Raw genomic sequence first — 288358 nt, 5'->3', positions numbered from 1 at the left:
GGTTGTGGCAGGAGGGACATAACATCTCTGTCTCTATCTGTCAGTCATGTTCAACGTTATGTCAAAGATGGACAAATGGGGTCCATATGGAAAGCGCCACAGCCACTGAACTGTGTTACGAGTGTTTGGAGACACAGATGCTGGCAAGCTGTAGTGTGCCCATTTGGCAACTTCCATCATAGAGTTGTAACCTACCTAGTGCCCCAAGTAGGCCTAAAGAAAAATAGTCCTCCATGCTAATGAGATGGAAGGGACAAGGCTTACTATAGAGACGGTCGTAGCTGCTGTTGCTTTTGTATATTACTTCATGGGAAGAGTGCTTTGGCTCTCTATTCCTCTATTTTAGGGTTGTTAAATCTGGGGAAGCGTACTTAGTCCAATGGAAAGGGACACTTTGTGGGCCACATCTTGCCCATAGGAAGGAGCATGTGGAAATACACATATGGACTGACCCATGGGACAGTGCTACATATGAAAAGATCTCTGCGGTAGCTCCTGCATAAACAGGGATGGAACTAATACAGGCGCAAAGATGGGGCAGAGCAGAATCTCTGGAATAAGCAGGCTCAACCCGGAGATTGTAGAATCACAGGTGACTGGAAAGAGTGATCGCTGCACGCAACCACTAGGCTCCGAAGCAAAAATCTCAATGAGTGGATGCGTACCGCCATATTATATACCCTTATGCATGAGGGAATGGCTTGGCATGCAAATTCCACTTGCCAACTCCATTGGCCGTTTTTTTACATCTCAAGGGTGATTGGGGCTCCCAAATGAGACCCATTTGTCAGTCTTTGACATAACGTCGAACATGACTGACAGATATCACCAGGAGGTAATAATCTGCGAACTGACAGTATGTAATCAGAAAGGTACAGTTACGGTGTTGTGTGGAATACCCTGTTATCACTCAAGGTCTATATGTATGAGGGTCTAAGACAATGCAGTTGTTGGAATTTTCTAGATGGACAGACAGAACTAAAGAATTATAGATAAAACAGTAGACAGAAAGATAGTAGACAGAAAGATAGATGGAATGATATATAGAATGACAGAACAACAGATAGAACAGAATGAGAGATAGAAAGAATTGAACGATAGATAGATTGATAGAACTATCTATCTATCTATCTATCTATCTATCTATCTATCTATCTATCTATCTATCTATCTATCTATCGTTCTATCGTTCTATCATGCTATGCATTATCCACAACAACAATACTGTTTTTGCAGTGTCTTATATATGTGTCATATATCTTGTCTGTTTATATCAGAAATATTATTATGCCATGAAACTAGTTATTCATCACAAATGTCACTTTGTATGCTGTCTTTCATAATTTATACTGCAATTATGTATCTGTGAACATCAGGCAAATATATGTAATAATTTGGCTTGTAGAAAATTATATAGGAGTTTTAGCTCAAACAAGACGCTGTCCTTTGAAAGGACAATATTATAATATTTTTACATACAATAAGTTTTTTTTTTCTTTTTTTTTTTTTGTATCATCATAGAGAATTACAGTGGCCTGAACATCACACCCTTATAGGAACTCAAAACAAAACAAAACAAGGCTTTCCTCCGCTGCCCGCCAGTCATTTTTACCAGGTTTGTAGGAAGTATTTATGTAGTAAGACAGTGATATTAAAAGACCATATTCAATATACACCTTATTGATGATGCATACTTTGTACAGGAAAGCAGATGAACACAATATAAATGCAACACAAAGTTTCTCATTAAGCATTTTTTCCATCGAAAACCATTATAAAGAAAAAGCTTTGCGTTCATACAGTATTCTGGGCTCATCTGCTTGCATATAGTGTGCACCATCAAAAAGGTGTAAACTGAATTTGATCTTTTAATGCCAGTTTTAGTACATTAAAGCACTTTAAGGTTGGATTAAGCATCTCCATAGCCTGTTTCACCCTCCACCTATGCTGTTTGATCAGCTCTTTAATTCCATAATCAGGGCTTCTAGCAGTTTATCAAGACAGTTGACATTTTACAAGTTTATTTCCTTTATCGGCAAGAGATACTATTGTCAGAGAGAGAGAGTTTCTGATGGTCAATAAAAAGGAAATGGAATATTAACATTGTTGCTGTTTAATGGCGAATCCTTCATGGCGGAGAAAATTAATTGTACATGAAGGTTTTAATCACAGATTAGAATTGTAATTCCTGATTTTTTAAACTGTGTTTAAAATTGAGTCGTGCAACAACTAGATTTAAAATAAAACCCAGATCAACAAATCCATGATTAAACTTTGCTAAATTTAATAATATAGGTGGGGTTTTCATATTAAGCATTTTAGAACTTTCCACTGTTTTTAGTGATTAAAATACTGCAGATGGTGCTTTATATAGATCACAAGTGCCCAAAACTTCTTCACATATTTTGGTATTTGAGATGGATAATTGACAGGCTGGTGCTGCAGTTTTATGGCTGTTTTGCCCTTCAAGGCTCCACAACAGTCATGTGACTGAAAACTATGAATAGCAGGGAGGAATACAACCTGATGGAGTGGTATAATACACTTCAATATAATGCACAATTTGGGCAGGTATTGGGGGAAAATTGCCTCTGCATGGGCTCAAAACGTTAAAATCTATCATTACCTTAACAGCATTCACAGATCTTATATTCACAAAAGAAATCTTAAAAACTTGTGCTTAACGAAAATGTCATTTCTGTAACCCTGTTTGTGCACTAAACAAAAATGGGCTCCTTTTCCCATAGTATAGATGTGAGGACATATTAAACAATGCAGACTCAATGCTACTCATTCAAAGTTAACTTGAGAGCGGGGCATGCCTATTCCCAACGCAGACTTATTGTAAGACACTTTCGGCATTATAGCATTCAGTTTTAATGATAGGAACTGTGTGTACTGTAATCTCTTTAGAATGGTTAAGGTTTTATGCTCTCTAAAGAATCCTGATCTGCCAAAGGCAGAATTGAGAGATAGTGAGGTGTATCAGGCCTCTTCTTTGTTTGCCACATCTGTGGCATCTTGCAGTCTGAATTTAGATCTGAATTTTAGATGCCATGTCATGTCCTATAAAGACCCCTCATGATTCCACTGTGCACATAAACTGCTGGAATTGAAGTCGTAACATGATCTGGGAGCAGTACACATTGAGAAGAGTGTTTTCCCTGCATTTGTAACTCACTTTTGCTGAGGTAAGAAAACAAACATGAAAATCCCACTGAAATCTGCCATTGGTTGGTGGCAGCTGTACTTTCTAGGCAACAATATTCTCTGGCAGGCCTCCTTGGCAAAACACACACACACACACACACACACACACACACACACACACAAACCAAAAAACAAACACACAGTGCATGGCAAAGCTTATCTCTCAAGAGTTTCTTCATCATGAAACAAGCCCTCTGTCACTGAAGCTCACAGGAACAAATCATGCCTAGGACTAATTCAGCATTTCTAGAGGGCCAACATAAGTCAGATTTGCTGGATCTCAAACGGCTACGTGACTCAAGTGGAAACAGCACAATATTAATGTAACCAGGCTGGGAATATTCATTAAAGTGGTACTCTTGGTTTGGACCCAAGTTTGGTAACTCTAAATATTTTCCCTCTCTAGAAGATCACAAATTTACCTCAGAGTCAAATTACATGGGGACATGACCAGTGCTAAACAGTAAGAATTTGTTTTGCTGTCCAGTGGTTCCAATTTTTACTTGCACAGCCACCATTTTCACTGGCTCGACCAAAAATATTATTATTATTATTATTATTATTATTATACATAAATAAAACAAAAAAATGTTTTGTATGACAAAGATCTGTTAGTTCTGGCAGGTCATGTCAGTCAAGCTCGTGTCAACTGACTCTCAGTTTATCCATGTCTACCTCTGTGTGATGCCTATCACAACATCCCTATAAGGTCCATTCAGTATTATTCATCTGTTTTATTGCACTGATCATGTTATTTAGCAAGCTAAATAACATTATGGTGACAAATCAACAATGATGTTGAATACATAAAAAACAAACGTTTAGGTTCGCAAGGCATAAAAACACAAGCACAAAATCAATGAATGTAAAAAACATGTAGCACTGTGTCAGGAAAAATACTTAGCTGGTAAATGATGCCACTACCACTAAGCTAAATGAAGTGTACTGTATTTGTCTTTTACAGGCAGAGAATACTTCAATGCAAGTCCGAAGCCTGGTGAAGCGAGGAAGATGATGAGGACTGAAGAAGGTAATTATTCAAAAGATGGTAAGCAGTCAGGTAAGTCCAAACACATGGTAGTGAGTGATGAGACCAGACAAAGGATGTGTGGAGATGGGTGAGCATTTAACGGAGTTAGTAATGAGCGTGAACAGGTGCCGCAGGTTATTGTTTGGGTGAGATTGGACGAGTGGGTGGAGCTGTAGTGACTGGCACTGATGTTGTGACTAAATCCGTGACACATTGCTGTTCTATTCCATCAACTGGAACAAAACGCTCATCCTGGCTTCGGAATTTGGACCTTTGGGCTCGTGGTGTTTTCATTGTCTGCCGTCTCACTATATAAGGACACTCTACATGCTCTACATCTCCAGATCTGCTCTGAGAGCATTCAGTGTTTCATTTAATAATAAACTTTATTTTATATAGCGCCTTTAAAGCAGCTTCTCAATGCACTTTACAAAATAAAAATACAAAGAGAAAAATAAATAATAATTAAAAAAAAAGTACAAAATACACAGAAATAGTACAAAGCGTACAAAAAAAAAAACTAAATAACACACTGGAATACAAAATAATAATAAAAAAAAACATTAGGAAAAAGCTTACCTAAAATTGGGTTTTTAGGTTGCATTTAAAAATGCTTAGATTTTGTGCATCTTTAAAATGAGAAGGAAGTGCTTTCCAGAGTCTTGGAGCATAGGATGAGAAAGCCCTGTCCCCTACAGATCGCAAAAGTGTCTGTGGAACAGCCAGAAGACCAGCTTGAGAGGAGTGCAAATGACGCTTAGGAATATATACAGTTAAGAGCGCAGACAGATACTGAGGGGCCAGACCATGCAGTGCCTTATATGTGAGCATAAGGATTTTAAAATCAACGCAGAACCTGACCGGGAGCCAGTACAAGGACTTCAGAATTGGAGAAATGTGTTCATTTCTTTTGACTCCAGACAGGATCCTAGCAGCAGAATTTTGTACACATTGCAATTTGTCGAGTGAGTTTTAGGAACCCCAGCAAACAGTGCAGTAGTCAATGCGGGGGAAAAAAAGCAAAAGTATTGATAAGCCTTTCAGTCACAGGAAAGGATAGCATAGGGTGAAGTCTAGCAATATTTCGGAGATAAAAAAAAAAAGGAATTCTTAACAGTAAATTGCACATGTGGGTCAAAAGACAAAATTGAATCAAATATAACCCCTAAATCATTTTATTTAGTTTGGAACTCCAAAACAGAGCCATCAATGTTTAACGTTAGTGAACCAGCTTTACGAAGCTGATGAGGAGAGCCAATAAGCAAGACCACTGTCTTATCACTATTAAGACACAAAAAGTTTGGGGTCATCCATATTTTTATCTCAGAAATACAATGTGAGAGAAAAGAAACATACACGTTTTGACCAGGCTTAGAGTGAATATAAATCTAGTATCATCTGCATAAAAGTGATAATTAAGCCCAAGTGATCTTAAGAGCAATCCAAGAGGAAATATATAAATGCTAAAAAGTAAGGGGCCTAAAACTGAACCCTGAGGGACACCAGTATAGTGACAGAGCCAATCTCAGACCTGAAACCACTCAGTGGTGTTTAAGAATATCATCAGATACACACATAAGCTCAAATGTCTTCACTGCAATCCACCAAAATAAACGTTTGTGACTGTATCATTTATGAATATAATTATATATTACTATTGTACAGTAGAATGTATGTCTCAAAGTATATAATAGCAATAATAATAATAATAATAATAGCAAAATGTGCAGCACTTTGTATGGCAAAAAAATAAAGGAATTATTACATTTTAAAAGATTAATTAAATTGTTAAATATTTATACATTTACTTGATTAACACCGTTTTTGATAATAATTTGTATTAAATAATAAAACACAGAATCCAGAAAAATTAGAACAGAAAACACAATTTCTAGAAAAATAATAATAAAAATAATAATAATAAACATTCCATAGAGCACTATTATTGTTAACATTTTAATTAAAAAGTTGTATGAATTTAATTTCTTTTTTATTATAAAAATTTTATTAGACCATTAAAACAGAAGACAGAATTTGGGAGAAACGGATTTCATAGGGCGCCGTGGTTGAGCCCTGGAAATGCACGTGGTCTTCCAGCCTGTCCAGGTAGCAACATGAGAGTAGGAAGGTGACAGAAATAAACCAAACCACAGGCACACTGTAATTGGCTAGCTGAGTCGCTGGTGAAAAGAGTCTTAAACAAAGGTGCTGTGACATTTAGAGGAGACCTTTGCTTACATCCAGCGCAACATTTTTAGCTGGAAAATGGACTCTGAAGTGGGAACAACAGATGAAATATTGAAATCCAGACTGTAATGTGATGCCTCATTCGTGAGAGGCCTTTTACGTGGTGGGGAATGCGAGTAATGCCAGTGCGCCATACAACACTGATTAAAGTCAAAGTGTCCATCGATGACTTCAAAGACACAGAGAGGGACAAGAACGAAGACAGAGTAATAGGAGCTGTACTACTGTAAGTCTGCCACGCCACGGCTAATGGCTCTAAGGTTCCTAGTCATTTGGCAGCATAAAAACAACATCAACATTTTTCACAATTAATGCAGGACAGATCTCAATATAGAAGGTAAACGGCGACAGCATGGCTGCGTTCGAGCCAGACAGAGTGAAAGATGCAGGGCGAGCGAAATGGAAAGCCTGTTGAAAGCCTCTCATGCTGGGGTGAATAAACACTCTCCCGCGTGCTCAGAGCCCTAAAGAGTCTGGTCCTATGAATAACCCATCTTGCTTCTTAGCTGCTCTGAAATTGCCTGAGATGAGCTAGTAGCATGTCTGTTTTTCTCAGGTCGGGTTTTCTATTTCGTCTTCTCCCAAAGGCACCTCGATGATCACGGCCGAAGAGACACATCAAAAATTCCACCAACTCACACAGGGCCGTTGGCAGGAGGGGAGATTCTTTTTCTTCAGAAATCCCTCGACCAGCAGCACACGCCTGAGTGCAGGATATGAAATGAAACAAACCACCACAGAAACATTGTGCGGACCATTTCAGCACAATATTCGCAACTCTACAAGCCTGCTGTGAAAACCTATGACCTACAGCACCAAGGCCTCTAATGAAGAGGATGTGGACAGCCATTGTTTTTCCATCAACCGCAACTCCAACACTCTCTCTCCCCAATCTCTCGTTCCGACATCAGGACTCAACAATAAGAATAACCCACTACGGTCTAGAGCCAGTGTGAAAGAGTTTCAGGCCAGTTGACAGAATTTTTTAACAAAAATAAAATGATCATTTTAGAGAACAAGAAAATGCAACATTTAATTTAATCAAATATTTCTAGCAATTATAAAAACACATTGCTAAAGCTGAACCACACCATAAAGCACACCTGAACCATGGGGGTCATTAAAAAAAAATACAGAAACTGTATGAGCATGTCGGAACTAAATTTTGCAGAAAGGTTCTGCAAATCAGAAGGACTGAGAAATGAAGATGTCCTGATAACAGAATATAGATGAATATATTGTACAATGATTTGGTTGTTTAGCATGTGGCGGAAGACAGAAGTTGCTCGGATTTAAAACTGTTGTGTTTTTTTGTTACCGAAGTCAAACCTCTATCAGAGAGGTACAGGCAATTACAACAAAAGCTTCCATGCATGAAATCCTAGCTGGCTCTTATTGATAAATTTCCGAACACTTCCAAAGACTTTTCAAATTACCTCTCCCCTTATTAAAACTTCTCTCATACATTTTAATTTCAGTCAGAGTTCACTGGATGGGAGCCTATGCACTTGAGAGGATAGCAGATGCCCACATGCACAGACAGGTTTCATTTATCTCTCACAGAGGAGATGGAAGGAGCTTCATTATACAGAGAGAGAGAGAGAGACAGGGAGAGAGTGAGAGAGATGCTAACACACACATTTTGAAAGACTGAATCCGCTCTCCCCCTCTCACAAGCCATTTCTCCCAGCATGGATGAGTGCCATTCTCTTTCAACTCTCTGAAGGTCAGATAAAAACTGTTTTTAAAGAGCGGGAGACTGCAGAAATCCTCAGAACATCCTCTAAGGGATAGGTTTCATTCCTAATCAAGCCGTAATGAGATCTTCTGTCTGAGGGAATAAATATTTTCCTCAAAACTAGGCCATTGCCCTCAGAACACATTTATTAAAGACATGTAGGATCTCAGAATGAGTGACATGCATAGCCAGATTTGGTGGGGTTTTAGGGCCACATGAACCACATGATTCCACTTGAACAGGTGGTTCTCAAACACCCAAGCATTAACTTCGATCCAATCAAAGCACCCAAGTACCACTAAAAACACACATCTAAAAACACACATTTAGACATTTTGTAATCCAATTTAAAGACGTTATTTTGAGAGAGAGAGAGAGAGAGAGAGAAAGAGAAAATTATATATATTATATATAATTATATATATTCAAATATAGCAACCAAATTTAAACAAAATAATATTCAGTAAACAATAATTTCTTCTTTTAAATATGCTACCATCTGTTTAAAACGTTTGAACTGCTGTCTGTGCTTGAAACTGAGTGCTGAATCAGAGTCAAAAACAAACTACTCTATAAGCTTGCCTACAGAAATTCAAGCTCACATACTTTAAAGGCAAACAGAATATTTTGTCAATTATTGAGAATGTTATACCTATTTCAAATCTGTGTTCAAATCTTTCAGACTAAAATTTTAGTTTTATTTTTGTAATCACATTACAAATAAAACAAATATTCATTTGAATACAATAATACTCTGAATGAAATATGTTTTCATAATGCTCATTTTATGAAATCGTTCCGCAAACCATGGTTTGAAAACAACTGGTCTTATCAAGTGAATATTTATAAGGGGTTTTATGTGTATGCAAAGCAGGAAAAGCAGACAAACTCCTGGCATCATCATCATCTTATAAATTAATTCAGAGCAACTCTAAACATATTTACATGAAAATGCATTTCCACAAAGGAGCATTTTAGGAGTGCGTAAGCTCCCCGTCTACGACTCTTCAGAGGCTTTCATTGGGTGATCATTTTTCATCAGAAAAAAAAGAAAAGAAATGTAAGGCATGTTAAAATGCACCAAAGATTGAGTTTATTTTAAATCTGCAGATTAACTACAATTATATGAGGCTGTGATTTAAATATTTAGTGCTAAAAGGCTGCACAGAGTAACAAAGTATCCTTATTGTGACAAATTAAGTCTAGAAATTACTAGTAAACTAATTTTATTTTCTTCAACCAGGACTTCTAAAAATGCTGCCGTGTGTGTGTGTGTGTGTGTGTGTGTGTGTGTGTGTGTGTGTGTGTGTGTGTGTGTGTGTGTGTGTGTGTGTGTGTGTGTGTGTGTGTGTGTGTGTGTGTGTGTGTGTGTGTGTTAGAAAGGATTGGGCAGGGAGTCATGAATTAAAAATGGCCCCTGTGAAATCTCAAACTAAATAAATATATAAACGAATGCATCTCACATAGTTCCTTCCCATCAGCACTCGAGGCCGGCGGTGGTCCCGGGTCTTCCAACGCGGGACGGGTTAAGTGATTCCAGCACCGTGCGGGTGCAAGTCGAGAGCAAACCACTTCCTGCACAGCAGAGAGAGGCAAAGCTCTGCGATAAGGGGGGGATAATAACTTGTGTGCATTGAGTCTAGGAGACAGACTGCCTCCTGTGCATCTGGGCAGGCAAAACAGGGATGAAAAGAGCAAACAAAAGCAGCTTTACTTTGATGTTGTCGCAGCATTCGGGCGAAATAAGTAACGTGTCACAGGAAGGCTAGTGTTTACCTGTGTGTTGGGACTCGTGTCATGGGTAATAAAGGAGATAATAAGAGATGCACAAGCTTCCAGAACAAATACAGCAGATGTGTTTTAGCAAGTAGCACCTGCTCGCAAAACAGCGTTGTACAAGTATGGTATACTATGAGTCACAGAGTGAATGACAACTGAATTTCCAAACCAAATTATGAATCCATCAAATGGTTTACTTCTCAAAGGACACGTTCACACCTTTGCGGCAGATGTTCTGTAACTACACCGCTGTGATTAAAAGAAAACATAGCATGACTAACAAGAGACGTTTTAAGTCAAACACAGGACCCAAAACAGATTTTGATTTGTTTTGTACACAGATCATTTGCAATTGAGGCTTATTACCTGCGAGCACTGTAGCGTTTATCTACTTAAGAGAGTTGCTCCCAATTTAAGCTGCTTTAACCTTGAAAGAATGTTTGATGCATCACATAGTTATTGGTAAAAACTAATTAAACATCAGTGTTGGTGGCCTTGCACACATTCTAGATGTGGCAGCTGTTTCAGAGGCATTACCTAACCTTCCTGCGTGGGAACGGTTATATTTTGTGGCAGGAACAATACACAGCTAAGACTCAGCGGGGTCTCTAAGTTTGAGCTGAAAGAACATACAGTACACATGCAGAGACAGAGCCTACACATTCATATACACACAACAATACAGATTTTCCAGACTAATTAGCATTTAGAGTGCAAGGTTTTTATGCAGAAGTGGATTTTTCTGTGGATAAGTGTGGCTAATGTTAGGTACAAGAAGTTCAATGCACAGATAATGACTGTATGTTCTGGATTCAAAAATACCTCTTGAAAATTAACCTTTATTTATGCATGCCACACACTGGTTTGTTCATGACATTTCTGCACACAAACATGTCATGTCTCCCTTGGTTACTTTGTTAAGGAAGTAACTATTAGAATGAAACATTGCCCATCTACTTTTTCTCAGCAGCTTTGGTTCCAGAAGTATTTTTGCCATTCATTTTCCCATATGGATTTTAATGAGTGATGAATCAAACCAACCAGTTACAAAGTGGATCACAATATTACAAAATGTGTATTGATGATTTTTTATGAGGGAAAGAACTACATTCACATAAAGCAGTGCAAATTACATTATCAAATTATATGAAATATTAAACTACTGAATGAAAATATGTTGATTATATATAGAGAGAAACAATATATTATGCATTGATTGCAAAATGTGCATATTATGCATACAAATAAGTTAACAGAGCAGATAATTTGACTCTACATCATGTGCAGTGCTTCATGGGAGTGGGTGGGCACTAAAGAGTTCTTCTGGCATGGTTTGCTTCTTTCGATTCTCTGATTGGTGGAGATTTATCTGCATAATCATGCTGGGTAATGTAGTTTTTCACCAGGAATTCTGCTGCTGAAAATATTTTTTTAAATATACAATATATCATTTTTACTCACCTTCATGTTGTTCCAACCCAGCATGATTTTCTGCCTTACGTGAAACACAAAATATGTCAGGCAGAATTTCAGGCAGATTTTCCATAGAGTTAACCAGGTAACCCCATAGAAAAAAGTCCCCCTGTGGTGAAAATCAAGTTTTTAATGTTGTTAATATTAGTCCTACCATTGCTAAGTATTTTTGTCCTTAAAACTGCAGTGAACCAAAGAACCAAAAAAATCGCCGTTGTTTTATAGACGACCCTGTATAATTCACTCTTGCACTTCTTCTGAATAAATTTCTGGTTTAAGCTTATATGACTGAATTAAACTGAATTTATACTACAGTAAAGTTGACCAAGTGGATCAGCTATTCTGAGCTTGTGTGACTGAGTGGAGGCAGGAAGTGGGAAACTACGGTGGCCCAGTAGTGCACAACACAACGAAATTTAAAAAGCAAACATAAGTTCACAACACAATGAAATTAAGCCACAACACAACGAAATGAATCCACAACACAACGGAAAATGTACAACACAACGGAAATAAGCCACAACACAACGGAAAATGTACAACACAACGGAAAATGTACTACACAACGAAATAAAGCCAAAACACAACGGAAATGCTCCCGACCACTAGAGGGCTCCTGGAGCGTGGTAAAGTTTTCCTTGCCATTGTTCTGAGTCGGCAGTCTTAATTTATCAATACCACGATTAGTTTTTACAGTATGCAACCATTGTATATCGACATAAAATATACTTCAAAATCACCTACATGAATTATAGCTGTGTATTTATACTGGAGAAGGGAACGTCTGGCAATTCCACCAAGTGGTTAAAACGTATAATTTATAATATAATTTGATAAATAAAAATACAAACCATTTGGTGAATTGCAGAATTACAGGAAGGTATTGGCACAATTTCACCTGTAATAAGTCAGTCTGGTCACTTGGAACCTATCACAAGCTTTGGGACATGAAAAAAGTAGGCCTAATGTTTTTATAAAAAAACAAATTGTGTACTGTGCATATAGGGAGCTATTTGCACAATTTCACCTGTTGTAAGTCAGTCTGGTTAATAGGAACTACAACCTTTGAAACATGCTAAAAAAAAAAAAAAACTTTTATTATATTACAGAACTTTCCTAAAAATAATAATTGTTTACTGTAATGAAGGGAGGTATTGGGGGGGGGGGGGGGGGGGGATCAGCTGTAATAAGTCAGTCTAGTACCAATACAATCAAGCTTTGGATTTGGAACATGTCTGTTTTTGAATGCTAAAAGTAATTTTAATTAATACAAATTATACGTTTTAACAACTTGAAACAATTGGTGGACGTTCCCTTAGGGATCATGCGCTAGAGCGTCAAAGCATTCTAGAGTATAAATATGCAGCTATAATGCATGTAGGTGATTTTGAATTAATAAATGTCGATATACAATGGTTAGCTACGTACTGTTAAGTGGTGTTGTTAAATTTTTTAGACTCAGTGGCATGGAAAACTAATTCCCCATACTAAATGAAACAAGAGTGTAGAGTTACATTCCAGCTAATTTACGGCATGAAGACATTATTTTCACAGCAAACGTTTAAATATGTCATTTTGATGATCAAATATGAGTTTTAAGGGATAAAGTTATTGACTAAAGGGGGACTTTAAAATAGTCGACCTTATGTAGTACTTTGCAGATCAGTTCCAAAGATGCCTGTTTCTCTGCCGCATTAGGTCGTCGTAAAAGTATAAATGTTATCCATTATCCAGTGAGCAACATTCCAAGTTGTCTAAAGTCATACGATATTTCAGGAACAGACTGAAACTCATGAAATGAATATCCTTTGCGTGTTCAATTTAAAAAATGGCGCTTATCGACGTGCCCATAGATGCACATCTATGGACGTGCCGAGATTTCTCGTCACGGTCATATTGATTCTCATGTGATTCCAAGCCACTATTGGATGTTAAAGTTGCATAAGATTCTGCCTAACATCACATTTTGTATTTCACGTAAGACATTTTTGTTAGAACAGCTTTATTATGTTGAGAATTGGTTCATTATTAGGCCTACAGCATTTTCATGTTGTTCAGTTCATGGATGAACTATTTTAATGCTTATTTTGTGTACATAATTACAATAATTTCAATGCATCAGTATGTAAGAATTATTTAGCATTAATGTGTAGGATAACTGCTTTACATCAGGATTCTGATCATTGCCTGCATCACCTGTGATTTTGAAGAAAATATTTTCCATAGTTTTAATATTTGCTCAAAACCCCCTGACAGGGCACGGTTTGAACTTCTGTTGTGGCTTCAACCATTCTGATCACAGCCTTCCATGTGGCAAATCTTTCAGACAGAGGGAGGTGTGCAATGAGAGCCCTGCTTGTTCGCCTTGCACCCCAAACAGTGCAGGCTCTCCCATCTCAGCTGGATGTTTTCTCTTTCTGTCTGACTCTGATTTTGACCCTGACACAGGCAATCTTCTCCAGCTGGGACCCTCTGCTGTGTGTCCTAGGAGAGTGAGGTGTCTGTTTGTTTTGGGCCCGCTAAATTGTCGTCAGCATTCAGGGCTTTGGAGACTTGCTTTGCTGGTTCAAACACGGGTAGACATTTGGACACCACTGATCAGAAGAAATGGTACAGTATTCTTTAAGTTCTTGTTGTGGCTTTTTTTAAATACATTTGACTGTATGAACATGCATTAAAGCTACAGTGGTGTTGTCTAGGCCTGTTAGTCCAATTGCACAACATATTTGCAAGACTAAAGAACTTGTGTGACATTTTTTGACAGATTCTTGTTTTAATGCGACTAAAATAAATGTATAAAGTGCATGTTGCTATGTCATCATAAAAAAAATGGTGCAAATAGTTTACTTCTCTATGCATTAATATGGGATAGCAGAAAGTATCAACATCTTTATTAAAAAAAAACAATTTTTAGGATTTCCCTCTGTCTAATGTGTTCTGTGTCTGTGTGTCTGTGTGTGTCTGTGACTCCCAAAACTTTAAGATAGGACATTAGCAATGCCCGGTGGAGTGAGATTTCCTGATCAGTTTTTAGGACTATCTAATGAGACTTATTAACAGCAACAATCCTGAGCTTCAAGTATTTAATTAGATCATTCAACATCCCCTAAAATATGATCAAATATAATCAGTTATGTGATATAAATGTGGAGGACATGGAGGACAGAGTGAACTTTTGGTGGACTTTGATGTGCGTTGTGTAAAGAGGACAGCATATACCTAGCTTGGTTAATCGTGCATTCAGTGGCGCCACTTGGGAAACTGGCAAGCCTCTCCTCTGTGAACGCTCCCTGGGGTATCCTCTCGGCGTGATGAAAGGGGAGCTGTCCAGAAGCAGACAGATGTCCGACCGAGTTTCTCAGCAAGGAATTGTTAGATAGCGCTCTCCGTTTAACATATACATGGATCAAACGCAATCCAAAATGGTTTGCCAAAGTTCTGCTCCGCATCCCTTTGATGACTTCTTGTGGCACACATCCAGTGAAAAACATCCAGGCATCGAAGTTCAAGGCTGAAACAGTGAGTTGTTCCGGTCTAGAAGTCAGCTTAATGAAATTAACATGGGCATGTGAACCATAACAGACGGCTCTATTGAAATGAGTAGGGCTGAGGTCATAAAAAACGTTTCTTTTTTTGTTGGAACGCCAGAACCAATTTACAATTAACAGATAAACAGCTTGATATAACAGAAAGCCTAGGATGTTTAGTTAATGTATTTTAGTGGATCTCACCTGGTTTTGTTACAGAACTTTTAAATTAGACTTCAAGTGACAACCCAGCACAGTACAAGAGTTTTCAAACATTAAATAGGCCCAAAAATATGCAAAAATGTTTGGTTTTTAAATGTCATTTCACGCTCTTGTCAGCCAATACTTCCCTGCACAAAAATGAAGGATACATTTATGATGATGAATTATTAATAACAAAGGATATGGGAAATGTTTTCTATAAAGTCGATAAGCTTATTTATTTTGCTATCATAACTATGCACAGTTTTATATATATAGCATTTAGCAAATTTGCCTGCTTCTCATGACAGAACAGACCTGCCCATTTTTGGGTTTTGACCCACCAGTTGAGAACCTCTGTTCAATAGAAGCACAACCCATGTCCTCAGCCACCTGACAGAGTTCTCAGTTCCTACAAGGAAGATTATTTTCACACAGACAGTATGATACTCACATATACACAGGAGCAACAAAGGCATAAGGTCTCCTCTTTGAGGATTGTGATTTTCTAGTCTGTTTCAGAGCATGCACCCAGAGGAAAAGAAAGGTTGAAGGTGGCTATGGTTTTCTAGTAAACCGTGGTTGTTAACAGGATCTGAGAACTTATGTTTTGTCTGAAGGTTATGTGAGGAGATGCACACTTCAAATGCACATTTGGAATTCTTTTTGAGCTGACGGGTTCTTTAATCATTCATTGAATTTTAGTACGTCTGCACAGAAAATTAATTCAACATCATTGTGCAAGTATGAGCTTGTCAAAAGTAAACATTTTCCCTGAATATCCCACCAATGCTAAAAGGCCTTTGGTAACCCACGGAAACCGATCTCCTCCGTGACAACTGGGATAAATGGTTCAGGATTCCAAGGGGTTTTCTTTTATTTCCTTTGCTCTCAGGTGCCAAGGGACTAGGAAATTGGGGTCAACATGTATTACCACCCCCTCGAGCAAGTACTTTAAGAAAAGTGTATTATTTAGGAACACTACAGCAGGGCTCTGAACCAGTTTTCTTAATCTCTAGCTCCGAGGTTACCAGTTCATTAGTCTCTAGAGATTTGAACAGCAGCATTGTCTGCCCTTTAGCTTCGATTCTAAATTGTTAGTTCAGATAATTCACTAACCCGCCATACGCAAGCAATACGTACTATCTGTTTACCCTCCTCCTTTTGCCTGACTTCCCATGATGGTCTCTTGAAGTATGTCTTCGTCTTTATTGCAGCGTACGTGATTAGCTGAACAGACTGTACTGAGCCAACAGCGAACTTTTGACCTGCAGATAATGTGCTATGTGTACCGCACACTTACTGTAGCGTACAAATAATTAAAGCAGTTGGCAAGACTGATATAGGCATAGGATGTGTAAACTATACAAGATAATTAGAATACTGGTGCTTTGGGCGAATATAGCCACACTAATTAAATGCAGTGTTATCATTTGGAAAAGGAAGGGGGGTCCCTTTAGGGATAATTAAGAAAATGAATAGAAACTGGCTGTGAAATGTCACAGATATTGAACATATACAATCATAAAAAAAATAATGATAATAAAATGACCAGCCTTATAACAGGATTATGATTGAGAAGAGGTAGGGGAAAAAAGAGGGGCAGAGAATGTGTTTTGTACTTAATTATGTGCTTGAGTCTCATTAAATTGTTCTTCTTTGTCTTTTCTGATATTCTAAATCCCAAGGGCCTTTCCAGACTCCAGATCAGGGAAGCTGGAGAAATTAACCTCACTTTCCCAAAGGAAAGTGTCCTCAGGGATGTCATCTGTTCAGTAAGTACTAAAAGCAAACAGCCGCACAGAGGCATATACATAACACACACATACATATTCCTAGGAGGCTAATTGCATAGGTTAAGAAACTCCCGTCGCTAAGATACACACTATTATATAACATAAAAGCTCATTTCAATATGGGAAAGTTCAGCAGCTTGTCTTTGCTGATGAATATTATCATAAATGTACATTTTTGATTAGCAGAGGAAATATAGATTTGAGGTTGAGTAGCTAATGCCAGTGAATTAAAATGTAAAATAGACTTTTTGATGATGTTTAGTTCTTAGTCGGAGATATTTCTGTTTGACAATTGAACAAAATCATTTAATCCAGTAATTGGCAAGTTACAGTCCTCTATAAAATTAACTATGCCTGATATTGTTGCACAGATGTCAGGTTTTAAGTTTATCTGTGTCTGTCTGACTGAACAACTTTTTCTGAGCAAAGTGCTTGTTTCCAACACAACTAATGCTTCCCAAAAAATCCTTTTTTGCCGTGGATTGTAAAACTGTCAAATGAAATTGAAAACTTAATTGACTAGGCTTTCCTCAGGCTTCCTAGTGAAATTCATCTTTGTGCATGGCAGATGTATTTGAAGTGTAAATTGCTGTGACCTCTGTGCATACTAATGGCGTGCGCGCTTTGTCTTTCACATGGTGAGAGTACCAGATGGGATGATGCTGGGATAACATGTTTAAACTCATAATTTTGATGCGCTATCAGCTAAAGTGCCCAGTCGATCTCTTTTGTTGTTTTTTGTCGATATATGGATACTTACGCTAAATTATAATGTTATTGTATGTTAAAATTGTTATGTATTGTTGTAATTAAAAACACACTGGTAGGTAGCGCATATAGTTTTACCATTTAGCTACTGCACTTTGATATTCTTTTTGGTTTTTTTTTACTTTTTGATATTCTTTTAGCAGTTAATTAATCAGAGGACTCTTCAGAATACTTGGCTCCATTAATAAACGTCTCCATTCAAATTGAAGCATCAGAGTTTTGGGTGAATAGACTTTCGATGGAGGGAAAGAAAACTCAGAAAACAGCTTTCCTGTAGCTCAAACAGTAGAGCATTGGTGCTTGCAATGCCAAGGTTATGGGTTTGATTCCCAGTGAAAGCAAGAACTGATAAGAATGTAAAATGTGTACCTTGAAATGCAATGTAAATTGCTTTGTATAAAAGCGTCTGCCAAATGCATAAATGTAAATCTCTCAGATTTCATTAAAAAAAAAATCTTCTTTTGTGTTCTAAAGATTTGGAATGACATGAGTAATTTTATTTCAAAAATGAAAATTCTGTCATCATTTACTAACATTCCTAACCTGTATCTCTTTTGCAATGAAAGTCAACAGAGTCCGATACTGTTTGGAGCCCAATGTTCTTCAAAACATATTTTTTGTGTGTTCTACAGAAGAAAGAATGTCATAATTCCATTAATTCCAAACCTCTTTTCTCCTTTGATGCCACTCTATCTTCTACGTTTATTGATAAAGAGATAATGCATTAAAAGCAGTGATATTATGTCAATGTAACTGCTGCTACTTTAGCTGCCACTCTCAAAATCTTTCATGAAAGTTTTATTTAGTATCTTATTTCTAATCTAATGTAGAACAGATGGAGTGATGGGCACATTGACTTCAGCACAGGTGTGGGAGGAGGTACATTATTCATTACAGGATAATGTGTCCACTGCGAACTCAAGAGTGTGATCCAGATCCATTTGAAAGTTTCCTGGAAACAAATGTGCCATTCCTTGTGCTGCATACTGCATCACTGCGCAAGCATCTCCATGGTAACAGGCATGCTATACTTCTCTTCTCTTCTCTTCTCTTCTCTTCTCTTCTCTTCTCTTCTCTTCTCTTCTCTTCTCTTCTCTTCTCTTCTCTTCTCTTCTCTTCTCTAGGTTGGGGGATATAGGGAGGTGAGAAAAAACCCCAAATGCTCTTAAACCTGTTGTTAGGGGCAACTGCTCATGACTGCAGAGCTGACAAAGCAGGATGCAGAAATGTCTCATTTAAATATGGCTGAACACATATTCTGTTGATTTAATCATGTTCAATAAAACTGAAGGTAACACTTCAGTTTAGGGTCCAATTCTCACTATTAACTAGTTGCTTATTAATATGCATATTACTGGGATATTGGCTATTTATTAGTGCTTATAAAGCACATATTAATGCCTTATTCTACACCCCTAATCCTACCCAATACCTACACTTAACAACTACCTTACTAACTAATAATAAGCTGTAATTAGGAGTTATTGAGGCAAAAGTCATAGTTAACAGTTAGTTAGTTAGTAGTGAGAATTGGACCCTAATCTAAAGTGTGACCAACTGAAAATCATATGCAGGTCTTTTGTCTAAAATCTGATTACCTTTTAGATCAATTAACCATAAAAATATGTTGCCATTGCACAGGGACAGGAACATTTTGCAGTGGATAATTATAAACAGATGTTTAGGAAAGTGCTGATGTATTTTTATCTGCCATCTAACATCTGAAGGCTCTAAAAACCAGAGTAATCCACTACTCTTCCTAGTTTTTAAATACCTAGAGCATTTCTTTCTCAAGCCCAGTTTAATTTCTGACCCTGCTGTGCGTGTACCAGTTTTAGATGTGTGCACATTAAAGATCTGAGCGTATGTTAAAGTTAAAGTATGTTGATGTGCCTGTAATATTCTGTTAACCTCTCTGTGTATGCTGTCATCAAAGCGGTTCTTACTCTGAGGACTCATAATAACAGAGCGAGTTGAGGTTGAAGTGAACGGTCAACCTTGACAATGACCCCTTTCTCCAGCACTCTGTCTGTAGTCCTGTAAAATAGACTCACATTCTCTGTGTGTCTCTCTGGGAGGAAGCATCTCTAAACCATTACAGGAAAAAGTCATATAAACTACTGGAGGCTCTCCACTTCTTCATTTTATATATTTATGTCGTGACAAACATTTTATTTATGCATTTCCTCTGTGTAATATACATATGCAGGAAGGCACCATAATGTTCGTAAGCTTTGATCAGCAAGTAAAAAAATGACTCGTGTGATAGCACATCCAGCTAAATCATAAAGCAGAGCTGTGCTCTTACAGCATAAACAATTGATTGGCACATAAAACAGTGCATTAAGTGAAATGTGCACAATCCAAAAACTTGTAGATCATCACAGAGCGACTCCACAATGGGGTTTTGATATTCTCTGAACATTAAAATGTGACATTAGGATATAAAGTTCTCACTGAGGTATAAAGAGCGCATACAGTAAGTGCTCTGTCGAAGTAACTGATCTTTCATAAAAGCTGTCTCATTTGACAAACTCTTCCAGCTGAAACAATGAAGTGTTGTCTGCATATTGCCTGTGTGGGTTCAACCGAGAGTCTTTTGACAGTCACAACGCTCAGATATTGGCAATAAAAATATCTGCAAAGAGGTTTTCCTGAGCAGTCAGTGATTAAAGTTGCCCTTTCTACAGCACAAAGGATGAAGCAATCTAACCTAAACTAATTTTCTGTCAATTTTCTTTTTATGTTGTCTAGTTGCATTTTATAAGCAAAAAGGGTCATTTTCCTTTGGCTGTCATGAACAGTGACTAAGCTTTACAGCCATGGATTGCCCTAAATTAAATGCATCATGTCTGAGCTGTGGTCATGTGCCATCATGCACTCACTACAGTCTTAAATGTCTCTGTCTCATCATAAAATTCACATATGTATACATTTAAAGGGGATGTTAAACATGATGTCCTTGAGAAAGGTCACGTACCTCAGTGTATATATTGTACATTCCCACTGGCGTCTCTGTGATTTAGTGTGAAAGGCACCTCTTGTATAGACTCGTCGGGAGAACAAGGCGATGAAAGGGAGGTTCCTTTAACAGTGATTAGTAGCAGGGCTAGATTGCTTCAATTAGCGTGTAATCGTCTCTGACATTAGAGGTGAATGGCCTGACGCCTGAACGATTCTCAAATACCATCACCCTCCGTCCCCTTCTGAATATCAATGATTATCATCATGGTCATGGTCCTTACTCCTCCAGTGTCTTCCTGGGGGATATTTCTGTCCTTTTTGATGGCAGGATCATATCTTTGCATGTCACTTACATCATTTCACTTGTGTCATTTGCAGAGTCTTTTCAATGCTGCCCTTCAAGAACACTTCTGATTCATCAAAGACGGATGTCAGCTTTTTGACAATTTAAAGGTCAGCAAACTGCACATGGCTCCTGGTTTCTGCAGCAAAAAGAACAGTAATATGGGACATAGGGTGAAAAAAAGTTTGAATATTTGAATCACCCTGATATTTTGATATTTGTTTCATTTTCACTATGGTGGGATTGAAACGTCTGAGAAGTATAATACCTTATCCGGGCATTTTTCTAATTTTGTGCTACCTTTTCATTACAAATTATATTATTGGCATGACAATTTGAGTGAATGGTTGACTTGAATTTTTAATTATATATATATTTTTTAGATGATACATTTACATATACATTTAGCTTTGACATTTATATCATAATCTCATAAATTTGGGGAAATCCTGCTTTGATACACAATTACCTCAAAGCATAGGTGTAGTTGTCCAATTGGAGATCTTTGATGGAGCCTTAAGGCAATAGATATAAACACTCTCAAGTAATTTATTCCAGCATAATCTAATAAACTGAATTTAAAAGTGTCTTATTTAAGAGGAGCTATACATGTACATTATATACACAGAGGGTTTCTTAGTGAACATGATTTGGATTCAGTGAGTCAGATTGGCCCTAATCAAAATTAGAATTACCTACTCAGAGTCAGATCTGTCAGCGTCTCTGATGGTTGAAACTCGCCTCTTTGGTCTTCCTCCAAGCTTTTTAATTGCTCTCTCTCCTCATATGACCCCTTATCTTCCTCTCTTGAATCTTTCCATTTTTGTTCTATTTTGCCAAAGCCAAGATTCTAATAATAAAACTCTGAAGTAATGCAAATAAAAGTACTTCTTAAATATATAAATAAATATACAAATACAGAATTTATTTTATACAAAATGAATTAAGTATTTAAAGTTTTATTTTTTATTTTAAGATCATAAGAAACATAAATTCAGTCAAGTGTGTCCAGACTTGACTGGTGCTCAAAAGCATTTCAGTATGCTGAAAAACATAATACTGTAACATTATTTTAATAAGATAGTTTGACAATAATATCTGTGTAGCTCTTTAATTTTAAAAGCAGACAGCAAGTCTTCAGAGACGGGAAGCGTCTTAGTTTAATTGCTTGTTCGCTGTCAGAGTACTTCTGTTATGTTGTACAGCAAACACTTGTGGCTTCATTGTAATGTGATGCTGGGTCCAGCTTTATCTTTATATGTTTGATCTCTGCACTCCAAGCGTCCTAGAACCATGATTAAATCTCAGCACAGATTAAGATGCACACTGCGACATTAACTGTAAATTATTATTTTACTTCCCAGTTATTAAAACCCAGCTGTGCGGCCCATGTATTACTCAGGGAGTCAGTGTGGTTTTTGATTAGAGTCTGGTGAGTGATGGATGACTTCAGCACTGATGAGGTCTATTACTTTCACGTGACTTTGTATCTCCCCATGGTCAGTTGCTGGGTGGTAAAGTTGTTCTGATATATATCTCTGTTTTTATGAGGATGAACACAGGCGAATGGAACCCAGCTAGAGCCTCTGAAGTACCCAGACGAATCTGATATAAATCCAGCTGTATAGCAGTTAAAAGCCTTCATTTTCTCTCTCTTATATTTTTCTCACTATACTTTTTCCACAGAATCCTCTCTTGCATTACCTTGACCTTTTGTAGTTATTTTCTGTTTGTCATGTTGTTTGTAGACTGTAGTTTGTAGATTTTTGGTGTGTGTACTCAGGTCTTTGTCCCTGCTGAGCTTAACATTAGTCTAGCATCTTCAAACTCATGTATTATATCTTTCCATGCAAACTTGAGATAATCCTATAATCCCTGTTCATTTAATACACTCATCTCATCATGTCTACTGTGTGAAGTGTAGTAGATACCAGCACTTGTTTGCTTGTATCTTTTGTGTCTCTTATTGAGTCACTTCAGACGGCTGGAAACAGAGTCCAAGGCATATACGTATTTCGTATCGGCCATTAAATTGTATGTAATTGCTTTTTTTCTTTTTATATTACTGCCATTTTGGTGACTTAATGGGGGGAACGGTCCACATATGTGTTGCCACATGGAAGTCTGTGGAGAAAGAAAAAAAAAAAAAAACATTTTTAGCTGCTTTTGGTGCTTGACTGTTTCTTTTGGACCCTGGCTATTAGTGTGAGCCTACTTATCAATTAAAAAAATTTAACTATCTAAAACTAAAAAAGTGTGGACTATCTATATGGACATAATGTAAATTGGTTTGGAGGTTTAACGTATCAATTTCTGCCAAGGACTGTGGGTTAAGCACATATAGTAAGGTGTTGTAATATACTGTGCTATTAATTTACAGTACCGCTAAAAGACTCTGGCACTTAAATGGCAGTAAAATTGTGTAATTGAAATGATTGCTTTAAAAAATGAAATAGTTAACTGATCAATTTAAAATCAGTTTCTTATGCTGGAAAGTTTACACGTTTTTCACTACATTAGGAGAAAAGGTTTCATATAGAACCTTTTAGGGGTTTCCGTCATGCAATCATTTTATGGATTTAGTTTTATCTAATTACTTTTGCTTCAATTCGTTTTTAATTTTTACATTTTAAAATGTAATCATCCGCAACCACAGACCCTACTGTTTACAAACCACTGCATAACTGAAACATTACAGAAACCCTATAAATCCCAAAATAACAGAAGATTACACACTAACACATCTCTCCCTATATTAATATTGTGCAAACCCCCACAAAATAACACTCAATTTGATTATTTATTTCCCTTATGCAGTCTGACGCAAAGCATGCTGGGAATTAGAACTCTGCTGCACTCATTCAATTTAACTTTGGCTTAATATAATCAGTTATTAAGTTCACTTTTTTATTTTAAGTACAATGAACTTTCAATAATATTTGCGTGTAATAAATGCATTTCATGTGGTTAATTTCACTGTTTGGGTTTACAGTGCATGAAGTAAAAGCCACAAAACTCCAATTTTGATATCATGGGCTCTCTCTATTACCTGACATTAACCTTTTCAAACAATAACATATTGCACAAGTGCCTAAAAACATAATAGTGCATACAGTGTGATTAAATAATTTAATAATGTCTCTTCATTTAAATTCAAGTGTTGTGATAAGTGGATAAAATAGCAATGAATCATGAGAAGCACTTCAAATAATTTTGAAAAGTAGCCCTCTCTAAAATCTAGGGAGAGATGGAAATTACAATTCATCATCAGTTCCCGAATCTTGCCTTCGATTAATGGCGTCCTCATATGGCACCACCTGAAAATACACCTCCGCGTTGGCCCTACCACCCAACCTCATGATGTGGAGTCAGAGAGAAAGAGAAGAAAAGATGAAATAAATATGTTCTACCTAATCCAAATAAATGTAAATAATAGTCAAGCGTAAGTTTTTGTTCCTTTTCCACTTCATTTACTCTGAAGGGAAATGATGAATATTAAATGTGTTTACTTTGTCTCTCCCCTGTTAGGAAGAGCCCGGCCATAATGACACTGCCCAGATTGGGTGGCGTTATTAATTCCACACACAAAAGCAATCCATCAATGTTCTTCCAATCTCTCGAAGCCGCGATCCAGAGAGTGTTAATTGTGAAACACGCTGGGGAAGGACGGGAAATGGATTCAACCATTCTGGATTGGTTTTGACACAGTACGTTTTTATTCCTCGGATCACTAGGGGGAATGATAAAGTTGTTAATGACCCAATTAATCATCGTCTAATCATTGCAAACTGATGGAATGTATAGCATTTGAAAATGAAATGAATGTTTATCGGATTATAATTGCAACCAAGTATAAAAGCTTTTGTCAGGCAGTTCACCAGGTATGTTCGAAAGGTTGTGAAATGCATCTTTAAGTTTACCAGTTAACTTAAATTTTCTGTCACTATTTACTCACCCTCATCCTTTCCAACTGATAGTGACCATCTCTGTCAAGCTCCAAAAAGTAACAGATGACGAATGCACTACATTTCAACAGTTTGACAGAGATGGTCAATATGAATTACTGTTGTATGAAAAGAATAAGTGAATATTCTTTAAACCTGTCCGCCTCTGAAAAATATATTGTGGGTTTTGAACAACACGAGGGTGAGTAAATATTTGACAAATTTTGTGTTTTGGAGTGTCTTAAAGCTTAATTTCAGGCATAAGATGAATGTTCCCTATATATTCCAACCTTTCTTATCCAAAAAAATTGCTTTTTTGGTCACTTATAGACAGAATATTTATAGAAAGCGACACACACATCAAGACAATATAATATAAGTTCACTCACCTAGTCCTAGCCTATCACTTAGAGCAAAAATCCATCCTTCTGTCCTTTTAAATGTCCGTGTTAAAAGAGCTTGTTCGGCCGTTTAGCGAAGCTGGTTGCTGTAGCCTATATCCAACTTTGGCACGGGGTCCTCCTTCATTTTTAATTTGTTGTTTGAATGGTAGTTTAGTAAATGTGTTTCCGATCAAATATTCAATATCTCTCCATAGTTACATCAGCGGTAGCAGTTCAAACTAACATCACGACATTTACGTCTCTTCGATGATTGGTTGATATTACAAGGGAGGCAAGCCTCCTGACATGTCCTCGTACATTTCTCAACATTCCTAATCGCTTAAAGTGAAATACTCGATGGTGATTGGCAAATTCTTTTTACCAATGGAGGCACAAGTCTCCGGCTATGGATTTGCCTCTCCCTCCTCTTCTCTATCCCCTCAGACTCACGTTTCGCAGGTTCGGCACATTCGGGGAAGAGGCTTGCGGTGGTTACACTTACAGTGGTGAAATTACAAACAAGAAATACACATTCTGAGACATAAAATGAATGACTGGGAATTGTATTAACATTAAATCATCCTTCTCCCATTTTTACCTCAATTTTTAGTGGGCTGTTCCTCCCTTGCCTCCCCTGACGAGCCGCCACTGATCTTGATCAAGTCTATGGAAACTCCTCAGGTTGGCTTCAAACATCTATGTCTGTAAGCAGAAATGTATAAGGCATGCACTAGCTCAAAAATACATTAATTAACCGGGATAGAAGCTTTTGAAGCTTTCTAAAAGCTGCGTAGGCTAAGACATGTTAACACTAGAAAGCCAAAGTGTCTTTTCTTTCGGAGATGTTTATCCATGAGACTCAACAGTACTTGAACTTGTGACTGTAAACACAACACAACTACTAAATATTAAACTGCATGAATGCAACCAACATGATTATTATCACTTGTTATACGAAGCATTTTAATAGATAGAATATTTATCTGGGTTGTGCGCCATTCAAAATTAAATTAAGAGTGTCTTAAAATAAATTCAATTTCTAGTTTTGAATTGAGGTAGCAAATAGGGTGCAGTATTGCAATTTGATTGTAATTAAATTAAAATGAATTGAAATTCAAGTAAATTCATATGGCTGTCCTTAACTAGAAAAGCAAAGTTTGTTGAAACAGTAAAAAGTTAGATAGATAGATAGATAGATAGATAGATAGATAGATAGATAGATAGATAGATAGATAGATAGATAGATAGATAGATAGATAGATAGATAGATAGATAGATAGATAGATAGATAGATAGATAGATAGATAGATGTTTCTGAATAACTTATTAATTTGATACACATTGAGTCAGTCATTCTATTGAATGATTCTCTATACTTAACCTATGTTTTATAATTATTATCATTATTATTCATACCTGATGTGACTTAGACACCATAAAGGGGGGTATTAAAAGAACATTTAATCAGTCTGGGATGGGGAGTTTAAACCATTATTCTAATTGACTGCCTTTTAGATGTAATACATCATACTGTACATGTTTACCTTTGACATTCTTTTAATGTTCTTAAGAGTACTATAATACCATTTCGTGCTTGAGAAAATAGTCATTGTATGAATATTAATGTGTTATCTCTCTAGGCAGCTCATTTAAAATGAATGAACGCAAGCCTTGGGCAGAGATGGGCCTGTATAAACACCAGGAGCTCATTAAAACTCGATTGTTTTGTAATGTGCACCTGTCTAAAAGAGTAAAGAGGTACAGATGTGGAGATGGACCGATCTAGGATCAGAGGTTACCGGCGTAATGTTCTTTAGATTTAAATAATTTACCATGAACCACTTCAGCAGTGAATGCCCTTTCCATTAGCTCGATTTTGTGGAAATTGAATAAAACCTGGAATACAATCACTTACCTATGAAATGGACAGATAGCACGTGTGTGAGCTATTACGTGAACCAGTTATACATATTTTTGCATTCAGGTATAAATTACAAGGTTGTATAAGCATGGTCTGAAATTAGCAGGGTAGGCCGTTTTTTTTCTTGTATTTTGCATATCAACAAAGGAAAAACATGCACATTTAAATCGCACACATGTGTGTATCTATAAATAAATGTAAGTCTCAGCGTCTCTAATTCATATGTTATGGCTTAACATTATCCAAATGTCTGTTCACCCACACTTATTTACACTGAATCAACATGTCATTTTTCTGTCAGGGTACAGCTCAAAGTTATTCATGCACAGAGACCAAAAAAATACTTTTAGATGTCTTGTTCCATGTCGAATGAGTAACAGCCAGCAGAGCAAAGGATGAGCTCATCTATGTGTCTTTCTGTAGCCTGAGCTTGACAGATGCGCACATGTAAAAGATATTTTTAAATCGAAACATCACTCCTACTACATCTACAACACGGTCCCTGTCAAATTAAGTTCCACTGCATATTCCATATACATGTACGTTTACATGCTTGTATCCTTTTTTTAATCTTTCTTTAGTTTTTCAACCTTGTGTTGTTCCTCTTCAGCTGTAATTCTGCTTTGGCAGCGAGTGGAGTCTGCAAGTTACCATGGTAACCTATGTTTTATCAGGGTAGTGTGTTGAGTCGTCAAACAGAGCCGCCTACATGAGTCTGGAGAACATTGCTGTGTTACAGGCCTGTGAGTGAACCGCCGTATCCCATGATCACATGAAAATTGAAAATTATTTCATCATTTTACTCACCATTATGTTGTTCCAGACCAATATGACTTACTTTTTTTAGGTGGAACACAAAATTCGGTCCCTAATGTTAGATATTTCAAAATATCTTCATTTGTTTTCCACAGAAGTTTAGAACGAAATAAGAGGATAGGATATCAGAATTGTCATTTTTGGGTGAACTATCATTTTAAGCATCACATTAGCTGTTATTGAGCTGTTATCTGGCTGTGATAATGCAACCATGAGGTGCATCAGACATCAGAGCATTATTGTAGGCTACTATTTACATATTCATGAATATATGTGTCGAGACCGTTGTTCATTTGCTCGTTCAGTACATAATGAATGCAACGTGAGTAGAAATGAATAAATCCGGACACAACTGTAGCCGACTGCGTTTTGTGGATGGCGATATTGATCTGATTTGACATGGAGGTTTGGATTGAGTTAGTAAAAATCTGGTTTGTTTATTGCTGTTGAGACTACAAACAACTAAGCAGATTTTGGTAGGATAAATTAAAAAAAATTGAGTTGTTTGTGGGCTGTCTGCAAATACTCCATCTTTTGTTATAAAAAATATAATCTGTGATCATTTACTCACGCTCATGTCATTTCAAAACCCATTTGACTTTCTTTTCTCCGTAGAAGGTGAATTTATGAAGACAGTGTTGGTTGCTATTTTCCATGCAGTTACAATGAATGACAATTGAAATTTTAAAACTTAAAAAAATACACAAAAACACCATAAACTATAATAAATGTTTTCCGTATGACCGTGTATCCTATATTTCAAGTGTTCTGAAGCCATACGATAGCATTGAATAGAGATTCACTCTGTTTCACCAAGCCCCCAACAACTGGAGATTTCTAGCCTCGCTATTGAGACCTACTTCAAGACTACTGCTATTATATTTTCTTACCTTTAGACAGTTTTATGTTCAATAAATCTAGATATATACAGACCGTGGTATATGTAATATAAAAGGTACATCAAGGACATATTTTCTTGTCTCCTTGAAAACAGTTTGCTTTAAGATGTTTTTCAGCCTGACATTCTATGCATCTTATTGCTCAAAGTGTACACTATTTCTGAAAAAAAACAGAGGATCTAATCAGAACAGCTCTGCAGGAAAATATGATCAGAAACTGAACTGAAATGTTCAATTGCTCGCAATGCTTCTTGGAAGATGTTCAAGGTATGAAAGAAGTCACCTGGACAGATACTATGATATATGGAGGGAATGATCGGGTTTCACTTTATTTTGATGGTCCCTTTAACACATTCTGTTGACTATAAGTAACGTTGCACCTACATGTCTACTAATTACTCTCATTAGAGTGTTAGTTAAGTATTAATAGACTGGTAGGGTTAGGGTTAGATTAAGTTGACATGTAGTTGCAAAATTACTTATAGTCAGTAGAGTGTCTGTTGGAGGGCCATCACAATAAAGTGTTTGCAGATATTAAGCAGACAGTCTACTTATACTCCAATGAAAGTTAGTTGACATATAGTTACATAGTTACTTATAGTCAACAGCACGTTCAAAAGGGACCATCAAAATAAAGTGTTACCAATGATCGTTATTCAGTGTGGTAGTGAAGAAGGTCTATGTAATTTGTTTGATATTTTGACTCCGCTATAAGATAGCAAATGACAGTTTTCTTTTTTCCTACAGTCAACTGAAGTTGTCCCCCATAGATCACCATCAATTCAACAACATACAACATCGTTCGCCCATGACACATCAAGGATTCATGCATCATGCAACAGAAGTCTTTTGAGGTAAACGTTTAGTTCAAAATACTCCGTATTCCCCTGACCAAAGTGCTAAAATCATGAAACTGTGACAGAAAAATATGGCTTTCAGCAGGTCAGTGACCCTGAGCTCGAGATTTGACAGGAAACGACTCGCCGCCCTTGTCAAAGTGAAGACGCCGGATGACTTTAAGAGCCTGTGACATGTTTTCTGAAGATAACTGGCCCGATGAGAACTTGCTGTTTGGACAGGAACTAGAAGGTGTTTTAGGCAGAGGCTTTTTATTGCGATTGGCAAGATGATTTATGCCCATTGATGTGGGATTTAATGAGTAAGTGCTGCCAAGTGAGTCAAAGGGCACTTTAACCAGTATCATGGATTAAAAAGGTATGAATTGTAATGCAGTACATCTGACTTTTTATATTTCATTACCATTTCTCTCTCCTACTCAGGGGCACAGAGCAGTTTATATGAGTTATCCCACATCTTTGAAGCTCTGCTAACACAATTTAATATTCTTTTGGATGTCGAATCTAATAACAACGTCATTTAGAGTGGCATAATTTCTCTTTACTGCCCTGGTTACCTGCCACCCATCCGATAATTGCATCAGGAAGAAAGATTTACGCAAGGAAATATATTGATGGCTTTTAGTTAAAAAGCAAGAGAAGATTAAGTCTCCAAAGATAAATGCTAGCAAGAGACAAACTAATAATTACATGTCAACGTGGACAAACATGTTTGAGTTTGACGTGATTTATTTTAGCACTCTGAGACTTGTAGTTTGTTTACTGAGTGAGAAATCAGACCTGTCGTTTTTCATACGGCCAGCAAACACATGATTAGTACATACATTAAACGCCACATGCGAGAGGAAGCACTTAAGCCTTGGTGCCATAGACTAACAACGCTTAACCCTGGGGTTAACATAATTTTAAACCCCAGGTAAAGGCCATTTTAAATGCTGCATTAAGCAACGTTCCACACTTGTAATTTTGCAAGGGGTTTAGCACCTCTTTTAACCCTGAATTAGAAAACCTGTTTGCTTTGCTAGCCCAAACTGCGGTGCCAAAGATATTCAGTATGAATCAAGCTGGTGGTAGAATCTAACAGAAAGTTGTTAAGCAACAGACAACCAAACAAACTGCTTCAGTGCTTACCTTAATAAATATGTATGCTATGCTGTTAAGGTAACGGTAGAGTATTGTAGAAGTGCACTATTCAAAGTCATGAATAGTGCACTTTCAAAATGGGGGTTATTGAGATAAAGTGAGTAGTATTTGGCTGATCATGCAATTTCAACACGTCTGCCTCCTTGAGGTGACCCTCATAAAACAAAAAACAAAAATTGTGAAACTGAAAAAAGAGCGAGCCTACACAACATTCCCTTGCGTTATGTTTTAGGGCTTCTTTTTATACCAGAATGTTTGGGTAAATGTTGGTCTGACTAAATTTTGAACTATTTTAATTAGGGTGACGGCTGCAAAATGAGATGTATGTGTATTTATAGATAGATTGATAGAGAGCAGACTGGCAGTTATCGTGCAGAACGTACATTTACACTCGAGTCAACATATGGTTATCTTGTTTATATTGTTTCATGCGTTCATGTTGAGAAAAAAAGAATATCAACATGCTCGGTTGAAAGTTGGCTCCTCAGTCTGATAAAAATGGGTGGTTGCAGAGAAAATGCACTCCACCGACAGACGTTGCAGGGACGCACATAACGGTGTACTAGTGCTAAGCAAAGTGTCTTTTAGAGCTTTGTTTTCTGTTCTTAAACCTGTCTCCCACAACGAAACTTAAAGGAAGCATATGTCTCGAGGTCATTTTGCTTTCGGATAAGCTATCTTCTCGGCACAGCACTTACCTGCGGTCGTGAATGCAGTGATGCACAGCTGTCTTTCCTCATTTGACTGGTGTTTGAATTTCATGCGATTTCATGGTGTTGACTGGTGATATTTATGATAACTCCGTTTCACCAGACAAATGTTTCCAGACGATATGTTGATCCATTTGATCAAAGGTAATTCCATTTTGTAAGGTCATTTCGTAAAATCATTTTGATCAAAGTAATTCCAAACTTCGCGGCGCTGAGGACAACATTCTGTGATCAAATACTATCAATTCGTTATCAAGCTCCACAGTGCCAACTAGTGCATTTAGTTAAAACTGTGAGTTTTAGTTTGCGTGCTTAGGATTTCACCACATTTATGGCCAGCAGAGCAACATAGTATTTTTATTTTTCAAATAATAATTAAATATAGAATATTTGACTATTTTGTGCACACCTTTTTAATCTCATCAGTAACACGGCGTGCAGATTGTGAATTGATTTTCATCCTATTGTTTTTTGTAGTGTGTATGGCAAGACCTTGCCTCTTGGTAGGACTCTTCTCTTAATTTTACCCACTGTGGAGAAAGGCCTCAGCTTTTGTAGCATCTGTTTCGAAAGCCGCAGCAGGGAAGCATCTAAAACGCAAGGTTCACTTCATCCGAGAAAGTTGCATGGCCCTCAGAATGCGTCCTTAATGTGATCACACACTGTTACCTCAGTCTCCTCTGTTTCCCCAGCAGGGCTTCTGCTTTGTTTTACCACAATTTCACTTTACACCCAACGTGCCGAGCCCAGCTCACTTTGAATTAACTCTCCGCTTTACTGCTTGCCATCAGGAAACAATGCACCCCTTCGTGTGGGCTCTTCAGGCAGCGAGACTGAGCCTGAGGTGCTGCTGTGGAGAACTGACTGAAGCTGGAATACCGCAGTGCTTTCTGTGTAAATACAGCTTAGATCATAGCGTTCCAGATACTGTCAAGCTTCTCCACTTAGCTGGGTCAAGAGATGGTCAATGAGTACGGGAAAGATCTCGTTGAGGGTTCTCATGACCTGCTGTTTGAAGAATGAGACTGATGTTATGCTAATGTACATCTGGAGATCTGATTTTGTTTTCTTTTGTTTTTTTTCCCTGATTAGGGGGATGATGTGTAACTCTGGAAAGCCTTAGAGTTTTCAATTATTGTTGCAGCTTTAAATTATATTGCAGCTTTAAATCAAGGCAATTTTTTTCAAGGGGTGTTTGACCTATTCTCCATTCTCAGGACATCTCCGTCTGACGGGCTGCTGTCTCACTGTGTTAATATACTCTGGCTCCATAGAGCAATTCGCACTGCACAACAAATTCATTTTTTTCTCCCTTGTTCTTCCTCTCATTATATGGTGGCAAAGCAATTAAAATTACATTTTACCAGCTGAGTAGTAAATTGTCTATTACCCCCCAAAACATAGGCTCCATTTAGTAACAGCTCCTGAGGTTCAAAGTATAGTCTTATCTACAGAAATGTGATTGAATTAAGATGTTGTTGTTTCTACTGGGACTAGTGAGTCAAGGTTTGGTTAGCATGGCCCTGTTAACCCCTGCTGGTGGATGTTGTAACAACATCATTCTGCAGGCAATCTAATCTAATCTAATATATATTTATTTATAGTATTTACCAGTGATATTATTTTTGGGCTTAGTTGCTAATGAAGGGCTTGAGACTATGCATGTTGTTTTGATTCCATCAGTGTTGTCATGATGTCATTTTTTTTTTTTTGTGGCTTTAGACTGACCTATTGATTGATTGATTGATTGATTGATTGATTGATTGATTGATTGATTGATTGATTGATTGATTGAGGCGCAGGATCGTAATGAAAGCCTTGAGGCAGTGAGTGTTCTTTCTGCAATCATCCAATAAGCGCTATCATATCATTTACCTGCGGCTTAATGCCACTTGGTATTATAGGCCTTCTTGGCTGGGGTGGCTAAAAACGTGGTGGTGTTACAATCAGGATATTGAATAAACTGCAATCCAATTAAGAAATCAATGCTTTAATCCAGTTTGGTTCTAACCTCTGACTGATCAACTGTCTCCTCCATCATTGATGAAGTATTGATGCTGTAATAGTGACTACCATCCTGTTCTATCCAGTCAATTGAAACTTTTTTTGACACTTTTAGCCCATCTGTGTTATAAATAAGCACATCATCAGTAAACATGAAAGCTGAAATGCTTGCCTGGGCCGCAGATAGTTAAGCATATGATAATTGTTTTGTGTGAAACTGCGGTACGGGGCAGCGTGTTTTAATGACACCCCTCTAATGTAACACACTTCACTGAGTGTCCCAGTAATGAGGCCATCACTCCCCTTCTTTAGCTAATGCTGACAGAGAGTTATTGAGTACGTATGCTTGCACACTGGCAGAATCTTTTAGAGTTAAAATAATGTCTGACGGGTTAAATGAATGAGATGAAGTGTCTGGAAAACCTGAAGGCAAACAACTGTTTATTAGAGGATAAATAACCCCCAGAAGCAATTGTTCCGCTTCAGTTTTCTATCTTTCAGTCAGGCATTCAGAATAGATGGACAGCAGGTTATTCTGGACAAAAACCAGAGAGGGGAAAAAAAGGAAAGAAATGTTGAAGGCTTCAGCTTTTTTCCTGGTGAATAAAATCACCAGCCTGAACAGCAGTAAATCTAAAACTGACACAAAGTCACAGAGCGACTCCGTTATAGATCGGATAGAATGTATTAAGCTAACTGCAATATTTCATACTAAAGGTGCTGTGTAGTTTGTGTCAAGCCAGCATATTCATCCTTTACTGAACTGAGAAAAACCTGCATATGGCTGAAGTTGCTTTTTAATATGAGGATAATGATAGATAGTTTTATTTAGCATCACATGGGTTTAGCTAGCACTCATCTTTCTGCGATAATTGGATGTAAAATACTTCATTACTTAAATGTACTTAATTGCTTCAGTATTATTTTATAGAACCTTTGGTTACCAGCCCAGATCTTTAACCACTAGGTTACACAATTCCACCAGTGATAACATTTATAAAGTCAAAGAGCAGGATTTACATTTATATAAGACCTTTTTTAGTGTCAGACCAATTTTAATTACAGAATTGTACTCACACTTTTCTACTATGCGTTCTGACCTTTGCTCAATAGAGACACCCAGAATAAATGTGAACATTTGGCATTTTGTATTAAAAATCGATTATGACTATAAACTTTTCAAGATCTTGCATTGCAATCTATAAAACATGATTTTGCTTAGCGTTGTGTCCAGTTTTTGTTAACAGTGATTTACATGCACTTACAGTAAAGCTGTTTGTTGAAGTATCTGCCAAGAACATCAATGTAAATGTTATCTACAGTATGGGCTATTTCGATGTATAAATGCATAATAGCAGAGTATGAATTATAAAGTAAACATTTAAACAAAAAAGAAAGGACAAATAGCTGTCTGCTGGGTAATTAAGAGACTGCTTGTGACTGGTTTAAAATAATTTAATTAATAATTTAATTTGGCATCTCAGTGACAAGATGCGAGTAGTCAGGTTGACAGAAAGTAAAATTGAACAAGTTTAATATATACCAATGGAAAAAAAGGTTAAAACTTAAAGGGGACCTATTATGCCACTTTTTACAAGATTTAATATGTCTCAGGTGTCCACAGAATATGTCTGTGAGACTTTAGCTCAAATTACCCCACAGATCATTTATTATACCAAGCTGTAATTGTCCCTTTTTGGGTGAAAGCAAAAACATGCTGGTTTTGTGTGCATTTTTAAATGCAAATGAGCTGCTGCTCCCCACACCAATTTGAAGCTCGTCCCTCGGATACTCTGTCAACAACAAACAAAACAAATGTTTGTTTTTAATTATCATCTGTATCGCGGTTCATCGTGGACATCACGTGTCATATGAGTTTAAACTTCTGATATGTGGTTTTCTGAGCACTCACATCCGAGCACAGCGAAAGTTGGCTGTTTTACAGTGCATGTTGCGTGAGCACTAAACAAAGTTCTCTTTTGTGTCTTATTGCGCTTAAACTGTCAAATACACACAATGTTCACATAAACAGCCGGTTATGTCTGTGAATGTAAACAACTGGGAAGGAAATCTCATGTATATTAGACCTATGATTTAAAGTGGCAGTAGCCGAATGTACAGTACGTGCTGCTCTATCCTGTTAAATAATGTTTCATTAACAAAGTTCAGGAGGAACACGTTCAAATGATCTGTCCAATCATCCAATCACATGTCATTCCAATCAGCAATTAACCCGTCTGTCCAATCAGCATGAGAGTAGTCCTATATATATACACAGTCGACTCACCTACGTTGCTCGAATGTTTTCAGCATCCCTCCACCACCCCGACCCCTCACTCTTGACTGGTTCCTACCACAGCCAGGAATACGGGGGGAATACTCTGGGTTCGGGCCAAAATACTGAGCTCTCCTCAGACAGCATGCAAATACGCATACTCTTTACTCTATTTGATTATTTGTGTAAACTCGTGAATGCAAATCAAACAACAGAAGAAAATCCTTCACTGCTCTTGACTGAAAAACTTTAGTAGATTTAAGAAGAATCGATTTTTTATTTGAATGCTGCTGTTAAATGTTCTAGCGAGGACATAAACATGGCTGATGATGTACCGCTCACTCAGGGGAGGAGCTGAGCTAATAGGGCCGATTCCGTCGTCAGTCGTGGACGGGGCCTGCTACATTGTGACGTCACACAGTGTATAGCATTCCTGAACAGGTCATTTTCAGACACTGGCTGTATCCTAATTCAGAGGCTGCATCCTTCAAATGACACAGACTTCGAGGTCCACACCTTTGAAGGCCGCTAAGTTCAGACCGAGCTTTGTTAAATGGAACGGTCTAGCCTACAAAGGATTGCCATTGACAAGCAGAAATAATGAAAGTTATATTCAACTGTCTACAAGCAAAAAAGGTTCACAACCTGTCTAAATATGTTCACGTTGCTCCATTTCTGTACATAGATCTGAAACTATATAAAATTGCATTTTTGTAAGATACAAGTCAACATTTGAACCGCTTTATATATATCTTTTTTTATTTTTTTTATTTTTATCATTAGATATTTGAATAAGTTGAAATCAAATACTTACATTTAAAACTAAGGGCCCTATCATACACCCGGCGCAATGCAGCGTCAAACGTGGCGCAAGTGTTTTTTGCTAGTTTCAGCCAGACGCAGTTATCATTTTCACATCCTGCGCCACGTTGCCACATTGTTGCAAAATGCATTTGCTCCTACAGTATTTATGCGCCCATGGGCGTGCTGGTCTGAAAACGAGGTATGTACAGGTGCATTGTTGGCGGGTTGCTATTTTGAGGCAACTGAAATAGACTGTGCCATTTACCAACAAAAACCTGGTCTAAAGTCAATGGTGCAATATTTTATATATATAATGTGCGCCTATAGGCGGGTCCACAGCGCGTGTAGACTTACACACACAGGGCTTATTACACACACAGGGACTCAGGGACGCCGCAGCACACAAACATGCCAAATAAAAGGATTTCAATGTAAAAGATTAATATTGTGTAGATAAAGATATGTTAGAATCCGGCTTGTCCCGTAGATAGTCTGCCTGCGCGCTTTAACCTCGCGCACAAGCAGATCCATTTCCTCTCTGGAGACACGTTCAGTCTTTCCGCCTGCAAATTCCGTCATGTAAATAGTGAATCCGCCATGGCGCGAGCACAACTGTCTTTTAAAGGGAATGAGAAATGATACTCTGGTTGGTTTATTGCACGTTACGCCCAAAACTCACCCATTACTCATTAAGAGAATAGGGACAAACCTTTTAGACCATGCGCTGCATGCACCGACCATTTTTCCCGTCATTAAACTAGCAAAAGTGGATTCGGACACAACCTAAGTGCAGTTGCGCCCTGCGCTTTAGACCATGCGCTTAGATCGTTAAAATAGGGCCCTAAAAGTGTAATCAGGCAATTTCTCTAAAAAACAATCCTGTTGTTACCGCCACGCTATGAATTCCGGGGTTGGGTAGGCTGCGAAGGGTCAATCTGTTGTATCCTTCATTGCCCGGGAAAAGGAAATTGGGACAGCCTTCATCGTGCCGCTATGACGCAATCGAAGGATGCAGCCTCTGAATCAGGACACAGCTGCTGTTTCTGATTCATGGGGAAAATAACAAATAGAGTGGATTGATTTTTACCATAACAGGGTGGTTGTGTAAACACACTGCGAACACATAATGTTCAAAAACAATGTAAATGTTTTTGTTTAGGTCCCCTTTTAAAAATGTTTTCCAAAGACTTCAAGATCAGAGCTGAAAAAGAAAAACTGACACAAATGTGAACTGAAATGCTATAATGGTATCAGCTACTTGAAGATTCATGAGGAATCGATATACACACAATCGACTCAACAGCTTTTGGGACACTTAAGCCACACAAAAATATAGATGAATGTCACTGGGTGACAAAAGATCAAACCAAGAGGCATCAACAAATCACTTTTCTGAGCCATTTTTGCAATTACTTTTAATCAGGGCTGAAACAAAGGACTGTTGGGCCCACTTTAGGTAAGTTTGTCCACCAGAAATGTTAAACAATGCATTTATTATTTAAAACCAACAAAATTATTTTTTGTTTGTAATTTTTACAGAATTGATGTAAATAAGTGTTATTGTGCTATATTTAAAATAAATGCCTCTTGGTCATGCATTTGTAAGTATTTTTAAAGTGTCCAAATATGTTTTGGATCTACTGTACTGCAATGGTGGTTGGCAAGTACTTGCATACATATTGAAATTTGTTAGACTGAATGATGCATTTAAATCCTAGTCAATCTGTGCCATCAGAGAGAAAAAGGTTATTAGTCCTGTGATTTTCAATCAGTGACACTCCTTGCAGTGCAGTATCAGACTTTAATTAGAACGTGCTGTGAAGAGCTCACTGTCACTAGTGCTTTGAAATAAAGTGGGAATTTAGATCAGATTGGATCATTTTCTGAGAACTACAGTCAAATCTACCCACAGTTTTAAGGACTTCCACTTTTAGAGAAGTGGGATTTGACTAGGCTGAAAGCTATAAATTAATAAACAAATAAATAAAAAGTATTTTCTAAAAATGTCATAATTCTACAGCTAACTTTGGTGGAGTTGCACAAATAATTGCTTGGCGAATTTTTTCAAAATAATATTATTGTAAATTGTGCATTAATAGCATCCATTCACAGTCTGCATTAATTTAAAGGCTGGTTCATAAAATGAACTGTGCAATTCGGGTAACACGCAGACATGCCAATTATTATAATAATAAGAAGAAGAAGAAGAAATGTGGTGGATGCAGCAAATTACAAAGATTTGATATCGGGGCTAATGTAATTCCAACACAAATGGATTAAGTAAACTTTAATTTTAAATATATTTAAGTGGAGTCAACACAATGAAATTAAGTTAGGACAAAATGTATAGCAATTATGTTGCTTTAGCTCATTCAATACACAGAAATATGTCATGGTGGGTATTCGCTTAAACAAGGTTATGTCTTAAGTAGGCTATTTGAACAATCAGCAAAAAAAAAAAAAAAAAAAAAAAAAAAAAAAATATATATATATATATATGAATAACTGCTGCCATAATCGCAAGAAAATTAAAACAAATATTAATTGCACCACGCAAATATAGGGTTTTTGTGAATAAGGCGTTATCTATATTATAAAAGGAACTTCTGACTAATTAGCATAGAAAGGAGGCGTGTTTACACTGAATAACAATGTATTATTGTTGGCTCATGACAACACTGTTTAAATCATTTAGTGCTTGGTTAAACTGGATTGTAGGTGTTTAGTGAATGTCTTTTTTTTTTTGCACTAAAATACAGCTCACATGACCATTTAGTGCAGGGTTGTCCAATCAAACCCAATTAAACACACCACAACCAGCTAATCAAGCTATCATAGGCGTACTAGAAACTTCCAGACAGGTGTTGAGGCAAGTCAAAGGTAAACTCTGCAGGACAGTGGCTCTCCAGGACAGAGTTTGGACACCCCTGATTCAGTGAATTTGGCCTGCTAACAAAAACATTCAAGCAGAACTTAATTGGTATAATTTATGCTTGGTTTCCTATGTAAAATAAGTGACCTAGAAGTTATGATAAACACTGATTTCAGAGTTGCATGAAATAAGACATATAAACTACATTATTTAAAAGCTTTCTGGGTGGTTGGCAGGTAGTCTAACAATGATGATTATTAAAGGGGTCATATAATGCCATTTTTGTACAAGCTAATATGATTCTTTAGGGTCTAAATTAAAAGTTTGTAATATACTTTAATTAAAAATTCTCATTAGTATTGTAAGAAAACACTCATTTTACCTGGTCAAAAACAGCTTTGTTTTCAGCACGCCGTTTCAGTGCATGTGTCTTTAAATGATAATGAGCTTTGCTCACCCCGCCCCTCTGTTCTGTGCGTACACCGTTTGTAACACAATAACACAATAACACAATAACCATAACGCGTTGTTCATTATAAACGTGGGATTATGAATTATATTGAGAACATCGTACATAGAAAACATGCTGTAATGTACCCTGAGTGTAAACAGCCGCATTCATCGTGAAGCGTGCAGCAAGCGATTTGCAAAGATTAATATAAATATTAATATAAAGGTTAATAAAACGTTACACTCACTTCTTCTTCTGGAGGTGCAGCAGGAACACGAATAGTTGGTACCGATCCTTTTTTCAGGAGCAGCTTCTTAGCAAAACCACCTTTATACTGACCCTCGTTTGTAAAGCAGTCTGGTGTGAAATGATTCGCGCAAACATGAAAGATTGACGTTGATCGTGGGGAATATTCCCTTCGAAAACAAAACTCAGCCACTGCGTCTTCAGTGGTTCGGATTTAGGAACATCAAAATGACTGCTGTGTTATTATTACACCCAAGAACACCACAATTGCTTAGACGCCATTCTGCTCATAGACAGTGCTCCAGCGTATCAACAATGACCGCGCCGGTCCACGCGGACTATGATTGATAGCTCGCTCACGAGCGAGGGCGGGTTTGTGTTGAAACGCTGCTGTCAATCAACAATCGTGGGAGGGGCGTCGATTTTGTGACATCACAAAATCGAACGGCTTGATTTGAGATCGGGGAAAACATATAAGAAGATTAAAAAAAACACTGGATGGATTTTTATCATTTTATGATGGTTGTGTACAGGCACTGCCAACACACATTTCAGTACAATCAACTTGTAAAAGTGCATGTACCATTATATGACCCCTTTAAGATCTCCAGTTTGTCCATTAAGGGAAATGGAAAAGACATTCACTGGGATCAAAACTGAAAATTAGATTTCTCGTTTGTAAAAAATAATCATAATAAATAAAATAATATAAAATAATGCACCCCAATATTAAACATTGTGAATTTAATGTGCATTATGCTGTTCAGTTTTAGCACTATGATATTCGGTTAAACTACTTATGGGTAAAATGTAATAAAATATTCCCGGTAGTATTTTGCATTATTCTGCAAAATTAAGACATTTCAAATGCGTGCAAGCGAGAGTGGAGGAGAGGAGATAAGACTGGAAGTTCTTAAGATGAGGCAGAATCTGTGGAAGGTATTCTCCATGTGCAGAGAAACATTAATCAATACAAATTACTCCAGAGGTCTCTGGTGTGAGTTTGTCTTTGAAAAAATATGAAAGGGCGAAAGACAAAAGGAAGGAGACATTCTCCGCTGATTCAGTTCAGTAGGCCTCCATTCATCCTCCTGTTCAGTTGACTCAATGTGCTTTTCAGAACATCACCGCATGTTCCCTTCAAAATGGTTTAATAAACATAACAAAGCACATCCTTTTGATGTTGCTGTCCTCCAGGACAGCGGGACTGAATGGGACATGCTGTAAAGTCAGAACTAAGTGGCCTCCCAGGAATGCCTTGCAGGAGGTTTGGGGCGGAAGTAAGCTCGCTGAATCGGGATCAGTCGGAAACTGTTACCAGATCAGGCAACATGATAAACTGATGTATACCCAAAGGTTACCATTGTATACTTAGAACAGGAGATGTAGTAAACTGCTTTATCCCGAAGGCTAACTGCCGTTCCTAGATCAGAGAGCGCAGTGAGCAGGTTTTATCCCAAGAGGTTACATCTGTACTTAGAATGGGGAACACAACTGATGGCTTTATCTTGAGAGATTCCACTGTGAACACAATGGTCTGTTTATCCCAAAGGAGATACTCCAGTTGTGAGATTGGGCAACATAATGAACTGCTTTACTTTAAAAGGATTTTAAAGTTCTTAGATCAGTGAACACGGCCAACTGGTTTATCTCTAGAGGTAAATGCCATCATCGTATTCCTTCTTTCCTGGTGCTCTCAAATCTGGAGAGTAAATCTCCTTTTGGTCCAATTGCTACATGGACATCGGGGTCCAGAGCCAAGTCCACTGTGAGGCATGTTATCAGTCCAGACCATCTAAATTTCACAGTTCAACATATAAAACTCTCCCGGCTTCTTCGAATCCACAGCCACCCTGATGGGTCAAATTAAGCCAAATCCTCCCAGACATGTAGCCTGCTGCTTCTACATGTTCCCCTGGGCAACGATGGTCCCCGTGCCATAAACCACATGATGAATTTAGGCCCAGACTTCCCTCTAATGGCTGGATAGAAAGGCTAAATGTGCAGGGAAGTAGTGGAGCAATGCTCTCACTCTCCATGCCAAGCTAAGAGCATTTCCACTGCACTCCCGAAGGTCGAACTTAAACAGAGGCTGTTAAATCACCTACTTTACATAAGACACTTCTCATCCTTTCATTACCACTGGACACTTGAATATCCTGAATGGTAGAATTTACTAAATGGCTAATTATGACTGTTGAACACTGAGGATCTTTTGCCGTTTATTTTGAACTAAAAGGAACTGTGAGATCATCTTGAGCTGTTTTACTGGTACAGTACAATTATTGTTAGCAAGGATGTCTGTAATACCTGGAGATCTGTTAGCATTCTCATTCATGGTGGTTGCTAGAAATGCCATTGTAAAATATTGTAGCAGTAATGTGTATTATATGCAGCTAGAATATGTATGTTCTAATGTTTAATATTTTAAATAGCACAATAAATGCATTAAACATCTTACATTTTGGGATTTAAGACAAGTGATCATCTATCCTACATTTAGAAGGATATGATTTCTGAGATTTAAAAAAGAAGAAAATAGACGGGTAAAACATCTACTAAAAAATAATGAAAAATAATGATTTAAATGTGGCTTGCAAAACTTTTTATTTAATAAGACATGGCTAATTTTGATTTGGCATCAATGGAGAAAGATGCTTTTTGCACCCAGTTGGTGCCATGCTAACCAGCTAAACCTTGACCTCTAGATTGAAAGGACAGACAGCGATAAGCCATGCAAATTCAAAATAAAATCTAACCTTCCGTCCCATGGGTTGATTTTGTTTGTTTACAGGTGATTTCTGTCTGGCACCGTTTTCAGCACAGACTCTGGCTCAGGCAATTATGAAAGATTAATGGTATCTGTAATGTTATTTCAACAAGTCCTCAGATGAGGTATTTGGGTTGGTAAACAGCCTATTCTCTAATCTTGCAGGTTCTTGTATATTTGAGCTCCAACAAAACATGATTGATAGTTAAACAGGTTGAGTAGCCATGCCCATAATAAATGGTATAATTAGCATAATATGACATTCGAAACAATTTCTCTGCTCTATATTCCAAATGTTTTCACCTAACTTGATATGTAATATACTGTGGAAAAGGGGCATTGGCTGTTCAACCTATTTCTATTCTGTGCTTGGCTCTGTATGATTTATAGGAACACGGTGTTGAAACAAACCAGTTTCTTTGCAGCATTTCCCATTCTTGTCTGGGTATCTTTTGCTTGTCAACACGGTTGCAAAGAGGACACATGCATAAAACATTATACCTCCTGACCACTGTGTCGTCTACTGGATTGTGTTATCCCTCAAAGAAAGCCATGAGTTGAAAATACATAAACAGAAACTGTTTGCAAATTTTCATTAAGACGCCCTATATCTTTTGTTCTTGATCAGTCAAACTTTGTCTGTTGTCTGTTCAGTAAAGATGTCATTTTGAATGGTAGATGAATGTCAAATGTTCTCCTCTTCGCCATCAGCAAGTGTTAAGTGTAACCATAACACCTTCTCTTTCAATAGGCTTAATCACATGAACAGACAGGAAAACTGGTCTCATTGCATCCGCTTGTCAGAGAATGTGTTAACAGCAGTATGAACTGACGGTGATAGCTATGGACTTTTAAGGTAGTCAGAAAAGCTACAGTAGCTAGTTCTTTATATTGTTGCTGTATATTTTAATATCCAAATGTTAGTGTGAAGAAAAAAGAATCTTTTATGTCAACCTGCTTATGTGATGGTCATTGCTTATGCTCATCTCTGCTGGCTCTTTTAATGACATCTAGATTAAAACAGCTCCATATTTAACATAGCACGTACGCTACAAAAGACCTAAACCAGAACCTGCTTTACAGAATATGGACGTTTGTTGCACATTCATCCGCATTCATGCGTTGGAATTTGCATTTGAATCTATCGTTCTCTTCAAACTTCAAGGCTTTTTCAAAACTTTCAAACAAGGCTTTGTCAAGCCAACATTCAAAGTTTTCTTTGACAAGCTTTGCTTTTCTAGTTAAAAATACAGTTATAGGAACTTTTTAATTCGTATCCCTTATGTTTACATCCGAATTGCAATTCTGCATCAGTTTCAACTATTTAAATTAAATTTTGAATGGTGCACTTTCTGCAGAATGCATTGTGCTCTGAATCTCCCAGTAACATGAGAAAGAGCATGCTAAGATGGCCTTTTCAGCAGGGTTGTGCACACATCTAGTTTCTTTAACCCAAGGGTAATTTAGTTCATCGTATCTCAAAAACATTAAAAAAACAATATTCCCCGTAACACCCAAAAGTACTTTATATTATATAATAAAGCATGTTCATGTTTTATTTCACCAAAATGGCCCTGCAGTGTCATATTGTATAAAACATGATTTACACATATGAATAAGTCACATGTTGTGCTTCTGAGAGAAAGGGTGATGCACTGTGGGTGTTTTAGGTTTCCCCTCTCTGACAGCTCAAGGGGCATCGAGAGCCCCGTTAGGCAGCAGCGGACTGAATAAAACATGCTTTGTGGCAGCGACTGATTGTTTTCACTGTAATATTGATGTGATTGAGCCCGGAGATGTCATTTACTGGTGAAATTCTGAGTGAGGGTTCTGTTGCGAAATGAAAACACGACACTGAACAGCTTTGAGATGCGACGGCGAATCGCGGATGTGATTTGATAAGACTAAGATGTGATTAAGTGGAGTATCTTGTGAATCAAGAGAACCCCAGTGGCTACAAGCATCTACTGTATGTGACTCCAGGTACCCTAGCCAACAGCATGAAGAAAACAATGGTGAATAAGCACATTGTTATTAGCTCTCTTCCAAAACCTAGAGAACTGCCATTCTGCCTACATAGGCATCTGGCTCCTAACTGTCATGGAACCTCATGAGTTACTTATTTGCCACGCAAATATAATATATATTTATATGGCGCCTTTTCAAAACTCAGAAACTCATTTTAAAAACATCCAATTACATTTTACAAATTACAAATGCATAAATGTGGTGGGAAAATAAATACAAACAACCAAAAATCTCCACAAAGGAGACTCATGTATAATTACAAATTATAACTTTTCATTTTGACTGAAATATGTTATTAAATATTTGTACTCTTCAGAATATATTAGAACATTTCTAAATATAAACATTTTATTTATGCATTTCACATCATCCACCATTGGGATATATTGGAATATATATATATATATATATATTTTTTTTTTTTTTTACTGAGCTTGCTGCAATGCATTCTGTGATTGGCCTCTTTTTGGAGGATTCATCCAAAGCATGCCTTTGAATTTGGATAAAATGAAGTATCTTAATAGCCTGGTTAAAACCAGACCATTCTCAGTAGTAACTGAGTTATGGTCTGGCAAAGCTTCATTAATAACTCATTTCCAAAGGGGTGTCACCAACGGACGTCGCTCAATGCCTCTGGGCGCAATTGGATAGACCTAAAACCAATCGTCATCGTGTAAAGCCATAATGCTGCGTCCATTCGCCTAAGTTACACTACGCCATAAAAGTATGTACTCTTTTTGTGAAGAAAAGGTATTTACTTTTGAATGTGTAGCAAAAAAGTAGGCAAGCTTTGGGACATACTACTTCGTCATCTTTATCGGACGGATCTGTCGCGTGCATCCTGTCACGTAAACTGCCCTGTCAATCATCTTGCCACAGTTAAAATCCTCTATTAAATCTAATTTTATTTCCTACCGTTTCGGAGAGAAATGTAGTAGCACGTTCATCTGCCAGTGGGTCTTTCATGGAGACTGTCCTCATGTGTTTGCAATTTGTATATAATAATGCATTTAAAAGTTGGTGGCTTCACCAACGGACGTCGCTCAAATGCCTCTGGGCGCAATTGGATAGACCTAAAACCAATCAGAGCGATCATCATTGTGTAAAGCCCGCCCCAACGTTTCTGATTGGTGCCGCGATTTCAACAGATTAGAAATGGGCTTGAAATAGCTCTTTGCCAGACTACTTGCAGAGCAAATCTAAATTTGCTGGAAGTTATCTGGGTTTTCCCAGGCTAGTATCTTAAAAGACAGCATTTTTAAATTGGCTAGCTTTCTGAAAAAAATGTGCGGCACTTATAATGACTAAAACTCTCACGACAGGCATCTAAATAGGTTTTAAAACAGACAAATTATGTTTGTGCGATCATACAGTATGGTAGGATATCCCACAATCTGAATTTCATACAATAGGCTTACAGTTAGCAAGCATTTTGTGGCAGCTCTCATACTTAGTAGAATAACATGGACGAAAGATTCTGGTTCATATGCATGCTGTGACATATTGTGCGTCATAAACAACACAGTGCATTTATTGTTAAAGTAAGATCACACGACCCATGCTGTGAAGAAAGAGGGAAAGACACTCAAGCAATGATAAAGCTTTCTGGGAAGTCATTCCACTTTTAGGAGAATTTTTCACTGTGGAATGTTTACTTAGCACGCATCAGAGAAGATGATCAAAGGAAGTTGCAGTAGAAGCTGTAAATTATAGACACATGCAAGACCTATATCAATGCACTAAACCAAGCTCTGAGTATTATGAAGATGTAAATCAGTGGTTCTCAACTCCAGTCCTCGGGACCCGTTGCTCTGCACATTTTGTATGTCTCTCTTAACTGACACACTCAGTTCAGTTCATGGAGTCTCTCTTAACGAGCTGATGATCTGATTCAGGTGTGTTAAATAAGGGAGACATACAAAATGTGCAGAGCAGCGGGTCCCGAGGACTGGAGTTGAGAACCACTGATGTAAATCATCAATCTTGCATGTTGCAAAGAAGTTGAGAATTGACCTGTTAAGCGTAGGGGAGAGCGGGGCACAACCTAACACTTTATGACTTTCACAGTTTGTGTAAATCCACTTGGGGTTCAGAGTATTTATTTTTTCCCACATTAATTTCCCACATGTCTTGTACAATTATGTGGTTTTGTTTCATTAATACAGTGTATACTTTTTTTTAGAATGGAAGTGAAATGTGACAACATGCCATGTGAGGGGCACATAACATGACCATATGACAGCTTAAGATGTAATCTAATCTAAAATAAAAAATATATATATACAAGACAAACTAAAATATTTTGTCAATAAAATAAAATTTATAACTTTTTCATATAAAATAATGGATTTTTTTTTGACAACACACCGCAAAACACTGCTATACAGCATAGTTCAAAACATAATAATAATGAATAATTTCTGAACATTGACTCTCAGTCTTTATTCATCTTTCTCTCATGGTTTCTCGATTGAATTCATAAAAGTATAGAATAGAATAGCATGTTCTAATAGGGGCACAACGTAGTGTTACAACATGCCCCATCTGCGCAACTGGGATTTAAACCCAGCTAGTGTCTTGTGCTAGTTAGCGAAGCATTAAAGAACTATTTCAACTGTTAAATAACAGATTGGAGATTAAAATAATGTCAGATTTGTCTAATTTTAAATAAACACAACAAACAGAGATGACAAATTAACATAAGTAAGCAATATACTTTTGCTATGGTTAAATACATGATTTCTGAATTCTGGCACAATTATTTCTCTATATAGTGTTGATATGGCAACTAGTAAATACACGTTTTGTCATGGTAGCATGTGTGGAAGTATTTGAAATACTACAACTAGCCCTGTGTTAGGTTGTGTCTGCTCACCTCTACACTACAAGAAGCACATTGGCCAGTGATGTTTTAAGACTGCAGTAAGAAGCTCCTGATCTGAACAAATTTTCAGCATGTTGCAGATTAAAATAAATGACAAATCTAGTCGACCAGTAGTCAGGTGCGCACTGCCACTGTCCCAACCAGTTAGAGAGCATTAATGAGAAACTGCCGAATGGGAGCTTGATCTTGCACCACCTCAACACGAAATTAAGTCTGATTAAACTAAAGATGCTGAAAAGGAGTTACAGATTTCTAACAGGTATACAGACTTTTTAAGATATACAGACTCTTTAAAGACATTTACATTTAATATTTTTATATAAAACATGACAGCAGTCATTAAAATATAAGAATAAATGTCAGTATTTTCTACACCGCTTTTTACTATTAATCACCATTGCAAAAGAAATCATATTTTACCTGAGTTGTGAATGTAAATTTGCAGTTTGCATCCAATTTGACGATAAAACAAGACCGTGTATCGTGAAATAATGGGAAGAAAGTGTAGCCCAATTCAGAATCAAATGTCAGACTCCTGATGCCATTTCTCATGATTTATCAATATATATAAGCAATATCACACTTGTAGCCGTAGGTAATCCATATCGCACAGCTGTGATATTGGATATTGCGTTTATACAACAGTTTGATGGCATAAGTGTGTAAATAAATAAGAAACAACTTTTGTGTGGAACTACTTCCTTCCGCCACGGATTCAAATCTCAAGTTAACAGTTTAACAGTTGAGCCGATCTGACGGTCTGGAGTTTACATCTCTGAAAACGTCTAAACAAATTATCAAATACTTGCTGTTTTTGTATAAGTCTCATATTTGAGGTCTAAATAACTACATTCTCACCTACAAAAGACCTCCATGTACTATTTGTAAATGTATGGTGTTTGCTCGTCTGCCATGACACTGTTTGGATCACTCCATTTGCAGCATTTCTCTCACAGTGAAACGGTTCCAGTGCTGATAATGGTAGAATATTGCATGGCTGGAAAAGGCTTGCAGCCAATCAGAATTGAAAACCAGAACGAACTGTTGTAAATATATATACAGTATGTTAAGATATCTTACGGACTAATTATTTTGCCCTTTCTGTCATATTTCATTGCTCTGATAACATGAAAAAAGGTATAAGAGGACACACCTGGTCGTTATCACAGCATCATAGAAACATAATGAACCATGATTACATTGCATGAGAGTGTATGATTGTCACCATGACAACAGCTTTAAGACTGACAGCTACCTAAATTGATACCATACAACGTGGTAGGTTTTCTCGTGGCCCTGTTGCGCCCGGTGCATTAAATGGCTGCCAGTCATCACTAACATTCATTTGTCTATCCAAGCAGTTGTAGACTTTCAGGCATGGGGGAAATGAGCAGCTGATGATGAGGTCAGTGAATCAACACAAAGATGCCACATTATTTGTGAGTGCCAGATAAACAGCGAGACCAAAGTCTCAGTCATTGTGTCAGATGACAAGTCAATTACTGTAGTCATCTGAGCAAGCCTGACGGTTTTTACCCATCCCAGCACGGGTCAAAACCAGTTCAGATTTGAACAGTTCAGTCAGAGAAGCCAAAAGTGGTCAAGTCCACTCTCCAGTCCCTGAGGAACTGCCCCGCTATGACCCATGATGACTGGTCCTTCCCCAGCAGTGTTTAGTTAGCAAAATGAAGGGCTTTGGAGAGAACCTCTCACTCTCTGTCTATAGATCAACAGAGTCTTCTTCCACACCCAGAATGCAATCTGTCAAAGGCCCTTTGTCCCAATCAGTGGCAAATCAGTGGCAACGTGAGTGTTTCTACCATGCATAATAATGTTCTATTTATTTTGGCTGAAACAGATGTCCCGGGGAAATGCCAGCAGATTGCAGATTGTCACGGAGAACATTGTGAAGGTAATAACCTTGTTCTCCTCTAACTGGGTACGGCTCCCTTTCCCCTTTAGTTAGAAATCACACAAGTGGAACAATGTCTCATGTTCTGGCAACACTCTGATATTTTGGCCTCAGCAGAGATTGGTTCCATTAACAGCCTGCCTGAAAACAGAAAAATGTATGTCTTATTCAGTGTGCAAATTATAGGATAACTTTCAGAGTAGGCTGAGTGCCCGCAATCACTTTGAAAGCACACAAAAACTTTTGCTATACTTTTCTGGTATGCAAATCAAAATGTTTATATTCATTTAACATTCAGCTCCTTTTTAAGGAATGTCAACAAAATAAACATGACAATTCAATTTTCAAAATTTGAATGATAGCATACCGTTTGTGATATTCACTTTCACTTGCTTTACTGAAAATTAAATTTCACTGCAACACTTTACAATAAAGTTCTATAAGTAATAAAGTTAGTTAATGCACTAACTAAAATTAACCAACAATAAGTAATTCATTTCTGTCATGACAAGTCTCTGAGTGTTTGGCATAGTAATGGGTATGACAATGTTGATATGTTTGGTCTTGGCAGAATAGATCTGCTACGCTGCTGCCGTTGGTTATTGCTGCTGCTGCTGCTACTGCTGAGAGAGTACGGGACTTGCTACTGCCAATACATACACGACACACTGCTGTGATCATGTAAGACAGGCTGCTGCTGTACAATATAACGTACATGAATTGCACGTAGCAGATCTATACAGGTGGAGCTGGGGAAGGTGGAGGGTTTCTGAAAGTGTGCTGCACTGCTAAGGCATGTTAATGCAAGTGTTTGAAAGTTGAGCAGCGAGCTCATTGGCTACTGATATAGCAGGAACCAATCAGCTGTACCCTATAGAGAATTTTGTTACAGGATTTATTCATCTCTGTTGAATGATAATACATGATGATACAACTATTCATTTTTAGTTCATGTCAGCTCATGTCCGTTAAATAATATTTATATATACAACTTTTGATTTTAATTATGTATCAGTAAATGTAATAAATACTTTAGAATTATTGGTTACACTTTTTTTTTTTTTGAGTCTGCTTTAGACATTCTGTTGACTATAAGTAACGTTGCACCTACATGTCAACTAACTCTCATTAGAGTATTAGTTAGTAGACTGTTAGGGTTAGAGTTAGTAGAATAGACCCTTTTACAGTTGGTAAACATGGTGACGTATTTGTGTGGGCGGGGCTTAGCTGGAGGCAGAAAGATCCCTCTGGCCGCTTCACTAACGCTAGTTTGCAAGTTTTGTTAGCTTGTTTTTTTAACAATGACTGGAGAAAATCCGATTTTGTCTTAATGTGCAAGGTCACTCACTGTCCAGGACCGCGATTGTTATTTGCAAAAGTTAATTTTAACGGACGGAACCAGATGACCGTACACGCTCAGTCAATGGATGGACGATCTGACAGGATTAACGTTAACGCTACCTCCGGTCGAGTGGCCTGACTTCTACACCTACCCGATAGAGAAACCGAGGGTAAAGAGAAACTGAGGGCATATATATTTAGATGCCTACAGAGCCGGACAGTAACGGAGTACATTTACTTGAGTACAGTACTTAAGTACAATTTTGAGGGATCTGTACTTTACTCGAGTATCATTTTTGGGGAGTACTCATGACTTTACTCAAGTACATTTGAGAGGCAAATATTGTACTCTTTACTCCACTACATTTCTATCCATAACCGTGAGTACCCGTTACTTCTTCTAAAAAAAACTTTAAAAAAACGAAACATCTCGGAAACCCTCAATTTGTTGTTTCCCTCTCAAATGTGATTGGATTGTGCAGGCACCACTGATTGGGACAGCCTATCAGCAATCACCTTCAGCTTTCCGCCAAAGTCAACTCCATGGTCAGATTTAGATAAGAGACGAAACCATGGACTAAACAATGGATGAAGACGCAGCAGGTCCATCCCGGGAGCGATATTTTTTTTCCCAGGATGGTAGGGGAAGACTGATGAATATTCATTAGGGAAGTCATCCCCGATTGGTCTTAACCCCAGTGCCGGGTAGGTTTAGGGGCGGGGTTAGGGAGGTCATAAGACCCCCAGTGACGGGTAGGTTTAGGGGTGGGGTTAGGGGTAGGTCATCAGACCAATCAGGGATGACTTCCCTAATGAATATTCATGAGTCTTCCCCTACCATCCTGGGAAAAAAAATATCACATCCCGGGAATGTGCCAACCCCTGCCCCACCTTGCCAGACTATTTCAATTTTCTGAACAAGTTAATATAGTTTTCGCTTCAAGTGTTTGCTGTGTTTACCAATGTAAGCACTGTGGCAGTAGTAATGCAATATTTAGAAAATGTACTCTTGTACTCTTGATACTCAAGTACTTTTAAAAACAAGTACTTTAGTACTTTTACTTAAGTAGACATCTGACTGTAGTACTTTTACTTGTACTTGAGTAAAATTTAGCAAGGGGTATCTGTACTTTTACTCAAGTAATGTAGCTGTGTACTCTGTCCGCCTCTGGATGCCTATAACTATGTGCTGAATGGTCATGTAAAGACTTGTGTGGTACTATCCGCAGTTCTGCCTAGCCAGCGCCAAGACGGCAATGTAAAGAGTGACACTAACTATGTGCTGAATGGTCATGTAAAGACTTGTGTGGTACTATCCGCAGTTCTGCCTAGCCAGCGCCAAGACGGCAATGTAAAGAGTGACACTACGGTGCAATTTTAATGATATGAATATTTTCTAGAAATAAAAATTCCAGATACAGCATACTCATTTTTCATCGATTCTTGCACCCAACAACACAACAAGATGACATTTAATAATAAAAATAATAATTTAAGCTCCTTATTATGTAGCCGAATCTGTACTGGTTTGTATTGGCCGCCTCCAGGTTTCCGTTTGTTTTGCCTCCAGCTAGCGCCGTGACGTCGGCGCAAAAGGGGTCTATAAGGGGTTCCGGTTAGTAGAATAGGTTTACATGTACTTTCAAAGTTACTTAAAGTAAGTAAAATGTCTGCTGACCATCAAAATAAAGTGTCTGCAGGTATTAAGTCTATTCATACTCAACTAATACTACTACTAATGAGAGTTAGTAGGTGCAGCCTTGTAGTCAAAAGAATGTCTAAAGTGGACCATCAAAAGAAAGTGGTACCAAGTTATTTTTCATTTTTAGTTCAATAAGGTTCATTAGTTAACATTAGTTATACCATGGTCTGGGTGAATACTCGATTCTGATTGGCTGCAGGGTGTCCATTAAAAAGTGATAATGTACACCTAGGAAAGGCGTCCCGTCAATTTGCCTGATGACAGTTCTAAATGATTGCGCTGGCTCAAACTCACTGATCAACTGCTGCGGTCGGGTTGCTGTGGCCACGTTGCTTGGCAACGCCTGTATACGGGAGATATTAAATAGTGCGCTCGACTTAATAAATAAAAACCCTCACGATTTTTACTCTTAAACACATTAAAGTATTATTAATTGATTAAATATTTCTTTCTTTCGTATAGTGACCATGGTATAAGCGGGTTAATGCCCTTCGATGTGTCCATTGTTGTCAGGTATTAATGGACTTCGGCGGAGGCCGCTGCGCGTCGGACGGTTCACGCCTCGCCGTCGTCCATTAATACCTGATAATGGACACCTCGTCGGCCATTAACCCTTACTTAATGTATTAACTAACATGAAATAACCAACATGAAATAACCATGAGCAATCAATTTGTTACTGTATTTGTTTGTCTTTTTTAATAAAAATACAGCTGTTCATTGTTAGTTCATGTTAGTTCACAGTGCATTATCTAATGTTAACAAGATTTTAATAAAGTATTAGTAGGCTAAATGCTGAAATTAACATTAACAAAGATTAATAAATGCTGTATACATGCAGTTCATTTAACTAATGTAGTTAAATAATGTTAACTAACGAACCTTATTGTAAAGTGTTACCAATAATGTTAAAGGGGGGGGGGTGAAATTCTATTTAATTTATTTTCATTTTCATTGTTGAGTTTTTTACACTGTTAAAGAGTTGAGATTCCCATACTAAACATGGACGAAGTTTCAAAAATTAAGTTGTATGTTTGATGGAGTATTTCTGTGCCAAAAATACTCCTTCCGGTTTGTCGAGTTTCGGAAAGTTTTTTTCGAGTATAGGCCTGTGTGACGTCAGATGGGGCGGAATTTCCTTATACGGGTCCTAAGGGCACTTCTCCCAGAAGGGCGCGCGCGCACCCGTAGACCAGAGCGAGAGAGCGAAAGCAGTACGCCCATCAAAGCGCAGTGCTCGGCTTTAGGGAAGTCATCGGCTGCGCTGCCCAGTTCTACGCCGGATTTGCAGATCTTCTAATGCTTAACCCTCTGGGGACCAAGCTGTTTTTGGGGTCCTTGAGATGTTCTGACATGCCTTGACATTTGTGCTTTTTTCAGTTATTTATAAACATGTTAATGGCAAAGGTGTAAATTCACTCTATATAGCACAAACAGGGCTACCATAATATGCGAGCAACGTGTATGTAGATGTTTGTATTTTTAAGAGAATAATGTTTATGCGTGGTTATTGGAAAAAATTCAAATGAAAGTTGCTGAATTAAGACCACAAAACACATATTAAATATGTGTCCACAAGACTTTTGACTAATGGATGTTGTCCCTTTGAGTTCTAGCTTCAAAATTATGTGAAAATAGTCTTGCTTTATCGTTCACAAAAAAAATTACATTGATTTAAATGGTGTAAAACAGGTTTTGCTTGGAAAGCCAATATGCGAGGGGGAGGAGCAGTTTACACCTTAGATTACAATGTCCCACCCACTCTGCATAATTAGCCATTCATTCAGGTGTGACACTGACTGAGCCACAATGCAAGGACAAAAGATGTATTTAGAAGAAGACTTATATTGACCATTTAAGATTTCGCTTACATCTCTCTTGTAAATATGTTTTGCTATTTTATTAAAAATGTTACAATTACAACAATAATTACAATTTCAACAATATTTCAAGTGTACTCTTTCTTTGTAAAAAAAAAAAAAAAAAAAAAAAAAAAAGATTATAGGCCTACATTTTATCATATGTATTCATTAGTTTGAATATAGCCAACATTGGAACATCTAACATCTTAGTCTATGAATTTATTTTTGACAAAAATAGTATTTTTTTTGCAGTTTAATATGTTGCTTATACAAATACATTTTATTTCAACATATTCCAGTCGATTTTTACTCATCTCAGTAGGCTATAGCAAAGCAGTTTATTCTTTCACACACAGACGCACGATTCATATTTAGGCTAAACAGTCTTTACAAATATGTCCCCTTCATTCATCTCACAGAAAGGCGAGTCATATTATAGAAATGGGATTCATCTTTTTGCGGTTTGCATAGGCCTACACTAACGTTATTCCATAACGTTATTCCACACGTGAGAAAAGAAAACAGCCTACCTCACTCCTCAGCGGAATCTGCTCCTCATTTCAGGAGATATTGCTCCTCATCAGCACTGTTCTGAAGAATCTTTTCTCCATAAGGTAGGCTATAATGTCTCACTCGCGAGGAGTCGCGACGCGCTTTGTTTACAGCTGATGTGGGCGTTTCACAGCTCTGAAATAGTTCTCAGAATTTGCGTTTGAATAGCACGCGCTCTCCGGGGAGTGGTCACATTACAGTGAATTAGCTCGTAATGAGCTCGACAGGAGTCGCTCTCTTTTTATACAGATTACAGAAGCTGATAATATTTGTTTTTTATATAAATGACTTCATTTAAAAGATGCGATCTCAAGCTTTATGCCCGTGGGTCTGTTTGCCTGTTTGACTGAATTTTCGCGGAGTTATAGATCATTTTCGAACGCGTTTCAAATGGGAGTTTACTGACAGAGAGAAGGCAGAAATCACATCATGTTAATTTTTCTTTATTTGTCAAAAAGCAAAACACTTTATTTTTATTGTGAGTATACAGAAAAAAAATAGAAACTGAACAGGATCGATTGATGTATTACACGAAAATGAAAGATCAAAATTAACAGAGCATTTAGTGTTTATTTTCATTGCTAAAAAAAAAAACGAGCAAAACGCGCGGGCGCGTTTGTGGTCCCCAGAGGGTTAAGGATGGAGCAGTCCCAACGATAAAGGTTCACGGTCGTGCGTTGGAACCGCAGGAGGTGAGTAAAACTGCTTCAATTGTCTGTGTGTTGTTAGCTATCGCATAAGCACAGCAAGTAAACAACATTCCTGATTCTTTCGCTCCGCCCACAAGGCACGCCTCCAGCCGCTCGTTTTTTTCCGGAATGACTCGGTACAGCCTATCTTTCTTTTATAAATATAATAAAACTAAAGACTTTTTGGAGATATGAAGGATGCAATACTACTCTATAGGTACTCAAGATTAACATGAGATTGACTGAAACTGAGTGTTTCACCCCCCCTTTAACAAATGGAACTTTATTATAAAGCGTTGCCAGTTTCATTGTACAAAGCCTGCATATTATTTTACTTGTGTCAAATGCCTTTTTGGGTTTGAGTTAAGCAAAAAAAAAAAGTTTTTTTCATTTACTGATAAATGAATACTGTGCTAATGACGACACTTGCACTGGCACATTAATGTTAACAGTTTTAGTAAATCTCTAATAAATCTATAAATAATAACAACATTTATGTTTTTTACCATGTTCCATCTCATTGTAAAAAAAAAAAAAAAAATGCATCATGTTGCATTGGTTGCCTCAGAAAAAATCATCTCTATAATGCAGGTGAAAATATGTAGATTAAATCGTAGCCAAATGTATGTGGTTAGTTAAAATTTTGTATTGCATTATATATAAACAAAATATTATGTACATTTAGACATGTAAATGACTTGTACACCCCCTCCTGTTTCAATCAGGTTTTTTGCCTTTGGGGCACCATTTAAAAGCAGTACCTTGAAAGACAGTAAGAAGAATGGTCAGGAATGTAGAGATGAAAGGATATTGAAGGTTATTATCATGAAGAACTTGTGATCAGCTGTGTGATATTACATCTGCATTCAGGGCTCTGCTTGTAAAATATGCTGCATGGTGATAAAGAGGACATTGTTTTATATTAATCGAATCCTTTTGCACTTACACTAAATTCAGACCGAAGTGAGTGCACTTACATGTAATTCTCACAAATCGTCCTTTATCCTGTGTTCCATATATAACAGCAAGAGAATGACATACTGACATAGGTATATGTTGTGTGGGTGTTTAACCTCCACTCAGATAACTTCATCTTTTCACACACTTGCTGTAGGTTGGTGAAGTGTCATAATAGATTGTGGAGCGTTTTATAAGTACAAAATGAAATAATACTTGAAAAAAGGTCATGTTAATCAATTAAGCTGTATTATTGCTGTGTAAGCACAAGCTTTGTATTGTCATAGCTAAATATAAATTATTAGATTATTTTATAGTCATGTTTTTTACATGTTTTGTTTTTATCTCATCTAGACCAGAGGTATTCAAACTTTTGCATTGCCCAAATATTATGATCCTATGGAAGCTTGTTTCCGACACGAAAAAAAAAAAAAAAGATAATTGTGACTTTATATCTCACAATTCTCAGGGGAAAAAAAGTCAGAATCGCCAGATATAAACCCGGAATAATAAAGTTGCGAGATACACATAAACACACAATTGCGAGTTATAAAGTCCAAATTTATTGACAGATATAAACTCGCAATTGTGAGACAAATAAAAAGTCACAATTACCTTTTGTACATATAGTGGTGGAAACAAGCTTCCATAGGATCCCCTTGCAAGACGCATATGTATTCATGCATACAGATGTATTTATGCTGTGGAAAATAAAAATAATATGTATAAAATGGAAAATATTTACTTGCTATATTTTCTTAATCAGAAGAATAAAATAATTAGTAATTCTTTATTATTAATAATAATTGTATTTATTTCGGGTTTTTTCTTTTATCTCATTATGCATGGTGCATACTGAGAAAAACCCTGCAAACCTCCCTACAGTCCCCTGGGAGTCTTCGGCCTCAATGAAAACCCCTAGTTTTGTCCATCATTGAGCCCAGACTCCCACTGGTGCAGTTTCACTAAATATACTGTAGGTGCACAACGTGTCTGAATTTTAACCTCTATGGCTAAGTGGAAGCATTTTACAGCATCATCTGTCTCTCCTCACTGTCTTTCTGCATCTCTTCCATTGGCAGGGTTAATTAATACACTGGGAATAGCTGTAAGTCTTTCTTCCCCTTGGAGGAGGTCTGGGAATACTGAACAGCCGTATATACCTCTTTACACAGCAGCATGCAGGTGTGATATATGTTTCTTCTCTATAAACATGCCCAACTGTTCCCTCCTTGTGTCATCATATTTTTAAACGTCAGTTTTTAACGTCTCCTAGTCTTTCCTCTGACTCATCACCACCGTCATAACAGACATGAAACAGATGTTGCCGTTTCTACCTCCCAAACGATTCGGTTTCCGACGCTCTCCATCAATATTGAATGGGCACATCAACCTTTCACAGATCTCAGGAGGGATCCATGTGGATGAATGATGGCAACCTTGTTTGAAAAAACAATATCATTACGCAACGTCTAGTTCTCACCTTATGTTGATTCTCCCCCCTCTTTCCATAAAGTCTTCTTCTCTTCTCTTTCACAATTTAAAGATCTATTCATCTGCTCTTTCTAAATCAGTATTTTAATCTCTTCTTTCCAGGGAAACATCTAAACAATATTAAATAATTATTAAAGAATATATTTTTTTTCTTAACTCATTGGCAACAGTTTCTTAGCATTAATATATTGCAAAATGTACTTATACTTAAAAGAAAATAAACTTAATTGGAGATATGTTTATATGTCTAACGCAATTTGAAATTTAGTAAATGTATTTTTTTGGTATAGATCTGAAATCACATAAACAATCTGGGATTTAAAATCCCATTTAAACCTGGAAATAAACACGTTTTAGGATTTAACATTTCTTTAAACAAAAAAAGTTATATGACGAAAAATGACAATGAAATATTTAATATAGGCCTACTGTATTTAACTAACTAATCTAATCAAAATGAACAAAACAAAGTTTCATGTAAATTTTTCAGTGCTACCTGTTAGTTGAATTATGTAATAATAAATGTAAAAATTAAACAGGTTTTAATTTAGAAAGCATTGTCACTAGTGGCAAGCTTTTGGCCGCCCTATATATGTCCATGGGGTAAAATGAACGACTGTGCTGAACACGCAAGAAACACTGGTAATGCATTGCACAAAGTCATCCAACACAGTCGCCCTGAAGTGCTTAGCTCAATCTTTTGTGTTTGGTGCTGTGAATCAGTGCGGCTGAACCAAAATAGGCAACTAGGTCAGTGGTGTTTCTATGCTATTCATCAAAATCCTGCTGGCTCCGTCTATGCAACCAAGAACATAAATGAGACGCAGCGCATCCATCGCTTTCTTTCTCCATTACACTCATCAAGAAACTCGTGCTTTTTATCCAGCATTTCTGTAATTGTTCTTTTTCTCTGTGAGGTTCACTTGTAATATCAGTCATTTTTTGGGGATGAAAGCAGTCATAATTTAGTGTGTGTGTGTGTGTGTGTGTGGGGGGGGGGGGTAGCTAATGTCAGACTGAAATGTCCAGGAACCGAAATTAGAGGAATATTTATGGCTTCAATACAAGATAAGCTTAATTGCATTTGTTGAATAATGTTGATATACAAGCTACTACAAAAATAAATTTCCATTTGTGAGTCCATTTCTAGGAGTGACAGTGTGACATTTTCAGTGGAAGTGAATAAGGGTCAGTATGTATATGTTAAAATACTCACTGTTTCAATAGTTTAGCCACAAGACAAACAATATGCGTATTGATTTTAACATAACAAGTGTGAACTTTTTTTATATCCAATTACAACGCAATGCTATAAACACTAAAACAACTGTAAAAAAAATAGCTTTTTAGTTCAATAAAAAGTTTTAAGCAGAAAAAATATATATATATTGCTTTTATATTTTTATATATTTATTTATTTTATATATTTTAAATATAATTATATATTGCTTTAAAAATATATAAAATAACGTGCAAGTTGTTCTTGCAAATAACGTGCAAGAAGAAATGTATACAGGTTTGGAACAACTTGAGAGTAAATGATGACAGAATTTAATGTTTTTGGGTGAACTATCCCTTTAACCTCAATCAACTGCATTTGTGACAATGTTGATTACAAAAAAAAAGTATATATATATATATATATATACCTGTATAAATTTCTTCTGTTGAACACAAAATAAGATATTTTGAAGATCGATGGGTTGATAGGCTCCACTGTCTTCCATAGTACAAAAAAATGCTTTGGCCCATGAACTCTTTGGTTACCCATATTCTTCTAAATATCTTCTTTTGTGTTCAACAGAAGAAAGAAATTCATACAGATTTGGAGCAACTTGAGGGTGAGTAAATGATGACAGAATTTTCATTTTGGGGCGAACTATCCCTTTAAGTATCTCTTTCTGGTGTTTAGAATAGTATCTATGCTACCTTTTCAATACCTTGCACTGATTAGTCTAATGTCATTACCTCACTCTGTCGGAACCCATAGACGGCATTGTTGTGTAAGTCATTTTTGGCCCTTAATTTCAATAGATGGCTTTTTTGAACTAGGGAGAAAGTTATAAAAGTTACAGTATGTTTTAATACATTAAACATTTTAAAAAATCGAGGAAAATGTTATTTTTCATGCTTTGTATACACCCTCGTAAATTCATTTAAATGGACATGATGATTTGGGATTACTATATTCTGGCAGCGCTGTATGCAGTTTTTGAAGTATTAATTTTTCAGTGTAATTAAACATTAAAACAGAATGGTTCAGTGTTATATGATGGCTGGTTAGTGCTGTGCTGTACTTTTTTTTTTTTTTTTTTTTTCAGCAGCATGAACAGCAATATAGATGAGAATTACCTCTATTATCAGGCCTCTCACACCGGGCTGCTCTACCATCTGAATGAGAATTAGAAGTCATAGCTGTCCTGTGTCTTTTTTAATTAAGCCTCATTTAACTTTTCACAGGAAGAGAAATTATTTCTGCAGCTCGTATTACTCACCATTAGAAGCTATTACGCCTGCCAGTGATTCCAGACCTAGACAAGATGTGGGTCATTGTGAGTCTGCACGTTGTCTGGTGTAGATTCAAGAAAAGCTGGTCATTTTTTTGCCGTACAACATCAGGGCAAGCACAAAGAACCATGTGAGAATTTATAAATGATTTTGTTCATCCTCACAGAATGTCATGGAACATCATTGAACCATCAAGGCCATGGTGAAAATCTCACTGATCACTTAAACTTTCCAAGCAGTGCTAGAAAAATGTTAAAATTTGCTTTCTTGTAAGTATAAACATATCATTATAACTGTAACATTTCGGCCCTGGTTTAAGACAAGAGAGCATGCAATTTTAGTTCCACTGTAGTGATTGTGTTTCCTGAGCGCAGTGTTAAGGCTGCCTTCGATAGTGATGTTCATTCCGCTACATTTATCTCAGCTCAATCAAAGGAAAATACACAATGTCCTCAGCAGAGCTTATGTATCCGTCACATAGTGACAGTGAGCATGGTTTCTTTCATTACAACACGATCAATACACTCCAATCAATCATTTTCTTGCCAGTGTCAGAGATCTGCCAATACCTTTACCAGAGCCCACTGCACAGACAGAGACAGAAACAGGAAGAAGGAAGATTTCCTGGGTTTACACAATGCTTTAATGCCTTAACACATGAGCGCTCTTTGAAACTGGGTGCAAAGGAGCCAATCTGTAATCTTTGTATGAGACTTTGTGGTAGCGTCACCACCTTTAGACCCCGTGTACATTCAAGTCGACTTCAAAAGGGACACGTTAGTCTGAAGCTGAGTGGTTAGTAATGCTCATGTGGTTCAAATGTCTCTTGTGACATTTCCCAGTAGTTCCTGTTCCCCGTCCGCTCTCCATTACTGTCTTTTCAAAAGGCCCCCAAAAAAGTGACATTATCAGATGTTCCCCATAAATTATACACAAATGAAAGTCGCTGTGTTTCAAATTGAGATAATTAAATGGGCCCTACAAAGGCTGTTATTTATTATACTTTCAGTTCACATGTGAAGACAGTAGAAGGATGTATTAGCTTGACTCACTGCAATGTCATATTCTCAAGACTATTTGCAATTCCCCATGATGATTAAAATTCTAATTCAGAACCAATTATCTAATGTTTTGTTATGAAATATGCATGTCATAAGTTGCCTATAGTAATCAGATTTACAGATGGATCCTGGGGTCATATTAGGCTAAATCCCATAAATGAAATATTCTCAGAGGAGAGTGCTGACTTTCTCTTTTTATGAGGGTGCTAGTAATCCTATAAAGTCTGGATTTGCCTTTCTTTATGAGGCTCAGTGTTGTGTTGGATCTTAGGGGCTTAAGAGCTGCCAAACAGGGACAAATTACAAATCATTGAGAAAAACCAAAGCACTGCAGCTATTGATTCAAACAAATCAAGGGTAAACAGCTTTCTACATGATCTTTCCACTCCATTGCATTCATGTCCCTGGATACACAGCCATTGTAACCGCCGTGCTGATCTCCTCTTGCATGCTGTGTTACCTGTATTCACAGATCCCTCAGCTTATCTCTCATAGGAAGACGGTGACAAGTGAGGATTTTTTGTGTATTCCGTGCAGCAGTCAACACTGACCTATCGGACACAAAATCGTGAATGTGACCTTGTTGTGTAAAGGTTGTACAGCCTGTCGTGAGCAGACCTTGAGCAAATATGTGAAGCCAAACACGGACAATTCAAAATAAATGCTGTTGGTCGTTCAAGTGTAACAATCTTTTATTTATTGGATATTAAACGCGTGTCTTCAGGTTCAAGCTTGGAGAATGTTTGCTTGTCATTTGGGAATTGATTTTTTGTTTTTTGGTTCATCTTTGGAATTTAAAATAGCTTTTTAATTAAAAACAAATAGAAATTCAAATGTACATCGCACTGGTTTGGAGGAGTGCATGATGGAATGATTGATTATAAGCTTGTTTGTTTCAGGTAATGACAATACAAGTCATTTATGACAAAAATAGGACGGCTGAATGGATCCTGCTGGACTATGGCAGAAAATAAAATTTCACTCAGGTCTGTTCTGAAAGCAAGTGAAAAAAAGAAAAGAAAAATACAAACAATACCGTATATTCGTACATTGGGCTTTCCAACTTTTAAAAAGGGGAAAAATGCCTCCCATATCTTCTGTTGACATCAAATGCTGCGCGTCCAATCAAATGCTATGGTATTTTTTCTGCAGATTCATTCACTTGGTAGAAGCTCGACAAACTAGACAGATGCCAACATGCATGACATCCTATCATCCTCAAAAACAAATCAGAACTACATAAGGAAAAATAAAATACAAAGCAAATGGGTTCACTTGCAGTAAACATAAACATGGTTTGTGTCAACCAAAATATGTTTTGTGCATTGGCTTAAAGACATTGAAATGCAAGACATTTTGAATTTGTCATATTCATGTAGCTTATGCCATTTAGCTATACCATTCAAATGTTTGGGGAAATGAATTATTTTATTCAGCAAAGATGCATTAAATTGATCAAAAGTAACAGTAAAGACATTTATGATAGATGAGACATGTTACAAAAGACACATGATAAGAAACAATAAAAAAGATTTATATTTCAAATAAATCATTGTCAAATAATCCTGGAAAAAAAACAGTATCATGGTTTTCACACAAATATCAGGCAGCACAGCTGTTTTCAAAATTGATGATAATGACAAATGTTTCTTGAGGATCAAATCAACATGATAAAATGATTTCTGAAGGATCATGTGACACTAATGACTGAAGTAATGATGCTGAAATTTCAGCTTTGCCATGATAGAATCAAATAAATGCAGCCTTGAGACTTCTTTCAAAACATTAAAAATATCTTATCAACCCCAATTCTTTTAATGGTTTTGGTGTAGTGTTGGGTCACCACTTGATGTCCAAATCTGGTTCCTGATTAACTAAATAAATAAATAAATTATATACATTGACAGCCATTTGGATTTTTCTGTGTATTCTGAGAAAAATAAATCAACATGCAATCAACACTATTTAATTCTATTATAGTAGATATGTTTCAAGTGCCTGATTCTTTTTTAATGCATATTTCTTTCCCTATCTGCTTCCACGATGTGATTAGTCACATGGCATTTACTGCTCAAGTGATTGGACCAGCCAAGGAACTGCCATTAAGATGAATAGGAATACTAACAGCTAGCTTTCTCCAGGTATTGCAGACTTCTTGGCTTTTCTGTTATTCTGTTAGCACCCTTTCTTCGAAGTTATCTGTGGGATTCAATCACGAATCTATTAGAATCAGCATTTTTATGGGAACTAGCTATGGGAATCAGTATTTTTTCAGTCTTTTGTCAGAGAAGGATTTCAGTAAAGATCTACCTGATTTTGTCAGAGAAAGAAGCTTCAGTGTACTTTTCTGAACTATCAAATTGCACACTCTTTGCCTACATAATAAGGTATAAGACATAAAGGTCACAGAGCTAACCTTTCCAATGAGATGTCAGCCTTACAGAGAGAGAACTGTGCTCTGTACTTCAATGAGAAGCATGAATATCCCTACATCACCTTTAGCAGTTAATAGTTTACCTTTATTGAGTCTGAGATATCTGATTGTTTACCTCTTATACAATTACACCTCTTTCTCATGCAAAACACCACCTTTATGCAATGCTACATCTATTAAATAAATCATGACACGTTGAGCGTTAACTAGGTGTCTCGCTCTCTTTCTCTTTGTCTGTTTCGGCCATCAGAGCAGAAAGAAATGTTTGAATGCACACTGGTTCCAGAGGTATCAATTAGTCATATGTTAGGGGAGCCTTCAAAGGGGACATTGAAATTCAAATTAATTTCAGTGCTTTCATTAAATGAATTATGCTCTGAGAAAGTCATGAAGGCTGTTGGATCGGTGTGGTTTCTGTTTAAGAGCCCTGGTTTGATTTCAAAATAATTCTCACATTCACCAACCAGTTATTGTGTTAAATAGTAATGTCAAATTCTCTGAAGTGATTATCTTCATTTTGTATGTGTTTCTTTAAGTTAAACTGTCCACACACAAGCCCTATTCAGATGAGACTGGTTTTCCCTTAAGGCGTCGGAAAAAATGTTTCACAGACATACTTTTTGATTTTTAATCCCATCTGAATCAAACAAGACTGTTTTTTCTTTTTTCTTCCTTGTACAACCTTGATAAAAATTATGAAGCAAATTGCCAAGTGGTTTCCAGCTAACTCAGATGGTTATTTGCAAAAATCCCTATTCAGATGTACATAATAAAAGCATACTGGGGTAAACCAACATTGAAACTTAAGTTCCCAACCTGCAATTCTGTTTTGTATAAGCCCTGAAATTAATAAGAATTAGCATTCAAGTCAGTGTCTACGAATCACAGAACTGAATTGTCAAGAATTTAACAATATTCAAATTTGATTATTTCTGTCATCATTTTTCAGAGCCAAAGGATATTAAATGAAACACTTAGCAAGCACCGCCATGCACTAATAATATTTTGTTCCTTCTCATTACAGTCTGCTCAGAGTAATCTATTAAGTGTGTACCACACACAGGCGGATCATTCACTACAGTCTTTTGTTTAAAATGAAGCTTGTCGTTGATGAATCTATACAATTTGGTCTGATGCAATCTATGCTCTTTTATTGCCATCTTGGTGAAAATTAGCATCATGTACAGTACAGCATTCTTCCTCATCAGGCATCAATTCATTGAAATGCGTGAAATTGATATGCTAAATGCAATGGATGCACGCAAACGACAGAGGAGGGTCTTTATCACAGGCACTGCGCGTACACGAGATGATTCTTGTGGCGGTTTTGTTCTGTTCCCAGGCAGCCCTCAGGTTCAGCTGAGCTGTTTGATAATGGCTGATGACTGTGTTGATGAATTTGTTGAGAAGGAGGGGGGAACCTGGAGGTTTGGGGGGGGGGGGGGTTGTGCTGCATTGCTCATGCTTCCCGATCCGATCTTGGCAACACATCCATGGTTGGCTAGACTTCATAACAACCTCTATGTAGAATCCAGCTGGGAGTATTCTGTCAGCCCTGCCGGTGCCTGATTCTGAGACTGATACGCTACAATCCAACACAATCACAGTCTTTCCAAGCCAACACTGGAAATCCAAATCATGGCAAATATGTCAGTAATCGAACATCTGTGAGGGAATATGAAGAAAAAGACTATTTTAATTCCCCGTCTGTCAGAAGGCTTGACATGGCTTTTCGTTAGCTTCTGGTGTGTCATAGCAGATAATAATGAAGACAGATGACTATAGGTGAAGTGCACTTCACTTGTTTTGAGCATTTAGGTGCCCTATTGTACCACCTGTGACATCCCTTCATAATAGCAAGTGATTGTAGCTGGACTATGAATATTACCTCTAGTCTCAATTATCCACACTGCAGTATTTCTGGCATTGATGTCAAATTTTCTATCCTCTTCGTTTTCGTTGATGAAATGTATAAAAATGAAATTATCGTTACAAACATTTCCATCAGTATCTTTGTCACTAAAAGATTACCTTTGGCTGAACTGTATTATTTTAGCATCCGATTCATTAAAGGATCCATATGCACATCAAGTAACGACGCAAATAAACCCCCAAAAAAATCTCTGTATGTATGTAATTTGCATGCTGCAGTTCCTGATCTTGCAGGTGTCTCACAATCTGCCGTTCTTTACGGGGGCTGTACTATTTACGTAACATAGATCGAATTCATATGTTTATAATATCTATTTCTAATATAACAGAAGGCGTGTTTGCACTGAAAGTCAATTATTAAAATTATTAAAATACTTTAACAACTATTTCAACACAATTGGTTAAACCGGATTGTGGGCTGTTGGTGAATAAGATGCAAGTTTTTGCACTGAAATAGCATGAGTAAAATTGCCACAAATGTTTGTAAATTTGCTCTGCCCTGAGTCTCTTTCTCCAGCTCACAATTTGCTCATCTGTGCAAACTAGCAGTAAATAAGGACTCTGCTCAAGGCTAAAGACCTCTCTTAGTTTCTGTGTTCCATCACTGGTATTTTTGTCCTTGAAATTTAGCATGGAATGGATGTTTTTGAATGCTGTCTTTGCCAGTACCATTACCAAGCCCTGAGCAAATAAGCTTGCCGCCCCCGTGCTGGAGGATGGGACAGTCACTGACCTACTTCCATGCTCTGAGCCGGCAGAGAGGTGGAGGAGAGGCCGTCTGACAGTAAGAGAGGGTGGACATCCCAGGAATAGGGATATCACATCTGCTATGACCCCACGATTTGTTGTTGTATAAAGCAACTTTTTAAGTTAATAGAAACTTCACAACACTGCTGTATTTCACTTCCATGATATATAACAGCAGATTCAAACATTGGCTTAACTGGATTGCAGAAATTGAATAGTGGAAACATACAGTAGCTAGCTTTAGCTTTTTTTTTCTTCTGTTCAAATAGCATTAAAAAGCTTATACAGTATTTCGGGCTGTGTCTCAGGACGCTAAAGGTACATCCCAATTTATGTACTTGTGCAATATTTAATGCTGCTTTGTATAAATAGTGTGAGCAATGTTTTCACACGGAAAGAAATAGTACACAATAGTGTACTCTGATATTGCACTCAATTAACTTGAAAAAAAGAAAAAACGAGGATGTTTTCAAGTCACTGATCTATAGTATATAAATGACTGGATGCTCAGGACATCATAAAAAAGTGAAGCCACTGCGCCGCCATATAAGAGAATGGAGGAACGAGGAAGCATCAATTTGAGTATTGAGAAGCACCCAACAAGATGTTCATCTAAACACCATCCTCAGCTGTAAAAACACAGAAAGAAACTGGGAGGAGGGGCACAACCGTAAGCGTTGAGGAATACCATCTACCCTGGCCAGCATACTATGAGGTTAACTTACTGTAGCAGTCATGTGACTTCTACATGTGTGCTGATCATGTGACTTTAATAGGTGTAAATTTGCCAGAGTTACTTCCTGTGTTTTTACAACTAAGGATGGTGTTTGGATGAACACAAAAACATCTCGTCAACTCTTTTTTTATGTAGTCCAGTGATATTAATTAAGAGTTTGTTTGAACATTTTATCACCTGGATGTTTTAGAAAGTCATGAATTTACATAGACATGAGTAGACTCACTCCCTATGGGGTCGAGGGTCTGTCCAAATATACTTCCCTTGTCCACTTGATGAACGCACTTCAAAATGGCGGCGGGCTTTCCCCCAAGGGGAAGTGCTTAGGGAAGTTCACAACCTAGTGTACGTGCATATATGTGCATAGTGTAAAGTGTGTCATTTGGGACACAATTTGCCTGCTTCTATAGCAACCAGAGCTTCTAATGGCAGCAGTGGCACGATGACTTTACCAATTATTTAGAAGATGGGACTTGTTACGCCATATTGCGCATTGCACTTTCTCCCATTCGTAAGTTATATGAGTGCACCACTTTTGTATATCTAAAGTCTTTGGCATGAAGCAGTTAGCCTCTACTTGTAGATGTTGTAACCACCATTCTGTGGGCAAAAAGTTGAGTTGGTATATTCCTCTGAGCCAGGTTTACAGAGAAGAGACTGACAAATGGGGATTGGTGACATCAGGTGAAAAGTGGTTTCAGGGATAGAACATGTTATTACATTTTGATGAAAGATTAGGAAGGTACACGTTTTTCTTTGGAATAAGATGTCATGCACAGATGAACTGTCCCCAGTAAGACCAGGAACGTACATTAAGAAAGTAAATAGATGCCTGGTTTCACAGACACGGCTTAGATTAAGCCAGGATTACCTTAGTTCAATGAGGACATTTAAGTAGCTTCTATAAATGTGCCTTAGAAAACATTACTGGTGTGCATCCCGAGACAAAACAATGGCACTGACATATTTTAAGATATGTCAGTACAAGTAGCTTTAAGTTAAAACAGATCAAACATGAATTTTAGTCTGGAACTAGTCTGTGAAACTGGAGGAGAGTCTATTTTTATTTCATGTTGACTTTTGTTCTTAAAACGATGAACCTCTAAGTACAAAATGTCTTCTTTTGGTTACAGCAATTGTAATGTTACATATGGAAATTTGGGATTTTTAAGGTAAGCGTGCATTACATTTCCCTTAGAGAACATGAAGTAGGGGGAAAATGGTATACCTATTGTATCTGTTTTTTGTCAGAACTTAAATAGACTTGAAATGTAATAATGTGCTGTCAGTGGAATATTATGACAACATAAGAGGTGATCAAACCCTGACACAAAGCGTAAAAGGGTTTATTTTGGGATAATGGGACTGACATTATCCAACATACAGTATTACACAGCTACAGGACAAAAAATAAATAAATGGGCAAGAAATATTAATTTAAGTTTATTTGAGAAGAGAGTGTTTTGAGAGAGTGTAAGAGCACAATGAAAGAAACTGGTTGCCAGGACAACGGTCAGTTGTACAAAAATACTTGGAAGAACACAGCAACTGACCAATCAGAATCAAGTATTCCAGAGAGTTGTACAAGGTGTCATTTTCACTCTTTAAAATGTTAAATCACTTCCTTTAGAATGGAATACAAAGTTGAAAACACTCAAGACACTCGAGAGCACAGTGAAGCTTTTAATCTTGCGTCATGATCCATGTTTTTAGAGGTGAAAAGCAAAACATTGTACAATTTCGGTGATTACTAAAATCCTGCTTGTGCAGTAACGTTTGAAAACATGTGGAAGGAACCATTTAGCCTCATAACGGTCTGTTGACATTCATGTTTAGTGCCACTAACAACCAATTTCATGCAATTACTACTTCCACTTTCAAGAGAGATTTCTGTAACTAATGAAATGGACAACAATAAAAATTTGCTCACATTAGGACATGACTTGTTCGGCTGCCATGCTTGAAAGCGCATATTACTTTATGGTTGCTCAAAAGTCTTTTTCTCTATCATGGAGCCCTAATGAATCATAATTACTCTTATCAAACTCCATTAAAATCTTTCATCAAGGTCCTCTCAATGAAAAAAAAAATTACAAAGAAGGTTCAGATTAAAAGCAGCTGGAGTACATTGATTTTATACATCATACTGAATACCCTCATTATTGCTGCCTCAGACTTGAGGTCAGTCCAGTTGGACTATGGAGACCACTACTGTCCACAGAGACTCCATGTCAGCAAACATGCTTTTATTATTCATTACTCAACATTTCTTTCAAACTAGGAGGCATGAAGTCTTCCTGTTTATTTGAAGAAAGGCAGGACTCCATTGCAGCGTGGTAATTTATGCAACAGATGTGTGCGGCAGAGCACCGCCTAGTATGGGGAGCCATGATTAATTTATTTGTGTTTGGATAAGAGCATGTTTGCTAGGCGGATTATTATTTCTCTTTTGCAAAATCAGATCATATCTGGGTAAATTCAATATTGCCTTCTTAAATGAGTCAACGTTTTACTCAACAACTTACAAAGAACATCTGGTTTTCATTAGCAAAATAGCCACAGGTGTTTGCATAATGAAGAAGATTATATTTTATATTCAGGATGTGCTGTGGTAGAGATGTTTTAAAATGCATAAAAAGTTACAGCAGGTAAAAAGGTTGATATTTTCATGACATTTAAGATCTGTGCCTTTGCACTTTTAATCACTCTCAATATAAAATGTCCTCAATAAAATGTACACCAACTCTAAAAAATAAAGTGTGGTTGGAACTCAGTGTCAAAAATAGGAATTCTGTACTGAATCAATATTCAGTTTTTCATTTAAGTTGAATTTTATTGGTTGGTATTACTGCAGTTGGCACTGGTGCCCATGCATATACTTATTTGTTCTTGTCTGTCCAAGAAAAGCAGTAACTATAAAACTTCAAAACAAGTACTAGTGCAGAAAGTAATAATCTATGTTTTATTACCCTTATTGTTCTGAAGGACCTTTCAAAATGAATAAACAGAGCATTTTTCCCTTCATTAGTCTTCTTAATGTTGCCCATAAAATGCAGCATGTACTTTACTAATCCAGAGGGAAAGGTGAAATAGTCAATACATCAAAAAAAACAAAAACACAAAAAGGCTTTAAATTAGAAACTATGTGAAGCCATTGAGATGACATGATGTTTCTCCAGACAGAACATGTGTATCGGAGGCCAGCTAGTAGTTGCCGTACGAGTAAACCTCACTCCTCTGATCTCAGTAGGTGCTCTAGCAACAGACACTAGAGGGTGCAGTCTTTAGCCTCCTTGTTAGAGCACCTGACTCTTACTCTTACGCTTTCATGACTAGGCTACACATGAAAGGGAGGAAGGAAAACATAATGTTTACTACTATCTCTTAAAGACTATAAACGTGTGTAAATCACAAACTAGAGGGTAATTAAAATGCATTAGCTGCTGAATTAGTGTGTAATTAAAAGTTATTGGTCTCTTAAAAGTAAATAACTTAATTGGGCAGTAAATTGTTTGTGTAAAATTAAGTATAATGATTCAATAAAGACACATTTCCCTCAATGAAACATAATGAACAGTATTTCTAAAGAACTATGGTTACAACAGAGAGTAACTTTTGTAACAACAGTTACAAAAGAACACAGACATGGAGGGAATGGGGAACATTTTACATTTTACAAAGCCACCCTAGGCCTACTCACATATTTGCAAATAATAAAAAGCATCCAACCATATAATCGTGTTAGGATAGCAAAGGAAATTGCCTTTTTAAATGTGTTCCCTTATATTGATTTTAAAAGCTGTGCATGCATTAAAACTCCACGCTATTTTGGTGCAAATTCATCTGTCACTTTGAAGAAATCAAGCGTTGTGCAACATACCCTAATGAACTTACAAAAACACCGAAAAAAACACAGAGCTATGCAAGTGTGATGCTATACATGACCCAGACAACTTGACGGTCACTTGCAAGAAGGATAAACATGGTTTGTGTCATATTATATATTTATATAATACTTATATATTTGATGTACTTTTCTTAATTTGATGTTAACAAACCACAGCCACTGGATATTTCTACAGTTTCAAATCTGGAGAAAATGTGATTATATTCTCTTACACTATTTATTTTTTTTTTTTACACTTTCAGAAAACACTGAGCTAGCTGTAAAATGAAATGTATTTGTCAAATGTCAAATGTAAAATTTAGAGTGTGTTGTCAAAATGGCATGACTCTTACTTGTAGAAACCAGCTTTAGCTTGGCATTATTTCACTGATGGAGCTCTGTCAGTCTATTTTCTTGTCTGTCCATCTGTCTAGATATGTTTTCCTCTCCTGTCGGCTATTTGTCTGGTATTTCGTCCCCCACTGAGTTTTTGTCTTTGCAATCCCTAGTAAACTTTAAAGGAAAATAAAGTTCATCATTTTCATTATGCCCTCTGCCATACTGTATTCATCAGTGTGCACATTAAAAAGAGATTGCTGTGGAATCTTATAGTTTCGAGTGTGCCTAATGAGAAAATGCCATGATTTCATTTGCATGTCTACTTTCTTGATTAGAAGTCTTGGATTAATGCTGAATCTGTAGATCTTGCTCACCAAAGCTTTTAAGCGGCATTTTGCGTGTTTTTGGGAGTAATGGTTTTAAAGAAAATCAGGATGTCATGTTGGCTAACTCCAATGAAACCTTCATGTAACACTGCAAAAACAAACCATTCCAAACCACAAGTCAGTAGTACACTAAATAATGCTCAGAGCTGGATTTATGAAGGTTGAATTGCACAGAGTAGATAAACCTGCCATTAAAAGGAAAGTTTTAGGTGAAGGTATTTTTCCTGATGTGTGAAATAAACAGTAATTTAACTACATTCTGCAACAAATCAGATTTATTGTGTACAATGAAAGACACTAATTGCATTTAATTTAGATAGGAACTATTTGTAGAATTATTAATTTTCACAAAGAAGCTTCGCACAGCGTTCTGCTTCATCTTGCGAACAGATGCAGTTCCCTCGACAAAAGCCCAATAGGATTTGTTCATTGGCTTTTGGATTTTTTGCAGAAAATAAGAAAATATGAAACAAAAGTGTATTATTCTTACACACTTGATACACATCATGAAAATCTTTCACAAATGAATACAACATTTATGAATTTTGAAGCCTAAATACAATCACCTTTAAAAATCTAAATGTAGGCTATAAACGAACAACACAACGGTCTGAAGAAAGCCATTAAAGGTGCAGTAAGCAATTTTTCAAAAAATGCTGTTGAAAATTTGGTCGAACCGAGAACCACAACAAACGTGTCAATCAGCATTGACAATGATGGAGGAGGAGAGAGAGTGAGCAAGCAGGAGATTTGAAGAAAGACTGTTGAAAGAGAGATGAGAGACAATCCAAAAGAGAAAAGGTTAGAGGAATATTACTGGAAAAAGAAGGGTTATGATCAGGCAAGAGCTTTAATAATAATAATAATACGTTACATTTATATAGCGCTTTTCTGGGTACTCAAAGTGCTTTACATGGAAGGGGGAATCTCCTCAACCACCTCTAATGTGCAGCATCCACCTGGATGATGCGACGGCAGCCATATTGCTCCAGAACACCCACCACACACCAGCTTATTGGTGGAGAGGAGACAGTGATGAAGACAATCAGTTTATATGGGGAGGATTAGGAGACCATGAAGGACAGGGGCCAATGGGCAAATTTGGCTTACACCCCTACTCTTTTTCGAAGGACAACCTGGGATTTTTAATGACCACAGAGAGTCAGGACCTCGGTTTAACGTCTCATCCGAAGGACGGATTCTTTAGGACCCGCTTTAATATTAGAAAAGCTTTCCAGCACTGCGAGACCTATGCGACCGGGAAGGCATGAAAACGGACACTGAGGTTGCCTTGTTTCTGCTCCATACACGAGTAACAGAACCAAGAAATGCAGTTGTTGTAATGTTATCCATAGTTACAGGACAGTTTTGAGTGTCATTGTTTGTCTGGAGCTTCTGGCGACTAACAACCAACTCTTGCTTGTATTTACTCTTGTGTACTGTATGCTAATTTTTTGTGCTTCTTTGTCGTTCGTTCATCATCTTTGCTTTATTTTTTTGAAGCATTATTTGGCTTTGCTTCTGCAATAAAATAGACATCCACTCTTGCACTGCGTGTGTAACGGAGGATAGCTAGTGACGCTAGACTAGAGAATGCAGTGTTTAGCGTCATTGTTAGTACACTGGATCGGGGTTCGAGACTAGCTCAGAGCGAGGGGGTTAGGTCCGGGCTGTAAAGTGCTTGTGAATTTTGGAGGCGGAGCAATGAAGAGAGGGGGTGGATTTGTTTGGGTTGATTTCAAATATAAACAGTGTTCAACAACAATTCTGGGAGATCGCTTATGGCACCTTTCAACTTTCAAAAACTCTTTCCTCTTTTATTTAACACACATTTTCTCTGAAAGTTTGAGTTAGAATAGTTTGCAGGAGCATAAATACACAATGAGGCTGTAAAACGGGGCTGGTGAGTAGATGAGTTTTCCTGTTCGGCGAGATGACGTTTAATGTCCTTGACAACCTCTGTAGTCCCATGTTCCTACTTGTTAGTAACTGCCTTTTTCAAAGCAAGAAAAATCTGATATATTTTATGTCATAGAATAAAACCATGTGTCCATCCGCTCATGGTGATCAACATGATCAGGGCTGAGACAGAGCGGAATGTAGAAAACAAAGCTTACTCTGGGTTTAACAATATTTTATATTTATAACACATTCAACATTGTGAATATTGCACATTGTACAGTAATAACAACACTGAAGTTTTAGCTTTTTTTAGTAACACAGATTAGATGTATTTGAAGACTGTTGGCTATTGAAAGAGAATTAATGAAAAGAGAGGAAGAGATGTTATTAAATAGACCATTAAAAGGGGTTGCAGTAATAAAAACCTTGCTGTCTGGTCTTTTTATCTCTTGCTCACCTCTGAGGCAGACAGCAGGTTCACTTATAATGATAGCCTACCTTTTCCATTCACTAGAGGAAATTCATACATCTCCACTGCTGTGTGCCTGGAAAACGTGGCCATTTTTTTTAGGGCAAGCTGTTAATAAACTCCCTGAACAGAAATGTAGAGGTTTCAGTCTTAGCTGTTAGCTATAGGTGGTTAAACTGTTATAGCTAATCAAAAAGATATAACATACAGTACACAGCCACATAATCCCCATGGAGTATCTAGAAGTATGTACACTGCTCAAGAGGACAGTAATAGAGACGGGATGAGTTTTCATTATCACTTCCTGGTCACCCTTGCTTGGGATTAAACCTCTGACTTTACTGTTAGCGGCCCTGACTCTTAACCGTAGGCAGACAGAAATAGGGGTACAGGAGTCCATTTCTGTCCCCCAAGTTACAATCTACACTAACGTACCCCATAGGGCTTATTATTGGACCTCAAAGTACATATATGTACCTTTTTGAGTGTCAAAAAGCATTAAAAGGTACATATATGTACCGTTTCTTTTAAAGGTTAAGGTACAATATTGTACCCTTGAGGGTACAGCCCCAGTGACAAGCCACTGTACCCCTAAAGGTACAATAATGTACTTTATTTTCTGAGAGTGTACCTAAAAATGCTTTGACTAAAGTATATATATATATATATATATATAGTGTGTGTGTGTGCGTGCGTGCGTGTGTGTGTGTGTACCACTATAGAGAGAAGCTAATGTTTGTGCAGTTATGAAGACCAGTGTTTGACTGCTTGCTAACTTTAGAGTGCACAAAGAAATTATATACTGTAGGTACTCTCTGAAAATCTGGTGTAGAAAGAGACGACAGCGGCAAGAACATGACCTGCTACACATCTTATACACGTAAAACCCTGTGAGTTAACAATATCCCCAGGAAGCCCTATGTCCATTGAATGTAAAGAAAAGCAAGGGCTCTATTGAAGCTAAATTCTCCTAAAGCCAGACAGAAGCAGGAGCTGTCATCATTAGGATAGATTGCACCAATTCATTATTAATGATTCATAAAATGAGCTCCTGTAGACCCATTTTAAATGCATTTTCCATTATGGCGCATGACACCCACGTCTGCTGAGTATGCTTTAAGATGTGGGAACAGAGCACTGATTCCTGAGACATGAGACAAAACATAACCACAATTTCATCTGCAATCAGTTTTGAAACTATTAAAGGTATGTTAGGCAATATTTTTTTCATAAACACTTTTTGTTATAGTGGTTGAAACTCTCTTCACATCCTGATAGCAATCAATAATAGAAGTGGTCTTAATATTAAAAAATGGACATATATCTTCTCTGGAAGTCTCAGGACCAAAAAATGTTCTTCCAATCATTGCATTCGCTCATCAGCACGTTCCATAAGGCTATGCAGAGTTGTAGACAGACAAACAAACAGCTGCTGCTTTTTACAGTTCCTTCTGTACCAAAGCAATGAGCTTATGCTGCGTTCAAGCCATATCGTAATTATAATTACAAGATGCAAACCCGTGCCGTTTCTACCCAGAGCTGTTCACATCCACAGACTCAGATTTATGCGTTTCTATGTCAACACTATCAACGGCGAAATGAATCTGCAGCAGTCAGGTGGTACAACTAGAGCTCTGTACGTTGTTCATGTTCATTATTATTGTAATGTTATGTGCTTTAAGACATGAGGTGTGCTTAAAGACATGAGGTCATTTAACGTAGTCTTTTTGCAGACTCTGCTGTGCGCGTTCATGTATTTTGAAGGAGGCGTGACTTTGGAGACACTCTGAAGGGAGGGTGGAATCTTATGCTTTCAAAACTAGCTTGCTATTGCTAGCCTCTCCGAAATGGCCTACCCTACCTTTAGCATTACAAAATAACAACATTTTCCCTTTGAAATTACAGATGACCAGAATGTACCAAATGTGCCATTTCATTTGATTTTCTCTTTTTTATATATCACAATTATTACATTATCACTAATTATCCCTAAAACTACCTGTATAAAACATTACATTGTGGTAATTGTGCTTTTATATATATTACTTCTTATTAATAGCAAGCAATAACGGGCAAATCAGTTTGAAACCATCTGGATGTCTTAAAGCATGCATTCATTGAAATTAATTTCAGATTTATATTTGATACATTATTTTTATATTTGACAGAGTGAATGAAGGAAAAACAGATTTTTTGGGGGGGGGGGGGGGATATGAAAAATCATCACGCTAAACATGCATGGAACCTCTGAACATTGACTTTATGTTTATTGACTTTAGTTTATGAGTTCAGAAGCCTGTTTTGAAACTTTTCTGTCAGTAGCCTGACTGACAGCAAAATCATTTGTATCCGGGAGATATTTACTGTTTGTAAGGATGACTTATAATAAGGCGTTCTGCTTTTGACTGTAAAATACACTGGCAACACAAAAAATTTAAATGACTAACTGCTGTCATTTAAGAGGTATATAATTCTTGTGCTCTGTAAGGTGGCAGCAGAGAATTGCACAACGGGGATAATATTCATATGAACATGAATACGATAAGAGCGTGTGATTTACTGCTTCTGAGAAAACCATCTGACTGATGAGTCAGTGGCCATTTTGAAAATATCAGTCCTGTATATCAACAGCATAACCCTGTCCTCATTTTGTGTCCCCATTCAGCACATCAGTAAATCTATGTGACATAATCAGAGGATGAGATAAAATACGCATTCTTGCTTCCAAGCTCTTCGTTACGCACATTTTGTGTAGCTTTTTCATTTCCACTGATTTGCTGGGTGTTAAATACCAAGAGCCACATAAAGAGGGATGACGGTACTAATCGTGGATCAAACACTGTTATTAAGCCAGCATAAAATTTGACATTATACATATTGTCTGTTGCATCCATATCAGTTATGCTTGCAGACAGCACCTGCATACACATGAACACACACACATAGATTCAGTGTATTGTGATTCAGAGACTCAGCCTAGATTAAATTCTCCAAGATGGAAGATGAATCATCTCTTAAGCAGTTGAGGATTAATTTGTTTCTGGAAATCTGCAATAACCAATGACTTCGTTTCGTTTATAGAGACAGTTGAGTGTTAAATAACTACTAACATCTACAGTTAAGAGCACTCGTATAGAAAGCAACGGTGCATCTTTGAGAGTATTTTTACCATTTATTTTATTGGTAACACACTATTGAGCCCCTAAAGGGACATGCTGTTGGAAAATACATGAAATGCATTCTCTCTCAAAAGAACGTGCGTTCACACGTAAAGAACCAATGTTAACAAATGGAACCTTATTGTAAAGTGTTACCATTTATTCTATGTGGAGATCAAAAATGTCTCAATTTCTCTAAGTTATGAACCAAACCAACCATCTATTACAGGTGAATCACAATATTACAACCTTTGATATAGGGAAAAAAAACACACTTAAATTCTTGTATGAAGTTAATTATGAAGTTAATTACTATTCATCCACTAATGCATTCACTGGTCTTGTAATTTTCATTAAAAAGTTAAGGTGATAATTCGATTGCCGAGTTCACGCGCGTGATCATAGGTATTAAACCTATGCGTGTGAACTCGGCAATCGACTACTTTGGACTTCAACCGAAAAACAGGATGTAAACAAAGGTATTTGCGCTGGCTTAAATAACATCATTTTTATACATATCTTTCACATCTACTGCAGTCAGACTCACTCGTGTTCACTCAGAAGGAATCACTCACATTTTCTGTGCACTTGTAATGACACATCAAGGATGTTAAGAGGCTAAAAGCAGGTTTAGTACTTGCCCCATTGAAGTCAACAGGGTGCAAATTTTAAAAATAGAATAACTCGGTGTAGGCAACACCGATTTTTGTCGTTGTTCTCTGTATTGACAGCACTCCAAATGTACAAAAAAATGAGCTCAATGTTAAAATTGACCGGAGTTCTCCTTTAAGGTGGTTCAGTGTTCAGAAAATATTGAGAACATTTCACTAATAAAACCAAGAGATACATTTTCATATTTGTTTTTTTTTTAAGGAAACATACACTGTTTTGATACTTGAACTGAGGAACCGATAAAGCTGATGAAATTAAGGGAAAAAGGCTACCTATTTATTTTAAGAGAATTGGCTCAATTACGCGGTTTCATTTAGAGACACCATTGTTAGTTTCCAGCATGCTTTGCACATGTTGAAATTAGTTTTTGAGCAAAGGGAAATATCTGTTAATGTTTAATGTTCAGTTATGTTTGACATTTGAAAGAGTTTCTATTATGTTGAAGTTTTGATCGTTACCATTGTGCAGAAGAGTAGGGCTTATGAATAAGGCTAATAAGGTTTATGAATAAAACCTAATAAGAATTAGATTGTGAATAACTGCATGTATTAATACTCTGAAGCATGTTGCTTTGTTCATTGAGCAATAACTTTGCTAATGCCAGTGCAGTAATAAGTTTGTTTCTGTGCTGTGTTAACAACATGCAGTCTTTTAATTATACAATATAACTCAAAGTCAAATATAAACAGGTCATTTCCATTCATTCGAATTCACACAATTTTGACAGTCAACTTAAAATAAAAAAGTATATTTGACTAAAAATATTAAATTCATTGTGTCATAGACTAAATAAATTAGGGGATTTTACATGATTTATTCAGGTAGATTCCATGAAAGAAATCAAGCCTTAACTACTCAAAAATATCATGTGTAATATTGTTACCATCATTTTTTTTAAGTAAATAGCAGTAAACATTTTACAGTGTTGTCAATGATTTAATGAAAAACCAAAAAAACAACGGAGCAAAGTACTGCTTGTCATTGGTTATTATTAAAAAACAATTACGAAGACAAATCGATTACATTGCTGATAACGTTTTCCTTTTTCATGGTAGCGTAAATTAAGGTAGCAAGATCCAGAATTGCTGAATAAATCCAACATTTAAATCTTTATGCTATCAGCAAACATCATAGAACAGTTGTATGTCCTGTCTGCAGTGCTAAATACTGCATTCAACAAATGCATTCAATAACCAAAGTGACTCCTTTTAAAATTTCAGGACTCACAACCGAATTCTGCGAGCCATTATGCTTGATGTGCATTGTATGAACAGAACAGCAGTCGACAATTTGTCTGTCACGTTAAGGACATATATGTATAACAGAAGAGCACATTTCATACGGTATTTTTGGCTGTCAATCACTATCAATCATGTCAGGACTGTCAACCTCTCTCAGCTTACGAAAAACGGCAGGCATTGTGAGTTCAAGTGAGACAAAACTCCTGTTAAGTGTTTCGGTGGAAGGGAAATTGGAATGGAAATCCGAAAATTATAAACGTATGTGCAATATATTTTTGTCTGGATGATGACAATTTTCTCACCCACAATACGTTGCAGAGAGATCCTTGTGAGGTGTCAGAACATTTGGAAGATTTATAATGCATGTGAATCCACTCTGATGATCTTTATCAAATGTTTGTACACAAACAAGATACTTAAAATAGACCCAAAGCTTGTGGGACGCAATGGCCAAGAGCCCAGTCCAAGCCCATTTCTATTATAGACAAACGCTGAGTCCAATCCATCATCTCCAGCCCATGGAGAAGCACAGTGGCCTCACTAAAGCATGATGTTGCTGCCTGGCATGACTGGCATAAAGAATGAACTCATGAAAGGAGGAGCCAAAAAAAAAAAAACTACAATGAGATTTCTGGTGAGACTCGCATGAAAAGGCAGTGGAGAGCTCTCAAATCCCCATTCAGATCGATCTTCTCCATCATCAGACAATGTTTGCCAAAGTAAAGGTCAAGATTACAGTGTCACTGTCATTGAGATTTTTGGTTTTCAGGCTGAATTCCAGTGGAGTATGACATATAAGCTGTTTATGTCTTCAAAAAAGGTTTTTATTACTTTATAATTTGTAGTTGTTTTTCAGACTCCAGAGTCCTGCATGCACAAATATCCAATCAAGTTTTTGTTTCTGTGTGAAAACCCTGAAAAATAATGATTTATTAATGGTGCACTCAGTAATTTTTTGTTATGTTGTGCTGGCATGGATCTGCAGCTAAATCCTGATTCCAGCTATGATTCATTTATTGGTTATGTGTCCAAAAATAAGGGCTTATTGAAATAAAGTAAGCAGTATTCAGCTGGTCAAATGATGGCAACGTGGTGGCATGTAAAATAAAACGGCTTTTATTAGGTTGCTGACATGGCTTAGGTGGGTGTGCATCATTTCAAATATTTTTCATTTATGTGAAAAATGAGGGAAATTTACTAATAGTAGTAGTAGCCTTTATTGTCACATAGTCACAAGTACCAGTGAAATTAGCCATCAACCTGTCCATACAAACATACATACAATATGACAAGGGGGTAGACAGGACAGGAAGACAGAGGGAGTGAGGGAAAATTAACTAATGAGGGAAATTTTACTGAGCTCACCTTTAAAATCGGCTTGAGTTCAGGTCTGACAGATTCATCACAATCTGTTTGAAAAGGATCAGTTTTCATATAGCATTACAGTTTCATCTGAGATAAGAGAATATTATCGACAGTTATAAAATGCATAGGTCCCAAAATGGCAAGAATAAGATAAAACATAAGATTACCATGACACTCAGTTTTTTGCTTTGTCATAATTGTGTATGGAGTGTAGAGTGATGTGATGTGAAATAAAAATAAATGAAATGAAGGTAGTAACATAAGGCAGCAACATAAAATGTGGGGGGGGGGGGGGGGAATTAAGGGGTACGAATACTTTTGCAAAGCACTGTATTTGAAGATTTAAGACTTTTTTTTTTTAAATGAGCATTTTTTTATTATTATTATTTTTATTTTTTATCAGCTCCTATGTTTAGGTTCAGTGATTTTACTTTAGTGGCAATGAAAAGGTTAGTAGTCAGTTATTGAAATGCCTTATGTTGAAAAATGGCACTTTAGTCAATTCACTTGTATTTCCATGTGTGATATTTGTGCAAAAAAACACTAAGTCTGCCTCTTTGGACAAGACATAATAAACAGTTGCAAAATCGCTACTGGCAAGTCTGTATTGTATTTAAGTCCATGTGCTCACAAGAAACACAGGCTCGTATGTGACCCGCGGTCGTTTTCTGCCCAATCCCACCCTATCTCTCTCCAGTCACTCTTCACTGTCCTCTCTGAATAAAGGTAAAAGGCTAAAAAAAAAATAGTAAAAAAAATTTATTCACACAGTATAACCATAATGACACAAAATGACAGCACACTTTATTGGATATCAGCAACAAAGAGAAGACATGATTATATATAATCATGTCTTCTCATGATTATATATAATTATGATGAATATGATTATATATAGAGACTGTATATGTACAGTGCATATACACAGTATATACAATAATGCCGTAATTTCACCCAATAATGTTCTTATAGGAAGCAACATCTAGCGATTTCTGGTCCTCTGCATATTTTGATTGTTAGTAGGTTCTATCGTCATGATCAATACTTATTCAATTTTACCTTCAAAATTTGTGCAAGCACAAACGATAAATGCCCAAGACTCTAAATCTAGAAGACTTTTTCATGCAGTCTCCACAGCAGGGAGGAATCGGCCGTAAGACAGAGTCAAACTCTCCACTTTCGAAAAGCAAAGAAAATAAAAACTCTGCTACGACAGGGGCAGCAAAGTTTTGCTGGGGCAGAAAAACAATCTCTGGAGCATCCAGCAACATAAACATATAGTCGCTGAAATAGAGGTCACTTCCCTGGGTTACCAAACTCGCACATCCTCTATCTGAATGGATTCTCAGCTCTTAAAGCTCCGTCTAAAGAGCCTGAGGACAGAGAGGAAGGATGATAAGGGGTAATTCACAAAGAAGAACGATCTTCTCTCTTATTTCAAGAAGGCAACTGTCCTAAATTCAGCTCTTTGACCTTTTAACCCAACAGTGTTGCCGTCCCCGTCAATCCCTGGATGGAAACAGCAGCCTTTAAAATGTTTTAAAAGCATGTGTTCTGACATCTGAGAATTTGAGCCAGACTGCCTGTTGCTTTAAAATGGTTGAAAAGATCTGGTCGTAGTATGCATTCAGCATTCAAATGCATCTTTTTGATTATCGTCAGTCACTGAACTTTAAGTGACTTCCTGTGAAATTTCACATCTGAGCCAAGCATCTCCACTGGGATTTGTTGGGAACCCTGTTCACTTTCATTCACTCCATCAAAATAGAAAGAAATGGGTTTGGTATAACCTCAGTGCAAGGACAGATTATGGCCCTGCAAGGCACATGCACCTGGGAATGGATGGACATACAACACAGTCTTCTTTTAAAAAGGTGTACAGTCACCCACAAGTAATTCCAAACCTGTATGACTTTGTTCTTTCTTTGGAACACAAAATATGATATTGTAAAGAACATTGGGGTCCGAACAAGATTTGGACCACAACGCTTCCCTGCCTTTTTGACGGAAATTTTCCGGCTTTTCGTGTTTTCACTGTTTTTCAGTAGGGGGGCGCTGTTACGCATCTTCTGAAAGAGTACTGAATCTCCTGATCAAAACATGCATGAGGAAGATGCACAAACCCTGACAGTGTTTATTCTGCGATAATATCCGGCTGGATGTACATTATCCCACTTATTACACGGCTACTTGCCACATAAGCAAATAATTAGACATGAAATATTGATCTGAGTCAAAATAATTTATTAGCTCTTTAAGCGCAGAGCTTGCGCAGAGATAGCAGTTGCTAGCAAGCGGCAAGTTCAAACTTGATGGACATTTAAGGGATACAGTACAGTCATATTACATTATTTGATTACATACATATTACATTAATATGTAACATCATATTACATATTACTTATTACATGGCATTTCACCACATAAATAATTATAAGAATAAGAGATGTTGATTTGAGATCAAACTGTTTTAAAATGGTACCTGTTTTTTTATCTTATAATCCACAACTGGACATACAGTGCCCTCCACAATTATTGAACCCCCTGGTAAATATGATCAAAATTGGCTGTAAAAAATAAATCTGCATCGATTATCCTTGTGATCTTTCATTCAAAAAATGTGCAAAATTCTAACCTTTCATTGAAGTAAAAGAATTGAAAGTGGGGGTAAATCACATTATGAAATAAATGTTTTTCTCCAAAACATGTTGGCCACAATTATTGAAACCCCTAGAATTTTTTACGAGTAAAATATCTCTGAAGTATATTCCCATTAATATTTACCTTTTTTAGTACACCAGGGTGACTAGGAACATGAAACTGTCCAGCTATGACTTCGTGTTTCACAGGAGTTTAAATATGAGGAAACACAAAGGCCAAATCCCCTTAATCATCCATCACAATGAGTAAAACCACAGAATACAGTTCTGATGCGTAGCAAAAGATTGTTGAGCATCACAAACTAGAAAGTGGCTGTAAGACAATAGCTAAAGAATTGAAAATCCCCATTTTGACCATCAGGGCAATAATTAAGAAGTTATAATCAACTAAAGATGTTACGAATCTGCCAGGAAGAGGACGTGTGTCTATACTGTCTTAATGCACGGCGAGTATGAAAGTTTGAGTGGCCAAAGACTCTCCAAGGATCACAGATGGAGAATTGCAGAGATTAGTTGAGTCTTAGGGTCAGAAAGCCTAAAAAAAAAATTATCAAACAACCCCTACATCCCCACATGTTGTTTGGGAGGGTTTAAAAAAAAACCTCCTCGCTCATCCAAAAACAAATTCCAGCAAATTTAATTGTCAGACACGACTGGATCTTCAAACAACACAGGGTTCTGTGGTCAGATGAGACTAAAACAGAGCTTTTTGGCAGCAAACACACTAGATGGGTTTGGTGAACACAAGGATAAAAAGTACCCCATGTGTACAATTTAATATACCATTGGATCTTTAATGTTGTGGGCATATTTTTCTGCTGGAGGTCCTGGACTTCTTGTTCAGATACATGGCATCGTGGATTCTATCAAATATCAACAGATAAAAAATCAAAACCTGACGCCTTCTGCTAGAAATCTTATAATGGGCCGTGGTTGGATCTTCCATCAGGACAACGATCCAAAACAAACATCAAAATCAAAACAAAAATTTGTTGTGGAGCACAAAATGAAGCTTCTGCCATGACCGTCTCAGTCCCCTGACCTGATGAGTGGGCTGAACTGAAGAGGAGAAGCACCAACATGGATCTGGGAATCTGAAGGATCTGGAGAGATTCTGTGTGGAGGAATGGTCTCTGATCTCTTGTCAGTTATTCTCCAAACTCATCAGGCATTATAGGAGAAGACTCAGAGCTGTTATCTTGGCAAAAGGAGATTGCAAAAAGTATTTAATGAAAGGGTTTCAATAATTGTGGCCAGCGTGTTTTGGAGAAAAACATTTATTTCATAATGTGATTTACCCCCACTTTCAATTCTTTTACTTCAATGAAAGGTTAGAATTTTGCACATTTTTTGAATGAAAGATCACAAGGATAATCGATGCAGATTTATTTTTTACAGCCAATTTTGATCATATTTACCAGGGGGTTCAATAATTGTGGAGGACACTGTATACAACAGTGCACAAAAACAATCGTCTCAAAATGGCAACAGCTGCATTTGTATGACATAGTTAAATAACTGTACACAAAATATTGATTTGAGTTTTAATATTTAGCTCACCAAACACAAACCATGAGGAAAAAACGTTCCTAGCAAGCGCAAAGTGCCGAATTCAGTTACCCGGATGAGCCTGTGTTATTCGTTTTTACTGGTGGTTATCGGGGATAACATGCTGGATGGTGTGATTGACAAATCCGAATTAAGTATTCCACAGAGCCATGTAATAATGCAATTTAATGCTCATGCATCTCCCCTGCTGCCGTAGCAGTTTCAAATGATGAAACTAGTATGTTCGCACATTTTCTTACTTGCTGATCAATACATTGTAAGTGTAAGTGCATAATCTTCCTTATTGACCAGTGCTGGCTACAATTCATAATGATGTCAGAGAGCTGTGACCTATTTAAGCCTTATCTGTCTGTCTAGTACATATACAGTATATACCCCCTCCCCCCACACATATTCTAAACAGAAGGAAGGAGTATATCAAATTGCAAAATAAACATTCGTCAATCATTACTTTTTGCTTTTAATACAAGTACATTAAAAATTAAGTACTTCTGTACTTTTTCTCAAGTAAAATTGAAAAGGAGTACTTAACACTTTTACTGGAGTAATATTTTATTTTTACTCAAGCACTTGATTGGTGTACTTCATCGACCGGGTAAGTAGTGTTCGGGTAAGTAGTGTTCGGGTAAGTAGAATAAGATGACATACTGTAGCTGCTTGAAAAGTTACTTGTAGTCAGTAGAACGTCTTTTGGGGGAGCATCAAAATAAAGTGTGAGCAGATATTAAGCAGACAGTCTTCCAGTATTCTAATGACTGGTAGTTCACATGTAGTTGCAAAGTTACTTATGGTAAGTAGAATGTCTAAAGTGTACTATCGAAATATAAAGTGTTACACAATTTTCAGTTTTAGGTGAACTATCCCTTTAAGGCGTTTAAATTACCTTACGCGTTGACATGCAGGTTTAAGCATAAACTTGTGTGTGTACACTCAATGAGTGGCTGTTGCAAGCTGCTAATCAGTGATTCGGTAATTAAAAAAATTTTCATAAACAATAACGATTACACAGTTCCCAACAGGAATACAACTTCAAATACAAGGTCACACTTCATTCATTCTGTCTTAACATGTAAATCACTGCTTATCGTAACAAATGTATTTTGCAAAGAAAAAATGGCTCAGTTTCTTTTCCCTTTTTTTTTAATATTGAGTGTTGACTGACTTTTCCCAGTTGCTTGCAGCTGAAAAATTACTTCTGACAGGATGTAAAGAAATACACATAATTCTGTGTTCTTCGGAAGACTTCTGAGAAACTTTATAAAAAAAGGAAGATGCAATGGAAACTTATTTTCCTCATCAATGAACAAATAAAGCAATAATAGATGCTCATTTGTGCTAAATTGTATTACAGGGTCTCTGGTGTTTTGTACAAATGCACAGCTTTAAAACATGTGCCACTGCATATAGCATTATTCAGCATCCAATAAATGCATGTTCCTCAGAGCATGGTGCAGAGGAAATCAATTTTAAGATATTAAGATTGGGTCTCTGATATAGTCTGGCCTTAGAGAAATAACAGTTTAACATGTTGCTTTTCAATGCTCAAGTAATTTCAATTATGTGTGTGTTGTATAAATGAAAATCACACACATACGCAAACAAAGGGGATTAGAAATAGACTTGGAACAATAAAACCACATCATTAGGCATTATTCCAAACCATGATTAATTATAGTTCACCCAGCTAACATTACCTGCTGCAATCAAATCAAATTTCCAAGTTTCAAATAATAAATTGCCCATGTTCATAATTCATGTTGGCAGGTGAGATGTGTGGAGAAGCTGGAGAGACTGAAGATTTATTGTAATGAGCAATGTTTTGCAGCTGTCCTTGTGTTATGCTTTTTGGATATCGTTCTTATAATAAATAAACTATTTCTGTTATTTTCCGAGGGTGTGATGCAAAACCATTTGTGTGACATTGGGAAATATTGACCAAAACGTGTTTATGACAGTTACAAAAAAAATAAAAAAAATAATTAATTAATAATTAATCAAGGGTTTAATTGTTAAGTGTAAAGTGCCATTGTCTCTTTTTGTTTCAAGAATGAGTCACCAACCATCACAATTTTATGTTCAGCCGAGAACAATATGAAACCAAAATGAACTATCATATTATTTAAAAAATAATAATAGCATGCTAACATCTGATTCAGCCAGTGTTGTAAATTTGGGTCAAGAATACCGGTTTGTCCGAACAATGCTTGATTACATTTCACACAGTGTTCTATGTGCCTATCTGTCTTGTTTTAGCTTGTTTTTAGTTATTTGTGATTGCCTTAAAATGTTACTTCTGTAATTTTCTTTACAAGGTCACAAGAATATGAAAACACATGATTAACACACACATAAAAATGATTGCTGACTTCTTGGTTGTAACAAACTGCTTTTGACCTGAGAATGCAATAGGAAAATAAATCTTACAAAAATCATGTATTTTTGTTATTGATTGTTAAAACTCAATAATGACAATCTTGTTTTTTTGCCAAATGAGAATCAACACTTATAATTGCGGTGTTTGGTGTTTTAAGCCCCCAACGGCACCTTCCAGGCAGCGAGGGGATGGGTAGGTTTAAGGTTAAGGGTAGGGTTAGCTGCCTCTAAGGAGTCATTGGGGGCTTTTTACGATTTTCCATGGCCTAACCTATTATCTAACTCTTCACTAATAAAACAATTAAAATATTGTTAATTACAGTGACAATGAATGAATGAAGAACACTTCTTGGTTGTAACAAACTTGACCTGAGAATGCAATAGGAAAATAAATCTTACAAAAATCATGTATTTTTGTTATTGATTGTTAAAACTCAATAATGACAATCTTGTTTTTTTGCCAAATGAGAATCAACACTTAGAAACTACAATGTATAAACTATGAATTAAATATACACTAATAGTTTGAAAATGATTTGTAATTACTTTATTATATATATATATATATATATATATATATATATATATATATATATATATATATATATATATATATATATATATATAATTTGTATTATTATATTATTACTTGATTTCTTTATCATAAAAAAAAAAAAAAATCCAACTAGCCCCAAAAATTGAGATTATATATTACATCAAACTTATATTTTGCCCTGTCTGCTATTTTCACATCTCAGCATGGTTATGAGAGGTCTGGGATTGTCTGTGTTCTTGTGGCATCATTAGTAATGGTATCTACCAGCAGGGGCTAACGGGTCCATGCTAACCAGCCAAACCATGACCCCTTACTGATGCCATTCACGGCTTAGATGATTGGCCTCCTGAACTGAATGCCCATTAGCAAATAAAGCAGCATACAGGTTGCAAACTGCCAGAAATTTATGGAAATGCTAACAGATAGCCCTCAAAGTATTACAGACTATCCTGGGTGGGACTATCTCTTTACATTTCTCTGTTTAAAAGTCAGTCACCTATATGGTGTCATTTTTATACCACCTAAAACCATGACATCAATATGAGTGCAAGCAGTTACAATTTTAAATTATGCCTTACTTTAAAGGTAGTATTGTCTTGTCTCTCTTGATCTTCCTCCTTTGTTCTCGGTGTTTGAATGTACCATACAAGCACAATATGAGATTGATCAAACAGTCAGTGTGAAAGAAGCTGTCTCTTACTACAGGATCAATGCAATAGAGAAAGTGAAGTGTGGCGTCCCGGCTCTCCATTTGCAGATAATGCACGCAGACGAACACTGCAATTAGTGGCAGGGGGGAGGAGCGGAGCTGCTGTGGCGCTCAGAGACAAATGGGCTCATCAGACAGCTCTCTCTGTAGCCCAGAGTCACATGCTGCATTCCAATTACCACTGGCACCACACACACACACACACACACACACTCACTCACTCACTCACAGCGTCTGGACGTGAGGGAGGGCCGCAGAGACAGCCGCAGGTAAAACACACAAGATGTTTTCACTTGATTGACGTCAGGCTCACAAGGACAAATGGACCAGAGGGCTTCATTACATTTCTCACAGTTGTGCTATGTGCTAGTCTGTCTTGTTGTATGTTGTTTGTGGTAGCCGCAGCATGAAATGTCTTTGGGAAGTCAGTTTCTTCAGGAAAACAAAAGCACGTGACTAGTAACAAATGCATTAAAAAGTAAATTCACGAATTGGAATTTGAATTGAACTGGCCACAGCCCAGAAAAAGCTGAACTGGCATTTAAATAATATGACAGAAATCAGGAATTTATTGAATTACATTTAAAAACATAATCTAATCTAATCAATCAATCTATCAATCTATCTATCTATCTATCTATCTATCTATCTATCTATCTATCTATCTATCTATCTATCTATCTATCTATCTATCTATCTATCTATCTATCTATCTATCTATCTATCTATCTATCTATCTATCTATCTATCTATCTATCCATCTATCCATCCATCCATCCATCCATCCATCCATCCCTCTCTCTCTCCCTCTCTCTCTCTCTCTCTAATCAATCAAGGTTGAATCTGAACTTTGCAGGAAGGTAGATCTCCAGGAACAGGATTGGGCACCCCTGACCTAGAGCATACTGTATATGGAAAAGACCATTTACAGCTAAAACAGGCAATTTACTAATAAAATATATGTGTTAAAGCTTTTTAATAGTTATCGAGGTAGAGCCAAAAACCTCTAATAATCTCCAATATTTAGATTATTGACCTAGTTCAAGAGGCAAAGCTGTTCAGAATGAGGAGTTCGACCATATGGTATGAATGTCATGGGCATGTGCAAATTTCTCACAGCCCTCTAGGGTCGTGAGTCAAACAGGCCTACCGAGTTTCGTTCCCATCATAGACAGTAAAAGAAATGGACACAGCGACCCCATAGACTTCAACGGAGAAAAGTGAAGTCAGTTAGAAGCACTCTCTTCCTGATGGCTGAGCGTACTGCGCAGACTCAAACTGAGCTTGACGACGTAGATGTGACGTGAGCAACCTGTCTGACAGTTGTAAGTCTTCTAGTAGCTGTGCCAAGAGAAATCTGAATCATTCCCTTCCGAAACTTGCAGAGACGGAGAGCGTGAGTAGGAGCTGTCCATGAGGTAGGAGCAGGAGCAACTTTTGGTAAGTATTCTGATTAATTATTTTGTCATTTTGCCTCCACGTTCCCCCGATTGCCTGCAAGCTTCTCCTATACGGTAATTTCTCTATTGTGCGACAGAGAGTCACGTGGTTATGACACAATCATTAGCCTATTTTTATAAAAACGGCTTCTACATGGCCATAAGGTAATAGAGCCTTTTATATATTGTCGTGTTTCTTTAGAAATAAACAATGGACAAACAGAGTCTTTAAACGCCTCAGATGTAAAGTTATTCCCTGTCAAAGTGACGCAAAAATGAATGGGAGTCAATGGAATGCTAACAGCAGGTGATGGCTTGTTAGCCAATGGATGCCCCCATAGAAGGTACGCTTTGCGGATGCTGGATCACCCCCTTGGTTCCCATTGGTCTCCAAACCTTGTCTGACAGCTGCTCGAAATTCATTGGGCAACAGCGGCCTTGTTTTTCAAGACACGCAAATGTCCTCATAGGGAATACACGGCACCTTGACACCACATGCCAGTTTTCAAATCAATCGGACTGACTGTAACATAGCTAGCTGTTTTCGTGTTTTTTAATTTTATAGCGCCACCAAGTGGCCAGTCGTCTCATCTTTTTTCACACGACCACAGACCGAGACACAGGTGTACCGAGTTTGGTGAAATTATCACATTCCATAAAAGGGAACAATTTGGTGTTCCGTCGCGGACGTTGATCGAAATTTCGAAAAATACTGACAATCAGACTCCAGAAAATCTTTCTGCACTGGACTAGTTCGCAAGTTTTTTTGGAAAGTTCACCACTGTCTACCTTGAACCAATGATTCAAATGATATAAGACACTTGAGTCTGCAACAAATGGTTTAGGAGTTATTGCCCATTACGTGCTTTTGATCGCTCTAGCGCCACCATCAGGCTGATTGGTGCAGCTATCCCTCACAGTTTCAAGTCTCTATGCAATAAATGAGTCACTCAAATATCTGATTTGTAGCAAAACATGCACATCACTCTGAATGAAATAAAAATGGACTGAATTTATGAAACCTACATCACAGCTTAAAATGTTTCCTGGCATAATGAACTTTTCTATAGAATTGCAAAATGTACCTGCTCAAAAAAAATCCTTTTTTTTTCTGTTGTTAGAGAAGCTCAAGGACACTGTTTTAATTGCAAATTGAGGTTGTTAGTTCAGATGCTTTTCTCTGATCTCAAGAGGAAATAGCCATGTTAAAAGATTAATATATGAAATAACATATATTGTTATTATTGTTGTGCAGCAGTTTCACTGTGGAACAGTGGAAACAACAACATCTAATTATTATTCTGCACGGCCAATCAAAGAAAAGACACGCACAAGTCCAAGCAATTATACAACAGTGTGTACGCCAATGTATTTGCAATACATTCATTTCACTTCCCTGTTCCTACATGAAAACAAAACCCTTTCAACAGTTTAGATTACATGCCTGCTGGAATTTATTTTACAGCACTGCACATCAAAGTTGTGCAAGGGGGAATTACTAAGGAAGCTCTGCCTTTGGAAACCTGAAATAAGCCATAATCATTAAAACAAGTCTTTTCCTCTGAATTTTAGTTAATTGGGCCTTGAGGATTCACCATTTTTTACAGCTAGTCGTTGTGAGCGTAATGCGTGTCACTTTTTTTAACACACTAGAGACCAAGATAGATGAAACAAACTGACAGTTTGAAACCCCCCTAATCCAAGCCCAATGATAATGACCTGAGCTGCACAAGCAAAATTCATTCGAGGTCGAACTGAACTCGAGACTGAATTGGTTGCAGTGATTACAGTGTCATAGCAAGGAAATCTCATCAAAGATAAGAAATGTTTCTTGTACACTAAATCAACATTTTAGAATGATTTCTTAAAGGTCATGTGACTGAAGACTGGAGGGCAGATGAAAATTCAGCTTTCCATGACAGGAATAATTGACATTTTTAAATATATTCAAATAGAAAATAGGTATTATTTGACAATATTTGACTGCCTTTTTGATCATATAAATCCAGTCTTTGTGAGCATAAAAGACTTCTTTCAAAACTTTTTAGAACAATTTAGAATAATGGACCGTCATTAATAGGTAACTATGCAGGAAGAGATGCAGGACAATTGATTAGTACTACATTAACACTTCAACTATTAACTAATATGGAAACAAGATTAACTAATCAGCAAGTAATAGAAAATTTAGGACTGAGATGGTTCCTTATTAAGTAATCAATAATTACTGAATGAGATTGGCCTCATTAAGATCTAATAACAAATGATATAAAGCATTACCAATTAATTACGAATCACAACATTAATGTGTGTCTATCTATGGTCATAAAATGCATCCCTAATTAGAATTTGTCATAGTTGGTTAATAGTTATTGATGAGGCCAATCACATGCAGTTATTATTGATTACCTAATAAGAAAGTATCTCAGTGCTATATTTGCTTGTACTTAGTGATTAGTTATCTTGTCTATATATAAGGTAATAGTAGTAGCTGAAGTGATAACGGGCTGGATAATGTAGAACTCATTTGTTCTGTCTTTCTTCCTGCATGTTTACCTATTAATGACGGTCCATTACTCTAAAGTGTTACCAAAAAAATCGAACCGACCACAAACTTTTGAATGGTAGTGTACATGGATACTGCTGTGTGTTATCAATTAAACCATTTTTGTAATGGTTTCTTCTAGTTTCCAATGTCAATACATTATAGCAAAGGGATCATTTTATATGATTATTGTTAATTATTTCAAAAAAGTAATACTTTAAACTTGTTAAAATGTATAAAAAATAATGCTACATGTTACCAGTTATGCTTACAGTAATGGGTGCAAAAATCAACCAGGTTAAACCAGTGAACCCTTCTTTAGAAGACCCAACAATAACTGTGCCTTTTTGGAGAGAAACTCCAACTGTCCCATCACCGAACTACTTGTTTCCTACTCTGAGTCTGAACAATCATCAACATTTTCAGAAACCGGAAAGAATACTATTTGAAACTCTAGAGCAAGACAAGAGGTAAAAAATGAACAAATGGAGACACTGAAGACAGACAATGACTTCAATGACGCGCAGTTTCTTAGAAGGAATGCACCATGGAAGATTGAGTACGCAATATGGACGTTAAAACCGCAGAAGCACTACCAACATCATTAAAAGCTTTTCCTCATTATCATTCAGTGTTTACACAGTGCTGAGTGTTTCTCTAAAGAGGCTAATTCTTTGATAGAAAAACAGACTAATGGCACAAAGTGTAATTAAAGAGTGTGATGAGGCATTTAGACTCCACTGGGGTGAATTGGCTTTCTGTGCCCACAGCAAACTCGCTCTCATTCACTGCCGTCCAGGAACACGTAGGCCACCCATAGGCTGTCTACGATCTCCAGGGAATAACACTATTGAGTACACAATGTTCTCTCTGTATAATGGAACAAATCTGCACTAGGAGTTAGCCACTTGTCCAAAAGCACATAAATCCATGCGGGATCTCTGTGCCTGTGGGGATCTTGATCTTTAAGTAACTAACTCCCATGAAAACACGATCCCCTTTTGCTGTGTTTGCCCTCACGCAAGGGACTTGGCAGACCAGACACTTTTGGAGGTTGAATCCACCTGAACTTTCAATCTAAAATTAAATCTTTGCCAGTAAATTAAATGCATGTGACAGAAGAAGTTGGAGGCCGTCAATTCATGTCATGAGTTATCAGCATGAATCCACAATTAAAGCCTGGTCATAAGTTCAGTGTTAGAATTTGTAATTGTTGTTCAACAGTGGAATATTCAATGAGGAAATAATAACCTGTTAATCAGCTGTTATTATTCAGAGAAGAACGAAACTATGTAAAAGATGGAGGTAAAATTCTGCATTTAGAGGTTGGCAAATGAGGTCAAGACAATTGAATTGTCCTATTTATACAACAGCTTACAGGAGTGACTCAGACAATGTCTTAAATAATAAATGGCTAAATACCAGTAAATATCAAATATGGCGACTTCCATGAACACTGGAAAGTCTTAACACATTTGCACAACATATTTTAATAGTCTAATTGAGATGCAAGTTCATCGCTTACATTTCCGTAATCAGCAGCATCTCTGAATGTTTTATTTTTGAATAAATTAATTAATAAACTCATGATGGCACTTTGACTTGACAGACAACCGTTGTCTGGTGTAGATCTTTATTAATCAACATCTGCTTTGAATGCACAATTTCTAACTTCTAATTTGAAAATAAAAAAAATAAAAAAATAAAACAAAAACGTAATATAAATCACACATGAAAAAACACACCCCTCGCACTGCATGACTTGACAGACATCTGTGGATCTTTATTAATCAACAGCAGCTTTGAATGCATTATTTGTAACTTATTTTACATTTTAAAATAAAATAAAAAATGTAGCACTCATGATAGCACTGTATAAACTGACAATTGACAACTAGTTCACTCACAGAAAAAAGAACCCCAGGGTTCAATATAGAACCCTTGAGTTCTTGACCAAATATTTTAGATAGGCTATATAAATACAATGGACTCATATTACTATGAATATGAGAATGTGCAATATGGCGGAATAAGTCCCGCCTTCTAAATAAAAGAGCCAATCACCAATTGGTAAAGTCATCACATCACTGTAGCTGCAGTTAGAAGCTCCGGTTGCTATAGAAACTTCTGAGATGCTCGCTTATGACTGCGCATTGGCTGGTCCAGCCTGAAAAATGCAGTTTTTTGGGGTTTTTTTTTGTCATGATTTGAGCGTTTAGAAACAAAATATATGAGACAGTTGTCAGATTTCATTGTTGATTTCAAATATGAAATTTAATCGTAAGCTTGGTGAACAGCTTTGGAGAATTTTATGTTTCCCCATTCAAAGAGATAGGAGCTGTACTTGCATGACTGAAATAGCTGCCAGAGAGATGCGTTACAAAGATGGCCACCGAGTGAAATGACTTGCCTTAAAGGGACTTTAGGTGTGTCCCAATTTGCGTACTAATGCACTATTCTGTGACGTTTTTAAGTACCTGTATAAATAGTGCGAGTAGTGTGTTCACACTAAAAAAAACTCCCAAAAGAAAAAGTGCACTTAAAAAAAAAAAGAACCATGCACTAAATTAATGGGAAAAAAAACGAAGAGTGGAATGTTGGACACTTCATGCACTAAACTGTCGCAACTTTAATGACGTAGTGGAGGGGGAGGGGCTATCAAACTCTGATGTTCACTGACAAAATAGCCTTTTAAAGTTCATCCACTACACGGATAACATAGTGCATAAGTGCATAGAGTATAGTGCCTATTATGGGACGCAACTTTTGTCTTAACTCAGTGTTCTTTATGTCAAAAATGTTAGGAGAAATGTCTTAAATTATTGCATAATACTTTCATATTTAACATGTTATTATTTTTATTTTTTTCTAATGATAAAGTATGTTAATGAGCTGTTTAATTCATAAAATGTAAGTAACTAATTCAAACTAAATGAATTCAAACTAAATATAAGTTTCTTCTACGAGTGTAGTGTGGATTTGTATTAATCAACAGCAGAGTTGTATGCATAATTTGTAACTTATTTTAAATTTTAAAATAAATAAAACCACACATAAAAAAGCACAGCTCTCACTGTCACACTGTATGACATGACAGCCAACATGTCGTCTATGTGGCTCACTCAGCACAGGCAAACCAAACTTAATTCGGCTGCAAGCCCTGAAAATGTAAGGTTATACAATACAGTTGTTGCTCTTGTTTATAACATAACTTTGTGTGAACAACAGAATTGCATTTATCAAACAGGACTGACAAGTATATTGTGCTTTTGTGTGAATGTAGTGTGTAATAGTGTTTTCGGTGCCACAAACACCTCTACCAAGAGCGAAGAAGAATCAAAGCTGACGTTTCCTGTTTTCTGTCCAACATCTAAGCCGATTACCTTTTCCCATCCACCCCTCCAGACCTTCCTCTCCCCTAAAAGTTTATCTGGAAATTTCTGCACAAAAGGTTGCAATGTCACAGTCAATATGTCAAAGCAGGCGCAGGGCACTAGAAAAGGCACATGTGACCCTGGAGCACCGAACCGGAGAAGCCTCATGATGATGGATGTGTAGCGGGAAACCCGAGGTCTCCGTGCCAATTCCACATGTGATGACACTTGGCCGCTGGTTCGCTCAGGTTTGCCGTGGCAGGCTGTGCCAGTGAGGCCTTCGTTCTCTACCTGCCGTGCTGATTGCTTCCTGATTTAGCCGATGCAGTTTAGTAGTAATGTGACAAAGTTAGAGAATGTGGCAGAGGGCTCATAAAATTGCATTTTGCAGGGGTCTGCCCTTGCTTTTTTTTTTTTTTATCTCCCTCTTCTCTCCCTTAGTCATGGTTTCCTCCAACGATGATGAATTTCACCTGATGTGATTTATTTCAAGAAGAGGCGCAGAGACAATTGCAGTTAGAAGGTAAATGGTCCTAATCAGTGCACAGTCCCATCCAATTAACCTGCGAGTTCTGACCACATCAACATCACTCCTGGCTAAGCCGCCGGGGTACTTCTGCCTTTATGACTCATTTTGGTTATATAGCCTCAGACCTTCACCTCCTCTGTGATTTTATTCAAACTCATTTGCAATTCAGCTGACCACACGCATTCAGTGCAAGGATGCCTATTTTATTGAGGAAATAAAACATCCTCCATTCATTTTCTTATGGACAGGAACATGCATCGTAGTTCTTTTATGAGAGTTTGAATGCTAAAATTAGGCTATTGTGGTATAATGACTAAAAATGCTTGCCCATCCTCATTAAAAGACACACTGGCAGCCTTTTTTAGCAGTACTACACACATACTCGACACTCTCACAGCACAGAATTGTAATGCTGGCACTGAACCTCCATGTTTCCATGGCCACGCGGCTCTATTCCCGCTCTGTGAGGAATTGCTCAATACACGCAATACAGAGATTAAATGTATCAAATAAACGATTTGATACCGCCCCAACTAACAATCTGCAACTGCATGACACAGTGGGTTAGTTTCATATTGGTTGTCACCTGCAGGCTGTCAGTTTGAGCCGGGAAAATAATCGAATGCTTGAGTCGAGGGCGCCCGCCGTGCTCACAAGACGCTAAACCAGAGGAGGGGAGGGGAGGGGAGGGGAGGGGGGGGGGCAAACAGACGGTTCATTTACCACGACTATTTGTACTGAAGCATTTACCGCCAAAATCCTCTTTATCACATTGTAAAGGCTCGATACAGAGTTACATAGTGCTTTAATCTGAACGTTTATCCAGATGATTACGTGTTGCTAAGCCCTCACGATAGCCACTGCCTGTCAGCCTGAACAGGACTGCACGCATCTCTATTAAAGAAGCATTTCACCCGTGGGAACATTAATCTTTATTGAAAGTGGGTCATATATGTAGTCGAAATGTAACATCAATTTCGAATTTGGTGCCTTCTTGACCGAGGAAAGACAGAAAGTAACTTTGAAGCGCATTTGTATGGAAGACAACAACTCCCACGATGCACCATTGCACAGCTCCGCAGGCCACTCCCACTAATCCAGAAACTAGGATGGTTCACAGCACAAATGTCCATGTCCTCGTCTGATTCAGAGATTTTGTCCAGGAGAAATTGGCATTGTTGAAATTCTTTGCAGCAGACGGACTCTATCTCTGTGTCCGTAGGCGCACAGTGAGAGCACAGGCACCACCAGTCCGCCCCAGCTCGAGCCAGTACAGGCTCCTCGTCCACGACAGGCAGGTGTTCTGCCTCGGCTGCAGAAGCCACAGCAGCCGCCTCCTGTTCCTCCATCAGCCTCAGCTGCTCTTCGCCATATTGCAACTCGTAAAGGTAGCCACGAACATCTGATTCGAGCATCAGACTTTCGAAATCCTCTTCTTCCATATCATATTGAGTACCTTCCGCCATTGTCGTAACTTCACATCTGGTTCCACAGCGCCTGTTAGCTTAGCTTCCAAACAATATTGCTTTTAGTTTCAGCAAGTTAAGTCCCACCCACTGATCTGTAATAGGTCTGTAGCGTGAGTGGGGCCCACCCCCTGGAAAAATGAGGAACGAGTGTTTGTAGTCTCAACCCCTCTACAAAGATAATGGACTTCCTGCTTAGAATGACGCAAAATGAAGATTTTTACATCATTATAAGCAGGAACCGCAACACTGAAATCTGTATTTATACCGTCTCAGGGGAAAATGAGGGAATAATGCATGACCATTCAAAAATATGACTGGGTTTCTAACGTTACAAAGCTTAATGCAAATGGCTGAAGTGTACCTTTAAACAAGCGTACCTCTGTCGGTCTGGCGTCTGTGCTGCAGGAGCATTGCCATTTACGCATTGTCTCTCAACTCTCTCCCAGTTGAGGGCTAGAGGAACAAATAAATGCAGTCAGAACTTACGTTTGGCAGTTACATTCATTTTAAAGGACATTACATCGTTAAGCACATCTTACCCGGCAGGTACTTTTAGATTTTATTATATATTCATATCCTATCCACTTGCTCCGTCTGTCTCACAAACAAAATGACGATCTTAAGACTTCCCTATAATGCAAAGTAAAGCACTAGTGTGTCTGGTTTGATGCGTACACACACTAACAATGGCTATGTTCCACAACCTAGTGAGCTGCCTTGCTGTCTAATTGAAATAGAACCTCATAAATGGAGCAGGGTTATGATTATAACTGAAACTAAAACTAAAACCATTAAAAAAAAAAATTACTAAAACTTTAAATACAATTAAATAGAAAATATAAACAAACAATCCAATTCAAAATATGAATAAAAACTATAATAGTATTTCAGTGATACTAAACTGATTTGGAGCGCTCTACACAAGTGGCGCTCCGATTTATAAGCTAACAATGCAATACTGCATAAAACTATTTAACACACACACAAATATTGGGTAAAAGAGTTATTTGTTTAAAATTTTACTGAACTTTTTTTAAATAGAACAACATATTCCATAGTCCACCATCTTGGATGAATGCTTTCATTCAGTCCGCTGCAGTGCATTATGGGACTCCCTTCTCAATTAAGTATTAATGTGACTCTGCCTTTGAATTTGGCCAAAAGAAGGCAGAAACATTCCAGTTGCCTGCTTGGTGTTGGTATTGTGCTTATGATGCCTTAAAATGCAGCCTATGTTGGCAGCTCACCAGAGTTCAGAACAGAGAAAATACTCAAATTGAATTCTCAGAGTTGTTTACTGTATTTTTTGATGGTTTACTTTGCAGATTAAAATATTAGTTAAATATGAATGGCTTCCCATTTCTTTTAATCTCTGAAATAAAAACATTTAGCTCATCTGTGCATGAACATTCAGAAAAAGAGCAGATGCTTCGATGTTTATCAGCAACACTTGCCAACAACTTTTTTTTACTGGTAACAAACATTTTTGCTGCTAAATGAAACAAACGAAAATGATGCCCAATAAAAAGTTCTGAAATGCACTTTGCAGCATTAAATGGCCTGGAGCGCTGCTGAGGACTGGAACAGCAGTTAGGACTTTTGCACTTGAGGAACAGAAAAAAAGACAGAGTAAACAAATCAGAAATTCCATCTCGGACTTAATCTGTTCGTGCGCCGGAGGCTTGGAGCTCATGCCCCAGGGACCCCCTGCAATCGACTTGCTCTCCCCAGGGATACCGCCTGTAGGAACACGCAACCGAATGGAAATCTCAATACACAATCCACACAGACTGATATTGGAGGCATTTACAGTATGCTGAGCATTTTGTGCAGTCAAACATTCATAATAGAAGCACCACAAAGGCAACACTCAGGAAGAAAACAAATACCACGCTACTGATCTGAAGCAGGACTTCCTTTATCCGCTGTAGTATTTGAGGATATGGGTGGATGTGGTTTTGAACCTGCTGCAGATTTTGATTTATTGCGTTTATTGCACTGTGCAAGACGTGCCCTGCATGTGTTTCTGTGAGTGTTTGACTGGAAAGAACAAGTGGGTATATCATACATGGAGAAACCTATTCATTTTCATTCATGGACACAAATTAGAGACTTTACTAAATTATAGGCTACTGTATACTGTACACTACCATTCAAAAGTTTGGGATAGATACAGTACAACATTTTTTTATAATTTAAAAAACAAAAGTCTCTTAAAAAGGTGAAATGTTTTAAAAAAGAAAATGGATTAAAACGCTTAATTCTTCTTTTTTTCACAATCCCTATGAATGTTTTGAAGCATCAGAATTTTGTGTAAATAAACTTTAAAGCAGGGTTCACCAATCTCGGTCCTGGAGGGCCGCTGTCCTGCAGAGTTTAGCTCCAACCCCAATTAAACACACCTGAACCAGCTAATCAAGGTCTCATTAGGCATACTAGAAACTTTCAAACAGGTGTGTTGGAGCTAAACTCTGCAGGACAGCGGCCCTCCAGGACCGAGATTGGTGAACCCTGCTTTAAATGGAGGGACAGAAATCTGTCAGATTTTATTAAAAATATCTTCATTTGTTCTGAAGATGAACAAAAGTCTTATGGGATTTGACTGACACGAAAGTGAATAAATGATGACATCATTTTCATTTTTGGCTGACCTACCCCTTTAATGGGCCATGCTAACTAGCTAACCCTTTATCCATCTCCCTCTTTTTAAGACTGCAGAGGTCGTTCAAAGTTTTGGTTGGGCTCCAGGTACCTGGGCTGCTTCTCTTTTCGTTCTTCTGATGGCATTTAAGAGACTGTCAGAAAGAAGGGGAGTGTCACATTTCATAAAACAATTATCACAGACAGCCATGGCAACATGCCTGTTAGCGCTGATTACTTCCCTTGCATGCTAGCCTGGTGCTTGCAAAAGTCTGCAGCCTGCAGCTGACTAAATGATTTATAGATGAAAAGGGATCCAGAACTCAACGGTGCATCACAAAGCCAGCACCAAAGGCTTCGCAACAAACACTTGAAATTGTCTCGGGTACGGAGAGAGGCAGAGGGAGATTACTTCCCAGAAGAGGTGCACTGTAGCGGGATGTTAAATGACTAGCTTGCTTTAAGGAATAGATTACTTGCGCTCTGTGAGAAATGGTTCGATATGGCATTTTTAGCCTTTTCATGGCAGAGCCAGCATGTCCGTACTGTAACGCTGGAACCCAATGAACGCATTCATCACCAAAAGCTTTCCGTTTCCTTCACAACGATGCACCCTCGGCCCACCGCAAACAACATCCCCTTACATTCAATAAGGCTATTAAAGTTGCAACTCTACCACCGCAAATCTATTCCACAGCTGAACACATGTAAGAGAGGACCTATGGGAGTCTGAAAGCTACAGAGAGTAAATTAACCCACATACACCACTGCCAACAGTAATTTCACACCTGGTTGGACAAAAACAGAACTATTCATTTTTTGCTGGTGACATATGTGTTTTTAACATCTACAATTGTACGACTAGAGTGTTAGCCGTCATTCACACATCCTTAAACTGCGTTTTATGGCTCTGAAATTTTGATTACGCCGCTAATGGATCCACAGATTGCGACAGCTTTTCCAATCTATTAAATTTAGACAACAATAGATGAAGAATACGTAATGGCCAACTGATGTGATTTTGGCTTCAAGGGGTTATGGCCAAATAATCAGACTACAGTGTTTGTTGGATTTAATAACCTGAGAGCAGTGATAAAAGCTTGTATTAACACATCCCTCAAATTCAGCGCTCAAAAATTGGTGTCCATGTAAAATAGGACAAAAGAGCCACAGCAAATCCTCTAGAAATTACTTTTGGAAGTAATACATGGACCTGTCTGACACATTAAATAAGAATTCGATAAAAGCGCAGTGTCCATTATGGAGGTAAATTGGTCCGGTGTGATCTGACTAACATCTGAGATTGGAAAGTATACATCTTTCCTGAAAATAAGCTTGTTTTTTGTCACAGTTTTCTTGGAAGCCATGCTAATAGCCTAGACTTAAACTTCTAGACATTTTTCAAAGTTTAAAGTGCAAGAACTAAGCTGTCTTTGTGCTACTAAAAGTTCCACATGTTTTACCATCAAATGGTCATTTATTATGACCTGCACACCAATTTCTGTGGTGGTTCACAACAAAAGAACAAAAACAAGTAAGAAAATAAATGCTCATTAAAATGAGTTGAGCTTGGTCTCTAAGGTGTCACAGCAGCACAACACCCACTACTACAGAGCTACATAACGCTCAACACAAACACGTCGTGCAGCAGCAGCAGCATCTGAGCAGGGAGAAGAGCAATTATGAAATATAATAAATAAATAAAAATTGAGGACGAGGGAAATGCAACAATCAGAACGGCAGCTACTCAATCCATTAGCCTTCACGCAGCATTCCCACTCCTTAATCTGAATCTCCAAGTGGCTTTTTAAAGCCTTGCCTCCACACCAGTGCAGCTGCCAGTCACTGATTGCAATAATTAGAAAATCTCTCTCATAGGTGCATGAGACAGGATTGACAACTAGAAGGTCAAGGTTTGGCTCGCCAGCATTAGCCCGTACTTGTTGATTCTGTATCTGCACAATTCTGCAAATGAAAAAAGCCTGTTTCTCCATTGACGACTATTCAAACATAGCAGAGGATTATGGCAAAATATATATTTTGCAAGCAACATATAATCGCACATATGTTATTCTTATAGGTATAATATTATAGGCTGTGGCAGTTGAATGGGAATGCTAATTCTAATGGATGGTTTTCTCCAGGCAGTATAGACCTCCTTGATGATAACCAGCCAAACCTTGACACCCCTGGTCTTTGGAGCATAATAACCTGCAACAAAGGCTATGTTTGGAATGGCATACTAACATGCTACTCTTATTTCTGCAGTGTAGTCAGAGGCAAAAAAAAAAAAAAAAAAAACCTTGGTTAGCATTTAAAATATTTCCAAAGCTTAAGGTATTAAAACAGATAATACAAAATAAATACTGTGTAATGAGGAAAATACAAGAACAAGATAAAAAATGAAATAAAATACATTTTCTGTATGCACGAAATACCCAGACCTACATTTCCCAAAATGCACAGTATCCAACTAAGCACACTGTTTTTTTTTCTTTTAACAAATTGTGTGTATATACGTATAATATATATATATATATATATATATATATATATAGAGTATACAGTATACATACACCTTATTTTTAATGAAAAAGCAGGCACGGCCATTTGTAACTTGAATGCGTCCAGCTTCCGTTGTCATTCACTTCCAATTATTTTACCTGTACAAAAATAGTCTGTTCTGCTGCGTTATATTGAAAACTTTTAATTGTTATCATATTATTTTAATTTCATTATCATAATAATAAACACAATGGTTTGTTTGCGCAACTACTTTTAGCATTTACTGCACTTTATTCTTCTAGTTATGCTAATGAACCTGAAGTCTCGCACATTCAAAGAAAATAGCTCTATAACTGTAATAAATACAGTGGTTACTCTGCAGTGTTCAGTAAGCTGTAAAGTAGTAGCCTATTTCATTCAGAAACCAAAAGAAACTCATTTATAAAACATTTTTCACATTAAAATGTATTTAATTCACAGATCTGTATGTCAACAATGACATTAGGATACAATATTTGTTCCAGACTTTGTAACATCTACATGAAAAACAGTCACTGAATAACTATTACATTTGTAACATTCAAAGTACAGTTACTTTCAAAACCATTGTGAAAAAACACGGGGTGGTCATTGGCTGTTTGAGAGTTTAAGAGCCACTCTAGTGTTGTCTCTAGTGAGCAAAGTAAAAGTGAAATCGTTTTTTCATTTAAATCATTTAAAATCTTTCTGTGTGCACAAATTATTCCTAAGGCTGCAGTAAATTGGGAGCAGATAACAGGCATTTAGTTTTCCATGTCCAGACTGTTTGATGCAGAGCAGTCAAGGGTACGCCCATGAGACGAGCACAATGGTGGATGAAGTAATAACTTAATTCAAGCCTCTCTTGCATTGTGCACTTAGAGATTTCGCTAGAATGTCAATGCAACACATATCAGAAGAAATAAGCCAGAAATAGTTGAGTTGGAAATTACTCGTAATCAGTGAGGAAGGATTATAGAGGCGCATGTTTCTGAATACCTAAATTGAGAATTAAGCAAAAACAGTGTATTACAGTGGTTAATTTGTAAACATGCATGGATAAAAGAGCATATTTTTAAACTGCTCCACAAGTCTTCATGTTATACAAGTACACTCTTTGTTAAGCTCACTATTCGTTCATTTTCTCTCACAACACCCAGAGGGATGCTGGGTTTTCATGAACAGCAGATATCAACTCCTACAATGCCAGGAAGAAAGAATGAAGCTAAATAAGAAACATGAGAACTGCAAATTTGTGGGAGTTCTCAATGAGTGGTTCGTTATCACTAAGATACAGTTGCTATGATGAGGCTAATTAGCGTGGCTACATGAGGGTGTGAATAAGCACTATTGGTGTCCAGTGGGAGCCGATGAGTTACCAGTCAGGAAAAGGGAAAAAAGAAATAATGAATTGTTTGTGCAGCTGCACTTTCGGTCTAGCCGTCAGGACTATATTTGAAATATAATCCTGTTTCAAGACCAGAATATGCCAAACTATAGCTTTCCTTTTTTTATTTTGGTAGTCATTGGAGACCAGAGATCTGACATGTGCATCCTGCATTAAGAAGAGTTCTTTGTGGAAAATAAAACATACATATTGCATGGTTTCTTTCTTTCTGGGAATTTCTCTCTATTTTCCTGTGCAGAATCTCTTTGCCATTTTAGAAACTTTGCTCAGACCACCAAAAAGCATTGTGAATGACATTATTGAATTAGTTACCCTACACCAGGGGTGCCCAATCCTGCTCCTGCCGATCGACTGTCCTGCACAGTTCATCTCCAACCCTAATCAAACACACCTGAAGCAACCAATTAAGGTCTTCAGGATCACTTGAAAATTAAAGGCAGGTGTGTTTGATTAAGGTTGGAGATGAACTGTGCAGGACAGTCGATCGGCAGGAGCAGGATTGGGCACCCCTGCCCTACACTCTTTATCAGTTTAACTGACCCTACATTCTGTGTAGCTTATTGTCTAAGAATCTTCAAATTAAAGGATTCCACAGCATTCCTTTAACTGGGGTCAGTTTCTGATTGACAGAGTCAGTTGATTGAGGACACAAATTTGTAAAACCATGGCAAGCAATTACACTGTACTTAAGAGTCAATAGTGTTATATTGCATTGTGATTTGATAATACGAATTGTGATCTTGTGGTTTTTTTAAATTTCAATTGCTAATGTGATTCATCTCAAACAATGAAACATTTCTCAAAAGTTATTTTCTGTTTTGTTATGCTCTGCAAATAAAGTCATACAGGTTTGGAATGATATGAGGATGAGTAATTGATGACAGAAACAGACCCCGTTTAAGAAAAGCTGCTGAATCCATTCATTTGAGGATTCCACTCACAAATGAAGAAGTTTCCAAAGATGCTAAATGTACTGTTTAATACTTATTGTTATTAGTGGGATCTGACATACACAATTGCTTTCTTAAAAACAAGAAAAAAAAAAATGAATAGCCGTCGGTCAACAAATACACATTCCTGCGTATTTGCCTGGCAGGTTCTGCCTCTGGCAACTACCAATATATCAGTGTCAAGTCATAGCAGAGAGACGGAAAAAGAGCAAATCTCAGCAAACACTGAGGCACGTGGTTATTGTTGGACAAACAGCTCCTCCATGACATTGAGATGGAGATGAAAGCGGCTGTAAGGCAAATGTATTTCATATTAGGAGTGAGATCATAAAATTGCTTTCTTCCGTCTGGATGCAAGTTTTGACATCCCGTTTAAGAAGATATTGCAGAAAGTGTCCTCTAAACTTAATATCTGAAGGCAATCACAAACAAGCACTAAATAAATACCCGGAAAACCTCATGTTCATCCGTCAAGGCTGGCCAAGAGTATTATTAGAGATGACGGGGGTGAAAAATGAAAATAGGCCAAGAGTTTCTCCTGTCTGCACATATAAACGTAATGTCTGGCTCCCGAAACTTTCTGCTTTTGGGAAAACTGGAGACCAGTGGCTACAATTTTTTGCAGGTCAGTTAGTCAATTTGTTGGCCCAGTGGCATAGAGCAAAACACCAATTAGGAGCAGGGAGGGTCGGGCACTCGGTATGTGAGGTGAGATTAAAGTGCTGGCAGAGTTTGGCCACCGGAGCACACTGTTAGACCCCGACCTCAGAATATATCAAACACTATATATATCAAACTGTTCAGTTCACAGATCTGCTCTGTATTCAGCCTTGGGGTGTTTTTCTTTGTTTTTTTGTTTGTTTTTTTGGAAATTGTAAGTGAAAATCAATCATTTTCAGTCAGAATGATTAAATTAAAGATGCAAAGTTTTTTTAATATTCATATTTTATTCAGCAAAGAAGCATTAAATTGATCAAAAGTGGCAGTAAAAACATTCAGAATTTTACAAATGTTTTCTACATTCCACTTGGATTCCTTAATTTGAATTGAATTAAAAAAAAAAGGTATCAAACAGGATGCAGAAATCCAATTTAAATTTGAATGTATCGAGAGAGAGAGAGAGAGAGAGAGAGAGAGAGAGAGAGAGAGAGAGAGAGAGAGAGAGAGAGAGAGAGAGAGAGAGAGAGAGAGAGAGAGAGAGAGAGAGAGAGAGAGAGAACTTCCTGTCATACTGGCCAAAATTCTATTACAAAAAATCACAGTAGGTAACCTGTGTAGTCACACCTTAAAGAGTGTTAGAGTATGTTTCTCATAATATTAATTATCACAATGCCAGTGAGCTATAGCACAAGGAGATGGTATAGCAGGGAAACTCGCTCAGTCTGTAGAAAAAAACCTCAGTAAGTCTGGAGACTCAAAGGGAAAATCAGTCTTAATCCCGCCATGAAAACCAATCAGTCAGAAAATCTATAAGAAGTACTGTCGATATTCTCCATGTTCCCATCTATTATTTCATACCATGTACAGGATATGAATCCATAATCCATATTGCAGAAATGTATAGATTAAAAAATATGATGTATCACATGCAATTTAACATGGTATCACACAAATAGCATTTGGTTACACTGCACTGCTTACTGATGGATCTTTATATTGCCTGAAGTTGTCCAGCTACTGTATCAAGAAAGAGAACTAGTTAACTAAATGAGAACATGCTGCCATAGCTGTGTAATATTCCAAGCAGTTCAGTTGGTGCGGTGATCAAGAATATGACAGGAAAGGAAATCGTTATAAGGGAACTGTACAAGTTGGTACCAACCCGTTTTACATACAGCAGGGAGACATCAAAACAGCTTTGATATAATATTCCCACATGATATAATATTTTCATATTTTCTGCTACAAATTAAAATCGCTTTGAAATCTACAACTTTTCTCAAAACTGTATTCATTAAAAGTCAAGTGCAAAGAGTGCAGCTGTTACCACCATACTAATTGAAATCAAGGACATGCGTTTCATTTTTGTGAATAAATGTCATGTTATAATCACATTTATGGTTCAAAATAATTAAGGATGAACAATATATTGAAATTGACAGATGCTTTTATCCAAACTGTGACTGTGCATGCTGTCGCTGTTTTTGTGGATTCACGTTTTTGAGGTTTGCACGGGGATGGTGGTGGTATTGTTTCAAGGACTTGCACTTTCTTCTAGAGCTGATGTACAGCCAAAACAATCTTTGTTGCAATTTCTTATTATCACTGTAAAGCTGCTTTGAAACAATCTATATTGTAAAAAGCGCTATATAAATGAAGGTGACTTGACTTGATATTTAAAAAATCCAAACCAAAAGCCAAACCAATGTTGATTCTTGTTTTATTATGAACTCTTTTGCGTTTTCTTTTTGCCAGCACTCTCCTCAGTTCGCTGTTTTTTGTTTTTTTTTAACGGGTGATTCTCCTTTCTCGCTGGTTGTGACAACTAACCTATGTGTCAAAGTAGCCAGAGCAACTTTTCTCTATTTACAGATATGACTAGATACGCACATAATGACTTAGTGTTCGAAATTAGCATGTAAGATTAATATTGGTGCATCCCTAAAGACTGGTCATTTTACTCCATTACTCCCTGTGTACACGCCCTGTCCTTCGCCTATATTATGGTAAGTGACGCAAGTCTGGATTTTGTCGATTTAGACGTGTTCTTAGGTCAACATATCTGAAAATGTAATCATAACCATATCCCCACACATAAGTTATCCCTAAAATCAGAGGGAAATGTTGTGAATAACACTGATGTAGAAGCAGCTAACCCTGGTTGTAAGCTTAAACTTGACATAAACTGTAAACTTCCCTCAAATCTGATTGATTGATTGGAATGTTGTTCCAGGAACATGATGCACTTGGTGAAATCAGGCTCTATGTAAGTGACAATGTTTATAATGATAATTGCTAACTTGCTCAGGAGCATGATTTATGGTACCCTTTCACATCAAAACACACCAAAAATGACTGATTAATTTAGACCTCCCAGAACGGAGAAAAAAAAAAAAAAAAACGTTTTCTCGGAAAGCAGCACTGATACGGGTCAGGCACGTTCTTGCCTTATCTGAAGTTATTTACTGCTGTCAGGCGAGTTGACTGGCAAAGGAATGAATGAATGATTGCTTGAGTTTGAGTAACTATACTGGCCCAGCAGTCAATTTCTGTCAATGAGAGCAAAAAGTTTAAAGGAATGGGATAAAATGAACTCTCGTTTGTTCACAGATGCCCTGATTTGAGAATGCGAAAGTTTACTCCTGAACTCCTATGAATACGATGTTATGAAACTGAACAAAATCAAAAATTAAAAATCCCCAATAAACTTCTAAAGATCATAGTGTGAAAAACAAATGGCACATGAATGTCAGGGAACAAGAGTTCACCAGCTGATTATGAAGAGCAAACAGAAACAAAGCTAGTGGGACGTGTCTTCAAATAATTCAGTTCTATATTTGTCTCACTTTGAGCATTGAAATTCAATAATTTACGATTGCATTTGGCAATACAGTACAGTACGTGTTTCCTCTCCCATCCACAGATATAAGCACAATTGTCTGCAAAGCAAGAAATTCAAATAACTGTTCAGTCCATTTAAAAACAATCTTCTACTTCATTACACTTTGCACTTTGGAATTTTCTGGAAGTTTGGCACAGTGTTTACTCACCGCTCGCTCACGTACCCTCCAAACTCGCATGATGCATATTAATTTTGTTTACAAATCTCGACGGATTTATACGTTAAAAACATTTGTGCTCATGAGCCTTCGAGTGCAGATAGTGCTCTGAATAATGCAAGCAACTCTTTCCAACTACTTCGAATATTTTAAGCTAAGGTGAGCTAATCTTGAAGAGAATTAACCGAAAATCACCTCCTGGATTAGGACTTTACAGTGAAACTTCCCCTTCATATTCAAAGGTCTACAGAACTGGAGACTCCTATATGCGCTCAGGACAACCTGGGGAAATAGCGTGATATCTTGAACTACTCAGACGTGCACACTCTCCTTCCTATGGTCTGATGGGGCTTTGTGCCCTTCATAAAATATACAGTCTAACAATCAGAGTGATTTAATGCCCCCAGGAAGGACATTATTATAGAGCAGACAAAATCAATACAACTGAAATTCCGGCAACTTTTTTTTTCTTCTTTTCCTCCTTTTTAGCCTGGGCGACTGAAAGGCTTTTCCCAGCATGGCACGTAGTGCTTCTGTTCAAAGAGAGAGATACCACAGGACAGGAATAAGTCAGGAGGCATAATCCACTGGACTGTCATTAAACAAGAGCTAGGTTCATGGCACCATCATGTTCCCAAATTACCAAGTGTCACTTTTAATTAAGTGTGGCAACAGCTCATTTTAATGAAGGCTTGATGTTCTCAGCAGATTTTAGCCCCAGCAGTCCTCATTCACTTTTATGTGCCGGTGCATTGATTGTGCCCAGTCAAACTTTCTATGAACCCTCATTTAGATTGAACCCTCATGATTGTGTTAATATGCAGCTGCTACTTTGAAACTTCTCCAGAAACAAGCTACTCATTTAAAATTGTTCAACTACAGTCAATCTATTCATTTAAAAATGTAGCCCCCGTAACTAAGCTACCAACAAACAGAAAATAACATTATTGAAGATTTTAAGGAGGCTATATGTGACCCTGGATCACAAAACCAGTCTTAAGTTGCACGGGTATATTTGTGGCAATAGCCAAAAAAACATTGTATGGGTCGAAATTATCCATTTTTCTTTTATGCCAAAAATCATTAGGATACTAAGTAAAGATCATGCTCCATGAAGATATTTTGTAAATTTCCCACCTTAAATATATATAAAAAAATATTTTTGTGAGTGGATGCAGCACAATCGCCAATAGAAATGGACAACTTTAAAGGCATTTTTTTTAAATATTTCGTTTTTTCTGCACCCTCAGATTCCAGATTCTCAAATAGTTGTATCTCGGCCAAATATTGTCCTATCCTAACAAACCATACATCAATGGAAAGATTATGTATTCAGCTTTCAGATGATGTATAAATCTCAATTTAAAAAAAAAATACCCATAAGGTTTTGTGGTCCAGGCTCATATTATAAATGGGCTATCTCCTATGTTATTATATAAAACTAAAAATATATAGATATACAAAGAAAGTTCTCAAAAACTGTTCTGATTGCAAAAAAAAAAAAAAATATATATATATATATATATATATATATATATATATATATAATTTTTTTTTTTTTTTTTGCAATCAGAACAGTTTTTGAGAACTTTCTTTGAGATTGTGCAGTATCTTCTCAAGTGCTTTTACGCTAAATGCAACCAATAAAACTAAAAAAAACAATTTATATAACAAGAGTCTAAAACTAATGAACTTTTAACTACAATTTTTTATTATTTATTTATTTATTTATTTTATCTGAAAATCTAGATACAAGTAACACTTCAAGTTACACATCTTGGTGCTTGCCTAAGTCATTTTTAAAACAATCAAGCTACTGAAAAAAATGTAGTCAAGTCAGTGCCATTGCTACTTTTAGTTTGTTACAGCCCTGATACGCAGCTTGACAAATTGATAACAATGTTCCCGCACTGATCCTACATCAGGCTAAATCACTTTCACTGTCAGGTCAAATATGTACTGGCCACAGTAGTGTGGGGCATTTTCCTTTTATTTCTCTATATATACACACACATTAGTTTTTCATGTTTTACAAGGACTTTCCATAGACATAATGATTTTTATACTGCACAAACTGTATATTCAATCCCCTACCCCCAAACCTTCCCACCACAGAAAACTTTCTGCATTTTTACATTTTCAACAAACATAATTGTATGATTTATAAGCTGTTTTCCTCATGGGAACCCAAAAAATGTCCATTTTTTCCCCATAACATAGGGTATACCTGAACATCACACACACACACACACACATATAACTCTGAAGGTCACTTGTTACTCTTTGTATTAATTCAATCTTTCCAGGTTCTCAAAAAAAAAAAAAACGGAAACGGAATTGGACACCTCCGGTCCTTTTAATACAAGCCCGATGAGTAACGACACAGAGGCGTTTAATTTAGCGGCACACAGCTAGATAGTCTTGTTTGAGGATCTCAAAGAGAGCCCCTTTTGTGTTCAGATGGAAAAAAAATCCTGCGTAAACATTTTCAGCGGTACTTGCACACGAGTGGCACAGAACCACAGGATAGCTTTCCCTGCTTGAGCGAGAATGGGAAGTTTTTGATGAATATTACTATGCTAATGCACCTAATATTTATGGACTTTTTATTAGGCTGTAACTCTTGGGTCCTGATACATGTTTAATGCCCTCATATACAGATCACAAGAGACCAGCAGTTTACTCTGGAAAAATAGCATGCTAATGAAAGATAGATTGGGTGTGCATTCGCATTCCTACTTTCAAAAGAAGTCTTTAAAACGTGTTGATATGGATGCCGTTTGAGGGACACAACTCTCTCCATTTGTATGCAGGGAAGGGAAATGTAGCCTTCGGTTCAGACGTGGTATTTCGAAAACCGCTCCAGGTGTCTGTCGCTCCCGTACCGTACAGGCCAGGGCAAGAGGTGCTCATGGAAAGATGCTCTCCATCACCAGACATCTCTCTACACATACACATGAGTTTCCATGTTTTATGGGAACTTTCCATAGACATAATGATTTTTATACTGTACAAACTGTATGTTCCACTAACCCAACCCCTAAACCTACCAATCACATTTGATGGGATTTATAAGCTGCTTTCCTCATGGCGAACAATACAAGTCTGGTGTTACTATCCTTGTGAGAACACTTTTTTCCCATAACATTAGATATACCTGAACCACAAACAAACAAATAATTGATAATAATTGAGCACCAAATCAGCATATTAGAATGATTTCTGAAGGTTCATGTGACTGGAGTAATGATTCTGAAAATGCAGCTTGGCATCACAGAAATTAAATTACATTTTTAAATATATTATAATAGAAAACAGTTATTGTAAAATGCAGTAATATTTCACAATATTGCTGTTTTTACTGTATTTTTATGATCAATTGCAGCCTTGGTGAGCAGAAGAGACTTATTTTTAAAAAACACATTAAAACAATTCCAAACTTTTGACCGGCAGTGTAATATAATTGTGAATGTACACAAACACACACACCCACCCATGCAAGCACCCACCCACACCCCCACACACACACTGTGATCTAAACCACTGGCCACAAATCACACAAGTGCATTTGAAAATCATCACCAGCCTTTCCCATAAAGAACACCAATAAAAATAAACATTCCCTCAATGGAAAACATTTCAAGCTCATATGTAAAGTGCTGGCAGGCGAGTACATTACGTGATTGTAGCATATTTGCCATTGATGTTGCTGTAGGAAAGGAAGAAATGAGGACGGAGAGAGATGGAGGTTTGAAAATGCACATAAACCTTCAACATACACACTGGAAAATGGAGTGATGTGTGTTGGGTTCAATACATGCTATGCTTAATCGACAGTATTTCTGGCATAATGAATAGGAATAATTAATTTAAGAATAGGCTCATTTCACTGCTTCGTTTAGGGTTAAAAATAAATCATTAAAAATGATCTCAGCGTCCCGAGGGTTTAAAGGCAAAAATGTAAACATTTTTAAAACAACAACTTCATTCTTTCAAACAAAATGGCTATTATTTGAGCTGTAAAGTTTTCTTAATCATCATTTCAGTAATCTTGTTTACAGATGCTGCAATGCCTGTTCAAAAAAAAATGTTTTATGTATAAACATATGCATATTAAACAGGCTAATCTAGCATTCTGAGTGGGTAGATTGCAAAGCGTGCTAAACGAAAAGAAACGAACAATGAGAAATGTTTCTCTTCACAATCTAGAAGTTTGGTTGAACTATTATGTAATGTATATAATTAAAAAAACTTAAACACATTACGTCGTCACGATGAAAAAAGTTTGGTGTCTCATGTTTTTTTGTTACAAAGTATTTCTATTTCTATTCACCAAAGAATCCTGTAAATAAATGCATCACGGCTTCCACAAAAATGTTTTTAATATTTATAATAATAAGAATGTTTCTTGAGCAGCAAATTATAATCGTAAGTGTTGCATTTTAAGATGAAGGCGTCAGCTAACACGGCATTAAAAAGTTACCATAGTAAAAGTAAAAACATTAAAAAGTACCATAGAAAAAAAACCTGTAATATTGAGCTATAAAAAAACAAATCCACAGTCTTTGACATCCACAATATTTGGGGTGGGTTTTCTTACTTTTAAAAGCCTATTTATTTTGCTATCATAATAATGTGTGATTATATGGTTGGCTGCATTTTAGTATTGCTTTTAGCGTTGTTTTCCCCATCAGAACAGACAATTTTTAGGTCGTGACCCAACAGTGAAGTTTCAGCCCTGATTAAAGAACAGTGAGATTATTCAATGCTCCTCTCATGCTTCAGAGTGAACAGCAGGCTGTAATGATTTGCTCATATTTCAGCCTCTTGAAGGAATGCTAATAAACTTGAACGTTTTGAATCCTAATATTGCTCTGTATATATTAGCACTAATATATTCAGAGAGCCGAGCAAGAAACACGAAAATCACAATATTTCAAGTCCTCTTGGGGAGTGAGACTTATCCAAGCATAAGGGTAAAATAATACGTTTTACTTTGATTTTGTTTGTGCGTACAATTACAGTGGCCAAAAGCCGGGTGGCCAAAAGATTAATCACAAACATGCTGACTGTAGATCTCCCGATCCAATTCGGCTGGAAATAAAAGCAGGGCGAGGAAGCAGGTCACATGGTCTTTACAGACAGCTAACACAGACAGACTCATTCAGAGCACATTCCTTGAGTGGCACGTCCACAGAAACGTTGTCTGGGTGTTTGATTAATCTCCTTGCTGCCATGTCTGATCTAATTGTAAAGGCAGGAAAACACTTTGAGTAATTTAGCACTAGAAACGTGGGAAGGAAAGAATTCAAGGAAATGGAGACGAATTAGCTGCTGCGTCTGTGGGTCTAATTTGTGGTGCGCCAGTGTCACAATAGCAGCACACAAGCTTCAGATTACTGCCAACTGTACTGTAGCACAGTAGTTATCATTGATACAATTACCATACAAAGCTAATGCTAATGAGATAAGATAAACCTTATAGAACTGGAGCAAGACAAAAAATTATTTTTGAGTTAATAAATTCATTGGAATTAATTATATTAATGATTTATAACACATAAAATACAATAATTGTGTGTGTGTGTGGCCTGGTAAACCCTACATTATGGGGACAAAATCTCCCCACAAAGATGGCAATATTCGAAATCCTTTTCCTTGTGGGGACATTTTTTGGGCCCCATGAGGAAAATAGCTTATAAATATGAGGTGTGTGTGTGTGTGTGTGTGTGTGTGTGTGTGTGTGTGTGTGTGTGTGTGTGTGTGTGTCTCTTCTGCTCACCAAGGCTGCAATTGATCATAAAAATACAGTAAAAACAGCAATATTGTGAAATATTACTAACTGTTTTCTATTTTAATATATTTTAAAATGTTATTTAATTTCTGTAATGCCATCAGCATCATTACTCCAGTCTTCAGTGTCACATGAACCTTCAGAAATCATTCTAATATACTGATTTGGTGCTCAATTATTATCAATTATTATTGATGTTTATTACCAATGTTTTTTTTTTTTATCATCAATATTGAAAAATAATTGCAGCTTATTTTTGTACAAACTGCAGGATTCTTTGAATATAATGTTCAAAAGGACAGCATTTATTCCAAATATAAATCTTTTGTAACATAAATGTCATTACTCACACCTTCGTTCAATTTAATGCAGCCTTGATGAATAAAAGTATTAGTTTCTTTATTTTTAATGGTAGTGTATCTCAGTTTCCACAACAATATTCAGCAGCACAGTTATTTTCAACATTGATGATAATAAGAAATGTTTTTGAGCAGAAAATCAGCATCATGTGACTGAAGACTGGAGTAATGTACAGTAAAATAAAAATAAAAACGTATTTATTCCAAATGTTTGACTGGTAGTGTATATATGATAAATTAGTATATTACAAACAATATGTACTAGCCTATACAAATCATAATAAAAAAATGACTTGACTACTTATCTAAAGCAAAGTAGAGTGACACAATATAACATGTGATCAACGAAAGAAGTGCTTAAGGCATTGTGACAATCCTAATAACCATAAAAGAGCAGTACGTTTTCAGTTTGACAGCATTCGCCTCTTTCAGGACATTATTTAATTGAAAGCGATTAAAAGAACCCTGTGGGTGTTCCAGATCTGTAAATATGATGCTGACTAACACATTTTTTTTTTTAAATATATAAATCACCTGAAAGCCATCTAGCTATGACAGGCATTTGAAAGAGAGCAAGTAAACCTACAGTGTGAGGTCATGTGACAGGCAGCATGACATATCACAACAACGTATGGATCAGACGCACATACTTCTTTTCAGTCGTTTCACTGGAACAAAAGAGTGTTAAGATATGTGTAGATGTGTGGAACTAATCTGATCCCCAGCACTGCCACAAAGAAACACAAAGCCTTGAACCAAGACACCAGCATGTACTCGATCACCACCAATCACTCCAGGAAAGCAATGAAAGAGTCAGCTCAAAAGCATTTTAGCTGTAATTACATCACACAAATCAACTCGGACAAGAGAGCACATACAGGACCACATGTAAAAACAAATGCATGTGTTTTACATTGGCAGCAGCTTTACAGTGACAGCTAGAGAGCAATCAGGTTTCTGGAAAATAATAATAATAAATGTCTGAGCCTCTCTTCTGATTCCATTACGATTTAGGCTTTTATAGGGTTTTCTCCCCATAAGACCTTAAAAATACAAATTCATCCCTTTAGCCTTTAGCAAACAATTCACCACCAATTCCACTTAGAAATGATTTTAGCATGACCTTCAAATTAGATTATTTTTTACAAGCAAACAGTATCTTATTGTGTGTGTGTTATTGTGTGTGCATATATATATATATATAATTACTATTATTATTATTATTACATGGTGGGGTTTTAAAAAGAATATCAGTCAAGATATTTGTGTGTGTTTATAGACGGGTTTACAAAACAAGCATGAAATAATATTGCTCGCTGGTGTGTTAGAACTGCTTCCCCGTCCATAAAGATAGCATGTGTGTGTCAGACGTGAGCTGCTTCCAAAATGTCCTTGAATGTCCCAAAAAAAAAAAGAGACTTAGCAAACATTTCTATTTATGTTTTCATAAAATAACCCACAGAATCTATATCTCTGCAGGAATAGGAAATTCATAATATAGGCCTACCTTTCTATATATGATAGTTTAGGGTACAAATTATGTTTATTAATTTACATTGTATACATTTCGTCAGCAGCTTAAAAAATTATTTTTTTTTTTTTAAAAAAGCAACCTTCATTTCAAAATAGGCTATAGACCGCATGATTTTCATCAAAATGGCTGCTACTACCCATTATCAAAATGAGGGCCACCTAACATTAGCAAGCAAGAGTCCAAAATATGGCTTGAAAACAAAACAAAAACACTTTTTTCACTGTTAATGGTAGACATGCTATGCTCTGAGAATCTTACCAAGCATGATAAACAGCAGTTCATATGAATTAAGTAGAACTTACTCGTTTTTAAACATGGCTCCTCGGAAGATTCACATGATGTCACTTCCTCTTGATTGTGTCATTTAAAGTGACAGTTCACTATTATTTTAAATTGAATAAATGGTGTAAAAAAAAAACTCATTGACACAGGTAAATAATAATAATAATACATTAAAAAAATGATACATACATATAAATGTAATTGATCTAGTGTGTATGTGGAAACTAAAACATTTACATTTTTTACAAAGTTTTGTTGTTAATGGTTGTTCTTTTGCTATATGGACATGCTAAAATGTTTAAACTTTTAAAAAACATATCACAATAACACAATCATTACATTAATAGTTTATAATAGATTACTTCATCAAATGCTAGGGGAATCAAATGCTTTTTGGTAACATTACTTCAATAAGGTTTCATTTGTTATCATTGGTTAACTATATTAGTTAACATTTATTAAGAATGAACAATACTTATCCATGTTAGGTAATACATTAACTAAAGCTAACAAATGAGACCGAATTTTATATTATAGTATTATCTTTTTGTATTCATCCATCTATATTGCAAATCACAATCAATTTCTCTCTCTTTCTCTATATTTTAGTTGAAAACAAATCTAAAACATTAACAGTATTTTTTGCAGCTTTGCACTATTTAGGAAATGCAAATCTGTTATGTATATACATATGAAATCTGTTCCCAAAAGTGTCATGTTCAGACAATTGATTTCAAAACCTCCCTCATTTCTAAATGGCAAACACATGTAAAATACATGATAAAAATGTAACATCGATTAAAATTATGTTGATTGCTACACCATTATAAACCTGGTGTGGGAAGCACAATAAGTACACAAGTATAAATGACGACATTTCTTTTCTTGAAGGGCTTCACATAAATGAACACGAACTTCCAAAGATCAGGTCTCCCTTCCCACCTGCAACAAACACCAGTGAGCAGTCAGACCCTCATATTTTGATGCTTTAATAGAACATTTAGACCTTGTTTCACAGACAGGGCTTAGATTAGGCCAGAATTAGGCCTTAGTTCAAGTAACTTTTATAAACGTGCCTTAGAAGAAAAAAAAAAAACATTACTGGTGTGCATCTTGAGACAAAACAATGGCACTCACATATTTTAAGATATGTCAGAGCAAGTATAGCTTTCAGTTAAAACAGTTCAAACGTGCATTTTAGTCTGGGACTAGATTTAAGCCTTGTCTGTAAAACTGGGGGTTAGGGTCATTCAAACCAAATATCCCCTCCAGACATCACTTTTTGGCCATTACATACATGACACACACATATATATTTTATATACGGTATATACACATATACACACACACTCTTGGGCAATTACCTTAGAAACCACATTGCGATACCATGGCAACCACCCAGAACACCTCTGCATGGTCATATACATTGAAAAAAGTAGTAACAGAAAAGTAATAACATATGCGGTCTATTGGCTTCTATATGTTTGGATATTTTTACTTCTTATACTTCTGTTCTAGTATGTTGTCTTATGCCTTGTGAATTAATCTGCACTGTGTGTTTCCGCACAAGATTGCTCACAGCTTCCGTTTGTACTAAAAATCAATGGACATGCAGATGGACTCCAGTTGAAACGCTGCCCATTCCTGTTGCACTGATTGAAAAAAAACAAAAAAAAATCTCTCACATTTTTTGAGTCTGACTTCTGCGTGGAATATTTTTTGGTCTGTGCGGCTGAAAGGTTGAGACATTAGATTGCAGGACTCAGTTTCTCAGATGAAAATGTGTCTGGAGCTCGTCTGTGCAAAACTTACTGCGACCATGCTAAGGTGTTCTGGGTGTTTGCCATGGTATTGTTATGTGGTTGCTAAGGTGTTCAGAGTGGTTGCCAACTGGTCCAAGTCTAAAGACCTCTCCCCATATCTCTAATATAGTGGTCTCTGGATACAGCTCATTCAATGTATGTTTAAAAGATTTTTTTCTTGACTCATTTTAAAAGCACACCTCTCCTCAACACAACATAATTTTTTTTTTTTAAACCTACCATTTAAAACTTAAACAAGCACCACTATTAAAAATAAAATCCTAATCCACAGGGCAGCATCCAAACCACTGAGAGCCTGTTTTTGACTGGTTGCTCCAGCAGGAAAGAACTAGGCTCTTAGTTTAAGGTACATCTGATATAGTATAGATTACACAGTGTTTTTCAGCCAAATCAATATTAGGGAAAGGGATTGGATATAAAAACCAACACAAACAAAGCTCAGCTTGCTTAGACACGACAAAATGTTTGTTTTTCCCTGAAGTATATCAGTAAGAACATTTTGATTGCTAATGCTATGGATGCTGACTCCCTTAATTTAATGCCACACTGCTCCCAGCGTTCGTATTACAGGAATATGAGTGCGAACAGGAAGAGAAGCTCTTCACAAAAAAATTGTGTTGTTGTGTAAGTAAATGGGTTTGACTCAGCGCAACCATTGGCAGAACCGCAGTTAAACCTTAGGTTTTGGAAACGGGATAGCAGACGACGAGAAATTCCCATCAAGTCATTTGATTTAGAAGTTAAAAGGCACACCCTCATGTCATTCCAAACCTGTTTGACTTTGTTAAACAAATTCCTCTATTTTCCTTTAAAAAGGTGAATTTTTAAAGCATATGCTGGTCACTATTTTTAGTGTAATGAAAATGAATGAGGACTGGTTAAACTCCAGTCAACAAAAAAGTATGATTTAAATAGTCCAAATGATTAGCGTTCTAAGATTACAATTAGGGTTGGGCATCGTTTGAATCTTAACAATTCCGATTCTAATTCTGCTTATCGATTCCGATTATTAACGATTCCTAAATTAGATTCCAAAAAGGTAAAAAAAAGAAAAAGAAAAAAAAAAGACATTTATTCTTTTTTTTCTTTTCTTTTTTTTTTATTGGAATATGCAAGATGTACATAAATTGGGATCACAAACAGGGAAAACAAATAAACAAACAAACAAACAAGCAAAGCAAAACCAATACAGTCAGGAACTGACAGATGCGTGCGTTTGTGTGTGTGCGTGTGTGCATGTGTGCATGTGTGCATGTAAAGGTAACTGGGTGGACGTATCACAGTACATACTTTGAAGAACAAGAAAAAAAAAAAAAAAAATTGGGAAAATATATATGTACAAATAACCATACATACATAAACATGTATAAGTCAGTATATGAAAACAAATAACAGATATAAATAAAACAAATATAAAGAAATCAATCAGTGGTAAGGAGTGACTACTAAAAATACTATAACGTCTACTACTACAACTACTACTTCAACAACCACAACTACTACTACAGTCTCTACTTCTACAATAACTGCTACAACCACAACCACAACTACTACTACAATCTCTACTACTACATTAACTGCAACTACTACTTCAACAACCACAACTACTACTACAATCTCTACTACTACATTAACTGCAACTACTACTTCAACAACCACAACTACTACTATAGTCTCCACTTTTACAATAACTGCTACAACTACAACCACAACTACAATCTCTACTACTACATTAACTGCAACTACTACTTCAACAACCACAACTACTACTACAGTCTCTACTACTACATTAACTGCTACAACTACAACCACAACTACTACTACAGTCTCTACTTCTACAATAACTGCTACAACTACAACCACAACTACTACTACAGTCTCTACTACTACATTAACTGCTACTTCTACTACACCAGCAACTTGACAATGACCAAATGACAATGGTATAAATACCTGATAGTAATGATAATAAGATAACAGAAGAACAAATCAGAACAGTGATAATAGTAATGAAAACAAAAGTATAGGTAATAATATTAATGATAGTAATGATATTAATGATAGTAATGAAGAGGTGGGGGGAGGTTGGGAAATCAGGGAGAGGACAAATAATAATAATAATAATAATAATAATAATAATAATAATAATAATAAGAGGAAAAGGAAAGAGCAAAAAAAAAAAATAAATAAATAAATAAATAAATAAGGAGTATATATATATATATATATATATATATATATATATATATATATATACATACACACATATACATACACACACATATACACACATATTACAATAATAATAATAATAATAATAGTAGTAGTAGTAGTAATAATAAGATTGAAAGAGGAAAATAGTGATAATTATAATATACTCATATTGATAATAATAATAAAATAACAACATTAATAATTATATGAGGAGGTGGAAGTTATATGATCAGCCTTGAAGTGCATTTCTTCTATTTCTTCTAAAGACATTTATTCTAAGTCTTATTGCAAACCGAACTTGTGTCTATGGTTTAAAGATACCATTGTAAAAACAACTAGCTAACTTTCAAGCATTATTAAAGACAAGTAAACACTGAGTAATTACAAATTAGCAATTGCACAAATAAATACAGCTGAACAAAGAAACAATTTAAATAAACATTGTTAAAAGATTTTCAGGTATTCAGGTACAGAAACTGTATTCAAATGTAAAATAACACTGCACTTTATAAATAAAATATGTATTACAAATATAGTTACAAAAGTTATTCAGTCAAGAACAGCTATTGAATTTTCTCTTTCTTTTGTTGTTTGATTACTGTTATAATAGAGACGTCAGCAGGAATATTAGGCTGCTGTCACCTTAAGAGCTGCACAGATCCAATGTACTGTTACACATGCGTTTTCTTTGTCAAATGTTTACATTCACTTAAGACATAACCGACTGTTTACGAGGATATTTTGTCATATTTTTGTGTGTATTTGTCCGTTCAAGTGGTCAACTGATAAGAGGAATCGAAATGCGCGTGTCTTATCGAATCCCTGTGGAATTTTGGAACCGGTTCTAAAATGGAACCAGTTATCGATACCCAAACCTAGTTGCAATGCATACTAAAGCCTTGTGTAAGGAATGGACCATAATTTAAACAATTATTCACTGAAAATCTCAACAGCGCAATCCAATGAATAAGTTGATTCAATTCACAAAAAACCTGTTGTCATGGTAAATGAATGGCAAAAACGCATAAAAAGTTTTCCGTTTTTAGTTGAAAACGGTGTCACGGAAGTCTCACAAGTCTTTACAAAAAGTTATCGTGAGACTTCAGACAAGCAAGTCATGTGGTTCACTTGTATTTTGTTTTTTAAGCTTGAAAGTTTATTGTACTTGCATTAAAAAGAGTGACCCATGTTCAATTCATTAAAAGTATTTCCTTTGTGTAAACATTCCCAAAATTACAAAAATAGTACAAATGGTTTGTTTTCTGCATTTCAATTCATACTTTAGCTTTTTGTAAAAACAGACCATTATTTCAATGATTATTCACCAAAAAAACTAAATTTCATGAAAGAAGCAGCAACATCCAATTTGAGTATGATCTTGATTGATATGAAGTTGATTCACAAAACCGCTTAGACGCAGGTTACAGGGAACATTCTCAGAACATTGGCTAACCTTCTGGCAAGGTTATGAAGAAACGTTCATTCAAATCTGGATTGTTCTCAAAACATTAGCATAAAAAAAATTGTTCAAGGAACTTTTTTTGTCTGAAACGTTTGGATGTTTGTCTAACATTAAATGTTAATATTTGTTTCAGGATGTTTAGAGGACATTCAAGAGTAACACTCCCATAATGTTTGAAGAATGATAAAATAGAATGTTTCCTTCACATTGAGGGGACAATTGACTGGACATTTTGAATGTTCAGAGTGCGTTGAAAATGAATGTTTTCATAACTTAATGGGAACGTTAGCAAAAGAACATATTAGAACCTATTTTTGCTAGCCGGGAAAGTCATATTGACCACTGGTATGGTGCTATTTGAGGCTTGAAAGCGAATTTGTAATTGCATTAAAAATGTCCTTGTGTTGCACCAAAGGAGTCATTTTTGGGTAAACTAATTAAAGTCACTTAAAGTCACCGCTTCCCTTCTATCACCTTGCCCTCTTAGCAACGTCCAATGTTCTAGAGTGGAGTCTTTTCATGTCGTGGAATTGCTGTGAAAGATAGCATTGTTGTTTAAAAGATAGATGTTACCATATACAGCTATCTAACAAAACCTCTTAGCAATCCCTTTAAGTCAATTTAATGCTCTGAGATTTAGGTGTGAGAGACTGGATTTAAATTTGCTGCCTGTCTTCTCATGGCTAGCTGAAGGGTAATACCTCATAAGACATTTCTTTTCATACGCATCAAGCCTCGGAATCATTTGTTGTAGCATAACAGGAAGCCGGGAGAATACTCTCACAATTGATTGAACTGTCAAAAAACACGTTGTTTGATTGATCACATTTCAACCAATCATGTCATGCCAATTTTAGATGCGATCGGGTTGGCTGACGGATCCTAGGAGAGAAAATACTAGAATTCGAGGCAAGGTGATAGTTTTTTTTAGCTAAAATTTGCCCAAAAATAAAAAAATTCTAAGCAATCAAGACTGTTCGCCATTGTTGTCAGTTGTCTGGTGAGAAAGGAGGACCAAAGAGAGCTAAAAAAAAAAAAACTCACCTGTCAAATAAATCGTCTACAGCCCAGCAGCAGGTAAAGTTGACCTTAGACTTCCAAAAGATACACTCCTGTTAAAACTGGAGAGGTTTTTTGGGCATCAAACAGCATGCATGAAACACCCAGATGACCTTCCAACACAGGAAGGATATATTTGAGGGTGCCCATTGTTTGAAGGACTGGAGGGAAATCAGGAGGTCAGGTCAAACGCACTGCACAGCCTTGACAGATGCAGCAATTATAATGAAGCTCAAATCAAAAATGTACTCCAAATAAAAGTCGACAGCTGAAGCCTGACAGAATGTGAGCGCATGGGCTGCTAAAATGTGGAGAGAAGAAGAATGTGTTAAGATCCTGTGAGAAAACCAAACAATAGAACATCGGAAATGAACATCCTTAAGTTTATTTTGTTCTTCTCAAGCAATTAGCAGCTACATCTTTCAACAAATAAACTATACAATCCTGCTCACAATTAATACAAGCAGTTGAGCTTCCCCTGACAAGCATGTCGACTCGAGGTTTCATGCTCCGCTTTAGCAGTGAGACCCTGTGTAAATGCACTTCGTCTCAGCAGTGAACTTGTATCGAGCTTGTCCACTCGCGCCTCCCTCACCGTAGTACATTTCCTATTTGGAGAACCATAATGTCTGGAGGGAAAGGTCAAACACAGACAGTATGAGTAATGTGAGAGAGAAACGGGGGGCGAGAGGACATCACTCCGTATCTGAAAATCTCTGTTGAGGGAAAGGTGCATTACGTGGCTGAGAGGAGCTTTGACACTCGATACTTTTCCTCAGCAGAAAAAAATATCAGAAACGTGTCATTTTAGATGAGTGTAAAGCGGATGTGTTGGCTAAACAAAACAAGACAGTTTTCAACATGTACGTGGCAAGACAGAAGACATGCCATGTAAAATACGGCACATGGCGACGCCTGATGGCCTTTAACAGAGAGCGGTTTGATTTGAATAATCGCTTAGAGAAAATGTCTCAGAGTCATGTCAATTACAATGAAATATTCTTCAGACGTTAATTTGGGAAGCGTTTGATAACCTGCTACTAGCTGGACGTCTGACAGCATATTTTAAACAATGACAAGAGAATGCAAATGGGCACTTTAAAAAAAGCCATAGAGGCTTTTGATATAGACCACCTTCAGGTGTGATAACAGATGTCATTAATCAAAGATTCAACATACTGTAAGAACGTAGGCTCGAGTTATCCTAGAAATATGAAGCAGTTTCACCACATTCTAGCAGCTGCCTAATTTGGACACACTGCAGCAGGAAATCAGTTTGGCTGAAGATAGTTTAGATTTATATTTAGAGACCATGCATTCGACTTGCAAATCACTTCCTAGAAAATGTTTCAGTAATGTTTAAGGTTTAAATTTAAATGTAATCTTTCGAAGACATATTATTGGGACATATAGGCCTGGTTTTACAGACAGGGCTTAGATTAGACAGTTCAATTAGGACATTTAAGTAGCTTTTATAAGCGTGCCTTAGAAAAAAAAAGAAAAAAAAAACATTACTGGTGGTGTGCATCTCGAGACAAAACAATGGAACTGACATTTTTTTAAGATATGTCAGTGCAAATTGCTTTCAGTTCAAACAGATCAAACATGCATTTTAGTCTGGGACTAGGCTAAAATACAGACTGTGATTTCGGCAATCATATAAGACCATTACCAATTTATGTTCGGAGAAGGAAGCGAAAGAGAAGAATATTGACGTGGTCATGGCTAAGGAAAAGAGGCCAATTTGGCATGCCAATTTTGTAAGTGGAACTTGAGGTAAATAGTTTTAAGTTTTAGCGTCATGTCGCGTTGATCAATAAGCCATTTCATGTTTCATTTTTTTGGCTAGTCATTAGACGTTGGTCGTAACATCAAACACACTGTGAGATGATCAAGCTAAATTTCTGACAGTCAGAAACGTATCGCAGGCTCAAGGTCGTCGTTGAACCGCTCTCACTGTACGAAGTAGGAGATTGGTCATCTTTCATCTGGGACAGGCCAAAATCTTACAATGTGTACTGGGCATTAAGCCTTGTCTGTGGAACCTGGGGAAAGAGTGACAATTGATATTTGTATGCATTTTTTGTTAGTAATCTGGTTATAAAGATCTCATTGATTTACATTACAAGCTGTAGGAAGCTGTAAACAAATCTTTTTGTCCATTTAAATATCAGCAACAGCACCAAATTGCATCTTTTTGCTTAATTTGGGCCTCTAAATAAAACAGTTTTTTTCCTTATCTAGTATGAGCTCCATATTCTCCTACAGTATATCATACTATAGGCTAGACACCATAAAAGCCTGATGTAGCCTATCCAATTTGATACTCAACTAGAATTTTTTGGGGGGATTTTGTCTAAAGGTTCAATCATTTCATGTCAAGCTTTACAGGGTTAATATCTAAAAGCTCTTAAAGCGGTGTGTTGCAATGACGTAGAATAAAAAAGGAAGGTTTTACAAAAGCGACGCTGAATTGCATGTGACCGAAAAATTCATATTTTTACAATTGACAGTCAAATTTCAGAGAAGAGGGTTCTTTTGGAAATCACATTTTATGATTTCAACAGATCTCGTTTTTTTTCACACCTTCAAAACAAATTCCTATTTGATTACAAATGACAATGTATGTGTTTTCATTTGTTTTTTTTTATTTTTCATTTGAACCAAGAATGCCAATGTGTAAAACAGCAATCAGCAGATAACTCCCAAAGCATTACATAACATACATAAACTACTGATCACAACAGTCATTTTCAGAAATTAAAGACAGAAAAAAAAAAAAGTTTTAAACCCCAAACCAGCACTAAATCCACAAGAACTTCTGACATGCAATTAAGTTGCAATAAACATACAAACTGAATCATAAACATCCGTCATGTGACCTCCGGTGACCCAACACACCGTTGTTTATAAATGCAGAAACAAGAAAATGCGCTACCGCTGGGATCAGCTTGGAAGTGACGTCGGTTACATTAAAAAAAAAGTCGTCACTCATCCATGCGTGATAGAAATGTGTATGCATGGCTAGAACGCAGCTCAAGAAGCAACACTTTACCACCCACTGCGATGACTAATGTGAAAAGCTTTTTCCCTGTTGACCAGTCAAATCACCGAGCAACTGCATTTGAGGTCATGCGCATCTCGCAACCAATCAAGCATCATCCTGCACTTTCACAATCAAGATTTTATTCATCGCAAGAGTAATGTAGTTAAAATGAACGCAACAGCCTTGATATGTTTTTCTACCCACAGATATATTCAACAGATGAGCTGATAATGATGAACTCATTAGCTAGCGTGGCCTTATGAGAAATATCGATCACTGTGATTTTGAAGCTCCTTCAGGGTGCTTGATCCCATTTATCGTTGGAGGTGCTCAGCGGCTCATAGATTTCTGGCCCAGTCCATCCACACCCATTTAGCCCAAGAGTTCTCCATCTCTTAGCGAGCGCTCCTCCGAATAAGAGGCGTGTTGATTCATTTAATCAGTGTCTGAGTCATGGAGGGGTATGAGGATGGGAAGGAGGAGGAGAAGAGAGGCCTAAGGCCAGTCTTCTGAATTTAAATACAGGGCTGAAGATTGAACTCGCTCACTCTCAGCCTCTCATTCACATTTAGCTTTGCCCTGCTGCTCCTTGAGATTACTGAGGGCATTGAGATTGTTCTCTCTCTTTTTTTTTTTTTAGGAAAGTCTAGTCACTGAGAAAAGCAACTAGTTCAAATTTTTTGCATTTCGAGTTTCACATCGTCACTTTTTTCACACAGGACCTTTTTTAGAGATAGAAAGCATTAATATTCACCAAAATTAGTCTATTTTACAGTTAATCAAAGCAAAACAAAAAGTTATCAAAAAGTTTATTAGGCACAGCAAAATACAATGACTTTGGTCTTGAGACTTACACTAAATCAAAGCCTATTTTTCTTCTATAGTTTCATACCAAAACACAAGTATTGCAAGTGTTACAGTGAGAGTTTGCATAGGCATGAAGAATGGAAAAGAAAAACAAAAATCAGACAGTAATGGGCAATATCAAAGCCCTTAGCGTGAAATATATAAAAGTCTTCTTGTAAAATACACTTAAATGTTTTAAAAAATACACAATAGTCATCTAGAAAAAGGGGAAACGTACACAAACTGTGAGGGAATGCCCGGAATTTAATGTATGCCCCTACCTGTCCTCGGGAAGAAATCTTGTGTAAAGATTGAGCAGATTAATGCATTCGTGTGTAAAAATATAACATTTTCTATATAGACCTTACTGCACTCAGCATAGCCACTGCTTATGGAAAAAAGGCAGATTGGTGACTAAGGTACAGGGAATGCGATTAAATGTGTATTTGCTAAATCTGACTGATTTTAAGGCTCAATCTACATCTGAAACAATCTACTGAAATGCCTTAAGGGCTGCTTAAATACTATCCATTGCTTTGAACTCGCTCAGGGCCTGCACAGGGTTGACGTGCTTCTTTTGAGAGGACCGCTTCACTTTGTTGGTCTGACCATCGTCTTGCTTCTCGCGCTTGACCAGCGGCTTCTTTTCGGGAGCTTTCATCCTCCAGGAGATGGCGGGCATGTTGAGGTTTTGCATTCCTTGAGACTTCTGGTACTTGGTGGAGGCCACGTAGGAGGCCTTCACAGTGGACACCACAGAATTCATCAGATTCTTGGCTGCCTGAATCAGAGACATAGCACTGTCCACCTGCAAATAGGAAGGAAATAGAAAAGACCAATGAATTCCCATCCCCATGACACTTTCAGCCATTTATGATTGTTTATGGATATTTCACTTTTATAGAATTTGATAAGAGATTTCAGCTTGCATGTCAGGCACTAATTTTTCAAATAAAATAATTGAAATGATTATACTTAATGTCAAACTATCTAGCTTGCGGGCAAGTTCTACTTTACACAAACACAATATCTATTGGAAATATATTAATAATTTAGCTTCACTATAGAATTCTCTTTACTTTTCATTTTAAAATTCCCTGATATGACTTACCCCAGACACCACAAGCTCTCCACCCAGATTCTGCACCTCTGCTTTGACTTTACTGCAGATATTGAGCTGGTGACAGTAAAGGGCGATACGCTGCAGATAGGCCAACAGATCCTGCTTGCATGCTGAATCTGGACACTACAGGAAAAGAGAGAAAAAGCAGTTGCTTACGGTCAAGCATATAAATATTTCAATAATTCAAAAAGTCAATGGGCAACATATTTAAACCTGTTATAACGTTCTAAACGAAGCAGTGGGTGCAATTTTAAGAGTTATTGTAGCTGAAAACAAATATTGGCGAAAATATTTTTTTTTAAATTAACATGCAAGGGTTTTGAAGTGTGTGAAAGATGGGCGTTTCAATTAATTTGCTGGAAATTTGTGGCACTTTGAAAAGCAGACTTTGTGTTGGCCTAATGATACGGATGCACCATTTAATAAACCTGACAAGGAAACAGAGCGAAACTAACGCCGACTAGCGTCTATACAGAGAGTTCTACTGATATCTAAAATGAAAAGCGCGCACAACGCGGTGGTTGTTTTGATGATCTTTGACTGTTGCCTGTGGATACCCTAACGCTCCACAGTCACCTGTCCAGCTGCATGTGCTAGTCAAATTAATTCAATTCCCCATTGTGGCAGGCGAAGTGGCAGGCGAACTGGCCCACCAAGGGCTCACAGCCAAGCTGTCCTTATTTTAGTAAATTTTAGGGTAGTAGACTACTCTGTTGCAAAATTTCCATTTAAACGTTTATCAAATCAGTTGTTGTAGACAATGATCCTGCTCATTTCTACATTTAAAATAAAAAGCATGCACTGCAGTGCTGCCAACCAACTGAATACATCACTAGCCCCATTAACCAGTTGTTGGTTCAGTAAAAAGCACAGTACTTGATTTTTCCCCAGTTTGGTCATCTAATATCAATACCTCACCATGCTTCACCAGTCTCCAAGGTAAAAATACTTTCTTCACGGTGATAATGTTCAAAGAGTCTGGCCCCACATCTCTGCATTGAAATGCTTTGAACGAGCAGGACTTGAGGGTGCCTGCCTGCACATAATTACACAAAGCCAGTTTCCCAACAGTGCCTTTATCTCAATAACTCTCCGCCAAATGGCGTAAAGCATTTGGGGAAAATGTCAAATTTCCATTATTTTAAACAACAGCTAGACTGTAGATGCATACTTATGTCGCTTAGGGCTGGAAAGACACTCACAGATGTCATGTGCATAATTCTGCAAAGCAAAATGCACCAATTATGATTATGTAAAATTCTGCTGAATGCAATTTAAGACCTCAGTTATTCAGCCAAGTTAAAATAGTGCTTAGTTAGCTATGATGTATAAAAAAATGGGGCAAGAAAATCCAGTAGACGTGAAGTACTCATGACAAAATTATGAATTTGAATTAAATCTAGATGGTCATTTAATATGATTCTTCCATGTCTACATAACAAAGATGGAAACTCGAGTCCGCAAATTGGACTCGAGTCGGACAAGCCACAATAAAATAAAAAAAAATAAAATAATAAAAAAAAAGACTTGAAGTTGCAACTTGACTTGGACTTGTGAACAACTGACTTGAGACTTGACTTGGACTTGAAGACAGAGACTCGTAAAAACAAGTCATTTTGGTACGGTATTTTCGATTACGTTCTCTTTACTACCCCACATGACAGCATGAAAACATTTTACTATTCATTCATTCCCTATCAATATGTGCAGCAGCAAACACATCAAGCCAGCTTTATTATATTGCACATAAAGCATCTGAAGGCATGTGTATTCATCACCCACTGGAAAAGTGCTGTTATATAAATGAACAAACAGTGACAATATAGCCAAGTCTTAACTTGAAATCTTTGCTTTTTAAATTAAATGACACAATCAATTAATTCAAAGGGAAGCTGCAGTATTGCACAGTTGTCAAGAAGCTATCCATTTTCAAGTAGTACACATTTCCATGTTCTTTTCATGCAGTATATCCAAATTTAAGTCAACTTGCATATGGACTGGACGCACACTTTCATGTGCATTTTATGACCCTGTCCAACTCAGATCCTGTCTACACAGATTGGACTTGAGTTGGGGTGCATTATTTTATCGCCTTATCACAAACGAGACAAAGGCAGGAATGTTGTTATTTGTGTTGTTTACTGTAACGCTTGTTCACGCATGGGTTTTTCAAATATCCAAATATGATACTAAATACCACAGGGAAAAGGGCTTCTATTTGTGACGAGCTGTCTTTGCATTTGAACATTGCGCATTTTAAACAGGACACGCATTAGCTGAATAAATGTTACCAATACAAACATATTTACATGGCTATCAAGTGTCACGCTCACTCATTTCGGTCTTTTGTCACGCACTCCCGCCACACATTGTATTTCTCACGCGGAAAAACTATTTATGCCGCAGCACCCAAAATTTCTCTGGCCGTGCCGATCTCACTATGGAACCGGCAGCCAGGAATCAAGCGCGTCTCCCCTAGCCGAGCCTGCCACTTATCAGCCAATCAAAAAAAGAGAAAGGGGCTACACAATAGCCAATCAGAAAATAGCACTATTGTATCTGGGTAAGATTTAACGCAACAACCAATGAAAAAAAGCACATCCTGGAATTGTTAACGTGATTCTGCTACAGCGTCTTCGTTCAAAGTTTCATTCACCCATAGAGGAAACCACTGGAGCTCCGAGCATCACTTTGAGCACAGAGTAAGTCATGATGATCTCCTATTTTAATGTTACAACAAATTCACAACTTGTTTGACACAGTGACAACTTGACTGCTGTTAGAGAATGTTTCCCAGATAATTAGCATCAGTTTTTCGTGAGTGTCTAACTTAGCCAACAGTTTTACAGCCTGCTCACTGACAACACCTGCTCAGAACAAGTAGTCTAGGCCTTGTCATATTTTCGTTATCACACGATGACTGATATATTGTCACATTATAAACATCTCTCTCTCTCCAAATAGGCTTAATAATTTTATTAGCACTAAACAAATTAAAGTGTATTGCATAGTCGATGTTATAGGTCACTTTTAAAATCATGAATTTATAATTATAAATTCATAATTTATAATTATATCCTGGCCATGGATGCATTAATCATTGCATCTGTCTTTCAAAGATGTCAGGTAAAAAGCAATTAAGCATCCTCTCATTCGCCCTGAGAGGAAAGTCCCCTAAAAAGGCCAGGTTAGAGGATGCTGTCCCAGAGAAGGTGGCGAAAAGGGTAGATCCATTAGAGGAGGAGACAGTGCAGGTGGAAGGCAACAAGTCCAAAAAGGCAACAAACACTTTCAATAAACACCAGCCATAATCTCTCTCTCTCTCACACACACGCGGTAATTGAATAAATACTTTGTATTTGGTATTTTAGCAATTATTAATAACAACAACAAAAACACTAATAATAATATTATTAATGAAACACCCCATTCCCGTGACCCGTCCATCCGTGATCCGTGTGATCATCGAATCCATAGGATTAGGTTAACTCAGTACAATATTTCAACTTTCCATATCGAGCCCAGCCCAGCCCGTTTACCTTCAGGAGTCAGGTGTACAGTTCGTACAGCTTATGACATCAGTCAGACGGCGGGCCGCTGGAGTGGAAGGCGGATCGAGCGGGATTCTTTATAGAGCTGGTAAGTCCCGCCCATCCGTAAAACCCCAAGTGGACCTCTAGGTTGAAAAATCGTCAATGCAAGTGAATGGGAGAAAATAATTATTTTCTGGTCCCGTTTGAATTGTGCCATGAATGTGAACATATGTTGTCTGTGAATCTTTTATATCATTTTTCATGTTACGAGTTTGACAGTATATGGTATGATTCTTCGGCTAGCAGTTGTGGAAAAGACATAACGAGAAAGACTACATGTCGCCTATGTGACGTCACCCCATAAAGTTGACTTACCCGTGGTTTTCGCCAACCTCAACGATTTTGTCCTCTCCCTGAAAGAAGGCGGTGAAGTGCACCAAAGACACAGCCATGTTTAGCGGGATCCGTGAGCTAGTGTTCGTGTGCGAGTGGTGGTGACGTTTCAAACGCGTCGAAAGCAGCAAAGAGTTGTAGTCCACAAAGTGCTCTCACACAAAGTCTAACCGTATCAAACTTCTACCCGCTAAATTGTAGCATTCTTTACACGAAAAATTATATCAAAAATTCACAGACAACATATGTTCACATTCATGGCACAATTCAAACGGGACCAGAAAATAATTATTTTCTCCCATTCACTTGCATTGACGATTTTTCAACCTAGAGGTCCAGTGGGGTTAGCGGAACGAGTGGGACTTACCAGCTCTATTGGTGTCGATTTTCAGTCACTTTTTAATGATAGGCCTTACGCATCTGTCAATCATCCCCGCTTGCTATTTGGGGAATGAATCCAGCGCTATGATTGGTCGAACTCTTCTTCTTTTGCTTGATTTGAGGACTGCGCGTGCAGAGGCGTCACCAGGTTTTTGCGTAGTTCAGACTAACAAATCGTACCAGCGTACTTTGAAGTCAAAATGCGTATCCGCTACGCAAAATGCGTACAGGTTGGCAGGTCTGGTTTTGTTACCGCTGGTGCTCACTCGACATTACCCATCCCTGCTTGAGAACTACAGCAACTCAAATAGCTCAAAATGCACAGCACATTATTTTTTCTTGTGGTGACCGTCCCTGCATTCCAAATAGTATAATGTTATATATAGTTTAAAGGTTTAATAGTTTTTTTGTTGTTTTTGTGAATAAAAATTTAATTACTGATTTAAGTAATACTTTGTGTGCTACATAATCAAAAACTGATTACAATGCCTAACAACTCATGAATTAAACCTCATGATTAAAAAGACTGAGGAAGACTATACAGTGACAACATTGATTAATTGAAGGATGAACAGGCAACCATCTTACATTAAATTCAAATATAATTTAAAAAAGAGAGCATTTGATAAGAGCATTTTACCAAGTGAGCTCTCAACATCCATCTATTCTAATGTTTGAGGTTAGTAACTCAAGATAAAAAAAAAAAAAGTGAAATATAAAGCCAAACTTGCAGAGATATGCCTGTGGGAGATTTAACTTGAGATCCAGCAAAATACAGAGTCGGAGTCAGGCCATCTTCACTATACTTTCGTAATCATCAGTCTGTCTATACACCCCACTGAGAGAGAAGGGCAGAGAGACAGGCACAGACTGTTAGAGACAAGAGAGAGCAACAGGGAGACAAAGGAAGATGGGAGACAAGTGGGCGAAACAAGAGTGGGATGCGAGGAGGAACAGGGGAGAGAAACAGGAAGAGAGTGAGAGTGATGAAGAGGGCAACATGCTGCTCATCTTTCAATGAGATGCCTTACAATTAGCAGCAATCTGATCACAGTATTTCCCTAAAGTTTTGCTCGTTCAAGGTAAAGTGAGAGATTTAGGTGCTACTAGAAGCACTACATGGAATGCAAAAATAATTGTTTGCAAACTGGTTTCCATAACACTCCTACCAGTAAATGAATGGTTTAGTTGTAGGATAGACATTTATATGTATATACTACATAAAAATAACAACAAAAAATAGTAAACGTCAGGAATATTCATTCATTAGGTGCACCATTCCTTTAAGAGACACAAATGCTATAAAAAGGCACTTTCTTGGCCAAAGGAAAAAGTCTGTTCTGGGTCTGCTTCACCTACAGTATTACAGTATTTGCTGACTCTGACTGCAGGATACTGTAAAAGCATTTTGTGCCTAGGGTTGGAGGAGAGGATTACATTCACAGCAATACAAAGCAAGCATTTTCCTGCCTTTAAGGGCTTCTCACCCCTACATCTGGCATGTTGATCCAGCAACAAGTCTGGCTATGCTGTGAGCCCCAGCAGCGCTGCTGGAATATTCAGCGGTATATCTCTGACTGCTTTGGCGTTCGCAGTTTCCACTCCAGCTGGCTCAAAGCATTCTGGGATTTGTAGTAAAGATTATCCAGCTGGGCACATCATCACTCCCCAGCGGGAAGTCAGGATGTCTGGCCATGTCTGGGCAGAACTTCTCCCTCTCTCTCTAGTTCATCATAAAGAGCCAGCAGAGGCACACAGAAAGCCAGAGTTCAAACACAGAAAGCCAGAGTGTCCGCCTCTTATCTGCTTTACTATTCCACCCATTATTCCAGCAGTCATTAATAAAGCCCCAAATTTATATCAATCACTGAGCTGCTTTTCTTCCCAGGAGCTAGAGAGCTTACTGCAGAGGAAGTCAGACAAACAGCAGAACGAGGCAGAGAGAGAGAGAGAGAGAGAGAGAGAGAGAGAGAGAGAGAGAGAGAGAGAGAGAGAGAGAGAGAGAGAGAGAGAGAGAGAGAGAGAGAGAGAGAGAGAGAGAGAGAGAGAGAGAGAGAGATGGTGGTGGTGAATCAGAACAGAGCCCTGCTAAAATGAAACCTGCTAAGCATACCAATTAGAGGCTCGACTCCTGTTTGAAACAGCTCGAATTGGCCCTTTGAAAGCATCACTTGTGCATGCTCAGCTGCTGAATTCATCCAAGTTGAACAGGAAATGCAGCCTGCCTGCCTGACCTAGACGCATGTGAATACATGATGCACATGTCAAACAAAAGTCCTCCCTGCTTGCTTAAAATATTTTCTTCCTCCACCTGTGAAGGCCGCATGCAGATCACATGCAGTTTTGCCAATGCGGTCGATTACACAACCAATTTTCGGTGAAGAGATGTGCTAAAACAGCATTTATTATTTGTTGTTTTTATAGTGTCCCGGTAAGTCCCTTATCAGGCTGGTCCAAGAGCTGATTCTGCATTCACCCATCACTTCATTAAAAATGAGCAACTTCTGAGAAGAGTGTTCTTAGGAAACTCATATAACCCTAGAGTGCACAGTGTAACCTTACAATCAACTTCAGCCCCCACTTCACCCCCTTAAAGCAATGTAAATGCATGCACTTAAGAGATATTACCTTGCTTGGTCACAGACTTTGAGCTTTTATAAAATAAAATAAAAATACTTAAAAGGGGACTCTGATTCTGGTTGAGACGGGACAACTGAAATACACGTTTTAATCGTTCCCAGAAGACTTTTGCTTTTCCTTTTTAGAGGTATCAGTAAAAGAAAAATCATTTCTGGCTCATATACACTGGCTAATAATGCAGGTTGTTGAAAAGTAATGGGCTGTCCTTAAAGTGTACTGCTTTTCTAATATGACAGTGAGTCTTTATTTAACCTGCCAGCAAAATGTTAAAAAGAAATCTCAGCACCTTAGTTAGACAAGGTGTTGCCATTGTTTCTTACTTTCACCATCAAAAAGAGGTGAACTAACGCTAATCAACTGACCTGGATAAACTCAAATGAGTACTACAGAATTGATGGTGCTGGGAAAGATGCTAAGTGATAAACAACACTACAGCTACCTTTTAAAAAAAAAGATACTTCCCTCTGACAAAAAAACAAAAACAAAAAACAGACACTGAAAAAACTGTTTTTCTTATAGGCTCTTCATACAAAAAAGGGATTAAAGTTTGTTTTTAATTGTCCATTTAAAAAAAAATCCTAAAAGGGACAGTTCACCCAAAAACCAAACCAGTATGACTATTTCTTCTGTAGAACAAAAAAATCCACAGATATTCTGGTGTTCAATGTTGTTTTGGATCCCACTGATTTTCATTATTTGGACAAAAATGGTTGAAGCATTGTACAAAATATATTTTGTATTGGAACAACATGAGGGTGAGCATGAGGTGAACCATTCCTTAAAGTTCAAGCTGTACTGCTGTAGCAAGCAAGTTTCACTCTACATATTCATAAAAAATCAATTGTTGAAAAAGACAGAAAACGGTTGACTCTCTCTCTCTGCAAATATGTACATTATATTGTGTAAATGATGTGCTGTCCTCTGGCATGGAGGTGAAAAAAAAAAAAAAAAAAAAGTCAACTAGACCCTGAAAAAAAAAGTTCAAAACAACGAAAACAAGGGGACAGCCACTATCGGGATTGATGAGCGGAAGAGAATAGAGGTGTTGGAAAAAATAACGGATTTCACGCCTCAATGTTAAAAATATCCAGCTATAAAAGTGAGTAGGAAGGTCAGGCCGCATCGCAGAAAATGTCATCTGGCCTGCTGAATTCCATTCTAAATGGACTGCGGTAGTAGAACAGCACGAGCAGGGTTCTGACCTTTCTCAACACATCAGGGAAGAGAAATGCCAGTTTCCCGTATTTACTGACATAGCAGCATTTTAATGTAGAGCAGCCGTGATTATAAATGGAGCATCTTGTGTAATACATTCTTTTGTGGGTTATGCCCACTAAAGCCTGAGGAGATACTGATACGCTGTTCGCTCCACTCCTCTTGAGAGGAGATGCAATGAGTTGTGTTTTTTCTCAACTAAACAGAGCAGATGACATATGGAGGTGATTAGAGCAGTGATGAAATCGTTCTGCCCACCCATAGGTCTTCAGCGAGAGAATTTCCATAGATATCATTACCTGGTGTTTATATCTGTCCCAAACCACAGAAAGAATTACCAATTGCCTTGCGCGCTGACAGACTTGCCACATGCCTAAGCCAACATATAAAGTTTAAAGATTTTCTACAAAAGAACAATGCATGTCACTTAAGATATATATATTTTTTAAAGGTTCCTGGAAAAAGTGGGATTACATTTTTTTTTTAAAAGCAAAGCAATCTCCAGAGGTAGGAGGAAAACAATACTTCTATGAGTCTCACTTGTGAACTTTCTGCATGAGGGTGCCCTCCGATGTAGAGTATGGATGAAACAAATTACTTAAGAGTTTAGCACTCCATAATACTAACATCGCCCTACTTTGGATAAAAAAAAAAAAGCAATTGACAGTTTAATGTATATTTCCCGTTTCAGGACTAGCAAAATAATTTCACCTTACTCTCTGTATAGTGACAGGATGAAGGAAGTGAAGGTGGGTGAACAGGTAGGTGGTTTTGCCCCCTTTTGTGCTCACCGTTGGAAGAGACTCATCGGACGACATGATTTTTCACGGCCGCAGTAGTATCTGCACGCTGTCTCTTTCGCTTTATGACAGATATTGTATTACAATATTGTATGCCACCTATTGAATTTGGGATGTGAACCAGGTGCTGCCAGTGGATTTACACGTCATATCATGTGTACTATTCGTTTTAAATATTACAGTTATCGCGATATATTGTCCCACCCTTAATTAACACGATATCTATATTTCATGTTTTGAATATCACGGTTATCGTCAATAATGGTATATTACAACTCCTCTACTTCAGAAGCGCCTGCATAGAAAAAACCCACATCTTCCACAAAACTGCCTTGGTCCATCTGAAGGAAGACCTGAATCTTCATAAAAAGAACAGTCTGCAGTAAGCAAACTTCATCTTCCATTAACATCTGCTAGAGACAGTTTGAGAACAGCACAGGTGGAGATTTGACGCACTGACTGTGACCCATAGAAGAAAAGAAACTGCAAGCTTGATCTACCAGCACATCTCTCAGGTGTGAACTTATTCTGGATTGTATTTACAGGCTGTGCAAACAACATGCTGAAATTAGGGCTGCAACGATACACCAAACCCACGATTCGGTTTGAATCACGATTTTTGACCCACGATTCAATACAAACCTTGATTGTTTTTTTTTTTTGGGGGGGGGGGGGGGGGGGGTACATTTGATATTTTTACTAAATAACATTTGAAAAACCTGTATAAACTGAACACCAAAGAACAATAACTATTGAGCGGTGGCGACACGTTCATGAAAAATGTCACAGAACAAGCAAAAGTAATGATTATTAATATGTCAAATATAGCAAGGAGACATTTCAATTGTTTAATTGTTTACAAGTTTTCTGTGTAAGTGTCGGTTGCAAAGATGAAGTTGACTATGCTGACTCGCGATCTTCGCAGTAGTGAACGCGCCAGAGAGAAATGCACATTTCATACGGATTACATAAGCAGAGAGCAGTCTGTTTTCTTTTGTTTTGAATTGTTTTGTTTAAAAGTAGACATTTCAAGCTTTCTATATATTTCTCAGGTCTGTGAGGCAAGTAGCTTTGCGGTTCATTTATGAGACGAGCTCCATTTCACGAGCCGGCGCCTCCGTGTCCTGATTATATTGCCTGCTATATTTACTTATTTATTAAATCCAGGCAATTAGTTGATGAAACATTGATTAAAATAAAGATACAATTAATACAAAACAAAATTCACTATAAAGCAAGGCTCTCTACAAAAACAAACTTAATGAAGTGGTCAAAATAATGTCTGCCCACTCCATTTGTCTCCCGATATATTGTGCATCTTATGATCTTACTCATGCTTTTCACTTTTCATATAATCAACAGATGAAATAAAAAAAATAAAAAAAATTATTTAAACAAATATGAAACTAAATCGGTTTCCTTTAATAACTAGGCTGCAACACGTAGGCTTATTAGCCTACAGTACAGAGAAATTTAATGTCGGAGCGGGATTTGAGCGAACACCGTCTTACCGGTGAGCATGTGGGGGGACAGCAAAGATGTCAACAGTATTCACATTCATTACTCAGGTAGAAGTATAGATACTAGGGTTTAAAAAGACGTATGTAGAAGTTGAAGAATCAACTCAAGCTTTTTACTCAAGTAAAAGTATAAAAGTACTGGTTTCAAAAGTAAAAGTAATGCAAGGAGAAAAATGCCATTAAGGACAAAAGCTTAGGCCGCGCCACAGGCTATAGTCTACTACCCTATAGTGCACTACCCCACCTCCTCAAAAAAAAATCCAAAAAAAAAACTTTTTAAATTTGGGATGCACTTCAGCTGTATATAAGCCCATTGAAAATGAACTCATTTTAGTACAATGCAAATACATTAAAGAACCATGTATGTGTACTGAGCATTAATGCATTTCATGGAGCAGAAGATTTGATGACTAGTTGCCTATAAGTATTGTAATTGCGCACAGTGTTGCCAGATTGGGATGGTGATTTCCAGCCCAAAAGCTCACCAAAACCTGCCCACTCCAAAAAAAAAAAACACCCAAAATTTTACTGCCAAAATAAAACAAAATAACGATGATAAAAATAAAATAAAAAATAAACCAATTTTCCAGGAAAACGGATCAAAACAGGGAGAAAAATAATTAAGGAGAATTAGCAAATGACTAAAATGTCCAGGTGGACACTGTCAAAACGGCAATCAAGAAATGAACCGATGACTTTAACCCTCGGAAGTACACATTGCAGAACATAACGCAGAATTTAGCAGTCAAAACTGATTCATCGTTGATTCAAACCTTTTTCAGCAGCTGTCAGGGACAAGTAGAGTGCATGCAGTCTGGACGGTGTAAAAGTTGCAGATGTCTGGTTAGGCTAGTGTGCACATGACCATGGACAGGAGTCGTCCCATATTCAATTTCAATTCAAGTCATTCAACTGTGCTCTCCTCTCAGAGTTATATTCACCATTGAGTCATCTCCCACCACATGATACGTTTTTAGAGTTGCTCACCATCTCTCTTTACTGTAGATACAACTTACTGCATAGTATGTCACTTTGGCATTAGCGATCACTTGAACATACAGCTACCTACAACTTATCGTGCTAAATCGCATCTGCCTGTTGATCGCTGATTGGCTAAAAGTGCGTGCTCGTCTGTGACGTCAACACCAATGCCAGCTGACTCTGCATGGGCGTGTGTTTAGTAATGTCAAGATGACTGATTTTATGGACTACATGCACACTTTAGTTTAGTTTTTAACCAATTAGACTTTAAAATGTAGATGTTTGAAATCCGCCGAAAACCCAAACCCTTTTTTACCCGCACAATCAAATTCAAAACCACCCAGTCTGACAACACTGATAGTGCAAAAAGACAAACTTTAGAGGCAGACGGTACACGATGGATCACGTACAAACCAATAGGGTGTCGGAATAGTATGTTTATACTCCTCGTCCAACCACAATCAAAATCACTATCCGGATGGCGCGATTTATCTGGATAGTTTTTTTTTTTTTTTTAAACGATGACAAGCCGAAATAAAATGGGAGTAACGAGGCTATTTTTAAAATGTAAGGAGTGGAAAGTACAGATAAAAGCGTGAAAATATAAGGAGTAGAAGTAAAAAGTCGGCTGAAAAATAATTACTCCAGTAAAGTATAGATACCCAAAATTTCTACTTAAGTAAGGTAACGAAGTATTTGTACTTTGTTACTTGACACCTTTGGGGGAGAGGTACGATTTTCGAACAATCATCGAATATTATCTTGATTGATATGCCAATCCTTAATATTTGGTGTTTTAAATGCCTGTTTGAGGTCACTGTGAAAGTTTTAAAGCAGTCTTTTAGTGCCGCTTTCAGAGCGGTCATGTCCATAACGGGGAATTGGATCTGGACGGGAAGGATAACTCTGGGAGTTGGAAGGGGTGTGTCGTGATTCTGCCCTCTCACACAGGTTTGTGAATCTGAGTGTTGCGATTTCGGTTTCATATCGCAGCCCTATTCAGCCCTAGCTGAAATACAAATCTGGAGGAAGTGGTGGATACAACAGCAACAAAACAGATATCCTGCATAGATAAAAAAAAAACACAAACATTTACATAAATGATCTTTCTACAGGGGTGAAAGAGGGCCAGGGAATTCAGCCCACTCAGTCATCAGTATTCAACGTACAAACTAGAAACGGCAAAGTACCCAAGGCAGTCGAAGGTTCATTTTAAAAGCACCTGTTAATATCAAAGTCATTTTTTACAGAGATAAAAGATTCATCTGTAGTTTCTTTAATAGAGAGAACTCTAATGCACTTGGAGAGAAGAACGTCCCTTCATGTGGCTAATGTGTTTTATATTGCGTTTAAATGGTCTGGCGGAGCATTTGTTTTTTAAACGGCTAAATATAAAGCCATCATGGACCATGACAATCAATCAAGTGGCATTTTAAACAGAGTGATGATCTTGCTCCTTTCCAAACAATTACCCAAAGGAAAAAAATAAGAGACTAATATTTGCAAGTGCCAATTCTATCTCAGTCTAATAAAGTCCTGATCTAGGATCAGAGGGAAGAATTATAAACAATCATTATGACAGAGGGAAGAATGTTCTTAGATCAACAACTCAAATTTAAAGATGAGATTTTCTGATGAAATATCAGATATGAATCAATTGCCTTATATGTGCATCACTGGAGCAAATTGAATAGCCACAGCATGACATGGCAAAAGCTGCCAACACGTCTGCCAAAACAGACAATCACTTCCCTAACAGTTATCAATAGGACTGCCTGCTCCACTAGCATATTTACAAGCACCTATTTCACATGCTTTATACTGACACCATTAAACAATTCTCATTTCACTAAATTACAAATGGTGCATTGAAATTTTTTGCAGTGTGATATTTTTACCGAATTTTATTTGACGGATCGCAACTAGAAAACAATGGACGTGTTCCAAACATGGTGATCATGTCTAAAAATGCAGCTCATTAGATATGTATTCTCTCCATACTTTCTAATAATCTGTACAAACAACTTTTTCAGAAATGAAAGGCAGATCTGCTTCAGGTTGTTCAGGTTGGCTGGATGACGCCCACACACTACACTTGTTAAATGGTGCCATGGAACTGGAGAGAGATCATAATGTCTAAGGAACCGTAGGGCTTTTTTGTTCTTGAGCCACACCACTATTTACTTGGTCTCATGTCTGGGTTATTGTCCTGCTAGAAAAATTTACTTTTTCAGTCTTTTTCAGCAGACAGAAAGAGTTCTTATTCTCACATCAAAATATGATGGACAACTTTTCCTAGAACCAACAGTGCCCACAGACACTCGTATAGACTTTTGAACTCTTTAACTTTGTTTCTCTCTTTGTTTATTAGCAAGAAATAAACACTGCTAACAATCACCAGCTGAGCTGAGAATCTGTGAGATCGCTTCTTGATTTTTGGTTTTTATGTTTTTTGCTCTTCTACTGTAGAGAGGGAAATTTACAGGCTTGTCACCATTAAGCAACCAGGGGCCAAAACTGGGATTAATCCAACCTGTGGTGGTGCCTATGTATCACCATAAATCTTCCCTGATTGAATGTAAATTGGAAAACTATGTATGCCAGTATACATCACTGGGATAAAGCACATGTGCTGCTGCCCGCAGGTCTGCCTCACTAAAAATATGCAAACCTGGTGTTGCACGATCATGTCTGTGTGTGGTGGTTTCATGCCTTCATGTGCATGCATGTAGGGCAGAATATTTATGGGCAGTGTGGTGCCTTACACATTTGCGTTATAAATCTCAATTACACTGCATTATTTGCTCAGTACTGTGCTCAGACGAAATCCTCAGAAGTTGCCCCTGCAGAATCTGCTTGTAAATTCTTAATAAACTGCAGTGCAGACCTTTGTGTGGCAATGACCTAAATCCTGCATCCTCCTCATCTATGCACAACACTCATTTCTTTAAACTTTAATCGAGCTCCGTTACAGCCATTTAAGTGAATATTAAACCTGGCCGAACATTTTTGGCAGCACTCTGCAACAATCCAAAAACTGTCCTAATCCAACAGCTAGATGTTACAAGACGGATTCAGAAGGCACGATTCTCAAACAAGATGCATTTTTTTTAAAAAGGCCTCTCGCTTTGGTATCTTGCCTCTCGCACCTGGTGTCTTGTTTGCATCCTTGGATGTCCTCAGGATTGCATAGTAGTATGTGTTGTCAGTCACCAGTGTAGGAGAAAGTTACTTTTAAAAGTAATGCATAACAATATTGCGTTACTTCCATTAAAAAGTAACTAATAGTGTTACTTAAGGGGCTTTCGCACTGGAGGAACCTTTTCATAGTTCCCAGAACTATTGGCGGAAGTACCCGGATTTTGGCACGTTCGCACCGCAGGAACTATTTGAGGAACTAATTTAGCTCCTGCTTCAGAGTAGGGTCTAAACAAGCACTATAGGAACTATCCGTGACGTTACTGTACGCTGATTGGCCGAACGCACGCGAAACCCAAGCACCCGCCATTTTTAAAAAGGCTGTGTAAACAGATTATAGCCTACATATTTACTCCACAAACTAACTCTACGAACATGGAAAACAGTGATAGATGGGCCTCTTAACCTTTACGCTGAGGAGAAAATCCAACGCAACTTTGAGGGGACCAAGCCAAACATAATTATGTATTTTTGCTCAGCTAGCATCACTGGACATCAACCACACGGCATACGCTAATAACTTTTCACTACTGTCTACTTTCTATGTATAATAGTTCTAATAACATTAGACAGATCGAAATCAAAATAAAAGACAGCAGCACCATCAAAATAAAAGTCACAACATGCGCGGCTTACGTCACTTCAGAGTTCCTACTGGCGGTGTGAATGCAACCAGAAAACGTTCCTAGGGGAACCATTATTTCTCGGGGAACCATCCTGGTGGTTAGTTCCTAGGACTAAGTTCCAAGAACTATCCGGTGCAAAAGCCCCTCTGCCAGGACACATTTTGCTGGCTAGAAGAGTGTTATGCAATACAATTCATGCTTTCAACAATTTGTTCCATATTATTTTCCGGCTTTGCTGTGGTTTTTGTTGGCAATCTCAGATATAACAAAGTACATGACATGACAAACTTGACAAGCAGTCAGGAGTGATGCTATAGCCCACCACTGTGTATTCTGTGGCAGGGCTTTGATATGACAAAGAGTGAGAAGGACAGAGTGTGTGTGTGGTGGGGGTGGGGGGGGGGGGGGGGGGGGGGTAGTGCCATGATTATTTGCTTTCCATCCCTCCACAGGCTCCTCTGAATCTGATGATTCATCCTTGTGTATAAGGAACTGCTTTCCTTTGTTCATTTTTCAACAGTTAGCCTCTGGCAGCCTCGTCTGCACAAGGTGTGAGGAGCAGTCTAAATATATTTTGGGATAAACATACACACATCATATATATATATATATATATATATATATATATATATATATATATATATATATATATATATATATATATATATATATATATATATATATATATATATATATATATATATATATATATATACATACACACACACACACACACACACATACACATACACATACACATACACATACACACATACATACATACAACAAGCTGCCACCTGGTAATTATGCTACTAATTAAAGACGAATCACACTTAATGGATTCAGGTCTCACATGGGGCTTCACATCCCTCTTTCCTTTCACTTTTTCTTCACCTACTGCCCTCAATTCCTTTATTCGTAGGCAGGACAAGAGGAGGGGGGACCATTTGGGAATGGGCTGGGTCCAGCCGTCTGCAGTTGCTCACACCTGTTTAAAAGCAGGAGGGGTCGCACTCGGACAGACATTTCCTCCCACAATCAATGTACTTAGTTTATTAATGCACACAGTAATTCACACCATTCAAATTCCTAAATACACTCGCACAGCATACAAAATTAATGTTTGCCAAGTACCAAAATGAATAAAAAATCTATTCACTTTTGTGTAGAGAGATGAAGACTAGCTTGTTTCACAAATATGCAAAGAAAATCTAAATTCAGATTTTTTTAAGTAACAAAATTATTGTTATTATTATTGTATTTAATAATTAAATTATACATTATAGTAAAATTAAATATAATATAACAATGTGCAATAAAATCTGTCATTATCGTTATTATTAGAAGCAGTAATCCAATTTATTCAGCATATTAAAAGTAAAAAACAAGGAGAACAAAAAAAACAAAAAAAACAAAACAAAAAATGGCATGGTGAATTCTTATCACGCCTGGCATTGGCACGTTTAGCGAAGTTTATTTTAAATGCGTCCTACCCTCAAATCAATCCTATTACTCAACAAATTGGTGGGTTCAATATAATGGACATTTACAATACATAATGCATTTTATGTGCCAGTGTGTGCAGAAAAGCAAACACATCCACAGACACACAAGCACCTGCACAGTACCCATCTGTTTTCTGCAGGGCTTATCATTGTATTCACGGCACTGAATAAGCAACAAAGACATTGCGGGACGTGGCCGTCTATGAAAGCTTTAACAGTATCCGAACTGGACATTTAGTATTCTTCTCCAAATGGGTCAGCGCAGGTAGCATGACTACAGATTTGAAAAGTGGAGCTGCTTCAAGTTCGATCAAAGTGCAATCTAAATAAAATATCAAAAGTGCAGAGCTTTAGTTTGTATGAAGGCTCATTATTATGCGAGATTATGTTAAAGGAATCTTTTTGAAAGCACACTGTAGATGTTCATAGGAATGGCTAATAGCCATGCGGCAAATAGGATAACGGCGCATATCTACACTCCCTCCCTAGGTGCTGCACTGCTCTGCATGTTCGAAACGTGCTTGCCACAAATGCAAGAACTTAAGAAATTAGCATTTAGCATGATACAAAGCTTTACAAGTTTGCGGTGCTAACCCTTGAGCGTAACAGTGCAAAGTGTAAAAATGCCGTGTAGTTCTTAAAAACACACTACAAGTGCTATTGGTCCGTAAACTGGTAGTCTGCATGCTGCACAATGATGTTAGCACAGCGTGACACACTCTTTTAATTAAATGACAAACTGAGAGGAGAGGCCTTCGAGGAGGGATGAATGATAGGTGATGATTCTGCTATGCAAAACCCCCTTCCTGAGCTCACAATATCCCTTTCAACTGCTCTATTGAAAAGACAAGAAAAATCTTAAAGAACCCTTGTAGCACATGCGGCGGTTTGATGTTTACTGGAAATGTTCCCATATTATTTTCACGAAGCCTGTGAACCTGTCATTGTCACTCATCTTAAGGAATAAAAGGAGCTTTCCAGGAAAATAAGTGTTGGACTGTGGGGATTGAATTTACAGCCCCATAGTGCTGTCTTTATCATCACGGTCTGTGTCACAATTTTCAAAAGGTGCTGGAAAAAAGCCAGGAATATGGGTTGGCTGGGAGATAAATTATGCACTGTTGCGTTTCACTGTAGTGCATGACAAGGATTAGGATCCTTAGGTAAAACACAAGAGCATGGATAATTCACCAAAAGATGATCAAGTTTTTTCCTACAAAAGACTTATGAGAGTTAACTTACTTGATCTGCAATAGCACGGCCCAGCTTGTCCATTCTTGATCCAGCTTCAGCAATTTTCTTCGCTGCACTAATCACATCGGAGGTGTTTTTAAGTGGTCCTTTCCCCCTGAGGAAAAAAGATAGCAGTTTCATTCACAGTTACTGTTCTGTGTGCAGTCTCATGTGACAGTTCTAGTGAGTATGTGTGAGCATGGATGATACACGTCAAGACGTCAACACGTTTGACATAAGAAGGGCTGGTCATATTGACAAGGTTGAAGAAAAACAACAACTCTCGTTTCACAGACTGAGCCTGGGTTCTCCCAAGGTTTTTTTCTCCATTGTGCCACCTGATGGAGTTTTGGTTCCTTGCCACTGTCGTCTTTCTCCACCTTTCTTGCCATTGGCTTGGCTTGCTTAGTTGGGGACATTAAATTTAACATTTAATTTAATATTCAACAATAATATTGATCTGTCTGCATTGACACTATTATACAAGAACTGAACTGGACGATGACATCACGGTTTACTCCAGAGCGGCTATATATAAATGAACTAAATTAATAATTTTTTTAAATAAAAAATGAAACATCACTGAACTTAAGTTGGACTGTGATGCTATTTTCTTCTGGAAACAAACTTTTTTTTGCATTATTTTCCTTTTATCTCTGTAAAGCTGCTTTGAAAAAAATCTGTATTGTTAAAAGCGCTATATAAATAAATGTGACTTGACTGCCTCACACTCGGGAACACAGTGCAGCATGAACAAGGCTTTTTGGGAAAGACAAGATCAGTTCGCTTCCAATTGATTAATCTCATTAAGGAGGAACATCCCCCTCCAACACGCTGCTATTCACTAGTAGCCTGAAGACTTCGAGGGGGGGTGAGAATGAACGAGAAGCGAACAGACAGACAGATGAAGTGAGCTAGCAGCAGCTCCCACCCACTTCTGTGATGACTGGTCAGCTTCCTGGGGTCAATGCCACTTCAGTTCATTTAATAGTTCTGGCCTCATCAATCCCAGTGTCCCATCTCAGCCCACCCCCCGCAGCTCCCCGGCTACGATCCGGTCAGTCATTTGCCAGTTCTGTGTGCCCACAAGGGACAGCGGGGCACAGTTGGCAAGTGGCACAACCTGGATTCAAAGCTGCTCTCTTCAGGCTAAACTGAACAATCCAACCCACAACAGATGGAATTTTGTGTTTTTGCTCTTTCTCTACACTCACCCCTCCCCAATGTAGTTCTCTCTCTTTTTCTATGCCATTCAGACAGGGTCCTCCTGGCGCACTGCATCCATCAAAACGGTTACCGGAATTCACCAGAGACAGTGTCTCAAAAAGAAAATGCACCCCACAAAGAGCGACCAACATTTCTAACATTTTGAAACACAAAGAACAGGTTATTTTGATGTCGCTTTGGTGGTGGCCCACCCATAAGCCGCCTAGGTGAAAGTGTGGCCACTACAAGGTGACTGTCGAGCAAGGGTGACTTCATCTCACATGACAATCCCACACTCAGATATGCAAATCTGACTGAGTGCCCATGAATTAGCCACTGATACTGGTTCCAGATGGGGGTAGTGCGTGCGTGTGCGTGTGTGTGTGTGTGTGTGTGTGTGTGTGTGTGTGTGTGTGTGTGTGTGTGTGTGTGTATGTGTGGTTGCAGCTCAAGCACTGGACCACAGCATGCACAGACAGGTGGCTCCAAAAAATGTGACACGAATCCAGGCGACGCATGCTTTATTCATGAGCAGGAAGGGACATAAGCAGAATTGGTAGCAAGAAGCTTCTCTGCAGATATTGAGGCCGGATAAAGGCTCCCGAAATCAATTTCCTCTTTATAGCATTAACCTTCATAGGACTGTGTACCCATTCAAGGTCGTGGGGCAATAATTTGGGCGTGGACTGAATTAACTTGCCGAGACCTTCACTCAGCACATTTCTGCAGGTGACACATCAGCACAGATTGCCATTTTTCATGCAAATGCCACCAAATCTGACAGATGTACTACAGCCTTGTTGCTTTTTACTCGAGACAATGACAGATTTCTGGGGGCCTTCAACAAGAGGTATGAGTGTCTCCATATCACCTTGTACAGAAATGATACCATTCTCCTGCCTAAAACGGAAGACATCCAATAAATAGACATTATGTTTAGGGAGCAAAACCATACATTAAAAAATTATAATGCAAAGAGTTTTACATTTTAATGATTATAATAAAAAAAAAAAAAATTTGATCTGGGGAGGAATGGAGACATGTTTCTGAACAGGAGGAAGAGGAAAACAAAGCTGTTTTTTCCCAGGTTTTTGAGATACGGTTGAGTATCAGCCATCCTACAGTCATTAAAACATGTGCAATATTGGCAAATGGTGTCCTCAGCATGATCCATTTTTAAAAAAGGAGTCTTGGTTAGCATATGCAGGGAGAAGTGATAGACCAAGACATTTTCTATCACTCTGTCACACACAGTGTCTCCTCTGGGAGAGCAGATGGCAGTCACTCTCAGGTGTGCGGCCCATGAGTGTGCTGTCACACCTAAAATGACCCTTTCCCTGATACTGTCAGCATAAAGGGGAGGAATTCATGTGACCTTTTCTTGCGCTAGTATCTCCTGCCCTTTGTTTTTTAAACCAAATTTTTAAGACCTGCTTCTTTTTCTTTCCATCATTCGTGATCCCATTTCTTTTGGGATCACCTATGATGAAAAGAAAAAGAGGCAGGCAAATGAGGCAGGTAAAAAGCCCAAGAAAAAAATCCACAGCTCATTTGCTTCCACTGAGAGGGAAAAAAGAATTCATGAGATGGAACAGAGTGCTTGTCTCAGTTAATATTAGACCTTACTAATTGATGGTCGATTTAGGTAAATGACAGGGGAAATTAGGTATAAAAATCTGATTTTGCCAGTCTCTCTTTCAATATTAGAAAAGTTTTCCCTTTAAAAACGCTAGAGCACATTTCATTGCCAATGCAAACTGCCATACAAACCAATATAAAGCTGAAGCACTGAGCCGGGACGCAGTGAAACCGGAGCAGCAGTGCATGGCCAGAAAGGTCTATTGAGTAGAGTCTAAAAGAGATGTGTGTGTGTTTGTGTGGTTTTTGACAGGCAGTTGAGCAGGGTAGAAGGTGGTTTGTGCTCACCTGGTGAAGTCTGTCATCTCCATCATGATCATGCACATCTGCTTGGCCAAAACGATGATGTCATTTCCGCTGTCATCCCACTTGGACACCTCAGCGTCCAGCTTGCTCTTCTCCTCCTGGAAACTGGCCACCTGCTCAGCAATCTTCGCCTTCTGCTCCTGGGGAAGCTGAGCCATGATGGCCTGCCAATTCCACAGAGAAGTTTATATATAACAAACCATACATAAATTTGCTCACAATATGCTGATCTACAACTGTTAATGAGGAAAAGAGATGACAAAGGATATGCAATTAAAGAAAATTGATATTCAATCCCCCTTCCTGCTAGTTTCTTTGCCTCTCCCTTACACCTTCCTTTGTCCTTCCCTCCTCTCTTGATTTCTCTTTCTCTCTCTCTCTCTCATTTCTTGCATGACCGGCCCAGCCCGGCAGAGCAGGAGAGATTTTACAGCTTTGGCTGACGGCGTATGGGCTATGAAACACTCCTCTAATTCTGTAAAAGGTTCGCAACCTTTTAGAACTATGCTGAGCAATGCTGTCTATTGAATATATGCCACTGCATTCAGCACAAGGATCAACTGAAAAAGAGCATGATAACCTGTTAAAATATATTTTTCATTAACCCCCTGAGGTCGGCTATCGCGCCGGCGCGATAGGCTCGTTTTTTTTCGTATGAGTGCAAAAAAAAAATTAAAAAAAAATATTAATTTTTATCTTATATGCTTGTGTTATACATCAATCGATCCTGTTTAGTGTGTATTTTTTTTGTGTATGCTCATAATAAAAACAAAGTGTTGTGCTTTTCGCCAAATAAAGAAAAATAAACATGATGCGAGTTCTGCCTACTCTCCGTCAGTGAAGTCAATTCTGAAACGCGTCCGAAAATGAACTGTAACTCAGCGAATACTCAGTCAAACAGGCATACAGTCACACAGGCATGAAGCTTGAATTATCTTCTTTCAAATGAAGTAATTTTTATAAAAAACAAATATTCACAGTTTATATAATATGTATGTAAAGAGAGAGATGTCAGTCGTTCTCATCTCAGCTAATTAAGTTTTAATGTGACTCCGCCTACGGAGACCGCGCTATTCAAACGCAAATGTGAGGCGATCCATACAAACCTGTGAAACACCCACATCCGCTGGATAAGGCCGGTGAAACACTGGATGCGTGGCGTAAGCGTCTCAGCTGCGTGGCGTGTCCGTTTTTATTTCGGCTCCCATCCATGTTAACAGTTTAGAGTTTGCATACTGGCTGTGTGAGACGCGCGTCTCAGGCGCGGCACGAGCCGCGTGGAAAACGCGTGCATTCTAGAAATAGAACCGACGCCTATTTTTCACGCGACACGAAAGCGTCTTGGAAGCGTTTCCATGCAAAATTGAATAGGAAAATCTGTTTATTTGTCATTTTGACACGAATACATATTAATAAATGTCCTTTTGATGTTTAAAAGTGTCTAGGTTTTGACATAAATGCAAATATAAATGTAATTTTACAAAATATGATCGATTTTCAAATACTGCTGTATTGAATGAACAGCTTTTAGCAAACTCTATTGCTATACTGAGATGAGGAATAGGCTATATACTGTATGTGTTTTGTCAAAAATAAAGTCATCAACTAACTAATGAATCCTTTACTTTGAAATACGTATGATAAAATGTATACTTTAGTTTTGAAAGACGTTGACTAGTTTTGAAAAGATTATAAAGTATGTATGTGCATGCATATATATATGTGTGTGTGTATGAAGAGTTCAGATGCAAAAGCCTCTAAATGCCATCTGAAATTTTCTCCTAGAATGATCATTTTTATGAAGCTTGTATATTTAAGTTAGCTATAGGTGACACGTCACCTGAATGAATGGCTCATTAAGTATGCAGGGACGTAGTCTCACCAGGTGTGAACTACTACATATGCATGATGCTGTTGGAGCGTTTACGCCCCATCCGCATATTGGCTTTCCAAACTAAAAGTGTTTCACAAAACTAAAATCAATGTATCGTTTTTTTGAGGATGATTAGGCAGGATGATTTTCATATCATTTTGAAGAAAAAACACTAGGCGATGAAATCCATTAGTCAAAAGTCTTATTGCCACATATTTAGTATGTGTTTTGTGGCCTTATTTCAGAAACTTTAGTTTTTAGTTTTTTCAATAACCACGCATAAACATTATTCTCTCAAAAATGCAGACATGTACATTCTTGTTGCTCACATATTATGGTAGCCCTGTTTGTGCTAAATAGTGTGTAATTTTTTTTTGCCATTAATATGTTTATAAGCAACTGAAAAAAGCACAAATGTCAGGGCATGTCAGAACATCTCAAGGACCCCAAAAACACCCCAGACCCCAGAGGGTTAAATAAGTGTGCTAACCAGGTGTGATCCTATATAGCAACAAGTTTTTTTGTTAATGTAGTTCTGACATTTTTCCATAAGCCACAAGTAAGAGGAAATTGTTTCAATTTGAGCCATCACACTCGTATGTATGCATGCATATATATATATCATTTATATAATATATATTTTATATATATATATAATTTTATTCAGCAACAGCACATATTGATCAAAAGTGACAGTAAAGGAATTTAAAATGTTACAAAATTTCAAATAAATGCTGTTCTTTTGGACAAAAAAAAAAAAAGTTACCACAAAAATTGTTACAAATTTTTTTTTAACATTGATAATTGTTTCTTGAGCACCAAATCAACATATTAGAATTATTTCTGAAGGATAATGTGACACTGAAGACTGCTGAAAACATTAAAATAGAAAACAGTTGTTTTATTTTATTTCACATTACAGTTTTTACCATATTTCTGAATAAATACTAAACCATGAGTGTTTAACAGCCTATATATAGGTTTAATATAGCCTATTCCACGCTCAAGCTCATACATAAAGCTTGCCACAAAGCATAAGCAAAAGTAATGTTTATGAATGTGTCGGAAAAAATAGCAAGGAGACATTGATTATTAATAAACTAGTGTTTTCTGAGACAGTGCCAGGTGCAATGATTAAGTTGATGATGCTGACTCGCCTTCTCTGCAGTGAACACGCATATAGAGATGCACCTTTCATACATAAGCAGAGAGTATTTCTTTTCATTTTGAATTGGTTTTTTAAAAGTAGACATTTCAAGCTTTCTATAGATATATATTATCTATCTGTCTGAGAGGCAAGTAGCCTATAAGCTGAGTTTCGGTTTATTTTTGTGACGTGCTCCAGTTCACGGAGACTGAAACAGCAGAAAGCATCCTGTTCGTTTTGTTTATTTTACAAAGGCACAATGTTTTCTTGTTATTGTGAGTTTACACAAATAAAAGTAGACCCTTTACAGTTTCGAATGATCTCTTATCTGTATGAACAAAAATGACCGAGCATTTTAAGTTCTTTCCACTGTTGTCAGGAAAAAATGCAAGTGATCATGCCTGCATCTCAAAGTCATGAAGTGCACTATACTTTAGCTTCCACGCTCCACACAAACTTTTGGATATGAGTCTAATAATAGTGCACAATTAACGTTAGACGTTAGAGTGAGCAGCCATGTAAAGTTGCTACCTACATGTTTCAAATGATAAGCCAACATTTGAGGTCGGTGGATGATAGGCAAACTTTTGGATTTCCTGCCCGACATACTGTAATTACCACAAGGACCAACTGTTAATGGTATATTAACCCACTGTATACACCTCACAGTTTTTTTTCCGGTGACTAACCAAATAATAACATTTTGGTTGACTAAGCATCTTCTTTTAACTGACTATTAGGGACAGGTCTATTACAAAACCATTTCAACTTAAATTTAACCATTAAACTTTATTTAACCATTAAACTTTAGAACGTTAGTGTATACAAAATGAAAAGGTTCATGTATATATACATTAATTAATGAATATACACATTTATGTATGCGTGTATAGATAATAAAAAAATGTTTTTATTGGATACATGTTGCATCACACCTGGTTAGGACAGGCTAAACTGATTATGAAAAAACATCAGACCACCTTAATTTGAGATAAACCTTTCTTTTCTTGCAAGTTCTCAATAAGAATTATATTTTTCTGCCTCGTAAACTCAATTTTCTCCTTAATTTTGGAGCACCGGCACACACGTGGCACACATTGGTGTGCTGGGATTCCCACTGGAGCTGGGAACTAAATCAAAAGCCTCTGGGGGGGTGAAACAGGAGGCTGGACAGTGATTACAGATTTATATAATCACATTCTCACTCAAGCACAACCTCCACTGCCCCGTTTTCTACAACTCTCAAAAATACAACTTGCTTCCCCAGCAACAAGATTCAATGAAAATTGTAATTCTTCTGCAACGCTTTTATCTTTAACAAGAGCTTTCTGTTCAGGTCTTGAGCTCTTAAAGTCTTCTGCCATCCCCTAGACAATTAGGGCTGAATATTTTTCTGTTACTTTTTAGTTTTCATCAACATGCTTACATTACTATATGGAACAGGAGGGTGAGAGGTCTGTAGTTATATTCGCTCGAGCTTGGGGAACAAAGAATATTGCTCATATTGCTCTTACATTTGTACTGTTACACATATAGTTATCAGGAACTCAAAAGAAGTGCTCACAGGAAAAGCTGGCACACTGACTAACAAGATCCCCAAACACAACTTGGTTCCCGTTATCTCTCTCACAACGCTGAATTTAAAAATGAAAACAGGATGCCCATCATCTGCAGTGACTACCATCACCACAGCTGTGGACTACAGAAAACATTCAAACTTATATATATATATATTCACTGTTTCTTCCAGCTATGTCAGGTTGGATTTTCATAAGCATTACCAAGGCAACAGAGGAGGATGTGAAGGGGGGGGGGGGGGGGGGGGGGAATGGAAGTAGAGAGGGGGGCGAGGTTTGATGTCTGTTTCGCTGGTGGCAACATCGGGAGTGCTATTGACATGAAATCAGTACAGAATCTAAAAAACACTGATTCACAGTTCCTGTGCTATTGGAGCTAAACAGTGAAGCAAAAGTGGATTTAGCCATGACACTGCAAATCTGAGATGCGAGTAGAACAGGGTTTTTCCTGGGTCAAAATTGGTCTTCAGTGGTGGCCGACAGACACTGTCATACTTTCTCGCCCTCGTTTTTTTTTTTTAAGCTGTGATTTTACCACTGAATTTCATAGCTATGGAAGCTAAAATCCTTCTTTGCTAGACCTAATAATTATTTTGGTATATAATCATATCAGTTTCAAAAAGTAGCATTAAAAAGGTTTTTTTAAGTAATAGTCTAATTTTCTACCATATACAATTGAATACAATTAGCAGCCAGCTAACAACAACTTGCTTTGCACTTTTTTTTCTGGTTTCACCTCACTCCAGTCTAAACTAAAAAAAAATTTTGGTAATTGTTCTACACATTGTCATATAAATAACCTGAAAATACTGTAGTTTATTAAGGTTAAATCTTGCTAAACACTCTTAAAAAAAATGGGGTAAGCACACTTACATTCTCATTAGGCTAACTAACATGAACCATGAGCAATACATTTGTTACTGGATTTATTAATCGTTGTTAATCTTAGTTAGTAAAAATACAGCTGTTCATTGTTTGTTCATGTTACTTCACAGTGCATTAGGCTAACTAATGTTAACAAATACAACTTTTGATTTCAATAATGTAGGCTTGCTAGTAAATGGTGAAATTAACATTAATAAAGATTAATAAATGCTGTAGAAGTGCAGTTAATTAAAAGTTAATGTTAACTAATGTAGTTAACTAGAGTTTAATAAATGGAACCTTATTGTGAAGTGTTACTGATCTGTTATACACCGATTCAGATGTCTCGTGAGTTCAGTGTTGGACAGATCAGTTGTTTTAACCATTCATTAAATGGAATCTGTTCAAGGAGTCGTTAGTGTGCGAATCGGATGTGTCATTAGCGGACCACGGCACGTGTTGTGTGATTATCCCGGCAATTAGGACATCGCACAAGATTTGTGTCAACACAGAAAACATTTAATCACAGGATAGGTTTTTTTGTTTATTGAAAGTGTTTTTTATGTCAGCTGAATGTGCGTAACTCTTTTCAGAGAAGATACAAATCTATATGCTCCACGTGAAACTTCGGCCTTCCGATCGTATCAATTCTCAATTGATTTTGATTAATATGCGCGAGGGAGCGAGAGAGAGCAAGACAGTTTGAAGAGTGCGGGCGCGGCCGTGGCGCTCTCTGCTTGTTCTTTCAGTAACATGCGCCCTGTCACAAGCGCAGCAATCATCTACATCACTCACCGATCAAATAAGGCTTTGGCGGGACAAAAATTCACTTTGGCGGCCACCAAAAAATTTTCAATGCAGGAAAAACCCTGTAGAAAGTTTAGCACCTCGCAATGCTGTCTATGACTCTGTAAATTGACTGTGATAAAGTTTTATTATAGAAACACTGAAAAATATGGAAATCAGTATGTCCCTGGTCAGATTCCATCCAACAATATCTACAAAGGGATCTAATCCTCAGGTAATTTTAGAATCAAGTTTGACACCTTCTGACATCCCTAAGTGGCTTCATAAACTGGAGAGTCTCCATCTCTCACCCGAGCGCTCTGTCCAGCGATGAGCTGATCGTCTTCCGTCTGCACGCTGGTCCTGCTGCGAGAATCAAAGTCATCTGTCTCAAAGTCCGAGTCGTCCAGTTCCTCTGGGGTCTGCCGGGGGAGAAGAAAAGTGTAGGGATGGGGAGAGATATGGAGCGTTAGCAAGCTCTTTCAACAACTCGAGACCCTTATGATCTATGGCAAACTCTTATCAATAGTAGTCTTCCCTGGGAAAGTAAAAAGTCTAAATACATTTGTAATAAGAATTGCTGCCCATCAGGGCCATGGTCTATTGGTTAACGCATATGATCTGATTCGCTTAGCCATGTGCTTCACATTATTTCCTGCCCTAATACCTCTCTTACGATATCAATAAAATGGTAAAATACACAAACAAATAAAATGTTACAAACAGTTGTGATGCCACTTAATACTAGAAAGTTGTGGATGATTGCCTTTGCTAAGAGGTTGCTTTAGTGGTTTTTAGTACACTGATATGTGGTCTGATAGTATGTCCTTCAATGCATCAAAAATTGATGTGTTGAAGCTTAATACTTATGGGATTTGAATAAACCCCAACCCCCAAGTTTGAACAATAGTAATAGTGACACTTTCCTTAGCAAGCAGCCTATACATAAACATTTCTTAGAGTGAAAATGTAATGCTGAAAGTTTTAACAGTAAAACGGCTCTACTAGAGAAGAACGTCTCTAAAGAGAAACACAATGATCTGGTGCACCAATGCAGCGGGTAAGCCACGTTTTCCCTGTACTGAACTAAACTAACTCTTTCTCTCTAATCCCTGCACTGAATGCCAAACATGCCTCTTATAACTCTACTGCTCTATTAGTATGCACTTGCGAGCAGAGGGACCTGTTTGCAGAGGGAAATGGTGGAGAATGGGGAGGGGTGGCTGAACCCTCACTGACAAGAAAATGCATTTCAGCTTGATAGGAAAAAGGACGAGATGTGAGAAGATACGGATGTATTATTTCGCCAGTGCTGTAAGCCGCCCTTATCCGACTGTCTGTACAATCCATTTGTGAGGAGAATCTGACTGGCTCACGATGCAGCTGCTCCAATAATAGACACCTCAAACATTCCAAAACTCTGCCTGTTGAAGATGACATCAAAACAACACACAGGCCACACAAAGTCAGTCAAGGTGTGGACGACAGTTTGGAAGTGCCCAGGTTCATTTCATAAAAACACTGTATCTGGAGAATCACACTGAAGCACAAAATGGATTTTAGGTTAACAATGCTAAAATTTTAAATGACTTCTTGTCGCTAGCAGGTTTGTGCACCATTCAAAATGGAATTGAAAATGCCTTTTAAATTTCTATTCAATTCATGAATTTAAATGTATTTAAAAGGAAGATGAATGGAAATTAATTCAAATTGATTTAACTAATTTAACTAGAAAAGCAGGACAAAATTGAATAACAGTTTGAGAAACCCTTGATTTAAACATTTTTATGTTTGTTAGAAGGTTTGTTGGCCTTTAGAACAGAGAACGATAAAACGACACATACAGTGAAAGATAGAAAAAAGATGGACAAATAGGTAGAGAAACTACCTTTAAAAAAAATTGGGGTTTTGTTAAAAAGAAAAACAGCAGGATGAATTAAATGTAATCAAAAGTTATGGTCAAGGTTTATAATGTTACAAAATATTTCTACTTTTGAACAGTCTATTCAAAGAATTCTGGAAAAAGTATCTCAATTTCCAAAAAAAAAAAAAAATTAAACAGCATAACCGTTTCTTGTAGCCTGGCAAGCCAGACCTACATCAAGATGTTAGGTCTGGCAACTCACCATAGACACGGCTCAATCCAAGGGGCGGGATAAACGGCTCTCTTTCAAATTCCCTCTGCACGCAATAGGACAGCGCTTCAACCAACCAGAGCGTTTTCCCACCAGCGGAGCTAACGTTAGTTGATAGATTCAACTTTTGAATCTGGCCGGCAAAACTACAAACACATCTTCCTTTTTTAAGAATTACTTAAGTGCCGTTCTTTGCTCTTTTCTCAAAGAAAAACTTAACTCCAAGTCCTCCAGAGTCACGGCCAAAGCCGATTCGAAAGACTGTTCGCCAGCAGCAGCAGCCATTCTTTGTTTTCAAGTAGCAGGGAATCGTCGCAACTGTGTCGTCATTATGTTAATCCCGCCCCGCCTACTCTATACACGATGTGATTGGCCTGACCCAATTTAGGTTTTTACAGCTCCGAAAGTCAATGGAGACTACCCTGGCTGCAAAATAAATCTAGGGTGCGTCTGGATTTCTAGGCTACGTTTCTTGAGCACCAAATCAGTTTATTAGAAGGATTTCTAATGAATCATGTGACACTGAAGACTGGAGTAATGCTAAAAATAAAGCTTTGGATTTTAGAACATTAGAATAGAAATGTTATTTTAAATTATAATAATATTTCACAACATTACTATTTTACTATATTTTGATCAACCTTTTGAATTTTAGTTTAGACTCTTCTATTGAAATTTGTATTTAGTTTATATATTTTATGACATTTAAGAACAACACTTCATTTCCAAGAATGCATTACCTGTGTTGAATTGCAATTCAGAAAATTCCTCTGTCAATTCCAATTCATCTTCACGCGTGTTGCCGGATATTAAATTAAAATCCCAATATGAACAAAGGGAGGCAATTCTGGGAATTTCTTCATTTTGCTCAACCCTGGTCACTAGTGTAGATCTACAACGTACTGAGTGATAGGAGCCGCATACAGGTCAAATATATCTACCTTGCCATCCAAGAGAATGCATCACATCTATAAACTAGGGCAGTAGTGAGCAGGCATTTGAATAAACAGCCTGAGACGCCTGAAGCAGTGTAGGTAAGGTGCCATTGCAAGCTACAGTAACCACTCGGCAGCTATGAGGATCTGTGCTATGGAAGGGCTATTAGTACCAGTGACATCCCCTCAACAGTGGAGTCGAGGGCTGCCAGCCAGTCAAATCTTAGGTGACGGTCGGCCGGCGAGTACTGCAAGTGCAGTACTTACTGAGGTTAAAGACTCTGTCCATCTTAAGCAGCCCAAGTTGCACACTTGTCTCTTCCGATCGAAGAGTTCTCATGTGGCAGAGGTTGATGCCCACTGGGCACTAGTGTTGGCTGATTGGCTACGCTCGAGCTTTGTCTAAACATGTGAGCTTGACATGGCGCGCGTGTGGAGGGAAGCAACTTGAAAGTGAAACAAAGTACGAATTTTTCTTCCTTGCTATCTCAATGTCTGCAGGGTGCATGAAAACAGTGCTCTCTAAAAAACCTCTGTGATCGCCAGGCCTTTGGGTGGGTTTCTTATCGGTTCGGACGACTTGTCTTAGAACAAGGGCCCTGAAGCGTTTAAAAAAATACTATACAGTCAGAAAGGAACAAAATGAGATAGCAAAGGTCACACCTCTCTTTTCGAAAGCGTTTCAGTGTCTGGGGCATGTTCAACTCTCATGTTAAACCAACAACAAACAAGTAGATCCTGTCTGCCAGAGGGACTTTTGTTTTAACCATTGAATCAATCTAGATAACTAGAGAAGGATGTCTGGAATGGAAAATGAATTAGACACAACAGCTCTCCTGGGATTTGAAAATAAAGGGGAAAATGCTAATTTAAAAAAAATCAATTACGTATTATAATGCAAATACAGCATAATGGATCCCCCATCTAATTCTATGTGTATTCTAATTCAAACCCACTGTTATTAATGAAAATTTCAGTACAAGTCAGAGTTTCGTCTGCATCAAACTAGTGAGTCAATGCGAATCGTTTTGCTACTTGACATTTGAAAAGAGAGCATTGGCTGATGTATTAAAATGAAGTGTGCACGTACAGTGGCTACAAAGAAATACGATCCAATCACAATCATCAACAGCAAATATACAAGCGAGTGTATGTGCGGTCTATGCCTAACTTCTAGAGGCCTTTTAATCGTATGTGCTACTCCGGCTTCATTATCTGGGTCGTGACCGCTCTCTTCGCTTTAACTTCAGGCGTTAATACATTCTAACACAATTCCTCATTAGCCAATTATTTAAATTCAGTGTACATTATCTTCACGATTAATTGAAAACTCGTTAATCTGAAACTACGAAAGACGAAATTTGCCTCAATTAATGGCTTTAACCTAGTTGGTCCGCGCTCTGGTGAAGTGGAGTTGAGGGTCTGTGTGTTTCCCTGCGCAGCGGGAGTGGACTGTTGTCTGCTCATTGTCAGACTGTTAGCTAACGCTTCACTGCAAGCTAGCAACCATATGTCCAATGTTACAGTTCAGCTCAGGGAAAGACCATTAACCCTCAGACAACTACAGCTCTGGAAAATAGTGCACATGGAGAGGGAAATTAGTTAAATTAGGTTACCATTTGCCCAAAACAAATTCACCATTAGTTTCTAATAAGGCGGCACATATACGCGCACCAGGCTTTTCAGTTTCTCTCTCTCTCTCTCGCACACACACACACACACACACACACACACACACACACACACACACAGTCTAAGTGCAGTATTATTCTGAGTTATATATATCCTCACAGAGCAAACCGCTAATTAACCCTGCCCTCCTCTTCTCTCTAATTCTGAACGCATTTTGATATACCTAATTGGAGTTTACCTCAATATTACAAGCTCTCACGAGGGGAAAAAAACTAAAGTGCTGAAAAGAACATGGAAGGTCAAACTTCAGAGTGCACTGGAAACCTGTGTGGATAGTAGAGATGCGCGGATGAGCTCCAACGTCACCTGAATCCGCAGCCAAAAACAAACCATCCACCCGCACCAATAATTCTCTCTGATTTAAGTATCCGCACCCGACCCGCACCCGATGGTCAAATTACAATTATTCTTATGTGTTTTTACACATAATGATAAATGGATGATCACCACCTTCAATAGCGGACTCGGCGACGGTTGATGCGCGCATCTCTAATGGTAACATAATACACTGATGAATGAACGCTGCTTTTAAATGAACATTTCTTTAAAACAAAATTTGACAATTTTCATTTTCTTAATGGCATAAACAGGCTTTACTCCCTTGAAACTTAAACTGGAATGTCACCATTTCTGTCGCTGCGAATTCCCTAACAGGCGAACACGCGCGCACACAAACACTTCACAGCCGTTGCATATTGCATACCCAGCACTTGATTCATCCTCGTCAACCACTTCGCTAAAACGCTCCCACATGGTACTTTTCTTTTTTTTACTTCACTCTCAGACCTGCTTAAAAAAGCAGACCCCACGCAGCGTATATCTTAAAGAGAGTGCAAATTAGTGCTTGTCTGCCTGGACATTTTCGTTAATAATGATTTATCATAACCACCCGCGACCCACCCGAAATTAATCAGAATGTTAATTTTATTACTTGACCCACCCGATCCGCGGATTATCCGCAGCGCCTGCGGATAAAACCGTGATCTGCGCATCACTAGTGGGTAATAAATAAGTTTAGCTAATAACATAGCTAAATAAGGTAATAAAAAAAAAACTCTTTAACTGCTCTCATAAATGAATAGTTGAAAAATGCATTCAGAAATTCTCATTTACTCACAATCATATCATTACAACATTGTACTCCTTCAATGAAAAGAGGTTAGGCAGAAGGTCCAAGCTTATCTTTTCCATATAGTAAAAAATTTAAATGGCAAACATACTGTCAAGCTTCAAAAGAATAAGAAAGAATAACTATTAAATTCAGTCATGTTGACCAATTCTATTGTGCATTTTTGTTGCAGTTATTTCATAATCTGCCCTTTTATGATATAGAAAAGAATGGCTTAGATTTTCTACCTACTATCTATTTTAGTGTTTGAGTAGAGAAAGAAAACAATAAGGAGTTTACAACAATAGGAGGATGATAATTGTTCTGGATAAAACTTAATCATTTAAAAATAAATTTTCTTTTTCCATTTAAAGGCTTCTGCTCACCCTGATCATAAGCACTGCCTTCCTAATGTCCCTCACGCCATCATATACCAGACGCGAAGCATCAATGAACTCGTTCTCATCCATTGGCTGGCCAGGGTTGGCGCTGAGAGCCTCCACGGCTGCCTCTACCTGCTCAGTGAAACGTGGCATCACTGTAAAAGTACACACACAGACAGAAAGGACAAACAGAAAGGTCAAAAACACTTCGTAGCACATTAAAAGAAAGAAAAAATTTATTAATTTTGCAAGAAAAAAAATCCCTTTCAACATAGCAAATATGAGAGAGCTGAAGTACAATTCAATCAAGACATTGTGCCTGTAGAAATATATAATTCAAACTAGATTTGAATTGAATCGACACTTTCCCCTCAATCGAACTTAGAACGCCTGAAACAGAGCTGAGCAAATGCAGAAAATCATGGTGATGTGTCGCTGGTTTTTAATGACTGCTCAGGGCAACTTTTAATCAGGCTTTACTTGACTGCAAGAACGGCAGATGAGTACACTTAATCCAGAGGCACCCTTAAACGAATCAATCACAAGACAGGTGGCAGCAAGACCTCAAAGCCACACAAATGCTCTCTGCATTCAAAGGCAGGTCCCTATGAAATCAGTTTTTTTTTTTTTTTGAGTCCATTTTTATGGTTAAATAACTTAAGTAAATCAAAGAATGTCCAATTAATTGAAATTAATACTTTTACAATTTAACAGCAATTTGTTAAAAGTTTTATTAAAAGGGCCCTGTGAAAATAAGTTATTTTATTTTTTCAAATTCCATTTTATTTTTCACCAAATTCCATTTTTTTTAATTTTTCTGGATTCCACTTTAATGGTTTAGTTACATTTTTATAATCAAAAAGCATGTCTAATTAAGTGAATTCATAAAAACAAAATGTATTGTTTAAAAAAAAAATGAAATTTTTGGATTTTATTCAGAAATTGTGTTTTTTAATTATTCTGGCAATCAAAAGGCGGCATGAAAAATGTATGTATCTTTTAATCATATGAAATTAAACTTTTTTTGTCAAACAAAGTGCTGCACAATATAGCTTTACTGTTAAAATGTGGTAAAACATGGAGGAAAAATGGATTATTCCTTAAATACATAGTTTTAATAATTTATTATTATTATTATTATATTGAAACGTAGCTAAATTCTACTGTACAACAGTAATATATTTCAGTCACAATTTCTTTGTTGAACTGAACTTTTATTTTGACGGGTAGCCGTGAAGACCTTTGAGTTTGTGTGCTTATGATATGATGATAGTTTTTCCTCAAATAAATTGGTAAAATGCTGGGGTTGCCGTGAAGACCTTTGAGTTTGTGTGTTTATGATATGATGATAGTTTTTCTCAAATAAAATGGTAAAATGCTGATGAAGTGACTCAGAATGGCTCTGGAGATGAAGTTCATGCATTCATGTCCTCATACAGTGAGACAGCAGAAGGTAAAAACCGGAGACCTTTTGAGGGGTGCTTCCTACGTTTTGTGGACGGCATTTACCCATTTACACCCAGAAGGTATTTAATGACATTGAGTGTGACCAACACAAACTAATACCATTCAGCATGGAGGCCGCAGTTAGAGCTTTAGTGAGTTATTGCTGAAGGAACCAAATGAAATGTTTTTTTTTAGCAAACCAAACAAACAGACAGGCCATTTAAAAATTTAACTGGATTCAGGTGGTGATTGCAAAAAGCTTTCATGGCTAGAATATCGCTCCTGCTGCTAGATTATCTCGACTGCATTTACTGCTAAATTTTAGGCTGAACAAGCGCTAGGGATAAATAGTCATACTAGGCCATCTGAGACCAAACCCTCATGAAGTTTGATTGACCGACTCACCCGAATCAGTATGATCTATAGTGATTTGCTCAACCACTTCATGAAGCCGGCCCACCAGCTACACTACCTCTCAGCTATCAAGTAATGGCACCTCCCCTATAGGAGCTGAACACATCTACATTAATACTTATTCTCATTCACAATTTAAGACTGCACTGGGGAGTACAGTGACAGGACCAAGAAGATGAGATTGAACGGAAAGAAGTTAGCTGGGGAAAAAAGAATATTTGGATTTGCATGAGCAAAAGGTTTTCGGTAAGCCTATATGTTTATGGACGTTAGGTCTTACAGTAATTTAAGCAATCGTTAATGACATAACATTGTTTCTTTACCAATATGGCCCAGCTATTTGTTTTAGTGCAAAGCTGAACAGAGTACACAAAATGTGACAGCATTTCCCAATAGAAAGTCCTCAAATGGACGGGAAAATCTTATTCTGTGTCACAGAGGAATGTACCATCTCTGTGAATTTAGTCTTAAAAAGGTTCCTGAAGGCATTCGAATGCTGTTATGTAACTGCGCATGAAAGCAACATAACGTTTTATCTACCAGAAAAAACGTAATATGTTTTATCTTCCTAATAAAGCTAAGGTGCAGATACTGGTCACAGGCTTTGTCTCAAAACCTAGTGAGAACTGCCTTTCTAGACAGCGTTTTTTGGCCATCACAGGCACGGCCATGTTATGCAACCTTGTGAGAAAGGTAGACAAAGTTACTTTTCTTTTAAAATCAGCACTCCCATACAAACACCCTACAAACCCACTCAAGGAAATTCTGGCCCAGATGGCAGCAGTGCTATTTTTGGATGCCTGTGCAGCATTTTCAGATATTAAACAAGAACAATGGATTTAAAATAGAAATTAATCACATGTACACAAGTGCCATCACCAAAAATAATTTCAAATGGATAGTTCTGATTAATTTTAGATTGGATGTAGCATGTTTTCAGCAGCTGTTAGATGCTGATAAATGAACATTTATATTATTGCACCAAATAATAACGCAATCGTAAATGGCCTACAATTAGGGATATTTTAGTTGCATTAATTTAGTTGAATGAAATGTTAATACATATTGCCTTTTCCACCGTTTTATAAAAGAAAAACTCACTTGTGCCCAATAACACGTTACACACTGTAAAAAACACTAAGGGCTAAACTAAAACCAATAATACAAAACAACAGATTTTGGTTTATTTTACATATAAAAATCTGTTGTAGCTACAGACATTTATCGCGAAACACAAATGATTTCAGATATATAATGTTCTGGTTTATACCTGTATCAGTGAGAAGCTTGGTGGCTTCCAAAACCTTCTCTGTATAGACCCCGGGTTCATAGTTGTCCATCTCAGATGTGACCACATGGACCACACGGGCAGCTCTACCTCGAATGGCTCCAGCAGTGCGATCAAGCCCATCGACATCCTTCTCTTGCAGGGCGATGACACACTTGTTAACATCCTCCAGAATGTGATTTTCTAAAGCAATAAGAAAGAAAAATTCAAAAGAGAAGACAATGTTTAAAATAAATAAGGAGACAGTGCTGGAGAATCTACAGAGAGCTAACCACAATGCAAAGCATGAAGACAGGAAATCCTCATCCTTCATGCTGTATTTACATTGTCCCTGACTTAAGAACATTAACGGGAACCATGGGCGGATGAAAAAAAGATTAAACACACACAGGCAGTTTAGTAATGGGTGTCTGGGAATTGCAAATCAAAATGGTAAACTGTAACGTGTCCTTGAGAGGAGGTGAAGGCAGTCAGTCATCCTACATCTCAACAAGAACTCTTAAAGGGGTCATGAATTTTTACATGTTAGTGTTCATTTCAAAACTCAAAACTTCCTTGTTAGTTCAAAAACAGCTTTTATTGAATCCAAGCTCAGAAAACGACTTGTTTGAAATTGTCACTTTGTGATCTGTAATAACACAACGAAAGGCCGCCTCTTCAAAATCAAATCAACGCCCTACATCAATGCGTCTTTGGCCCTGCCCACTGGCACGTTAGAGAAGAGAGATACAGGATCACTGGACTAAAAATATTATTACCTTCCAAATGATCCTAATGCTAGGAAAGTGGTTATTTATTTCCAACTATGTGAATGTCTCAATAGAGCATTATGTGTTTGTTCGGTACATTTCCTTTGGTAAATTCAATGTTCTTTTCCATACTTCTTTTTTTTGTGGACCTGCTGTAATAAGTGAACTTCCCCAGTGTGGGATTAATAAAATCTACCTACCTAAATCGGTGCAGGCTTTGCAAACTGTAAAATCTTGCTTTTACTGCAAGATATGGACCCAACAGTGATACCACAACATGCAAGTAACCGTGTTAAATTGTAATGCCTAATCTGTGATCAGTGATTTCTGATTTGTAATGATTGAGGTAGTCAGACGTTATTTGTCTCAAAATCGTTTATTGACGTTTATGCATCAGTAAATCAAGCCAGTAACTAAACAATCAACTTCAGATTGTTTCTCTAAGTAAATGAAATTAAACATTTAAATTGTGATTAAATAGCATACAGAAAGGGATCAAAGAATTAATTGTCCCTCCGATGACAGTTTATGCAACTACCACTTTGTCGCTTCATAAAGTTCAAAAAGAGATACTAATCCATATGAATCAAGTGAGTTAGTCCCAAAAAAAAAAAAAAAAAAAAAAAAAAAAATTCCTGGATCGCTTTATTTTATATAACAGACTAAATTTAGTCTCATCATTCACACAAACATTGATCAGCAAAGACGCAGGAGAACAAACCTCACTGGTTCTTGCGAAAGCTCAAACGTGCTGTGTAACACACGAGAACAGATTAAAATCATATGGATTCGTTTTACGATCTCTTTATAAACTTTTTAAACCGTCAAAGCAGTAGTTGCGTTGACTGTCAATGCGTTGACAGAAATCTCTCAATTACATTAAAAGATCTTAATTTGTTTCTCGAAGATGGACAAAAGTCTTATGGGGTTGAAATGACATGAGGGCGAGTAAATGATGAAAGAATTGTCATTTTTAGGTGAACTAACCATTTAACACAATGTCTAAGAGCCAAGATCTAGCGCTACACTTTGTAACGTGGGCTTACCAGACACGCAGAGGAAGTCGTCAATGGAAGTGATGTCATCCACTGCGTCAGTAAGCACTCGCACCTGTTTCTCCCACTGGTCCTTAAACAAATCCATGTTATCCTGGGCAACCTTGCTGTTAGGCTTGGCAGCCAGGGCCAAGGCTGCATTAATCACCTGCAATTACCATAAACATCCCATTAATCCGCTTTTAACCACAAACATGGCTGCACATATGCAGACTGATTATCTGAGCCCTCCTCCACCCTCGAGAAAACAGTACAATTGTTTAAGATTATGACCGAGATTAAGCCATGTTCATTTGGATTGAAAGATATGTGAGGTCAAAGCCTCAGGATGAAGGAAGAGTCATTGGAGCTCGCATTAAAAAGATGTCGAAGCAGTTGAGTATGGGGGAACTGGACGTGCTACAGGGGCCTTGGCGAAATGCTGCCGTACCTGAGGGCACAGTATTTCCAGCTGGGAAGCGGCCATCCGCACCAACTTCACTCCCTCCTCGTTATTGGAGATGGAGCATGCGAGGTTAGCCACCTACAACAGAAAATAATGCAGCTTTTTATGACATGATAAATGAACAGCAAACGGAAAAAAAAAATTTTCTCTTCCCTCAAACAAACAGTTTTAATTTAAAACACACCTGCTGTCAGCTGTTGATCTGATTATTTGATAAAATGGTAAAATAATACAGCAGGAAAAAAGCACCCCAGAGGATTAAGGCAAAACAAAAGCAAAGCCTGAAATTGAGGTCTGGTCGTCTCTCCACATGGGGAATATATTTCATATAATTCACAAGATGATGGCTGACAGCATCAGGGAGTGGTTCCTGGAGATGATTAAATCACCAGTCTGCCAGGATGCTGTTACCTCAGGAAAGTGAGAGACGCAAATATTCCTGACACTTTCAGAAACTCCACAAGTTGCTGAAATCCGGAGTGCTGAGATAAGCAAACCCACTGACTGTTGCCAGAGCTAATAGTGTAATAGAGTAAATTGTCATTTTGACCCACAAATCTCCCTCCTTACCAACATTCTCTGCAAACAGATGTTATTTGCAGGCAAATTTTTGAAGCAATAAATTAGATTTTTAGGGTTCTGCTACCTAGCTCTGGCTGCGCAAGCACCAGTATAAAGTGAAATAAGCACAGCACGTTGTAAAGTAGCTTCATTACTTGAGGCGAGAGTCGTTTTAATTAAATGTTACCAAAGAGTTTCACTTATTTGTTTAGTGGGGCTGCTTGGAGTTACTCTACCTTATTGTAATGTGCGAGAATTGGCTGTGCCAGGAATGGGAAAGCCAGAACCCAAGTGAAGTGTAAATGTGAACAGAGCTCAGCGTAGTCACAGAAAACGCCCCACTGACTACAGTAGTACCACAGTCGCTCTCTCTCCCTCCCTTAAGCACCATACTGGGAATCTCTCGAGCAGCAGGGTGCCATTAGCAAACACACTAGTCAAGCATTAAAAAACATGCAGACATGCCAACAGTTTGAACAAATAGCACTTCATTATGTGCAATAGTGTTTAGTGGCTAAAATCTCATCCGACAAGATTCCACAGTACCTGGGGCAAGGGGGTCTCCAATGGCCAAGTGAGAATCTAAAGCACACCTAATACGGTCACCATGATACACACTCAGCTTGACATTAATCATCTGATGGAATTATGTGACCCGTGCTGGCAAATGAGTCAGAATGAGCAAATTTTCAAAAATGTTGGAATCAGACAAAAAAAATAAGATGGAGTCAGCAGTCAATTTTGAGAAAAATCTAGTTAAAGATCTGTGAAAGAATCTTCATGATTTTTTCTGCATGGATGTGTGGACAGATTAATAGTGATCAACAGCTACAGTAGCAAAGTTTATTGCTACATTAATGTCTACAATCATCTTGTTTTGGTGGTGGCACATTATCACTGAAGTAAATTAATAAGTTGAGCAAATGTTCTATATCATTTGCTCCGACAAGATTCACAAACAAAGGTGATTCATGGGCCCTCCGGGTGTTTTGACCTGTCCTGACATTTGTGTTTTCTTTTACTTTTAAATTTTAAAAGTGGCAAAAATCTGATTACACTGGCTATATTCAGCCCAAACACTGCTACCATAATATCTGAGCATCATGTATGTCAAAGTTTATAGTTGAGAAATAATGCCTGTTTTATGTTTATGTGTGGTTAGTGGAAAAAAAAAGTAAGTCACTGAAACAAGGCCATAAAACCAATACAGAATATTTGTTCACAAGACTTTAGAGAACTATCTTGTAGCCAATCATTTTTTCTTAAAAATGTGAAAATATATCATATAATATAACTTTTGACGTTTTTGGAAATCCCTAATACAGCTATCGCTGTAGCTGAATTAAAAGATGGAAACGCTTTGACTTATTCAATCTTAAGACAATAAACAGACGACTGCGACAATATATGGTTTATCTGTTCTTCAAGCCATCTTGGGTATTTTTATAAGAATAAAGTATATTTATAATGCAGTATAGAAAACTTCAAAATAATATACTGTCTGCCTCATTCTGTAATAAAGAAGCCTTAGACCAGTTTCCACTCTTTATTAAGCTCAAGCTAATGAGAGTGTTATGACAAAGGCATTTTAATAGCATCTCTGATTTAAGAAAGTCTAACACTAACTAGCTTGACCTGCAACAACCAAAATGTCAATCAATAACTGCAGCTTAGCAATAACTAATAATTTTAAAGTCATTTTCATTCAAGTACTGATCCCCTTAAGTATTTCTTTCTAACAGCAACATCCTATCAGTGCAGCTGGTTTTCACCATTCTGTGGCACCATTGTGTCAATGGAGAGGTGAGCTTGTACACATACAGCAGACCGGATGCACAGACCGGTGTTGCAAAAGCTCAAAATGAGGAACTGAAGAACAACTTCACTGATAAGTTCTGCAGGTTTCATTTGCAGCTAAACATCAAGCAAAATCATGACAACAGCAATTTATTTAGGTTCCTAAAAACAAAAATCAGTCTTTATACATAGATTATATATTTCCATTTGCATGGCACACGTAATGAGTTCGGTGCCTCAATATATTTTGTCACCGCGTGGAATGTATATTTATTGCACTAATATGCCTTTTAAGTTGTCGTTCAACTCTATGTCTATCATAATCACACAATCAGTTTCGCTTCCATCTTGTTTTAGATCTTTAGACACTGTAATGATCAGATTGTGCGGTAATCCCTTCAAAATATTGGCTGCAAATGGGGTCAAATTTGAAATATGAAACAGAGCTTCACTATTCTGGATAAATTGAGAATCACGTTTTTTCAAAGAGAGACCTCACGATTCTTGCACAATTCTGAAAAGACATCTAAACAAAATAAAATGTAATTTACTTGAGCTTCTGACAAAATGTTAATTGCTGTAGTGCATTTAAAATGTTTAATTTATTTAAAAAAAAAAAATTTGAATGAATGAATGATTTAATGACTGATTAAACTTGTTTCATTACTGGATGAATCAGCATTACTGAACGAAACTCTTGAAAGAATGATACTATGTCATATAAAAAAAAATGTAACCTAGTTAAAAAACACCAAACCTAAAAGTCACCACCAAGTGGTGTAACGATGTTAAGCGATACAATCGCTATTTGAAGCGGCAAGTCACTTTCAAAAGGTGATTTGTACCATTTTGATCAATTGCGTAGATATCAGTGTTTATATATGAAGTATAAACTTTTATCCCAGTACTTCTGTGATAATCTGAATTCTTGTGAATTCGTTCACAAGAACGATGAATCATTGAAATGATTGTTTGTGAAGCGGTTTTATACCTAGATAGCCTAACTGCTTTCTCTGGGTCAGTGGCAGTGCCAAAACAGATTTGAATGTTCCTTTGTGATTTTGTCAAAGGTTTACTAGACATGGCCAAAATGTTGTCATTTAGGAATGAGATTTTGTATACGCTTGAATCGCGATATTTTAACGATTAATCGTACAGCTCCACTATGAACAGTGTCGAGTTAAAAGCAGTTTTAAAATACCGCTTTTCAATTTCGTGGCACTATGTTTAGTTTTTCTAATTTTACTTATTTGGTGTGAACTGCCCTTATAACATTTAACAATATATTCATTTTGCATTGAATTGCATTGGTAGTTTAGTCCCTGCAATATCTCCGTGTTCCTTGAGCAGCCAGGAACCTTTGAGAACAAGGCCTTGAGGCAATAAAACTAAGCTGGTTCTATTTTTATCCCTCTTCAGGAATGATGCATTTCACGGTATAAAAACTGAACCGCCACTGTGTTTCTGCGACCAAGAACTGACACTCAGAGCCAAGCTGCAAGCTGAGAAGTTCAAAGTCAATATAAGTGGCTTTCAGAATGGGGTAAAAAAAGGAAATTAACAAAAAGGTAAAGGTGGAGTACTCTTGTGATGTATGAAGGTTGCCAGGAGGGTCTCCACAACCAGCACTCACTACAACGTAAAGGCCTATACAAAAGAAACTATTTGAATGAATGGTGGTGTCTGAGAACGCTATTGAGAGCGAGAGAAAGAGACAGAGAGATGAGGCGATATGTAGCTGGCAGTTTTTACAGCCCCCGGAGAGTGTTGACTTCATGCCTTCTGCAGGAGTAAAAAGATTGTGAGGGGAGGGAAGTGTTGGCTGCAGTTCCATCCCTGTCGTATCCATGGATGCTTCATTGTACGGCAAATTAAACTGGAATCCCTACAGCAAGGTCCCACTTTATATTAAGGGGCTTTAAGTACTGCACTTACATCAAAAATAAGTACAATGTACTTATTGTGTTCAGTGTACTTATTGTGTTCAGGTTGTATTGTAAAACACTTGTGCTGCTATTGAGGTGTGATACGGGTAAGGTTAGGGACAGGTGTGGTGATATGGGTGGGTTTAAGGGTGGGTTAAGGTGTAAGGGAAGGGTCAACAGTGTAATTACAAATGTAATTACATAAATTAATTACAGCTGTAATTACATGCAGGTATTTTCAAAATAAGTACAATTTAAAAACGTGCATGTACACAAGTCCATTGTGTCAAATTATTAATTTCAATGTAAGTAGGCTACATAGTATTTAAAGCCACTTAATATCAAGTGGGACCAAAAAATAGCATTACACTATAAATTTCCTAACTTGTTTGTGGAACATGGGTCACATTTGTAAAAGCAGGATATTCAGAGAATGAACATTCTGGAATTGTAGATTTTCAATCGCTAAAACAGCACATATCTCGATTCAAAAAATCGTATTCCTAAAATGACAGCAATTCATCTGTGTCTATTAAACCTTTGACAATTGTGATCAAAGAAATAACAGTTTTCAGTTACAGGAATCGAATAAATCATTTCACTGTATAAATTAAATATAATTAATCTTAGTTAAAGCTACAAAACTGGTTCTGTCAATTTTTCTTTTTGTTGTTTGATTAATATTGACACCAACAGCAGCAGATATATTAGGCTGCTGTCATTTTAAGGCCGGATGCAGGGATCCAGTATAATGAAACGCATCCTTTTTCTTTCGCCATTGTTTACGTTCACGTAAGCCATAAGCGAATGTTCGTGAGGATACTCGCCGAGATGGGCAGTTTGACAATTTTGCATACGTGTGTCCGTTCAAGCACACATAGATGTGGAAGAAAACGGAATTCTGTGTTCACGTGCTGTCTGTGAGACTGTGTGCACAAAAAAAGTGCACAAGTCCTGAACTGAGATTTTTGCGTCTTCTTGCGCTAGAATGGTTTATAATCGCTTGAATGTTCAAACTGATAAGTGTTTTGAACTTTGCAAATTCTGAACTTTGCCTCTATGAGGGTTACACTTTGCAATTAATCGTCGAATCACATGAATTTCGGACCGTGGTGCTTGGTTTGTACGGATCAACTACAATCCCTATACTTGACATCAGAATGATTGGGCCAGTGGTGCTTCCAAAAGAAAGTTGATAATTTTCATGTGTTTTTGATCCTTGTCAGTTTAAACTTTGAAGCCATTCAAGCGCAAGAAGCTGTGAAAGAACAGTGCGGTACTGGCTACCTGTGATATAACGTTTCTGTGCTCGCACACACCTGAAGTGCGCAAAAAAAAGTCGCCTCTCGGACAGCATGCGAGTACCGAATTGAGTTATCTTTCGTGTCTTGTTGAGCAAAAACACAAAATTGAGTATTCGCGTAAACCGTCTTAAGTGGACGTAAACAGTTAAGAAAATATTGGATGTGCATCAATATAAGGTGACATCATTAGGTGTTAAAGTGACAGCAGAATCATATACCTTCTGTTTTAATAATGTTAATCAAGCAACAAAAGAAAGAGATAATCACTCTCTGCTCTTAACAAAACTTCTGTAGCTTTAATACAGGGTTCACCAATCTCGGTCCTGGAGGGCCGCTGTCCTGCAGAGTTTAGCTCCAACCAGCTCCAACACACCTGTTTGAAAGTTTCTAGTATGCCTAGTGAGACCTTGATTAGCTGGTTCAGGTGTGTTTAATTGGGGTTGGAGCTAAACTCTGCAGGACAGCGGCCCTCCAGGACCGAGATTGGTGAACCCTGCTTTAATAGTATCTGTGTATATTTGCTTCATACAGTAATACAGTTTTCATAAGTAAACTTCTGTATTGACTTGGTACCAATTTAAGTACCAGTAGGCTAATTTTGACTTACTATTCAGTAATATAGTGCTGACGATTTAAAGATACAATGGTCTCTTGCAACAGATTCTCACTGAGGGCTAAGCCCCCCTGAGGATGAAATCCTCGAACTGCCCCTGATGTATAGGTATGAAACAGATTCACAAACAGTCTTTAATGACAGTATTATTTTTCTGTTATAATAATTCAAAATATCACACAAGTACTGTAGTAAATTACATTTTGTTTTGTGCGTGTGTATGCGTTTGTGCTTTACAGGTTATCATTTGTATTAAAGTTAATAATGCATAATTTTAATAATTGTATACATTTATTACAAATTAAACACATAGCTTTATAAAATGCTTAATCAAATCTGTGGGACACTCCTTGGACTCTCTTCAAGAACTGAAAAACTTTAAGTACATTCCTTCATTTCCAGCCATTTCATTTATTTTTATTATGCTCAGCATAATACAAGTTTGGGGTTATTATTTAACCATACTGAGGGCAAGAGTGCAGAGTTAAGAGGTTAAAATAAATTCCCCTCCTCAACCATCTCTGGCTGCGAGGCAAGCCTTCAATGCCGGTCAAAAATATATTAGACCGTCCTTAGTGATGAAAGCCAATCAGCAAATAGAGGAATTCCCATATATGGCACATCGTTTTCAACCCACTGTTCCTTTTGTAACAGAAGGCAGCTACATGAATGCAGGAAAAATCCCTAATGCACAAGAATACATTTCCTTGAATACATTTCCTTGCCAACAGATTGGATACTAACCAGGAGTGAGATGCTCCAGCTATTCCAGACAATGCAGTTCTTTTTTTCCCCACAACCTACATTTTTCAAAACCCCTCTACCACACAAAGCAGAGAACACAAGGTCAAGCATCAGCTGACCCTCAACATTGCTGGAATATGGGTATAATTTGCTTTATACTAAATAACCCATGAGAAGCTGTGTATTACAATCGTCTCACCAGTAACGGATGTTTTAGGTTAGATTTTTGGCAGCAAAACCAATAAAAGACACCAATGTTCAATAGTTAAATTTATAATAATTTGTTTTAATAATAACTTTGATTTTCAAATATCCAATAATTCACATTTTTAAGATTATTATTAATAAACAACAGCTTGCATTTAACATTTGCAAGGGCAAAATCAGACCTTGCCTCTGCATAAGTGAGGAAAGTACACAAACCACAATCATTTGTAAATGCCTCTCAAATGGAATTATCAAAATGAGCCCATGTTTTGTTCATGTAATCTGTGTTCGGATTAAGGTTGGGATCCATATGGTGCGACCACTGACTGGTGTAAAATCAAGGCAACAAAAAACAATGTGAGGGGAAACAGGGAGAAAAGAGGCAGAGAAGAATACGAATGTGACTTTTGGAGATGTGTTGTGCTTTGACTATCTTTAGCCGCCGGTGAGGCTTTTACTCATTACCCCTCCTTTTCCCTTCACTTTGATTTCCTTCACCAGTCCTTCCCCAGTCCTTCCCCTGTATGAGCGTGTCACACGAGGGACGGGCCTGCCCCCTGTGGGGAGAGGTCAGTCTGAAATGTTGGTAGATGACGTGTTACCAGAGGGACTAAGATGAACAGATTTAAAAAACTAATGAGGATAGCTAACATTTCTGTCAGCTTGTCGTTGGGCCTGCCAGTGTGAGCATGAGATATAAAACCCCCAGTGATTCTGCATGAAAAACATCTATCCGGAAAATAAATGCCTCAAGAGACACGGCCTATTTATCGGTCATGAATACGGTCACCGCAAACAGACACAACAATGCAGATTTCTCAGTCCATCAATAAGACACCGGATATCCAGCTGTTTCGCATTTCCCCCACCGAGGCAGCACTTAACCTTGGGCTCTGAGGAGTTTCACTCTTTGGCTGAACTTAAAATGTGATTCACAGTTGTGACTGCCCATACAAATGCAGTGATTCCTCGGTTGCAGCATTGTAAACCCAGCAGCCTTGCCGCATTTGTCCCATGGTATAAAAATATGTTTGTTGACTCCTGTCTGACACTTCACACAAAAATATGAAGCATAAAAGATAAAAGGGCTGTGAGACAACTCGCTCGGATCAAGGAGCCATGACAGAGACTTCTGTTGCATTCCTGCATAAATAGTGATGGCGCTGGCTATCGATTAAAATGTATTCTGTTTTTACATCAGCTTGCATGTTGAAATCAGAATGGAAAGTTTCTCTCTTTTAAGAGTGTACTAACTACTTATGGAAGTGACAGCTTTCTTCTGCTTCGAGGGTTGCATAAGCCACTTTTAATTAGCCATTTAGAAAGCTGTATATTCTCAAAATCATCTAGTATCTTGTATAATTCAGGTATTTTAGGCTCATGTTGAAGGGCGCAACTTGTCAATGGGGTAAATGACAAACATCCTACAAATATCTAATGATCTAACATGAGACTAAATATATAAAAAACTTCTATTGCACAAAACTATCATAGTCCTCAAGATCTACAGATTAGGCATAATAATGGGAAAGTTGCTCACAGCAAGCGATTTGAAGTCTGACAGTAATTGTCTAGAAATCTGTTGAAGGCAGCAAATGTGTTACAAAAGCGATGCTTTGATGGGGATGATTTTAGAGATGCAACTTCTCTGCAGCACGTTCAAGCATGCTGTCAGCATACTAAAACCCTCTCAGAGAAGAAGAGTCTCTTAAATCATCCCCTTTCAAGCACAGCATCCTAAAATATGAAAGCCAAAAAAAAAAATCTGATAAACTCAGTGGTCGACCAGCCTAATCGGTTAGGCTGTCTATTTAGATTCATCTCTAATTTTAATCTAGTCTGGCAGAACACCTCACTCACACTTAGTTTCATGTAAGTTACAAATACTACAATCTACAGTCAAATACTAAGTCAGATCCTCAAAGTTTTTACATCGTGTGCCAAAATTCAACTTTGGGTCAGGACTGGGATTTGCATTTCAACAGACATCTCTTATAATTAGGCCACGATAAATCCCCCAAAGGCTTATCTGAGGGATAAAAAAAAAAAAAAACTACAAAAATGTCAAAAACCATCTTAACCAAAGACAAACAGACCTACAAATCACAGTTCATGTGTGCTCTCTTCGAGATGCCATGTTGAACAAAAGAATAGCTAGTCTGGATGAGTACAAATAAATTTCCATCGTTTGTTTTGAAAATATTCCAGAATTTAAAATCCGCAATAGATGAGGGACTGTAATTGGCACTTTATAGAGCAGAAAACAGGTGCCTACCTCAATCAGTTTGTTGGCGTGCTCACGGAAAACTTGGGCATATTCCTTCACCTCCTTTTCATTACCATTCTTGGCAGCCTCGATCAATACCAGCAGTGGAACATTGGTCTCCAGAAAAGAGTCCGACACGTGGTCCATCACAGCCTTTCGCAGCTAAAATTATGAATACACAAACACACAAATCCTTAGCTAGAATATGACCATTCAGAGCACCTGGGTTTGGTTTATTAATTTTTAATATGCAATGTAAACAACATGCATCTAAAGAGGGACAGTCATGATACATTATTGAGAATGCAGATTCTGAGCACTGCTTCATGGTGAACAGACCTGTCTGCGTAGGTCACGAGTCTTCTTAGTCATCCTGTCAATGGCCACGTTGAGGGCATCACTCTTCTCTTTATGTCCAGCCTGTGATAAAAACAAACAAGAGAAAATATACTTAGAGAGCCTCATTTAAACTTGTTATAGTCAGGCTCACTGGGGAAGGGGGGGGGGGGGGGGGGATAGGTGGGAGTTTGAGCTGAGAACTGAAAGGACAAGACAAACTTATAAGATATGATGGATAAGATGCATTTTACAGAGAGGGAGAAAAAAAGTAAAACAGCACGAGTCATTTGAATGGTTATTACCCCCTGTGGCAAACATTTCATTCTTGAAAACTTTGTAGGGGTTTTGGTTCCTTTACCCCCCTTTGGCGATTGTTCCGTATGACTAACATGACTTGAGTTACTGTCACAAGGAACCTGCCAACGTTCTTTCACAGATACATTTTTCATCTAAAAAATCCAGAGATTTGCCTGTCTCTTTCTTGAGCTGGGCTTAAGTAGTCCGTGAAATAATTCATGACACAAATAGCTCTCCTGCAGTTCAAGTACAAAAAAAAAGGATCGAGGGGAAGGCACACTTAAAGATTAGTTAAAATGCGACAGATGCTTTTGAACTGGTGTCCGATTATTCCAGCCCCAAACATCAAGGATTAAAATGTAAGCAAGGCACTTACATCTTCAAATAAAACCCATTATGTGATGGGACAGACAGCCTTTAACAATACACAAAGTTCAGCAGAAGGTAAGCAGGATGAGTAAACCTGATCAAGTAGAGTTCACAAGTTAGCCAACACAATGATAGGCAATTGATGTCGGAGATAAATCTGAGCAATTTCCACACTTTAGAAGGCTTTCTCTTCTCCAGAGCTCCCAGTCAAGTCGGCTAGTATGGGAGAGCGGATCTCACTCACATGCCCCAGACAAATTGCTCATGTGCAGTGGGTAGGTAAATCTCCAGCACAGGGAAAAGGCCTGGGGGAAGGCCGTCACAGGGGCACAAGCAGCAAAAGCATGACAGTCAATGAAATATGGCAGTGTCACTGGCAGTTCAGCCCCCATTTACCCTCACCTCATTGCGTGGTACACGGTAGGAGGCAAGTCAACGCCATTGGACTTAATCCCCTCCTGATTTTGTGCAGTCAGATAAAAGCACTTTAGAACAACGTAGACTGTAGCTTGTAATGGTGAGGGACTGTCAATTCAAAATCTCTAACCTGCAGGTGAGTTGGTAATGGAGTAGAACAAAAATTTCCTACATTAGTGTGGATAGTACTTTCATCCACAGCATAACTAAGAAAACTCAACGGATATTAGCTATATGATCGCATGTTTCCGCCCAAAGGGTGAAATGACTTTGATCGCTCAATATTGATTTTTCTTTGAGCAGCACCACTTAATTGGGCAGTCATTTGATTCCTCACACTAGTTTACGTGGTGTTTTCACATAGTTAATGATGGTCAGGTAGAGCCGTGCTTGCAGCATGAACTGGTGAAATTGCAGCATGAATTGGTGAAAAAGAAAAAAAGATTTTAAAAAACATCCTCCTCAGCAGATATATTCCTTAAGGGCAGATTACACACCAGCAGGGAAAGAATCTGTAAAAAAGTCATATAAACTATGGAGAAAAACGACAAACAAATAAATCATACGCAAAAAAAAATTCTCCAGGTCATTTTAGAAAGTGACCACCCCAAAAAAAGAAACACAGATGTTCAAATTAAGCACAGTAGGTAAAATGGCACGAAAGCTATTTTAGCTCGACCTATTCTCACTGTGTGCATAGGAGAAACAAAAAATAACTGGGGATGTTCCAAACTACAAAATTAACTAGTCAGTGGCTTATCTGAATGAAGAAATCTTTGTATAAATGGGCTGGTTTAGTCACGTTCACTAGATATCTATGGCATATAGAATACATAAAGCAATTAGAAAAAAAAGTTTAACTTTCTAGCTTGAAATGAGGTCCTGAATACAACACTCATACAGTGAGATTCTGAGAAAACAAACTTTTGCAATGTGCAATGCAAAAACAACTACAACAGACCAACAATTACACATAACAGGAATTATTTTTCACAGCAGGCGATTTGACATCCGGCAATAATTGTCTTGAAATGTATTGAAAGCGGAGAATGTGTTACAAAAGCAGTGCACTGATGGCTGTGTCGGCATCATTTTAAAGGGGAAAGGAGACATGTTTAGAAAATCTCTGGGCAATGTCTTGAGTTTGTCAGCAAACAACAGTTGAGTTTATATAATGAAACACACACACACACACTTATATACACATAAGCCCTATTCGGACAGGACTAGTTTCACAGGGGGACGTTAGAGAAATTTCTGTTTCACAGACGTACTTTGAGATTTTAATCCTGTCCGAATCTGCCATGTCTGTCTTTTTCTCACACGGCCTCTGTAAAAATTCCAGAGCAAATTACCTACTGTTTTATTGTCAGACTCGGCGGTCCTCAGAGAAATCTAATACCGTCCGAATGCGAATGTCTGTGATTGCCGAAAATGTTTTTTTCCAAAACGCTTTTTCTTGTGTGTTTTGGTAAATGTGAACTACTGTACAATCTCTCGCTATCGCACCGGTATTCAAGTTTCTGCTTTTTGTGCACCGATAAAGGATGTAGATGTGTTCGGTACACTGCGAAGAAATAAAAAAATTAAATCAACAAGAATCAAATCACAAACTGTTAAGACTGGCTACTGTAATATCAGTTTCAGGTAAGATTACTTTCATTTCTGCAATTAATTACATAACGTGTAAATTATATAAGTTAAAAAATTTTATTCCAGTGGGTTTATTATAAGAACCCAGTTCTATAAAATCATGATGATAAATGTATGTTTAGTTTTTTTATACTACAATTTTTATAAAATGTTTACAAAACACTAAATACGTTAGGACGTTTTACTTTATATTTAAAAGTGCTTAATTTTAAAAATACTTAATTTCAAAATACATTTGATCAAATTTCATAAATTGTGTTCAATGGCAATTTTTAGTTACATTCCTGAAATGTACTTTTATATAGTTTGCAGCATGACAACATGTGATCTTCTGCAATGCCCACATGTAAAACACAGACACTCCTACCTCGGTAATAAACACGGAGATGTTAGTCCCGTCCGAATCCGTACATGAAATCACAGACGTAGATTGATAAAAATTGTAACTCAAACGTCGTTTGGAAAACTAGTCCCGTCCGAATAAGGCTATACACACACATACTAGGGGTGTAACAATACCCTCCTCATGTCAACTATTCGATACATATCACAATATATGAAAATATATAGTTACACCCCTAATATACACACACAGTACCGGTCAAAAGCTTGGAAACAAGGTTTTTTGTATTTTTTTTTTTTTTTTTTTATGTTTTAGAAAGTAGTCTCAGTCTCAACAAGGCTGAATTTATTTGATCAAAAATATAGTAAAAACAGTTAAACTGAAGTATTACAATTTAAATTAAATGTTTTCTGTTGTAATACATTTTAAAAATGTAATTTATTCCTGTGATGGCAAAGCTGAATTTTCAGCAGCCGTTACCCCAGTGTCACATAGGCCCTCATTTATCAAAAGTGCGTACACCAAATTTCCAGCGTACACCTGGCGTACACCCAAAACCACGGTGACTTTGAGATTTATTAATATGGACGTTGGCGTACCGCACGCTCAAATCCTACGCCAGCTCAGGAGGTGGTGTACGCACGAGTGCGGGAATGCGCAGAAAAACAATTCCTAACACCACAAAACGCACTGACAAACTAAAAGATATGATATATTATGACCCACTATAAAAAAACAACAACATAGTAATTATAAACTTCAGTGTTTATTTTTGTGCAACATGGACTTCAATGTTTAATTTGTGTGACTTTACCAAAGCATTTGAATTGTAGGCATATGTATTCCTTAAGTTGCGAGCCTGTGCGCTTTACCTGACGTTTCAAGCCTTGTTTATACTTTCGCCTGGCTCCGCAGCGCGAGTCTCCGCAGACTGCGCGCGCACCTCCCCAAACGAACCAGGCGTTTATACTCGACGCGCTCGCCGTTGTACTATTCTTTGAAACGATGGTTAGGCCAGGGTTAGGCCCGGCAGGTGTGCACGGACTGTGTTTAGTAATGAAAGGCTTTCAATGACCAAAAAAATAATTCAGACTGACAAAATAAAAATGACATTCTTCTTTTAAATAATAATAATAATAATAATAATAATAATAATAATAATAATAATAATAATAACGACATTCTTCTTCTAAATAACAATAAGCGTCACTAATAATAAAAATCTAGAAATCAATTTTGTTTCTTTCCACTTCCCTGGTTTCGCTTTCTCTTTCTCAAAGAAGTTTCTCTTCTTTGCCGTCTTCCGTGTGTCCATGGCGTAAAATGAGGGCGTGGGGGGAGCGGAGACTTGAATATATAGGGGCGTGTTATTCTAATGACGCTCGTTTTCAGCCGCGGAATTTATCAAGCGCAGGTATTGCGTACACCTTGATTTCAAAGGTACGCACAGCTTCATAAATCAGGTGGTGAGAAGAGTGTAAGCATAATCTTACGCCAACATATACACCCGTTTCTACGCAAGAATGATAAATGAGGGCCATAGTGTTTAACAGTTGTGCTGCCTAATATTTTTGTGGAAACTGATTTTTTTTTTTTTTTCAGGATTCTTTGATGAATAGGAAATGTTCAAAAGAACAGCATTTATTATAAATTGAACTTTGTTGTAATATGTATTCATTTCATAAACGTATTTAATGTCTTTATCAATTTAATGTGCCTTTGCTAAATAAAAGTATTTAATTTGATATTAGCTAATAAGAAATTATCTTAGAATGATTTCTAAAAAAAATTGTGTGACACTGAACTTGACATCACAGGAATAAATTACATTTAAAAATATATTACAACAGAGACCAGTTCTTTTAAATTGAAATAATATTTCACAGTATTACTGTTTTTACTGTATTTTTGATCAAATAAATGCAGCCTTGGTGAGATTAAGAGACTACTTTCAAAAACAAAGAAAAAGTAATGTTTCCAAACTTTTGACCGGTTGTGTGTGTGCGCACACATATATATATTTATATATGTGTATGTTAGGGCTGTCAACGTTAACGCATGCAATACATTTTTTCCAGTTTAACGAGTTAAAAATATTTAACAATTAACCCAGCATCCATTTTTCTGTCATCCATTGGCTAGTCTTACATTATATGATCACGCTCTTCTTCATGCAAATGCTGTTAAACCATTCAAGTGCGACAAGACAAAAGAGACCGCGCGCCATAATAGAGTTCTCTTTAGCGCTTGAATGAACAACACCACACAATTATGACAAAATGTCCGTTTTGTCAAGTATATCCTCATAAGAGCATTCTTAAATGAGTTAGTCTTGAATGAACGTAAAGAGTTGAGAGAAAATGAAGCGCGTGTGAGATCTGCGTCTCCGTCAGCAGCTGCTGGTCTTAAAGTGACAGCAGCCATTAATTCTGTCTGTCAGTAAAGTTAAATCAAAGAACAAAGGTAACAAAATTACTCACAGCTCTATATTTCTATAGTCTATATTTATTTTATAATTTATGCAGTGCAGACTGTTTGATAACTTTATTCAATTTCTGTAGGCTATATGTCCTACCTGTTAGACAGGTAGGAAGAGCACAGGTAAATATGACATTTACAATGGGTTTATGTGAGGATTGTTTAAGTAAACGTAAAAAATTGATCGCTTTCAATTACACTATAATGCTGAAAGGCTATAATTAATGTTTAAAATTTGGGGGGGGGGGGGTAAATTATGAATGTATTAATATCAGTGACACTGGCCTTCATTCATAAAAAGATGCCATTAAAAAAGTATTTATTATATAAGTATCTAAATGTAAAAATTTAGGAGCACAGTCAAGAATTTAGGAGCACCTTGTGATCAATGACAGAAATGCACCTTCCCATTATGAGGCGATATTTGACTTTAAAATGGCTTGCCGGGTTTTATTTTTTACCTTTGTACGGGCATTTTTTTTAACCTTATTAATGTGTCATCTTTTATGTCAAATTCATACATTTAGATTTATAAACTGAGTTAGAATAATAAGCATAATCAAGAAGAATAAGTTACCAATCAAATGAAATCAGAGGTGGCATAGAAGAACAAAAAACATTTTAGGCATATTTACAGACTGTTTAATGAGGCTCAGAAGTGGCATGAATGCATTAAATTCATGATAATGTTATTATATGAATGTTTTAAATAGAAGGTTTTGTATATATAAACATTAAATGGTTTAAATAACTGAAATTATACTTTAAAAATTAAACTAAAACCGCCAGTAGGGGGCGGCAACGGCAAGTCACTGTCATGGAATCATTAGATTCGTTCAAACAGCCGATTAATTCAGGAACATAGCAAGCGATTGTCTTTATGAATGGGTCATTGAATCATTGACTCACTAGATTAGTTTGAAAAGGCAGAAACTACTGTTGCTAAAATGGAAGTCATTTAATATTAAATTCATGTTTATTGTAATTGTTGTATAAAATCAATATTACATTTGCAAACTTCCTTTTTAATCATTAAAAAGCTGTCACTCGTCTTAGTTCATTGCGATCTCACAAACTTCCCTTATAATCAATGAAGTTGTCTACACTGCACAATGAATCTCTTATTTACAATGTGTCAGTACTTTGTTATAATGAGAGGATTCGTAAACCTGCATGACTCAGCATTGAACAAACTCCAGAGTTGAGACCGGTGGGTGGATTTTAACCCAAACACCTCTGATTGGCCATTGTGTCTCAAGAAATCAACAGATATCCCTGTGATTGGCTGCATTGCTCAAACACTCGTTTTCTCATCACGCTCTCCAGAGTGCACACAAATACGCACTGCCGCTTTTCAAAATCTGTTTGGCCAATATGCTGTTATTAGTTTCAACTGAGGGTGCACCCCATAGAATATGAAGGTAAAAGAGTAGCAAAACTCAAGAGCACGTAGATGTGAATTTGAGAACTTGTACAATAAATATGCGTACTTGTACACAAACATTTACACTCACAGCTCCAATGTGAAAACCTGTAAACTAAAAATCTGAAGTTGAATGTTGAAATTTGCACTTGCAGACAATAGTCACAAACCTGTATTCTGAATTTGAAGCTGCAGACAAGTAGTCACAAATGTGTAAAATGTGTATTGTATGCGATGTCACAAAACCTGCATCCTCGGGGACGCTCTGAAACGTTAACATGGCTTAATGCATTAGACTGATATTAAAAGAAAGAAATGATATCAAACTCAGTCAGTAAACGCCATACTAATAATGCATACTACCGAAAAGCAGTGTGTGTGCGCGTGTATATAAATACACACACACACATACATAGATAGAATATTAAATGCACATTATCCATTTCCACTCTCATCCACATTTAGCCAGTAAGCTCGATAGGCTGTCATCAAACAAGGCTCTGATTCATAAGGAGGAACAGCAAACCCACATGAAGAAAAATCAGCCAAATGACAGAAGAGCTGAGAAAAATGCAGACAACAGCTAAGTTGTGCATGCCTTATGTTTAGTAAAATCTCCAGTGGGGTTTTGCAGTATGAATGCTCTATTAAGTCCAGCATTCAGATTCTGTCCCCACCACTGCAGATCGACAGGAGTATAAAAGGTCTCTGTGACGTCGGTTTGCTAGTGACGCGTTTTGTGCAGAAAACCTGAACGAATGAACGAAAGTGAGAGAGAAGGGAAGGGCCAATCTGATTGCAAGTCATCATATATCAAATTAAATACCAGCTTCCTGAGCCAACTTAATTATATTGTAAATGCATTCATCAACACCTAATTGAAGTAAAAACCAAAAACAAACTAAATAATATGAAATCTCTTGTTTCAATTTACAGCTACAAAGGGGTGAAACACTCAGCAAAAACAAAGCCCTAACACACACATATACATGTATATAAACGCATACAAAATATACAACCTGAGCAGACAGGAAAGAGACGAAGAGATTTAATGTAATTGTTAATTTCGGCTGTGAACTGCCGCAACACGTTGCAGTTATCATATTCTGACTGTGACGAACCAGAGGAAAAAAAGTAAGGGAGGGGGAGAATCAAACGCCAAAGCACTGTGCAAGTGTGCAAGGCGGAAAGTGAGCGAGCCAGGGAGCGAACCAAAGCGCGCATGAGAGAGGGAGAGGGAGAGAGAGAAACTGCACTGATGATCGACGCCAGCCTGCCACCACTCTGTAGCAGTGAGTGGCTGCAACAAAAGCACAGAATAACATCTCAGCTCCTCTCCTCTGCTTTTCCCCCCTCACTGCATCTCCCTTCCTCGGTGCCGAGAACTCCACAGCAGCAGAGCCACACGGAACCGCCGTCGCAAGTGCAGCCTCTGCCTGCCATCAACAAGTTAGGGATAAAGGACATTGAGTACTGAAAGAGGAATGCGTGATCTTCAATTAACCAATTGAGCTGACATCATTGCGGTGGAAAAGGAAAGAGGCAGCTAAGGGACGGAGGGATCTGCTCAGCGGTGCTGCTTTGGATGCAAATCATCAACTTTAAATTTAAGGATTCTTGGAAGGCAAATAATGCTCATCTTTTCTTAATCTGGGAATTGAATAGCAGGACTGAAAAAAAGGAGAGACCCAAAAAAGAGAAAACCGCATCCCAGGACATGGAATTCCTGAATTTGGTTCAACTGGGGGGGCTCAGCACTTCTTTATTTCTGAAGAGCTTGATTCCTCTTGTATTTACCCAAAAGGTTTTTTTCCCTTTGGATTTCTCTTCCATCTGGCTGCTCCAAAAGTCTGCGGAAAAAGACAGTTGAATGCAGCCTCCGATGTACACAAAAGAATGGGTAAGTTAGCCCTTTTATTCACAGAGTCTGGACCTGAATAGGCAATGTAGTGAATAGGAGGGGGGACAGTGGCTGTCAGGGTCTCTAGAAACATCTATATACTTAAAATTCTGCTTTCCTTTTCTTTCCCATACGCTTGTAATATTTAATAAGTGGTCCTTTCCAGCAGAGGGAAAAAAGACGACTTACAAGCCACTTAAATTACTGCAAAAAATAATAATAATTAAAATGGAAAATTAAGGCATATTCTGTTGGGGTGGGGGGAGATAAAACATCCTGAAAAAAAAAAAAAAGACTAAAAAACTAAAGGACTCGCAAATAAATTGTAATATTGCAATACTGCAATCCAAACACATGGATGGATCATTTCTGCATCAAAATGACTTAAGCATAACTATTAGTGCAATTCATTGAACATTCATTTTAAATGTTAATTTAAGATTCTTGGATCAACAAGCAGATTGCTTTGGCTGTTGACAAATACAGAGAGATCGTGCAAGAAAAATGTTTCTGTGTACTGCAGAGATTAGACTTCCCTCCCCCCAGTTTATTTTCTTATCTTTAAACCCACCCAGGTTTCCATTCAAGGTGGCCATTGGTGGGACAAGCACCAGCGGCACTTTGTGTGATCAGCATGCTACTGTGCCTCCCTCCTGTGTCATGCACAACCTGCCCCCAGAAATGCCGATGTGAAGACCTGCAGTTTTACTGCGACACACAGGGGCTCCTGGCGCCCCCAGACGGTGTGGATAAAGGGGCCCTTGGACTTTCGCTTAGACACAACAGCATCAGCGAGCTCAGCTCAGACCAGTTCTTTGGCTTCACCCAGCTTACTTGGCTTCATCTGGACCACAACCAAATAACCACAGTGCATGAAGATGCCTTCCAGGGGCTGTACAAGCTCAAGGACCTTAACCTGAGCTCAAACCGCATCACCAAGCTGCCAAACACAACCTTCATCCACCTCATCAACCTGCAGATCTTGGATCTCTCCTTCAACCAGATGATGGCTCTGGAGCCTGAGCTTTTTCACGGGCTAAGGAAACTTCAGATCCTTCATCTGCGGTCAAACTCCCTGCGCACGACGCCCGTGCGGGCCTTCTGGGACTGCCGGAGCCTGGAATACCTTGGCCTGAGCAACAACCGGCTCCGTAGCCTGGCCCGGAACGGCTTTGCCGGGTTAATTAAGCTCCGGGAGCTCCATTTGGAACACAATCACTTGACCAAGATTAACTTGGCACACTTCCCTCGTCTGGTCGCCCTCCAGTTCCTTTATCTACAATGGAACAAGATCAACAATTTAACATGCACCATGGAATGGAAATGGACAACTCTGGAGAAACTGGATCTCACTGGGAACGAGATACGTGTACTCACCCCCGACGTGTTCGAGACTTTGCCCAGCCTCAAGATCTTGCTGCTGGATAACAACAAACTGACCAGCCTCGATACCCAAACCATGGATATGTGGAAGTCCCTAACTGTGATCGGGTTGTCAAGCAACCTTTGGGAATGTACCAAACGGATCTGCAATTTGGCCACTTGGCTGAGCACCTTTAAGGGGCGATGGGAACATTCTATCCTCTGCCACAGTCCCGAGTACTCACAGGGCGAGGAAATACTGGATGCCGTTTACGGATTCCAACTTTGCCAAAATTTCTCGGCCCCGGTCATACTGACCAGTACCAGTACGGATGCCATGCTCCCAGAGATCACAAGCTCCCTGTTTGGAAATATGCAGACCCCTACGCAAGACTTCTACGCAGAGGATTTTGGGAGCTTTACGATTGTCACTACTACTACCACCACCACCCAACCCCCACGCACTGCCCTTGCTACTACCATGACGGTGGAGGGGGCAGATGTTACAGAGGACTACTCTGCTTTGGACAACACGGTGCTGACCCAGAGGGTCATCATTGGCACCATGGCTCTGTTGTTTTCATTCTTTCTCATTATTTTTGTAGTGTACATATCGCGAAAATGCTGTCCTCCCACTCTGAGGCGGATCCGCCATTGCTCGGCCATTCAGAACCGGCGACAGATGAGGACCCAGCAGAGGCAGCCAATGGCGGACCTGGCTACACAGGTGCCCTATAACGAGTACGATCCCAGTCACGAGGAGGGTGCACTTGTGATCATCAATGGCTATGGGCAGTGCAAATGTCAGCAACTGCCTTACAAAGAGTGTGAAGTATAAACTATTTATTCTTGCAGTTTATGGGTTTAACCATTCGTCCATTTCAAAAGATACAGGGTTTGCTTTTGGACATTTTTTGTTCCCTTTTCAGTTTGTATGAAGAAAGTTTCTTTGAAATTGTTAGCTTTGGAAAACTATGAAAGCTTGAGATGCCTGGGATGAATTTGAAAAGAAGAAATATAGAGAAATCCACAAGTTTATTTTTGTAATACAAATGCAAAGGTTCATATCTAGCTGGGGCAATCAATCTCAACAGAGGAAGGTTGGATGCGTCACTACATCACCAGTTTGTGTACTATGTATTTTGCAGCACAGAGGAGATGAGAAATCTATAGCCAAACCGCCTGGAACCCTGTGCTCCAGAAAACAGTTTATAAAATGACATATCTTCTGATAAATGGTGAAATTTTATTACATGGGAAAAGAGTTACATATGCCGAGCAGTGCAAATTTAAAAGGATAAAAAAAAAAGATTGTGCACATTAGCAACACTATAGATCTCACTCACATATTCACTTTTGGGGAGAGGAAACAAAACATACACAAACCAGATGGATACAAAGCATCATTTTTAACACCTTTTCTAAATTGAGAACAAATACTGTTATAAATTGAGCCACATAATGAAATTTAGATTTGAACAGGGAATTCAACCCACTCACGTTACTTGGCTTTCTCATGTGGCAGAAATGATCCTTTCACTTTCGAGTCTTAAATTCAAACTAATGAGAACACTTAACAGCCTTCTTGTTTCTGTATTTGGTTAAATTCAATAAACTCTTTCCAGTTCCTTGAAATCTTAAAGCCTTGCACTTTGTGCGAAAAGGTTAATGTCCAATATGGCTCTAACAAAATGTCCAAACAAGCTCCCTCTATTACAACTTCAGCAGGGATTTACTGAATGTTAAACAGAGGCGACTGCTCAATTTTCATTGTGCATATATTCTTACATAAGATTGCTTAAAACACTGACATCCTCACTGTGACAGAACAATGCTGCTTAGATCACTGCATCATTAATTAATGGTAGAGACCATCAAAGAAAGCTAGATGAAGCAAACACCAGCGAGAATAACTTCCTAGTGAGAAGGGTAGGGAAAAGGAATGCAGAGGACACTGACAATTGTCTCCTAAAAATAAATGTGCATGCTTTGTGTCGCACTGTTCAAATGCAGCAAAGACCATAATCATACCTAACAGCTTCAATATTGTGTCAATTAAGCCCTGGGAAAACAAATCTAATGTTCTGTCACCCAAATCCTCTGCCCTGAATGTTTCAGCCTCCTCGGCCACTACAAAATCAGTGCATGAGATCTGCTGCCTTCATGGAAATAAGAGAGTTATTACTTCATAGCCTTGCTCCTTTTAGTCCATGAATACAAAATGCCTTTTTTTTTGTCTGCGCAAGAAATACCAGAGGTTCATACCAAGGACACAAAATAAACTGAAACAGAGAGAAAAGCTGAAGTAAAGCGTAGCGCAGCTCTCAGGAGAGCATGCAGAAGACAGCAGGAGGCTGGGTCAGGAAACATTTGTATGCAGCACTGAGAGGACAGACATTAGCATCAAACTAAAGAAGCTGCTGCTGCAGTAACTTAGCTCTTTGTGTTGAAATCAAGAGTTGGGGGCAGGGATGCACAGGGGGGTAAAGGAAGCACAAACACCAGTTAGCATCTAATTGAAGTCAATGAGCATCTTAGAAGCCACCGAGTGAGGCTGAATCAGGGTACATAAACCATTAGAGAAAAAAAAATAACTGCATGACAAAACAGTGAATGACAACACCCTGGGCAAGATCTGGAAAGCACTGAACGCCACACTAGTCAAGCCACAATTATTGCCTCAATACAGAAAAAATATTAGTCATCAAGCTATTTATCTTAAGAGAAAACTGCTTTAGTCATATCCTGGCAGAAGGTTTTGGTGTAAAGCTCAAAATCTGAAAATTGGCATCTATATCAAAGCTTTTCTGGTCACCTACCTAATGGTAGTAGAAAAAAATGAAATTAAGTATGCCGAAGAGATTGGTTAAAGTTGTCCTCTAGAGGGTGCTGTAAAATACCATGAATGAGAAATGACTGCAAAACTTATTTTCTCTAACTCCAACCCTGTAAAAGACAACTTTATGTTGGTAAAAACAAATAGAAAGGGAATGCCGGTCTCTGTAGCTGATCTTTTCTGTGCATCCAGAGGTGTAGCTGGGCTCCTGCATTCCAAAATGGTTTTTTTTCAAATGCTGTTTCACTAAACGATTAAAATCAGCTAACATTTACTAAGCCAAGAACATCCACCAATGGTGTTGCTTTGTTTTGGATTTAGCCAAGCTTTGCTTTGTGCGTTCCTCAAAAATCCTTGCATGTTTAAAGAAAACAGATTACCTGCCATGCACATTAGCACCATTAAAAAAAAAAAAAAAAAGACAAAAACCCTCATATCCTGATCTGATAGTTTAGGCGTTTGTGACGGGGAAGAACGACCTTCTAATGAAATTCTGACAAACTGTTTAAACTATCAGCTTATAAGCAATCACAAAAACCACTGAACATGAATCCATTTGCACTCCTGTAAACTTTTTTTTTTGAGGGGGATCTTTCCATACGCTGAAGTCCTGCTGCTCACTCTGGCCAAAACAGTCCCTTCAAATCACAATCCAGAAACTTCTTTGTGCAAAAATGAATGCTTTTCACCCTCCTCTTCCCAAAACCCCGCTTTTTCCTTTTGTATTGTAATATGTACTATTTCATATCTGTATAGTGGGTAAAGATGTGGCCAACTGAAAAGATCTTTTTTTCCTTAAGACGTATATTTTTAAATAAAAATGTTACAATTTATAAATGTTTTGGTCTAATATGCTCTTTAGGTACATAAGGTCATACTTGCCTGTATATACTGTTGGTTCCTTTCAAATATCTTCTACACAAAGGATTGTAGAAACGTTATCATGTATCAAACGTGCTGAATACAGAGATGGCTGAAAGCCTTTTAAGAACGATGCACTCAGGGTATTCGGTCTAAGCTTCAGGCAAGGTGCCCTTCTGAAGTAAATGGCTTCTGATATCATTAACATTATCATAACCCTGCACACACCTGCCCTTCTATACCGAGATAACAACCTGCCTGAATGACTGGTATCAAATGCAACACAACAGAGATTCCACTCTAGCCCAGGGAAGAATAATGTTTTAATCAGCTTAAAAATGCTATTATAAACATGAGATGATTGACATTGGTTGAAAACGATTATCTAGTCCACTAATTCTTGATTTAAATATGATCTAAATAGTGGTAGGTAGGAGGACGTTGGCAGAAAAGCAGCTCAAAAGTTTTACAGGAGAATTATGGGACCATGACTTCTCTCATGTGAAGTGCCAAATATTTCTGTCTGGACAGGTTTTTTCTTCTCTATTCCTCTGAGATTCTTCAGTAAGCAGAGAACGTAAAATGGTGCTGATGCATGACACTACCGGTGGGAAATTACTGAGGTCTCAGACGCTCTAGAAATACTGTTCCAAATATAAAATGAAAAGAAAATGAAAGTTAGTCACTCTGAACCCACATTACTGATTTTCATCCAAAACAGTATTATGAGACAATAATTCTGTAAAATCGGAGCTTTGGCCAAGAAAAGGAAGAATCGTGCCCATACAGAAAATGCAACAAACAAAAAAAAAAAAGACAAATAAAATTGTTTAATTTTTTTTTTTTGCAATATATAAAATAAATACAAATGTATGTATATTATAAAGCCATGAGTGAAACCGGTGATTTCCTCAATAAAACTGCAGCTGCAGCCTCTGTGGAGGTTTCAAAAGAGTGAGGGTGGCAGCAAGCATATGCCACAGTAGCTACACGCCTGTGTTATATACTGTGCAATGCACAAGTACTGCAGGGCAAGCTGGAAGAAAACCAATTTACAGTGCAGAATATAGGGGACCAAAAACATAAATAATACGCCGACTGTTAATGTATGCCTAACCTTGGGAGTCTAATACATCAGGCACTGTGAATATCAGCTTTTAAAATATAGCCATTTTAAATGCTTTTTCTATAAATAATACATTCAGCTACCCAGCCACTTCAACAACAATGATATTGCGTGTGTCATCCATGATTTCTGCCTGACAGTTTATAGATTTTAAATCATTTGTAAATCGAGATTGAATAACCCAGACGATAGAATTGTTTTTAATGATGATTTTACTGCAGAAGTAAGGTAAACGAGAGAAGCAATTGGTCGACTCCCTCCGGGCAGTTGTTGACCACTGGTTCACAGATGTAGCTATATGCATTTTTTCCCAGATAAAAAAGAAAAGTTGTTGGGGAATGGGGGGCAGGCAGAATGGCTGAAGCTGAATATGATTTATAGAGGACAGCCGTTTCTGAAGCCTTCTTACAGAGGCTTCAGATACAGCGGCTTTCTAAGGCTTTTCACTCACTGCGAAAAGCCATTAACTCCAAAGGTCATTTTTAATTTGGTTGCAGCCCTGCATGGCAGAGGTCTGTCCCCGTCTGAGGAAATGAAAACAGAAGTGAATTAACTCTGGATTTAAGTACACTAAGATGAACACAAGAAAGTGAGAGAATATTGTGCGTCTCAACTTTGTGCTCGAACTGTACGGTGTGTACCCAATTACGAAGGCTCATTTAAACCCTGCATGAAGTCACTGAACGCACACAAATGAAAAGGCAACTCTGAGACCAGATGAAATCAGGCAAATACTTTTAGAGGATTTCTTATTGTATCACGACAGTCGCTCCAACCGTTAATTCGCTCCCTCTGTTTTTAAGTCTACAAAAAAGGGTCTTATTTTCTCTCTGCATCATTTCCTTAGAGCTCTGAGCTCTCAGGGACCACAGAGGATGAATGGACACCTCTCTTCAAAACAAGTCTCTCAAAATGAACTATATTAAAGCAAAGGGCCGAAGCTCCATTAGCCACCAAGGGTAGTCATCCCTCATCCACTCCCTGATCAAAGTAGTCAACAAAAAGGAAATGATAGAGAGAGGCGCAATGCGGCTCAATGAACCAGCTAGCGAAAAATAAAAGCATTTTTTCGTTAGATTCAGCTGAAGCACTTTTGCCCCTGGATAAGATGATACCAAATGTAGTGCTAATTACTAGCTGTGCATGAAAAAGTCAAATGCACAACCTCTATTCTGCAAAGGTAAAAAGATGTACTTAAAAGGGATACTCCACTTTTTTTGGAAATAGGCTCATTTTACAACTCCCCCAGAGTTAAACAGTTGAGTTTTACCGTTTTCGAATCCATTCAGCCGATCTCCGGGTCTGGGGGTCCCACTTTTAGCATAGCTTAGCATAATGAATTGAACCGGACAAGACCATTAGCATCTCTCTCAAAAAAATGAGTTTCGATATTTTTCCTATTTAAAACTTGACTCTTCTGTAGTTACATCGTGTACTAAGACCGACGGAAAATGAAAAGTTGCGATTTTCTAGGGTAATATGTCTAGGAACTATACTCTCATTCCTGCGTAATAATCAAGAAACTTTGCTGCCGTACCATTGGTGAAGCAGGCATAATGATATGACGCAGCGCATGCCGCCTGATAATAGGCTACTGAGCTGCGTCATATCATTATGCCTGCTTCACCAATGGTACGGCAGCAAAGTTTCTTGATTATTACGCAGGAATGAGAGTATAGTTCCTAGACATATCAGCCTAGAAAATCACAACTTTTCATTTTCCTTCGGTCTTAGTACACGATGTAACTACAGAAGAGTCAAGTTTTAAATAGGAAAAATATCGAAACTCTTTGTTTATTTTTTTGAGAGGGATGCTAATGGTCTTGTCCGGTTCAATTCATTATGCTAAGCTATGCTAAAAGTGGGACCCCCAGACCCGGAGATCGGCTGAATGGATTCGAAAACGGTAAAACTCAACTGTTTAAATCTGGGGGAGTTGTAAAATGAGCCTATTTCCAAAAAAAGTGGAGTATCCCTTTAAGAAGACTTTTTTCTTATTTACCTAGAGAGCGATGTTACAATGGGGACCATGGCTGCATCCGAAACCGAATACTTCGATATTATATAGTGGGTGAAAAACAGTATGTGATAAAAGTAATATGTTCACAGTATTCATAAAAGAGTAAGCAAAATGTACCCAGATGACCCACTACTTCAAGCGAGATTCTGAAGTATGCATATATGATGGACACTTAATTATCCTATGAGGCCACGGGAGAGGATTTGTGAATAGCAGTGAAGCGACGCAACTGACGCTGGTAGGTCACATGACAACATGGTGAATGTAGTACGTCTGGACTACATTCACACTACGCACATTCATACTATATATAGATCAACCTTTTTTAGTGGTCGTGAAGTAATTACTTATTCAAAATAAGTAGCAACTCAGAGTATGCAATTTCTGACGCAGCCCGTCATTCATTCAGTGCTTAATATGGCGGATACAGGTGCGTCTTTCGGCGTGAAAGACATTTCAGACAGTTGAAGGAACGGTCACTGTCCCAATCGGGCAGGTGCTGCATGGTCACGAAAATGTATTATTTGCATGCGTTTTCAAGCCTTGCCACACAAAGTCAAGAGTAAGTCAAGAGAACTTGCGCACGCTGTGTGAGATGTTTCATCCTAAGCGCACAGAAAGCTGCTCGTCTCAGACAGCTTTTCTCTTTCAAGTCTCCTTACGCTTGAATGGACAATTCACAAATTTCTCAAAATGTCTGCCTTGGCAATTATAAACGTAAATAAATAAACGTAGTCAGTTATGGTAAATAAGATAACGCATGTATATCAGCATATTGGATCCGTGCATTAGTCTTAAAGTGACAGCAGCCTAAAATTCTTGCTGCTGTCAGTGTATTTTTGAGTTTGATTAACATTAAAAAAAGAAATCACTCGCTGCTCTTCACTGAATAACTTTTGTAACTTTAATAAGGAACAGTCTTTAATGTATAAAGTGAAGTGCAGTGTATATGCATATATGCAGTGTTATTTTTACATTTGATTACTTTATTCAATTTCTATAACTGACCATTTCTACTGTTTGCCCTACCTGAAGCTGTGGTTTCGAAATTGGAATTGAGAACTGTTAAATTTCACTGGTATCTAAAATGTTGGTGTCATAACCTTATTACGATACAAGGATACAAGGGTCAAAAACAACTATTTCATCAATTTATTAGTTTTTATTGTGGTGAGGCCAGTGAAAATTGTATTATTGAATTAATAATCAAAATCTCAAATCAAATTGATATCTTGTGAATCGGATTCGGGACAATTTGTATCGATACCCAGCCCTACACTGGACATCTATACATAATGTAACGGTGTTGTGTGATATATTAGTTGATACCTTGGTTAAAAAAGCAACTAAAAAGGAAAAAAAAATACTAAAGGAAAGCTAACAGATCTAGGAATGTGTAGACAGTTAACTAAGGACTTTTAAAAATGTACAACCGTAGTTTATAAAATATGATGCAATGCATGGCAACAGATGCAGAAAAGATCAGTTTTACCAGTTTGATCCACATTTTAATGTACCTGCTATAAAAGTACCAGAAAGAAAAGAAAGAATCAACCATTACATATGCTTTCGACATTGTTAATAATGATGACCATCACTAGATGTGGACACGCAGGATTTAAATGACAAAACGCTCCATTTATCTCTCACATGGTTGCCAAGGAAACAGTGTTCTGCCAAACTGAATTCGTGTTCATTACCATCTAGGGTGTGACGAACAAAGACATTCATTATCCTTGTTCTGACCAGAAGTAACTTTATGCAGCCCTATTCATGAGAATGTCTGACATCTAAGCATCAGAGAGAAACAATACCAGATATCAAGGTGCATGCAGAGCTAATGCAATGAGTCAGAGCTAAATCACAGCAGCAGGTTAAGAAAAGGCCCCCAATAACACTGACATAACTGTTCTTTGACTTGTCAATAGAGGTGACCTTCATAGTACAGAGCTTGGTAACAAAAGCAGTCACACAACTGAATAAAAAAGCATTTTCTTCTCTAAAACACCACACAATCAGAAATAGTCAGAGTCGGCACAGAGAAGGCTTGCCACAGTCACCCACACAGTCTTCATAATCAAATGTGATGCAAGCGTGCTATAATTAAGCCTCTCTGGATTTCATCACGTTTGCCCATTATGTCTTAGTGCCACAGGTGAAACATCTGCCTCGCACTTATCATTGACTCGCTGAATACAGTCAAGAGACAATGTGCACGATTTAAGGAAATCCAAGTAATGCCTCGAACCTCCTGGAGAGGTGCTCTTGAAAAGCAATCAGATATATCGAAGGGCAAATTACATCAAGATCTTGGAGGAAATACCAACCAGATTCTGTGACTATAGCCCATTTCTCCCAGTACCACTCCATGTCTATTTGATCAAAACAAGCTTTTTCAACTAGGCCAGAAGCAATAAGACTGCCATTTGCAGGCAGGAGAGAAACTACTGGGAAACGCAACAACCCACAGGGTTCAAGGACTCAAGAGCAGTGTATGTTTGAAGTATTTATTATGAGCTTCCAATTAATCTCAAAAACGCTTACCAGGTAGGACGGATCAATCTGGATTCTCATCAGCAAATTCCTCCACATCATTTACTGCTTTCCACATTTTAAAGTTTCTCCTCCCTGGAATCCAAACACACATCTTGGACTGGAGACCAGACAAAATCAATTAAACTCAGTCAGATACCCATAACAAGCAAATATACAAGTGGAGGGAAGTGCCAAAACCCTGTCTTGAGTCCGGCCAAACTAGTTTCTTAGTCATCATATATAGTTTACTGTATAAGATTTTAAGAAACAATTCTAGACAAGGCTTCAGTCTAGTCCCAGACTAAAATGCATGTCTGAGCTGTTTTAACTGAAAGCAACTTGCACTGGCATATCTTAAAATATGTCAGTGCCATTGTTTTGTCTTAAAGGGTCATGAAACCCTAAACCAAATTTTCTGAGATTTTAACAGAGGTATGTGTGTTGAACACCATTGAAGACAATGTTAGCATCTGTTAGATTTAATAGTCGGGGGAAAATGGTTAAATTTTAGTATTTTCCCGCTATTTTCATCTTCCGGGTTTAAAATCTTCATTGTGTCCACGTCACAGCAGAGCACTATAGTACTTTGATGACTCATCGGTGTCTCATTATTATTCATGCACTGAGTTTTCGTATCCAATGAGAAGACACTTGCTCTTTAATATTCATGACACCACGTGGATCTTTCCAATGACAGACATGTCAAACTGTGATATCGCGTAGTAGATGAGAGAGGCAATGATGGGACACGCGTTTGTTTTCGTGGTGCAAAAGTTCCAGTGCATCTTTCCCCACGATGCTGCCCGGGCTAGACTCCGGCCATCAACCACGGACACATCTAAACTGTGTGTGTAGCAACCACTCAACTGGAGAATGGTGGACTTCGGCCTTGTACACCAATGCAGGTTTCATCTAGTGATGCGGTCCCGAGGACTTTTCTATCGCTTCAGAGGTGTGTGTGTCTGTGTGTGTGTCTAAAATGTAACCCTGACCGTTTTACTTGCCTTTTGTTAAATAATCACTCGTTATTAAAATTTAGATATTTCGATAATACCTCAATTGTATGGAACATATGCTTAATTTGTGAAAATTTCTGTCACTGTCCATCTTTATTATGTGGGTTTAGGGAGCGCGTAGATCTAGGCTATATACATAGACGGTTGGTCTGGGAATGCCCCCGGAAACGCCCCGTCATGTGATGTGAATTTAGCCCGTGGGGGAAAACATTGCCTTGGCGCTAATTGAAATACATGGGACAATCATGCCTAAGAGTTGCTGTGTCGTTTTCTGTACCGCCAATAAAAAAAACAAATTATGAATTGAAGTTCTACATCCTTCCTAATAAACACACAGAACTTTTTTGAGATTACTGTGTGAGTAGATCTCTGTGAGATATAGTAGTGGGTGCTGGGTATTAAACTCGTATCTGGCAGTGGGCCAGATTTGTCTACATCCCTTACGAAAAAGAACTATAGTAATACTATAAGATTTCTATAGTAGTCTATAATACTTCTGTGATGTTCTGTAATACCGCTATAGTACTTCTATAGTATGTCCCAAAATACTATAGTATTCCTATAGGATTACTATAATATTTTGTTCCAAAATACTACAAGATTCCTATAGTTGTTTTTCATAAGGGATGTCTCATTCACATCGCTTGATAGGACAATCGCGAACCTATGGAGTAGTGCTAGTTCGAGGTCTACACTCAATACAGACTGCAGTCTGTGAGTTAGGGATAACTGTCAGCACAGTCCTTCGGCAACTTCGAACTACTAATCACCGTTTTACAAAAGGATTAATAGTTTGGAGTGAAGCATACGTACAATTGGTAAGTGACAGGTTTTATGGAGTTACAGTATGCAACATATACGAAAGTTGATTTAGTTATAGGCTAATGTTACCGCTACAGCTACCGCGATGTCTTACCTGGAGATTCAACCAGATAACAAAATATGTCTGGAAACGATACCTCCGGCCATTTGGTTGGGTCATTGACCCAGTTTTTAATTAAATAAGGGCAATCATAACCTATTGCAGTTAATTTTGTAATGTACTGTTGCCGGTCGGCAGGCGTCAATGACTCGCAATACGACATTTTTGTCATTCAAATACACACGATGTTCGCAGTGTTTTCCCCCACACCGACTCCACCCTCGCCACGCCCCGAACTATGACTAGATGCCGACTGTATGTATACGGAAAGTTTTTTTTTTAGCGTAAAATTTATTATTTTCAAATATATGCATTTATAGTGTGTATAGAAACAATTTATATGTTTTAAATACAATTATGATTACTGTACGCTAATATATGTAGCAGGGCATTCAGTTACTTTTGAAAGGACAAAAATAAGGTGTCCGTGTATTTCATTAGACTTTAACTTTGCCAGCTATAAAAAAAAAAAAATTCTAGCATTTCCTCACGTTTTACCACTGATTTTTAGTGACAGTCGATATGCATGGGCCACTGGCGATGACAGTTTCCCCCCCTCCCCTCTCCCCTCCCCTCTCCCCTCTCCCCTCTCATGCCATACCACACCCACTCCCTTCCCTTCTTCTCACAGCCACCACGCCCATTTAAGTTGCATTTTACAAAAAGATTGTGAGCTAGACTTGAGCTGAAAGAGGGGGGTTTCATGACCCTTTAAGATGTCTTAAGATGCACACTAGTAACAACCCTCTACGCACACCTTGGCAATAGTATCGCCATTGGCTAGTACATTTTTTTTGTTTACTCGCCAGACTGATAGATAGAGATAGATATAGTATAAAATACAACAAAGAATATAGCTTACATGTAGCTCGTTGATTCTGCGTGGTTTGCAAGACTCACTCTCTCTTTGCATGTGCGAGAAACACTGTGCTCTCAGCAAAGTGGTGGCACATTGTGCGCCTTTACTCTAGAGTTTACGGTACGTCAAATACAGGTACATTGCACATCTATTGAGTTGAATTGAAATGGTACTTATCGCTTGGCAGAGAGCGAAACTCTCAAGCGCTCAGTCGGTGTTCAGCAAGTGAAAATACATCTATACTAACCTTAGATTTTACTCACCAGTGTGTGTATAATAATTTATTAGCCAATGGCTAATGATAGTCGCAAATGCAAGTGATTTACTCGCACTAAAGACGGTTGAGTAATGGGTTTTTTCTAAGGCAGGTTTATAAAAGCTACTTAAATTTCCTAATTGAACCAAGGCCTAATCCAGACTTAATCTAATCCCTGTCTGTGAAACCAGGTCTAAGTGTAACATCATAACCACATCAAAATCTTTAAGTGATAAACCAAAAATCACATGTATAATAAGGTCCATTTGGATAGCTAATCAGGGTTAAATTTGTCAACAAAATTGCAGATGTAATTAAAAAAAAGCAAAAAAAACATGGCGATAAATTTAAGTAAAATCTAGAATATAACAATCAAATCAAGTCAAAATGGCGAGTTTAAATTAATACATAAGATGCTTGAATAGTTGGTTTAATTTTGCACGCTTGTAATTTAAAATGTTATTTCATTGACTAAAACTACATGCCATTTTAGAGTAAAAGTGACCTAAATTTATGGATGTGAAATGAAAGACTAAATTTAAGATATTTTTGAAAGCATAAATGAGCCTTGTTAATTTCTCCTTAGATTCAATTGAACAAACTGATAGCACTACAGTTTATTTAGAAACATGACTTTCCAAAAGTGACATCACTAGAAACAGCTCAGTACATTATGCATACGAGGGTGACCTTTTCATTTCATACGCCTACCTGTCGCAGGCAAAGAACAACATCTAGAGTGCGACTGCTGAAACCTCAAAGGTCTTATGAAGACACCTGCAGCGGGCACCAGAGGAGGTGCATTGTAGTCATTCCTCAGGATACTAGAAACAGAAAGTAGTCTGCAAAACTGGACAACATCTAGTTACCAAGCCTCGGCTCAAGATTGAGGGGCAGAGAATGGGGCATGTCAAGCTTTGCAACGTTCATCTGTCTTCACAGAGCAATCAGTTTTGGCATCCCGTCGCTGTTGGCAAATCGTACAGAGCAGTTAATAAACATGGCATGCTATCTGTCTTCATACTGTCAACTTAAGGCTGACGCCTGCCATGAGGCCGATTCTAAGGTGGGTTATTGAACCTTGAGGGTTTGAATACCAATGCTCTGGTTCACGGGTGGGGATCTTTTCTTGTCATCTGCTCAGATGATCAATAAAAATAAAAAAGCGGAGTCACCAGGAAAAAGTGACGAGATCTTTTGGTTTATTAAGAATGTTAAACACACATTTATGCAACAGTCCATGCGCCCCAATTACCTGGGGAATGATCCTTGGCTACTTAGAATACAAGCCCATATGTCAAACTACCAGAGCATATCTGTGACACTGTGGCACCCTAGCAAGAGTTTTTAGTGTATGCAGGACGACGATGAGAGAAGACATGTGCATGACTTAATGTTTCAATCATTATTAAATCTTACAGAGAGAAAGTTCTGCTGTGCAAGGTGAAATCTAATTTATTAAAATGTTCACCCTTCTACCCTTTCAATTTTTAATTCATTAATATTCATGCTATGACTGCTCCTTAGAGGCCATTCTGGCCACACAAAAAAAAACTACACGCAAAAGCCTAACATCTCTCCATAGATTAACGGAATTACCCAGATAGAAAGAGGAATCTCTAATAATGAATCACTAAGAAACCATTTTCTATGACCATTTTATACAACTAAAGAAACTGCTAATTTGTTGACAAAATAGAATTTATCATGCATTAACCAAACAACATTATTCAGCTGCACAGATACAGCTTTGTGCTAATTTCAAAGCTTATTTCAGAGAAAAAAAAAAAAACAAACAAAAAAAAGACCTTCCAATGATACTGTAAACGTCCGCTAATAATACCTACCTTGGGCTGAACCCAATATAAAATGGTCACCCTTGAAAGCGAGCCACACATCACGACACGTCTGCGATGTGTTCAAGACGCACATAGACCAGCACAGGCTATTAACTTTTAATATGCCATTTGCAAAACAATCCTACAATGTCAATGGCTTTAAATGTCTCATAAAACAAGCAGCTTACAAGTTTTTTTATCCGAATGGAAAGAACAACAAGAGCTTGAGCATGTATCTATATAACCCATGAGCTAAATGGACATAACTGCTCTCTAAGAAACAATGCAATTTTACAGAAGACTGTAAAAGAGCCAGTGTGACAAGAATCAAACCAGTGGGACCATTAAAGAACCATTTCTCCTTGGATCTTGACAATATATCAGGGAGAAATGTGTTTTTCTATATTGCCTATGAGGACGATGATGCCCTTGACAATCACAATGGCAAAGTCCTAAGCCTCTTCTGAGGGTAACTCAAATTAGAGTCAGAAATGCTACATCACCAAAGTGAATGTGGGCAAATGCCATTATCCATGACAGTGATATTTAATAACTACTATACCATCGGAAAAATATAAAATATTTCCATTTTGTGGTGGATGTGAAGGGAAGGATCTAGGACACTTCTTTAACATTGTTTTCCAGCAAAATAAAAAAAAAAAACAGTTATCTAGTTCTAACAAATGCTCACTAGATCAAAACTAAACCGAAAGAGCCACGCTTGCCTTTGAAGCTTGAGCAAGCCATTGATTCTGCTTTTCGAATCATTCAAAGGCTTGCTGTCTGCGTGCATTTCATAAACAGCTTAGCTTACACGGCAATATCTGGTAAAATGAACAATACAAAAACAAACATTTGATATATCTTTTCTCTTAGCTGCTTCAAAGTTCAAACTTTTAAAGAAAACTCACAAATCATTATGGACATTTATAAAAAATGATACAAAACATATTAGGTGGGAAAGTACTTCAGAAGAAGTCATTAAAAATGAAAAAGTCAAGCATTTACACTACAGATAAATCACCCTGGTGCATGGGGCTTGGTGGGTTTTGAAAGCATGTAGCACCATTTGTGTTTGGGTCAAACTAATTGAAATATTTGTTTTGGGTGGTTCAGAGGCAATTAATCTTGGCCTAACCTCATTTATCTGCTAGAAAACAATTTATTTGGCTCCTCTGGATATTTATTAAATGCAATTACAAGACAATTCAGGAAGTGTGTAATGCAAATTCCCAGGACCACCTCTCCTAGATTAAGTCTAAACGTAGGTCTAAAAATGTGGCTTTAAACCATGAACCGCAAATGAAGTCCCTAGAGGAACAGAAAACCATTTCAAATAGCAACTATGTCTTTGTGCTTGAGGAGCACTCAATGATTCATCCTATTTCCCCAGAAAGAGACAATGCATTAAACACGCTCAGCTTGCATTTAAAGTTATGTATGTATGTATGTCTATATATGTATGTCTATATATGTATGTCTATATATGTATGTCTATATATGTATGTGTGTGTGTGTATATATGTATATGTATATGTATATGTATATGTATATGTGTATGTATGTATGTATGTATGTATGTATGTATATATGTATATATATATATATATATATATATATATATATAATAATATATATATATATATATATATATATATATACATATATATGTGTGTATGTATGTATGTATATACATACACATATACATTCTCTTTCCCAAAGCATTGCTGGGCTTGCATCATGGACTATCATTTAAAAGTCCAGCACACAATGTGCTTGGGAGTAAAAGAAAAAACATACTTCAATCTTCAGAGAAAATAAGCAGCTCAAGGTCACAGTTGTTTTAACATGCAATCACCCTTAAGCAGGAGAGTAATTTAATCTTTATACGAAATAAAACAAAAGGGAACATCCTTCATGAATTTCAATATCTTGGTTTCTTCAACCCATTGTTTCAATTACACTCTCTACCCTGCAAGCAGCCAACAACACGAGAGCTAGAAAAGATGCACATCACCATGACAAGAAAGGCGACTCAGACAGTGACATGCTTACTGAGCAAAAGGCAAATTATGGCCAGCGTGAATGTGCAACAGAACTTGCCAGACAAAAAAATCAGTTCATATACTTAAGGAAAACTGGATTAAAAACATTTGAGGAGGACACAGAGAGAAAGATATTAGGATGGAGTCATTTACCCGCAACACACAGACACCCATTATCAGTTTAGGCTGTGAGGGGCGTGAGAACATTTGTTATGTCCCATTAAATTGCCAAATTCACAGCATGGAGAAGAATTGTCCAGAAAGCTTTGATGCATCATCCAATCAAATGCATTCACCTTAAACAGAAACCTGTAACAACAGAGTTGAATTAACCTCCAAATGAATATAAAGCTAATTTCACCCTCCTGATTCACAATAAACAGTGTTTCCCATACATTAGGTTTGTGGCAGCCCGAAAATATATCTAAACTTCTCATAATAACAAAGAACACAAAGCCTCATGACATTAAAGACCTTTCATCAAAAGACTGTCTGTTTGCGCTACGCAAAGAGAAGTCTGCACTTTGCTCACGTGATCAGCTCCGTGGGTTTGATTCTCAATACCGGTCCACAGTAGCCTGACTTCGTCATACTCATATTCTAGTCAGAATGTGAGTCTGAGACTGTTCCATAGAGATTTGATTATGGGGCGTGTCTCAACCGAACCAGGAAAAAAAAAAAACTCTGCACTCAATTGGATAGACCTACAACCAATCAGAGTAACGGAGTAAATGACGCATGTTCTTCATTCATATTTTCAACCAACAAAATGTCGCGGCTCTCTGTTCCTCTTTTAAAATGAATGCGCTGTGCATATCTTCTATAACAGACGCGATGGCGGAATCTACACATGATGTTTCATAAACAAAGTTCGGGAGGAGCACGTACAAATAATCAATCCAATATCAACTTGTCATCAAACAATACCATGTCTAACGTTACCCTATATCAGCATGAGGAAGCATATTCACTCTGTCAACTTACCTAACACTCCTTGACAGTTTTTCAGCATCCCTCCACCACCCCGAATCCTCACTCTTGTCTTGTTCTCTCACAACCAGGAACACGGGGGGAGTATGGCTACCGAGCCCACAGCCCTCTCCTCGGACAGCACGTCATATACGCATTTAGTCTATCTGACTTATTTGTGTGAACTCGTGAAATCTTATATACGCATTTATTCTATCTGACTTATTTGTAAATGTGAACTCGTGAAATCTCAATTCTCCAGCTGCCCTCGTCTTTGTTGTAAACTAATTCAAATCAAGCGCTCTTTGGTGACGTGGGTGATTACGTTACCGTTGCTCATCTGTCAATCATCGTATAAAGCCCGCCCTGACATTGTGATTGGTCCGAACAATTTTTGTTCGGGCATAATAGCTCCTCAACGGAGCGAGTCCAGACCGAACTTCCCGACCAAAAAATATTGTGGGCGGGGTTCGGGCTGGCACTCAGGCTAGGTTCACAGTGAATGAATGCAGTGAACTCCATATATGCATGTGCTAAGTTTAGATTGGATTTGGGAACTTAGTAGGCACCAGTTACACATTTTCACATTTGCATAGTTGAGGATTTCAACATTTCACTAGATTTGTAATAAGACTTGTTTGTAAAATTGTTTTACACCTAAATAAAATCTCTTAATGTATAGAAATGAGGGGAAAAAAACTATATGAAAGTTTAATTTTTCAGTGCATTTGTTTTACAATATATGGCTATTACTGTCATAGGAATATTATTATTATTATTATTATTATTATTATGATGATTATGAATAATTATTATGATTATGAATAATAATAATAATTATTATTATTATTATTATTATTATTATTATTATTATTATTATTATTATTATTATTATGTAGTACACTGAGAGACTAAATCATAACTAAAAAGAGGTTTGAGTCCCCTTTAAAGCTCAGGTACAAGTCAATGCACATACTTTTTCTTTGTTCAATTTGCTCAATGAATATGAGCAAATGAGGTGGAGATCTTAATTTTGAACTCCCAAAGTGCACTAGATTGATGAATTTAAAGCTGCAGACCATAACTTTTTTGGGTTAAAAATATATCCAAAATAAATTTGAGCAAGTACATAACCAGCCAGTGTTCAAAACTATCTGCTGTTTTTAATTCCAGTGGTACTGTTGGATTTCCGCTGGAAAATCAAATATTTCTTGGCATCATTACATCACATCTGTACGCATAAAGAAGGTGTCTTGGCTAGTAGGCTATGTTGCGTTTGAGGATGTTGGAGGATGTTTTCTCACAGCACTTGATATAATTAAACTTATCAATTTGATGGCAGATCCAGAAAGGTTCAAACGACAATCACCAGTGACAACTGGAGATTCACCCGTTGTAAAATGCAAAAGACTTCGGAGTGGCTACAGAAAAAAGAGAGACTACAACCAGGCCCATGCGAAAACAAGGATAAATATCGGAAGGGCATTAAATGTAGTCACGCAATGCTGATGTTGTTAACATTAACAATTTGAGAACAAAGTTTCATTTGCACGGTTTGACGTGATATGATAAGCGGTCGTTAGATTTAACAAGCGCGATTTACTGCTATGCTTTTTTTTCCCCTTAGTTGGTCAGCTACACACTGCGCGGTGACTGACAGCCGCACAGTCTCCTCAAAACATTGGATTCATCCGCACTGTGCTGTGCCGAGGCACAACCCACGTAAAGTTGACAATTCCGCAAATAACTGCAATTGCAGATTTCGAACAGAGGTGGCGACAAAAAGGAAAAACTACGGACTGCAGCTTTGTTTAAAAATGCACAAAATGTTCTTGCAGTGATATGGAATGTGAAATTTAGTCAGTTCTTTGTATAATTTGTCATCAAACAGGACTTCATTTAAGCATTCAAGTACAAAATGTTTTATATATAGTCCGTAGTTTTTCCTTTTATATATACATTTTTTCTATATATTTTCCTGAATATATATATTTATATATTTTCACACACACTGTGAAGGTCGTATTTTGGACTATATGCAGCAATGTCTATATTCAAATTAAAATCCTTAACAATTGTCTAAAATAAATAAATCACTATAACCAGTCATTTTTAAATGTTAAGTAAATTTTGGAATCACAATCTCATGTACAGTATAAAGAATTAATATTCATTTTGAGACCTTACGTTTGTTCCTAAATTTGTTTATAAGTCTGTTCTTTTGCACAGTCTAGATATTTTCTAGTGAGCACAAAAAATGTGTAATACACACTTTCAGTTAAGACAGATTAGTCCGCTAATTGTTTAGGCAACCCACCAACTAAACATTTTTGAAAAACAAATCTCAACTTCCCTAGTAGCGAACTAAATAGGTGTTCTACTTAATAGCTCTTACCATATTGTGTATTTTAGGACAACTGCAATGTTGTATTGATCTATCAGCACCTTGGACAGGAACTATCTGCTCTATCATTCACAGTACAAAGCCACTGCCGATTTACACATCTCTGCCAGGCATGGGTATGGTCTCCCTACTGTAGTACAGAATTCAACAACTAAAGGATGTATCCTTCAATTGAACAGAAGTTGGAGTAAATTAGGGACATCATGATTCAACTGAGTGAGCATAATCATTTATTGTGTACAAGACCAAGACGGGGACATTTTTCCAATCACTGACAGCAGCTGAAAATAACCATCATTCCAAGCTATCACTCCTAGTTTCAGAAGTCTGTAGAACTCACTCAAGTGTTCCCTGTGCCAAAGTGGAAAAAAAAGACAGTGAGAAAGAGGATAGCGAGTAAAGCGCCCCTTTATTGTATGTTATGATACCAGCTCTGCCAGGCTTTAAGACTTGAGTAGGAACAAAATGTCAGTGGACATTTCATTATGAGAGGAGGGGAAATAAAAAGAGGTTGTCAAGAGTTCACAGTATGGACTGCAGCTCATCAAAACTGCATTAGAAAGATTTTTTTTTTCAATAGAGCAGAAAATACCTGAGCACTAATCCAGCACAATTTTTTGCTATCTGACATTTTTGCTTCAGCACTGCAAAAGGAGAACATTTTATAGTAAGGTTTGATTTGTTATCGTTAGTTAAAGGGATTGTGTCAATGAATGTCCTCATAAAGATAGATGTATAAGAATGTGTGTGTGTGTGTGTGTGTGTGTGTGTGTGTGTGTGTGTGTGTGTGTGTGTGTGTGTGTGTGTGTGAGTTGGTATTTATCACGTTGTGGGGACAAGAATCTGTTTACACAGTCACGTAATGGGGACCTCTTGCGTTGTGGGGACCAAAAATCAGGTCCCCATAAGGATGACCCATTGAATTGAATAGAGGAACTATTCTGAAGGTGCTGGGCGGAGTTTCAGCATTGGCCCATAACACACGATTATGAGGTAGTGTGAGTGTGTGAAGTGTGTGCTCAGCTGCGCCCCCAAACATTTTTGGCTGGTAATGCACTCACTTCTCCACACACACATTTTCCAATTATGGTTGAGTACCGCCCACTTCCGGGTCCTCGTTAGGAAGGAATTCAACAGCAAAATGAAATACTTCACACGGAAGACAAAGAAGAAGATTATTTACTGGAGATGCCAACTAAGGATCTAAACTTCTGCAGAGGATAAAAGTGAAGCTCAAGGTAAGTTAAGCACATATGTATGAAACCAGTTATATTAGGTTAATTAGATTAGGCAGCGGGCTAGCTAGTTAGTGCTAATTGTTGAGGCTAAGTGTGGCCTGACATGTTTCTTGTGTTTTTCCAATCACAAAATCGATCAATGTAATGTTAGCTATCACAAAATTATACAATGTAGGCTAATGTTAAGTACTTCATTTCAACTGAAAAGTGTCGTCAGGTGTTTAGCCTGACTGATTGCTAATGGAGGAACTTGGTTATTAAGTTTGTTTCTGTCTAGTTCGCGTTAGTGCTGGACGGTGGATTATTTTATACTTTAAATTAAAGATATGTTATATTACTTGTCAGGACAGGATGAGGGGGAAGATTATCGCACTTGTGTTTGACTTTTAGTATTGATATGAAGAATAAAATTTCAGTAATTGTTTTTACATTTAAGTGAACTCATTGGCAAAATATACAAGCCACAGATCTTGACCAAAGTGCGTTAACAGAGAAATTAAGTAGGCTAAAATAAAAATAAAAATACTGAAATGGTAAGTAGCTTTAAATGAATAAAATTCGTTTTGATTATGACAGTAGTTAAAATAAACTGGGGTTTGTATGGTGAGATCGTTCAAAAGAGTAGGGTAAACGTACCTATTAAGCTCACCAAAATCTACATTGAGACATTTTTAGTGCACAAGATATTGGTTTTAGTACAAGAAGTTATTTTAAAATAAAATATTGATCTCTCAAACTATAATATTTCATTTTATTTTAAATGACAAAAGTATTTCAATTAAGATGTACATAATTAAATATAAAAAGTCTGGCTGTGCTTAATGGGTACATTTTGTACCCTTTAAGCACACCCCTGTTCCCAATAAGCTCACAACAAGTTTTATTAAAAATTCTTGTTTATTTTAAACAACCTTTTTAAGGAATAATTGAAAAAAGTTTTATTTGAAGGTACAGAGTCAATCACAAAAAAAAAAACAGAACACTAATATCAAGCAACAAGGCATTCAATTTGATCAGGTAGCCTATCCTATTCATAGTGACGTGTCATCCAAACTCATTGCAACATTTTGTCTAGCTTTTGTCATCTTAAGACTGTGAAAATAAGTTTATTAATCTTTTTTTTTTTTGAAGATTAACATAGTGATAACCATCAGTTAATATTTAAAGTCTGATTATGAAGTATTTACATAGACGTTCAATGTGGATGAGCTTAAAGGGAGCACACTGTGCTTAATTGGAGCAAAAACTATTTTTAATTAATAAATGAAATTTAAAGGAAAATATTTAGCTAAATTAATAATCTAGGTAATGTATTAAGTTTATACCAATTTTAATATGAACAACTATTATTGACAATATCTATGAAATGCTTTTTCTAATTGATGTCACAGCAAAGCTGTGTGATTGTCAGTAGTGCACCCTTTAAGCTCACCTAACAATAATATGAATTATTTAAAAATTACAGCAGTTTAAAACCACAGACTATCAATAAAATGTAAAAGTATAATATTATGGATTTAAAAGTACAAGCCATTAATGCCTGTGAAGTAATATATTAGTGTAGCACACAATCTTATACAGCTAGTAAGCTGGCTATGTTCGTAGCATCTGGGCTATGTTGCTAAAACTATCTTTTAGATCTAACTGTAATTATTTCCCACATCCAGGTTCCAGGTTATAATATGCAAAAGACTAAACATTAATCTCTTAATTTTGCAATAAGTAGATGTACTTAGCCAAAATAAAGGCTTAAACATACAAAAAATGCACATTTGAAGGGCTCCTCTTCTGGTGAAAGTTTTCAGACAGCTTTCAAAATGGCCACCAGACAGTGTGCACACATATGAGGAGCTCTTTTCCAAAACGGGATAAATCCATTTCAGTAGTTTTCAGGAAAATTACATTTTTTACCTAGACCCACACATTGTGAATATTCAATTTATCCTAATTAAAATGTTTTTTTTGGCTCAGTCTGAACACGTTGAACAATGATTATTAAATCAAACAACAATATTGTTGATGATAAATTCAAAGTTTTTTATATACAATTTATTTATTTTTCAAAACGCTATAAATCCATCAATTTTTGAAAAAAAAAATGATGGTTTGTCTTTTAAAAAACAAACAAGAGAACATGCAACATATAATCAGGTACTCATAGTATAAATGCATATAAATTAAATAAGTGCAAAATCAAATGCATGAAATTAAATAACAGCCAAATAAAATAAATAGTAAAATAAAATAAATAGTAAAAATAAAATACATATTTCCAGTGATATGTTCTAATATTGTCCACCACATAAAACAAATAATTTAAAAATAACACACATACAAATACCAGTCCTTAAATACAACAATGTTAAAAATACATTCAAATCATTTAGTAACACATTTAGGCTATTAGGCTATTAGAACTATTCAGTACTTTTAATGTCACGTTAGCAGGCTTCTTTACAGGAAAATATCTTTATCGCGAGGGGGAAACCTACAAAACAGTATTATACTAGTCAATTCTGAAACGAAAGTTGTACTCACCAAACACTTTTATGAAGGTCGCCTTGCAAACGGGCACATTCTCCGGATGTCTGTTGCACAAAAGACTGTACTTAACAGATACGTTCCGGTCTTTTTGTTTGTTAATGTCCTGGAATTTCGGACGCTTCCTTGTCACTTGCGTGATGTCCAGGAGATGAAGTATGGCCTGGTCCTGGTCAACCTTGTTTTGTTTTTCATAAAAATAGTTGAAATTTACCATCAGATCGTCCGGCGACAGCCTCTTGGCCTGACAGAAACCTTTGGCGGCAGCTTTGTGTTGACATCCCACTGTTGGTATTAACGCGCCACCCGAGTGACGAACCTTCTTTTTTGTTTGTTTTTTTGTGATTTTCTTTGTCCAGTCTGCGTTTTCTACCCCCAGGTGTAGGTCCCACTGGCTCATCAAGGCCATCAAAAGTGTTACTACAGTTTAAAGCACTCATTTTGAGGAATGAATGAACATAAAGTAACAAACCTCTGTTCAGATCGCCGCCTATTTGGATTGTGTAGAACGCTCACCGAATTCTGATTGGTTGAGAGGATATATCCCGTTTAGGCTACAAATAGGTTTGGCGCTTATCTCGTTTTGGAAAGAAACTGCATCTTGCAGTACATTTTAAACAAGTAAATATAGCGATTTGTCATGAAACGTTGATGGAGCAAAATAGGTCCAGTACACAGCAAAATGACATGACAAACTCATTTTTTTTTTTTTAAATGGCGTTTATCCCGTTTTGGAAAAGAGCTCTTCATATATACACATATATCAGTGTGCAATGGTCTGATTGGTTTAAAATTACAGGAGGTATGTAGTAACAAACACATCAATTAGTTAATAAATCAAATAGGATAATACATTGCTTTTTCTTTTTATAATCTGAGCTCCAAGATGGTAGTGCGCTTAATGGGTACTTGAGCTTAATAGGTACGTTTACCCTAGTTAGTTTAAGGTTCAAATGAGTAGTTAATTGCCAAGGCTACCTGGGATTATATAGATGTTGGTTTTGTGAGAGATTAGAGCCTAATTGAAAATGTTGAGTTTATGCCCTCAAGGCTAGCAGTAAATAAATGTTATATCCTTGAGTTCTGATTTCTTGTCTTACATTGATACACAAGATATCATTGTAGTGCAGTGTTACATTACAATAACATTCTTATCTACTTATTGAACATAGGCCTACTAGTTGAATTATGCATGTCTCCCCATTTTCTCACTGTTATTTATTACAATTTTGTTTCTCTCAGTTTGAAATGCCACCACGAATCAGCCCCCTTAAGGATGCCATGCATCATGTTGTTTCGAAGACTGACAAAACATTCAAATTAGATGTGAAGTATATCAATGCAGTGAAAGGTAAGGTGGTGTGATTCAATATTCATTCAATATTCACCATCATATGCATGTCCTCCTAACCATAATCTTATGAACATGTAATGAAAAACTTCTGGGTATTTAATTAGACCCCTGGTTGCAGCTTATTTTAAATTTGCTGCCAACTATTGATGTCTTTTTTGTGTATTTGGCATCCTTTATCTATAAGATTTTATTTTATTTTTTGTGAGAATTTTTTTCTGTATTTTGCAGGACGTGGTCTATTCGCAAAGGGTGCCTTTTGCAAAGGTGATTTTGTCGTTGAGTACAGGGGAGATCTGATAAATGATGCAGAACTGCAGAGGAGAAGAAAACGCTACCACGCATCCTGTGCTGCATTTATGTTTGATTTCAAGTGGCGAGGGAAAACATGGTGGTAAGAAGTCAAGTTGCACCAAAGCTATATTCCTTATGCTAAACTATAGTAAAAAAGACACTGATTTGTGGTGGTATATTGTAATACTTGTATTCATCCTTTTCTCATGCTTTCATATTTAAGTATTGATGCCTCAAGAGAAGATGGATCGTTTGGGCGGATCGTTAATGATGCCCACAAACATCCAAATTGTAAGATGAAGAAAATTGACGTCAATGAAAAGCCTCACCTTTGTCTGTTTGCCCTGGATGACATTAAAGAAGGAGAAGAAATTGCCTATGATTATGGAGGAGAAGACTACCCTTGGAGAACACAAGTATGTTGCAAAGCACACTGTGTACAGAATATCTCATATTGTTGCAACATGTCAAGCAGGTTGTTGGTTGAATAGATTAGAATTTGAATATATTAGAAATCTATGAATCTAATTTATGTCTATTCCAATAAATGATGTACAAATCTCAGAAAGCTACAATCCAAGTTAAGTTACTTTTTAGGTCAGTGTTTCTACCCCACTCCTAAAATTTATACATTTAAAGAATGAGGTGGTACAGTCTTAGACCACTTTTCTTTCCCCAAGTTATGTGTGGCATACAATGGCCTTATTGCAACTAATGGGTGAAATGTAATCACAAAATAAACTAATGATTAACTATGTAAAATGAAGACATGTTTTACTTTTTAAATATTTTTTAAATGCTGAAATCCTGTGGTATCTGCTTCAGATTTCTCTCTTGTGTTTCCATGTTCTAATATCTTGTCATTATGAATGTTGTCTCTTACAGATAACCAGCGTTGCCATTAAAACCAGTGCAGCGAGTGCTTCTGATCCTTCTCTCCAGTCAGAGACTCGGATGGATGATGAATCTGCTCAGATCAACTCTCCTCAACAGGTAGGTTCACATTCATCACTAAAGATTTAGGTCTACTGTCTCTCTTTGTCATGGTTTAGTGATTTCTAAGCATATTTTGATGCGTATCTGGTGTAAATTAGTAAATTAAATCGTGTAACGACATGTGTCCAGTAGGTTAGTGCTAGTGGAGTATTTAGGGCCAGTTTTATCCTTCACAGGGATTTTTTTCTGGATTAATTAGTTGCTTTAAAATGGACAGTCACGACGTCCCCACAACACACTTTCAGTCAGTGTTTGAGTTAAAACTTGTGTGTTGAATTTGATGAAACTAGTCCCCATAAGGAACTATAACGTTGTGTGTGAAAGGTCCCCATGAAGGTGTGTGAAAGGTCCCCATGAAGCCGGTTTTAATCCAGATGTGTGTGAGCGCAGACAGAGGTTGACTGGACAGGAATAAATGTTTTAGATGAAGTTGATTTGTCTATTTCTCTGAAATCCTGTGGTATCTGCTTCATATTTCTCTCTTGTGTTTCCATGTTCTAATATCTTGTCATTATGAATGTTGTCTCTTACAGATAACCAGCGTTGCCATTAAAACCAGTGCAGCGAGTGCTTCTGATCCTTCTCTCCAGTCAGAGACTCAGATGGATGATGAATCTGCTCAGATCAACTCTCCTCAACAGGTACGTTCACATTCATCACTAAAGATTTAGGTCTACTGTCTCTCTTTGTCATGGTTTAGTGATTTTTAAGCATATTTTGATGCGTATCTGGTGTAAATTAGTAAATTAAACCATGTAACGACATGTGTCCAGTAGGTTAGTGCTAGTGGAGTATTTAGGGCCAGTTTTATCCTTCACAGGGATTTTTTTCTGGATTAATTGTTGCTTTAAAATGGACAGTCACGACGTCCCCACAACACACTTTCAGTCAGTGTTTGAGTTAAAACTTGTGTGTTGAATTTGATGAAACTAGTCCCCATAAGGAACTATAACGTTGTGTGTGAAAGGTCCCCATGAAGCCGGTTTTAATCCAGATGTGTGTGAGCGCAGACAGAGGTTGACTGGACAGGAATAAATGTTTTAGATGAAGTTGATTTGTCTATTTCTCTGAAATCCTGTGGTATCTGCTTCAGATTTCTCTCTTGTGTTTCCATGTTCTAATATCTTGTCATTATGAATGTTGTCTCTTACAGATAACCAGCGTTGCCATTAAAACCAGTGCAGCGAGTGCTTCTGATCCTTCTCTCCAGTCAGAGACTCAGATGGATGATGAATCTGCTCAGATCAACTCTCCTCAACAGGTACGTTCACATTCATCACTAAAGATTTAGGTCTACTGTCTCTCTTTGTCATGGTTTAGTGATTTTTAAGCATATTTTGATGCGTATCTGGTGTAAATTAGTAAATTAAACCGTGTAACGACATGTGTCCAGTAGGTTAGTGCTAGTGGAGTATTTAGGGCCAGTTTTATCCTTCACAGGGATTTTTTTCTGGATTAATTGTTGCTTTAAAATGGACAGTCACGACGTCCCCACAACACACTTTCAGTCAGTGTTTGAGTTAAAACTTGTGTGTTGAATTTGATGAAACTAGTCCCCATAAGGAACTATAACGTTGTGTGTGAAAGGTCCCCATGAAGGTGTGTGAAAGGTCCCCATGAAGCCGGTTTTAATCCAGATGTGTGTGAGCGCAGACAGAGGTTGACTGGACAGGAATAAATGTTTTAGATGAAGTTGATTTGTCTATTTCTCTGAAATCCTGTGGTATCTGCTTCATATTTCTCTCTTGTTTTTCCATGTTCTAATATCTTGTCATTATGAATGTTGTCTCTTACAGATAACCAGCGTTGCCATTAAAACCAGTGCAGCGAGTGCTTCTGATCCTTCTCTCCAGTCAGAGACTCAGATGGATTATGAATCTGCTCAGATCAACTCTCCTCAACAGGTACGTTCACATTCATCACTAAAGATTTAGGTCTACTGTCTCTCTTTGTCATGGTTTAGTGATTTTTAAGCATATTTTGATGCGTATCTGGTGTAAATTAGTAAATTAAACCGTGTAACGACATGTGTCCAGTAGGTTAGTGCTAGTGGAGTATTTAGGGCCAGTTTTATCCTTCACAGGGATTTTTTTCTGGATTAATTGTTGCTTTAAAATGGACAGTCACGACGTCCCCACAACACACTTTCAGTCAGTGTTTGAGTTAAAACTTGTGTGTTGAATTTGATGAAACTAGTCCCCATAAGGAACTATAACGTTGTGTGTGAAAGGTCCCCATGAAGGTGTGTGAAAGGTCCCCATGAAGCCGGTTTTAATCCAGATGTGTGTGAGCGCAGACAGAGGTTGACTGGACAGGAATAAATGTTTTAGATGAAGTTGATTTGTCTATTTCTCTGAAATCCTGTGGTATCTGCTTCAGATTTCTCTCTTGTGTTTCCATGTTCTAATATCTTGTCATTATGAATGTTGTCTCTTACAGATAACCAGCGTTGCCATTAAAACCAGTGTAGCGAGTGCTTCTGATCCTTCTCTCCAGTCAGAGACTCAGATGGATGATGAATCTGCTCAGATCAACTCTCCTCAACAGGTACGTTCACATTCATCACTAAAGATTTAGGTCTACTGTCTCTCTTTGTCATGGTTTAGTGATTTTTAAGCATATTTTGATGCGTATCTGGTGTAAATTAGTAAATTAAACCGTGTAACGACATGTGTCCAGTAGGTTAGTGCTAGTGGAGTATTTAGGGCCAGTTTTATCCTTCACAGGGATTTTTTTCTGGATTAATTGTTGCTTTAAAATGGACAGTCACGACGTCCCCACAACACACTTTCAGTCAGTGTTTGAGTTAAAACTTGTGTGTTGAATTTGATGAAACTAGTCCCCATAAGGAACTATAACGTTGTGTGTGAAAGGTCCCCATGAAGGTGTGTGAAAGGTCCCCATGAAGCCGGTTTTAATCCAGATGTGTGTGAGCGCAGACAGAGGTTGACTGGACAGGAATAAATGTTTTAGATGAAGTTGATTTGTCTATTTCTCTGAAATCCTGTGGTATCTGCTTCAGATTTCTCTCTTGTGTTTCCATGTTCTAATATCTTGTCATTATGAATGTTGTCTCTTACAGATAACCAGCGTTGCCATTAAAACCAGTGCAGCGAGTGCTTCTGATCCTTCTCTCCAGTCAGAGACTCAGATGGATGATGAATCTGCTCAGATCAACTCTCCTCAACAGGTACGTTCACATTCATCACTAAAGATTTAGGTCTACTGTCTCTCTTTGTCATGGTTTAGTGATTTTTTTTAAGCATATTTTGATGCGTATCTGGTGTAAATTAGTAAATTAAACCGTGTAACGACATGTGTCCAATAGGTTAGTGCTAGTGGAGTATTTAGGGCCAGTTTTATCCTTCACAGGGATTTTCTTCTGGATTAATTGTTGCTTTAAAATGGACAGTCACGACGTCCCCACAACACACTTTCAGTCAGTGTTTGAGTTAAAACTTGTGTGTTGAATTTGATGAAACTAGTCCCCATAAGGAACTATAACATGGTGTGTGAAAGGTCCCCATGAAGCCGGTTTTAATCCAGATGTGTGTGAGCGCAGACAGAGGTTGACTGGACAGGAATAAATGTTTTAGATGAAGTTGATTTGTCTATTTCTCTGAAATCCTGTGGTATCTGCTTCATATTTCTCTCTTGTGTTTCCATGTTCTAATATCTTGTCATTATGAATGTTGTCTCTTACAGATAACCAGCGTTGCCATTAAAACCAGTGCAGCGAGTGCTTCTGATCCTTCTCTCCAGTCAGAGACTCAGATGGATGATGAATCTGCTCAGATCAACTCTCCTCAACAGGTACGTTCACATTCATCACTAAAGATTTAGGTCTACTGTCTCTCTTTGTCATGGTTTAGTGATTTTTAAGCATATTTTGATGCGTATCTGGTGTAAATTAGTAAATTAAACCATGTAACGACATGTGTCCAGTAGGTTAGTGCTAGTGGAGTATTTAGGGCCAGTTTTATCCTTCACAGGGATTTTTTTCTGGATTAATTGTTGCTTTAAAATGGACAGTCACGACGTCCCCACAACACACTTTCAGTCAGTGTTTGAGTTAAAACTTGTGTGTTGAATTTGATGAAACTAGTCCCCATAAGGAACTATAACGTTGTGTGTGAAAGGTCCCCATGAAGGTGTGTGAAAGGTCCCCATGAAGCCGGTTTTAATCCAGATGTGTGTGAGCGCAGACAGAGGTTGACTGGACAGGAATAAATGTTTTAGATGAAGTTGATTTGTCTATTTCTCTGAAATCCTGTGGTATCTGCTTCATATTTCTCTCTTGTGTTTCCATGTTCTAATATCTTGTCATTATGAATGTTGTCTCTTACAGATAACCAGCGTTGCCATTAAAACCAGTGCAGCGAGTGCTTCTGATCCTTCTCTCCAGTCAGAGACTCAGATGGATGATGAATCTGCTCAGATCAACTCTCCTCAACAGGTACGTTCACATTCATCACTAAAGATTTAGGTCTAATGTCTCTCTTTGTCATGGTTTAGTGATTTTTAAGCATATTTTGATGCGTATCTGGTGTAAATTAGTAAATTAAACCGTGTAACGACATGTGTCCAGTAGGTTAGTGCTAGTGGAGTATTTAGGGCCAGTTTTATCCTTCACAGGGATTTTTTTCTGGATTAATTGTTGCTTTAAAATGGACACTCACGACGTCCCCACAACACACTTTTAGTCAGTGTTTGAGTTAAAACTTGTGTGTTGAATTTGATGAAACTAGTCCCCATAAGGAACTATAACGTTGTGTGTGAAAGGTCCCCATGAAGCCGGTTTTAATCCAGATGTGTGTGAGCGAGGTTTGCTGGACAGGAATAATTTTTTTTTTTTCTCTCTCTCTGAACTCTGATCAGCTTTTTTATTTTTAATTTTTCAAATACTATAATAATGTAAAATGTCGTTTATACTGTTATCTTTTCTTTTTACAGATTGTGATACACCTCCGAAATGAAAAGGACATTTTTGTACCAAGACTGAGACGGACTAAAAGTATGATGGTAAGGACTCAAGTCACAACAAAAGACTCAATGGCTATGTTTACATGCACTAGTTGGAGTTTTTCCCTCTTTTGCTCCTCTCTTTTAAATCACTAATTTGAAAGCGAAAGTAAAATGTGCACGGCTGCACAGGCATTCATAATTTGAATTTATTCCTATGGAAGCTCGCTCTGCTCACTCTTTACATGTGATTAAGGTGTTTACATATGAAGGCTTTTCAGTCTGATCGAGCCATCAATCTGATTACTAATGGATTATTTGGTTGCATGTAAACGTAGCCATTGCCATTTTTTATTGATTAGTTATGTTGCTTAGAGCTGCCATCAACATTTTATTCTCATTATCAATTACTCAGTGAAATGTAATATATATTCTTATGTGATAAATCATTTTGACTACAAAATATCAGAGAATCAAAAATTTGCATCACCTTTACTTTAAACCCATTACCCATCAGATGTCCTTATTTTTGTCAGAGCAACTGCCCAAAATGATTTATTACACTGAGAACTTTAGTATAACATACAGTAAGTAACAGAAAATCATCACATGTGACAAAATACTTGACCAGTTCACTGATTATCACAATAGTTGGTAATTTATGTCTGTTAATTTACTGATCAATTAATTAAATGCAGAAGTTCTACCTATTTCTAATTATTATTATTTTTATTTTATTTATTTTTTTAAGATGAAAGACACAGATCTTCAAGATTCTGGTGAGCTCTTTGATTCTACACCAGAGAGTTCAGATAATTATGTTCCAGATACCACTTCTGACAGTGACAATGACAGTGATGTTAGCCTTACACTAAACCCAACAAAACGTCAGCTTCTTGATGAACTGGATATTGATGAATCTGGATCAGCGAGTTCCCCTGACTGTGACACAACAACGTCAGACAAAATGCACAGCCTTGCGTCTGAAGCATCTGGAACAGGAGAAGAACCCAGTTCAAGTCAGAACACAATAGACTGCGTAGTTGTTAATGCATACCAAAAAAGAGATGGCAGTAGAGTGTACAACAAGAGACATTACTGCTTGTATTGCTCCAAACCTTACGCTAAGATGGCAAGGCATCTAGAAAGTTCACATGCAAATAATTCTGATGTGGCTAGAGCTCTAAGTTTTCCAAAGGGTTCAAAGGAGAGAAAAAAACAGCTGGATTATATCCGCAACAAAGGGAACTATGCCCACAATGCTGCTGTTATGGAATCAGGAAAGGGGGAACTGGTGCCATTTAAACGTCCACCTAAAGAAGCGCAAGGAGAGGATTTCATGCATTGTGCGTACTGTCAAGGACTTTTTACAAGAAAGGTCCTGTGGCGACATATGCGTTCTTGTAGACTTAAACCTCAGTCAGTCCCCCCCAAACCAGGAAAAAACCGTGTTCAGTCCATGTGTACATACACGGGGCCTGTGCCTTCAAACATGACCAAACAACTGTGGGGAGTAATCAGTGCCATGAATCCTGACCCAATCACAGATATAATAAAAAATGACAGAGTAATTACTGCAATCGGGCAGCACTTGTTGAACAAAGGAGGGCTATCAGCCAAAAATAAACAGTATGTGCGGGAGAAGATGCGAGAATTGGGAAGGTTGATTCACAAGGCGAGGAGAGTCACCTCGTTAAAAATGATGGAAGATTGTGTAAATCCAAAGAAGTACATGGAGACTGTCAAAGCTGTCAAGTATACGTGTGGATATGACAGTGAAACGGACAAGTTCATGATTCCATCGCTTGCAAACAAGCTTGGGAATTCCCTGGTTAAAGTGAGCAAACTCTTAAAAGCTCAGGGATTAATATCAAATGACAAACAGCTAGTTAAGAATGCCAGTGAGTTTCTTGAAGTTCATGCGAATAAGTGGAACGAGATGATCTCGGCTACTGCATTGAGGAACATCAGTGAAGCAAAGTGGAATGTGCCCACTATCATGCCCTTTACTGAAGACGTCCAGAAAATGCATATATATCTCAATCAAGTGCAAGACAAGTGGTTCAAAACACTCTCTGAAAGTCCCTCTACCAAAGCCTGGATAGAGATGGCAAAGGTGTGTCTAGCCCAGATGATTCTCTTTAACCGCCGCAGGGAAGGAGAGGTTTCGAGCATGCCTTTGTCTGCATTTCTATCAAGAGACACTTCTGATCCACATGAGGATGTGGACTGGGCACTCTCTGAAGTGGAAAAAAAACTCTGCAGACACTTCACAAGGGTTATCACAAGGGGAAAGCGTGGTCGACCAGTTCCAATTCTTCTGACTTCAAAAATGCTATGTGCCTTAGAACTCCTTGTTAAGCAGAGAGAGACTTGTGGGGTTCTGAAAGACAATTCCTATTTGTTTGCAAGACCAGAAGCCATGACACATTTTCGAGGGTCAGACTGCCTCCGTGGCTTTGCAAAGGCGTGTGACGCAAAGTGTCCCAAGTCACTGACATCTACAAGACTGCGAAAGCATGCCGCAACCCTTTCAACAGTGCTGAATATGACTGACACCGAGATGGACCAGCTGGCAAACTTTCTTGGACACGACATAAGAATCCATCGTGAGTTCTATCGACTCCCTGAAAAGACTCTGCAACTTGCCAAGATCAGCAAAGTTCTAATGGCTCTTGAGCAAGGAAGATTAGCTGAGTTCCATGGCAAGAACTTGGATGAAATTGGGATAGATCCTGATGGTATGGTATTTTATTTGACTTTTGTTTGATTTTCTGTTTACCATCTATTCATATACCACGTGTTTATGATCCATTATATACCATTGTTAAGCTGTACTTTGAACTTCCACAGAAAAAGTTATTGACTGTGATGAGGAAGACGGGAGCATACAGGAGGGACACTGTTCATCTACTGTTGACGGTTTGTATTACTGTCAAAATACACTACTACATTTTGCAGTTATTCATAGTTTTCAGTCACGTAACTTGTGAAGACCTGACAGACAAAAACATTGTTCTAACATCATAGCCAATATTAAAGGGGTGGTAAAACGCCTTTTTTCGAACGCTTGATTGTGTTTGTGGGGTGCACTGTAACGTGTTCATGCTTCGTTTTAAAAAATTTGCATTATTTTTCACATATTTAACCATTATTCTACACTGCTCTGTCCCTCCTTGTAAAAACGGTCGGATGATTTCCGCGTTCTATGAAGCCCCCTCCCTTCAAAATACGCAATGGGCTCAGATTGGTTAGCTGGACCAGTGTGTTGTGATTCGTTAAGCGCCAAGTGCACGTTGTTCGGAAACGTCACGCCCCCTTATCTTTACCGGTAGTTTGTGCTTCAGTAAACAACGGCGTCAATATTGCCAAAAGTTACCAGTTTGAGCCCGAATCAGACCCAGAGAATGTTAGTGGAGAGGATCGAGCAGAACATGTTCAAGAACGGCTGTTAAAGGACGTTTCAGAAAAGTATGTTTGAAAGGTACGAAAAATAAATCATACTTACAGGTTGTGGCCCGTAAACAGCTTTTGTTTTTAAAGTTTCAGGACTAGCCGTTGTGCGAATCCTTCATCGGAGGAGGGGTTTATGTAAATATTGGGCTTAGTGATGTCAGCAAGCCCGCAGGAATGTCGTGTAGTCCCTACTTGGCCGTTTTTTGTAGTTCTTAGAAATTGATTTCTTTAAAAGCAAATATCTCCCTTTGCTTTAAACTTTGAAAGTTGTAACTTTGCAGATGTTGTTTATGCTCAAACAGCAACATTACACACTAACTAAAGTAAGAAAAGTGAAATCGTGTTATACCACCCCTTTAAAGGAGATGCTTCAGTATGCTGAACCAAATGCTTTTTTGACGAAATGGCTCATTGTGTAATGAATCAAATGCCTCCAAGCTATTATTCAACATGTCTTACACTAAACATTCATTCTGGAGTGAATATGTTTTGTGAGTTTACTACCATAAAAATTTTATTTCATAGGAGAAACGTGTAAATTTGTCGTAAAACACTAGCTGATCCGCTCTCTTCTCGTGTTGGTTGTGTCATGGCACAAAACGAATCATGTCAGATGATTAAGACATGAAATAAAATGGTTAAATACTCAGTTTACTTGAGCTTATGTTTGATTAAATGTCTGCTGGAAAGATGTAGTTCAATTATACTTGCAATAATGAACAATTGCACAGGTTTAGGGTTTATTGTACTTTAATGATTTTAAATAATTAGTGCATAAGTGTGACAAATAACATATTGTGTATTGTCAGCATTCTATAGTAAAGTGTATATCTTTCTGAAAATGTTGAACTTAGATTATTTTCCATAGAACCATCGGCAGAGGTGGCACTTCCTCCTACCGAGGGGAATGACATGCCGCCACCACCCAAGAGACCCAGACCACCATCAGATGAAGAGATGCCTACAGGAGCCAGTGCTGTGAGGCCTTCTTCCAAAGGTGAACTCTTTACACATTTCTAAGACTAAATTAGACCCTTTAGGAGCACTTTAACCAGACCTGCCAACCTGTACGCATTTTGCGTAGCGGATACGCATTTTGACTTCAAAGTACGCTGGTACGCTTTGACACTCTAAACTATGCAAAAACCTGGTGACGCCTCTGCACGCGCTGTCCTCAAATCAAGCAACAGCAAAAGAAGAAGAGTTCAACCAATCAAAGCGCTGGGTTCAATCCCCAAATAGCAAGCGGGTATGATTGACAGATGCGTAAGGCCTATCATTAAAAAGAGACTGAAAATCGACACCAATAAAGATTCCCGCTCGATCCCCCTTCCTCTCCCGCGGCCGTCGTCTGACTGATTTCATAAGTGAGGACAGTACAGTACTTCTGACTCCTGAAGGTAAACGGCCTGGGCTCGATGTGGAAAGTTGATTGTTGAGTTAACTTAATCTTATGGATTCGATGATCACACAGATCGCATGGATTATCTTAAAATACTCCGTTAAGTTATTCATGGTCACTCAGAAAAGAGGAAGACATCATTCAGTCATGCAAATAATAAAATGCTCAAGTAATGCTGAACTATAAATCTTGATATCGCTATTAAAATCGCTTGTTGAGAAACGTATGTTACGTTATTGTGTTAATTGTTACATATATTTATTTTGTATGAAAACTAGCGCGTTAGTTACTTATGGATAAAAAAAAGTACCAATGTCTCAGTGCTGCGCAAGCTCTCACAAAAAACACGACGCGCGCACACAGAGAGAGAGAAGATAATTGTAAAATGAAAATTGACGGGCTAAGTTTAAATTTTGTTCTTGCTTGATTTTTTTGTCAAAAAGCATTTTGTATTATCCATCCCTGTTTTTAAAATTCGTTAAATGACGGACGTTTTACTGTTAACACAGCCCTCATTATATGTCGGATTCGGAACTTATACTTTATATTATTTTTAGAATAAGTGATTCGTTATGCTATTATTGGACTCCTGTCTATTCATTGTCAACTGTTTTCTATAAATATGTTTGTATTGGCTAACATTTATTCAGCTAATGCGTGTCCTGTTTAAAATGTACAATGTTTAAATGCAAAGACAGCACGTCACAAATAGAAGCCCTTTTCCCTGTGGTATTTAGTATCATATTTGGATATTGGAAAATAAATTAATTAGCCTATCTTAATTGTACACAATGTTCCTATGTTATCTTTTTTATTTATTTATTTTATTTATTTATTTATTTTACTGTGTTGTAGGGGTTTCTTAATTTTAGACTAGTTGACGAGCACACATTCTATGCAATGCAATATATAGCAATTATATAATGCATGTGTGTCGTCATCCAAACAGCCCATACAATCACCTCCACCCACCCCAGGTCATTGACTGATAGGCGAATGTTTGGATTTCCTGCCGTTATTGATCTGTCCGTCACAGCCTGTGTGATTTCCACTTCCTGTGGAGTTTTTTTTTTGTCCTGCGACTAACTGACTAATAAAATTGTGGTTGATTATATATATACAAACTTTAATGTCCTCTCAGACTGCCGTTTGAAGTCACTGCTTTCAAACTTTGTGTACGAGGACTCTATAGTTTCTGTTCAAACAAATAAGGAGCCCAGCGTCTTCAACTATTCCACTTGTTTGAATTTTTCTGCTGGAAATGTAAGTGAAACAGTAAGGCGTCGGAGTTTTATAGTTCTCATGTTACTGATATCAGGAAATGTATTACCAAATCCTAGTCCTTTTAATGACACTTCCCTAACGTTCAAAGTTCCTGCTGATTCTAAATCTAGATCAGGACTAGGTTTTTATTCATATGAATGTGAGAAGCCTGCTTCCTAAGTTTGATTTGGTGCGTATCTGGGCAAAAAATACCAGTGCTGATGTTATAGTAATATCTGAAACATGGCTTAAAAAAAGTTTCAGATAATGCCATAGATATTGATGGTTATACTGTTTATAGGTCTGATAGACCAAATAGGGGAGGGGGGGTAGCAATTTATGTTAAGGACAGTTTTGAAGTTGCTGTGTTGCTCTCTGAGTCAGTAGTTAAAATGTATGAATTATTAGCTCTAAATCTTATCGTCTCCAAGACTTTACATCTTACTGTAGTCGGTTGCTACAGACCTCCATCAGCTAGTACTGATGCCATTTCCTCCCTGATGCACTCGGTGACTTCTTTGAACTACAAGGAGCTTGTTCTTCTCTGTGATTTTAATGTGAACTGGCTACAGTCAGTATCTGATCGTTTTAAAGCAATTTGTGATTCTTTAAATCTCTTTCAGCTAGTTGAGACACCTACCAGACCTAACTTGAAGGATTACAAAGTCCACATTAATTTATCTTATTTTTAGCAATTTGCCTCACAAGTACTCTTTGGCCTCTGTATATGCTAATGATGTTAGTGATCACTGCGTCGTTGCCATAGTCAGAGATACCAAATTACCCAAGCATAAACCACGTATTATCACTAGACAATGTACACGACATTTTAACGAACAAGCCTTTCTTTTTGATGTAGCACGCTATGATTGGGACAGGATTTTTCTTATTCCCGATGTTGAGTCTGCCTGGAAATACTTTTATGATGGATTCTTATCAATCATCAACAGGCATGCACCTTTTAAAAAATTCCGTGTTAATGGTAGGGATAATCCATGGTTTTCAGAAGCCCTCTCTGTTCTAATTCGTGAGCGGGATGTTGCTTGGGCAAAAGCTAGACATTCTGATGTTGGCTCCGATTGGATCCGTTTTAGGCAGCTCCGGAATAAATGCACAGTCGCTATTAGAAAAGCAAAGGCTGATTATTTTATTGAAAATACTACTATTAACTCAAATAATCCCAAGAAATTTTGGCTGAATATAAAACTGATATCAGGTAGTAAAAACAAGTCTAGCTTTCCTTCATGTATAAAATTGGATTCCACTAGCGTATCAGATAAAGAACATATGCTCAATTGCTTTAACCCTCTGGGGTCTGAGCTGTTTTCTGGGCCCTGGAGGTGTTCTGACATGCTCTGACATTTGTGCTTATTTCTGTTACTTGTGACATTTTCATGGCTACAGTCTAATTACACTGTATTCAGCACAAACTCTGCTACAATAATATATCAGCAGCATGTGTGTAAAAGTTTGTAGTTTTGAGATAATGACATTTATGCGTGGTTTGTGAAAATACAAAAAAAAATTCTCACTGAAATAAGGTCATGAAACCCATACTGATTATTTCTTCACAAGACTTTTGAAAATTGTATGACGTAGCCTAGAATATTTGCTCTAAAACTATGTGAAAATCACCCTGACTGCTCAGTCAGAGAAGACAATATATTGATTTAAAATTTTTACGACGTGTTTTGTGCCACAAAACTTTATGCGGGAGCTCATTAATATGTAAGCTTTTCACACCTGAGAAAGACAAAGACCCTCCTCTAACTGCCCTATTAGGAGCTATCAGGCCCCTATAATTCTGAGCAACCTTTCACAAAGAATGAGGAGATTTAAAAAAGAATGGCTTTTAGATTGTTTGATTTATTTACAACACAACATAATCCAAAGACAGAGACCTTTGTGCCATTCCTAAAAACATTGTACATACCTTTCATTTCCAAGGTGTTTGATTTTCAATTTACCATGTTCATGTACAGAGACTCATGTGAATGTTGAAGTCAGCAAGACTCAGTGGCATCTGGGCCCTGAAAAAAAAAAAAATTGAACATACTGATATCAAGAGAAAGGCCTGCACGATTTTGGGAATACATTTTAGATTTTTCTGGTTAAAATTGCTTAAAATAATAATAACTAAGCTAGAGAAAAATATATTGATTATCATGTTACTTCAAATGTTTCCATTCGTTATGATGATATGAAATGAGATAATAGTAAAAACATGAAGCCGTTTGGTGCGTTTTGCTTTTCGAATGTATCAAATATGATACATTCAAATGCGATCGCTCTCAAATATAAAACATTATGGTTACCATATACATATCTACGTTTGAGCAGATATCCACAAACACAGTAACGGTAAACACGGGTCTAAATATTATAATATTCACCATTTATCTAGCAACAGTTCAACTGCAATGTGAAATTTATGCAACAATAACTAATATGTAAGAATTTCTTACCTGTATCTTTCTTGTCTTCAAATCGCATTTTTCTTCTTCTGAGGTAGCCTAAATCCAATGTAAGCTCACAGTGCGCCTTTCAAACTCGACGAAAAAGCAGAGACTTGTGAAGTGTTTTGGTGTTTTGTTTTTGAGGTAAAGTTAATGAGCGCTATCGCGTTCCATGTGGAGATTTGCATGTGAATCTCTTTTGCGCGAGTGGGCATGTTCAAATTAAAAGTAATTAGGAAGCGTTTGAGAAGCTGGACATCTTGTTGGTTTTATACAAATTACTTAAACAGAGAATATTTGTTTTCAGTTTGAATCAGATCATTTAAAAGTACACACTTAAATGTTTATTAAGGTATATGGCTCATAAATGTGTGACAAGTATTCGCTGAGTTTTGTTTCAGTTTATAGACGTGCTCAAGAAAAAAAAGTTCACCGCGACGGAGAGGCAGAACGCACACCCTGTTTATTTTCTTTATTTTACAAAAGCACAATGTTTTGATTTGATTGTAAGTGGACACATACAAAAGTAGAAATATCACAGATTCTTTTTTTATATTTCTTTTTTCTGTATGACCATAAATGACGGAGAAATTTAAGTTTATTGTGCTACAATGTGAAGAAAATCCAGCAAAACGCGCGGGCGAAACAGTACTACAACGGCTATTTTGAAAGTTTTAAATGATATTGTAGGGTCAATGGATAATGGTGAATTTTGTGCCTCGCTTTTTGATTTATCAAAGGCTTTCGATACAGTGGATCATGGAATATTGCTGCACAGATTGAAGGTTGTTGGTTTATCAAGTTACGTTATTCCTTGGTTTAAAAACTATCTGAGCGGAAGAACCCAGTGTGTTCAAGCCGAAGGTAAACAATCTGATTTATTAGAGATTTCCAAAGGTGTTCCCCAAGGATCGGTGCTGGGGCCCCTTTTATTCACCATTTATATAAATAGCCTTGATTATGACATTCAGGATGCCAACTTTCATTTTTATGCTGATGATTCTGTTGTGTATAGCAGCGCTTCCTCTGGACAGCAAGCCTTGTCTAAGCTTCAGTCAGCCTTTAATATTATTCAGTCAAGGCTTCACAGTTTAAAACTTGTTCTGAATACTAATAAAACCAAGTACCGTAAAACTTCAAATAATAGCCGAGTCCCAAATAGACGCCTGTCTCTTTTACACGCCTGGTGTGGCTACAGGTTTGGATAAATAAAGGCCGGTCTCAAATACTGGCCTGGTCTGTTTTTTTTAGTTTCGGGTTGTATTTAATCTTCTAAAACCCGTCAGATCGTCTGTTTAAGCCAGTTCTATGGAGCAGATTGCGCACAAGAGAGCCCTGTGCATCTGGGCGGAGCTGTTAGCGCAAGCAAGGCAGGCAGAGAGTGTTAGCGCCGTGTCGCGTCTATGACAACTCGAGGTTTCGCACACCGGACGAGAAGCGCCGCGTCACGTCTATGACAACTCGAGGTATCGCACAACGGACGCGCACTTTGTCAGTTAATGGCCAGCAATATTGTTGTGTTTAAGGACATTATGGAATTAAGATCATGTCTGTACTATGTTATGATTGAACTGTATTAAATACATTAAATGAATTAAATACAATCGTTGCTTAGTCTGCAGTCTGAATTCACTTTACCTCAAAGCGTCCGTTAACTGAATGAATTGAGAATATCACCTGAAAATCCGATAACATAAGCAATTTTCATTCAACCAGCTGATTTCTGTAAATGAATGTAAAACTAAATGAATATTGCAGCACAGGGTGAAGTCTCAACACTAAATTAAAGGCCTGTCTCATATAGACGCCTGTCTCAAATACAAGCCGGTGCAGTTCGGCGATTTGGGAAAATAAAAGCCCGGGCTATTATTTGAAGTTTTACGGTATATGTTATTTTCCAACTCAAAAAAACTTGAAAATAATTTAGTATCTCTTCAGACCCTTCAAGGTACAGTGATTGAATTAGTAAAAGAGTACAAATATCTAGGCATTATAGTTGATGATGCACTATCTTTTAGCTCTCATATCACTCAACTGAAGAATAAACTGAAAATCAAGCTTGAGTTTTATTTCAGGAACAAGTTTTGCTTTTCTTTTAATGTAAAAAAGAAATTAGTCTCTGCTACTTTTCTCCCTGTCCTTGATTACGGTGATGTTGTATATCAGTTTGCACCTTCTTATCTTCTTTCTTCCTTAGATGCCGTTTATCATGGTGCTCTAAGGTTCATATCAGATTGTAAATCTTCAACTCATCATTGCACTTTGTATGACAGAGTAGGTTGGCCTTCTCTGTCTATCAGAAGAAAGATGCACTGGTACTTAATTATTTACAAAGCCATCTTGGGGTTGTTGTCTTCTTATCTTTGTTGTTTTATGCAACAGAAAATTACCAAGAATTATTTTCTTCGTTCGCAAAACTTTTATACTCTTTCTGTTCCTTTTACTCGAACTGAGCTAGGTAAGAAGTCTTTTATGTACGCAGCGCCGTTTGGTTGGAATTTCCTCCAATCTAAATTAAAATGAGAAAATCTGCTGACTCTAGACCATTTCAAATCAGTTATCCGGCAAATGGAAGTTGATCTAACAATATGCAACTGCTTTTAAGTGTCTTTTAAAGGGTCATTCCACCCATTTGAACATTGTTTTTTATTTAAAGTGGGTCATATATGTAGTCGGAATGTAAAATAAATTTTGAATTTGGTGCCTTCGTGACCGAGGAAAGACAAAAAATAACTTCAGGACGCATTTGTATGAAAGACAACAACTCCCACAATGCACCACATTGCACAGCTCCGCAAGCCACTCCCACTAATCCAGAAAGCGAAATCACTCTTCCGTCTACAAGGCTAGCTACCACCAGAGCTTGATATTCATTTCACACAAAATGTCTATTTAGTTGGCGAACTCATTAGAGCATTACTCCTCGTTTGTATTTCTTTCGAAAAGGTGAATTATTGCATGGTACCTGGATGTTCAGTCAGAACATATGCGGTGCGAAACTAGGATAGTTCTCAACACAAACGTCCGTGTCCTCGTCTGATTCAGAGATTTCGTCCAGGAGAAATTGTCATTGTTGAAATTCTTTGCCGCAGACGGACTCTATCTCTGTGTTCGTAGCGGTTCGTAGTTGCATAGTGAGATCACCGGCGCCACCAGTCCGCCCTAACTCGAGCCAGTCCGGTCTCCTCGTCCGCGGCAGGCAGGTCTTCTGCCTCGGCTGCTCTTCGCTATAATGCGGCTTGTAAAGGTAGCCACAAACACCTGATTCAAGCATCAGACTTCCGAAATCCACTTCTTCTATATCATATTGAGCACTCTCCTCCGCTATTGTCATAACTTCACATCTGTCTCCACAGCGCCTGTTAGCTTAGCTTCAAACAAGATGGAGGATATTGCTTTCAGTTTCAGAGAGTAAAGTCCCACCCACTGATCTGTAATAGGTCTAGCGTGAGCGGTTCCCGCCCCCTGGGAAAGATGAGGAACGAGTGTCTGTAGTCTCAACAGAAATCCCTCCCTCTTACACTTCCTCCTACAATGACGCAAAATGACGATTTTTGCGTCATTGTAGGAGGAAGTGTAAGAGGTAAATAACGGATTTCTCCCGTCTCAGGGGAAAATGAGAGAGTGTTGCACGACCATTCAATAGTATGACTGGGTTTCTAACAATGCAAAGCTTAATGCAAATGGGTGGAGTGTCCCTTTAATTTGTCTGTGTGATGTTTATCTGTGATGGAACTGATTGTACTGCTGCACATTTTGGCCAGGACACTCCTGTGAAAGAGATGTTTATTCTCAGAGAGCTTTTTCTGGTTAAATAAAGGTTAAATAAAAAAAAAAAAAAAAAAAAAAATAGGGGGCAGACCTAATAAATACTGATAATAGGATTCAGAACTTCGGATTGGAATTCCAGCACACACACTATATCATTTCAATTGTTTTTTCTGTCCACTTTTAGGTAAAAGTTCCCAGAAGAAGACCGCCTGGCAGCAGACAGAGGTGCAGGCGGTGGAAAGGCACATGAAGCGATTCATCACATCGCTCACTGTACCATCAAAGAGCGATTGTGACAAATGTTTAAAAGCTGAACCAGAAGCACTGAAGAACCGCAATTGGAAGACCGTAAAGTTTTACATTTATAATCGCATTACAGCTTACAAAAAGAAATTGCAGTGCAAATAATAATAATGTGAAGATGCAACTCTGTCAGGGCAGGTTTTGTTAAAAGATGTTAAAGGGTTAATATGTTTGGGTTTGCTAACCCTTTAAAACAACAGCAACACTTGTAGGCTATAGAATAACTTAATGTTTGCACTATGTTTTATGATGACCGTGATGAAGGCCACCAGTCGGAAAGCATTGGTCGAACAACAAAGTAGTTCTAAAGTTGTAGTTTGTTTAAATTCACATGTCTGTGAAAGGAAGCATGTGTGAAAGTGACTTTTTTTTTTTAATGATTTTTTAAATACTTTTAATTTCAGGACTTTTTGAGGTTTGACTTCATTTGAGTTATTTTGTGAAGTTGAACTCAATAAAAGTTGAATTCAGCAATTGTAATGTGAATTAATGTGTTGAAGCTCAATTAGTAGTAGATTTTGTTTTATTTTTTATAAGTATCAGGTGAATGAGTAGCAGCTGATACTGGGAGGTTGGCTGAAAAAATTACAATTATAGAAAGAATAGTTTGAAGTGGAAAGGTTTAAATGTTTGACTTGTGGGTATGAAATGGGTTGGAAAATATCCAGACAATAATTCACTACTTGTATGCAATCCTTTGATGTTGCAGTGAAAAAGTTCTCCATTCACATATATTCCACTTCAATCACACTAATATTCCAATCAATTGTAGGAACAATCAATCGATCCAAACAAATATTCTGCATGTTGAGGAGATGATTACAAGCACAACACTAGGGCCTGGTTTCACAGACAGGATTTAGATTAAACCAGGATTAGGCCTTTAGTTCAATTAGGACATTTTAAGTAGCTTTTATAAACGTGTCTTAGAAATAAGCATTACTGGTGTGCATCTTGAGACAAAACAATGGCACTTGGACATGGACACAAAGGACTTAATTTAAGATGTGCTTTCAGTTAAAACGGCTTAAACGCACACTTTAGTCTGAGACTATCTTAAGCCTGGTCTGTGAAACTGGCCATAGGTGTTCTATGCAAGAGTGAAGCTTGGTTGTAGATTGAACCCATTTTTATTAAGGGCAAATGGACAAATGCAATCTGAGGAATTACTTTGTATAAATGCCTATTATTTGTCATTAGTAATATACTTCTTGTTATATCTAGGTCCCCACAAATCAAAAGGGGAAGTTGTGTGAATTATGCAAATTAAGTCCCCACAAATCAACTGGGAGGTTGTGTGAATTATGCAAATATTATGCAAAGTATGTCCCTATAAGACATGTCCACTCGATTTTTCAAAAGTCCCCATAACGCATGGTCAAATCATTACTTCATCAATTCAGATATCTGAAGGCGTGTATAAGTTATCAAAGCTATGGTAAGTATCCCTAATTTTTTTCATACCTCTAGAACCTTTAGAAAGGGTGGTCCCCACAAGTGATGATCATAAAGTTGGTCCCCATCCAGCATGGAAACCAGTATGTGTGTGTGTGTGTGTGTGTGTGTGTGTGTGTGTGTGTGTGTATTATGCTATCATTTCACACTGTAACAGATATTTGAGGAAGTTATATCTGGACTTCGATCTAGGTGTTTTAGGCAGTTCTGGATCAGTGTTCTCTGTTAGCTAGAATATATACCTTTGTAGGAAACTATGAGCTTTGTAAATTTGCAGATCATATACATGGACAAACAGATACATTACACACTAAAGGAAAATAAAAATAAAAATCATCATATGACCCCTTTAACTTCATTAATTAACATGAACTAATAATGAACAATACTCATGCAGCATTTACTAATCTTTCATTTAAACATTTACTAATAGATTAAGGTCAAAAGTTGAATCTTTTAATATTAATGCAATGTGAACTAACATTAACAAACAATTAATAAACATTTGTATAAACATTTACAAAAGATTAATAAAAAAAAAATCATTTTTAGTTCAAGTTAGCTAATCTGTCAGTTAACACCTTAAGTTAACAAACCTTATTAGACAGTGTTAAGGGCAGTTAACACCAAGGACAATAACTATATAAAAACTTTATAGTTCTAGTTATTGTTAATCATTCTGTATCATTGGAATCACTCTCAGAACAGTTTTTCCCGCTCATAAATGATAAACACTGTAAGCCAATCAGATTCCCCTGACTTTAAAGAGCTTGTGGATTTAAAGTGGCAGACGACATAAACAGCGCTTATAATAAACAATTTTATTGTCTATTGGTGTTGAAACTAATTTAGTTATCATTATAGTTATTAAAACAGCACGGAATATACTGTGCCACAGCACACAAACACTTAACTATCTTTTGATTAGACAAAGGAGAATGTTTATTTCTAAGCATGATGAAACAAAGCGGTTAAATATGCAAAAAGGCAAATGAAAAGACACAGCAGAGGTCATTTAGCAGAAATGGGTGAAATGGCTCTACAATAACATACAACACAGGTCTGAGCTGTCATTTAAATGCTCTACAACACATCTAAGACTTCAAGGGGCCTTAATAGAAACTGTCAGTCACAGAGTGATGCCACAGCTCTGCAGCAGCTGACAGCAGTGGTCTATGACCCACGAGCATAAGAACGATGAATGAAAATAATGGAATCATCAGTGGTTTGTGCTCTCTGTCACACACATACCTCTCCCAGCATGTAATGGGCAATGAGACAGACTGCAAAGAGTGGGGCATAAATCCTCTAAGTACCACGCCTCCGTCGCTCAAGCTTGCATTTTATCGACTTGTATTTAAATTTTATAAGAGGTCAGACCATCTCCAGACCTGCCCAGGTGCTAAAAATCACACACAGATACAACTTGATTTACTGTACTAAGTGTAAGTATTTTGGGGGAGAAAAAAAACAAAACAAAAAAACACACCACATTCTTTTAAACTAGGGATGGGCAGTTTTCAAAAATATTGCATTCGATTATTCAGGCTCATAAAATTCGAATATTCGTTTTATTTAAATGACGTTTAACGAAAAAGCCTTTATTTTTTAAGTTAAGTTAGTTTTTAATTAATTAATTTGATCAAAAGTAATTCCATTTTGTAAGATCATTTAATAACCTCATTTTCGACTAGTAATTCCAAACTTCCCGAGGCAGACGACGGCATTATGATAAAATACAAACAACTTGTTAAACGCGTCACAGTGCCACCCAGTGCATTTAATTATAACTGCGAGTTAGTGCTTGGGATTTATCAGGGATTCACTGCATTTACGACCCGCAAAGTACTTACGACTTCCTAAATTAGATAAAATTCGAATAGTATTTTATTTTTCAAATAATAATTACAGATGGAATATTTGAAAATTCAAATATTCGTGCACATCCCTATTTAAAACTATGAATAATAAGGTATAATTTGTCAGGTTTAAAAGTCTTTGGCTAAAGTGATCCATTCAGATTACAAAGTCTCTCTCTTCTCCGTCATATTTATAACTGTCAGAGGTGTGCTTTTAATATTTAGAGCCAAACACCATGATCACACACAAAAAAAAATTCATAAGCGACTAACACTAAAAGCCATTTGACTAGAGATTGTTTTGCATGGCTGGATAATAACAGTTTAAAAGCAATACCCAATGTGACAGGCTTTTGATATCATAACAATACCAAAGATTTGTTTTTTCATTAATCATAGTACAATAATATTCCAGTGAAAACTTTTCCCAACTTGTGGTCAGCATCAGGGAATAACTGCTACTAGTGATGAGCAATTTTGTCATTTAATCTGATTTTGGCATGAAATGTATGAAAACTGAAGTAGTGTTGGACGATATGCTCCATTTTCAGATCGTCAGCCTGTGAGATCGGCAATACACATTATCGTGAGGGGGTGGGGGTTATTTGATTATTAACTTATTTACTCATTAATTGGCTTGTTTTATTACTTTGTTTTATATATGAGAATCTTTTTATTTTGCTAGCAAAGGTGGAGTGTTTATTATTAGGCTAAATCAGGTTATTTTCCGGTATAGTGAGGTAAAAAAGATCCTAATAATTTTTGTATCTAACTCAGAGTATTTCAACATGTCAGCGGGAAATTTAGGGACACACAGTATTTTGACTGTACTTCTAAACGAGATGAGAACACGTTTTAATATTTTTTTGGGGCAAGAAAGAGTCGGAATTTGCGATATATGTCCTCCTACCAGTGCTCTCTCTGTCTGGATGCATTTCACAAATGCACACTTCGATAAGCCCAAAGAACGCGGGTTAATGTGTTTTAAATGCCGGGAGAAATCAAGAGTAAGGGGCAAAAAAAGTCGATTGGTTTATACTTAAACTTATGACTTGACGCCGATAAAGGAAAATGGGTTAATGCGTTTACATGACCACATGCATTGTCAGTTTATTCAGCATAATCGGGTTAAGAACGTGCATGTAAACGTGCTCATACCCTGAAAGCGAAAGCAAAAACGGACTGAGCTTTCGGCATCTGTCGCTACATTAGTGTCGCATTCTCTCAGAGACGACGATGGATATAACGGTATAGCAACTATCTTAATTTACTGGCTTAATTTCTCTTGTGGACCTACTGTATATTAATGACAGTGAAAAAACTTGAAGAATATTTCTTGTTAAACAAGTGTTTGAAGCTGCTTTTGATTTTCACAGATGGCAGAGTTGTGCTGTGTTCGTGAACTAAAGACTGTTATTAGGCCTAAATAATTTTAGTGATATTATCCCAGTGATATCTCTGACTATCGTCAATACACGATACTATCGTCTATCGGCACAACCCTACTTTGAAGAAAAAGGAAGTTTTCATGGTCCACCACTGTCATGCAGACAAGAACCACTGCCTATCCCTAGTGGCTAGTGCTTTAAGGGTTTGTTCCCCTAAAACAAAATCAACCCAAAAAAAAATTGACTCTTTACATACATGTATGGCTTTTGTATTGGACCCACTGACTTTCATTGCATGGAGAAAAAAGGCATTTTTCAAAATACTTTCTTCTGCGGAACAAGGAAGATAAGTCATTCAGGTTTGGAACGACATGAGGTTGAGTAAATGATGACCGCATTTTGGGTGAACTATCCCTTTAAGCGAGAGAGTAAAATTGAGTGCAGTAAGCTTCCTCTAAAATAGACAAACTGTCTCAATCTTTATGCAATTAAAATTGCTTGGGCAAAAAAAGTACCTCATCCATCTCTCTGAAAATACTGGGATGTGATTTTAACAGCTAAATGATCAAGGACCAGGTATGGAGGAAACCATCTGACAGAAACCATGTGTGACAGATTTGCGTTTTATGGAGAGCTGTAAATTTAGCAAAAGCCTCAGGGACAGTAATGTGCTCCCCTGATGAACTGCATGTGGTGTGATTCGCTTTAATTACGCATTCAGATTAGGGTTACAATGAAATGCACAAAATCAATACAGCATTTTTGCAACCAGAGGTAGAAAAACCAAGATGTATTAAAAGTGCTCTGGCTTTTTAAACATGTTTTAAAGAAGCTGCAGGATCTCTAGTCTTGACTCAAATTTAATTAACTTTGGTACATATTTGGGGAGAACCAGAAGCCAACAAGGTTAACAAGGACTCATTAAGGCTCGGATTTATCAAGCAGGTGCCCCAATGCTGAATGTTGTAGAGCAGAAAAGGTTAAATGGTAATGATCTGCGCTTACTGTTCAAATGTTATCACTATTTATGAAAAAGCAAAAATTATTCTGGGGTGGTAAGAAAAAAATTATTTCAAAAGCACACTGTTAGGTGAAAGAACAAGAGGGACGATAGAAACAAGGTTCAGTTTGAGTTAAGAGGCTTCTAAAAAAACAGAGTGAGTGTCAATCTTGCTGAATGCCCATGGCAAAGAGGAAAACGTGAGGAATAGAACAGACGGAGAGAGAGGTGTGGGTGTGTGTGGGTCTCCCATTCCATCTCCCCCTCCGTAAGGCCTTGAAGAGTTCGCATCTGTCTTTTCACAGATTCTTCAGATGTTTGCCTTCAAGTTTAAGAATTTAAATGTCAAAAGCTTGACACGTCAAACCTTATTACTGCTAGCTCGCCTTGTGTACAATCATCTCTACAACAAGAGTCTAGGGGGGTCTGAAATGTATTAATAAAATGCAGCAGAAACGCTCAGAACAGACACAGTATGTGAAGTAGTCGCGAGAGGGTGGAATAATTAAATACGTGCTTGAACCATAGCACTCAAAACCATGAGCTCGTGCTCTGTAAAGTGAAGAGGCTTGTTTGTTTAGCTGTGCACGGCATTGTTAATCATCCGGATAATCAGTCTGGGTTGAACTTTTAAGTTGAAACCTGATTGACTGACATAGTTTGGGTTTACGGCACAGATCGAGGCACTCCGTTAAAGGTTCTGCATAACAATTACACATCTTTTCCCTAACTAACAACAGCCTGATCAATCTCTGAGCTAATCGGCAATTAATTACAATCTATTTTTGAACGGTCTGAAAAACGGGATGCTGCAGTCCATTATAATTTAATCTGCCTCTTTGGTTTTCTGCCTACATACACCATTTCAGCTCAAAGATTATGTAACCTGTGAAATTCAGGTCACATAACAGTGATTAAAACATTAGTATTCATCATAAGATCACATCAATTATGAATAGAGGTTTGATTATTTTGAGGCACTGCTCTAAAATTTCATTTTAAATATGTGACTGAGGCAAGAATCATACTGAGGATATTAAACAAACATAAGGTGACAAAAAAAAAACAATTTATGCCAATTTAAGCAACTTCAAAGCATTTGCATTCAAGCGACTAAAGTCAGACACCTCAATGCATTAAACACTTAGCTTGGTCAACTCAATGCCTAGAAACTGAGCTGCTGTAAACTGCCATTTTATTAAATTTTTATAAACATTCATAACCAGAGCTGATGCCTGAGGCTATAACTACAGAACTTGGGTTTCAGATTAACCTTTCAAGACCTCATTTAATTTAAAGAATATTAAAGTCTTGCTTTATGCAGCTGATTTGTGGGAGGCTATTGAAATGCACATGTGCAACCAAACCTCATCTAAAAAGTGAAATTTGTAGAAATTTGATGAGTGTGAAATGAAATGTGCTTCCTGCCTTAAAGGGTTAGTTCAATCAAAAATTAAACAATTCTGTAATCATTTACTCACCCTCATTACACACGAGAACAAACCTCATTGGTTCTTGCGGAAGCTCAAACCTGCGTAACACACGAGAATGAACCTCAATGGGTTCGCACGTCAAACGAACATGCTTGAGCTTCCGCTTACCACAACTGATGTGCGAGTTGATGAATGTTTATGTGAGATTAAAAGTCTAAATTAAATCTGTTCATTATATAAAGCGATCATGTCTCTTCAGAAAATTGACTAAACCGTTCAATTCATATGGATTAGTTTTACGATCTCTTTATGAACTTTTTGAATTTCAGATTTCATCAAGTAGATGTTCATTTGTGTTCCCTTTAATCAGGATAACAATTACAACATTAAGATCTTCAAATCTATTGTGTGAATACAAAATTTTGCTTCAATAAATGAATAATTAAATTTTAAGCTGAGGTTTTATTTTGCGTCACATTTGAAAAATGTAATACGTATGGGGAAAAACATTGCTAAGATAGCTAGCTAAAAAGAGGTTGAACGAGCAAAACACTTCCAATTGCAGAGTCTCAGCTGCGAATGAAACCCCATATGCTGTCTGGCCAATATGTCCTTCTATCAAAATAAGTAACTTCAAACAAGGCAGTTCCTTTATTCCAGGAAAACCATATGGCTAAAAATTGAATTTAGGACACCAATCTAATCTCTATATTATTGCAGGCCTTCTGAGTTCATTTAACGACACAGTCAGAGCACAAATTGGATGTGAGACTAGTTATTCATTCTAACAGAGGAGGGGAGGAGCTGCACCTGTCTTAAATCGAAATTTCAGCCTATTGCACCCAATAAATTCCTCCATTTAGAAGAGTTAGAGAGATTGAGGGAGAAATATATTTGCTACCTTATAAGGAAATCCTGAAAGACTATAACAAAAAGATGTAAAGATGTAAACTTTTCCTGCATTAAAATTCCAGAGATGCAAAATGTTAGCAATATGGCAAAGGACTTCACAGAAAGTTCCTCGAGATTTAAAAGATTGCATCAACATTTAAATCCATCCACAAATATTGGTATAAAGAAAAATGTCTTAAAATAATACCACTACTACTAGGGGTGTAACGGTACACAAAACTGACGGTTCGGTACATACCACGGTTTTCGGCACACCATGAGAGTATTGCGATGCATACCGTACTGTTAAACCCCTGGCGACTACGACTATCAAAAGTGACAGACTTTTACATTGGTTACAAAAGATTTCGGTTTCAAATGTTGTTCTTTTGAATCCAGACACACTCTGGATTATACATTTTGTGTTTAGTATATATATATATATATATATATATATATATATATATATATATATATATATATATATATATATATATATATATATATATATATATATATATATATATAGTAGAGCTTGTGAAGGGTATTTCCAGGTAAAATGTCAGCCAAAGTATCCAGAGGCTCAAGAAGGCTTTGCTCCAGAGGTAGCCGAGAAGGATGGACATATAATCTCCCTCATCGGTTTCACCTGTCTGAACGAGTGAGCAGCCAAAGCCTTGTCATGTCAGCTGCGCTTCAGGGCTGAGGAGCAGTGTTTTGTGTGTTGGGGCAGACACGCTGCAAAGGCCTAGTCAAGTAGAAAACCTTGTTTTGAAACATCCTGGACACAGCTTCGATGAATCTGTGGCTAAAATAAACCGGCAGCACCTAGGATCAGCAAAAAAGCGATCACAAAGGAAAGTCTCCTGGACTGTGCTTGTGTATTCAAAACGACAGCTCCATATCATTTATCTGTTTGGGTACATATGGGATGGCTCTATGTCATTTATCTTTGCGGGGACATAAAAAATTCTATACATAAGATGAGGTTGCTTTAACAGGTCCTGTCCAATTATATTAGCATTTCTCATGTAGTCATGGTAACACAGCTAATATGGGATGACATGGCTAGCTTATTACACAGATAGCTGCATATTAGTGATTACTATCACTGCTGGAATCAATCTGGTATGATTTTTCATTCCAGGCATGAGCACTCTTCATAAGGATCACTTGAAATGGCACTGGAAATCGAATGTGTAATTTGACTTTTATTGAATGCTTGTGCCTTATCCATGCCAAACCCTTTGCTAGATGTTATCAGACAGCCATTTTCAGGCTCTCACGCCGCAGAGTTAAAAATGGACGATAATGACAGAGGTGCTCGCTCACAATCCTGGTCTGGAGTAACAGAACCAGCAATGAGCCATCTGGAGAGCGTCAGCTCAGGTTGCCGAGAACATCGCCGTGTTTCCAGACAGAGCCGAGGACCTGCTGCTTGCTGACGCTTTGTAAGACTGACATAAATAGTCACTGACACCTGTGAGACATCACCTCCCCAAACATCATCTTCAGCGGTTTGTGGCACAACACCATTTCGGCTGCCCACACACCGCTATTAACGTGTGACAGAAAAATTATGTTCCCGAGTGCTTGGGGCGTAGAGCTTATTTTAACTTTTAAAAGGGCCATCAAGCATGAAAAACTCTTTGCAATACAGATTACGAGCTTTCCTAGATATTTAGAAAGCAATCGATTTGTAGTCATTTTCAACGAAATGCATCAACACAATTTAATTGGCTGGTTGGAAAGAAAAAAGCTACTCCATTTGAAAATTAAGATGGTGAAAGAGGTTGGTTACAAAAAATATCTGCCATAGAGAGAATGTAGTGGGGGGGGGGGGTGGAGACAGACAAACATTGATGGTACAAGGCAAGACATTCAATACGTGTAAGAAATCAGAGGAATAAATCAGCCTGAGGTGGATTCTGAGAAATGAGGTAGGCGTAAAGTGGGGAATTGAAGTTACATTTACAAACATGATTGCATTGTTTGTTTTTCAATTATAGAACACTCCACACCAGCTTGGCCTAAAAGTGGCCAATTTTCTCTCTGTGTGGGGCAAATACAGCCAAATGTGTCAAAGAACTTACAAGTTCTTAATTTACCAACTGGACCACAAGCATATCATAATCACCAACCGAGCTGCATGCCGCAGGGGTGTAAAGCGGTTGCTCTCAACCAATATTTCTTTAAACTACTCAGGACTTTCAGCAGGAAAAAAATGAATCTGTTACTGCAAGATAATAAATGAAGAAAACAAATTAAATGAAGATTCGAGAAAACAAATAAAACCAATACTGGTGAGCAAACAAAGGGAATTATTTGAAAACAACAGCAGTCAAACAATTCAATGCACAGATCAGTAGCACAGCAGGGGGCTTGTGTGTACTGAACCCCTCTCTTCAAAAGCCAGACGGCACAGGACAAATTGTGTTGAGACTGAAGGTCTTTATACAACACCGCCAGGCGAACGTGATGTGTGCACTGTCCCTGAAATAAAACTACCCTCTCCTTCCCTGCAGGAGACCGTCTGTCTCTGGTAGCAGGTGGGTACTTGCCGTCATCATTTAGGAATGTGGGACTGCAGAAGGGGAAAAGCAGCAAACGAGAAGGAAAAATAGTATTTGACGTGCACCTACATTGCCCATGTACTCGGAGAGCAGATCCTGCAGCGCCTGCCGCACAGAGTTGCATTCAGCCACGATTCGCTCGCGCCGATCGTCACGCGTGCAGGAGGAATCAGCCATGAGGGCGGCGCCACTTATGATGCTCTCCAGACGCTCCTCGAGAGAAGGCCGGAATCTCTCCTCACTGAAATTCAGTGGGTCCACGATGATCTGCTTCTGCAGGGGGAGAGAAACACAGAGAATAGAGCATTAATACTGAAAAAAGTGCTCAATCTTCCTGTCTTGCTCCCTCTACTTTTAAAAATCGTATGCTCTAAAATACTGTCATTCAACATTTCTTTGCAAAATGAGAGGGGGGAAAAAGTGAGATTTATGTTTTCACATACCAAATGTCCAACTTCACAAGAGTTAAACGGGTGCCATTATTGGCTGTGCGGCCTGAACAGGATTTTGGAATCTATCTCCCTGGACGCTGAGGCACAAGCTGTGATATTCATTAACTGGACGAATCAATAATTCACAAGATCTGAGATGATGGTCTGGGGCTCCTGATGCAATTTCAGGCCAACGGGTTTTGCTCAATCAGAGGCTGCATTAGCTTGCCAGTGCACTTCAGCTGCCTTTTAAATCAACTATGTAACAGACGGCATCTTAAAAACCATTTGTACCATCCACTGGGGCCGAACAGGGGAAAAAAAGTTAAACAAGTGGGGACAAAAATCAAGCTTAACTGCACATTATGTAAGATCACAGACTTGGACCGTGTAAATCGAGTCGAGTTTTCAACGGAGAGAACTGCTTTGGTAAACACTGTAGTTAGTAAAAGAGCATCTTTAAGGCTAAACAGCAGAGTAATCGCAATTCAGCCTAGGGCAACAAAATGCAGTTGTGCATATAAATCATTGCAATTTTTCCTTTTTGAGCCAGGATGACATTTTAGATGTCCCTACATACCCTCTGCTGGGTACATTCACTTGGGGACATCACACTCCCCCTCTCAAAGAATAAACTTGTCAACGTCTGGTGCAATTAAAGTGATGACAAGATGTCACTAATGTGCCAGAAAAGCTATAGCTACCTAGGAAGAAAGAAAATGTACAACAGTAGCAGGCGGAATCAGTCTTCAAAAAAACGTGACAATCCCCTTCATCAGATGTCATATACATAGTAAAGTATTCAACAATTTAGTTGTAAGAATATCATTTTATTAGCCTCATCTCATTTGACCTCCTTTGCTTGCGTGTCAGGTTGGCATGGCAACAAGCCACTCTGACTCACTGCAAAGTTGCTCCAGCTTCAAATTAAGCAGCAAGAAGTGATGTGGAAAAAATGTGCATGTGTGCTGTAGTTTCTGCACAGTCAACAGGAAATTAAAGACACGCATGATCTGAGGTATCGAGCATTCCCCATCTCATATGTGCGCACGCACTCACGCCCACTTTTTTTCTTGCCATTTAAACAGATGGCATCTGGTTGGGAAGAGGACCGCCTCTCCTTTGTGAGGATGTCTAGTCTCCTGAAACAGCTACTACTAAGAATAGAGCAGCTACATCTCCAGCTTGAACAGTTTTAATATACAAAGGTGTCTGCACCATTAACAATCAATGACCAAGTCTCATTGGCACATCGCAAAAAATACCATATGTAGTGTTGCAACGGATCACAAACCTTACGGTTCAAATATTATTACAGTTTGAGTCATGGATCGGAATTTTTTTTTAATCTGCAAAGTAGCATGGTGCGGTGAGAGAAATGTAACTTTGATTTCCATTTATAAAGAACATTAAAGGTGCCCTAGAATGTGAAATTGAATTTATCTTGGCATAGTTAAATAACAAGAGTTCAGTACATGGACATGACATACAGTGAGTCTCAAACACCATAGTTTTCTCTTTCTTATTTAAATCTCGTTTTTGAAAAACACCCCTGAAAAACAGGCGAATCTCCACATAACACCGACTGTGACGCAACAGTCGGGATCATTAATATGTACGCCTCCAAAAATTTGCATATGCCAGCCCATGCTCAGTGCCAGGCGAAACTGCACAGCCGAATCATCAGAAGTTCTGCAGGTGAAGAAACAAGCAGGAGGAGGATCATAGGGAAAATGGCAGATCTATCTATAATCTATCTATCTATCTATAATCGGATACCGCTACAGTTTAATTCGAAGTTGTTAGTTTGCTCTGCCCATTTCACCACGGACTGTTTTTCTAACCTGGAACAATATCAAGCAGCCAGGCTTCTCTCAGCGTCTCAAACGGACGAAGGGGGCAATTTCAACTAACGTTATATTCCCGCAAGCGGTAAATTGTGATTTTATTAACGATAATTTACACTGTGTTATCTAGATCCAGCGCAATATTGTTATTTCCTCGAGAGACATCGTGGCTTGCAAACGAGCGAACGAAGCATGGCAGTTGCTCAGTGTTTGGATGTACAAATGAACACAAAAATATTTTTTTAGCTCCTTCATCCGAGCCTCTGGAGAACCAGTGGGTTATGTGAATTTCTGATGTGTAATTGTTCAAGTTCCGACAGATAATCTTTCTCTCAAAGTCGTTCAACACTGTTTATGCATCAGTAAATCGCGTTGCAGTGAGAAGATCTTCATTCACGCGATCAACAGTCTGTCATCTGCTCAATGCTCATCACTGCAACCTTTTATGAGATGGGAATAGATCTAAATACTTAAACTTCTCATGATTCGTTAATCCCGATAGCTGTAATAGTAAAAACGTATAAAAGCTGTAATAGTAAAAGTTTTCCAGACAGCTCTACATGTAATGCCAGATATTTCATATGCAAGCATGTCAGCCAATCACAGCAGAGGGCGTTTACTCTGATTTGAACACTCAGTTTGAAGGGGCGTGTCTGCTGAGAGACTTCAGAGGATGAAATCAGGCTAGGAAATATGCCATTTATTTCTAAATTATAACAAATTTTGATCTAAAAAACATACTAACATTATAAGGGCACCCCAGGAAACATAAAATAATAAAATAATCCATTCTACGGCACCAGTATTAGTTTCAGTACTATGATACCACAGAAAAAACGACTAGCCTAACTAATAGTTTAATAAAGTATAGGCTGTTTCGCAATATAAGTTGTAAAAGGAGTCATGACATGAGATATCAAGTTAGCCTTGATCTTTTAACAGAATTTTAAAAAGAGGTTTTTATACAATTAAAACATCCTGCTAAAAAACATCCTCATTTTAAAGAATTTATTTATTCAAGCTCCAAAAAAGGCTCGTTTGGATAGTTGGATTTGTGACGTCACATGGGCAAATACAATTACCCGCCTGCAGAGCAAGACATTGACGAATAGATTTACATCATCGCAACATAGCCCACTGGCTTTCAGTCACTTGGCTGGCACTGGCTTACACTTAATGCGAGTGCTGCATCAAAAGTAAATAAAACCCATTTTAATTGCTGATACCATCTACACTGGATACAGTAAAGATGTGCATTCAGTTTCTGACATACCCCACGCACTTGAGTATGTCGACGAGAGGACAAAAGGGAAGAGTAAAGGAATGTTCACTGATGCGTCCTGTTCAAACAGCTCACTTGATAATTTCTGTGAAGACTTCAGAAGGATACCAGTGTAAGGAATAAGAGAATGTTTTATTTTTTTTGCCGTCATGATCACGTTTGAGGATATATGTTTGTTCGGAGAATGAGACTACAGATTGTTTTGTAAAGGAGGCACAGTTCGCAATGGAACTTTTGTTTACAGATGATCCAGTCAGCTATATTGGATCTGACAGCAAATACATCGCAAACTGCAAGAAAAGGACAGTTATACTCCTGATAATATTCCTGCGGCCGTCTGTGCCATTAATGTTAATCAAACAACAAAAAACAGAAAATCACTCTGTGCTCTAGACTGAGCAACTTTTGTAGCTTTAACAAGGAGTAATCTATTTGCAGAGGAGACTGTGCAGTTTTATTTTATGCTTGATTATTCAATTTCTGTACCCGAATTAGGGGTGCACGATATATCGAATCAATATCGTTATCGCGATATCACGTTGCTCGATATCATATCGAAAGTCTCGCGATATTTATGCGATATTTTGTTTATGATGCGTCCCGTCCGACATGCACCGTTGCATTTCCCGCGACTGATTTCCTGGTTCTACTTCTCCATAAACATGAAATCAAGGAGAGGGTTAACTTTTCATGCTACAGATTTCCAACAGTGGTCAGAAAGAACAGGGGAGACACTTTGTTTCACTTCTCCCTTGCTCCCGTGTGTCCCCACAACACACACACTTGCCGGCTCGACGCACACACCAGCGCGCAACTATAAACATCAGGCCACCTGGCCACTTCATGCGTCACAGATCGGATAGATATCTAATTTATCAAAACGATTCCTTTTACACCTGTTCACATAAATGTGTTTTTTGCAAAACGGATATAAATTCGATCTTCAATTCCCGCGCTATATGCAGATTTAATGGAGTTCACGTCACCGAACACAGTTATGAGCTGCATTTTATATATCATCAGCTAAAATGTCAAAATCAAATACCGCAATAATAGAGAACGGCAACTAGGGCTGGGCGAAATGGAGCAAAAAATATATCTCGATATATTTTGCTATATCTCGATATACGATATATATCTCGATATCTTTACAGGAAAAATAACCCCCCAAAAACTACTGCAAAAACAAATATGCCAAATACTACAAAGTCTTTTTTTTTTATTGAAGTGCAAATAGGAAGGCAGTTCATGTATGAACAAAGTGTTTCTGCCACATTTAAAAAAAAAAAAAAAAAATCCCTGTATACAAAAATAATAATTTAACTGTAAAATAAAGGAAGAAATAATACATATTGCACTATTTTTAATAAACCTGTATATAAATATCAGTGGTCGACCGATATTGGTTTTTTGATGGCCGATGCCGATGCCGATATCTTGGAGAGCAGGGTGGCCGATGGCCGATATAAAGCCGATATTTTTATATATATTTATTTTAATCAATATTTAATAAATTATAAATAAATTATAAAACACATTTTTAAAATAAACATGCTTTTATACTTTAGATGGCAACTTCTTAAATTTGCAATCCTATTACAGTATTTTTCACAAAGTAATTGTTTAGAAATATATGAATATGTGAATAAAAAGAAGGTAACTTAGGCTATCCTAAACACTGTAACAGGGCTCTCAGTAATCTGGTAATTTCGTGCTGGTAATCATATTTTTTCAAATAAAGACAAGGTAACGCTAATTTTACATACAGCACAGTGAAAACGATATGAATATGACACAGTTGGCAACTGGTTATATATCAGCATATTTTAAAATGAAGGATTTAAAGTTTTTCGATCGCGTCTTCTGAAGCTGATCTTCTGTTCGCATTCACTCACTTCGCACGGACCGACCGTCACTTGCAGACAGTAATGCACACTTCACAAGATATCACACAGCTGGATTCAATTAAATCTGCAAGGTTTGTGAAATTAAATGTTTATTAGATATTCAGAGATTTGTTTAAATGACGTAGATGCGTATTTGCTAAATGTTGACTGCAAATGAGAAAGTATTTTAGCCTGATTGTTTGCCTTTTCTGTTACAAATATTATAAAAGCAAACGCTTTACTTTACTTACTTCGCATAAGTTAATATTTACTTACTTTGTTTACCAGTTCTGTCTAACAAAGTATTAGATATGACTGACAGAGATCGTAAATGAAGACGGAGAATGTGAGTGAGCGCTGTTTGATCTGAGGAGCTGCCGTTGCCGTTCTTTTCTCAGGCACCGGTGTTCTCAGCGCCGCCCGTCAAAATAAAAGTCCGGAGCGCCGTCAAAATAAAAGTCCCGCTTTCAACACATCGGCCAATCAGAAAAACTTATCGGCCGATGCCGATATTTCAAAAATGCCAAATATCGGCCGATATATCGGCCTTGGCGATATATCGGTCGACCACTAATAAATATCATTACTAATTTTGGCAAATAAATTTAAAAAATGCCATATATCCCCCAAAAACTGCACAACTGTAGAGTAAAACATTAATTTAAAAAAAAGTTATAAAAATGCGTCTAAAAACTGACAAGATTGTTACAAAATCACACTGTCTTAGGCCTCTGGAGAACTCAGAACAACTGCTAGCATAAAGTTTAAGGTAAAAATAACTGCCATTAAATTACAGTATCTTACTACTATGCAGATAAACTGTTCATTCATTACATCACTTTACCTCTGTCTTTATCCTCTTCTCTTCTTTTTGGCACTGTATCTATAGCAGAATAGGTAGGCTAACGCTAATTTATAATGTGTCATGTAAATTCGGCCATCCGTCACAATCAGGAAACTTTCACCGTGTCTAGACCTGGCGCGAGCTGCCAGGCCCGTTTCTACAGGGGAGCATGTTTGTGTGAGTGATGTAAACTAAGCACTTGTAAATTAAGCGCCCTCAAACAAAAGCAATGCGGCGAGAGGCGACGCTACACAAAAAATTACCAACAACAACTGATCGCGCGCGCGCGCTGTTTCGGACGCACTTCAAGCACTCGCTGGGCGGGGAAAGATTGATGTGACTTATTTTACTGTCTATGGTTGAATGAGACAACACGCGAGGGGAGGGGGAACAAAAGCAAGCAGGCGGAGGACGGCAACGGCGAGCACAGCACATAGAAGGCAAACAAGCAAAGTGGCGAAATCAGAATTAAATATAAACAATATATCGATATATACGATATGTCAAAATCCATATCGAGTTTAAAAAATATCTCGATATATCGTAAATATCGAGATATCGCCCACCCCTAACGGCAACAGCCCTGGTAAGATAATTTCACTTCTTTACTTTTAATGAAGATACTTGTGTGTAAAGCGTCTGCAACTTACTTTCACTTTGATTTGCGATAGTTTGCGCGTTGGCTTGATACCGGTAGAGCTGCTCATCCGGTGATGCGTGTTGCAGACATAGCGTCGTCATATCTGGCCATAACATGACATGTAGCCTATAACACGTTCTCACACGTTTATTTTTTAGTGTTTTTGGGAGGAGTACATTTTACATATGTGGTTTCAACAACCAGATGCATTTACACTTCGTCCAGTTTCGTCTGGAATGCGGCCCAGATCTCCTCCTGAAGTGGTTTCAGCGATCAGATTCAAATCCGTCTCGAATGCGCTCAATAAACCTTATGTTGTAAGAAAACTTGTTTTATTTGTTAATCTATTTTGATGCGTTTTCCCATAACTTTTGTAGTTTTACATATGTTTAAAAATATCGAAATTAATATCGATATCGCAATATTCATTATCGATATCGCAATATCACTTTTTGTCAATATCGTGCACCCCTAACCCGAATACAGTTAGACTTACCTAAAAAAAAAAAAATAAGCACTGTTTATTTCATTTGTATCTTTGGTCTGTTGTATTTCAGGTATTGCTTGTAATTTGTTTAATTGTTCTTATTTTATTACCGACTATTTCACTTATTTAAAGCTGCCGTCGGCAACATTTTTTTGATCATATTCAGTGAAATCGACACTATAATCCGACAGAACAACATAAATAAGGTGGTTTTAGAAAAAAACCCGAGCTTCTAACTCCACCTGGAGCGTGTTATTTGTTTAGTAAAAATTCCCCGGTCCCGGATCATCGGGTCCAATCAGCGCAGGGGGGGTGTGAGATCTGACAGTCAATCACAGGTCGTGCACACGCCACAGATCCCACTCCCCCCTTGCGCACGTTACAATCACATGCATACGCCTGAAATTCGCACAGTAACGAAGAGTTATGGCGGAAAAGATTCCAATTCCTCGGTTAACCTCAAGAGCTAGGAGGTCAAAAACAACCAAGGAAAAGAGAACACCTGTTGAAAAGAAAGTAGTAAAGAAAGAAAGCGACCGTGCCCGTAATAAAACCAGGATCAACATCGGATCGGCATTTGAAAGGTGGAGGGATTTACGCGATTTTATTGGGTTCAAGATGGATAAAGAGCTTGCAACATTTCTTCTCAACAGGTAATTGTGCTTTATCAACCATTTACTTTATTTCTTAGTGTTATGTTACTAAGATACGAGTACTCCATGGTGTTGATCGATGCTGATGAGACGGGCGCGTTCACAGAATATCTGGTGCACACGCGTACTGACGAGCACAAACTCGATGGGAGGGTATTCGTTGATAGTGGGGGAGGGGCATGAGAGTTGTAAACATTCAAAATTTTGGCTAAGTCCACTCAATCTTCCACGGTTGCCGACTGTAGCTTTAAATATTGCAGACTCACCTGTCTTCAATAATGTTTGAACTTTATTAGTTAGGTTAGTATTTTTTGCTGTTGTATTAAAATTGAGAATTGTGAAATTTCACCTGTATCTAAAATTTTGGTGACTTATTTATCAGAATACAGTGTTACATGAGTCAAAACAACAGCTACAAAACTTTATTAAAAATGCACCGGTCGACCAGCCATAAATCGGAACTGTTTTTCAGTTTTTCATTCTATTTTGACCAATCTGTATTCCGAACTGCATTACAATCATTTTCCAAAATGTAAAGTGTGGAAATATTACAAAGTCTGTAAATGGGACGATAACACAGGCCAGAGACGGTAAGGCACAGCAAGCTCACTGTTTGTGATGCTTGAAATATAGGAAGAAAAATATAACTATTGAATTGGGGGATGGGGGTTTATATGAATTTATATCTAAAGGTAACTGACTCCAAAACATTTCAATGCCATTTTATTTTCCTCTTACCTCCATGTAAGTAGAGCACTGAAACTACAACAGAACTAGTTTGGGAACCACTGCCCCAATCATCTGTTTTGATTCACCAGTGAGAGTACATCCAACAATTATAAAAACAGTCCGGAAACAAAATGTCATTACTGATTCAAGGCAATGACTACACAGGGTTAGCTGATGTTAAATCCTTAAAAACTGCTAAAACATGACTATGACAGGTTTTATCATCACTGGAAGTCATTAAAAGAAAAGGTAATTATTCAACTGTGCGCTGATCGATCTGGCGAGATGAGCTCTATACAGAATCCCTAGAAAAGCAGCATTCAAAGTCAAGAGTAAAAACTGGGCCAATCACATAATACAGCACAATCAATATAATGGAGGTCTGAGGGTACCGATAATTCTAGCAGCCGCAGGTACGGATAGAGCTGCAGGCTGTGCGAAATCTCAACGTGCTTTGTGCTGAGTATTGATTGGCTAAGAATAAGAAAAATCAGGACATTTGCTTCACTTACAATTAACCATGTTACATTGTTAGACTTGGGTCAGGACAAATGCATCATTTTGAAATCTCTTAATTCGTTTAAAATAGCTCAGATTTATTACCTCTCGCAGATACTCAATCTGATGAACCGTACGCAATGATAAAAAATACAAATAAAAAAAAAATCTATGAACTTCATTTTGTTGCCAGCTATAAATTGTCTCACAGTGCATCCTGCAGTCTGGATTCACATGATTAAATTATCACTTCCTAATGCTTTTGAGCTCAAATGGAAAAGGACAAGAGAACAGCAAATGACAGCTAGACATGTTCTGAAGAAAATGTGAGTGGTGCTTGCCGTGCACAACCACTGCCTCGATTCAAAATATGCTAGCATTATGCTAACACAATTAACATGTTCCGAGCATGATGCCAACACATTTAATCTGAATTATTAAATTGACATCTCTTGCTTTTGCTCACGTGCCAGTGATTACCTAACTAATGTTAACATAGTAAAACATTAGCATCTTGTTAAAAACATGTTAGCAACCTCTAATAATGTTATCATCATGGTAACAAATTAATCATGTTAGCATGTGACTAGCAACATGTTAAGTATGCCTACATCGCACCTGCACACAGATCTACATTTTGAGGTAATCATTCTAACACAGCTTATTTTAGGAGCTATAAATATGATTTAAGTGTGCGATTTAAACGAAGACAATGAAAGCGCATCACACACACACAAAAGTTACAGCTTACAGCTTGTTTCTGGAATGTTATTTTTTATTACTTGACCCGCGGATTATCTGCAGCGTCCGCGGATATAACCGTGATCCGCGCATCACTATCACGCGCTGTGCGAACTAGGGCTGGGAATCTTTAGGCACTTCACGATCCAATCCGATTCCAAAACGATTCTTGAAACCAACTTGAAAATCTTTTAAAAAAATAATTACATATGTAATTCTAAATACTTTTTAAAATCATTACAAATTAAAAAATTCAAACAAATGTATGTTAAGAATTTTAAATATATAAACTAATACAGCTTCAAAACATAAAAGCAAATAGTGAATAATAAAACCAATTACAAAAAAAACATTACACGCAATAAACAGAGCGCTTTCAGTATTTAATAGCATCTGAACATTTTCCATTCAAGACCTGTGAGTGATTTTTCTCTTTCTCGGCTTTACCGTTTATTATTACTGGCATTATTACAGATGACAGACAGCGGAAGAAGCTGCATTCACACTAATGCACAGATATCTTTTGAAATGTAAGATGTAGTTTGTCCTGTCCATTTACTCCCTTAAGACATAACTGACTGTTTACATTAATTTTGCGTCATTTTGAGATGCAAGTACATTTAACCACTTACAGAGTCACACAGCCGCATGCACGAGCGCCCTTTACAAAGTGCACGAGCATTTGAAATTGAAAGCAGCCTTCTGTCAGTGAGTTTCATATTTTTAATATATAAGCCCACTGAATTCCAAATGACATAAATGCCTTCCTAGGGCATTTGTAAGGAAAATCCCGGCATGCGAGACCGCACACAGCAAGCGTAACATCAAGCAAAATGCGCGGTTTCTCACAGCGCCATCCTGTGCAATGAAGCCCGCGAATGTGCTTGTAATTAGTTTTAATCTTTCTGAACTTTGTCTTTATCAATTGTATGGACTGTTAGAGTGGGGTGTGTGTGTTTTTATTTTTATTTAACCTTTATTTAACCAGGAAAGTCCCATTGAGGTTAAAAACCTCTTTTTCAAGGGAGTCCTGGCCAAGAGGCAGCAAAAACACAATCAATTACATTTATAAAAGTTATACAACACAAATAATTAAAAACAATTACAATTTAAACAGGTCATTTCAGGTTCTCTCAATCTGGACTTAAAAGCATTTAAGGAAATAAGTTCAGATAATTTCAAGCCTTTTTGCAAAAAGTTCCATGCAGAAGGAGCGGAGTAGACAAAAGCCCTTTTTCCCAGTTCTGTACGGGCAAATGGAACAAAGAGCAGCAAGTGATCATTTGATCGCAATGAATAAGAACCAACACTTCTCCATGTAATTAAACTACAAATGTAGGATGGCAACAGACCAAGCATGGCCTTATAGATAAAAATATGCCAGTGCCCTGATCTCCTGTTGGACAACGATGGCCATCCCACTCTGGAATATAATTCACAATGATGGGTCAAGTTTTTACAATTCGTAATAAATCTCAGAGACGCATGATGCAGACATTGTGCTGAAGCGGTCCTATACACCAGGTCTCCATAATCTAAGACAGATAAAAATGTAGCAGTGACTAGCTGCTTTTTTGCTTTAAAAGAAAAACAAAATTTATTTCGAAAGAAAATATGTGTGCGCGCGCGCGTGCGTAATTGGAAGCAGAAGCAAGCAGAATATGGGCGTTTCTAAAACACACGCAGCGTCATCACTAGCCTGACGTCGTCATACTCAAGACTCTAGTCAGAATATGAGTCTGATACTGCTCCATTGGGCTGTGATTATGGGGCGTGTTTCAACCAAACCAGGAAAGAAAATTCCTCTGCACTCAATTGGATAGACCTACAACCGATCAGAGCAACGGAGAAACCACAATGACCACAGGGTTTTCATTGCGCCCCATCTTCTTAGCGACCATCGGGGCCAGCTGATAAATTAAACTTTTGCCGAATCCCGCAGGAAGGGCGGCAAAAACATCTTTCCGATCGACAAATGCCTTGATCGTGGTTCTCTGTTCCTCTTTTAAATGAATGTGCTGTCGATATCTTCTATAACAGATGCAATGGCGGCATCTTTGTTGTAAACAAATTCAACCCAAGCGCTCTTTGGTGACGTGGATGATTACGTTACTGTTGATCATCTGTCCATCATCGTACAATTTGATTGGTCCGAACAACTATGGTTCGAGCATAGTTGCTCCACAACGGATCAAGTCCAGACCGAACTTCCCGACCTTAAATGTTGTGGGCGGGGCTAAGTTCAGCTGGCATCCAGGCTACGTCATCACACATCTCTGGTTAAAAACTAAGCTCAGAATCAATCCAGAATTGTTGGAGAGAGAATCAAAATGCATCGATGCACTGATTTTTTCTCCCACCCCTAGTGCGAACATCGTACGCCCGATCGCATAAAAAGTCATAACACACCTCTCCTCAATAATATGCACAATTTGACACCTCATTCATGGGTCTACGACAAAGGTGCGGGACGAGTTATATGCAGACATTTGTATGGAAGAAGCAGCAGCAGCATGTGAGAACAGAGTGCTTCACCTTACAGGCAAGCACCAATAATAAAGACCTAATGCTGTGGAACTAACCCTGGGGGTAAAACAAAGATGAAAGATACAGTTGAGAAGTCCATAGACAAAAGTGACAATGCATTCAGGGATCCAGTCAGAGGAAGAAAAAAAAAAAAAAAAGGATGTCAGTTCATTGTTGATAATAATTGCAGTGTGTAATAGGGAAAACGGGAACGAATGATGGGTGGAGGAGCAAAAGAGCAAGAACACAGAGAGACTGACTCATGCTACTACACCTACAGATGACTAACGAATTCTGCATTAATCTATCAACATCCAGATGTATTTGCAGTCAAGGGGGAAGATGAAAAAAAAATGGGTGATTTCATCCTAAGAGACTGAGGAAACCACCCATTTCCTCATCCATGTATAAAAAGCCTTGTAGGTGACTGAGCACGTGACCCCCAGAGACAGCAGATTTGGAAGATCAATGCTTTCTAAAGTCAAAACAAAACAATAATCCATTATTCCAAAAATAAAAGACCCCAGAACTGAGGATGAGAACGCACTTTTGCAACAAAAGAAAAGAAAGGAAAAAAAAAAAAAAAAAAAAAAATCAAATGGTGAGAGACACGAGCGACATGGTTTGATCTGATGTGTTGGTTCTCTCTTTAGCAGGGCGACGCCACTCCTGACTCCTTTGTATGAGAATTCTTTCAACAGCTAATCGAGGCAAAGGGAATTTGATGAACAAACCCTCTTGCCACAAGAGACAGAGAGAAATACCTGCAGTGACTGATTTTTGCAAATTTAACAGGAGATGCATCACCTTAACATTATATTTTGAGCTGTGTTGCCCAGGCAAAGGTATATGATAAATCATAAAAGAATTGTGGATATGACATAGACATGCTCTAATTAGGAATGTTAAAAATTAAATTAAGTGCTGTGCTAAGCTCAAAGCCTTCTCTCATCATTATTTCATGATGGAAAGCATCCATTTCAAAGCAGCAAATAAAATTTTAAAAAAGTATATTCTGCACATCAAGTGCAACACTGTTTGTAAACACTCCTCTAGCGACTTCAAGCTTCATTAGAGGCACCTGCTTCAGTCAATGCAAAAACTACAGATATAATCAAATTGCACTGAGATCAGCAGAGTTGTAAGAGGTTTATTTTTGTTGTCCATCAGCAGGGAAAAACACCCACTAGTAGCCAAATGCAGGTATTCAGGTACAAATTCAAATCGATAAAGGCACCTAATTGGTTTTAGCCAGCAAATAGTATTGATAATAAAATAGAAAAATTATATTTACTTCTATATATTTATCTTTTTTTTTTTTCAAAGCATTAAAACAGAGGAGGAGGAAAGGAAACCTAGCACAACGCAATATTGGCTCGCTGCTTATTTGTCCTGAAAACGTTTTGACTATCTGACATTTCCGTTATCTTGCATTGTAACAAGCCTCCGCTATCTTTCCTGCTTGGGGTTTCCAGATGACAAGAGAATAAATCCCCCAAACAGAGCTTTTCTCTTAAAAGGACACAATTTCTGTCCAGTGTTTTACTTAATCTTCCCAACCTGGTAACCATGCGCACACTCTCTCTGTGCTGCAAAAAAGCACTGATGATCTGACAAGCAAAGACAAACTTGAAGTTTAGCAAAGTCCATTGTGAAATTATGCTCGAATGCAAGTGTCATACAGCCAGTTTGTTTCTTCATGAGGCTGTGTCTGCGATTTGCTGCTACTAAATTTGCGAGTGAACCTTCTGTGACAAACTGTATTAAATCCAAACATGAATCTCGTCCACATTTATTGCGATCCAGGTTGGTGAATAAATGCACTTAGGCAACCTCTGTGCTACAATAGAAAGTAAAAATGTAACATTTGGAATTAAGATTACTAGCCACGGTTTTTGTATTGATTTTCCATTTGATAAAGCCATCTTAGTTGGTTAAAGTCATGCGCCACCTACAGGCCAATTAGGTGAAGTGAAATATGAAATGGCCTTTATTACCTCATGCCTATTGATATTATATAATAAAAGTAAATTATAATACTATATAATATATATATCTTATTTTTTAGAAAAACTGGATATTAATCATTATTGATAATCATGATTATTTTGCTCAAAAATTAGTTCAACCATTGCCATGCATCACTAATTGAACTGGTAAAATTCTGCATTTAGCAATCAATGTGGCAAGTGGAGGAAAAACGTTAATTTCCCACCCTGTCCATCAGGAACAAACTATCCATTACTTAAGAGTACAGGTTGCATTTGCTAGACACAAACAAATTCAAAAGAAATGTGGACACCCAGTGCTCAAACACTGCTGGTGCCATTGGATCCTACTTTTTGTCCCTCCTTTTACAATATCTCTATGGCAACATTTCAGTTCATGCATATCATTTGAATTTATTATTTCACCAACTGATTGTTTACAATGTTGAGTGCAACAGACCAAAAACAGTTAGACTAATGGTTCGCATCCTATTCTGGAAGGAGACTAACCGTTCAAAGCGCAAATAAATGAAGGATAGCTAATGATCACTTGCTCTGAATTATTTAATACAAGTCACATAAGGAAATAAGTGCATTGCTTAGACACTTAAATCAGCATGATATTTCCCATAAGCTTTTGGTGCTGACCTGACTCAACACTGCAACAAAAGTTCAAACTTGTGAAAGACTCTCCGAGGTCAGTAGCTCAGCTTTGTTTGGACATACAAATATAATCTGATTGAATCGTGGATTACCGTCTCCTCGACACAGTTCAATCACACACCGGATTTGTCAACAACTTGCTCTCGCGCTTTTGTTGATAAAACTGTGTGGAGCAGCTGCAGAGGGTGATGCAACTGCTGTTCGATCCTACTCACAAATATGCTCCTCTTCATCACTCGCTACAAAATAACTGTGTGCTTTTTACACAAGAGTAAACGTTTACCAACATTTTCAAAATCAAGCATTTTAAACCAATGCATTTTAAGCCAAAGCCTGATCTTTCTGTAGCAATATGTCAAATTCAATGGCAAACATTGGTGGATGAATTACTGATTCAGCAATTAAAGGTTATTTAAAAAAGTTAAGCCATGCCTAAAGTCCGCAAAGGACTCAAAGTTTCATAACACTTCAATGCAACCTTTTCTTTGAATTCTAAATATTTTACAATCTATAACCCATAATAAGCTCTAATCGAGCAGTCTTCTGGCACCCTCACTAAAAAGTGCACAACTTTCACTGTTATTCTACCCTTTTGTCTTTGAGAAAAGTACTTCACTGTCCCAATGCAATGGGCAATATTTTTTTTCCTAAATGACAACGCTCACAGAGCACAATCCCTTCAATTAGAGGGAGGCTAATTCTCAGTTTAGCCTCAGTTGTGATGCTGAATGACAATTCTCCACTGATACCACTTATTAGCTGGCTATTTCTGTCTGGATCAGAGAAAATGGCCCAAAAATGTGAAATCCAATGGCCCATGGACTTACATCAAAGTTGTTGAGGGCGTAGGCTAGCTCTCCTCCACCTGCAGGCTGGGAGAAGCCAGAGTCCTCGCTGCTGGTAGCCTGGGCTGCATTAGATATGCCGGAGACAGCGTGCTGGAGCTGCTTGTAGATGAGGTCCCGGTTGGCCTTGTACGCAGCCACGTCTGGATGCTGCAGGCAGGCACGTGAAGCTGTGTACAGCATGGGAACATTCCTCTGAAGGACACCGCGAGCTGCTGCCATTTGGTCTTTGTGATGGACGTCCTTGAGTTCCTGTCATACAAAGAGGGGGAAGGAGGAGAATTAGGGGTGATGCTACAGCCCTGTCATATTAAGGACACTGAAGCACTCTGAAAGAGCAAAGCACCCCCCAAAGGCCAACACATGCTCATAATCAGATCATGAACGTACAGTTTGGCAAATCAGAAGCATTGAAATGACCACTTCCGTTAAATGGAGACATTAGGTGTTTTGGTCATTTTGTCTACATTTTGAATTGTCGGTTTACGTAAAAATGAGTTAGATGGACTTTTTATTTTTAGCATTTCATGCCTTTAGTGCCACATTTTTAAGACATTGTGTCAAGTTGTCAAAAATAAATGTCCTGCTCCATTCACACTCTGTCTAGCTGTTTGAAAAGGGAAAGCGTCCTGCGTGAACGCCCTCTAATCTCTAAAGTGTTGCTGTTGTTGCCCCATACTTAGTCAGTGTACAGTGTTGACACAAATTGCTGTCTGTCAGTACACAAGTTTCAGCCCAAAAAAAACCACTTTATGGCAGGTTTGTATAGAGACTGGGAAGTCACCGGAATGAGAAAAAAAAAAAAGACAGACCAACAAATCCATGGCCACAGATCTGCAATTCATCCTCATCATTTTTATAAACCTTACTCACAGATTCTTAAATGGTTCCCTCGGTTTAATAAATCTCACCCACTGATTAATACGTACCCACGAAATTCCAACGCCTGTGCTCAGATTTGTAAACCGTGCCGGACGCACAATTCATAAACCGTTTGAGTATAGTTGACAGGATTTGATCAAAGAGGGTCCATTTTGGTTTTTCATGATCGATCATTGCTGTCAAACATGAGATATCCCTAGTAGGGTTGGTATACCGGTAATGGAAAAATACTGGTATATATTTTATTATTTCAACAGTATGATATCATGATTTTGCTCATTTCGGTAATTGATTTGCTGCTGTGCTACCCAAACTGAAGTGAAACTGACAAATGTGACAACATAATCAACATCTCAATCAACATGCCCAAAACTAACAGGCGTAACACTAACACACTAAAAGTGTGTGCGTTGTTGGTATGAATGAAGAGCTCCCATATACTACTGAATGATATAAAATCGCTTGGATGTTTGAATAGGCAAGGTCTGAAAAGACGTGGGCAAGTGAGCTTTCAGTCAGCTGTCCCAAAATGCAAGTGAAAGTGTTGTATCGCAGCGCAAATGATTCACAAAACTTTAAACTTGCTCAGTGTAGCATGAGAGGGAAAATCACACTGAATAAATAAAATGAACAGCTAAACTATATTCAAACTGAGAAATAATTAGCATTGTCAAGATACTATAATCTCTCTCAAATAGAGAAACACTGTTCATTCTATTAATGAGTGAGCTCACCTGGAAAATTCATCCTGAAATCCATCACTGTCGACTACCGCTTAACCTGATAAGCCCAAAAAAATCCCAAAGACCCAATTCATTTGATTTAAATGCATTTTGTCACTCTAACTGCTCCAATCCACTCGTGCTTCCCCCTCCCAGACCGGTACTAAGATGATTGTTTGTGGTTATACGCCTAGAGCTACATAGCTCCTCATTCCACATGTGGGCGGAGGAAGTGATGATATTTAAAGTCAGAATATCCTAGGGGTGTACAAAAAAATCAATACAAGTAAATATCACAATATTATGTTTGGCGATACTTTCTCAATAACACTGTATCAATGTGTATTTGTTTACATCCAAGATTTGTGTCAGTGGCTTTGTGTTCGGTTTAAACCCGACCGCTAGATAGCAGTGTTATCTCAGAACATGAACTGTGACGGGGAGAAGCGCAAGGGTGCATCACTAGCGTTAGCATTAGCAAACCCAGCTCACAAGATGATAGAATTAAACCAGCTCCTGCCGCATTGTTCAGAGCTGAAAGTGTGGACCACTGCTTCCACTCTAAAGAAACCACTAAGGAGATCGACAAGAGTCATGCTGTTTGCAAAATAAGCCACACTAAAATATAATACTCTGGAAACGCATTGAATCTAAGCTCACTTAGAATATGTAAATATGTACTGTACACTTTCCTCTCAATAACAAAAAAAAGGACTGCAGTGAGAAAACAATTAAGAAAGCATCTGATCATAGCGATGTGGATATGTTCACACAAGCTCTGCAATTCAGCACTCCAGTCACGTCACGTTTATTTCTATAGCACTTTCTACAATAAATTGCTTTAAAGCAAACAGCTTTACAGTATTAAATAAAAAAAAGTGGACTATGCACACTTTCTGTAATATAAAAACTGCGAACCTTTAAAGCAGGATCCAAGAAAATATTTTTATTTATAAAATTATTATTTATAATATTATTATATTATATTATATTATATTATATTATATTATATTATATTATATTGGGGGGGGGGGCGCATTCCCTTCAAAAACAAAAGTAATCCACTGTGTCTCCAGCAGCTCAGATGTCGGGAGTAAATGACGACTGCTATGTTCATTCTTACATCCAACAACAAAACACCTCAATCGCTTAGTTCTAGTCTACACATGCTCTGGTGTCGAAACAATGGCGGACCGTGTACAGCTCAGTCAGGGTGGGTCTATGCTAAAATGGCAGTGTCCGTCAACAGTTGTGGGAGGGGCCTGATTCTGCGAACAGCTTGTTCTGACACAGTGCTTATGATTTATGGGGATAAAAAAAAATAAAAAAAAGCACTGGGTGGATTTGTCATGTAAAAGTGAATTTTGAACAATAGGTCCCCTTTAAAAAAAATCTACAGCATTACTGTAAATAACGTCTGTGGTATTACTTATTTGGGGAAGGAAAAAATAAAAATAAAAAAAAATACTAAATCACTGACATTCAACAGAGAGAGTTTAATTATTAGTTATAAAAAACTTGAATGATGACAAAACGGTAATTGGTATCGGCTGCAATTAAATAGTTTTTTTGCTCATGTTTATGCATATGGTGGTGTGTACTTTTGACAGTTTTTTTTTATTTTATTAGATCTTCCTAGAAAAAAAAAAAAAAAAAAAAAATTATATATATATATATATATATATATATATATATTATATATATATATATATATATATATATATATAGTAATCCCCGTATCGTTATATGTATCGTACTGCCAGATTTTTAGTGATACACAGCCCTAGTATATCCCTGAATGAAATTAGATCTCTTAACATTGGGTGCAAGGAGCGGCTGCATTTTACCTGCTGCCTCTTGGCTGCCATCACATTCAGTCTGTCCACCTCCGGTTTCAGAGCTTTGTACTGAATACCCAGGTCCTGCTCAGTGCCGGCATTACGCACCTTCACCAGGCTCTCCTCCACCTGTGGAGTCAAGTACAATATGCCGTTAAAGAAAAGAAGCCTTAATTGTCTCTCCTATTTATTTTAGACCATATATTAAGTGTGACATCTGAAATTCATATATATGTTTATCCTGCTGGCTTTGTATTCGTTACTCATCATAAAACTATTTTAAGGTCCTTTAGGTGACATGAATATTTATTAAAAGAGAACAGAAAGGACTGGCAGGCATCAATATGAAATTATTGTACTGAAAAAATGATTAGTGACATAACCAGTGAGCCAGAAAATGCCCCCTACATTCAATTTGTGATCACTGCACCTCATTCAACCACAACAGTAAAAGCGAAAGAAAAATGGCAAATAATAATGTGCAACTCTATCATGATTTCCCCTTTCATAGTTTATTCTAATTAATTCAACAAAATGCATTAGACAAATCATTAGTACATTAGTCAAAATAAGACAAAAGAAATAGTTTCATGGTCACAGAAGCATACTCAAAAAGCTTCATTTGATCATTCAAGCTGAACTTACAGAACAATTCAATGAAGAAAAAAAAAAAAAAAAAAGCAAGAAACAGAGCTCCTACTCTTTTACAAGAAGGCTTCTGCTTCTACTTCTACATACATCGCAAACTTAACGCAAGAAACACTGGCATAAAAATCTAATTGTAACACTAAAAAAATATATAAATATATAATCCACCTTTATCATACATTTCCAATGAAATCTCAGAGGGATGTTTTTCACAGCCCTGCCAGCATGGTCATATTAATTAATTCACAGACGTGAGAAGACCTCTCTACAGTGCATAAAGGACTACACAGTGCGATTCAATAACATGTTGCTTGCAGAAACAGAAAGTGAATGTAATCTAGTTTGTACCAACAACATATAGACTAAATGCAAACAAATCTAATTTAAAATCTAGGCGTATGAGAAAGTGAAGGCTACAGTAAGGCTTGCAACATGCAGCGTTTTCTTTTTATATGAAGTGTTTTTATTCACACACAGTAACAGTGTTTGCTGTGCATGTAATTACAGCTGGAGGAAGTTCAATAAGAGTAAGGCAATAAAGCCTGAGGGCAATAAAAGTACTGACACCAGCACAGATGATGAAGGGGGTAAATAGGACAAAACTCGGGTGTCTTTATCCTTTACTCAGCCTTCTTGACCAAAGCCAGTTCCCTATGGTACTCCCTTCGGCTTTAGCTTTTTCCTCAGAATCAGAGACTGACGAGGGCTAGAGATAATGAAGAGGGCTATAAAAAGAAATACAGCAAGTTCCATTTGTGACTGGATTCCGCAATTTCGTTAATATATTCCACATCGGAGCTTCGAATTTTAAAAGGACAGCATTTATTTGAAACAGAAATTGATTATATCATTATAAATGTCTTTACTATCACTTTTGAGCGATTTAATACATCCTTGTAGTGTTGTCAAAAATATTGATATTTCGATACTGAAATATCTGAACGGTACCAATACTAATTTCCCGAAGTATCGATACACCGATACTAGCTGAGCTGTCACTTTCACTTCTCTCCAAAGGCGCGTTGACACACGCGCACTCGTCTCATTCGTTCTGGTTAAATAGCAAAAGTGAATGGGGCCGATCACACCTGACGCGTTTTTTTGCAGTGAGAGGCGCCTATTTTCAATTGGTTTCCTATGGCAGCGAGCGTTCTGCGCGCTGTTTATGCGCCTCACGTTTTTGAAGTTGAAAAAAAAAGCAACTCCGAGCGGAAAAAGCGCCCGACGTCATCGCGTTTTTTTCCACTGTCCAGTCGATTGAATGGAAATGCGGGCCTTTCGTTTTAGTGATGAAAGCTAGTTGCTTGAACGCCCGGAGAGTGCGATGATGGAGGATAAACTTGTGGTGCTCTCGCGGGTTACCAGAAGCTTAACAACTTCACAAACCATAACTACCACAATGTTAACAGAAAGTAAATAAAGTTAATAAAAGGCTGATTTGACGTTTACTTGACTGACAGGACAGCTGTTTCAGTGGTTGCCTAGCAACATAAAAAACGCAGCGCACTGCTCGTTCTGTGTGATGGTAAAATTAACTTGTGCTTATTTAACTTTATTCAAAAAATTATTTAATTCTGCAATTTGCCTTCATTAGCAATTATCATCAATTTGATTACACAGATACTAATTAAACTAAACTGAGCTAGACAATGACATCTGAATTCAATAATGAAATGCCTTTAACTGAAAATTTAACGTTTTAATCTTATTATTATACATTACTGACACTCTCCTCCAATTTGATACTGTTAAGTGCTTTGACACAATCTGTATTGTTAAAAGCACTATATAAATAAAGGTGACTTGACTTCATGTCGATCCAGTGAGCATTGTTTTCGTGTGTGATGCACGCACATTTGCGTTTAAATCTGTTCATCAAATAACGTTAATGTATTAACCAGAATTTATGCTTTTGAACAAGTGCAATACCTCAGGACATTTTTGTTCATGTAAAAAATGCCTCATTGTCACGTTCTAGACTTGTTATATTTAGCTTTAAATAAATAAAAATACCCCCTTAATATAGTGGCAGTTTTTTTCTCCGTGGTATCGAAAATGGTATCGAATATCGATATTTTTAAAGGTATCGTATCGAAGTTAGAAATTCTAGTATCGTGACAACACTACATCCTTGCAGAATAAAAATATTAAATTCTTTATAAAAAACAAGCATACTGAAACTAAACTTTTAAACAGTAGTGTATGTGAGATTGAGCAAACAATGATATTTTGTTTCACTTTTAGGTCAAACAATTCTTCAAGGAGAAAAAATGTGTGCATGTGTCTCACCAGTTTGAGCTGAAGCAGAAGCTGGTACACATCAGCCATGTCCGCCAGTACAAGAAGATGAGTGACAGCAGAAAGAAGGGCACGTGCAGCACGGACCATATTGCCTCTCTTAACTGAAGAACAGGGATCCTCTGCAAACTCTCCTGAGGCCATCTTCATGGATTCTCCTACAGAAAAAGATTTATACACAAAGTCTCATAATTAGTTTTAATTTGTTCTTTCGTAGCCAAGAGCAGCAAGGTCAAGGAAATGATCATTTCCCAATGTGGAAGACGACATAACTCAACATCTGATGATGCAATTACTTCCAAAGCCGCCCTTTGAAATGCAATGAATTATTGTCCGTTATTTGATTAAATTCTGCCTCTATTAATTGACAATGATAATGCAGTCCAAGGTCGTTTGCGAGACAACACGAACATGATACAGCACGACATACAGATGTTGCTACAGAGGCTCTTTATTGGCAACCCGGCCACACAAACCCAGTAAACAGGGCTCGAATTTTGGCGTGGGATTGCGGGTATTGCGCATAATTTTAATAATTCCTGCAGGTCTCCCACTTATAATGCAGGAAATTCCCCCACAAACATTGATTCACTTTAGCATGTAGATTGTATGAGTAAATTAATCAACACAGATTATAAAATCAAATCAGTCATTTTAAAACTTTCTGCGAGACGTAATTTCACAAACAGCATGAGTGATTCAGTGGTGCTGCGTCTTCTCTCTCTCTCAAAATGGCTTGCACAAGGCAAGCATCAAGCGCTGCAGGCGACGATACTAGACTCTCGAGTTTAGGAGTCGGGACTTGACGGAATTGTCACTTGCACAATCGGGCCAGCAGTGCATCGTAACCAAAGTTTATAATTTTCACATCTTGTGAAGTCTTACCAGTCTTATCAGTTTAAACATTCAAGTGATTTTAAACTAAACTGAGTACTCTCTTATCCCATCAGGGCTCTCTGAGAGATGTTTTTCTCTGCACACATACATACAGTAAAGCCGCCTCACAAACAACTCGCGGCTAACAAAAGTTATTTTTCGTGATTATTTCGCTTTAACAGGAAAAAACACGCAGAACTGTGTCAATTTTGGTCTTGGCAGTATACTCGCAAACACAATCGGTTATGTCTTAAGCATAAAACGCTGACAGTGTGACAGACAGAATAATGAAACAGTAATGGATCCGTGCACTAGCTCTAAAAGTGACAGGAGCCATATGCGTCTGTCATTAATGTTGTCGTCAAAACAACAAAAGATAGCTTTAATTGTAAGGAATCAGAATTAATAGCCTATGTATTTAATTTAGTCAGGACTAAAAGTCTATCAGTGTTATTTTACATTTGATTACTTTATTCAGTTTCTGTAGTATTTCTGAACACAAAAACTTTATTTGTATCTTTATTTTGTATTCATTTTAGGGCTGTGCAATTAATTGAATTTCGATCACCAAAATAGTACAATCGAGTAAAAACAATTATTTTGCCATGTTCTGTTTTGAAAGAACGCTCTAATTTTGTCTTGTGTTCTGAATGACACGCACACGCGCACATCCACCCCTCCTGATGCCATAAACTGCTGGCCCGATTGTGCAACTGACAATTCCGTCATGTCCCGACTCCTAAACGCGAAAGTGTAGTTTCGACGCTTGCCTTGTCCAGCACATTTTGAGAGACAGAGAGAGAAGACGCAGCACCGCTGAACACTCACATGGTTTGTGAAATTGCGTCTTGGAGAAAGTTTTAAAATGATTGATTTGATTTTATAATCGGTGTGGATTAATTTAGGCTACTCATACAATCTACATGCTAAAGTGAATCAATGTTTGTGGGGGAATTTCCCACATTATAAGTGGTAGACCTGCGGGAATTATTAAAATACTCATTGAAGTATTATCTGTTATATATATTTTTTTTAATAGTTCAAAAAGTACAATCAATGTTCAAATTTCGATTTTTTAAGAATTGTTGAAAGGTGTCTTTGGTAACACTTTACAATAAGGTTCATTAATTAGCATTAGTTAACCACCTTAGTTAACATTAACTAATAATACTTCAGCATTTATTAATCTTAGTTAATATTAATTTCACCATTTACTAATATGCTATTAAAATGAAAGGTTGTATTTGTTAACATTAGATAATGCACTATGAACTAACATGAACAAACAATAAACAGCTATATTTTTATTAACTACCTGTAACATTAAAAAATATTAATAAATACTGTAACAAATGTATTTCTCATTGATAGTTCATGTTAGTTAATACATTAACTAATGTTAACTAATTAACATTATTGTAAAGTGTTACCGTGTCTTTTTAATAAATGCAACACGTTCCCAAAGTCATGTGAAATAATCGTTACATAATCGTGATTTCAATACTGACCAAAATAATCGTGATTATGATTTTTTCCATAATCGAGCAGCCCCAATTCATTTTTTGCTACTTTTTCTGCCACCCCCAACTCCCAACAATTAAACCAACAATTCAAGCGATAGGTCTGATTCAGCCACCCCACGGTCTGTCATAAGAACAGAGCCAACCACTACACACAAGAACAACTAACAAGGTGAAATATAGAGCTAATCACCAGAGCAGCGGGTGTTTATGTTCGAGGATAAATGCCAGTGGTTAGAGGGTGACGGGTTAATTGCATTAGGATGTCATTTTGTGAAATGCTAGATCGAGAGGAAATTCAGAAGCAGTGAAACACTGTGGTGAAAGCAAAAGCGCGATTCATGTCTGCTCATAGCCAGAGCTCTCTGACACATGCTAGCACACCAAACGAGTTCTTTCAGTGAAGGTCGAGTCCCCGGGATAACACTGATGTCTTATCTGATGTGCTTGCGAAAGGGTCATCGCTTGCTTCACATCCCAGTTGGTTCATGTTGAAACCTTTTCAATGCGTTAAAGCAGAGCATTTTAACAGCAGCTTAAAATATCAAAATGAATGAGCGCAGTCATACAACCAAAAGACTCACATTCAAAAGAGTCTCTGGTTGTTTTTTCGAATGTGTCGACAAATGAAACCGAACACAATCATGCAGATCTCCGCATCCCACTCAAGTCAAGCATAAAAATAAAAAAGCTTGCAATGAAAGCAGCCAAGAGCGCAAGTAATGGCCAAGTTCATAACTAGCCTGAACTGAAATTGACTCAATGAAAAGAGAGAAAAATCTATTTGATGAGGCACTGAGTAAGAGCTATGTGCTCAGGAGGGGGTTTCATTCTTTCCTTTGTTGATGTTTGGAAAAATGTGCAGAGTTTCCTGGTAACAGGAAGCAAGTCTCAAAGAATGACGGCAACCTAAAAAACAAGATTTTCTGGGTTATTGCGCAAGCAGTGGTTTCCACAGACGCTGAATGATAGCTCAAAGACCCTTTCTATTTTTACCCATCACTTAAAAAAAAGATTCGTCTGACAATAGACCACACAAAAAGCCAGGAGAACTAAGGACTCAGAGACTGTCATTCCTTCCAGAGGGCGCAATCAATTGGCGCAGACCATTTTCATGGGCCTGATAGTGATCAGTGCACCCATAATAAACTCACATCTATCACTTATAAGGTAGCGCTCACAAGAGGACCACAGTGGTTTGTGATGAAATGTTGAAAGTGGACATCTAAAGAAGACACAATGAGCATCCAGATACCTTGCAGGGAAAGCAGACAGCATTCTCATTCCCAGCATCCTTCATTTCCCCGTTGAAAAGGTGCGAAGCAATCAAAATAGGTTTCTAAATAAGACACATTCCACCCAGAAGACATGCTAATGTTGCACATATACATGCAGCAGACAACTCTGGAGCTGTTAGGGAGAAAATCGTTCAAGGATTCAGTGGTTTCTAACGTGCATTACGCAATGATTACATTTGCCCGGCTTGCAGAACAGCTGGTAAGCCACAGCTGGGTACCAGGATCTCTTTTCAATCTAGGGAAGCTTTAACTCCACTCAATGGTGGCATTATCAGTCGAACCATGCATGGTCGAGCAAAACTGCATAGCTGACAGTCTCCGGCACCAGCGTGCAACAGTGTCTGGATTCCACAGCCAATGACAGCATACCAAAACCAAAGTGACATTCCCCGGCATCACAGCAGTGTGCTGGCCGGCGCTTGACAGATTTTACAGCCTAAACTAAGCCAATAAACACTGAGTGCCAAGTCTGAAACTGACAAAGATGTTATTCCAGCAAGTAATAAGTGGGTTGAGCCTGCAGTCTGCATCTCAGAAGTACGACATGCCACACTAATTCCAGAAGAAGGGGGCATTCCAAGTCGAGAAGCTCATGTCAGCCATTCACTTCGATGAGAATGTATGGTGATGACTTTATGGTTACAGGTTATTTGTCACATGCCAACAGAAGGCAACCGACTTTACATGAAGTCTCACTCCACATCTGACATCACCCTTGACAACTGGCAGACTCTGTGTAAATATGCAAGTTTTGTGCTTCTTTTCACATCTTTGGCAACCAAGCATAAATAAAAATATCTTGATGGATCAACGCAGCAAGTCAAGGCAAGCTGTTCACTAATGAAAGTGACAATCCCTTTTTAGCACAGGTAGCATAGCCATATACCTAGAATTAGTTAGCATAGGTGTCAAAAATGGCAGGAACATTTACTTTGCACCGTAAAATGAAGGCCTCCAAACTCATGCTGATATGATGAGGCTATCGCATCTTATTTAAATGAGTCAAACGAAAATGTGCACTAACTAGAGTGTAGCGGGGTCCGCATATCAATATCAGCAGGATTTTTAATCAAAAATGCATGGCAAACAAGACATGAATAAATGAGTCGTTGTGCAATTTGACAGGGTTAAACCCTTCTATTAACCTGCCTTCTCTATCCTCTTTCTGCAAGAAGACACGGCAGAGATGTTCTGTAATGAGAACAAACAACATGAGATTGAATGAGGGGATATAGAGAACAACAGTCTTGGAGGAAGTACACACTCCATTGCATGATAGCAGCAACTCTGATAGTACAAGCCAAGCCCTCGTAATTCAAAAATCCGTCCAGTCATGCAGGTAAGCACAGACAGATAATAAAAACAGGAAATGAAACCATTAAAGTCATTATTTAAATTAGGATATTTCAAATGTTTCTTGTAATACTTTCAATGGCGGCAGCCACTTTTTAACTCTTTTAACAGTGTTATCACCAAGACTGTGTTAACACAGATTTCACAAATCGATTCGATACTGATTCACAAGCTCGTAATGCGATACAATTTTCTATCCGATATCGCATACAAGATATCACTAACAGGTTAAATAAAATTACAATTAACATGTAATATAGTAGCCTGGCAAGCCAGACCTACATCAAGATGTTGGGTCTGGCAACTCACCATAGACACGGCTCAATCTGAGGGGCGGGATAAACGGCTGTCTTTCAAATTCACTCTGCACGCAATAGGACAGCGCTTCAACCAACCAGAGCGTTTTCCCAACAGCGGAGCTAACGTTAGTTGATAGATTCAACTTTTGCCATATCTGGCCGGAAAAAAACTACGAACACATCTTCCTTTTTTAAAGAATGACTTAAGTGCCGTTCTATGCTCTTTTCTCAAAGAAAAACCTAATACCAAGTCCTCCAGAGTCGCGGACAAAGCCGATTCGACAGACTCTTCTCCAGCAGCAGCAGCCATTCTTTGTTTTCAAGTGGCAGGTAACCGTCGCAACTCTGTCGTCATTATGTTAAGCCCGCCCCGCCTACTCTATACACAACGTGATTGGCCTGACCCAATTTAGGCAGCTCGAAAGTCAATGGAGAGTTGCTAGACTGCCCTGGCTGCAAAATACATTTTGCTGCCGCTAGGGTGCGTCTAGATTTCTAGGCTAGTAATATAGTGCAAATATTTAGCAAAATGTTATTTTTTGTATATAGCTAACAATCAAGCTATGGACATTGAATGGCTTTCCTGAGATAAATGTAATGTGTGACATATTATTTACAAGCTGTATTGAGATCTTTACGTGGTGATTGAGTGATTACATGAGACATGATACATAATCAGTAAGTTGTACTGTTTGTTTCAATAAACCTTCAAATGTTATTCATATTTATTTTGTGCTAGAACTAGTAGAAAAGGGGAGAAGATGATCAGTTCACATGCGCATAGTGCTGTTGCTTGAACAAGTGAATTTATTATGAAATTGACAGAATTTGAAAGCTGAAACTGTGTTTCACATCAAAAGTAACAGCATAAAGCTTATTGCGATAATTGGATGGTGGTGCGCTACAAATAATGTTTGGTTAAGTTTTGTTCACACATCACCAGAAAACAGCATAGAATAAAAGCCAGCCCTAGTTAGCAGCCTTCTCTTTTTTGCTTACCTTGCTTACGGACATCCTCCACCGCTGCAGTCAGCTCGTCCTTTAAGAACTGGCTCTCTTTAGCAATCTTCTCGCCTTTCTCCAGGAAGTTCAGGGTTGCTGTCTCTACAGACGCTGCCAGAACATGAGCCTTCTTGGAGCGCCCCTTCTTCTTGTTGGATGGGCCTTTGTTGCTGGAGTTCACAAGTGTGGTGACCTGCAAACAACGCAAAAAAATAAGGAAAACTGTGATTTTTGGTGATTAATACAGCAACTGAGTGTGAAAACTGAAAAAGCAGCCTGACCTGGGTAACCAAGGGCTCAAGCAGTCTTTCCACCGCCAGTGTGCGGATCTCCAGGCTCTTGGGATCCCATTTGAAGTTGATGTTTGCTGTGTTAATGCTCGTCATGTTTCTGAGGAGAGAAAAAGCAATCAATGGATTAAAAAGGGTGGTGAGACAAATAAGCAGCCTGGGGCTATGTCTTTTATCAAATCAAATGTCACTTGACAGACTCACGTTGCATACGCAAATACTAATGATGTAAATATTCCACACTGTTAACCAAAACTCATACTCAAGCTGTCTGAGTAGCTCTGTTGCCCACTCTTATTTTCTATTCAAACAGTGACCACAGTTGTATTGATCAGCAATCTTGCACTGAAGGACAGGGATAATCAGCCTACCCTGAGGGCTCTGCTGTTGTTGCAGGGGTCTGTCTGCACTAGACAGCCACACTAAATGGACATTGTTTGCTATATAGGTCAGGGAATGCAGACAAAATGGGCGAGGTCAGTGTTGCATGACCAACACATTGCGAATAAAACCTTTGAATTCAAATGTGTCCTACAAAAAGTTAGGACATTCTTTGGCCTAAGAAAACTGAATAATACACAAGTACTTTAATAATAAAAAATTACACTAAAAATAAATAAGAATAATTTTCACAAATTCAGGCTCAATTTGGTGGAAAATATTGCTACTTAGATAGAACTGGTTTGTTACCATCAAAATGAAAAAACCTTGGAGGAACACAAGCTTGTGTACTTTAAAACATCAAATAGCACTCTTTACATTCCAGCTGTAAATATACAATATAGGCCTACATTTTCTATGTAGGGGAATTTATTTTAAATTATAAATTTTACAAACTGTTAAAAACAGACCAATAAATAAATAAATACATTTTGAAAGTCCATCAAGAACAACAGCAAAGTCTCTTGGTTTAGATCAGGGTTTCTCAAACTCGGCCCTGGAGGGCCACTGTCCTGCACAGTTTAGCTCCAACCCTGATCAAACACACCTAGCTGTGAGTTTCTAGTGATCCTGAAGACATTGATTAGCTTGCTCAGGTGTGTTTGATCAGGGTTGGAGCTAAACTGTGCAGGACAGTGGCCCTCCAGGACTGAGTTTGAGAAACCCTGGTTTAGATGGTAACTGATTTTTAAAAAATATTGTTTATTTATGTGTGTATATATATATATATATATATATATATATATATATATATATATATATATATATATATATATATATATACAATTTCCATGGCAGCACGGCTTGTCTTTGAAAGCTGGCCAATTAAACAGGATTTTTTGTCAACAGAAAAATTACACTTCCACAAAGAGTGTATACCCACAAGAGTATTAAATAATAATTAAGAAATGAATTCCAAAGACTTTCTCTATTCTTCATTAACTCCATCAACCATTTAGTTTTTAAAGTGTCATTAAGTGGACTATAATCTAAGACTTCAAGTCCCCTTTTTAAGGTTACAAATTACCTCCTTTTTTATATAATCTGTCTTTTTTTTCTCCAAATAATGTTAAAGTATCCTGTCTAAATTCTTAATCACTTTGGGAGGGCACGTCAAATGATAAAGATACAGATCTTTCCTCTTTGTCAATAATACCCTTCCAAATATTGATATATCGCCTCATTAACCACAAACTAAATTCCTTTGTTTTCTCAACAATTGGTTCAAAATTTAACTTACTCCTCCATTTTTAGAAATTACTACACAGAGATATGTTAATTGGTGTTTAACTGGAATATTCTCCATTTCTGTTGAAGAACAATTTTTGAGAGTTTTTCACACAAAAAGTCATCCGGGTAACCGAAACCGGTGCTACTTTCATGTATTGCGTCACACCGCGGAATCGCCCACTCTTATAATCACAATATTTTTGTACATTTTAAGTAACTTTTTCCTTTGCGACAACGTTGAGAATGTACATGTAAAATAATAAAATTAATTCAAATCTGTCCAAGTAATTATTCATTTGGTGAGTAACTTTGACGTGAAATAAACGGGATAATGTACTTTCACTTCCCTTCCATAATGACCAGCTGACTGTAACATTAACGTTACATATCTGGCTTAGAGAGAAATATTATCAGGTTGTACTTTAATCATAAGTATTGTATATTTGGTAGACAACGCATTATTTCAGTAGACAACAACATACTGTCTGAATCCTGTATCATTAAACTGCGAAGGGCAGAACTCACAGGAAGGGCCTGATCCCTAGTTTGTGGTTTAGGCGGAGCCCTAAACTCCTCGTATGGATTTTATATTTCTCAAACGCCATACGATAACCTATAATCATCGGCGATTTAAAATAGTCAACCATCCACAAAACGCATACGATAACATTTCAATGGCCTGTTGATCAAAAAACACATTCAAGAATAAAACTCCCGACACATTTGTCCTGATACGAGACGTGCAGCTAACGGCTAACAACTAACATTAGCATTCCCACCAAAGTTTCCAGGATAGCTTCTATTTAATACTTGAAGAAGTTATCAACTTTTTTGTCCTTTCGTTACGATTCTAAATTCGTCAAAGGGTAATTAACAAGACGTTTACAAGAAAAAAAACTGGTGTTAATTCAGTGAAATATGAAACGATAGAGAAATATCCCAAACATTCCATGAAGTTGGGAAACGAGCTAACAGTGTAACGTTAGCCACACATTCAAATTCCGCATTTTGTCTCTTATATTCACAATATAGACACATACTGAACCAGTTACGAGGCAAATTTACTTTTCTGTGAGTTATGAATGAAAACAATGCCATTTAAACTACCTAGACAAAGGCAAAATCTACTCACCAGACTGTTTGAAATTCCTGTCAGATTCAAAATGGAGGGATGAGACTTTTAAAATACTGTGATAAAGTTTTTCTGCGTGTTTAATCCCTCCCAGCGGCTAAACAAAAGCCAAACGATATAATCCACTAAAACTTGACTAAAAGAGCCCGTTCGAGTAATAAATGGAAGAGTTCGTGAAGTGTTTAGGAGGAGTTTCGGTTTTTCCCGTGAGGTCAATGAGGAGGAGGAGGAGGATGATGGCGGATTCCCAGCAGTCAGTGTTATCAGGTGTGTTTGGGAGTGGCTCGAGAACTCGAGAAAAGTTCATCTGAACGCGCAGTGGGGGGCATTAAAACACACTGGTATAAGATTAAAAGGTGTGAAGAGAGATTTGAATCTGTGAAGGGACTTTTTACATGCTTGTTGACTGAATTTAAAGGCGAAATGTGCATAATCTTTCTCTACTCATTATCAAGTTTCAGTTCAGCCCAGTTATGTGCTTTATTTATTGGCATGGCAACAACAGTAGGCTAAATTTGTTTATTTAAATTTGTTAAAGAAAAACTTCTTAAATTAAGCACCAAGGCAATAGGACTGTATAAAATAAGACAAATACAATTAAGATTTATTTTTAAATAAAAAACAAGGATGAGCTTTAAATAACATTTATAAGCAGACACAAGACTATCTATCTGTCCATCTTTTGAAAAAGGAAGGACACCCTTTTGAATTATATGGTTTATGTATCAGGACATAATCAAAAATCACCTGGTCGTTAACAGGTCTAAAAAAAAATAGGCAAATACAACCTCAGATGAAAAACAACACATGACATATTACACCGTGTTGTTATTTAACAAAAATAAAGCCAAAATGGAGAAGCCATGGGTGACAAACATATACACCCTATGATTCAGTTGCTTACAGAGCCCCTTTTAGCAGCAATAACTTGAAGTAATTGTTTTTTGTATGACTTTATCATCAGTCTCTCACATCGCTCTGGAGAAATTCTGGCTCGCTCTTTTTTACAGCGTTTGTTTATGCACAGCTCTCTGAAGGTCAACCGGGTTGAGGTCTGGACTTTGACATGGGCCACTGCGACACCTTGATTCTTTTATTTTTCAGCAATTCTGTTGTAGATTTGCTGGTGTGCTTGTGATCATTGTCCCGTTGCATGACCCAATTTCGGCCATGCTTTAGCTGTTGGATAGATGGCCTCACATTTGACTCTAGAATACTTTGGTATACAGAGGAGTTCATGGTTGACTCAACGACAAGCCAAAATCATCACCCCTCCACCACCGTGCTTGAATGTTGGTATGAGGTGTTTGTGCTGATATGCCGATATGTGCATTATGGCCAAACATCTCCACTTTGGTCTCATCTGTCCAAAGGACATTGTTCCAAAAGTCTTGAGGTTTTTTCAGATGCAACTTTGCAAACCAAAGCCGTGCTGCCATGTTCATATTAGAGAGAAGAAGCTTTCTCCTGGAAACAACATGCATTCCAAACATGCCATACTTCTCCAGTCTTTTTCTAATTGTACTGTCATGAACTTGAACATTTAACATGTTAACTTAGGCCTGTAGAGTCTGAGGTGTAGTTATTGGGTTTTTTGCAGTTTCTCGGAGCACTGCACTGTCTGACCTTTGGGGAAATCTGCTGGGACGTCCGCTTCTAGGAAGACTGGCAACTGTTTTGAACTGTCTTTCCACTTGTGGATAATCTTCCTCACTGTAGAATGATTGACTTCAAATTATTTGGAAATTGACGTATAACCCTTCCCAGATTGATGGCAGCAACAATTGCTTCTCTAAGATCATTGTTGTTTTCTTTCCTCCTTGCCATTGTGTGAACACATACCTGAAAACTCCAGACCAGCAAACTCTATCTATCTATCTATCTATCTATCTATCTATCTATCTGTCCAAGTTTAAAATATCTTCTTTAGCAACTTCATGTTTAAATAGTTATTATTAATAATGATTTAATCTCAAGGTCAAATTAATCCGTTCTTATAAATCTATAAATGAAAAAGAGGGAGTAAGAAATGCAGTGAATATATGAGCAGCTGGTATGAGATTTTTTTCCCCTCAGAACACAGTGCAGAGTGCAGCACAAGTACGTGTGACTCATATAGGAAGTTATTGAGATGTGAGTCCCAGGCGAGTTCTAGCATGAATAGTAATAATCTTACATTTTCAGCAGTTTATATGAGGGCATAGTGCTCTCTCTACAATAAAGCCAAGTGGATGATAGTCATTTAATTTATTTTGTATTTTCTAAGAATTCATAATGGAACTGCATTGAGTTTTATATTTTAGCTGGAATCGTAATAAAGTTATATTTTATGCAAGACTGTCGTATTCATCTTTGAAGCAGAGCGAATCTCATATTCAGTTTGAATGGTGGTCTCAAGTTATCCTCTCCATCAGTCAACAGAGGGAGAGAGAGGCCACTCTAGTGAAAGAGTAATACAACCATCATGAAAATCCCACCTTAACCTCTAGTGGAAATGATTACATCTATGCATGATATAGTTATGCTGACTATGTGTCATACAAGGCTGTGTTCGTGTGCTTGATAGTCCTTTTGGGGAGGGTGAACCGATGTGTGAGAGTATGACATAGACTATATGCACTGCTAAGCAATTTTGGTAAAGGAGGGGGCTGCAATGTGGATGACAAGTACTTTGTCTTCACAAGCCTGAATACCAATGTGAAATATAATGAGCAAATCTGCCAGACCCAAGTGTTTTTTCTTGGAGCTTAATGAAGTGGAGGGGCAATAAACAGGTTATTGGATGGGGCCAGATGTATTTAAAATAAACATGCGCATCTCACCCATAATGGTCGTACAAAAAAGATGACAGTGCATGAAAGCGGATGTTTTATTCTCTTCAATATGTTGTTTTTGCAGCTAGTCTGTCTGTGTTTTACTGTGTCATATGGCATTTTCTAATTTTCTCTTTATGGGAACATAAAACAGCATTGGGGTAATTGACAGCTGTGTTAATTTAGCCCTTAGAAATTCATATTTTCCGCAGGTTACGCATCTCACGGTTGTTGCCCGTCCGGTTCCCTAGAATGAAAATAAATAAATAACTCTCTAACAAATCAGGAGAAGCCAAGTGGTCATAATACCAGTTAGATACACTCAGGAAATTACTTTAGTGGTAGAGCACAGACAATAATCTAAACTCAGTGCTAAGGAAAAGAGAGTGCATTAACAACGATGACTTTTTGTTCTTCGGGCGCTGGAAGAAGAAAAAGCCCACTAAATTAGTTGGTTGGACTAGACATTAATTAAGAACTTCCAGTGTGGAGCCTTAAACCGCTTGCACTGATTTAAACTTATACCGGTCATTAAGAGGTGAGAGGGCTGTGTAGAAAAGTAGCCTAAAACAGCAATGTCCCTCTGAATTTAACAAAAGTGGCCATTTTAGCCATGAGCTTCCATTGCATAATTTATCCCTTTTCTTTGTATGTATAATGCTGCATAAAGCTCCGGTTACAGTTTTAAAAGGTTGTGTCTAAAAGGCATAGTTCACCCTGAAATGAAATGTTGTTTGAAACCTGTATGACTTTCTTTCTTCTGTGGAACACGAAAGAAGACATTTTGAACTGTCTTTGTTCATACAATAAATGTGACAGTAAATTATGACAGAATTTAGATTTAAGCTATGCTTCTCAGGTGGTCAGTCACATGCAGGTCTGATCTCAGACAGCAGGGGAAAAGCAATGCTAATTCCTAATGATGCAAATGTTATCATGCCTTGTTAGGATAGCAAAATAGCTTTAAAAGGTAGGAAATAGTGCTTCTCTTATTTTGTTGTTGTTGATAACAGGCTGTGCATCCATTCAAACAGTATTTTGGCACAAAATCATTGGTTCACTTGGTTAAAACTAGCCAAATTAGACAGATGCCAAAATGGACAGGTTGCTTGAGATCCCCACATCCTCAAAAACCATGCGCAAAACTATTAAGCTATAAAAAAAAATAGATTACATTAAATACGGGTTCACCTGCAGCTAGGATAAACATGGTTTGTGCCAACAACAATGTGTTTTGTGCAACGAATTATTGGCTCCCGAGAGCATGAAACCATCAAAATTCATGAGACCTTTAGAAACCAAAATCGTCTGCTTCCTTTTCAGCATGTCATGTTAATCATTTTGCATATTCCTGGGCTTATGCGGTTCATAACGATATTGATACTTTTCATTGTTTGATTTTATATCAATTTTCTTACTGTTGTATGATAAAACAAATTCCTGAAACAAAACCAGCTGAGAACCATTGTCATTAGGTTCATGAACACATCCAAGCTGCAGATGGAGTGATAATTATTGAATGTGTTAAATAATAAATCTTATTATGCAAAATAATAAGTAATCCTATGTGCAAAGAGGCTGCATATGCAACATGCGTTATAGATATCCACGGGTGTATTTTTGAAGGCAAAGCTTGTGATAAATTATTCCTTGTTATATGGAAGAATTGGACACGTCTGTCACTCTGAATAAATAATAAATTATCTCTAATGCATTCAACTGTTTAAAGATGTCACGTCACTTATGGGGGCTCCGAGGAATTTTGCCCAGGAAGGGGTTTGTGTGAGAATGTCTGTAACTGTAATGACGACTTCGCCACACCCTACTGAGTCATCCCTGCAGTCTCACATAGACCACTGTGATGTCATCAGTGAGAGCCATTATCAGCATGGCACAGTCATTTCCATGCTCACAGCATTCCTCTGCTGTGATTAGTAACGTTTGGGGCCATGTTCGGGAGTACATCACTCACAGCCAGCCCTGAAGCCATGGATCAGTACTGCCTTTCACACTAACAAGAGACTTAGAAAATCTGGGCTTCGTCCCATAAATACACACAAATACAAATGAAACTTGGGAGTACTAGCACACAGAGTACTATGGAATAAATGATTATAATAAAGTGATCCTGTCCGCACTGAGATTCGATGTTTCTCATAATGAGGCCAATTGTGGACTGATAAACACGGCCCTGGAGAGAGTCTATTCTGCTAACGCAATGCTTGGCTGTTTTTTCGGGGGTTCAATCAAACCTTTGGGAATGATGTTGACATGGCTTTGCATTATTTAACAACTAACGGACATTTCTGAATCAAGCTCTGATGTCTGAAGTCTTTGATAGGGGTCTGGTGAGCGCCACCTTGTGGCTCATGCCTACATATAGTGGCCCGATTTATCAGCAAAAATAAATGTCATTCCTAAGCAAAGGCAACAAGAGAAATTATGTGCACTTAAACCTGGAGCGAGAAATGTTTAGCGTGGAAATGTCAACTTTTCAGCTCTTTCCGAGTATCTCAATTCATCCATTCACGAACTAAAGGCTCTTTAAATACCGCTGTACCGTGTTGTGATGAGCAATTTAAGCTGTGACATTTAATAGAAGCTGGCCGGTCTGTTCTAGGGTCCGTGAGATAAATGTAATATTTGACATCATTTCTCATGCATGGATAAGATTCTCACTCAACGACTTATCAACTGAGACCTGTTCATCACTGACGTGCCTCCGGCACTCTCCGCTATTAGGTTCATCTGTCGCGCAGCCCTATTTTGTAAAGCTTGTCACTTGGGAGCTGTTCCATTTTACTATAAGATCCACATGGGAGCTAGATTGAGAAGTAGGTGAGCGGGAGAGTTTAAAACACTGTGATGAAACTTGAAATAAACCATCATTGCATTTATTTTATTTTTGCGGTGCCTCATACAGGTCCCTATGGGGTAATAGCAGTTTTCCCTGCTTAGCTTATTATAGGATTTCGAATTGGCTCCTGCACAGTGCCACAGATATTTAATTGTATTTTGCATTGCAGTTATAGATGGTATAATGATCTTACCGGATGTTTACCGTCCCTCTTGACTTAGAAGGAAGGAGTTAATGAGCTATTTATGGAGGCGTCACATGCATTGAGTGGTTCATATTTTCCATGCTGCCTTGTGAAGGTCTGGTTGGTAAATTGTCAGCGTTCCTGATAAGAAAGTGTCTTTGATTGGTAACAGACAGCATTTTCTCTGTCACACACGTATGTAAAAATAGGGGGATGAGGCAAATAGAGCATGGAGCAATTAATACCAGACCTAGTCGTCCCTGATTTTCCGATAATAGGAACTAGAGCCTCTCATCGACTTGCGTGTAGGAACTGGACTGATTTTAATGTCAGAGTGTCTCTGACTGTCATAAATTTCCGCACATTTCCGCATTTCATGCTAGGCTGCCACAGAAACTGACATTCAAAGTATTTTGAAGTCAAGTGGCTTAGAGAAAAAAAGAGATTGTTGGAGTTGGAGAGAGAGAGACACTCATTTCCTGTTGAGCTGGGTCAATGCAAGGTTTTCTGATGGGTTCCTGGTGAGTCACTGCGGATTAATACAGCGGCTGTGAATATATTGAAGTTTGAGTTCATTTAGGGTCAAGATCTATCTAACTTACTCCACAGGGCTTCTGCTTCCTTCAACCTATTATTGACATGAACTGCAGAGAATTATTGAACAGGATCAGAGAACACTGTAATTACGATTGCATTATGTCATGCGTATTTTTCATGACAATGAGTATCAATACAAAAGCCAGCTTGTTAAAAGCCTAATCATGACTTCTTGGGCTCATAATAGGGCCATTATGAGCCTGTAAGTCACCTCAAGACAAAAGACACCCTCTCAACCTATAAAATATAGGATTAAAGAGGGTTTCACAAATCTAAGGGCCGGGCATGCTGTGACCGAGCAAGCTCTATTAGATTGAAATATAGCTTGCTGGTTTTAATGGTTTAGCTCACTTTTGCACTTTTTGTGTCCTACGTGAGATGATATGATCATATACAGACAGACCCTTTCCAAAAAATTAGAATATCATGGAAAAATTTATTTATTTAGTGATTTCATGTAATATTCAAATTTTTTGAAATCCTGTTTTCGTGGGTTTTATGTGCTGGAAGCCCAAATTATGTACAAATAAACAACTAAATACTTGAAATCGTTTAAGTTGTGGGCCCTGAATCTATAATCTATGGAAGTTTAACGTTTTGAATGGAATTATGGAAATAAATCAACTTTTCCATGATATTCAAATTTTTTGGAAAGGGTCTGTATACACACACACACACACACATATATATATATATGTGTGTGTGTGTGTGTGTGTGTGTGTGTGTGTGTGTGTGTGTGTGTGTGTGTGTGTGTGTGTGTGTGTGTGTGTGTGTGTGTATACAAAATGTATGTATGTATATATATATATATATATTATTATATATATATAAATATTGAATTTAAAGCAAATTATCTGCAGAAGTTGCAACTCATTTGAGCTAACCAAATGTGATTTCTGCCACATTTTAATATTAATGTTCAAAAGTTTGGGGTTGGTAACGTTTTTTTTAATGATTTTGAAATGCGTCTCTTATGAACACACAGGCTGCAATTATGTGATGAAAAATACAGTAAAAACTGTAATATTGTGAAACTGTTTTCAATTTTAATATATTTTAAAATGTAATTATTCCTGTGATGGCAAAGCTGAATTTCCAGCAGCCATTAGTCCAGTCTTCAGTGTTGAAAACAGATGAGCTGTGTACTATTTGTGTGGAAACCCATTTTGTTTAGGATTCTAGAAATAGAAATCTGAATCATTTAATTACCTTCACTGTCACCCTTAGCAATTTAATGCTGATTAAAAGTATTAATTTCTTTCTGTATATATGGGAAGTTTCATGTATTTCTTTTGAGTGATTCCAGTACTCTGAAATACAATAATGCAATATTACAATGATAAAAAAAGATTTGTTTATTCATACAGTTTGAGTTTGCCTTACTATATCACAGTCCTATCAGAAAGCCTCAGAACTTTCCATGTTTTTTATAGAATGTGAAGCAAGAACCAACAGTGTTTCCACGGTTCAGTCATCCATGTTCATTGCACAGATACGGTGCGAATCATAGGTCAGTAGGAACAGCACAATGTCACACCTCTCCCACAGTGAAAAGATGCGGTGTTGAATTTCTGCCTCATTACTTTGACACATGCTTTCTGATGAGGAAGCTTCATAATGGAGAAGTTCACCACATCTCTACTTGCCAGTGGTTTGTTTTTGGCTCCTGTAAATATCAAGAGTTGTTGTAACTGTCTATATGTCAATATATCACACTGGTGCAGAGCAGTGTGAAGTTCAGTGAGTCACAAGAGATAAAAGAGATAAAAATGTGTAGCAGAGCATTGACAAATGTCAGAAACTAAGAGGTAGATTTTCACACTATGAGAAAAGGTGATTTTTTTAAAAACAGATTTTGGTGGCTAAGAATCTCAGTGCAGAAAAGCGGCCGTCAAATGCAAAGCATCATTCACAGGCAGGGTTTGAAATTAACACCCGCCAACCTGCCAAATATGGGTAAAAATCACATGTGGCGGGTAACGCTGTCAAATCACTAGCCAATTTGGCGCGTTATTATATTTACTCACTTTGCTGCGGAAGTTCATGTAAGCCAAATCTGCACAAATTTAGCGCAAACACTCGTGAGTCATCATGAGTCATCAATGTATTGCGCAGAATCTGGCTTACTTGAACACACACATCACTATGCAACAAATAACGGCGTACTTGTTTATTTGCATTGAAGCAATAGCTGAGATTAAAAAGCATTTGGTTAACAGAAAAGACATTGTTATTTTTCCAACATCCTAAATTTTTTTGGTGTTCTTTGTTCTGTATTGATCCGTCCACCTAAAATCAATTTTGAAAGAGGAAGGGAGGAGATGCTGAAAGACAGGATTTGGATTGAATAAGAAATGAATGTATGAAATCCAAAACTTCATATATAAGCTGTGACATAGGTAATCTGGTTCATTTCTTCTTCTTCTTCTTTTTCTGGCTAGTTGCCTAGAAGGTTTAAATGGCCGGTAACTTGAAAATTTTGTAGCCAAATTGGCCGGTGAGTGAAAAAGTTAATTTCAAACCCTGTTCACAGGCAATAGTTAGGCTAGTAGATTCTGTTTCTTCTTAACAGCCCTTTGTCCTTTCAAAATGTTAATTTTTTGATAGCAATATGCACAAATCTAACGAGTTCTTTTATTTTCTGAAGCAAATGTGAGGGGAGTTTGCCAAACATCAGTAAAAAGCTCTCACTGGGTGGTAAGACGTTGTGAGTGTGTTGCCATGGTATTCTTGATGGTTGTTCAGTGGTCACAATATAATATCTATTGCCCTCTGCATGTGTACAGTACATAAAATATATGTACATAAAATATGTTTTTCTTTAGTGCCCACAATGGTTAAACATATTTGGCCCACAAGCTGCTTTATACCATATAATACAAACATAAAGAGAAAAGTCAAAGATACTCCTGAAACTTACTGACTATTCAGCAATTCAAAGAAACAGTAAATCAGTTTCATGATGCAAAGTTGGTGATTTTCAAGAGTTGTTAATGAAACTTTACATTACTCAGCAGAACAGTCTGCAGTTAGACTTCTGGGAAATATCTGGCTGTGGTGGTCTTATGCATGCAATGACAGCTCAGTGGATTGAGGTACAATGGTGAAATACAACCTGACTGGATGGCAATAAACGTCCAGTCATTGCCCCTGCACTGCACTGTAAACAATCCATGACTCTTTGACAGTCGGATATATCTTCAATCGTGGCAAAATGACTACCTTAATGCACTGTCAAGTGCGGTTTATCCTGTTTTATTTTAGCCTGTCAATGCACCCAAATAAGAGGAAACAAATGGTTAATATTGTAACTTCCCAGGCATTTATTGCCAGTAAAAATGCAAACTGACTAAAAAAAATAATGGATCCTGCTGCCGAAAAGTGCTTCCATTTTCAGACATGCCACGAGATGGGAGAAACTCTCCAATCTTGACAGCCTAATAAACTGCTAAGACTTCCATATAGAAAAAAAGAAACAGCTCTGCTGCACTGTGCCAGTGTCACCTGCACTGATCATGGACCGCATACGTTGTTAATTCGTTTTCTGTAATTATCACACACATGTAAATTGATTGTCTAAATGTCTGTAGAAATACTGCGGAATGTTTGGCATTTTAAGAAGGCCAAAATCAAAATCAACACAATGTTGCATTTTCACCATGCATTCCCTAATTGACAGAAAAACAATTTTCCAAGAAATGATGGCATGCGCTGTTGTTCAAACACCACAGTGGTTATTAAATACAGTTCTAATGGGTAAAAAACAACAACATTTTAACCTTCTCACAGAACATTGTGCCATTTCATTCTTACCTGTTGCTCTCTCCGATACTGAAATATTCGAAAACACTTGATCTGAACTCTCTGATTCACCCGGCTCTTCCCGTTTTGATACAGGTATCAATTTGTGCAATTATGGAGCGCAACTCAGATGGCATGCTTTCATAAAATTATACATGATCACAAGGACATTTATTCTTATTTGCATACACGCAATTATGGAAAATGATTATGGATTGTTGATTCAACTGTCTTCTCTTGTTTAGCGGGCTGAAACATCAAGAAACACAGCCGGGGGCTTTTCAGTGGCTATTAGGACATGTAGGTACACCATCTGGGCTCCATGCAACTCTTGCTACATATCAAAAATATATTTTTTTCCTGTCACATTACATTTTCTTCTGCGTTTTTTTTTTTTTTTTTTCAAGAAATGCTTTTCTCATATTGTAGAAAACAGAAAAGCAGATCCAGATAAAACAGTGTTCATTATTGATGTAATGTTCATTACAATGTTCATTTTTTTATGTTCCCTCTACAGAGTGAAGGAAAAAGAGAGACACGGGGCAGTGAGCAGTAAGGGCATATCATAATAGCTGCTGAGAGCCTTTAACTTATAAATCTAAGAGAGCCGGCCTGCTATAGTATGAATGCCAGGTCCTTTCCCATGGCCCATTCCTCACTGTGATTGCTTTTGCCTTTTTTTCCATTGTAAATATTTCATACACTGCTCAAGGTAACATGCACATGAGGGAAGCGCTAATATAAAATATTGATGCAAACAGATGTTTAGGTTTGCATCCTTCAAGAAGTATGCAGGCGTTCAAACTGAACGGCGTGGAATAAATCGATTTGAAGGCCTACTGTGATGCTGTTAAACATGTGACACATGTAGAGCAAATGTACACAACGTTTTGAACGTCTCTGGTTGTTCATCTTCAACAGATATCGTACAGCAAACTGAAAAGTGTTTTCATTGCATATGACACTGACTCTAGAAATGTCTCAATATGAAAAGGGGTCATGCTCTGATTTTGTCACAAGGCCACATGGAAGCCAGTTACACAGCTTTTGCGCTCTTGGCATTTGTCCTACTGTCTACTGTGACTGGGCTCTGTAATTGGTTGCAGCTCTGCAAAGAAATATGGGTAAATGTCTTGCACAAGTCACATCATAAAGCATAAGGGTCTGGCAGTATTTAGCCAGCCATCCTCCAGCCAGAGATATCAGGGCCCTAAATGTCTCCGGGAATAAAAAACATAAAAATCAAACAACGAGAGTAGAGCGCATCAGCAATCCAGATCTATATGCCACTCAAACTCAGTGTAACATGCACAGTGACACAGCATAAAGGGGCTGACTGTCAGTTTCTCCTTTGCTTATATGTCGCTACGCTGCAGCTCTGCATTTGAATGACTGACAGCAAAAAAATGGGTCACACATTCCAAGGTTATTGTGTTTTTATCACTTACAAGTGGTCTGTATATTCATTCACTGGAATGGGTCAGAAAATTGTCATTGTGTTTATGGCAGAAACAGAAATAAAGAATAAAATAATCTGTATGGTCTAGTGTTTTTATTTTCTTTACATTTCACGTCACTTTTCTTCATATTGCACTATTTATGTACTGTTGAAGATAAACTGAGGTTTGCATCAGCTAGAACTGAGAATGACATAAATGAAGCAAGTGAAATGGGAAATGTGACCATTGGGGCATTAAAGTTGTCCATGCGGTCAGTGAACAACATGTCAAACAAATTTACAATCATTTCTGGTAGCACTGATTTATATATATATATATATCCCTTCCAGTTCACACCACCCACTCTATAAAGCGGGACGGGAACCCAGGCCCCTCTGCACGGGCCTCTTTAGATTAGGGGAGTGAGGTTTACATGTACAGCTCTCACTAGCCTATACATTTACATTTACATTTAGTCATTTAGCAGACGCTTTTATCCAAAGCGACTTACAAATTAGGACTAAATTAAGCGAGTCATCGTGAAGAGGCAAAAACAACGCAAGAAGTGCTCAAAATACAAAGTTCAGGCATTATTCAGAGTAGCATAAGCCCGATAAGTGAGGTTTTAAAGGGAAGGTGTTTTTTTTTTTTTTTTTTTTTTTTATGAGGTTAAGTGCTCACGGAAGAGATGGGTTTTTAGTTGTCTTTTGAATGTTGTCAGGCATTCTGCATTCCGGATGAGGGTGGGGAGAGCGTTCCACCAGCATGGAACTGTGAATGAGAATGTTCTGGAAAGTGATTTTGTGGCTCTCTGTGATGGAACCACGAGCCGTCGCTCATTGGCCGATCATAGGCTTCTGGTAGGGATGTAGACTCGTAGGAGCGAGTGAAAGTAGGAGGGAGCTGAGCCTGTGATAGATCTGTAAGCAAGCGTCAATGCCTTGAACTTGATGCGAGCAGCGAGAGGTAGCCAGTGCAGAGAGATGAACAGAGGAGTGACGTGGGCCCTCTTGGGCTCGTTGAAGACAAGACGAGCTGAAGCATTCTGAATCATTTTTAGAGGTTTAGTTGCACATGATGGAAGTCCGGCCAGAAGAGCATTGCAGTAGTCAAGCCTAGAAATGACCAGGGCCTGGACGAGAAGTTGTGTTGCATGCTCAGTAAGGAAAGGCCTGATCTTCCTGATGTTGTGCAGTGCAAACCTGCATGATCGAGCTGTCTTTGAAATGTGATCTGTGAAGGTCAGCTGGTCATCAAACGTTACTCCAAGATTTCTGACAGACCTTGATGGGGTGATTGATGCTGAATCTAGCTGGATAGTGAAGTCGTGCTGTAGAGATGGATTGGCAGGGATTGGCTATACATCTGATTGGCAGATGGATTGGCTATACATCTGTTAAACTCACCTCCCCAAAGCCCACTCCCATCGGGTCACGGCACCACTGTAGCCCGTCCAGTTTGCACCGCCCGCTCTAAGCAGGACGCGAACCCAGGCCAGTTCGCATGGGAGTCTGGCACTCTAACTAGGAGGCTAAACACCGCAGTCTCTAGCGTCAGTCACTAGACTACTTCTATATATATATATATACAGTATATATATATATATATATATTACTAGCATTCAAAACTTTGTGTTAGTAAGATTGTTGAAAGGTACACAAAGTTTCGTTCGCAATTAACAAAATTTAAATAATAAGCTAATACACCATCAATCCTTCTTCCAAAACATGTTTGTCTGACCCTGCTTCACGATGGTAAGCTTTATATTTGTATTTTATAAGTGTTTATATTTTAGACCTTTCAGGATGGTTTTCACGGGATGCGTACATACGTCATATCCATAAATAGAAAAAAGTTGCTCCGGCTACTTGGACGTGTGTATGCTGTGGGAGTGGCATAGGTGCACGCTAAATCTCGAACATCCGGGGAATCACAGGAGAGTCTGGCAAAAAGAGA

At 37.7% G+C, this 288358-nt stretch overlaps 3 protein-coding genes and 1 long non-coding RNA gene across 5 annotated transcripts; 3 read left to right on the top strand and 1 right to left on the bottom strand.

The window, feature by feature from the left end:
- Positions 1-13760: 13760 nt before the first annotated feature.
- LOC307170939 lies at positions 13761-30218 on the top strand. 2 transcript variants are annotated; one of them, XR_013823463.1, is made up of 6 exons: positions 13761-14087; positions 16894-16980; positions 21112-21186; positions 24605-24783; positions 29787-29893; positions 29982-30218. It is a non-coding gene; the product is annotated as an uncharacterized lncRNA (long non-coding RNA). The 2 variants fall into 2 exon arrangements; XR_013823464.1 differs by having other exon boundaries at positions 29979-30218.
- Positions 30219-128256: 98038 nt separating this feature from the next.
- Positions 128257-274993, bottom strand: ctnna1 (catenin (cadherin-associated protein), alpha 1). The gene is made up of 18 exons (XM_079892256.1): positions 274712-274993; positions 271900-272008; positions 271616-271811; positions 265262-265428; positions 262334-262453; positions 258865-259134; positions 242892-243095; positions 178262-178342; positions 177932-178084; positions 168491-168583; positions 168052-168208; positions 166239-166439; positions 163112-163263; positions 157167-157277; positions 150591-150772; positions 147468-147573; positions 129422-129556; positions 128257-129118 (listed from the first exon to the last, which is right to left on the bottom strand). Exons 2-18 carry the CDS (start codon positions 272002-272004, stop codon positions 128828-128830), a joined length of 2724 nt encoding a protein of 907 aa, XP_079748382.1. The 5' UTR covers positions 272005-272008; positions 274712-274993; the 3' UTR covers positions 128257-128827.
- lrrtm2 (leucine rich repeat transmembrane neuronal 2) lies at positions 182946-191767 on the top strand. Its single transcript, XM_079892257.1, has 2 exons — positions 182946-187141; positions 187717-191767. Exons 1-2 carry the CDS (start codon positions 187138-187140, stop codon positions 189339-189341), a joined length of 1629 nt encoding a protein of 542 aa, XP_079748383.1. The 5' UTR covers positions 182946-187137; the 3' UTR covers positions 189342-191767.
- On the top strand, positions 209000-235341 carry LOC307170933 (uncharacterized protein). The gene is made up of 17 exons (XM_079892253.1): positions 209000-209428; positions 213212-213320; positions 213552-213714; positions 213838-214030; positions 214500-214607; positions 215144-215251; positions 215764-215871; positions 216407-216514; positions 217050-217157; positions 217693-217800; positions 218316-218423; positions 218959-219066; positions 219564-219632; positions 220324-222313; positions 222426-222494; positions 223897-224025; positions 232105-235341. The coding sequence occupies exons 2-17, from the start codon at positions 213218-213220 to the stop codon at positions 232326-232328; spliced, it is 3804 nt and encodes a 1267-aa protein (XP_079748379.1). The 5' UTR covers positions 209000-209428; positions 213212-213217; the 3' UTR covers positions 232329-235341.
- Positions 274994-288358: the final 13365 nt, after the last annotated feature.

Source organism: Squalius cephalus, assembly GCF_949319135.1.
Source record: "Squalius cephalus genome assembly, chromosome: 14".
NCBI lineage: Eukaryota > Metazoa > Chordata > Actinopteri > Cypriniformes > Leuciscidae > Squalius > Squalius cephalus.
This window is presented reverse-complemented; position numbering and strand designations above follow the sequence as displayed.

Coding starts and splice junctions, on each gene's coding strand:
- ctnna1 (XM_079892256.1), bottom strand. CDS start 272,004: ATGACGAGCATTAACACAGCAAACATCAACTTCAAATGGGATCCCAAG. Junction 262,454..265,261: donor TTCTGCTTCAGCTCAAACTG/GTGAGACACATG, acceptor TTGACTCCACAG/GTGGAGGAGAGCCTGGTGAA. Junction 168,584..177,931: donor ACGCCAACAAACTGATTGAG/GTAGGCACCTGT, acceptor TTTCTGTTGTAG/GTGGCTAACCTCGCATGCTC.
- LOC307170933 (XM_079892253.1), top strand. CDS start 213,218: ATGCCACCACGAATCAGCCCCCTTAAGGATGCCATGCATCATGTTGTT. Junction 215,872..216,406: donor AGATCAACTCTCCTCAACAG/GTACGTTCACAT, acceptor TGTCTCTTACAG/ATAACCAGCGTTGCCATTAA. Junction 224,026..232,104: donor TGTGAGGCCTTCTTCCAAAG/GTGAACTCTTTA, acceptor GTCCACTTTTAG/GTAAAAGTTCCCAGAAGAAG.